Source organism: Rana temporaria, chromosome 8 (genome assembly GCF_905171775.1).
Source record: "Rana temporaria chromosome 8, aRanTem1.1, whole genome shotgun sequence".
NCBI classification, from domain to species: domain Eukaryota; kingdom Metazoa; phylum Chordata; class Amphibia; order Anura; family Ranidae; genus Rana; species Rana temporaria.
Window position 1 is genome coordinate 97,698,100 of NC_053496.1, and position 288,358 is coordinate 97,986,457.

At 42.5% G+C, this 288,358-nt stretch overlaps 1 protein-coding gene and 1 long non-coding RNA gene across 4 annotated transcripts; one reads left to right on the top strand and one right to left on the bottom strand.

Moving 5' to 3' along the window:
- Positions 1–11,413: 11,413 nt before the first annotated feature.
- HIF1AN (hypoxia inducible factor 1 subunit alpha inhibitor) lies at positions 11,414–142,546 on the top strand. 3 transcript variants are annotated; one of them, XM_040362339.1, is made up of 8 exons: positions 11,414–11,705; positions 30,746–30,996; positions 36,080–36,228; positions 38,344–38,489; positions 40,291–40,397; positions 44,752–44,815; positions 47,651–47,761; positions 142,244–142,546. In XM_040362339.1, exons 1-8 carry the CDS (start codon positions 11,520–11,522, stop codon positions 142,376–142,378), a joined length of 1,149 nt encoding a protein of 382 aa, XP_040218273.1. In that variant the 5' UTR covers positions 11,414–11,519; the 3' UTR covers positions 142,379–142,546. The 3 variants fall into 3 exon arrangements, with proteins under 3 accessions (XP_040218273.1, XP_040218275.1, XP_040218276.1); XM_040362341.1 differs by lacking the exon at positions 142,244–142,546 and adding an exon at positions 94,274–95,060 and having other exon boundaries at positions 11,415–11,705; XM_040362342.1 differs by lacking the exon at positions 142,244–142,546 and adding an exon at positions 49,805–50,882 and having other exon boundaries at positions 11,416–11,705.
- On the bottom strand, positions 32,624–34,038 carry LOC120947212. Its single transcript, XR_005750855.1, has 4 exons — positions 33,980–34,038; positions 33,648–33,805; positions 33,001–33,131; positions 32,624–32,679 (listed from the first exon to the last, which is right to left on the bottom strand). It is a non-coding gene; the product is annotated as an uncharacterized LOC120947212 (long non-coding RNA).
- Positions 142,547–288,358: the final 145,812 nt, after the last annotated feature.

Here is a 288,358-nt window from a genome sequence, read left to right on the forward strand (position 1 = left end):
CTCTCTCGGCCTCAGACATCCTGGCTGGTTGACACTATCACGTACCTGGTACTGGAGGCCAATGGAGAGAGAGACGGCTTCCCTTGCGGCTAATTTCCAGACTCCCCTGAGGGTGAGAACAGAAGAGGTCAGGCCCAAAGAAGCACGGGTCGCCTGCTGGACTGTATGCAGGAGTTTCTAGAGTACAGCTGGTGTGCTGGCGTAGAATAAGCAGACAGGTGACACTTAAATATATAGGCCCAGATTCACATACAGCGGCGTATATTTGAGCGGGCATATACGCCGCTGTACGTGAATCTGGGCCTATATATTTTCTGAAAGCAGACACTCTAGAGCAGGGATAAGCAATTAGCGGACCTCCAGCTGTTGCAAAACTACAAGTCCCATCATACCTCTGCCTCTGGGTTCATGCTTGTGGCTGTCAGAGTCTTGCTATGCCTCATGGGAATTGTTGTTCTGCAACAGCTGGAGGTCCGCTAATTGCATATCCCTGCTCTAGAGAATAAAATATTGTTAGTTCCAATTTTTTATGTCACACATTTTTACCACAGAGAAATAGGATTTAGTGGACAAGTATCAATTGTCAGAAGGCACCTCACCCCAATAAATAATGAGAAGTACAAAAAAAGGTCAAAAAAGGGTACCAAAGGGACCCAGGGGCTGTTGTAATGGTGCAGATAGAGATTCACACAATCAAGGTTTTATGTAAAAATAGAAAAAAACATTTTATTAAGACAATTATATGACATAAATATATGATAAATAAATCTAATCTTGATTGAATACATAATACCAAATCAAGACAAGCCATTGATTAGTCGATTAGCTCTACATGTTTCACTCTTTTAGAGCTTCCTCAGGAGCGTTTAACAGACAATGCTGGGTATCAAAAAAGAAGAAAAGAAAAACATATAATTAATTGACTGTAAAGTAGATTTACATACCAATGTTTAAATGGAGGTAGATAAATATGTTATTATTGAGTATATGAAAAAGGAACAAGTTAATAGGTTACATCAGTTTAAGCAGAAAGTGCATGTTCAGCAATTTTAACCATAGATAACACAGGCGTAAGATGAAGATAACTTACCCAAAGGTAAAAAATCAAAAAAAGACCAGCATGTACAGACAGCAAATCGCCCAGGAAGAACTATAGCTCCAACCAAAACCACAAAGACCTCAGGAAAACCATAGCTGATACAAGCCACCTAGTGGATAAATATACAAAAGACAAAGGATATATATATACAAACATGTATCCAAAATCTCTCTTAGTTGATATTAGTACTTAGAAAAAAATATATATATTTATAAAAATATATAGAAAATATGGTAAATACCTGTCTGTTAAGGCAACAAGGCCTATTTACATTGAAACAATCAGCGTTTTCCCACACATAGGGATTTAGATGAAAAGGGAGGCCATATGAAAGCCAATTGTTGAAAGGTTGGTCAAAATGATGATGACTATATAGAAAAAATATATACATATATAAATAAATAAAGAATAAGTATAGAAATGATTTTGTATAGTCAGCAAAGGAAATGTCTGAATAAAGCCAAAAAATGGCTGGTTGAATGGTTACCTGGTTAGGGAGTTCAGGAGAATTTTTTTTTTTTATATGGCCTCCCTTTTCATCTAAATCCCTTTTCCTCTAAATCCCTATGTGTGGGAAAACGCTGATTGGTTCAATGTAAATAGGCCTTGTTGCCTTAACAGACAGGTATTTAACATATTTTCTACATATTTTTGTAAATATATGTATTTTTTCTAAATACTAATATCAACTAAGAGAGATTTTGGATACATGTTTGTATATATATATATATATCCTTTGTCTTTTGTATATTTATCCACCAGGTGGCTTGTATCAGCTATGGTTTTCCTGAGGTCTTTGTGGTTTTGGTTGGAGCTATAGTTCTTCCTGGGCGATTTGCTGTCTGTACATGCTGGTCTTTTTTTTATTTTTTACCTTTGGGTAAGTTATCTTCATCTTGCGCCTGTGTTATCTATGGTTAAAATTGCTGAACATGCACTTTCTGCTTAAACTGATGTAACCTATTAACTTGTTCCTTTTTCATATACTCAATAATAACATATTTATCTACCTCCATTTAAACATTGGTATGTAAATCTACTTTACAGTCAATTAATTATATGTTTTTCTTTTCTGATACCCAGCATTGTCTGTTAAACGCTCCTGAGGAAGCTCTAAAAGAGTGAAACATGTAGAGCTAATCGACTAATCAATGCCTTGTCTTGATTTGGTATTATGTATTCAATCAAGATTAGATTTATTTATCATATATTTATGTCATATAATTGTCTTAATAAAATGTTTTTTTCTATTTTTACATAAAACCTTGATTGTGTGAATCTCTATCTGCACCATTACAACAGCCCCTGGGTCCCTTTGGTACCCTTTTTTGCCCTTTTTTTGTACTTCTTTTTACCACAGAGGTTTAGGAAAACCCAAATCTCTGTAAAAAAACACACTAAAGTGAATTTTAGGGCAAACAAACACAATAAACTACCCACATTTTTGGTAAATATATAAAAGATGTGGTTACACTGAGTAAATAGATGCAACATGTCAAACCTTAATTTTGTGTGAAATGGCAACAAACTTCAGTGCCCTATATTTTCTATAGGTGATTTTTCGAAAGCCCCCATAGGTATCAGTTTAGTGTTACGGAGGAGGTCATGTGTTGCTCTCATTCTGGCATGCACGGTAATATGTAACATGTGTATCGCAATCAGCGCTTTCACATGGTCACTGATGCATTAGTGACCAGTGGCAGTTAATTAACTCCTTAATGCTGCATTAGTGGCAGTGGCACCAGTGTCCGTGTTAATTAACCCCTTTATCCTGCAGCATGAAGGGGTTAATAAACACTGACACCACTGCCACTAATGCACCACAAAGGGGTTAATGGTAATACATTAACCCCCCTACATGTTGCATATTACAAATAGCATTGTAGAATAATTAACCTCCAACCCAAAAAAATATATATTTAATCACTTTAGTAAGATCAAACAAAGCAGTGCTGCAATGTTATCAGCCTCTGCTCACTTACCCACAGTAGTGGACGCTCCCCGCGGGTCGCAGCAGCAGCACTCCTCCTCTTCCATCCCACCTCCCGGCCTCTGAATGACGTCCCGATGGGTGGGACCTAGGAAGCTCCTGTAGGGCAGAGATCCCTGACAGGGAAGTGACTGATGGAGGGCACTCTGAATATTCCTACCGCTCCGCAAGCACAGCACTTTGTAACCGGTGCCTCGCCCCTCGCTAATCCAGGCATCAGAGCAGCCTGATTAGCGATTGCCACCCTGCCCCCTGGCCCAGTCTGTCCCTGTGTATGTTTGACCAGTTGTGTGTGTTTAGGCATGCATACTGTATGTAACCAATTAAGTGTGCTTTACATATCAGTTAGGCTTAGTACAAACTATTAAAATGGATTTAAAGCAACTATACACTTTTATGAGCCTCTGGGTGGGAAGAAAAAAGTCATGCGTTTTAAGTGGAAATAAACCCATCAATTGACCTTTTTCCTGCAAGGCATGCCATGAATGATAACTGTCACAACAGTTTATTTTCTTAACCAAATTTTCAAGCCACCAAATGGCTGGAGTCATAATTGATCATGTGTGCAGCAGCATGGCAACTACAGATCAAACAGAGGCTATTATGGTAGTTTCCTTCACTGTAATGCAGTGGTCTCCAAATTGTGGCCCGTGGGCCAGATGTGGCCCATTGCTTAACTTTATCTGGCCCTTGGAGCACTTTCTCTCCTAATGATTTGATGCATTATTCCTTCTACTGACACCAACAGTAAGGCGTCATTCCTCTAACTGACACCAATGATGGTGCACTAATCCTCCTACTGACACCAACGATGGGTCACTACTCCTTCAACTGACACTAACAATGGGGCACTATTCCTTCCACTATTATTAATGATGGGCCACTATTCCTCCCACTGACACCAACAACGGGCACTATTCCTTCCACTGACACCAACAATGGGACACTATTCCTTCCACTGACACCAACAATGGGACACTATTCCTTCCACTATTACTAATGATGGGGCACTATTCCTTCCACTGACACCAACAACGGGGCACTATTCCTTCCACTGACACCAACAATGGGGCACTATTCCCTCCACTATTACCAATGATGGGGCACTATTCCTCCTACTGACACCAATGATGGGGAACTATTCCTCCTCATACTCACCACAGGCAATATGTGATCTTTCTACTAACAATGACAACAAAGCTTGGGGCATTGTTTGCTCCCAATGACGCTGAGTCATTGTTTACTTCCACTGGCCACAGTCTGGCCACCCTAAAATCTGAAGGACAGTAAACTGGCCCTCTGTTTAGAAAGTTTGGAGACCTCTGATCCATAAAGATACCACCATATCATAATTTCCATCCATAAAGATATCTAGATATCATAATTTCCATCCATTAAGATATTACTAAATATAGTACCATCTATATGGGCTGTAATTTTGAAAGATCCAAACTGTGCTCTGTTGGGTTAATAGACAATACATTATAGTGATTGTAAAGTCTCGTTTTTTTTTTCTTTAAAAATTACAAACATGTAATACTTATGCCCCGTACACACGACCAGCTTTCCTGTTGGAAAAACTGCGATGAGAGCTTTTTGTCGGGAATTCCGCCCATGTGTATGCTCCGTCTGACATTTTCCCACAGGAAAACTGCCGGAAAAAAATAAGAGCAGGAAAAAATCCTAGCAGGAAAACCGTTCGTCTGTATGCTTTTCCGACGGAAAAAAAACACGTTTGCTCGGAAACAATTCGACGCATGCTCAGAAGCATAGAACTTAATTGTGTCGGCTCCTCGTGGTCTTTTACGTCACCGCGTTCTTGGAAGTCAAAAGTTCACTGGACTTTTGTGTGACCGTGTGTATGCAAGGCAGGCTTGAGAGGAATTCCGTTGGGAAAACCATCCGTTTTTTTTTCCGTGTGTACGGGGCATTACTTGCTCCATGCAGTGGTCTGCAGCCCAGATTCTCCTCTTCTCGGGTCCCTCTTTGGCCCTCCTGGCGAGTGCCCCCACAGCAAGCAGCTTGCTATAGGGGCACCCGAGCCGGGTCACAGCTCTTTGTGTCCATTCATACACGGAGCCCCGTTCAGCCCCGCCCCCTCTCTCTCCTTATGAGCTAACTACAGTGCCTTGCAAAAGTATTCACTCTCCTTGGCATTTTTCATGTTTTGTTGCCTCACAACCTGGAATTAACATGGATTGTTTGAGGATTTAATTCAGAGAACATGCCCACAACTTTGAAGATGTTTATTTGTTTTTTATTGTGAAGCAAACAACAAATAGGACAAAATAACAGAAAAATGTATTGTGCATAACTATTCGACCCCCTAAAGTCAATACTTTGTAGAGCCATCTTTTGCAGCTATTACAGCTCCAAGTTGCTTTGGATAAGTCTCTGTGAGCTTGTCACATCTTACCACTGGGATTTTTACCCATTCCTCCTTGTAAAACTGCTCCAGCTCCTTTAAGTTGGATGGTTTGCACTTGTGAACAGCAATCTTTAAAGCGGAGGTCCACACAAAAAGTGAACCTCTGCTTTTTGGAACCCTCCCCCCCTCCGGTGTCACATTTGGCACCTTTCAGGGGGGAGGGGGTGCAGTTACCTGTATAATACAGGTATTTGCGCCCACTTCTGGACATAGACTCCCACAGGAGTGACGCCCAATCCCGTCCTCCCCCGCTGTCTTCTGGGAAACACACAGGTCCCAGAACACAGCGGGGACCAGTGAGGACGTGCAACGCGACTCGCGAATATGCAGTAGGAAACCAGGCAGTAAAGCCGCAACGCTTCACTTGCTGATTTCCTCACTGAGGATGGAGACGGGGGCAGCCGAGAGACGATCGATTGCTCAGCTTCGGCTGCCGACCTCGCAGGCAGCCTGGACAGGTAAGTGTCAGTATTTGTAGCTGCTGGCTTTTAATATATTTTTTTTTAGGTGGACCTCCGCTTTAAGTCTGACCACAGATTTTCTATTGAATTGAGGTCTGGGCTTTGACTAGGCCATTCCAACACATTTACATGTTTCCCCTTAAACCACTCAAGTGTTGCTTTAGCAGTGTGTTTGGGGTCATTGTCCTGCTGGAAGGTGAACCTCTGTGCTAGCCTCAAATCACACACAGAGTGGTACAGATATCCCTGTATTTAGCACCATCCATCTTTCCCTCAACCAATTTCCCAGTTCCGATTGCTGAAAAACATCCCCACAGCATGATGCTTCCACCACCATGTTTCACTGTGGGGATGGTATTCTTTGGGTGATGTGATTTGTTGGGTTTTCGCCAGTCATAGCACTTCCTTTGATGGGAAAAAAGTTCAATTTTAGTCTCATCAGACCAGAGCACCTTCCTCCATACATTTTGAGAGTCTCCCACATGCCTTTTCGCAAACTCAAATGTGCCATTTTGTATTTTGCTAAAAGTAATGGCTTTCTTCTGGCCACTCTGCCATAAAGCCCAACTCTATGGAGCATACGGCTTATTGTAGTTCTATGTACAGATACTCCAGTCTCTGCTGTGGAACTCTGCAGCTCCTCCAGGGTTACCTTAGGTCTCTGTGCTGCCTCTTTGATTAATGCCCTCCTTGCCCGGTCTGTGAGTTTTGGTGTGCGGCCGTCTCTTGGCAGGTTTGCTGTTGTGCCATGTTCTTTCCATTTGGTTATGATAGATTTGATGGTGCTCCTAGGGATCAGATAAGTATTGTGCAACACCCCAATAAATATATAAAATCTTCAAATTCATAAAATCCATATTGAAATGAATAACAAATCATCTTTGACTGGTGAATATATGATAATAGCAAATTGCTGAATATGAATAAAGTACAGAAGTAAATATAGCAGTCGTATGTGATCAGTATTCCAATATAGTATAATTAGATGTATCAGTCCATTATGGTAATCTCTGAAGTTTAGTGTCTTTTCTCCCTATATCAGAAGGTGAAAAGGCTTGTGTGTATTCTCTTTACACTGCTGTGGCACCTCTGTACTCTCTAGCTTCTCACCTTAAAGCGGAGGTTCCGCCAAATTTTTCTTTTTTTAAAAGCCAACAGCTACAAATACTGCAGCTGCTGACTTTTAAAAAATGGACACTTACCTGTCCAGCGCACCCGCGATGTCCTCAGCCGAGGACGAGCAATCGCTCGTCCATCGGCTGCACCCGCCGCCTTACTCGGTTAGGGAATCGGGAAATGAAGCGTTGCGGCTTCACTGCCCGGTTTCCTACTGCGCATGCGAGAATAGTGCGCCGCGCTGTCACTGGTCCCCGCTCTCTCCTGGGAACAGTGTGTTTCCCAGAAGACAGCGGGGGCTGCAGGTAGAGGCGTGGCTGCCGCAGTACCGTATTCCCGGAAGTGGGTGCAAATACCTATCTTAGACAGGTATCTTACAACCCCCTCCCACCTGAAAGGTGCCAAATGTGACACCGGAGGTGGGGAGGGTTCCGAAAAGCGAAAGCTCAATTTTTGGGTGGAGCTCCGCTTTAACCACTTCCCGCCTGGCCTATGGCCGATTTACGTCCGGGAAGTGGTTGTGAAATCCTGACAGGACGTCCATGGACGTCCTGCAGGATTTCATGCCACGCGCGCCCGTGGGGGCGTGCAGCGCGGCGATCGGTGATGCGGGTGTCCGTTGATGGCTCTTCCTCCACTCGCGTCTGACAGATGCGAGTATAGGAGAGCCGATCGGCGGCTCTCCTGACAGGGGGGGTTCGCGCTGATTGTTTATCAGCGCAGCCCCCCCTCGGATCGCCACATGGACCACCAGGGAAGCCCACCCTGGACCACCAGGGTGGGCCAAAAAAAAAAAAAAGCATGGAAAAAAAATAAATAAAAAAAGTCTTAAAAAAAAAAAAGAAGCTTTTTAAAAAAAAATAAAGATGCCAATCAGTGCCCACAAATGGGCACTGACTGGCAACATGGGTAGATCAGTGTTGCCCCACAATGTCCATCAGTGCCACCCCAAGTGTCCATCAGTGCCACCCCACAGTGTCCATTAGTGCCACCCCACAGTGCCCATCCATGCCCAGTGCCCACCTATCAGTGCCCATCTGTGCCACCCATAAGTATCCATCTGTGCCGCCTATGAGTGCCCAGTGCCGCCCATGAGTGCCCATCAGTGCCGCCTATGTGTGCCCATCAGTGCCGCCTATGTGTGCCCATCAGTGCCGCCTATGTGTGCCCATCAGTGCCGCATACCAGCGCCGCCAATCAGTGCCACCTCATCTGTGCCCGTCAGTACTACCTCATCGATGTCCATCAGTGCCATTTTATCGGTGCCCATCAGTGCCGCCATATCAGTGCCTGTAATTGAAAGAGAAAACTTACTTATTTACCAAAAAAATTACAGAAAAAAATAAAAATGTAATTTTTTTTCAAAATTTTCAGTCTTTTTTTAGTTGTTGCGGAAAAAAAAAAAACGCAGAGGTGATCAAATGCCACCAAAAGAAAGTTCTATTTGTGGGGGAAAAAGGACGCCAATTTTGTTTGGGAGCCACGTCGCAGGACCGCACAATTGCCATTCAAAGTGCGACAGTGCTGAAAGCTGAAAATTGGCTTGGGCGGGAAGGTGCGTAAGTGCCTGGTATGGAAGTGGTTAAGGATGTTTTAGTTAAAGCATGTATATGTCATCTCTGTTTGGTGGTCCAGCTAAATGCGTCCACCTCTAGGGGTCCTCTGATGATCCTCCCCTGAGTCTCAATTATGTTCCTATCAGTTTCAGAGCCGACCGATCCTGCGGCTGCAGCACTCTGACCCCAGAGCGGAAGAGCTGTTCGATAACGAGGTGAGCCCTCTCCGGAGAAAGTGTCCGCTTCCCTCTTATTGTATGTGGGCCACTCTGCTCACCTGGTCCTCCAAGACGTCATAACATCACTTCTGGTCCAGGCTAGAAGCAATCAAATTTTTGTTTTAAAGCAAAAGATCCCCAATTTTTTTTTTTTATCTGTTGCTTTTAAAGGTAAAGGGGAGAGTTGGGTTATTTTTGACCCGAGATCTCTCCATGAAGAGGACCTGTCATTCGTATTTCTATTACAAGGAATGTTTACATTCCTTGTAATAGGAATAAAAGTGATAAAAAAATAAAATAAAAATTAAAGCGACAATGTAAAAAGTAAAAAATAAAATAAATAAGAAAAACAAATGTAAAGGGCCCTCATCCCTCCGTGTTTGAGTAAAGAAGCACAGAGGGTTGTGTGCCCTCCAAATGTTTGTTTGTTTCACACAGAAGCAAACGCATTAATAAGTTGTACACGCATATATGTGAACGGTATTCGCACCACACATGTGAGGCATCGCTGTGAACGTTAGAGTGAGACCAAAGGGCCAGATTCACGTAGAATTCCGGCGGCATAACGTATTGCATTTACGTTACACCGCCGCAAGTTTTACGGGCAAGTGCTTGATTCACAAAGCACTTGCCTGTAAACTTGCGGCGGCGTAGCGTAAATCTGTCCGGCGCAAGCCCGCCTAATTCAAATGGGGCGTGTATCATTTAAATTAGGCGCGTTCCCGTGCCGAACGTACTGCGCATGCTCCGTTTTGAAATTTCCCGCCGCGCTTTGCGCGAAATGACGTCGCACCGACGGAATTTTTTGAACGGCGACGTGCGTTACGTCCTTTCCTATTCCCGGACGACTTACGCAAAAAAAAAAAATATATTAAAATTTGACGCGGGAACGACGGCCATACTTTAACATGGCAAGTCTAAATATAAGCCATGAAATAGCAGCTGTAACTTTACGCCGGGAAAAGCCGACTAAGAGACGTAAGAGAATGCGACGACCACGCGTACCTTCGTAGATCGCCGTAAACAGCTAATTAGCATACCCGACGCGGAAAACGACGCAAACTCCACCCAGCGGGCGCCGAAGTATTACACCTACGATCCGAAGGCGTACGAAGCCGTACGCCTGTCGGATCGAAGCCAAAAGCCGTCGTATCTTGGTTTGAGGATTCAAACTAAAGATACGACGCGGCAAATTTGAAAGTACACCGGAGTATCAGCAGATACTCCGGCGTACTTCTTCTGTGAATCTGGCCCATAATTTATAGTTCTAGCCCTACTCTGTAACTCTAAACAAGTAACCTGTAAAGGCGTTTAAAGCTGTGCCAATGTAGATTTCTAAGGCCCCGTACAGATGAGGGGACATGTCCAAAGAAAACGGTCTGCGGACCGTTTTCATCGGACATGTCCGCTCGGAGATTTCGGTCTGATGGCTGTACACACCATCAAACCGAAATCCCCACGGACAGAGAACGCGGTGACGTATACGACACCGACGTTCTCTGACGGTCAAAGCTTCCACGCATGCGTCGAATCAATTCGACGTCATGCGCGGGTTCTCGGGCCAGCGGACATGTCCGATGAGTCATACTGACCATCGGACATGTCCGGCGGACATGGTTCCAGCGGACGTGTTTCTTAGCATGCTAAGAAACAGTTGTCCGCTGGAAACCTGTCCGATCCGCCGGAAAATTGTCCGGTCCGGTAGACAAGTTTCAGCAGACATGTTCGGTCGTGTGTACGAGGCCTAAGTAGTTAGTCGCTATTCCACAAGCGTGTGCAATTTTAAAACGCGACAGGTTAGGTATCTATATCTACTAAATTAATTGGGGCAAATGTTTTTTTTTTCCTTTTAAATTAATTAAAGTGTATTTTTTCCAAAGAAACTGCTGCGCAAATATCATGTGACATACAAATTGCATCAATCGCCATTTTATTCGTCACTGCTACAAACATTGTATAAGGTTCGGGGGTTATAAGTAATTTTCTAGCAAAAAATTCTGATTGAATCTAGCAAACCAAAAGTTCCCTAGTCAGAATTACAATATGACTTGTGTAGCACTTGTATAAGTTTTGTTATCATTTTTTATTTGCTATTTTTTTTTCCAACAAAGGCTGAATTACCCTTTATTAATCCAACGCCAAGGGGAACGACACACGAGTTACGTGAAATTGGCGGTGGACTCCATAATGCTAAAATTACGCAAGAAATGTTTTGGAAAAGTATAACATTTTCATAGATCTGTCCCAGTGCTGGTCAGGGCCACAGATATTACTGTAGTAAGTGTAATTGCCCCTTTGTTCTCTATTCTGTAATCTACATTGTTTTTCCAGTAATAATAACACCATCCCATAACCCAGTCTGGATTCTCTTTTTCATTGTTCTTCCTCTTCCATTGATCCCCAATATGCTAATAACAAATACAAATCAGTACTAGAGAATAGCAACAGGCAAGCTGAACAGACAATGGAAAGTGACAGCTATACACCATGAGGAAGCAGTGTCAGTCCCCGCTAGGTGCCGCCAGAGGGCGCTGTATAGCAGGTTGCCGCTCTGGCCAGTGAGTGCTCGTATCGTTGTTTCTCCTCGGGCCGGGCAGTAGATCGGTATTTGTTGTTCTGGGGCCAGGGAGGTCTGTGCGCCGCCGGGGGGGATGGCGGAGGCCGGGGTGTCGGCTGCTGAGGTGGTGGCTGAGACGAGGAGAGTCGGTGGTGGGGAGGCCGAGCCCCAAAGTCCCGGGTGGAATGAGTCTCAGTTACGTTCCTATCAGTTTCAGAGCCGACCGATCCCGCGGCTGCAGCACTCTGACCCCAGGGCGGAAGAGCTGATCGATAACGAGGTGAGCCCTCTGCGGAGAAAGTGTCCGCTCCCCTCTTATTCTATGTGGGACCCTCACCCTGTCATCACCTGCTGTGCCATGGAGATGTCACGTAGTCCATGGGGGAGGGGAGGGCGTGCTATACTTGGGGGCAAAGGTCATGGAAGGGTTACCAGCTGGGCAAAGGGGTCCATCCGGGTGGCAGAGTGTGACAGGTGGGCTATTAGCAATGGGTAGAGTAGAATAGGTGGGCTGGCAGACACTTGTAGTGCAGCAGGTGAGAGACCTGGTTGGTCGGAGCATGGCAGGTGAGCGCTAGGTTGGGTGAAGCAGTGCAGATGGGTCACCAGGTAGTTGTAACGTGGCAGGTGGGCCACTGACCCAGTGGTTTGAATGAGACAGGTGGGGTACAAGGTGGGTAGAGTAGAATAGGTGGGCTGGCAGACACTTGTAGTGCAGCAGGTGAGAGACATGGTCGGAGCATGGCAGGTGAGCACTAGGATGGTCGGAGCATGGCAGGTGAGCACTAGGATGGTCGGAGCATGGCAGGTGAGCACTAGGATGGTCGGAGCATGGCAGATGAGCACTAGGATGGTTGGAGCATGGCAGGTGAGCACTAGGATGGTCGGAGCATGGCAGGTGAGCACTAGGTTGGTTGGAGCATGGCAGGTGAGCACTAGGATGGTCGGAGCATGGCAGGTGAGCACTAGTTTGGTTCGGAGCATGGCAGGTGAGCACTAGGTTGGTTGGAGCATGGCAGGTGAGCACTTGGTTGGTTAAAGCATGGCAGGTGAGCACTAGGTTGGTTGGAGCATGGCAGGTGAGCACTAGGATGGTTGGAGCATGGCAGGTGAGCACTAGGATGGTTGGAGCATGGCAGGTGAGCACTAGGATGGTTGGAGCATGGCAGGTGAGCACTAGGATGGTTGGAGCATGGCAGGTGAGCACTAGGATGGATGGAGCATGGCAGGTGAGCACTAGGATGGTCGGAGCATGGCAGGTGAGCACTAGGATGGTCGGAGCATGGCAGGTGAGCACTAGGATGGTCGGAGCATGGCAGGTGAGCACTAGGATGGTCGGAGCATGGCAGGTGAGCACTAGGATGGTCGGAGCATGGCAGGTGAGCACTAGGATGGTCGGAGCATGGCAGGTGAGCACTAGGATGGTCGGAGCATGGCAGGTGAGCACTAGGATGGTCGGAGCATGGCAGGTGAGCACTAGGATGGTCGGAGCATGGCAGGTGAGCACTAGGATGGTCGGAGCATGGCAGGTGAGCACTAGGATGGTCGGAGCATGGCAGGTGAGCACTAGGATGGTCGGAGCATGGCAGGTGAGCACTAGGATGGTCGGAGCATGGCAGGTGAGCACTAGGATGGTCGGAGCATGGCAGGTGAGCACTAGGATGGTCGGAGCATGGCAGGTGAGCACTAGGATGGTCGGAGCATGGCAGGTGAGCACTAGGATGGTCGGATCATGGCAGGTGAGCACTAGGATGGTCGGAGCATGGCAGGTGAGCACTAGGATGGTCGGAGCATGGCAGGTGAGCACTAGGATGGTCAGAGCATGGCAGGTGAGCACTAGGTTGGTTGGAGCGCTGCATATGGGGGTGTCAGGGCAAGTCTGATCTTTGGAGGAGAGCACTCTGTGCTACCATACCTAGTGTGGTCAGTTTTTAATAGGAGAGTGTGATGTTTGTGCAGAGGAACAGGCAGGAGCACCAGGGATTTCACACAAAGGAAGCAATGCAAAGAGAACAGGATACCTTTCATAGCAGTACACGGTACAGCAGGGACGTATCAGAAATATGAAGTGTTGGGTCTACATACTTTTTAAAGAGGAGGTCCACCCACCCCTGCAAAAATGAAAAGCCAGCAGCTACACATAATGTAGCTGCTGACTTTTAGTAATAGGACACTTACCTGTCTTGGAATCCAGTGACGTCGGCACCACAGCTGATGTGTCCATCAGCTGTCGGGTACTGCCGCTGCCATTGCCAGTAAGGGAACCCGGCAGTGTAGCATTGCGCTCTCCTACTGGCTTGGTGGCGTAGGAGGGGAGAGCCGAGTCTCTGACGTAATTTGCTGTGGCTTGGACTCCCGAGATTGAGGACAGGATATTTTTCATTAAAGTGTATTTTTTACCCAAAATATGTGTAAAAGATTCTTAGTACATTCAACGACTGGACGAATGTTGTTTGAAAGTACCGTTGTCTGCTGAAAGCTAATCGCAGGAGTGCAGAACGAAATGAAATTCAACTAGGATATAGCCAGCAGTTCCACCAGCCACATTGTCATTTAGAATTCCTGTCAAATAATAAACTGCGGGTAAGTAGGTATATGAAGGATTTTCTTAAAGTGGAGGTTCACCCGAAAAGTACATTTTTAATATTGGAATAGACAAGTGGGTGACTAAAGCGCTAGCCAACAGTGAAAATTAAAAGTGACCAGTGAAAAACAAAATGCTGCTCAAATCTAAAATGTGCTAACAACAAATAAAGGTCTGAATAAAGAATGATGAGCGCAAACTGAAAATCTAAAAGTGAATATAAAGACAGTCCATAGGGGACTGATAACAATCAATAAAGATATGCAGTGAATTCAAAATTAGTGAAATAACCCAAAACTGATAATAAATCTAAAAATAAAAGTCCAAATATATAAATCAAAGTTTGGATAAATCAATCTAGTGTGCCAGTGATAAACAAAACTTCTGCACTTCGGGCATCAATGTGGACAATCTTGATAACTCTTTGCTTAGCCTGGGCTCGCAGTGCGCTTACCTCCAGACACTGGGTCATGCGTGTCAACGAAATCCTCCCAAAACTGGAACAGAATCCAAACAGTGGGTAACACGTGTTGCACGGAATCTTCCCAGTGCTGAGATAGAATCGAGGGGCGTTCTCTGTATCCAATACCAGTATAGGTCCAGGCGCAGCGAAGTCGACTCCACAGGATAGCCACAAGGTGTATCAGGAGCAAATGTAGAAATAAAAAGCTCTCATGGTGAAGTATGCAAGCACTTTAAAATTTAATGAAGGTAAAAATGTGCTTACATTGAAAAAACGAATAAAACGCCAAACAGCGGCACTTCCGGTGGACGGTCAGGGTGTCACGTCACTTCCGGTCACATCTAACCTTATGCATTACGTCACGACACGTGACTTCATCGGAGGTTTCAACCTCCGATGAAGTCACGTGTCGTGACGTAATGCATAAGGTTAGATGTGACCGGAAGTGACGTGACACCCTGACCGTCCACCGGAAGTGCCGCTGTTTGGCGTTTTATTTGTTTTTTCAATGTAAGCACATTTTTACCTTCATTAAATTTTAAAGTGCTTGCATACTTCACCATGAGAGCTTTTTATTTCTACATTTGCTCCTGATACACCTTGTGGCTATCCTGTGGAGTCGACTTCGCTGCGCCTGGACCTATACTGGTATTGGATACAGAGAACGCCCCTCGATTCTATCTCAGCACTGGGAAGATTCCGTGCAACACGTGTTACCCACTGTTTGGATTCTGTTCCAGTTTTGGGAGGATTTCGTTGACACGCATGACCCAGTGTCTGGAGGTAAGCGCACTGCGAGCCCAGGCTAAGCAAAGAGTTATCAAGATTGTCCACATTGATGCCCGAAGTGCAGAAGTTTTGTTTATCACTGGCACACTAGATTGATTTATCCAAACTTTGATTTATATATTTGGACTTTTATTTTTGGATTTATTATCAGTTTTGGGTTATTTCACTAATTTTGAATTCACTGCATATCTTTATTGATTGTTATCAGTCCCCTATGGACTGTCTTTATATTCACTTTTAGATTTTCAGTTTGCGCTCATCATTCTTTATTCATACATTTTTAATATTACATTGATGCTCATTTTGTCAAGGGGAATCGGGTGTTTTTTTTAAAATCGAAGCGGTACCGTTTTAGAGAGCGATCTTTTCCGCCGCTTCCGGGTATGGGCTGCGGGACTGGGCATTTCTATTTGATTGACAGGCTTCCGACGGTCGCATACATCGACTCACGATTTTCCGAAAGTAGCCGAACGTCGGTGCGCAGGCGCGGTATAGAGCCGCACCGACGTTTGGCTTCTTTCGGCTACTCGTGACGCGATGTATGCGACCGTCGGAAGCCTGTCAATCAAATAGGAACGCCCAGTCCCGAAGACCATACCCGGAAGCGGCGGAGAAGATCGCTCTCTAAAACGGTAAGTACTGCTTCGATTTAAAAAAAACTACCCGATTCCCCTTGACAAAATGAGCATCAATCTAATGTAAAAAAAAAAAATTCGGGTGAACTCCCGCTTTAACTCCCAAGAAGATGGCTTTTAGAGTGGGTAGTACGGAGGAGTTAAAAATGATTCGGATGGAGATTAGAGAGGCTAGGGAGAAATATAGGAGAAAGCTGAAGTGGAATCTCGAGCTAAACAAAGTGAGGGAGGTCTGGAGTGGCATGAAAACCATTACAGGACTTAAGCAGGTTGGTGGAGGGACTAGGGGGTGATGTGGAGAGGGCAAATTAACTGAACCATTTTTTAAATAGGTTTGATTCGGAGGCCTTGGCTTTAACACAAACACAAAGCTGTAGAGTTGTGGAAAGTACCTTCCTCTCCTCATACTAATGTCCTTCCTTCTTTAATCTGTGTTCTGATTCACCCCTATTGGATACATTTACTGATTTGTACTTTTTATAAGAACAACTCTACTCCTTCTTTATGGGAAAGTGCATCAATGTTTTTTACAGCTGATCAGATGAGTAGACCAGGGCTCAACAAAATCCGGGCGCCCAGGCGCAATTGCGACAAGAAATTGTGACCTGGTGCCAGGGGAAGCTTAGGCCTGCAAAAGGCCGCAAAGATGCGGCCTCAATTACCGGCGGGTGCGTGCCTGCCGCAATCGTGCTGTGGGTGACGTAGGGGCACACGGAGACACAGGATCCTGTGTCTCCGTGCACCCCCACCTCCCCCGCCACGCGATTGCGGCGGACCCGTGCCCGCCGGTAATTGAGTTTGCGGCCTTCTGTAGGCCTAAGCCTCCTTCTGTGATCTGGTGCCGTCTTGTGGTGGCCGTTGGCATTACAAGCAAAACAGCAGTTCTAATGTGTTTTTCACTGCCATCTCCTTCCCTCTAATTAGAACCACCACACATTATTTATTTATTTATTTATTTATTTATATATATATATAATTTTATTCCAACACCCTAGAGAATAAAATGGCGGTCGTTGCAATACTTTCTGTCACACCGTATTTGCCTAGCGGTCTTACAAGCGCACTTTTTTGGGGAAAAAATACACTTATTTTTTTAATTTTAAAATAAGACAACAGTAAAGTTAGCCCATTTTTTTTTTTTTTTTTATATTGTGAATGATAATGTTACGCAGAGTAAATTGATACCCAACATGTCACGCTTCAAAATTGCGTCCGCTCGTGGAATGGCGACAAACTTTTTTACCCTTTAAAATCTCCATAGGCAACGTTTAAAAAATTCTATAGGTTGTATTTTTTGAGTTACAGAGAAGGTCTAGGGCTAGAATTATTGCTCTCGCTCTACCAATCGCGGCGATACCTCACATGTGTGGTTTGAATACCGTTTACATATGCAGGCGCTGCTCACGTATGAGTTTGTTTCTGCGCGCAAGCTTGGCGGGACGGGGTGCGTTTTCTGGCTCCTAGATTCCAAGCAAATTTGTCAAACCCTGGAGTAGACAGTTGAGGAGACTTAAAGTGGTTGTAAACCCTTATTTGTCACTTTTACCTACAGGTGAGCTATTAATACGGCTCACCTGTAGGTATCAAGAATATCTCCTAAACCTGTATGGTTTGGGAGATATTCCCCCCACAATGCGCCGCTGATTGCAGCGGCGCATTTGCAGGGGGGATCCTCGGCTAAAGGACCGGCATCCGCCGGACCTTTCCGAATTTAAATCTCCCGCGCGCGGGAGTGACGTCATCGCCGCTCCAGCCAATCACAGCGCTGGAGCGGCGATACCCGGAAGACACGCCGGAGCAAGATGACATATCGCTCGGCGTGGACCAGGTAAGGGTTCCTCACCTCGTTCCGAGGTAAGTATTTCATAATCAGCCAGTATGCGGTGCATACTGGCTGATTATGCCTTTTGCCTTGCAGGTTAAAAAAAAAAAAAAAAAAATTATGCGGTTTACAACCGCTTTAAGGCGGGATTCCTCCCGCAATTTTTTTTTTTTTTAAAGTCAGCAGCTACAAACACTGTAGCTACTGACTTTTAATAAGGTCGCTTGGCTGTCGTAGGCACCCGCGATGTCGGCCCCCCCGATGCCGATCCCTCGATCGTGGAGTGTCCTGGCGCCGCCATCCTCAGTAAGGGAAACAGGCGGCTTCATTGCCGTTTCCTACTTTGTGAATGGGCGGCTGCTTTCTGGGATACACACAGTTCTCTGAAGGCAGCGCGCCACATTCCCCAGGAGATACCGTGAGGAGGACGAGGAAGATTACCTGCCGCGGTGGAGTAAAAGGCAGATTAGAAAGTTCCGCATAGCAACCCCGCTTTTTTTTTTCTATTTTTTTTATTTTTTTAAGGATTTTGGTGTATTTTTTTTATTTTTTTTGTGAAACACCACTGTAAGGTTTAAAAATCAGCAAGCCCTGATGCAGTTGGTCCCAGGGTGCTTAGGGCATGTAAAACAAGAAATTGGTCGCACACTGGAACGCCAACTTATATTAATGTCATCTTTATTGTGAAATGGGTCAGACAAATGCAGGCAATGGTAGATGAGATTCACAAGCGATGGCTTGCTTTACCGCCGGCATTGCGCATTGGGGGTGATATTAACCCTTTTTCGGCCACTAGCGGGGGTTAAAACCGCATCGCTAGCGGCCTAATACCGCCGCAATTTTGACTGTATAGCGCCGCTAAAATGGCGGCGCTATACAGCCACCGCACCTCCCACTCCAGTGTGAAAGGGGCCTAAGAGCTGAACTCTTAAAGCAATGTTTACACTGCTTGGAAATAACACACTGCCTTCTGCACTTAAAGTTCACAAACCCAAACATTGCTCAGGAATGTGTATCCCCCATTATTTAATCTCCACTTTGATAAATTTCCCAGATACAGTAGGCTTGTCACTTGTAAATGTGTAACAAGCGCCAATCCTGCGATGACACTTCTAGTACTAATGTGAACCTGAGCAAAGAGATTACACTTCTGGTACAGCAAGCTGGGATGCAGACTTATCTGATAACATGCATTCTTGAGTCCTAGTTAATGATCCACTACTTGTGTATCATTTGTTTACCAAGCCTTCCAGGTTACCACTCCTGCTGTTTTCTTTCCTGAGATCGATTAGCAGCCTTTGTTCACTAGCCTCATGTTTTTACCTTGCGTGCTGCGTAAGCATGTTTCCATCTTCTACTAATATGTAAAGCGCGCCTCTGCTTAAAAAAAGGAAACAAGGATATTAATCCCAGCTTGGTGAGATGGAGTACATGGGTGGGTTCCATAGTAGTGTGTCAGGGGAGTTATGCAGGATATGAAATATAAAGCATGACTGGACAAATTTGCTTTTGTTCCCAAAGTTGAACTTATCCTTTAACCCTTTCGCAGCCAGAGCTGTCTTGCACATGTTTAAAAAAATAATTTTAGGCCTGAAGATTACACGAAACCCCCAAACATATATATTTACTGAAAACGGACACCTTAGAGAATAAAATATTATCGCAAAGGTCTAGGAAACACAACATTTCAGAAAAAAAACACATTAACCACTTAAAGTGGTTGTAAACCCTTTACAACCACTTTATGCTACAGGTAAGCCTATAATAAGGCTTACGTCTAGCTACCCTGGATGTCTCCTAAACCTGCACGGTTTAGGAGATAGCCCCTCTATCAGCAAGTGCCGACATCATCGGCACATGTCCACTGAAGCAACGGCTCATTCATGCCATTGCTTCAGCTGACGTGCTGCTGTTGGCGGCTCCTGTGGGCATGCGTGGGAGCAACGTCATAGCGGCTCCGGCCAATCACAGTGCTGGAGCCCGTGATACCTGCAAATAACTCCGGAAGTGATGTCCCCGGCCGGACCAGTGTACAGGGACTGCAGCAGGGGCTTTTCTCTAAAGTGGTATTTCATAATGATCTAGTATGCCATGTATATGCTATGACGTCACAACGTCCCTTCCGGTTTACTCGGCTGCCAATGGCGCTGGATTTAAAAAAATATACAGTATTCAGAATCGCCGTTTTTGGCGATCTGAATACTTTGAAGTGCAAAGGGAGGGATCGGGGGTCTTTTAGACCCCCCGATTCCTCCATAAAGAGTACCTGTCACCACCTATTCCTGTCACAAGGGATGTTTAAATTCCTTGTGACGGCAATAAAAGTGATCAAATTTAATGTTCTAAAAATAAATAAGAAAAAAAATATATATATATTTTTTTAAAGCGCCCCCGTCTGAAAAACGCATACTGAAGTCGCGCCCGTGTATGTAAACGGTGTTCAAATCAAACGTGAGGTATCGCCGCGATCGTCAGAGCGAAAGCAATAATTCTAGCACTAGACCTCTGGTAACCGTAAAAAAATGTTTTAAAGCGTCGCCTATGGAGATTTTTGGGTACCGTAGTTTGTCGCTATTCCACGAGTGCATGCAATTATAAAGCGTGACATGTTTGGTATCTATTTACTCAGCATAACTTTATCTTTCACATTATACAAAAAAATTGGGCTAACTTTACTGTTTCGTTTTTTTTTATTCATGAAAGTATCTTTTTCCCAAAAAGTTGCATTTAAAACACTGCTGCACAAATACCGTGTGACATACAATATTTCAACAATTGCCATTTTATTCTCTAGATTCTCTGCTAAAAAAATATATATAATGTTTGGGCGTTCTAAGTAATTTTCTAGCAAAAAATATGGATTTTAACCTGTAAACACCAAATGTTAGAAATAGGCTTAGTCATGAAAGGGTTAAAGTTCATTTTTAGGGTGGGACTCCACTTTAACCGCTTAACGCCCGCCGCACGCCTATATACGTCCACAGAATGGCACGTACAGGCAGATGGGCGTATATATACGTCCCTGTCTTCTAGCGGGTCGGGGGTCTGATCGGGACCCCCTCCGCTGCGTGCGGCGGGCGGCTTACCTCCGGGAGCGATCCGACTCGAGGGGGACGGCTGTTCGTTTCTGTCCGCCCCCTCGTGATCGCTCCCAGCCAATCCTGTGAGCCTCCGCCGTGTCACTTCCTCTGCCTGTAAAGTGTAAACATAGGCAGAGGAAGTGATGCAGCTCTCATCTCGGCGGTATTTTCAAACCGCCGCGATGAGAGAAGAGTCACAGTAAGTCGCACCTAACACTACACTGACACCAGTACACATAGGCACATTTAACCCCTTCCGATCACCCCCCCCCCCCACCCCCCTGTCACACTGTCACTAATAGCAGTGATCATATATGTACTGATCACTGCATTTAGTGTCAGTATGACAGCCAGTTAGTGTTAGGGGGGTACGGGGCTACCCTGGACCTAATAAAGTTTTAACCCCTTGATCACCACCCTAGTTGACCCTTTCACTCCCTATTGCCAGTGTCACTAAGCGATCATTTTTCTTTTTTTTCATTCAAGTTTAAGTTTATTTTCAATAAAAGAAGAGCATACAATTGTATTAAAATAGCAGGACATATGTAAATAGCATACATAAATATAATAAATTAAGTGTATTTTATAACATTTATTCCCATCTTACTAACTTCCTCTCATATCTAGCAATTCCACATTTTCCTCACCATGTGGTAAGGGTAAGGTAGTTTATATAAGCATATAGAATAAAGTAATCTAAAGTATTAATTCATTTTTGAAAGGAAAACAATAAAAAAAAGGAATATCTCTATAATTTAGGGAATCCCTAGGTCCATTAATACCACACAGTATATAAAAAGGAAACACAATGTGTGTATCAGCCCAAATTATAGAGATTAATCAAAGGAAAATAATTCCGGATTACCCCAACCTCCCCGACACCCCTAAGGGGAACATTCTGTGTCCCAGAGGCCGAGCCAACCCTCCAATCCTCCCTCCCTCCGAAAATCAATACTTTAACACACCCGTAACTGATAACATATTTTCAAGATCCTCAACAAACCTAAATTCTCCAAAGGCTGGATGGAATTCTTCAATTACCTCAAAATAAACAGATCTTTTGAAAGTAAAACGTATTGAGGATGTACAACATTGTAACTTCCATCCTCATAGAAAATAAAAGCAACAAAATAAAACAAAAGAAGAATCAAAGGTAAGATGAAAGAAGAACAACATAAGGCAGAAGGGGGGGTGAAAAAGGAAAGAGAGTTAGAAGATGATCAGAAGAGTTAGGCAGTCTGCCTGCCATTAATTTACATCAACATGAAGACATATATGTTATCATAACCTTCACTGGGTATAAGGTATCCCCATGTATTTCAACCAGGGTTCCCAGATCTCATAGAAAAGAGTAGACCTATCCAACATGGAACAGACCCTTTTCTCTTGTTCCATAATCCATGTAAACTTCCTTTCTTTATCGTACATCACGGGACACAGAGCGGCATATTCATTACTATATGGGTTATATGGAGTACCTTCAGGTGATGGACACTGGCAATCTCAAAAACAGGAAGTGCCCCTCCCTATATAACCCCCTCCCATAGGAGGAGTACCTCAGTTTTTACGCCAGTGTCTTAGGTGTTGGTCATGGTTTAGCTTGCCTCCACATCCTTGGGATTAAGGTGGGCTAACCGGTTCTGTCCAAAGGCCTCAGTGCTAAAGTGGTCAGCAACCGGACCCCAAACCATTGGGGTATAGCCCATAATGCTTTCTGTCACAGAGAGCTGGACCCTGGGCCCAGAACTTAGAAACCTTTGGGGGCCTAATGTTTCTGTTGCCAGAGTGCTATATGGGCCCAGGACAGTGGATCCTTCATAGGAACCCAGGGCCTGAAGGTCTAGACGCCCCACGGAGATGGGGGAAGATTGGACCTCTTGCTGTGCAAAGTCCTGCGGCATGGAGCAGGTAAGTGAAGGGAAACTTGCGGAACTTGGTTCGCAGCAGGTTTTTCCTGGGGGAAGGTCACAGTGGGACATGCCTATGGTTATGCGCTGCATCTGGCAAGGTGAGTCACATATCTTAGGATAGGATGACTGTATGTATATATTCCCCATAATCGTGACCTCCCTGGTAGTATTGCAACTGTGCTAGAAAGCATTGAAAAAGGGCCTGTGTGTATAGTGACAATTCTCTCTAAGAGAAGCCCCTGGGAATCTACTGAGGTTTCTTATGAAAGGGAGTGAATGCTCCTACCTGCAAACCTGCTCAGAGAGGTCCAGGCGGTTGCTGCAGGAAAAGATGCCGCTCTGTGGATCCTGGCCTGGACGGCAGGATCAGCCTCTGACCTCCTCGTGGGCCCCCTGCACCCCCCCGCCGGCGGGCGCGCGCGTCCCCGTGATATGGGCGCAATTTTGCGCCGTTTTGCTGAAGGGGAAGGGTGGGCCTGTAGGTAAAAGGAAGGGGCGGCCCTTCCAAAGGTTCCCAGCTCAGTGAAGTGTGGAACTGAGAGAGGAATGACCAGAGCGGCAGCTTGGGGCGCCGAGGACACACAGTGGTCAAAGAAAAGTATTACAGTCTTCAAAGACTGTCTTTTACCCTAAAGATAGGGTTTCTTTTTCAGCAGTTTTTTGTTTTGGCAAATACTACTAAAGGGGGACAGAATGGTTTTTCTTTCTTTGGTTTAAAAAAAAAAAAAAAAGGAAACAAACCAAGTTAATAAGAAAGAAGGCATTTTTTCCCCAGAAGGTTTTGGGCAACAACTATTTATTTTCCCAAACACCGTTAAGTAGCGGGCGTACCTCAGTATTGTACCATGGCGTCTGGTTTAGAGGGTACAAGAGGTGGGGATTCCCCCAGAGGGTCTGAGGTCTCAGACAAAGGCATGCCGCTACTTTCCCCAGAGGGAACCTTGGTGGGACCATCGAGATCTGGAGCTGGAGCTGGCACGGGTCAGTCCAACCCTAGGGTGGTCACGGACGAGGTACTGTCCACCTCTCTAAAGGAGATGGAAAAAAGAATGGAAAAAATGATAGCCAAGGCTATGCGGGGCAGAAAACGGAATAGATCTCCGTCGCCCGAGCGTGAACCCTCAGATGAGGAGGTCCCTTCCGCAGGGGAATGGGAAGACCTCTTGGACAAGGACCAAGTAGGTTCAGGGATCGAGGATCCGGGTACGGAGGAGTCTGGCGCAGCCTCCCAAGGGGAGAGCTGGTGGGTTCAAGTTTTAACAGACTTGGTCCATAGGACGTTCAACTTGCCAGTACCAGATCTCCAAGTATCAACGGTCTCAGCTTTGGGCTCACTAAGAGCGCCTCAAACCAATGCGGTTTTTCCGATCCATCCTCTACTAGAGGAAGTTATGTTCCAAGATTGGGCCAAGCCAGATAGAATCTTTGTACCACCAAAAAGATTCTCTGCCTTATATCCTATGGAAGAGAAATTTTCCAAGAGATGGGCAGCCCCGGCTGTAGACGCAGCCATCTCATGTGTTAACAAATCTTTAACATGCCCTGTAGAAAACATACAGGTGTTCAAGGATCCGGTTGATAAACGCTTGGAAACGCTACTTAAAACCTCCTTCACTACTGCAAGGGCAGTAGTGCAGCCAGCTGTGGCTGCAATTGGGGTTGCACAAGCATTATCGGAACAAGCTAAGCAGATGCTTAAACTTATTCCTGCCCAGCAGGCAGAAGAATTTTCGGACGTCCCTAGGGCCATACGCTTTACGGTAGATGCGATTAAGGATTCGATCCAGCAAGCGTCACGTTTATCGTTATCCCTTATCCATATGAGAAGACTCTTATGGTTAAAGAGCTGGGAGGCAGAGCCCCCATGCAAGAAGCTCCTGGTAGGGTTCCCCTTCCATGGAGGACGACTCTTCGGAGAAGACCTGGACAAATACATCCAGACCATTTCAAGCGGAAAAAGTACTCTTTTGCCCACCAAGAAGAAGTTTCGGGGGCCTGCGTTTTACTCCCCTGGGCAGGGGCCCTCCAATACCAAACAGTATCGACAGGCAAGAAGCAGTGGTTTCGCAAGCCAGCAAAGCCAGCCCCCAAGCCGGCCTTATGAAGGGGCGCCCCCACCCTCGAAGGTGGGGGGAAGACTGCGTCTCTTTGCAGAGGTTTGGGAGGCCAGCATTCCCGACAGATGGGTACGGTCCTCCGTGGCTACAGGCTACAAACTAGACTTCCTAAAGTTTCCTCCTCCTCATTTTCAGGAGTCAAGAGTACCAAACGATCTGAAGAAGGGAGCCGCATTAATAGCGGCATTGAATCATCTACTCTCTCAGGAGGTAATAGTAGAGGTACCAGTCCAAGAACAGGGGCTAGGTTTCTACTCCAACCTATTCATCATCCCAAAGCCCAACGGCGATGTCAGGCCAATTTTGGACTTAAAAATGGTGAATGCATACCTAAAGGTCCGCTCATTTCGGATGGAATCCGTGCGGTCAGCAGTTGCCGCACTTCAGAAGGACGATTTTATGGCATCCATAGACATAAAGGATGCTTACCTTCATGTTCCAGTTTACCAGCCACATCAAAGATTTCTACGCTTCTCGGTGGCTCTACGTCATTTCCAATTCATGGCGCTTCCCTTCGGGTTGGCTACGGCCCCCCGGGTGTTCACGAAGGTCCTAGCTCCAATCCTAGCCAATCTAAGGATTCAAGGGGTCACGATCCTAGCATACCTGGACGACCTCCTAGTCATAGATCACTCGTCTCCTGGCTTGGAACGAGCAGTGGCCCTCACAGTTCAGTACCTCGAGAGGTTCGGCTGGGTCCTAAATCGAGAAAAATCAGCATTCCAGCCCACAATGCAGTTGGAATATCTCGGCATGAGATTAGACACAGAACAACAGAGGGTGTTTCTGCCTCTGATAAAGGTCAAAGCCATCAAGGAATCAATCCTACTGGTTCTAAGCAAGAAGGAACCAACTGTTCGCCTATGTATGCGGTTACTAGGCAAGATGGTGGCCACATTCGAGGCGGTACCGTACGCCCAGAGCCACACTCGCATCCTGCAGGCAGCCATCCTGTCAGCATGGAGCAGGAGGCCACAGGCCTTAGATATCCCTTTGCCGCTCTCATCAGAAGTCCGACAAAGTCTGTGTTGGTGGTTAGACCCTCAGAATCTACTGAAGGGGAAGTCTTTCAGCCCAGTGGCCTGGAAGATAGTAACCACAGACGCCAGCCTAACAGGCTGGGGAGCAATTTTGGATGGTTGCACTCGCCAAGGCACTTGGGCAAAGCCAGAGAAGCAGTTGCCCATCAACATCTTGGAGCTCAGAGCTGCTCGACTAGCCCTCAGGGCTTGGACGTCCAAGTTACAGGGGTTCCCGGTGAGAATTCAATCGGACAATGCCACGGCAGTGGCATACATAAATCACCAAGGGGGAACCAAGAGTCAAGCCGCTCAGAGAGAGGTGAGCTTGATTCTCCTATGGGCAGAAGTTCATGTGCCCTGCATATCGGCAATATTCATTCCAGGAGTGGACAACCTTCAGGCAGACTTTTTAAGTTGCCAGACTCTGTTGCCGGGGGAATGGTCTCTACATCCACAGGTCTTTCAGACACTCTGCCAGAGATGGGGAGTGCTGGACGTCATGGCATCAAGACTCAACAAGAAGCTAGACAGGTTCATATCCCGCTCAAGGGATCCGATGGCCTGCGGAACCGATGCGCTGGTTTGCCCTTGGCATCAGTTCAAACTACTTTATGCTTTTCCCCCGCTCCAGTTACTACCCCGCCTACTACGCAGGATCAGGGTGGAGCACATACCAGTCATCCTGGTAGCTCCATCATGGCCCAGAAGGGCATGGTATTCACTAATCCTAAAGATGGTAGTGGGAGACCCTTGGACTCTTCCTCTACGGCCAGACCTGCTATCGCAAGGTCCGATCCTCCACCCTGCCTTACGGCATCTAAATTTGACGGCCTGGAAGCTGAATCCCTGATTCTCAGGGGTAGAGGTCTGTCTCAGAAAGTAATCTCTACCCTAATCAGAGCCAGGAAACCGGTCTCTAGGGTGATTTATTACAGGGTCTGGAAGGCCTATGTAGGCTGGTGTGAGTCCAAGCGATGGCTTTCTCGCAAGTTTACCATCGATAGAGTATTACGTTTCTCCAGCTAGGAGTGGATAAAGGACTGGCATTAAGCACAATCAAAGGACAGATTTCAGCTTTGTCAGTGTGGTTTCAGTGGCCGCTGGCCACCCACTCGCTAGTTAAGACCTTCCTTCAAGGGGTCTTACGTATTAATCCTCCAGTTAAATCCCTGCTTTGTCCGTGGGATTTAAATCGTGTTCTGTCAAGTTTACAGAAACAACCTTTTGAGCCGTTGGCTGAAATTCCTTTGGTTTTACTGACAAGGAAGTTAGTATTTTTGGTCGCCATAGTTTCCGCCAGAAGAGTATCGGAACTGGCAGCCTTATCCTGTAAGGAACCATATCTTAATTTTCATAAGGACAAGGTCGTTCTCCGCCCTCATCCTTCCTTCCTACCGAAGGTTATATCCAGTTTTCATCTAAACCAGGATTTGGTATTACCATCCTTCTTTCCTAAACCTACTTCCAGAAAGGAAGGGTTGCTGCATACCTTGGGTATTGTCAGGGCCATGAAGGCCTATCTTAAAGCTACAGAGAAGATCCGGAAAACAGATGTGTTGTTCATTTTACCGGATGGGCCCAAGAAGGGGCAGGCAGCTGCAAAATCCACCATCTCGAGGTGGATTAAACAGTTAATCACTCAGGCCTACGGCTTGAAAGGGTTGCCTCCTCCGTTATCATTAAAGGCTCATTCTACTAGGGCCATGGGCGCCTCCTGGGCAGCACACTACCAGATCTCTATGGCTCAAGTTTGCAAAGCGGCAACCTGGTCTTCTGTCCACACGTTTACAAAATTCTACCAGTTGGACGTAAGAAGGAATACTGATACAGCCTTTGGGCAGGCAGTGCTGCAGGCTGCAGTTTGAGACCCTCGGATTCCGGGGGGCTCCCTTTTGAGTTAAATTTTAAATTATTTTTTCTCAAATAAGTTGGATTTATTATGATTTGAGTATATCTCTAAATTAAATCCTTTTGTCTTAGGAAGATGTTTTCCCTCCCCTCATTGTAAGCATTGCTTTGGGACATCCCATATAGTAATGAATATGCCGCTCTGTGTCCCGTGATGTACGATAAAGAAAAAGAGATTTTTAATACAGCTTACCTGTAAAATCTTTTTCTTGGAGTACATCACGGGACACAGAGCTCCCACCCCTCTTTTGGGGACCATTTTGGGAGGCATACTGCTTGCTACAAAACTGAGGTACTCCTCCTATGGGAGGGGGTTATATAGGGAGGGGCACTTCCTGTTTTTGAGATTGCCAGTGTCCATCACCTGAAGGTACTCCATATAACCCATATAGTAATGAATATGCCGCTCTGTGTCCCGTGATGTACTCCAAGAAAAAGATTTTACAGGTAAGCTGTATTAAAAATCTCTTTTTTCATATATAAAATGGATACAGTCGACTTTTTCCATGCAGCTGCGAGGGTGATCCTGGTGCCTGTCATAATATATAGGATGAGCTGTCTAGTAACCTTGGAAATCTGAGGTAACATTCCATTAAGTAAAGCAATTGTAGGGGATTGATGCAAGTTACATCCTGTGACTCGTCTGACAATATTAAACACCTTATTCCAGTATCCCCGTATTTTGGGACATTCCCACCAAATGTGTATCATGGACCCCAATCCCTGACAGTTTCTAAAGCATAGGGATGAAGTTGACGGATACATGGAGGCCAGTTTAAGAGGAACTAAATACCATCTTGTATAAATGTTTACGTTAGCTTCTATAAGAGATATATTGACAAAACCTTTGATGGATCTGGTATAATTTTTATACCAGTCCGATAAGTCCCAATCATTATTAAGTTCCCTTTCCCAAGCCAGCATATGAGGTAATTTGGTGTTATTAGCAGCAAGCGATTTATAGATAACTGAAATATTTCCCTTCCTGATCAAATCCTGATCACATTTACTTTCATAAGGTGTCAAAAATCCAGAGATCAAGTCACTATCCCATAGGCTTTGTGCGTGGTCATGCAGCTGAGAAAATCTCAGTTTTTCCGAAACAGGGAGACCTAGTTTATCAATGAAATGCTGTTCAGGGAGAGGACCTGAACGTGAAAAGAAGCATCCTATACGATACAACCCCTTATCATGCCACCATTTGAAGGAGTCTTTATCTATTTTAGAAACAAAAGATGGGTCTTGAAATATACTCGATAAAGGCCTACCCCTAGAAACTAGAGAGGAATTGTTCTTAAGTGAATCCCATAAGACTAAAGCCTGAGATAGAGTCGGTGATAATATAGAAGGCCTCTTTTTGGTAAGACACCACATTAAATCCTCTATCGTTAGATTTGGGGTCGCCTGCTCTTCAATGTCTATCCAATCAGGACGATCGTGTATGAGATAAATTTCTGACAATTGCACTAATCTTGCTGATTGATAGTACCATATTAAATTAGGTACTCCTAGACCGCCTTGTCCAGGTAAGTTATATAGAGTACGTGATGGAAGGCGTGGACCCTTTCTGTTCCAAATAAACTTGGTAATCTTGCCTTGGAAGGATTTTGCGATCATTTTTCTGATCGCTGTATTAGTGTCACTGTTGCCGCTAGGAAGCTACTTTTTTTTTTTTTTTTTACTGAAGACATGTGGCTGAATACATTTTGGCCTAAATGTTTGACTAAAATTTAGTTTATTCAATTTTTCTTATAACAAAAAGTAAAAAAATATAGTTTTTTTTTTTCAAAAATGTCGCTCTATTTTTGTTTATAGCTCAAAAAATAAAAATCGCAGAGGCAATCAAATACCATCAAAAGAAAGCTCTATTTGTGGGAAGAAAAGGACGCAAATTTTGTTTGGGAGCCACGTCGCACGACCGCGCAATTGTCTGTTTAAGCGACGCAGTGCCGAATTGTAAAAACGCCTCTGGGCATTTAGCAGCATATTGGTCCGGGGCTTAAGTGGTTAAGCAACAAATCCAGCACTAGACCTCCTCTGTATCTCTAAACTGGTAACCTGTAAACAAACAAAAAGCGTTGTCTATGGAGATTTTTAAGTACCAAATTTGGCGCAATTCCATTAGTGCGAAATTTAAAAGAGCGACATGTTGGCTATCTATTTACTCGGGGTAACATCATCTTTCACGTTATACAAAAAAATTGGGCTAACTTTGCTGTTTTTTTTTTTTTTTTAAATGAAATTGTTGCGCAAATTATAGTGTGACATAAAAAGTTGCAACGATCACCATTTTTTCCCCCTAGGGTCTCTGCTAAAAAAAAAACATGTTTTTATGTATGTTTTAAAAGGGGTTGTAAATGTTTGTCTTTTATTCTCTAAATAGGTTCCTTTAAGCTAGTGCATTGTTGGTTCACTTACCTTTTCCTTCGATTGTTTGTTTTTTTTCTCTGAATTTCTCACTTCCGGTTTCTCCTCAGTAAACTTCACACCATCATCCGAGCGGTGTTTTGTCAGCCAGAACAGCTTACTGAGGAGGAACAGGAAGTGAGAAATTCAGACAAAGGAAAACAAATCATTTAGAAGGGAAATGGAAGGAAAAGGTAAGTGAACCAACAATGCACTAGCTTAGAGGAACCTATTTAGAAAATAAAAAACAAACCTTTACAACCCCTTTAACCTTACACATCTGTAAGCTGTTTTCTGTGGGGGCAGGGAAGAGGAGGCACAGACAACGTGGCAGGGGACCCCAGAAGACATTGTTTGGGGCCGCACAGGGCAGGTAAGTATAACAAGTTTATTATCTGAATTGAAAAATAAATTGACCTAAACGCTTTCACATTCTTTTTTTTTTTTTCACTCCTGTTTGGCTCCCATGTTTTGTTTTCCTCGTGACTGTTAATATTACAGCATATTTTTGTAGAAATGCAGAATATCTTGGCATTTTAGGTTTACGAGTTGCTTAACACCTTGATTTTGTTTTTCTGAAATAGGAACCTGTGGTTCTGACTGATACGAATCTGGTTCATTCAGCTCTGAAGTGGGATTTGGACTATCTGAAGGACAACATTGGTAATGGGGACTTTTCTGTGTACAGTGCCAACGGCCACAAATTTCTCTATTATGATGAGAAGAAAATGGTCAATGCCAAGACCTTCAAGCCTAAGTCTGTTAGACAAGAAATGAAGTTTCCAGAGTTTGTAGAGAAGCTAAGAGACATAGAACAGAGAGAAGGCGAAGAGAGGTAAGATAACCTGATTTGATGCCATGTCACATAACACTGATGTCTAGCTTGCCACAGAAGCCAAGTGTAAATGTCATAAGGGGTAAAGGTGTAGCGCTAAAAAAATTGTGGCAGTACAAAAAGTTCATGTGAGAGCCATCTTGTCCGTAGGAAGGGCTGGTCGCTTTCCCCTTTCTACCTACTTTACATTTATTATATGTGAGTTTACTTACAGCGATGTCTGCGCAATGAGTGTTTTCTTTCATTCCCTTACATATGCAACTACCGGTATTCCTTTAGAGGATACTTTTAGCTGAGATTAAGTTTGCTTACACCTGGTGGGATAGAGGAAGAAGGACACCGTTTCCAATTAGTGGATCGTCTGGTGAATAGGAGGAACCGTGGATATCACCATAGTAATCTATTTATTGTGTATATCCCATACACTGGTATGGGTCAGTTAGGCCTCTTTCACACTGGGCACAGGAGGCGCGGTGGCGGTATAGCGGCACTATTTTTAGGGTTGAGCACATCTTTGATGACAAAAAGCTGATGTCCCAAGTAAAAGCAACCTGATGCATTTGGGAGTGGCAATAATCTTTTGGGAAAATAAAGAACGTAATTCTTGCAAGTGTATACATAGCCTGTAATGATATCTGTTCATCCTCTATCCAGAAACAATGCAGTGCACTACAGAGCACTGAATGGGCCCTAACTGTCTGTCTTTTCATCTTGGCCCTTCAGTGCATCCTTCAAATCAAACAATTAGACCCCTTTCACACTGGGGCGTCTGGTCCGTTGGCAGTAAAGTGCCGCTAGTGGGGCGCTTGTAACACCCACTAGCGGCCGAAGAAGGGGGTTAAAAGCGCCTGTGTTGCGGCGCTTCCAAAGCGCTTTTTTTAGATGAAAGATGTCTACTGTCTAGCCACACAAATCTGGGTGCAGAACCTCACCTCAACCTTTGCTGGACACAATTCATCAGCTGGTATCGTCTCACTAGTACCCAATGCATTAAAATGGGTCAGTATTTCCAGAGGTCAGAAATGTCACTTGTCATTCACTGCTAAAAGAATTACAGGTCAGGTAAGACGTATGGAAAGAGGAGGAGCAATAATCGGGCACCCATCCAGGGTGATAGTAATTGTAACAAATAGATTACTGTTGGTGTACGTGTGCAATAAATTGCATAAAAAGACTCCTAAAAATGTGGATTTTTTTTTTATATACACTTACCAGAAATGGCTGTTGCTAGGCAGATTGCTATACCCCCAAAGGGGTGTGTTTCCTCGGTGGGACTTTAAGTGTGTGAGGCGGGCTGGAGTATAAGACTAAATTAGTCAACACGTAGGTATCAAAAGTATTCAAAATTTATTAAATTTAAATAATGTTGCTCATTAGAACAACGTATCAGAAAAAGTTTAACAGCATAGGATACAAAAAAGGTTTTCCAAAATGACCATTTGAGAACAAGAGAGCACGGCCTGGGGAGGACAATTAACAACCGTACCCCACATTAAGCATGGTAAGACAAGACAATCAAAATTGTATATACGTGTACACGCGACAAAGGAGCAGCAGAAGAAGCCCTCAGGACTGTCACATGGGTATAGACAGGGATGCCAACATTTCGAGGCTTTTTTTTTTTAAATAAAGTATCGCCTCTTCATCAGGGCGAGGGCGGTGCGTAAGATGTCGCTGTACCGTCTAAAAATAAAAAATAAAGATAAAAATAAAAAAGAAAAACGCATGAATACAAAATTCAATATAAAGACATAAAAAATGCATGTGTAGTTGAAACATTCATTTGCAAAGTTTTCCTACATACAGAGAGAGGTACATATAAAATAACCACCATTTTGATCCTCATCATGACTCACGCCGTGTCTGGAATGGTACCGAGGCGGACCCTATATGTGAGGGACTGAGTTCAAAAGTAAAAAGTATATATATACATATGCTTGAATACTGATTGCCACAACATCCTTATAGATCAGGCCCCAGAAAAATATATTAGTAGCTACTAACCGATGGATTCGAAGGTAGGTAGATCAGTCTCAGATGGAGACCATGAAGATTACTTGGCCGATTGTGCAAGAAGTATGTCCTTGGTCATTGACAGTACAGGTTATTCACACAGTATTACCATACTATGTGACCTATAGTGTGAAGGATAAGAAGGGCAAAAAGAAAAGGAGCACAATGTATCAAAAATTATAATAACAAAAGAATGCCAGACAAGAAAACACATCTAATGCACTTTTGTCAAAGACAGCAAGAAAAAACAAAACAGACTTTTACTGGTTTGAAATAGACCAGATAATGTACTTAAAATATAGTAGTTTAAGCAAGAATGCCTGGCTGGTCCGCATGGGAAAAGGTAATGGCAGCAGGGGGCGGTCAGGGGATCCATAGGGTAAACGTCAAAAATGAATAAAGTAACTAAAAAAGTTGTTATAACATGCCCTCCGGTCATGTCCAAATAGTATTGAAGCCTGGATTTAGCAAAGCACCAATAAAGTGCAATGAGATGGCTGTCAGTTGTTTAAATAGGTGAGGGTACTGCTCTTTATAAACATAGGTGAATTAATCTAATAGGGTAGTTAGATCAAAGAAGCAGTATATATGAAGCCATCCATTACGTATAACACATGATGACTAAATAAAGGACTTACCAGAGTTACAAGAGACGTATATAAAACAAGAAAAAGAAGGAAAGTAAGAAGACAAAAATCTCCTTCTTTCTGTGAGGTTCTCCCTGTCAGGGAGCAGTGTGGACAGCTGAGGATTTTGAAGATGCCAGGAGCAGCAGATTGCTCATTAGGAACAGGTTCTAAAAAAGAGAAATAAAAAAATAGAAAAGTAACATGGCAGAGAAGGCACAAGGTCGTAAGGGAGATCGTGATTATCACAGGATAAAAAGTAAAAACAGCCAACCAAAAGTAGATGGTAATAGGCATGAAAGACTGCCAGGTCTGCTAGTAAAAAATAGGATGCACATCCATACCTGTCCAGAGCGTTCTGTGCTGGTTACTGGCCACAGGGAGACTGAGCCTGAACGTTACATCAGGCAATTTATATGTTTCCCTATTGCTAACAGCTGTGTGTCAGCAGAATGCAAGGGGCGATACCTCACATATGGTCACGCCCAAAGACCGCCCTCCGCCCTCCCACACAGCACGTCGGCCAGCCAGGGGAAGACCCAGATGGTTCCTAAAATGGGCGTGGACAGGAGCGTCACTCAAAGGAACCCCCAGAGGTCGGGGGAGGAAGGGGAGGGGGCGCCACGCGCCAGAGTCCCGCGGCGCGGGGTGAGATGGATCATGTCGGATCCCCCATGGGGATGGCGGAACCCGACAGGATCCGTCTTGGAGGAGGACACTGGGTCCTAGCTCTTACCCGCGCCGAGTGCCAAATGCAATCCCAGCAGAAACAAACGCCTGGCATCTGGTTTATCTGTATAAAGCAGGGGTTGACAAATTTGCTTGGAATCTAGGAGCCAGCTAAAAAAGTTAGGAGCCAGAAAACGCGTCCTAGGTGAGCTGCTGGGATCACCAGAGGTGCATATACGAGATCTTGGTTACGGCTCATCTTCTGTCTTTCACTCAAATTTCGGATTCAAGGTCTCCTTCTGAACTATTTCCATTTTTATTCCTATTTTTATTTTTATCGTTATTGTTGTGTTTTCATTATTTGTCTAAACTTACATCGCTATTGATCGGATCAATCATTGATGAACTGTACCTTTACACGGTTGGATTGTGTTGTATCTGGATCTCCCTAGTGCTGTGTCCTTGATTAAGGACTGCTCAACAAACTTTCCTACTGGCATATTAGTGTTACCCCTATGGTGGTTTTCCACCCATTTATGTACATATATATATATGTGGCTGTATTTTACACACATTATTTTGTATAACACCGTACAGCGCAAATATTTCACTTGTTACATTTATCACTCTTGTCTATCGAGGTAGACCTTCTTTTTATTTGCAGCAGTATCCCTATTTTGCCCTTGCCCCCTCACTTTAGACAGCGCAGGAGTTCACTTCACTTATATTTCAATGTGGGGTACTGTTGTTAATTGTCCTCCCCAGGCCGTGCTCTCTTGTTCTCAAATGGTCATTTTGGAAAACCTTTTTTGTATCCTATGCTGTTAACAAACTTTTTCTGATACGTTGTTCTAATGAGCAACATTATTTAAATGTAATACATTTTGAATACTTTTGATACCTACGTGTTGACTAATTTAGTCTTATACTCCAGCCCGCCTCACACACTTAAAGTCCCACCGAGGAAACGCACCCCTTTGGGGGTATAGCAATTGGCTTATTTAGGGATGTGTTGAGACGTCGGGATCTTTTGCAATTTTTTGCATTTACAGGTAGAGAACAACCGATACTTCTTTTTTTTTTTTTTTTTTGCTAGGCAGATCGTCCTAATCTGCCACTTCCTATTCCGCGGTAGTCTTCATTCTTCTCCTCCGTGCTGTCTTCTGGGACCTGTATGTGTTCCAGAAGACAGTCGACCATTCACAAAGCGCAACGTGACTCGCGCATGCGCAGTAGGAAACGAGCAGTGAAACCGCAAGGCTCCACTGCCTGTTTTTCTTAGGGCCAGTTCACACCAGATGCAGTTCTGTTCAGTTCCGTGTGCTTTTTTTCTGCACAAAATGCATGCACAGTGTTTTCAGTATATTCCAATGGCTCTAGTTCACACCATGCAGTCAGTTTCTGCACCGAAAACTGACTGCATGGTGTGAACTAGAGCCATTGGAATACATGGAAAACACTGTGCATGCATTTTTAGTGCAGAAAAAATGCACACGGAACTGCGTCTGGTGTGAACTGGCCCTTGGTACAAATGGCGGCGCCGGCACCCGATCTGATGGTCGGATCGGCCTCGGGGGGGGGGGGGGGTTAATAAAAGTCAGCAGCTACAGTGTAGCTGGGACAGTACAATAAAGTTTCAGCCAGCAGCAAACAGGCTATACTAAAATGATTTACTTTTAAGAGTTTCTGTAACGTTTTCAGTAGTTACTATGAACCAGAGCTTCTAGCTTTTTCTAGTGAACAGAAATACATTGTAATACGTTTTCTCTGTACAGGTTATATCTGCAGCAAACTCTGAATGATACTGTAGGGCGAAAAATTGTGGTGGATTTCTTAGGTTTTAACTGGAATTGGATTAATAGGCAACAAGCAAAGCACGGCTGGGGACAGCTGACCTCAAACCTGCTGCTGATCGGCATGGAAGGTAAGTCACCCAGCCGTGTACTGATAATGTATGCACATCCTTTTTCTGTAGCCATGTGTGGAATGTCATCTAAGAGCTTTAGGTGAAACCAGTCTTTGTAAACAAATATATATGTTTTTCCACACTTTTGTCATAACCAGGGAACAGAAGGTTAACCTTTTTATAATATGCTAGGTGGAACTCCTGCGCTGTATAGAATATAAGCAAGGGGGAATGGGCCAGAAAGGGAGTGATGGGGTGAGTGAACGTGAAATACTGCAGCAAACAAAGAGAGATGTCCTCTCAAGACAAAGGTTTATACTATGAAGGTGATGGGAGTGTCTGCGCTGTAGAAGCCAAAAATGGGAAGGAAAGGGAGGGGAAGGTGGACAAAAAAATGGACTAATGTGATAGTGGGGTGTACTTAGCAGAATAGAAGTGACCTACAATTGGAAATAAATAGGTATAAACTAACCCAGATTATATAGAAGAAAAAAACGCACACATAAAGGTCTACAAATATAACTAATGAGTAGATCACCGTTTGGAAAAGGAATCCTGTGGTGGATGTGGGAATAGACAAAAAAATTATTTAAATGTACTGTGAATATAAATTAACAGGACTTGGAGCAAATGTGATATAGAATCTTGTGAACAAAATTGAAATACAATCCAACAACCGGACAAATATAAAGTGACAAACAGAGTAAGCCAGTGTTATAAGTGTAGGAGATAGCAAGCTTAGGTGAGTAAAAGTGTGTGATAAAGTAAAATCCACACACCGTGCACCCTTCACCGATGGTGAATCAAACAGCTTACCTCCCTGCTCTTATACAGACCCAGGTATATCACTGTGCCAGCTAGCTGTTTAGGCGGATATCTGCTTGTCTGATCTCAATCGCGGTATATACATAAAAGAACAAATGATGTAGATGTTGTAGCAAAATCTTCTAATAGGCAAATGGAAACCATAACATTCAAAATAGGAGGTGGTTGGCTGTCCACTTACACAACTTACAAGAGTGTGTAGGGAGCATGTGCCTATCTCCACGAGCACCGCGCTCGTATCCTTATCCAGCCTGCTCGTTAATGTCTTACCGGTACGCCGTTCCCTGACATCACTGGGGACGGATCTCGCTGTACCGGTAATTCCTGTAATGGATGTTTTATTGCGCACAATGTTACAGCCTAAGGAAATGTGTTTAGGAGGCAACAAGGGAGTGACCAGAGTCCATGCTCCCTACACACTCTTGTAAGTTGTGTAAGTGGACAGCCAACCACCTCCTATTTTGAATGTTATGGTTTCCATTTGCCTATTAGAAGATTTTGCTACAACATCTACATCATTTGTTCTTTTATGTATATACCGCGATTGAGATCAGACAAGCAGATATCCGCCTAAACAGCTAGCTGGCACAGTGATATACCTGGGTCTGTATAAGAGCAGGGAGGTAAGCTGTTTGATTCACCATCGGTGAAGGGTGCACGGTGTGTGGATTTTACTTTATCACACACTTTTACTCACCTAAGCTTGCTATCTCCTACACTTATAACACTGGCTTACTCTGTTTGTCACTTTATATTTGTCCGGTTGTTGGATTGTATTTCAATTTTGTTCACAAGATTCTATATCACATTTGCTCCAAGTCCTGTTAATTTATATTCACAGTACATTTAAATAATTTTTTTGTCTATTCCCACATCCACCACAGGATTCCTTTTCCAAACGGTGATCTACTCATTAGTTATATTTGTAGACCTTTATGTGTGCGTTTTTTTCTTCTATATAATCTGGGTTAGTTTATACCTATTTATTTCCAATTGTAGGTCACTTCTATTCTGCTAAGTACACCCCACTATCACATTAGTCCATTTTTTTGTCCACCTTCCCCTCCCTTTCCTTCCCATTTTTGGCTTCTACAACCTTTTTATAATGCTAAGGATTGAAAGGCCGTTCTTCTGTAAGGGAAACTGCTCTGCTGTCTATATACACTTTACCATTTTGTTGTCAGAGTGCGTATTTACAAGTGTATTTCTGTTTGTGTAGTAAGATCATTCTTCGAATTTCAGTAAGACATTGACACGTGTTTTTCTCCTGTGTACGTGCCTAAGGTCATGTTGCTGTTTGTGTTTTAGGAAATGTGACTCCGGCACACTATGACGAGCAGCAGAACTTCTTTGCCCAGATTAAGGGATATAAACGGTGTATCCTCTTTCCACCCGAACAATTTGAATGCCTCTATCCTTATCCAGTTCACCACCCCTGTGACAGACAGAGCCAGGTGAGGGCCACACTTTGGCAGGCTTGCTAAAATACAAACTTAATTTGTTGTTAATGTCAGTGAGGAAGGATAATCTAAAACATTTAACTTTTCCTAGTGGTTAGTGATATGTATTTACTTGGCTTGATGTGTAAATTTTTGTGTGTGTGTGTATTTTTTTTCTACCTTTTTAATAAAGACGACTTCAGACAAAAGTTATTTCCTCTTTTTGGTTAAAGTGGAATAGATCTCCATTTTCCTCCATTTTTATCTCTTTATAACACTGCAAGTAAAGAGGGAAAAGAAAAACTTTTGATCTGCTATAAATCCATTGTGCTTGTAGAGCTGATAATACATTGCCTTTGCTGCAAGCAATCCCAACCATTCTTGTTATCTCTGCCTGCTGGACTACAGAACTTCATTCATACCCTCACCCCCTTCTCTGTCCCAATTTATGTGCATTCGTTTTTTCTCCAGCAAATAATTCTGCCTACAGTCCCAAAAAATACTGGGATATACTCTAGGAAGGGAGGAGAAGGAAATTTGTCTATTGTTTAGACATAACCTTTAAACTAGTGACATGGATAGTTCTAAAAGCCAGGGAGTTCTTCCCAGCCCTGAACGTCAGTTAAGCCCTAAAGGATAAACAAGCCTTGACTGTATTGAGCAAGATTGCCTTTTTAAAGTGGTTGTAAAGGCAGAAGGTAAGGTAAACAACGATTTGCATGCAGGCCCACTAAATTAAATACTTGAACCTGATCTCGATCCAGTGATGTGCTTGAGAGCCAAGTCTGTCTCGGCTCTCTAGCTCAGATACAGCATTGGGAGTTATTTGCAATCACAACCAGTGACGAGAGCATGGGTGGGCCAAGCCCTGCTGTGTGTGTCCTATGGACACACACAGCGGGGCTTGGAAACAAGCGCACACAAGTGCCCCCATGGCAAGCAAGGGGGAGGAGCCAGGAGCTCTGGCGGGAGAGACAAGAAGAGGATCGATGCTTCTGTGTACAAAACCATTGCACAGAGCAGGTAAGTATAACATCTTTATTATTTCAAAAATAAAATACGCTTTTCCAATCATTTTTATTTAGTTTATCATTGTCTATGTCCACATAGAGGTGCATAGGAAAGGGTGACAGTTGAGTAGTGTTTTTTTGGCCTTTCACTGGAACATCCTGCAGATTAGGCTGTAGCTCTACTGATCATCCGCAATAAAGTGGAGCTTCACTCTCTCAATCGGCATTGATTATTTTAATCCTCATGCTGTTAGTATTAGTAAATCGGAAAGTATATCTATTTTTATATTAAGTATGAATATATTTTTTTACATTTCTTCAGTTACTTCCTGTTTTTTTGCCTAGGCAAATGATTTCATACATCCCAGGAGTCTTCAGGAGGGCAGGAGGGGTTTTCTCAGCTATGCACACTTTCCTGCCTGCATGCCTGAGCTAAGGGGCTAATGGCTTCCAGGAAGTAAATGCTACATGAATAATTTGCCCTTATTCAAGATGGCGGTGGCTAGAAATGCTTGGGGGTAGTTTTACAAAGTGATTTCTCAACAAAAGGAAGCGTAGAGACATGGATGGATGGGGAGAGTTGAATACTAGAAATTGGTGGTTTTGATTTGTGGTGCTCAGATGCAGTGAAGATCCACTTTAAGGAGTTCAATGGCATATTTGTGATATAGGTGGATAAGTAGATGTTTGTATTTTCTTTTTTTTTACACCAACTTCCTTTACAGAGACCTGACTCCTTTTGATAGTAAAGTATTTATTAAATTCATTCACTTCAAGCTTAGAGTTTTATTTTCCTCATGATCTAGGTGGATTTTGAGAATCCTGATCTAGAGCGGTTTCCTAACTTCAGGAATGTGGTTGGTTATGAGACTGTGGTGGGACCCGGTGATGTTCTTTATATACCTATGTACTGGTAAGAAACTTACAGTATAATTGCATGCTTTTGTGTTGGTAGTGAGGTTTTTGCCATCAATGTCATATTGAAGACGGACATTATCTAGTTCTATAGGCTATCTCTTTTTACATTATTTAACTGAATGCATTTACAAAGCTAAGGTAAAAAAATTCCCAGTATTTTTATTGCTACTTGTCCCCAAACATATACCTGATGTCCTTCTCACAGCCGCCCGGCCCAGCATCCGTCAGTGGCACTTCTTGAATTTCCTGGATACTCAGCAAGCTCTAAGCCGCAGGGGTGTCAAACTGGCTGCCCTCCAGCTGTTGCAGAACTACAAATCCCATCATGCCTGTGGAAATCATGCTTGTAACTGTCAGCCTTGCCATGCCACATGAGACTTGTAGTTCCGCTGCAGCTGGAGGGACACTAGGTTGACATATGTGCTCCAAGGGAGGCAGAGCAATAGGCATACTGCTTGGGGGAGGTCACGGGGGCGTGGCTTGGCAGTGCTGTGTGAGTGGTGACTTCTTAGCACACAGCTATTGAAGCAGATCTGCAAACAGGGAGATGGGGACTGCAGCTTTGGAACCCCCAACTACAGAAAGAAAGGAACATAGAAGAAAAGGACTACACATAGTATGGACTTTCTCCTCTGAAAAAAATAGGGTTTAGTTAACATTAAGGTCACATTAGGTAATTTTTTATGTGCATTTTACTTTTTGTTTAACTTATTTAACATTTTGGCATTACATTTCATTTGTGCTCCTTATTTGTCATGTGTCTAACTGGAATCAATTCAATGGAAACTGTACAACATTTGGCCAATATGTACGGCAGCCAGTCCAACAGAAGCCGATGGCTGAGAGCGCTAACCATAGTGTTGTGGCGGAGGGGCTGTCCCCCTGTCAGAACACAATAGCACAGCAGGGGAGGAAAGAATTGACAGCTTAGAGCTGCTGTACTAACAATCTGATGCTTTACCTGACTCCTCTGTAAATCCAGCGCGTGCCTGTTTGCAGCATCTCTTGTCTTTTGTCTTCCTTTCTCTCAAGCACGGAGACCGCTCAAGTGCCATTGGCGGCTACTGCTGCTGTCATTCTAGTCCTGGGGAGGGGATTGGGTTCAGCCACAATTTTTGTCTATAGACTCACACAGCCTGACTTAAGAGCATGTCCTCCATGAGCTGAGGGTGTCGGCATGGGGAGGTACGGAGCTGCTCTATGCAATACCATTGCTCAGAGCAGGTAAGTATAACATGTTTATTATTTTAAGAGAAAAATCATTATACCTTGGCTTTTACAACCCCTTTAATTTAGCCTTTTAGGAACTTGGGAATTTTGCTTTTTACAGTCACATCAGGCCTTGCATAAAGATTTATACTGAGAGAGAGGCAAGTTTAAGTGCCAGCTTCTGCTGCATCAGGGGGAGCACTGTGTGTGCGCATGGGTCTTTAAAGTGGAAGTAAACCCTCCTATATTTTTCAGGCAAGGAAGGTGCCATCTTGGCCTCTGTTTGATCTTCAGCTGCCATGATGCTGCACATATGGTCAGCTATGACATCAGCCATTGCATGGATTGACAGTTTGGTTGAGAGCACAACCAATGGGAGTGTTACATTCCTGGCATGTGCTAGAAATGTAACCGGTTTTTGAAACGGTTAAATGGATGGGTTTACTTGTGCTTTAAAAAGGGAAAGCACTCGAACGCCCAACGTACAGGGCATCACAAATAACTCTCAAAAGTAGTTTTTCAGTTTAACAGTGTAAGCTGTGATGAGCCCACAGGTATGGCATGTTAAAATCCAAATTTTAAAGATACACAGTGTTTTTGTAAAAAGTACATGGAGCCCCTTGACTGCATAGTGCATTTTATTACAAAGACGAACTTGGCCTTTAAAATTGACTTGAATGGTAAGTTGTAAAACATTGCATCCTATATGCAACTTGCATATGTAGCCCAGTGGTAGGGAATGGAATCCAGTGGAAAAAAATGGATATTCTGATCATGTATCTTATCTGCACTGGCAAAATCATAAAAAAATATATAAAACAAAGAATATTTTGGAAATTGGTTATTAGGTTTGTTTGGACCCTCTGCAGTGCCCTAATACCTTTTTGTTGAGCCTGTAGTGAAAAGAACTTGCTTCAGAGTCAGCTGTGGGAAAAACTTTGTGAACCATTATCCCTTTTATTGCCATCAAGGTAAAAACAATGTCAATGGTAGTAGGTGTGCGAAAACAGCAGCATGAGTTTACTCTTAAAGAGCAGGTTGTTGTCTATTGTAGAAGAGTTTTGGCGGCTGTATTTATATAATTTATACAGAGCTTTATGTGCCCCGATCCCCTCGCCTCCTTCTAACGAAAAAAGGGAAAGATTTTAAGCAGAGAGAGATGGAAGCACACAGCAGAGTTGCAAGTGAGGCATTAGGTTTCTAAAAGACCTCCGATGATTATATTAGGAGTACAGGCGGTCCCGGGGTTACAAACAAGATGGGGACTGTAGGTTTGTTCTTAAGTTGAATCTGTGTGTAAGTTGGAACAGGTAATTTTTTTTAAGTGTAGCTCCAGCCCAAAAAATCTATTTTAAGCATTTTGGATAGCATAGGGAAGGGTTATCACCCCTGTAACATTTGCTTTGCTGTCTGTGCCCCTATTTCGATTTCACCTCACTTTTAAAAATTTGGGGTTGTTGGGGAAACATTGACTGGTGAAAAGGCATCAGTGGAGGTACCTTTTTCCCATATTAACTCGTACAGGAGTGAATTTCCCTTCCTAGGGGTAGATTTCCTCTCACTTCCTGTTGTCTCCCTCCGTTTGTAAGTAGGAGTTGTTTGTAAGTAAGGGACTGCCTGTACCTGTCACTCAAAAAGTGTATTATCCGCTCACCTGTGATAGCAAAATAGGTAAATGAGAAAATAAAGTGCAAAATAAAATGTCTAATAAAATAGAAACATTTTTAAATCCCCCTTTGCACATACACACAGAAAAATGTGCGTATGGTGCACACGTGTACAAATTTTTTTAATTGTGCAACACGTGTATTGCTGGAATGAAGGGAGTAATTTTAGGGTCATTTTAGGATTATCTCTAAGGGTGGCAATACATGAGCTGTGTGTGTGTGTTTACCCTACTGGTTGAAAAACACACACACACACACACACACACACACACGGTGGATGAGGGATCTCTCCCACCATGCTATTGTATTCTGAGAATTGATCGGCACCCCCAGCTAAGCTGATCGAGAGAAAAGTTTCAAACAGGCTGGTTGTATACAAGTCACTTGATAGATTGACTTGTGTCCAAACAGCCTGCCCACACATGGATCAAAATGTGTCCAATCCATGCATGGCTGGCTGGCTTATGTTGATGACTTTTTGGAAGGCTTTTAAAATGTTGTCGGTAGACAATTATGGGTGGTATCTAAGTTTGTCAACATGTTGCTAGCGAACGCAATGTGGAGTCTTTGCTTATTTGTTATCTGTTTACTTGACTCTATCTTTTATATGCTACAGAAAATGTTTATATTTTGTGTTTTTGAGCAGTAGAATGAATTGCATTTTTTTGCTAAAGATTTGATAAACAGTTGTGCTTATTCCGTGCACCATAAAAAATTTTTACTACTGTGTTTTTCATTTTTTTGTATGGGTCCTCCGCTTTTATAAAATAAATGTTTGGAATTTGAAAGTGGTTGTAAAGTCAGAAGTGTTTTTTTTTTTTTTTTATCTTAGTACATTCTTTGTATTAAGATAAAAAGCCTTCTGTGTGCAGCAGCCCCCCCCCCCCCCCCATCCTTACCTGACGCCCCATCTCGATCCAGCAATGTCCACGAATGCCTCTGTCACCTGGGACTCTCCCATCTGATTGGCTGAGGCACAGCAATTTCGCCATTGGCTCCCCCTGCTGTCAATCAAACTCAGCCAGTGAGAGGGAGCCGGGCCTAGGCGTGGCTCCTTGTCTAAATGAATACACAGTTGCAGTTCGGGTGCTCCCATAGCAAGCTGCTTGCTGTGGGGGAACTCAGCAGGAGGGAGGAGCCCTAGCCAGGGACTCAAAAAGAGAAGAATTTGGGCTGCTCTGTGCAAAACCTCTGCGCAGAGCAGGTGAGTATAATGTGTTTTTTAGTTTAATGGAAAAAAAAGTATCACTTTAAGCTCACTTTTATGTGAAAAAATTTAGCATGTGTGCGGGAAATAAAAAAATGTCTCCAGCAAGGAAAGGAATAATGCCATTAGCTGGGCTTCCTTGGGGTCACACCATGTATTTTCATTGCCTATTTCTTACAGTGATTAGTTTTATGGTTTATTGCCCTAGTTCTAATTTATAGAAAATAGTGTGTATCAGTTTTATTAACACTCGACATATATTACAGGTGGCACCATATTGAATCATTACTTGATGGAGGGAAAACGATTACAGTTAACTTTTGGTATAAGGTAAGTTATTTTTAGTTTTACATGTAACTTTTATAAAATGGATTCATCTGAATAGTATGATAAGAATGCTGATAAATTTTCCTATAGACCCTATAATGGTTGTGTGTATTTACTACAAACATTCAACAAGTGAAATGTATTTTAGTTCTTGAAGGTTCACTTTTTTTTATTTTTTTTAAATCCAGCTCCCCCCATTTACCAATATACCATTAATGTACTTATTTTGCACAATTAAAAAGGCTTACACGCATACCTCACTGTCTTCATGGCTATTTAACCACTGCCATTATAGGTCACATGGCATGTAACTCATTTCCAGTATAACCACTTAGAACATCCAATCGATCAGCATACCAAAGGTGTCGATCAAGGTCCTGAGCTTTGTCTCCAACATGCATATGAAACATAAATGAAGACAATCTAGTGCTCTCTGTATAAGGAGAGTTTAATTGTAAGATAAAACAAAAGCGAAACTACTCACAAAGACGGCACTCAGACGCGAGTGCTTACAGACAGCATAGGAAACAATTGCAACAGCGATGGCTGTGGGTGACGTCTGTCGTGACTTCTCCCCCTCGTACGCGTTACGTCCATAGGCAGGACTTCATCAGAGCGAGGTAGGGTGACACAAAGATGTCCTGCTCATAACTAATAGAGCGGCATGGCAACCCCAGAACTTAAAGTGGAGGTTCACCCGGAAATGTAAATTTTTTAATCTAAGGTTAAAAATTTACATTTCCGGGTGAACCTCCACTTTAAGTTCTGGGGTTGCCATGCCGCTCTATTAGTTATGAGCAGGACATCTTTGTGTCACCCTACCTCGCTCTGATGAAGTCCTGCCTACGGACGTAACGCGTACGAGGGGGAGAAGTCACGACAGACGTCACCCAGACATTGGAGGGCAGGACACTACATACGCCAACTCAGGCGTAGGGAATCTTTCTGGATTTTTGAAACCAAGGCTATGTCGCCCGCAGGTCTTAATGTAGATTTTGATTTAAATTGTTTTATTTCTAACAGATAATTTTTTTGTTTTTTATTGTATTGTGTATTTTTAATTTTTATTGTATTATAAATGCATAGGTGTTTATTGTTTATTTATGGTGGTTGTGGATGATGTGTTTTATAATATATATATATATATATATATATATATATATATATATATATATATATATATATATATATATATTACATATTTTAAATCGTTTTAATTAATATTTCTAAGGTTTTTATATAATTTTTAATTATTGGTATGTTACCCTTTAAAGTTACGTTAACGATTTAAATAGATTGTGGCCAGTCTATGTTCTTTAGTGGTGAACCATATATCATAAGCACCTTAGTTTGTTTAATTATATGCATGGCAACCCTCTCTTCATTTGCATCTGCTCCCCTGGTATAAATTCAATGTTATTGGGATGAGCAACGGTCCGTGATTGGCCGACATTCTCAGCGAGTTGCAATATGGTTGCCATGCCGCTCTATTAGTTATGAGCAGGAAGTCTTTGTGTCATCCTACCTCACTCTGATGAAGTTTTGCCTACGGACTTAACGCGTACAAGGGGGAGGAGTCACGACAGACGTCGCCCACAGCCATCGCTGTTGCAATTGTTTCCTATGCTGTCTGTAAGCACTCGCGTCTGAGTGCCGTCTTTGTGAGTAGTTTCGCTTTTGTTTTATCTTACAATTAAACTCTCCTTATACAGAGAGCACTAGATTGTCTTCATTTATGTTTCATATGCATGTTGGAGACAAAGCTCAGGACCTTGATCGACACCTTTGGTATGCTGATCGATTGGATGTTCTAAGTAGTAATACTGGGAATGAGTTACATGCCATGTGACCTATAATGGGTCGAATCAGTGAGATGAGAGGCCACTCTGTGTGCGGTGGAGGGATTTCTGGCCACATTTGATCCACATTGCATGCCGTCATTTTCATTGTGCTTTTTCACAATCACTTGTGGACTGTTTCTTCTCATGGACATTATATATTAGTGTTTATATTTACATTTAGGTTGCGCTGCACTGCTTTTATTGTTATATTTCTTGAGGGATTTTATATGATTTTACCTTGAGTGCTGGCTTGCAACCATAATTTACTGTTACATATTTTTCAGCGCTGAATTATTTTCCTATTTAATATTTTAAGGCCCACTGTATTTGCACAGCGGTCTTTTAGAAGCAAACATACACTTCAATTTATTAAAAATAAATAAAACTAAACAGTACAGTTAACCCAATTTGTTTGTATAATGTGAAATATGTTACCCTGAGATTCGTGATCTTTATTCTAAGCAACAAAATCGTGATTCTCATTTTATCCAGAATCGTGCAGCTCTTCTTTGCATCCATTCAGAAAAATGCAAGGCGTACTTTGTTACCTGAGCGAGCGACCCGCTCCATGTGGTTACCATGCGCAGGACAGTTGTTTTGCTTGGGGCCCAGAAGACAGTGACAATCACTGTTGTAGCTACGACTACTCCAATGATTGTCGCCTCCTACAGTGCTTCCACAGGTGAGGCATATGCATACTTGCATTGATCCAAGCTGGACCAATGTAACTGTGCAAAAAAATACATACCTGTAATTCAAGCTTAAAGGACAAGTACACCTTTTGTAAAAAATAAAAGGCAATCCTTACTTCTGCATCTGTAACAAGTTACATTATACCCTAAAATATGTAACATGTTGTGAAAGGTGAACTTATCCTTTTAATTTTAATTACATTATTTTTGCTCTACTATCTTCACTATTTAATGTATTATTGGAATGTAATGTATAGTAAGTATTGTATTTTTTTTCTTATTTTTGTGCCATTCTATCCTGTAAGGGTGCCCCGACCCCAAAAAGAATAGAATACCCACTCAAAGCTCATCAAAAAGTGGCAATAATGCGAAATATTGAAAAGATGCTTGGAGAAGCTCTTGGAAGCCCACAAGAGGTATGTGTGGTCTTTTTCTGACATTTCTTTTTGTCTCCTTAATGTTAATGCTGTCCTACTGCTCATTTAAACTGAGGGCTATAATGCTTAATAGACACTGGACATCCTACACGCATCCATAAAACTGAATTTAAGTACAAAGGACATGGTGTAAATGCTAACCTTCTGCCACTCACTCCCCCCAGCCCTCCCTGTCCCTGCATTTACACCGCAACTCCCGACTGTAACAATGACAGTCAGGAGTTGCTGTGTAAATACAGAAGCTGTAATAGGTCATCTGACCAAAGGGTTGAACTTCAATCTGCATATGATGTCAGTTAAAGCCGACTTGCTCCGTTCTTAATAAACCCTTCTTAATACCTTCCTTCTTAAATCTTTCCCTTCTCCTCATAACTGTTATTTTCCTGCTATTTTTTTTCCCCAACCTATTGACATGTAAACTTTCCATTTTTGTTTGTAATTTTTTAAATTTAACTTTAAAATTGCACACGCTCTTGGAATGGTGCCAAAATACGATATTTAAAAAATCTCCATTTTTTTTAATTTATTTTACAGATTACTAGTTTAGAGTTAGGAGGTCTAGTGCTAGAATTATTGCTCTCGCTATGGTGATACTTTACATGTGTGGTGTGAACACCATTTTCATAAGCGTGCATGACCTACGTATGTGCTTGCTTCTGTTCGCAAACTCCGGGGGGCGGGGGGCACTTAAAATTTGTATTTTTTTTATGTTATAGATTTTTTTTTTTTTAACACTGTCCCATTCCATTCAGTTTTTTTTATTTCGTTTTTATCACTTTGTATTCCTATTACAAGAAATGTAAACATCCCTCGTGATAGAAATGAGGCATGACAGGTGGTCTTTATGGAGACATCTGGGGTCTAGAAGACCCCAGATTTCTCCTCTACAAGGGAAAACATGAGATTAAAAAAAAACATTGACCTCTGCTTTCCAGAAGAAATAAAATGGCAGGGTTTACATCTGCCAGAACTGGAAGTGATGTCATGTTGAAGCTTCTGGCCTCCCAGGGCCATAGAGATTCCTGGGGACCATCAGGTCTACGGCCAGCTCTATAGTAACCCAACGGCACCACCGGATTGGGTTCCCGGGCTCCCTGATCACACCGAGCTCAGGAGGGGGGACGCCTTCTCTCTCTACCTGTAAAAGCAATCCTGTGGCTAATCAATTGCTAGGATGTCTTTTACAACTTAGGGAATTGCTGGCTGATATGATATACCAGGAAGACGCCTGTATCGGCAGTAAAACAGATGATAGTTAAGGATGTCAATGCATGTCCACCCATCGGGAAGTGGCTAAGGTCATGCAACCCCCCCACCCATTTTCGATCTCAGATTCATATTGAAAATACTGCCCTGTAGGAGAATCCTTATTCACAACCTTAAAGCTATCTTTAAGCAAAGAAATATACATGTTTGTTCTATCAGAGGTCCAGTCTTGTAACTTCCTGTGTAGCCAAAATCTCAAATTATTTCATCTACTTTCTTAGTTCTTTTCTGTGAACTACAGAACATCCCCCAGCTACCTCTGTGGACTACAGAACCCTCTTATGTTATGGAGATGAAGAGGGGGGTTCCTGTAGTTCTATCCTAGGGGGTCAACAGTACTAATCCATAGTCGCCCTAAGACCAGAAATGTGTTACTGGCAAAATCACAAGGTGCAAACAAAGAACTACGTTTTTGGGTTTAGAATATGCTTTTCATGTATTTTAAATGTTTAATTTGTGTCTCCCACTTTTTTCTTTTTTTTTCCCTTTGAGACTGTATGTATAAAGTTTCCAGAGTCTCTTCCAATATGTATTCTTCCCCAGCTCTTTCACATTTTTTGTTGGCTGTCTCTGGACTGATCTTATCAATGTATTTTTCATCACCAAGGACCTACACAGTGGTAAAAAGCTTATTGGGGACCAACCCACACCCCACTCAACCTAATATGAACAAATCTATACATATTGTGATTGTTTTTTATTGATTTTGTTTAGAATTCGATTTTTATTTTTCCTTTTCTGTCGTGTTGTTTGCAGGTTGGACCTTTGTTAAACACAATGATAACTGGGCGCTATGATTAATTTGAGCTGCAAAGAGCAGTGAGCTAGTGTGTGTGTGCTGCTTTCTTGATTCACTTACGAGATGAACTAAAAGCATAATGCCCATTGGAAGCACTTAACTGGCCAACTGTTCTCCGGTACTTTGGATTACACCACTCACTTCTGTACTTAAAGATCTTCTGTATTTATTTTCTTGTTGCTGAAGACGATCAACAAAACAATGCAACACCTAATGCTCCTTGCACTCTATTCAGACAATGGACTTGGATGGCTTTCTGTTTGCCAATTTTCCATTTTGTCTGCATGTTTACCACAGCCTATCACTGCTTCAGGTACCATATCCAAAGGCCTCAGTCAGCCATGATAAACTTTTGCTTAAACGAAGGCATCCTTCGTGGACAATTTTCTGATGATATCCTAACCTTTTTGTTTCTGCCATTGAACTTTGTATTAGAAACAAATTGTTTGCTTTATGGACATCATCAAAGGAAACGGTTGCAAAAAAACAAACAAATTGACTACTCAGGCAATTACATTTCGATAACACAGACGTCATATTTGGAAAGAAGACATTTCTAAATGGTTAACCGTTTTTGAAGACATTTTGTTTTATAACGGAAACAGTGTTTCAGAAAGCTGGATTCTCTTTGCAGGAGTTGTCGATATCCAGGCTGCACATGGAAGACAAGTGAAAGAATTCTCTCTGCTGCTTACATAGTGATTTTATGTGATACTGAGGATTAAAGAAGAGGATACCAAATTGTTCATCTTGCTTGTGCCTACAATATTTATTCTCCATGCAGAGGAAATTTAGTCACCTAGCAATGTTTTCATCACATCTGTCAGCGCCAAGGCCAGTTCCCCTGAATATTTGCAGTCTCTCAGTAGTGAATGACTTGCAGCTTTATGTATTAAGCTATACTATGGCTAGTCCCTATGGAAAAAGGTTGATGTCTAAGTGTATCTGTGAAATACAGGCAGTGAAGAAGCTATTTTAATTGAGTGACCATAGGAATTTTATTTTTTTAAATAAATTGGGGGAGCATATGTAATATTTGCAGACTCATGTGTACCATTAATACAATCTACTCTAACCCACCCTCCTGGACTCATTCACACCAACCCCTCTCCTACCCTAGCTTCTTAATTACTGTAGAAGCTGTGGCCTACTTGGTTACAGCATCTCTGGCCAAAAATGCTCTTCAGAATTGTAAACACAGTGGTTGGATTTGTATGCACCAAAATTTTAGGTGGTATTTTATTGACAATTACAGACTTTGTAAGCACATTGTTTGATTTATAGAAATCAGAAGTGCAGAATTCATTAATATTAATAATATTGGCTGTATCTGTGCAGTGGGACCACATATAGTTGTATATCGGCATCTAACATGCATCTCCGTTCTTGGGAGAGGGTTTCATACAAGTCTGCAAGGGCTCACGGCACAAAGTAAGGACAGCATTGGGTAGAATGAGTCTGTGCTACTGTGTTTATCAAGCAGCTTGGGTGGGGTGTATAGATTAGTTCAGAAGGGTCAAGGTACATTTTTATTTTATTTATACTTTTCCTTTTTAAAGTGGCTTTCTAGAAGCAGAAATTGCTGACCAAGTGAATTTGATCGAAGGTGCTGCCTAGTGAAATCAGTCATTGCAGATTTGTTAGGAGGACCCAGGACCTGTAGGAAGGGCAGGTATTTATTGGTTATTACACAGAAACTTCTGCCAGATTGGCAGATTTCCTGGAAATCCCTTTAAAAACAACCAGTCAGAATCTGCACTTAGTGGACTATGCTAGACACATTTGTCAAAACTGTGCTGCCTATTAATATGGGAAGGTGGTTTCCCCATATGGTGATTTTGGCCATTTAAAAAAGAAAAAACATTTCTGTAGACAACAGCAGCACCTGATCCTGTTGTGAGGATGGGTGCAAGCATGTCTAACATCCTCAGGTCTTCAGGCACCTTTAGTGTGCACTTGGTCATTTTTCTTTATCCAACTAGGCCATTGTAGACCTTTTTTCAGTTAGGAGTTCCTAGCTTTAAAGCGGAGTTCCACCCAAAAGTGGAACTTCCGCTTTAAGCACTCTTCGCCCCCCTTACATGCCACATTTGGCATGTCATTTTTTTGGGGGGGGGGGGGGGGGAGTGGGGGCTTCAGTAGGAGTGGGACTTCCTACTTTCACCTAGGGACCGCCTAGTTGACTCCTCCTCTGCCCCTAGGCAATCTCCTGGCACACGTGACAGGTCCCAGGAGATCGCCTGTCCATTCCGGGAGCGCAGCGTGACTCTGGCATGCACAGTGTGTGCCCGGCCATGAATCTGAAAGCTGTCGCAGCCAGGTTCCCAGAGTGTGAATGGAGGCGCCGAGGAGCTCCGGGCGGCCGCATCGCTGGACCGTGGAACAGGTAAGTGTCTGTTTATTAAAAGTCAGCAGCTACACTTTTTGTAACTGCTGACTTTTAATAAACATTTAAAGGCTGGAACTCCGCTTTAAGCATTGATACTGAAGTACAGAACCCCATTGCTGCCAATAAGAATTTACTTTCCTCAAGTCAATTCAGTATAGGGTGGATTCTGACTGGTTGCTGTTGATTGCTGCACTTAGAAAGTAACACTTAAGAATTTGAATTCTTTTTGAACAGGGCCACGTGTCTGATAAAGCGTAGTTACACCTTCTGAATCTAAATTACAATTGGCTTCATTGAACTGATAGTCTGTTCAGCACATACAATGGTTAATTTTGTTGTGTATATTTTACATTTTGCAATTGCTCAAATGTGGTTTGTCTACTGTGGGCATAACTAGGTGTAGATGGGATTCTTGGCCAAACTTTTTTTTTTTCTTTTTATATTGACTGACGTAATTTAACAGTGTGCCCAAGACACACAATGTGATAGATTTTCTATGCATTGTGACTTGCTGTTTTTGTATGCATTTTTTATTTTTTTATTTTACTTCACCATTTGAGTTAAATTGGTACAGAACAGTGATTTCTGTTGTAATTTAATGTGAAATACTAGGGGTGTTGGTTTTGGCGTGTTTGATTTTTTGGAGCTTGTGAAAGTTGGCCAAACTCAAAAGCCTCAGACTTTTTAATGTATGTGTGATTCTTCATTTTCTGACAGGCAGACAGATTCTAATGCATAAATAAAATTTTATCAAATAGTTGACCTATTATTTTGTGAATGAATTGCTGTTCTGTCACTTCATGTACTCCTGAGTCGTACCTCCTTTAAAACTAGAGAAATTAAAAAAAAAAAAAAAATCTCTATTTCAAATAATCAATTAAAAATAAGAACTAGCATTAAAATTTTTATTTTCTTCGCCCCTCTAAGCTATAGTACATTTCCATGTATGCAGCAGCTGGACTTTGTCTTCTACTGTTTAGATTTTAGAGGTCCTGCATTTGAGATCTCCGGCCCCATTTAGCGAAAGTCTTCCAAATCCTGCTTTAAAGCCCAGCTCTAGCAAAAAACCTTTTGACTTTGGATAGAGCCAGATTTTTATTTCTATTATGTGTCCCTTTTCTCAGGACAGGAAAGTGATGGGAAATCTCTCCAATGGGCACACAAAAATAAACACATTTTAGTAGAGTGGCGTTGGACCTGCCCCCATTTCTTGTACCGGTATCGCGTACAGAAATAAAGTCCACGATTTCAACTTTTATATATTTCCCACTCTCAGAACAAAATCTGGAGTTAGGCTGGATTCACACCTGTGCATTTTTAGTGCATTTTGCAGATTTGCACTACAGAACGTGTTCCATAGGAAACCATGTTAAATGCACTGTAGTGCAAATCTGCAAAAAGCACTAAAACTGCATAAGTGTGAATCCAGCCTTAAGCTTTAAATGCTGCAAGCACAAATACATAAAGGGCTTAAGCTATGATGGTTTATTTATGTCAGCAATACCATAATGGCTACTGGCTCACTTTCGTAGCAGTGTTAACTTAGTCAACTAAAATTTAAATTACTAAAACATTTTAGTCGACTAAATGAATACTATTTTAGCAAACTAAAATACGACGAAAACAATTGAGATGACTAAAACTAAAATGTTATTTTAGTCACAAGACTAAGACGAAATATGACTTTCAAATTAACGCTGTTCTATAGTGCATGTTAATACCGCAATACCATACATAACCCAGGGTTTGACAAATTAGCTTGGAGTCTAGGAGCCAGCTAAAAAAGTTAGACGCCAGAAAACGCGCCCCGTCCCACCAAGCCTGCGCGCAGAAGCGAACACATATGTGAGTAGCGCCCACATATGTAAACTGTATTCAAACCACACATGTGAGGTATCGCCGCGAATGTTGGTGTGAGAGCAATAATTCTAGCCCTAGACCACCTCTGTAACTCAAAACATGCAACCTGTACAATTTTTTTAAACGTCGCCTATGGAGATTTTAAAGGGTAAAAGTTTGTCGCCATTCCACGAGCGGACGCAATTTTGAAGCGTGACATGTTGGGTATCAATTTACTCGGCGTAACAACATCTTTCACAATGTAAAAAAAAAAAATTGGGCTAACTTTACTGTTGTCTTATTTTTTAATTAAAAAAAATATTTTTTTCTCCAAAAAAGTGCGCTTGTAAGACTGCTGCGCAAATACGGTGTGACAAAGTATTGCAATGACCGCCATTTTATTCTCTAGGGTGTTAGAGTAAAACATATATATAATGTTTGGGGGTTCTAATTAGAGGGAAGGAGATGGCAGTGAAAAAACACATTCGAACTAGTAGAACTGTTTTACTTCTAATGCCAAACGACATTGTGAAATGTCAAAAATTTCAAAAGTGAATTGTCAAAATGGTGAAAAAAGAGTAAGAAAAGGAAACTGAGCAATTTAGCCAATCAGAAAAAAAAGAACACAGAAAGGAGGGACAGATGAGCTCACTGTTCTGCTTTCTAAATTCATTTGCTCACAGTTTGGGTCATTTCCAGTACAACCTGGGCTCAGGTGAACCAGGTTGTATTATGCTGGCTGTTTCATTCTCTGAATTACCATAACACGCTGTTCGCGCTCTGTGTGTGATCACGTGACCGCACTCTGCAGCCTCCAGGCAGCTCCTTTACTCAGTGTCTCCCCCGTGGCAGTAACGTAGGTGGCCCCGCCCCCTCAGAGGAATTCCCCAATCCCCAGGGCGGGAGGCGGCCGGAGGCGGAGCACCTGCTGCCTATCGGTGCTCTCAGCTGAAATCATCCCCGACCCCGCACAGACATGCACAGGATACCCCAGCTCTGCTGTCCCGGGCGCCAGGTCGATAATTCTAGGCGCAACGGCGACCTGGCGCCCGGAATTTGTCGAACCCTGGAATAACCTATTTGATTTTTTTCATTCCAGCTGTATACAATGAGTTTGGAAATTTTGTAGAGGAATGTTAACTAGTGCATTACAATTTAATTAGACTCATTTGATTTTAGACTACTAAAATGAGTTTATCCAGTTTATCTACTGGAGATTTAGTCGACTAAAACGATTGCAGAAGACTAAAATGGGACTAAAACTAAAATTCCATTTTAGTCCTAAAACTGAATTGAAATTTGCTGCCAAAATTAACACTGTTTTATAGAGCTGCCCCAGCACTTATGTATCTCCTTTTGATTGTTGCATTATGACTGCTGTATGCTGCTCCTCCACTTCACACCAACACAAAAGGGAGTACAGTTCACATTGTCATTCCATCCTATAGGAAGGAGGAATCAAAGTTTATCAACAGGCCAGTATTGTGAGTGCTTTTGCAGCTCACAGTTCAGATCATGATGCCACGTTTTACCTGCAGTTGGGGCTGTGGACAACATTTGGAACAGTGGTTGAATCTGCTGTTTAAGACCCCTTTCACACTGAGGCGCTATAGCGCTAAAAATAGTACCTGCAAAGCACAATGAAAGAGCGGCTCAATTCTGTCCCGTGTGAAAGCCCAAGGGCTTTCACACTGAAGCGGTACGCTGGCAGGGCGTCAGAAAAAGTCCTAACAGCAGCTTCTTTACAGCGCATTAGGAGCAGTGAACTCACCGCTCTTAAAGCGCCCCTGCCCATTGAAATCATTGGGCAGCCCCGATGGCAAAGTGTCACTGTAGCAGCGATTTGCGGGCACATTTAAACGAAAAATAGCAGCGTTTTACCACCGACGCCTGGGCGCTTTCAGTGTGAAAGCAGCCTAAATGAAGGATATGCAAGAACCTTTTTTTAGTTCAAGTTTATGGCCAAGTTCATCTAAAGCTAATATTTCAGTTTTAAGCGCAGTTGCTCATGCAGTTTAAAGAAGCTGCGTATTTCTAGTGCTCAGCATATCCTGGAGCTGCATATAACCATCCATAGACATAATGGGTGACGGTAGCTGTACCTATGCACAGCTGTTCATGTAAAGTAGCGCATAAGCATAATGTCCCAAACACACACTATCTGCGTTTAGGACATTACATCTTGTGTGCATGTCTTACTTTTGCTATTGGCTGCCTTCATCCATTCATGTCTGGAGGAGGGGGGGGGGGGGGGCACACGCCTGTATGCAGCTCCAGGAGATCTTGGGCACCATAAATGCGCAGAGCGTTTACACGGCACAGACAAATGTGTCCATGTTCATGTAGCCCTAAAATAGTGTCATTAACACAAGTCAGTGGCTGGCTTTGTTTATATCTCGGCTCTATTGTTGTAATCTCCTGTATCTGAACTCAAGGGTAGTCGGCATTATGGAGAACCCAGAAAGGAGAGAATGACACCATCTCTTGGCTTTGTAAAGGCTACAGACATGTGGCAGTGTTGATCTCTAGTAGTTGATTTTGTTACCAAAGTTCCCTGAGAGGTTAATTAGAACAATACGTGATTCAGTTGGTCTGAATCAACCCATAAAGGAAACGTTTAGTGGTAGATGTTTCTGCTGGCATTTTATATTTGCCATGGTGATAATGCAACTATTAACCAATAGATTGGGAATATGGGGACCTTCTACTCTGTGCTGTCAGAATCTTCCTGGTCATATATTCAGATTTGATTAGTCACCTACCTTAAAAATTGTTTCATCCTTGAAGCATATTTAGGGTGTGCCAAGTTCCAACCCCTCTCTGTGACACCCCGCTTCCGTTGTCTCATTTCAAAATCGTTGTGACTGTGTGGGGCTTTGCCCGCACAGCTGTATCATTAAGTCAAAGGGGATCTATACATGAATTAACTACAAGTCGCGCTTGTCACCTTGACAGATGACTTGTAGTTCTTAGTGGACTGCAAGGGCACTGAAAAGCCCCCTTGTATTTCATTCTCAAGCCCTGCAGCTTTCAAACTGACAGCCCATACAGAAGTATGGGCAGAAAGCTGTAGGACTTGTCTCTGCAGGAGCCTAACATTACACTCACGATCACTGCAATGCTTTTCAGGCTCCTTGGGAAATAAATTATAAATGCACACTTTCTTTTTTTTTTTTTTGCAAGAATATGTGCTTTTATTATTTCCTCCAAAGGTGAACTTGGCTTTTAAAGCGGAAATAAACCCCTCCTTATGCTGTAAGGTATTCATAGAAGTTTATCACATTATGGCAGACTTGCCTGTCAAACAAAATCCTGCAGCGCTCAGTGCTCCAGCTGGTCCTCCAGCTTCTCTTGGTCTTCCTCCTGGATTTGCTCTGCTTGAATGCCCTGGCCACTATGATGTCATTCTGGTGCATACACAGTGGAGTCACTTCATCATGATGCTGTCAATGTACTCTGAGCTTCCATGATGGCTGACAGGCAGGGAGAAGTGTTGATAGAATGTATGACAGAAGAGACCAATATGGCAGATTTAAATGCTCATTTAAAAAAAAAACTGACAGGTAGGGTTTCTACCTGTCAGTTTTTTTTTTTTTTGTGTTAAGCTGGCTTTGTGCTGGTAGCTTTTCATATGAATATTCATGTGATATTTTTGATCAGTCTCTTGGCAAATGTCATTTAAAAATTCATATTTTTCTTTTTAACATTTGATTTTAGAATGAATGGAATTTCCCAAATTAAAACTACGCTGTTAGAATTTCATTCACTTGAGAAAAAAAATTCCATCCTTCGAGTGTGTTTTTTTGTTTTTTTCTTCATCACTACGGTCAAAAATTGTTGATTTTACCCCATTAACTATTAGAAAATTGAACAAACCTTCTGAAATTTAAATTTAATTAAACACAATTTTACCCGTGTATGGATTGCTTCATTAACAACTATGTAGACTAGAGGATCTACAAGTCCTCACAATGCATCGTTCTTGGTAAATAACGATATGACTCATTAAATGTGATACAAATTTTGTGTGACCAGCGTGTATTTCTGTACTTCATTGTCAATTTTTTTTGCAGCAGACACTACAATAGGGCTACTTCACCTTTTTATTAGCTAGAAAATATTTGTCTGTCTTTGTTTTAATTTCACTTTGATTCTGGGGCCTCCAATTCCCTGGCTTCATGGCCAAGCCCTGCCAACAGCTATTCACTGTCAATGAGACTGCTTCAATGGCTGTTTTCTTTAAACTGTGAAATGATAGGGCTTAAGATGGCCTACACTCATAGTTTGATTCTAGAAGATTAATCCATTCATACTAAACAGCTCTGGATGCACCAATCTTCCCTGCCAGCCCCAGTCAACTGTCAGAATACCCAACAGGGCCTGCATCTGATTTGGATGCAAGCTTTGGCTGACACTTTTGCAAATGTAGCACAGTGTGTGCTTTTCAAGCAGTCGAACCTGCTCTTCATTTTAAATAGGGCCTGCGATAAAAGAAGGGCACAAAGGGAGACTTTCTTGTTAATAACTAACTGCAGGTATCCTGTGGCTTTGGCAAGACTTTTCAAAAATAAAAAAGTTATACCAGTTCACTTTTTAAAGTGGAGGTTCACCCGGAAATACAATTTTTTTACCCTTAGATTCCTGCTCATTTTGTCTAGGGGAATCGGCTAGTTGTTTTAAAATCGAAGCTATACTTACCTTTGTAGAGAGCTATCTTCTCCGCCGCTTCCGGGTATGGGCTGCGGGACTGGGCGTTCCTATTTTGATTGACAGTCTTCCGACAGGCTTCCGACGGTCGCATCCATCGCGTCACGATTTTCCGAAAGTAGCCGAACGTCGGTGCGCAGGCACCGTATAGAGCCGCACCGACGTTCGGCTTCTTTCGGCTACTCGTGACGCGATGTATGCGACCGTCGGAAGCCTGTCAATCGAGAAGGAACGCCCACTCCAGAAGACCCATACCCGGAAGCGGCGGAGAAGATCACTCTCTACAACAGTAAGTACTGCTCGGATTTTAAAACAACTAGCCGATTCCCCTAGACAAAATGAGCATCAATCTACGGGTAAAAATTATGGGTGAACTCCCGCTTTAAGTAAGACCCAAACTGTAAAGGAGAGGGAATATTTAAAAGTCTAAAATATTACTTTATGAACCCTGTGTTTTACTGTTAAGAATCAATGCCTTTGCTGCTGAAATGAGTATCGGGCAAGAAGCTCTTGCAGGTTTCTACCAATACTACATTTTTAAATATTGAGTAATCTGGTATGCATTATTTATCAAATGTTAACGCTTTTGGTACAAGAAAGCCTTCTTTTTATTCCTAAAAAAAAAATAAAAAAGTTATAATTTAGAAAATGATTGTACCTCTGCTATATAAGTCTGCCCTAATTACTGCAGATTTGATGTGATTGCCTCTTCTCATTGACTTTGGGCTCCCAATAACATTGGTTTAATGTGCACATTTATTTAATGTACATTTTGTAGTTAGATTTTCTGGCCTCAGTGTTAGCAGCTTTTTAATGTATTTTTGATTATTAAATAAATAAAACAATTACTCTGGCTGTTTTTTAACTGGAGGGAAACATTTTATGTTACTTTTTATATCTTTGTGTTTGGAACGAAATTCTACCTCCTAATAAAATGTTTGCAATCAACCCTTTTCACTGCAGTTGCTATGGGTCCCATCATTGTCTATTTTCTTTTGGAGCAAAAAACTATTGCAAGTAATGCAACCTAATTGTTTTCAGCCACTGCCATTCTAGAAGAACTGGTCTTTTGGGCCAAGTGAACTCCTAAGTTCTCTTTCTTGGAGACTCCAGGGGTGAGTTCTGCTTCTTGTAGTTCCTATCTCTGTTCCTGCCCACCAGAATTCTTTGGGAGATACAGTGCCTTGATAAGTATTCATACCCCTTGAAATGTTCCACATTTGTCATGTTACTCCCAAAAACCTAAATATATTTTAATGTGATTTTTCTGATGGACCAACACAAACTGGCACATAATTGTGAAGTGGAAGGAAAATGTTAAATGGTTTTCAAGAAATTTTACAAAAGAATATCTGATAGGGGTATCAGAGTAAAGGGGGTGGAATACAAATGCACGCCACACCTAAAATTATCCCAAGCTTTGAACATCTTGCGGAGCACTGTTCAATCCATCATTTGAAAATGGAATGAGTATGGCACAACTACAAACCTACCAAGACATGGCTAAACACCTAAACTGACAAGCCGGGCAGGGAGAGCATTATTCAGAGAAGCAGCCAATGGGCCCATGGTAACTGGTGGAGCTGCAGGTATCCACAGCTCAGGTGGGAGACTCTGTCCACAGGACAACTACGGTTTTAGTCGTGCACTCCACAAATCTGGCCTTTGTGAAAGAGTTGCAAGAAGAAAGCCATGGTTGAAAGTAAGCCATAAGTCCTCTTTGCTAGAAGTCAGGTGGGGAACACCGTAAACATGTGGAAGAAGGTGCTCTGGTCAGATGAGACCAAAATTGAGCTTTTTTGCCTAAAAAAAAAAAAACGTTATATGTGGCAGAAAACTAACTGTACACTGCACCGTCCCCACCGTGAAACATGGTGGTGGCAACATCATGTTGTGGGAATGCATTTCTTCAGCAGGGACAGGTAAGCTGGTCCGAGTTGATGGGAAGATGGATGGAGCCAAATACAGGACAATCTTAGAAGAAAACCTGTTAGTCTGCAAAAGACTTGAGACTGGGGCAGAGGTTCTCCTTCCAGCAGGATAATGACCCTAAACATACAGCCAGAGCTACAATGGAACGGTTTATATCAAGGCATATTTATGTGTTAGAATGGCCCAGTCAAAGTTCAGACCTAAATCCAATTGAGAATCTGTGGCAAGACTTGAAAATTGCTGTTCACAGACGTTCTCCATCCAGTTTGACAGAGCTTGAGCAATTTTGCAAGGAAGAATGTGCAAAAATGTCACTCTTAGATTTGCAAAGCTGGTAGAGACATCCCCAAAAAGACTTGCAGCTGTAGTTGCAGTGAATGTTGGTTCTACAAAGTATGACTCGGGGGCTGAATACAAATGCACACCACACTTTTCAGATCTTTATTTGTAAAGAATCTTGAAAATGATTTTCCTTCCACTTCACAATTATGTGCCACCTTCTGTTGGTCTATCACATAAAATCCCAAAAAATACATTTACGTTTTTGGTTGTAACGCGACAAAATGTGGAAAATTTCAAGGTGTATGAATACTTTTTCAAGGCACTGTATAATAAATTGTTCTGCCATTACTGGAGTTCTTTTCAAAATGCTAGTTGCCTGGGCATTATGCTTGCCAAATGGCTTTATTTACTTCCTGGGTCAAGGACTTAAAACAAGTATACAGATCTGTAAACTCATTCTGCATACCGTACTTATTTTAGCTCAAAATAGTTTTTCTTGTCCTAGTTACAGCATGACATTGCACCACGTTGCATGATTTCTATGTGATAGGGATAGGTTGATCTCTGTTCAGTTGAGCTGTATTTAAATGCAGCTTTAAGCATTAGGGCTCGTGAAAATGGGTGTACAAAAACAATGCCTTCAAATCCATACAACATTGCTTACGGATCTGAGTTAAGCAGTATTGTTTATGCTTGCATGCAAATTGTAAAGTGGTTCTAAAGTTGAAGCATTTTTATTTTACCTCAATGCATTCTCTGCAGTAGTAAGGGGAAAAAAATGTTCTAGTAGTTGTTTATCCCCCCCGCCCCCCCCCCCCAAAAAAAATACTTTCCTATCTCAATCCAGCGCTGTGCCTGTCTTCAGTGGTCCTGCCAGGATATACAATAACGCACAATAAAAAGAAAAAAAACTGATGTAAAAATTAATGCATATTAATGGTAAGATATTTTTTATCACAGTTAGTAGTAGAAGCAGACTATAAATGGCTCACATAGTAAAGCCTCCTACACACGACTGGTTTTCCCGGTAGGAAAACTACCAGGAGAGCTTTTGCTGTGTGTATGCTCCCTTGCAGTTTTCCCGACAGGAAAACTGCCTGGGAAAAATAGAGAACCTGCTCTCTATTTTCCTGCCGGTATTCCCTGCAGAGTGTTTCCTGCCGAGAAAACCGATCGTCTGTATGCTTACCTGCAGGGCAGAAAAACCATGCATGCTCGACAACACTTTGAAGCATGCGCGATAGCATACCACATTAGTGTGGGGTGTAGAAAGATGGCGGTGACGTAATCTTATGTGACGAGACACCGGGTCGTCATAGTTGAGGATTGCCCCACAGAAGGGTATACGGGGACCAAGTATCTTGTTCCTCCATCTTAGATCGAACAGTGTCCCACACTTTCAATGTGGTTCTCATAGGGATGGTAATCTGGGCATTGGATCAGGGTCCCCGATGGACCAATTTTTCGAAGCTCGGCAAACGACACCAACAGAGCCGCTTCGAGGGTGGCAGCCGGGTTGGCCACCTCCTCTGAGAGCCACCAACGCACCGAAACCAGGACTGCAGCCCAATAGTACTTAATAAGGCATGGCAGGGCCAGGCCCCCTAGGGAGATCGGAAGTTGTAGTGTCGCCTTTGCTATCCGAGGCATCCCCCCCGAGCCAAAGAAATGAGGTGAATATGCTATCTAGTTTTTTAAAGAAGGAGGAGGGTATGGGAATCGGGGTCTGTCTAAAAAGATAAAAAAATTTAGGCAGGACAGTCATCTTAATTAAATTAACCCTGCCAACTAAGATGAGGGGCAGTTGTCTCCAGGCAGCACACCTTCCAGTCAGGGAGGAGACCACCGGGGTCAAGTTCAGGGTGATAAACTGTGAAAGGTCCCTGGTTACAATGACGCCTAGATACTTAAACTGAGAGACCAGCTTCAGCGGGGTGTTAGTAGGCAGTACGGCATCCACAGAGGAGAGCGGGAACAACACAGACTTACCCCAGTTGATACACACTCCGGAAAATCAACCAAACAGGTCTATGACAGGTCCGCCCCCAGGGAATCCCTATCATTCAGAAAATACAGGAGGGTATAGTTGGCGTACAGGGAGACCCTTTCCTGCACCGGGCCCACGGAGACCCCATCCAGCGCCTCCAAAGAGCGCAGGAGGATCGCCATCGGCTCAATGGCCAACGCAAAGAGGGCCGGGGACAGGGGATACCCCTGCCGCGTACCCCTGTATAGCCGGAAGGGAGAAGAGGGTTGACCCGTCCAGACTCTAGCCCTCAGAGAACTGTACAGGGCCTGGACCCACAAAATAAAATTGGGTGAAAGCCAAACCGGCGCAGGACCTCCCATAGATAGACCCACTCCACCGAATCAAATGCCTTTTTAGCATCAAGGGAGGCCACCACATCTGATGGAGTGAGACAATCCGCAGGCGCCAGGACCGTATGCAGTCTCCTAAGGTTGATGTCCGTTCCCTTGCCAGACATAAATCCCATCTGACCCTCATGGATTAGGGTAAGGATAATGTCATTAATCCTACCTGACAGTACCTTAGTAAGTATCTTGACGTCAACATTGAGTAGGGATATAGGTCTGTAGGACGTACATAATTCAGGATCCTTATCTGGTTTGGGAATCACAACGATGATGGCCTCAGCCATAGAGGGAGGAAGGACACCTCCCCTCAGAGCCTTAGCCATCATGTCGTGCAGTTTAGGCGTCAATGGTTCACTATATTGTTTGTAGAACTCTGTTGGCAAGCCATCCGTTCCAGGAGTCTTCCCAACCTGGAGGGCACATATCGCCTGTTGCACTTCCTTGAGAGTTATCGGACTATCTAAGCTATCTCTAGCTGCGTCAGTCAGTCTAGGAAAGGTAATTTGATCTACATAGTCCCCCAATTCCTCCACCGAGTAACCCCACCCTGGACACGTACAGGAATTCATAGTAAGAGGCAAAGCGGTCATTAATGGCCTGCTGATCAGTCACCACCACCCCAAGGTCATCCACTAGTAACTGGTTGCTGTTCCTTCGCCAGCCAGGCCAGGAGACGAGCCCTTATAACACTAATGAGTCACATGACACCGGGGAGGGAAAATGGCTAATTGGGCCCAATTTGGTCATTTTCACTTATCGGTGTACTCACTTTTGTTGCCAGCGTTTTAGACATTAATGGCTGTGTGTTGAGTAATTTTGAGGGGACAGCATTATACATATACATTGTTTAGTGTTAGGACCACAGATTACAGGGTGCCTTGGCGCGGCTCTGTGGCTCACGCATGCGTTTGCAAATGCGTGCGGACAAAACCCCTGTTTTTAACGCATACTGTTAGACAGGTTAATTGGTTGTCTGGTCGGTAAGGAGGCTTGGTTTTTCCCTGGGCATTCCCCAGGTTTTGTTGTTATCTGTTTTAGCCTTCCAATGCCACTTACTGCAATTGCCAGCTATAGATGGGGGCGGTGGACACGTTTGTTGCACCTGTGGTGTTTATATTGGTCCAGCAGTGCACCAACACCTTTGCAGCCATTGTGCTATATGCTGGGTGTTTGGTGTGCTCCTGTACCTTTAAGGAGGGGTGGCTCCCCTTCAGTCCACCTGCCCCTATCTATCCATTAGAATCGATGTGCCTCCATTGTAGGGACACTCATTGTTCAGTGTTAGAACCACAGATTACAGGGTGCCTTGGCGCGGCTCTGTGGCTCACGCATGCGTTTGCAAATGCATGCGGACAAAACCCCTGTTTTTAACGCATACTGTTAGACAGGTTAATTGGTTGTTCTGCAGGCTGATCGGTAAGGAGGCTTGGCTTTTCCCTGGGCATTCCCCAGGTTTTGTTATTGTACATATACAAGCTGTAAACTTATTACGTTACATTTTAGTAAAGTTTAATTTCTTCAGTGTTGTGACATGAAAAGATAGAAAATGTTTACAAAAATGTGAGGGGTGTACTCACTTTTGTGAGATACTGTATGTCATATATAGTGGGAATACTTTAATTTATGTTTTGTAGTGCTTACCATGAAGGGGGTTAGCTCTTGCGGGGAGGAGCCGAGACAGCCACCAGGGACCCACTAAGACCAGGATCGGGGCCACTCTGTGCAAAACGAACTGCACAGTGGAGGTAAGTATGACATGTTTGTTATTTAAAAAAAAAAAAAGAAGCTTTACAACCCCTTTAATATGTAATATTTCCTTGGTGCAAAGCATAGCACTTTTAAATGTGAGTAGGGATTACCTAGGTTTTTAAATACATTTTTAATAAAGCCAATTAGTTTTACACTATGGTGGATGGGAGATCCATTCTTTTCCATTTGCTTTATCACCTGTGATTGTATTGCAACTTTAATGAGAGGAGAGGTGGATGTTTCAGGCTTGCTGTGGATGGAAAGTCCAAAGGATTTTTCCAACGGAATTCCGTTCAAGCTGTCTTGCATACACACTGTCACACCAGATTCTGACTGTCCAAAACGCAGTGACGTACAACACTACGAAGAGCCGAGAAAAATTAAGTTCAATGCTTCCGAGCATGTGTCGACTTCTGAGCATGCATGTTTTTTTCTCCATCTGAGTTTCCATACAGACGAACTGAATTTCCGATCGAAATTTTTTTCATCAGAAAAAAAGGGAACATGTTTTCTTTCTAAGTCCGTCGGAATTTCCGATAGAAAAACTCCAATGGGGCACACACACGGTCGGAATATCCAATGAAAAAGTTCCGTCTGACTTTTTCCATCGGAAATTCTGATCCTGTATACAAGGCATTACTTGTAGTGGGTGGTCATGTTGCGGTTTATTTACTAAAGCTAGAGAGGGCAAATTAGTCACAATTCTGCAGAAAAAAAAAACATTGAGTCGGTGAGTTCTCTGGTGGTGGTGGTGGTGGATCATAACAGCACTTTTGAAGATTTTTGCATAGCACTTTATGGCACAGTGGATAACACTTTGAAAGATTAAGGCCCGGATTCACGTAGAATCGCGTATCTTTGTGCGGGCATAACATATCCTATTTACGTTACGCCTCCGCAACTTTGACAGGCAAGTGCCGTATTCTCAAACCAAAGTTGCGGCGGCGTATCGTAAATAGGCCGGCGTAAGCCCACCTAATTCAAATGTGGTAGATGTGGGCGTGTGTTATGTAAATTTTATGTGACCCCACGGAAATTACGCTTTTTACGAACGGCGCATGCGCCGTTCGTGAAAGTATCCCAGTGCGCATGCTCCAAATTAACCCGCAAGAAGCCAATGCTTTCGAAGTGAACGTAAATGACACCCAGCCCTATTCGCGAACGACTTACAAAAACAACGTAACATTTTCAAAATTCAACGTGGGAACGACGTCCATACTTAACATTGGTACGCCTCATCTACGCTTCATATAGCAGGGGTAACTTTACGCCGGGAAAAGCCTAACGTAAACGGCATATCTGTACTGCGTCGACCGGGCTTACGTTCGTGAATTGGCGGATCTAGCTGATTTACATATTTCTAGGCGTAAATCAGCGTACACGCCCCTAGCGTCCAGCGTAAATATGCAGTTAAGATACGACGGCGTAAGAGACTTACGCCGGTCGGATCTAATACAAATCTATGCGTAACTGATTCTAAGAATCAGGCGCATAGATACGACGGCTCGGACTCAGAGTATCTGGAGATACGCCGGCGTAACTCGTATGAGAATCCGGGCCCAAGAGACTTTTTTGATGCATGGACACTTTATATATGTGCTAATTATAGATGCATATATGCAAAAAAAAAAAAATTGGGGGGGATTTATTTATTTGTGTTGTATGAGGAGAGGTAAACAGATCAGCGCTGTATACTGTAAAGTGTATGGTTAAAATACCCAGTAGGGTTTTGATATATAGCTGCTCTATCTGTATAGAAAATTCCAACACTGATAATAATATACAATATCTGTGCTTTAGTTTTACTTTAAGCTTAGAAGAGCCAGGTAGAATGAACTAGTTAACCTGTTACAGAAGTGGGCTTGTCCTTTAAGGTACAGGCTCGGTGGCTATTATCTTTGTTCTGTTTTTTTCTAACTAGTGAGTCACTGTCCTGGTACATCTAATATACATGGGTGTTTGTAATATCCACATATTATGGCTTCTCATGAAGACTGGGTTTTACCAGCGGACAGCAATTAAACTTCATTCTTTATAGGCTGTTCTGTGTGATCAACCTTTGTCAAGAATGTCAAACATTTAAGATATCTGTGTTAGAGTATAATACGTTTTAGCTATGAGGTAGTACATAATAAAATGCACAAATTAACTTTTGTGCAAAAAGGTTGTAGCGCTAACTAATATATAAACCTTCATCTTACAACATAAGTGATATAATTATATATTCATATATACCATCTCACGGTAACATTTTTTAATTAACCACTTAAGGACCCCTTCACGCCGATATACGTCGGCAGAATGGCACGGCTGGGCACATCCATGTACATGTACGTGGCCCTTTAAGCCCAGCTGTGGGGTGGCGCGCTCCCGCGACCCGGTCCGAAGCTCCGTGACCACGGCCGACGGAACTCGCGGACCCGATCGCCGCTAGAGTCCCGCGATCGGTCCCCGGAGATGAAGAACGGGGAGAGCTGTATGTAAACACAGCTTCCCCGTTCTTCACTGTGGCGCTGTCATCGATCGTGTGTTCCCTAATATAGGGACACACAATCGATGACGTCACACCTACAGCCACACCCCCTACAGTTAGAAACACAGATGAGGTCATACATAACCCCTTCAGCGCCCCCTGTGGTTAACTCCCAAACGGCAACTGTCATTTTCACAGTAAACAATGCATTTTAAATGCATTTTTTGCTGTGAAAATTACAATGGTCCCAAAAATTTGTCAAAATTGTCCAAAGTGTCCGCCATAATGTCGCAGTCACGAAAAAAATCACTGATCGCCGCCATTAGTAGTAAAAAAATAATAATTAATAAAAATGCAATAAAACTATCCCCTTTTTTGTAAACGCTATAAATTTTGCGCAAACATACCGATAAACGCTTATTGCGATTTTTTTTTTACCAAAAATAGGTAGAAGAATACGTATCGGCCTAAACTGAGGAAAAAAAATTATGTTTTATATATTTTTGGGGGATATTTATTATAGCAAAAAGTAAAAAATATTGAATTTTTTTCAAAATTGTCGCTCTATTTTTGTTTATAGCGCAAAAAATAAAAACCACAGAGGTGATCAAATACCACCAAAAGAAAGCTCTATTTGTGGGAAAATAAAGACGCCAATTTTGTTTGGGAGCCACGTCGCACGACCGCACAATTGTCAGTTAAAGCGACGCAGTGCCAAATCGCAAAAACTGGCCGGGTCCTTTAGCTAAATTTTGGTCCCGGTTCTTAAGTAGTTAAGTAAAAAAATTATGAAGAAAGTTCCAGCAAAAAGTCTTCAATATATATTCACAAAAAAAGTCGAATCGCTGTGAAAAAGAAATAAGAAAGTAGAGAATTCTTCAGATGGTTTCTCCACCACACAACCACACAATTAGGTAGATTCAGAAAGAGTTAGGCCGGCTTATCTACAGATAAGCCGACCTAACTCTGATTCTGCACCGACCTATGTTTAAGTGTATTCTCTAACAGAGATCCACTTTAACATATCTAAGATACGACGGCTTGCGCCATCCTATCTTAGATTGCAATGTTTCGGATGGCCGCTAGGTGGCGCGTCCATTGCGGCCGGCGTAGATTATGTAAATGAGCTTGTACGCCGTTTCACGAACGTACGCGCACCTATGAAGTGGAATAACAATGTTAAAGTATGGCCGCCGTTCCCGGCGAGAGGTTCGAATTTTTATGTCGTTTGCGCAAGTCGTCCGCGAATCGGGAGTTACGTCGTTTACGTCCACGTCGAAATCAATAGGCCCGTACAGCGTCCTTAGCCGCAATGCGCACTGGGAAATGTAGGCGCTCGGCGCATGCGCAGTAGCAAAAAACGTCAAAAAACGTGAGGTCAAGCCTCATTTCCATACAACACGCCCCCCTCCAACCAATTTGAATTAGGCGCCCTTACGCCCGCTCGTTTGAGGCTACGCCGCCGTAGATTAGCAGGTAAGTAGATTGAAAATCACTACTAGCCTAGCTAATTTACGGCGGTGTAGCCTAAACAGGCTAGGCTACGCCGCCCTAAATTTAATCCAGTCTACCTGAATCTACCTAAATGTGCCTAAAGAATGCAAACTCACCAGAACTTTATCGTTCTCATTCATGCTGTTGGTTGGAAGAAAGCTATAATTTCTACAAGGCTTTTTTGTTTTAAAGTTCTGGTGAGTTTGCATTCTTTATGCACATTGTGTGGTGGAGCACCCATCTGAAGAATTCTCTACTTTTTTTTTGCACAGTTATATCATTTATTTGGAGTGGTTTATCCACTTATAAAGGAGCAGCTTCCCTCTGCATTTTTTATATAATTTTTCCGGCGCCATTACTTGTCACTTTACACTCACATAATAAAATGCATGTTCAGTGTGGTGCACACAATGATATCAAACATTTAACTGGAGAAGAGGGCAGAGGAGATGTCTAGGGTCTAATTGACCCCTGATATCTCCATTAAGTGAACCTGTTATGCATGTGTATGTCAACAATTTTTTTAAAAAAAAATTCAAAAGCGATGCGGGAAAGACGGGTATACTTTTACATGGTGTAGTAAGTTTACACTTTGTAAAAGGTGCCCTATCTTTGCGACGGCAAACTAACACTTGCGGCGACGTAACGACGGGAAAAAGTTTTGTGGATCGCCGTAACTGCTAATTTGCATACCCGACGCTGGTTTACGACGCAAACTCCCCCCAGCGGCGGCCGCGGTACTGCATCCTAAGATCCGACAGTGTAAAACTATTACACCTGTCGGATCTTAGGGATATCTATGCGTAACTGATTCTATGAATCAGTCGCATAGATAGAAACAGGAATACCACGGCGTATCAGCAGATACGCCGTCGTATCCGCAGATACGCCGTCGTATCCCTTTTGTGAATCTGGTCCTTAATGTTTATTTTCATAGTTCAAACAAACTCACTGGCTGGGGTAGGACAGCTGTTAGACATACAGACCTCCCTTAAAGGGGTTGTAAAGGTTGTTTTATTTTCTAAATAGGTTGATGGAGCGTGTGATGAGGCTGAAGCATTATGGGTGGAACTGCATACAGATGTGCGTAGTTCAAAATTAATCATTGGAGTTTGTTATAAACCACCCAATGTTAATGAGGAGGTGGAGACTCAGCTCCTTGCACAGATGGAAAGGGCTGCAAGGTCTGGGACGGTGATAATAATGGGGGATTTTAACTACCCAGAAATTGACTGGATTAATGGCACTTCTGGGACAGTTAAAGGACAAAAATTTAAAAACCTATTGCAGGACAATTTTATGGTGCAGTTTATTGAGGCCCCAACTAGGAATGATGCTCTGTTGGACCTGATAATCTCAAACCATGCAGAGCTTATTACTAATGTTCAGATAAAGGAACACCTGGGTAGCAGTGATCATAACATGATTTCATTTAATGTTAACTATAAGCAAGAAATACATACAGGAAATATTAAAACACTAATTTTAAGAGAGCAAATTTTCCAAGGATGAGGGCTGCTCTCCAGGACTTGGACTGGGAGGGACTATTGGCACATATGAACACAGAACAGAAATGGGAATTCTTCAAAAAGACTGTGTGGAACCTCACTGCAAAGTATGTTCCCATGGGCAATAAGTTTAAAAGGCTAAAAATAAAACCTATGTGGCTCACGGTCAAAGTTAAAAAAGCTATAAACAATAAGAAAGTAGCTTTTAAAAATATAAAAATGAAGGAACACTAGTGTTGTTTAAATGTTACAAAGAATATAACAGGATATGCAAAAAGGAAATCAAGGATGCAAAAATTCAAAACGAACGACAGATTGCAAAAGATAGTAGGACAAACCCCAAAAAATTCTTTAAATATATTAATAGTAAAAAGGTGAAGTCTGAGCATGTAGGCCCCTTACAAAATAATCTAGAGTGGGTGACTGGGGACAAAGAGAAGGCAAATTTATTAAATGTTTTCTTCAGCTCTGTGTATACATGGAGCATGGGGGAGCTCATGTCCAAAATGGGGGTGGGAGTGACACAGCCCCAAATCCACAATGGCTCAAAAGTGATATGGTCCAGAAATATTTAGACAGAATAAAGGTGGATAAAGCACCTGGACCTGATGGCATCCATCCACGGATCCTAGGTGAGTTGAGCTCTGTCATTTCAAAGCCACTGTATCTAATATTTAGGGACTCATTAAAGACAGGAATAGTACCACTGGATTGGCGCAGGGCCAATGTGGTGCCCATATTTAAAAAGGGAACAAAGTCTTTACCAAGTAACTATAGACCTGTTAGTTTAACTTCTATAGTTGGGAAGATACTGGAACGTTTAATAAAAGACCACATGGATGAGTTCTTGCTGGAAAAAAAACTATTTAAGCAGCAGTCAACATGGATTCATGAAAGACAGAAGTTGTCAGACAAACCTGATTTCCTTTTATGAAGAGGTAAGTAAAACCCTGGACAGAGGCGTGGCTGTGGACGTGATATATTTGGATTTTGCAAAAGCGTTCGATACAGTTCCGCACACACAGCTCATGTGTAAGGTAAGGTCTACAGGATTGGATATATCAGTTTGTAAATGGATAGAAAACTGGCTGAAAGCCAGAATTCAGAGAGTCGTGGTTAATGATTCTTACTCTGAATGGTCCAATGTTATCAGTGGTGTACCCCAAGGTTCAGTGCTGGGACCCTTACTTTTCAATATATTTATAAATGATATTGGGTCTGAGATCAAAAGTAACATTTCTGTCTTTGCAGATGACACCAAGCTATGCAGTGGAATAACGTCCTTACAGGATGTCTCCAATTTACAAGCCGACCTCAATGCTCTGTCTGATTGGGCGACTAAGTGGCAGATGAGGTTTAATGTAGATAAATGTAAAGTTATGCACTTGGGGGCTAAGAATATGCATGCATCATACATACTAGGGGGAGTACAACTGGGGGGATCTGTAGTGGAGAAGGATCTGGGGGTTTTAGTTGATCATAAGCTCAATAATGGCATGCAATGCCAAGCTGCGGTTTCCAAAGCGAGCAAAGTCCTTTCTTGTATTAAGAGAGGTATGGACTCCAGAGACAGAGATATAATTTTGCCCCTGTACAAATCATTAGTAAGACCTCATCTGGAATATGCAGTTCAGTTTTGGGCACCAGTTCTCAAAAAGGATATAGGAGAACTGGAGAAAGTGCAGAGAAGAGCAACCAAATTGATAAGAGGCATGGAGGAGCTCAGCTATGAGGAAAGATTAGAGGAACTAGATTTATTCACTCTTGAGAAGAGGAGAATAAGGGGGGATATGATCAACATGTACAAATATATAAGAGGTCCATACAGTGAACTTGGTGTTGAGTTATTCACTTTACGGTCATCACTGAGGACAAGGGGGCACTCTTTACGTCTAGAGGAAAAGAGATTTCACCTCCAAATACGGAAAGGTTTTTTCACAGTAAGAGCTGTGAAAATGTGGAACAGACTCCCTCCAGAGGTGGTTCTGGCCAGATCAGTAGATTGCTTTAAGAAAGGTCTGGATTCTTTCCTAAATGTACAGAATATAACTGAGTACTAAGATTTGTAGGTAAAGTTGATCCAGGGTAAATCCGATTGCCTCTCGGGGGATCAGGAAGGAATTTTTTCCCCTGCTGTAGCAAATTGGATCATGCTCCGCTGGGGTTTTTTGCCTTCCTCTGGATCAACTGTGGGTATGAAGTTGGGTGTATAGGATTTTACTGTGTTTTTTTATTTTGTTTTTTGTGGTTGAACTGGATGGACTTGTGTCTTTTTTCAACCTGACTAACTATGTAACTATGTAACTATGTAAGCTAGTGCATTGTTGGTTCACTTACATTTTCCTTCAATTTCCCTTCTAAATGTTATTTTTCTTTGTCTGAATTTCTCACTTCCTGTTTCTCCTCAGTAAGCTTTCCACCATCATCCGAACGGTGGTTAGTCAGCCAGAGCAGCTTACTGAGGAGGAACAAGAAGTTAGAAATTCAGACAAAGAAAACAAAGAAAAAAAAACATTTAGAAGGGAAATCGAAGGAAAGGGTAAGTGAACCAACAATGCACTAGCTTAAAGGAACCTATTTAGAAAATAAAAAACAAACCTTTACAACCCCTTTAATGAGTACAGCAATGGAAGCAACTCAAAGTATAGATACACTATATTACCAAAAGTATTGGGGCGCCTGCCTTTACATGCACATGAACTTTAATGGCATCCCAGTCTTAGTCCATAGGGTTCAATACTGAGTTGGCCCACCCTTTGAAGCTATAACAGCTTCAACTTTTGTGAGAAGGCTGTCCACAAGGTTTAGGAGTGCGTCTATGGGAATGTTTGTCCATTCTTACAGAAGCGCATTTGTGAGATCAGGCATTGATGTGGACAAGAAGGCCTGGCTCGCAGTCTCCGTTCTAGGTGATCCCAAAGGTTAAGGTCAGGACTCTGCACAGACCAGTCAAATTCTTCCACCCCAAACTCGCTCATCAATGTCTTTTTGGACCTTGCTTTGCACACTGGTCCAAATCATTTGGTGGAGGGGGTTATGGTGTGGGGTTGTTTTTTAGGGGTTGGGCTTGATCCCTTAGTTCTAGTGAAAGACACTCTTAAGGCACCAGCATATCAAGACATTTTGGAAAACTTCATGCTCCCATCTTCGTGGGAACAGCTTGGGGATGGCCCCTTCCTGTTCCAACATGACTGCGCACCAGTGCACAAAGCAAGGCCCATATAGACATGGATAAGTGAATTTGGGGTGGAGGAACTTGACTGGTCTTCACAGATTCCTCAACTCAACCTGACAGAACACCTTTGAGGTGAATTAGAGAGGAGACTGTGAGCCAGGCCTTCTCATCCACCTCAGTGCCTGACTTTACAAATGTGCTTCTGGAAGAATGATCAAACATTCCCATAGACACACTCCTAAACCTTGTGGACAGCCTTCCCAGAAGAGTTGAAGCTGTTTTAGCTGCAAAGGGTGGGCCAACTCAGTATTGAACCCTATGGACTAAGACTGGGATGCCACTAAAGTTTATGTGCGTGTAAAGTCCCAATACTTTTGGTAATATAGTGTATACAAATGGGCACCAAACCGCAGTGATAAAAACAGCCAAAGTATGTTGGGGGGCAACAAAACTTCCCTTTAATCAGAGTTTGGAATAATAAAATGAGGACTTGAATAGACTCAAAGGACAATATAACGGATCAATATTTGATGCCAGGAATCGGAGGTGTAAACTGCACTGAACCTGTATACACACAAAAAAGCTACAAGGAGCAAGAGAAAAAAGTTTATATGGCAGAAGAGATGTTGAAAAAAATAAAGAAAAACTCTACCTCTCCGCAATCTTTTTTTTGTTGCATGGGTTTAAAGTTTAAAGCTCCCTCACCTCGAGCACCCAGATGCTGTACTGATTACCTATGGTGATTCTGGGTGGGTCTTCTGCAATGCCAGTCTACACAATGGCTTTATCTTAAATGTCCACAAAGCATCCTTGCATCACATGCACTTTTACAGTATATGAATTATAACAAGCTGCAAATTAAACAATTCACCTTTTGCCAAACAAAATGCAGACATAAGTAGATAATTGTTCTTATGACAAGTTTATGACTGAAAATTGTGTTATGTCTGTAGTTTGCCAATTAATGTGATCAATTTTCTTCGGTCTGAAGAGGTCTTATTTTTCTGATATATACAGTACCTAGTTGCAACCACTAGAGGGCAGAGATAGTAAGACTTTAACTCTAGGTATCTTAGTGGTGAGCAGTTTAAACCTACAGTGAAGATGTTATAAGAAAAATGTTACAACTATGGGAGATCTGAAATTGAACCAGACATATGTTTTTAACGTCTTTTTTAATATCAGTCAAATCAGTTGTGAAGATGGTGTCTTTATATGTGCACACATTGCGAAGCAATACAAAAAATATTTGTAAGCAATCATTTTTTTGTTTCAGCTACTGGAATTTTCAAAGATTATTTAATTTGCAAAATTGGGTGTAGAAATTGAATGCTTAGGACACATAGTTCAGCCAGATAAAGGCGAGGACTTGCAGACCGAAGAATAGTAAGAATGGCATTAATGGCGTCCAGCCCTGCTGCAGGAGGCCAGTCAAAGTCTATGGCAGGCTGCAGCTGGACAGGGCTGAACTTTGTATCGAGGGGTACTGGTGTTTAGGGCACTGTGTATTTAGGGACAAAAGTCCTGACCTTCTGCGTTCCAGACCTTCATTCCAAACTGGTAGAAGGTCCTAAATGCCAGTGGTACAGTGTTCAGCCCTGTCCAGCAGCAGCCTGCCATAGACTTTAACAGGGTGCTTGCAGCAGAGCTGGGTGCTGCACTCGTTTCTCCTGGGCACACTATAACGCAAGGAGGAATGCACTGTAGCTTGATGGCACCATGTTCAAGGGACCTAAAGATCCTCCAAGTTTTACAGGGTCACATGAAGCACAACTACCATATGACTTTATAGCAGACTGTCTGAAGCTTAGAAGTATCTTGAGTATGCTTGAACACCATCCAGTTCTGCCATTGCAGCCTACAAAGATGCTATGCAAATACAGATTTATCTGAAAGTCAGTATTTACATATTGCTAGGCATAGACCTAATCTATTGTGGCAGTTGTCAGGCCTGGCTACAGGTCATGCTGGAGTCAAAATACAATAATTACTGCCGGCTATAGCCACCAGCAATCATCAAAAAACCTGACAAGCTGGTTGTACTGAAGTAGATCCAGCAATCAATTTCAGTACAACCAGCCTGCCCATACATGGATTGAAATTCGGACGGTTCCTGATTTCGATCCCACTGTGGCCAGCTTTATATTCACAACACAAGTGTGTTGCAGAACAATTAATAATTTCCGATGGGGCACACACACAGAATTCCGTCAGACTTTTTTAATCGGAAATTCCCATCGTGTGTAGGCATTAGATTGTAAGCTCTAACAAGCAGGGCCATTTGATTACTACTGTATTCAATTACATTGTAATTGTACTGTCTGGCCTTGTTTTACAAAAGTGCTGTGTAAACCGTTGCCGCTTTATAAATTCTGTATAGAATTGATGATATAGCTGTATAATGTACTGTATATAAGTCTGAAATAACATTGCTTAAATTGTGTTGGTGCCTAAATTATGGTCATTAAAGCAGTATTAAACCCAAAAGCAAACACTTATTATATTGCAATTTACCAATTCTTAGATGTTATTTTTTACATGTGATCTTGGATGTGTACTAGTTTCATTTTTTAGGCTTGCTTCTTTTTTTCTATCTGGTGATCCAGTCAGCACAAGCTCTTCAACAGAATGTATCAGTTTACACGGATGAGACAAACTGCCTAAAAATGTCAGGGATGATTAAAATGATCAGCTTTTATTTACTCATGCAAAACCTTTATCCCAAAAGTAAAGAAAACTGTTTGCTGTAACTGATTATAAACTGTGAGCTGGAGTTTGGCTTCAATTTGTTAGTGATTGATAAGCTGTGATATGTTACTTTTTTGGGTTTAATACCACTTTAAACTGTTTGCATGTTCCTAGCAAGCAGTAAAATAGTTTAAGGGAAAGCCATCACTTAACTCTCTAGCTGCTTGTATTATGAAGTTCTAATATGAAGTCCTCTATTAGTTGTGATTGTCCACAATCACAACTACTGTAATACCTCATTCACACATGTGTGTACTGGTCGGTACTCCTGTGTAAAGGGTCATGTTTACCCACCCAGGAGGCACAGGTGGTCCATTTATTTCAATGACAGGTGGATGGCTGCCCTGATATTCACAGATCTCTTCGGGCATCCCTGAGGCCTAGTACACACGAGAGGATTTATCCGCGGAAACGGATCCGAAACGGTCCGATGTACTAACCATCAGATCAAAATCCGCGCGGAATTCCCTCCGCAGTGACGTGACGCGCCGCGATGATGACGCGGCAACGTGCGCGACACTGTAATATAAGGACTTCCACACATGCGTTGAATCATTACGACGCATGCGAGGGAGGGAATCGGACGGATTGATCCGGTGAGTCTGTACAGACCATCGGATCAATCCGCTCGACTGGATTCCAGCGGATCGATTTCTTAGCATGCTAAGAAATTTTGATTCGCTGGAAAACCATCGGCCCGAAAAATATCCGCGGATAAATATCAGCTGGGTTGTACACACCAGCGGATCTATCCGCTGAAAGTGATCCGCGGATAAATTCCAGCGGATAGATCCTCTCGTGTGTACGGGGCCTGAGTGTACATCCATGCAGGACGCCTTCTTGTGGTGCTCTACAGCATGTTAGGCTCTGCTGTAATATTTTGGGTGCATTTCAAAGTGCATTTCCATGTGTTGTGATAACGTATGTAACCATTGCATGCATTGCTACATTGCACAGGTGTAAACAGGCCTATCACATTGCTTGTGTTGTGAATGTCAAAAATACATTTCTCCACTATGGTTATAGACACCGAATCTGTAAATACTTGAATGTGCATAATCTGGGCACAGGTTCACTTTAAAAAGACTCTTCTGCCTATTTAGGAAAAGTGGCACCTACTCACCAACTGATACTCATCTTCCCTGTGCTCCTCAACTGTTCTGTTGCTTTGTATGGGCTGGTAATCCCAACCCTTTGTTAGTTGTGTGTCCATTAGTGTTGCAGAATGGGGGGGGGGGGGGTGCACAGTCATGTTGGAGCAGGAAGAGGCCATCCCTAAACTGTTCCCACATTGTTGAGCGTATGAAGTTATCCAAAATGTCTTGGTATGCTTACGCCTTAAGAGTTCCCTTCACTGGAACCAAGGGCCCAAGCCCAACACCTGAAAAACAACCCCACACCATAATCCCCCCTCCACCAAATGATTTGGACCAGTGCACAAAGCAAGGTCCATAACCCAATTGAACACCTTTGGGATGAATAAGCGCGGAGACTGCAAACCAGGCCTTCTCGTTTAAATGTTCCCATAGACACACTCCTAAACCTTTTGCCCAGCTTACTCCAGAAGAGTTGAATCTGTTATAGCTGCAAAGGGTGGACCAACTCATTATTGAACCCTACAGACTAAAACTGGGATGCAATTAAAGTTCATGTGTGTGTAGAGGCAAACGTTCCAATACTTTTAGTAATATAGTGTATGTATTCACATGCCTTGAACAATCCTCCACCAGCATCAGAGCCCAGGTAATCTAATACAGTGCCTTGAAAAAGTATTTATACCGCTTAAAATTTTCCACAATTTGTCATGTTGCAACCAAAAATGTAAATGTATTTTATTGGGATTTTATATCAAAGACCAACACAAAGTGGCACATAATTGTGAAGTGGAAGAAAAATAATAAATGGTTTTCATTTTTTTTTACAAATAAATATGTGAAAAGTGTGGCGTGCATTTGTATTTAGCCCCCTTTACTCTGATACCCCTAACTAAAATCTAGTGGAACCAATTGCCTTCAGAAGTCACCTTATTAGTAAACAGAGTCCAACTGGGTGTAATTTAATCTCAGTATAAATACAGCTGTTCTGTGAAGCCCTCAGAGGTTTGTTAAAGAACCTTATGCCGCGTACACACGATCATTTTTCGGCATGTAAAAAAATATGTTTTTTCCAACTTCATCATTAAAACGACAAATGCTCTAGCAAAGCGCGGTGACGTACAACACGTACAACTGCACTATAAAGGGGCAGTTCCATACAGATGACACCACCCTTGGGGCTGCTTTTGCTGATTTCGTGTTATTGCGTGTTAGTAAAAGTTTGGAGAGAGACGATTCGCGATTTTCAGTCTTCGTGCTTTAAAGATCATTTTCTAGTGTTCAGTTTGTGCTTGTGGGTTTGTTTCTGTTTTTCAGTGCTTGTAGTCAGTTCGTATCTGTTTTTGCAGTGCGTTCTTGTCCGCTCGTTACTGTTTTTCAGGTCGTTCTTCAGAGGCCTTGCTGTTCTTCAGTGTGTTCTTTTAGTTCATTCTGATTAGACGACCGTTATCTAGCCATGTTGCGTTCTCGTCGCCGAGATCAAGCTGTGCTTGGTGCAGGGTTTTCTGCTTTATCCCGGCTCCGGTCCATGAACAGGGTGAGGAGGAGTTTGTGGGCCAAGAATTGATTTCTCCGCAGCAACCAGTTCTCTCATATGCCTCTGCTGCGGGAGATCCAGGAAAATAACCCTGATGATTTCAGGAATTTTCTGAGGATGTCTGACCCCGTATTCCAGCAGCTTTTGGCTTTGGTGTCTCACCAGGCAGGACACCGTTATGTGGGAAGCCATCACTGCTGAGCAGAGGCTAGTTGCCATGTTGCGATACCTGGCAACAGGGAGAAGCTTGCAGGACTTGAAGATCTCGACAGGCATCTCCCCCCAGGCTCTGGGGGTCATAATCCCGGACACCTGTTCTGCTATCATACAGGACCTGCAGGAGGACTATATTAAGGTAAGTTTTGTCCTTTAACCTCACAATCTATGTATTTAATGCTTGCTAATGTAATTTTTTTGTTTTAATCAGTCTCTAATTAACATGTTTGTAATATGCTGTGAATGTCCCCTTTGTCCCCATGCATGCTGTAATCTTTTTATGCTCCTTTTTTGGCCTACATGCATATTTCCAATAACCAACCTCTGCAACATTCTATCCTGGGCCAAAACACACCTAGCCTAGTCACTTCCCAAAGTATTTTGTCTGCTCCATTGTAGTCCTTGACCAACCGCCCCCCCCCCCCCCAAATGTGTGCATTTAAAAGTTTTTGTGGAATTCGGACAGAGTGGGGAATTATTGATCCATTATTTTTTTGGCTCTTAAAATACTCCTTCAAATTAATGATATCCTGTTGTTTTGGCAAGAATGTTTATGGATAATCAGATTGCAATGTTTGTTTGAATTTTTTTTCTCCACAGTTCCCCACTACGCAACAGGAATGGCAGACTGTGGCACCGGACTTCGCACAGTGTTGGAACTTTCCAAACTGTGGAGGAGCCATTGATGGCAAGCACATCCGCATTGTGCCACCACCCCGTTCTTGATCCTATTATTTTAACTATAAAGGGTTCCACAGTGTTGTGCTGATGGCTTGGGTGTCGGCCACTTACAAATTTTGATTTCTGGATGTGGGGAAAAATGGGCGGATGTCTGATGGCAGGGTCTTTTCCCAGACCGAGTTCGCCCAACGGCTTCAGTCGGATGACCTGGGATTGCAACCTGCAGAGGACAATGAAGATGGACTACCGTTCGTGTTTGTTGCTGACGAGGCGTTTGCCCTGGGTCCCCACCTCATGAGGCCTTTTCCCCAACGTACCCTCACCCCTGAGAGGAGGGTTTTTAACTATCGGCTGGCCAGAGCCAGAAGGGTGGTTGAAAACGCCTTTGGAATCATGGCCAGCCGGTTCCGATTATTTCTTACCGCCATCAACCTGGCGGAATATAAATGGAACTACATGATTATTTGTTGTTGCATCTTACATACTATTTGAAGAGACATTCCTCAAATTATCTGAGCCTTGTGCCTGATGAGGCCATTGAACATCTTCCAGTGGTGGCGCATGAGGCTGGCCCTACAGGCTTGGCCCCCCAAAGCGCCTGTGCTGTGCGCCAAAGTTATGTTGATTATTTTATGGGTAGGGGGCCATTACAATGCCTGATCTTGCCTGAAATAAAAATGTATTTTTGAATGAAAAAGTCTGTTATTTTTTTTGACTTTTATTATTTTATAATTTGGGTTTATTTTATCTTTCTCCTAGGTTATCCTAGTGCCATTGTAGTGCCATGTGTATTTTCCTTTACTAAATACCCATCAGTGTCAATGTAAACACCACAAATATATATTTGTTCTTTTAGGCAGCATTGATATAAAAGAAGCCACACATTGTTGAGTATAAAACATTTTTTATTGTTTCACATTTAAAATGGGTCATTTTTTTTTTAAATATCTTTTTTTTTTTGGGTGAGAAAGTTTTTGTTTTGTTTTTTATTCTAAAAATATATATTTTTTTGGTTTTTGCAAATTTGCAATCCAATTTTTTTTAAACCCTCCCCAGAACATCAATCACATATTTTAGTCGTTGCTCCACCTTTTTTTGCTTTTCCCTTATCTGCCCCAAACTTGTGTTGATGTCCTCCATGTCAGCACAGCAGGCCATCACCTCGCCAATTAGCAGCTGGGCGCTGTGTGTATCCAAGCCGTCCCCAGCCATCAAAGCTCCTGAAATTTGAAAACACACCATGTATTATAAATATGCAGGCCTACATCTATTACCTGAAGCTGTGGTGTATGACACTGACCTGTTGTGGTGCCACTTTCTCCTTCCTCCGCTTGTTCTTCTTCCACATCCCGCGGGGGTGGGGCTTGGGTATGAGATTGTAACAAAAGGGATACTTGAGTCAAAAAGATTTGAGGCCTGAAAGAGGAATATGAATCATTCATTTTGGAAGTGTGGTACAATTGTCTGTTTTTTCAATACTTCTAAGCTGAACACAGGATTGTATCCATTACCAAAGCTGCTACATTTCTCTACTTTTGGTCAAGTTTCCTACATGGAAACCAACCAAGGCCCGGATTCACATACGTTGGCGCATATTTATGCGGGCGTAGCCTATCTCCTTTGCGCTACGCCGACGCAGCACAGAGAGGCAAGCATGGAATTCAGGAAGCCAGTGCTCCCCAAGCTGCGTCGGCGTGGCTTAGATTTCGAAGGCGTAAGTGGGTGTGACCCCATGCAAATGATGGTCCGAGCATGGAGCAGTGTTTTACGCCTGGCGTATCATGATCGGAGCATGCGCAGTGACGTGGACGTATGACCGCACCCCTGTGCGCATGCTCACAACTTCGCCGGCGCAACTTCCTGGGATACACCGGCCCACCAGCTTACGCCGAGCGCATTAATATGCCCAGCCATACGCCTGTCCCTCACCCTCCTCCCCCATCAGGGAAAGCCCCTCAAGGGCCTCCCCCATCAGGGAAAGCCCCTCAAGGGCCTCCCCATCAGGGAAAGCCCCTCAAGGGCCTCCCCGTACAGATGGCCCCAAGCCTCTCCTGCCCCCAGGAAGGCTACGCGCAAGACAAGGGGTGTTCCTGAATCCCTCCAGGAAGGGCTTGTGAGGGAACAGGCCCGCCAGACGTGGCATATGAGTGTGATTGCCGGTGACCTGCGCCGTGTGGCAGACAGCCTGGCCTCTTCAGCCAAGACCCAGGCTGAATGCACACTGGCTGTGCAGGGCACCGCAGCCACTGTGCAGCAGTGCTGTGACACAGCAGGCTGAGCAGACCAGCTCGATCTCTGAAAGCCTGCAGGATGTCAGTGCCAACTGCGCTGCTATGGTCACCTGCATTGGGCAGCTGCAGGCCACAACATCAGGCCTTGTGGCAGAGGTGAGGAGCCTGGGAGTGGCGGTACAGGCCAACATGGCTGCCATCGAGGCGGAGGGTCGGGAAGAACCAGGCACCACCAGCGGCACACCGCCAGCTGCGGATGCAGGCTCAGACAAATGCAGTCCTCACCCGCATTGCCCTTGCGTTGGAGGCAGGCAGCCAGCATCTGCCAGGAAGGACAAACCAGGGGATGATCCTCCTCCTGATGCCCCACCCGAGGCTCCCCCCAGACAACTGAGGAGCCGGAGCCGTGGCACAGTGCCTGGCCCACGACAGGGCAAATTAGTGCCTTTTTTTTCTTTTCTTTGCTCAGGTTATGAGCTTTTTGTTTTTGTTTGCTCAGGTTATGAGCTTTTTTATTTTTGTAGTGACTGCACACGATCAGTAGTGCAGGCTACAGTGTGACTGGTGTGTGAATGTGGGTGACATCCCTGCCAGCAAGGTGTGGGAGAGGGAGAGGTTATCCCCACGACCGTGTGAATGTGGTATGAATGGACAGCAACACCATTGGGGCCTTGCTGCTCCCAAGTCCTGCATGGTGGACTTGGGCTAAACCAATGTGAAGTGAATGTGGTGTGTGTGAGCACAGGACCCCAGATGGCAGGTTCCCTTTTTTTTTATAAAAAAAATAGTTTTTCATATTTTTGAATTTTTTTTAATATTCTTTTTAGTTCCTTTTTTATATATATTTTTCTTTATTTCGTCTTTCTCAATTCGCAGCAGCACCCCCCCAGGCCCATGCCTGAAGCTGTGTAAGGGGCCCCATAATTCCTGATGGCGGCCCTGCCTGGCATGTTGGCATACAGGTGTTGTCCTGCAAGTGTGGTTGCTCAGCTCGTCCGTAACAGTGCTGCTGCAGCTGCTGTCCAGCTGACCTGTGCACGTCTGGTGCTGAGTTACACCTGCTTTATGTGGAATAACTTTAGGCCGGACTTTGAACTTACTCGCACCGCATTTAGCCTGCGCCGGGTGCACGTACGTTCGTGAATCGCCGTATCTCCCTCATTTGCATATTTGAATACAAAATCAATAGGAGCGGCAAATGCGCCCAGCGTAAATATGCGCCTACAATACGCTGGCGTAGGAAAGTAACATTGGTCGTAGGAAGCCTATTTTCAGGCGTATCTAGTTTTGTGGGCAGGGCGCACAGATACGACGACACATATTTACACTTACGCTGCGTATCCCGAGATACGTCGGCGTAAGTGTTTTGTTAATCCGGGCCCAAGTATCCACTGGATCACCTGCGTGTGACACCCTAAATAGGTTGTCCTTGTGGCCAACACTTGTGCTACTGAGTCCACATGTGTAATCAACTGCTGAGCATACTCTCCTTACTGTATATTAAATTCATTTTGATTAGTTAAATCTAGTTAAGAACACATCTACACTAAACAAAAAACAAAAAAAAGTATTCTCACATAAATAGTTTAAGATGTCAAGTTTCATGTTTGTGGGCACAATAATTGGTCGTAAGAGTCGTCATTCATTCGCTCACTAATAATAAAATACAATATTTTTGTCTGATACAGTGTTAACTACATTTGTCCATGCCTAAATAGGCATGATGAATTTTCAAAAACACTGTATCAGACAAAAAGATCGTATTTTATTATTAGTGAGCGAATGAACGACGACTCATACGACCCATTATTGTGGCCACAAACATGAAACTTGACATCTTGAACTGTGCTACATGAAAGACAAAGCACATGCAGCACAATGATATTAATAATACTAATCTGAGTACACAGGAAAATTACTTACTTTTTCTAATGAGTCTTTTAATCTTCTGGTATTGCTCCGGCTCCCTCAATTTTATGTTAGACCATCTTTTGCGGAGCTGTTCCTTGGATCTGCACACCCCAAATTTTTGGTAGAGACTTTTCACCACTTTGTCCATTATTTGGGCCTTCACTTTATTAGGGTATTTGTATGGGCCATGTTTACCATCATAATTCTCCCTCCTCAATATTGCCACCATTTCCACCATCTCCTCAAACGCCATATTTATGGCCTCTTATCTCCAGGATCTGGTGTGTTTTTCCACCTGGGTTTGCTCCTGGCTTGAGGTTGCCACTTGCAGAGTGTCCTCCATGTTGTCTTGCACTATACCGAGAAGGGGCTTGGAAAGTACTAGAACGAACGTCAGGGGTGGGGAAACGTACGGAGCTTCACGCATGCGCAGTGTATAAAGGGATACCGCCTGAGTCAAAACGACGTTCAGTCTGTGGACGAAAGCGGAAGTAACGACTGTGTACAACGACGGTACATAACATGATTTTGGACTTAATTTATCAGTGGATGAGTTTGTGCCTATATATGGTGAGAAAGCTTATTAGTAGAGGCTTGACTGACATTAGCTTTTTTTGTATTGATTTTGACTTGCAGAAAACATGGAAACCTTCAAGGACAAAGATTTTTTTTACCAAATTTGTTCAAAGGTGGAGGGATCTCCCTATATTATGGCAAACCAAAAGCAAACTTAATAAAAACAAAGAGGCCAGGAATCAAGCACTGGAGACCCTGCTTGTATTTGTAAAGACAAGGATCCCCACAGCAACAGTCAAGACTGTGAAAAAAAAATTTGCGACCATTAGGGGCACCTATATTACTCAACGAACGCAAGTCCTGAGCTCTATGAGGTCTGGAGCTTCTATTGATAGCATCTATAGGCTAAACCTCTGGTACTATAGTCAGCTACAGTTCCTGGATGACCACCTGGAGTCCAGGACATCCCTTTCGACCCTTCCCCCCAGAGGGAGCTCCAGCCTTCCCTGCAGTCAACCTTCCAGCCTTCCCTGCAGTCAATAGCAGGAGGTCGAGGAAGAGCCAACTTCAGGTCGCCCCAGGTCGCCCCTAGTCACCTCAAGTCGCGCTGCATGAAGAAATGAATGTAAGTGAATGGAGCTGTCTTAATGTACACTACTGCAGTCGCTCCGACTTGAAAAAAGGTTCCTGTACTACTTCAATCCGACTTGTAGGCAACTTGTACCCATTGATTTCAATGGAAGTCGCCTCCAAGTCGCATCCCCGTTCACAGTGAGGTAACTTTACAGGAAGTCGCCCCAGTGTGAACCTGTTCTAAGGTAAACTCCTCCCTCCCACAGGGGAACTCCACACCAAATTTTAAATAAAAAACAGTCATGGGTTCCCCCTCCGGGAGCATACCAGGCCCTTAGGTCTGGTATGGATTTCAAGGGGGTCCCCCCAAATCCATACCAGACCCTTATCCGAGCACGCAGACCAGCCGGTCAGGAAAGAGGTGGGGACGAGCAAGCGGCCCCCACCCTACTGAACTGTACCAGGCGGCGTGCCCTCAACATAGGGGGGTGGGTGCTTTGGAGCAGCCCCCCACCCCAAAGCACCTTGCCCTCATGTTGATGGGGACAAGGGCCTCTTCCCGACAACCCTGGCCGTTGGTTGTCGGGGTCTGCGGGCAGGGGGCTTATTGGAATCTGGGAGCCCCCTTTAATAAGGGGGCCCCCAGGTCCCGACCCCCCACCCTATGTGAATGAGTATGGGGGTACATCGTACCCCTACCCATTCACCTGGTGGAAGAAAAATGTCAATAAAAAACACTACACAGGTTTTTAAAGTAGTTTATTAGGCAGCTCCGGGGGTCTTCTTCCGACTTCGGGGGTCTTCCGAATTCTCCCTTCTGCCAGGCACCACCGCTGTCTTCTTTCAGCTCTTTTACCAGCAGGGGCACGATCTTCTTGCTTCTACGGACTTCGGGGGGTCTTCTTCCGACTTCACCACCGCTGTCTTCTTTCAGCTCTTTCACCAGCGGTGGCCTGGTCTTCTGCGTCGCCTTCTTCTCTTCTTTGATGTTGACTCGACGCTCCCTCCTGCTGTAATGCCGGGTGCACTGCGATTTATATAGGCCTCTTATGATGTCACTGTCTCAGCATGCTCGGGGTGGTGATGACATAAGGGGGCGGGGTAATTATCACCACCCGGAGCATGCTGGGACTGTGACATCATAAGAGGCCTATATAAATCGCCGCGCACCGCACACCCGGCATTACAGCGGGAGGGAGCATCGAGTCAACATCGAAGAAGAGAAGAAGGCGACGCAGAAAACCGGGCCCCCGCTGGTTAAAGAACTGAAAGAAGACATCGGTGGTGCCTGGCAGAAGGGAGAAGACAGTGGAGAAGTCGGCAGACCCCCCGAAGTCGGAAGAAGACCCCCCCGAAGTCAGAAAAAGAGAGAAGTCGGAAGACCCCCGAAGTCGGAAGAAGACCCCCGGAGCTGCCTAATATACTACTTTAAAAACCTGTGTAGTGTTTTTTTATTAACAAAAAGTGTAGCGCTAAATATATGTGAAAAGAAAATTAGATAATGAAAATATATCCAATTCGCATATGACCGTATATGCGAATGATGATACATCCACAGATACAGATACAAAATCTGATGGTAAGTCTCTAGTGAATAATGAAATTGGAAACAGTTCAGAAATTGGTGAGTAAATCAATAATAAAGTGACTGGTCTTCTCAGGCATGAAGTGAAGTGAATCCACCACCGAAATAAATGGAGGCTTACCGGAATCAGTGGACCCAAAATAGGCTTATGCCTAATGGGTCATACAGGCTCGTAAATGATGATATCCAGCTCCTAGAGATGGCTAGCAGGAAGGTGAAATCCAATGCAGCAATGATTGTACCAAGAGAAGGAACGATTTTAGGTCAGCTTGTGATGTCAGGGACTCAGATCCATGTGAGTGGCTCAGAATCTCAGCTCAAGGGAAGGAATGAAGAAGAAGGCAAAGATGCACATAGTGTAAATCCGTTTAAAAGTTTACTTGGCAGTAAATAACAATTATTTTACACTCACATTTTCAGCAGTTACATCAGGCATAAAAACAATTGGCAGTAGTTTCAGCAGGTTCCCGATGCGTTTCGATCTAATAGATCATCATCTGGGGTGCTGTTTTTTTATTGACATTTTTCTTCCACCAGGTGAATGGGTAGGGGTACGATGTACCCCCATACTCATTCACATAGGGTGGGGGGCCGGGATCTGGGTGCCCCCTTATTAAAGAGGGCTCCCAGATTCCGATAAGCCCCCCGCCCGTAGACCCCAACAACCAACCGCCAGGGTTGTCGGGAAGAGGACCTTGTCCCCATGAACATGGGGCAAGGTGCTTTGGGGTGGGGGGGCACAGGGTGCCCCGCTGCAGCAAAGCACCCACCCCCCCATGTTGAGGGCATGCCGCTTGGCACAGTTCAGGAGGGGAGGGCGCTCACTCGTCCCCACCCCTTTCCTGGCCGGCCGGTCTGCCTGCTCAGATAAGGGTCTGGTATGGATTTGAGGGGGACCCCCACGCCGTTTTTTCGGCGTAGGGGGTTCCCCTTGAAATCCATACCAGACCAAAGGGCCTGGTATGCTCCTGGAAAGGGAACCCAATGCCGGTTTTTTATTTAAAATTTGGCATCGAGTTCCCCTTCCTGGAGGCGACTTCAAGTCGTGTTGTAAGTTGCGTTGTGATTCATACTCAAGTCGCGTTCAAGTTGCCTCTGAAAGTCGTGTTGCCCCTGTGTGAACCGGCTCTAAGTGTTGCACTCCACAAATCTGGCCTTAATGAAAGAGTGGCAAGAAGAAAGCCCTTGTTGAAAGAAAGCCATAAGAAATCCCATTTGCAGTCAGATGAGACCAAAATTTAACTTTTTTACTTTGTTTTATAATAAATTGCGGAACTTCACTAGGGCCAGTTTCTCTTCATTTTATTCATGGTAATTCTTCTGTTGGAGTCCATTTCTGGCCAGTCCCATCTAGGTATCAGTACAGACCTCAGGCAATAAACTGTAAAAAAGCCCCAACTGACCTTTTCTTAAAACAAAGGGTCATGGTGGTCTGGTAAGTAGGCACATACCTCTACTTCCCACCGGGTGTCGCCAGTTTTGATATTGTCTCAGTGGTGATGGTGTCAACTTTCAAGAAACCTATCTAATGCATGGACTTTTAATAGCTTACCACTAAGCTACTATTGCTGCAATGTGTGCATTTTCTTTGCACTTTTTTGTCAATTGGTGTGTTAGCACACATGCACTTGCACTTTAGATTATTACTGTATTGTTTCTTTATACAGTTCATATATTGCTTTCCATATAATGTTTATCTTTGATTATTACACTATAGCACTTTATTATCAGCGCCCCCTTATCACCATACACCCCTACATTACTAAAATTGTTATTTTACAGCACTTTAGGGGAACAGCTTTATTTAAATTGATATTTTTAACCATAGTGCAGAGTTCTCCCCCTTTCTTTTACATCACCCGAAACACACTATCCCCACCGTGAAACATGGTGGTGGCAGCATCATGTTGTGGGGTTGATTTTCTTCAGCAGGGACAGGGAAGCTGGTCAGAGTTGAGTGCAAAAGACTTGAGACTGGGGTGGAGGTTCGCCTTCCAGCAGGACAACGACCCTAAACACACAGCCAGAGCTACAATGGAATGGTTTAGATCAAAGCATATTCATGTGTTAGAATGGCCCAGTCAAGTCCAGAGCTAAATCCAATTGAGAATATGTGAAAAGACTTGAAAATTGCTGTTCAAAGAAGCTCTCTATCCAGTCTGACAGAGCTTGAGCTATTTTGCAAAGAAGAATGGGAAATCATTTCACTCTCTAGATTTGCAAAACTGGTAGAGACATATCCAAAAAGATTTGCAGTTGTAATTGCATTGAAAGGTGGTTCTACAAAGTATTGACTGAGGGGGGCAGAATACAAATGTCACACTTTTTAAATATTTATTTGTAAAAAAAAAAACATTTATCATTTTCCTTCCACTTCACAATAATGTGCCACTTTGTGTTGGTCTGTCACCTAAAATCCCAATAAAATACATTTACGTTTTTGGTTGTGACATGACAAAATGTTGAAAATGTCAAGGGGTATGAATACTTTTTCAAGGCACTGTATACAAATAGAGGTTAACTTGGCCCTATCCCTACTGCCTTACATCTAGCTAATCAAATTGAAAAGAATAGTGGGGGGTCTGGAAAATGGCTAATTGTGACTTAAGTCCTTAAAGTCGTCATTTGTATATCAGATCACTTAGGTTTTGAAACTGCTAGATCACTGTATGGAATGCACTGTATAGAATCACATATGCATGTACCTGTAAATCCTTTGATATAATTCATAAATAGGATAAACTCTGGGGCAAAACATCAGGGTGCACCATAGTACCTGGAAACTAAAACACTGATATAGTGGCCGTTCAAAGTTATCCTAGATGTTACATGGTAAAGTTTTTTTTTTACACTTGTATAATACAGGTTTAAAAAAATGTCACCCTTGGAGTTTATAAATATATTAAGAATCACAGAGAGTGTACAGTAGGACCCTTATAGCTGAACTCCGAGATGAGCAAGTATTGTCTAAATGCCTTTGTCCTGTGTAATGTTACTTGATTCTTTGTGTGCTTTGTGTATTTTTTCCAGATCTGTGCAGCAATTAAAGCGGAGCTCCACCCTAAAGTGGAACTTCTGCTCATCGGAACCCTCCCCCCCTCGGTGTCACATTTGACACCTTTCAGGGGGGAGGGGGGTGCAGATACCTGTCTACCTGAGAGGTATTTGCACCCTCTTCCGGCCACACAGTCTGCGGGTAGACTGCGGGCAGGACGTCAGATCCCGTCCCCCCCGTTGTGTTCTCGGAAACACACGGCTCCCAGAACACAGGGGACCAGTGAGGACAGCGCACACGACTCGCGCATGTGCCGTAGGGAACCAGGCAGTGAAGCCGCAATGCTTCACTTCCTGATTTTCTCACCGATGATGGCGGTGGGGGGCAGCAGAGTGACGAGCGATCGCTCGTCCTCTGCTGCCGACGGCAATGGACTCCAGGACAGGTAAGTGTCCTAATATTATAAGTCAGCAGCTGCAGTATTTGTAGCTGCTGCAGAAGCTAAGCTCAAGAAATTAGCCCATCAGATGTGGGCCAAGCTTTAAAATGTTTAATTAAGACTACTTCTGCCATCAGAAAGTCGGAGCATTTGTTTGTCATTACAGGTGGAACACATAATGATTTTATGGCTTCCAGCAAGATTATTGTCTCTTGGTCATTGGTTGGTAAAGCTCATTGGTAAAGCTCATCTCCTTGGCCTACAAGTTTAAAGGGTTGGCGGGGCCAGGAGAATCACGGTACTCTTCACTAGAAGGGTCTCAACCTTGAGAGTGGAGCAGGCCGAGTGTCTGAAACTTTCTGGCAGCTACGTGGGCACCAAAATATTCATATACATGGCTTAATGGCAGTTGAGTTTGGCAGAGGCATCCTGCCAGAACTGAGGAGTGTGTAGCATTATCCCTCCCCTGTTTTGGCTAGTTAGTTCCCAGCTGTGCTGACATGGAGCTGTCAGGAAAATTTAATTCAAATACTTAGTCCCCTTTCACATGTGTGGACCGTATGTCCGCATATGTCCGCATTTTCATCCATCCGTTGCAGAAGTAAAAGGGACATACATTGGTCCCTATGTGATTGCGGGTGTCAGCGGATGACCATCCGCTGACACCCGTAATCACCCGCCTCCGCAAAGATTCGATTTTCCGGACGGAAGAAAATTCTATCTTTCTTCCGTCTGGCAGATCGGATCGGGTGAACACGGACATACGGTCCGTGTTCATCTGATTCCCCCATAGGGGAGAGTGGAGGAAAGACAGGGCGGTCCCTGCGCAGTGTGCGGGGACCGCCCTGTCAGCCGACGGCTCAGCTGGGATTTTACTGAGCAAAGCGGACACACGGAGGTGGATCATTATTGATCCACCCGTGTGAAAGAGCCCTTACTGTAATTTTCTTTTCCTGACGAGCTCCATGTCAGCACAGATCTCACCCAGCTTGGTAGGACTAGTTACAGAAAGCCGAGGCTGTAGGTGGGCTCAAATTTTGCTTTGATTACTGCTTTGCACACTCTTGGCATTCTCTTGATGAGCTTCAAGATGTAGTCACCTGGCGCAGCACCCCATCACTCTCCTTCTTGGTCAAATAGCCCTTACACAGCCTGGAGGTGTGTTTGGGGTCATTGTCCTGTTGAAAAATAAATGATGGTCCAACTAAACGCAAACCGCATGGAATAGCATGCCGCTGCAAGATGCTGTGGTAGCCATGCTGGTTCAGTATGCCTTCAATTTTTAATTAATCCCCAACAGTGTCACCAGCAAAGCACCCCCACACCATCACACCTCCTCCTCCATGCTTCACAGTGGGAACCAGGCATGTAGAGTCCATCCGCTCACCTTTTCTGCGTCGCACAAAGACAAGGGGGTTGGAACCAAAGATCTCAAGTTTGGGCTCATCAGACCAAAGCACAGATTTCCACTGGTCTAATGTCCATTCCTTGTGTTCTTTAGCCCAAACAAGTCTCTTCTGCTTGTTGCTTTTCTTTAGCAGTGGTTTCCTAGCAGATATTCTACCATGAAGGCCTGATTCACACAGTCTCTTCCTAACAGTTCTAGATATGTGTCTGCTGCAAAAGGTGGCTACTTTGAAGAACCTAGAAAATGAAATATATTTTCAGTTGTTTCACACTTTTTTGTTATGTATAATTCCACATGTGTTAATTCATAGTTTTGATGCATTCAGTGTGAATCTACAATTTTCATAGTCATGAAAATAAAGAAAACTCTTTGAATGAGAAGGTGTGTCCAAACTTTTGGTCTGTACTGTATATAGAACCTCAATCAACTTCCAGACAAATTCAAGCTGACCTTCAGGCACAGGGTACAACTGTGTCAGCTCGCACTATACGTCGCCATCTGAATGAAAAGGGACGCTATGGTAGGAGACCCAGGAGGACCCCACAGCGGACACCGAAACATAAAAAAGCCAGATTGGTGTTTGCCAAACCTTACCTGAGGAAGCCAAAATCCTTTTGGGAGAAAGTGCTGTGGACAGAGAAAAAAAAATCAGCTTTTTGGTAAAGCCCATCATTCTGTTTTCAGAAAAAGAAATGCCTTTAACGAAAATAATACAGTCCCTACAGTCAAACATGGTGGAGGTTCACTGATCTTTTGGGGTTGCTTTGCTGCTTTAGGCACTGGATGTCTTGACCGTGTGCATTGCATTATGAAATATAAAAAAGTCTGCTAAAGAATTCTGGGGTGCAACACAGTGATGGTTTTTTTTTTGGGGGGGGGGGGGCAGAAGACAGTTGGTCAGTTGGTCAGTCGGTGCCACTCCCCTACCCAAATGTCAAAAGTTGAGTCTCCATCAGAGATCATGGGTCTTACAGCAGGGCAGTGACCCAAATCGCACGTCAAAAAGTACCCAGAAATGGTTTAAGACAAAGGGCCAGATTCTCGTCCAGCAACGTATATCTGCGGCGGCGTAACGTATCCAATTTACGTTACGCCGCCTCAACTTAGGCGGGCAAGTGCTGTATTCTCAAAGCGCTTGCTCCGTAAGTTGTGGCGGCGTAGCGTAAATCGGCCGGCGTAAGCCCGCCTAATCCAAATTTGGATCAGGGGGGCGTGTTTTATGTAAATGTACTGTGACCCAACGTGATTGATGTTTTTCCCGAACGGCGCATGTGCCGTCCGTGGAATTTCCCAGTGTGCATTGCTCCAAAGTACGCCGCAAGGACATCATTGGTTTCGACGTGAACGTAAATGACGTCCAGCCCCATTCACGGATGACTTACGCAAACAACGTAACTTTTTCAAATTTCGACACGGGAATGACAGCCATACTTAACATTGTTACGCCGCACTTATGCCACCATATAGCAGGGGTAACTATACGCCGGGAAAAGACTAACGTAAACGGCGTAACTTTACTGCGTCGGCCGGGCATACGTTCGGGAATTCACATATCTACCTAATTTGCATTCTCAACACGGAATTCGACGGAAGCGCCACCTAGCGGCCAGCGTAAAAATGCAGTTACGATCCGACGGCATAAGAGACTTACGCCTGTCGGATCTAACAGATATCTATGCGTAACTGATTCTAAGGCGCATAGATACGACCGGCCGGACGCAGAGATACGACGGCGTATCTGGAGATACGCCGTCGTATCTCCTCTAAGAATCTGGGCCAAAGTGTTGGAGAGTACTGAACTGGCCAGCAATGAGTCCAGATCTAAATCCCATAGAGCAACCGTGGAGATATCTGAAAACAGCAGTTGGGAATCCAATCTGAGAGACCTGGAGCAGGTATCGAAAGAAGAGTGGTCCAAAATTCCAGTAGAGAAGTGTAAAAAACTCATTGATGGTTACAGGAAGCGATTGATTTCAGTTATTTTATTTACCAAATATTAAATTGAGGCTGCCAATAATTTTGTCCATTTCATTTTTAGAGTGGGATTGTTTCAGATTTGGCTTTTTGTTTCTCCACTTTTTATGTGTCATACCAATACAAACAAAATAAATAAACATGAGAATGCCTAAACATTTGTAACTAACAATTTTCTGGGCAAAGTGGTGCATTATCTGCCAGGGGTGCCAATATTTTTGGGCATGACTGTGTGTGTGTGTGTATATATATATATATATATGTGTGTGTATATATATATATATATATATATATATATATATATATATATATATATATATATATATATATATATATATATATATATATATATATATACTGTATGTGTATATATAGTAAACCAATGTACATTAAAGGCAGTCTATATTAATGCCTAGCATTTGTAACATGTTGGCTTTTATTCTAAGTAACCTTATGACTGGTAACTGCACCCTATATATGTATCACAGGAATCCATGAGCATATTATTATTGTACTTCCCTTCTGACATCCTACCTCCTTTGTATAATAAGTAAGAAATACTTGAGTTGCCATCAATGTCTGCTTGTTTTCCAGATTGAAACACAGAACTCAGCACTTTCTCTGCCTCAGTGCTTCTGTTGTCCTATTGCTGCTGTGTAAGAACACAGATGTGCATTGCTATGCAAATCCAATCCACACTAAAGGAATCATGTGTTTTCAGAGCCACAGGTCTCTGCAAATGGGTTCTATTTGTTTCTCCAAAACCTCATCCAGCTTTAAAGAGAATCTGTTATGAAGCAAAATGTAAGTGTGAGTAGCCTCAGACTGAAGCTGTTCTTTTCTTCCTCCTAAAGGTGAAAAATACTTTCAGTTAAATATATTCCTCAATAACCACAAAGGATATAAAACCACTTTGTATGCACCGAATTTGTTTGCAAACCCAGTGACTTCATTACTGTGGTATATATAGCTTGTGCAGAAGGCCCACTCAGTACAGACTGTCTGCAGAAAACTTCAGGAGGGGGCGGATACAAGACCAGTCACCCTGCAAGGAGAGAGAGCAGCAGTGACGGGTCTTTATTACAGGAAGCTCCTTCACAGAGGTAATGGGGTCAATTCACTAACGTTTACCGCATGCAATAAGGGTATCATGTTACTCATATGCATAAATTATCGCATGAGGTAAGTAAGTCTAATTCACAAAAAAAGTTAAAATAACGATTGTGCGATATTTACCGAAAAAATAAAAAATAAACGTGCCAGTAAATTCCCCATAAAAATTCAAATTCACAAACGGACCAGAGCATTAAAAAGCATGCAATGATTACCACCAGGGTTTTGCTGTCGGTATCACATGCAGTATTTGTCAAAAAACATCCTGTTTTTTTAAAAATAGCTGGTTGCTAAGCAGTGGATCGGGAAGCCGGTCACTGCGTCCTTAACGACCACTGACTCATCAGCTGTCAGCTGGCTTCCCTGCTTTGAAGCTGATTGTAAAACAAAAATCAGACAATCAAAACAATTATTCAAATTGACATCTGTCCCCACAATGGTTGGTTATCCCCCCTGGTTGCTTCCTTCAGTCCCTAACTTGTTTGGGGTGGGTCTTCCACCTCAACCCCAGGCGAGACAGCCTATCCAGGACAACCGCTCACTCCCCCAAAGGAGATGGTCTCAGCCCAAGGGCTGCTGTGTGAGTAATTGAGAACTTGTTACGTGATGTTTTTTTTTTTTTAACCTCTTAGAGGGTACCATATATTAACAGATTTAATATCCTTTTAGCGTAACTATGCATCTAACTTCTGATGAGTGGCTGTTTGCCATGAAATGAGTCACGTTTCCAACATAGAGTGCCAAGACAAGCTTGCCTTAACTACCGTATTTATCGGCATATACCTCGCGCCGGCGTATAGCGCGCACCCCAAGCCGAGGAGGGAAGATTAGGGAAAAACTTACATTTTGGATGTCTTGCCAGGCGTCCATCGGCGGCCTTGTCCGGCGTCCGTCTGCAGCCTTGAGCGGGGTCCGTCTGCTGTCTTGCCCGGCGTCCGTTGGCGGCCATGTCCGGCGTCCGTCTGCGGCCTTGCGCGGGGTCCGTCGAGCCTTGTGGGTGTCTGTCTGCAGCGGGGACCGTCGAGCCTTGTGGGTGTCCGTCTGCGGCGGGGTCCGTCGAGGGGTTGCAGCGTCGTGTGTTTGAATTTGGCGCGCTGTGCAGAGCCGGATTTCCTGCGCACTCGGCTTCTCTCGGCTCCTCTCGCGTGGCTGCGGGCGGAGCCGAGCATGGCCGAGCCTAGCCGAGTGCGCAGTACACTCAGCTCGGACAAGCGGGGGTATCGGCGTATATCGCGCACCCACAATTTTCCCCTGATTTTAAGGGGAAAAAAAGTGCGCGGTATATGCCGATTAATACGGTATGTATTTTCTAACCTGTATATGTATTGATGTAAGAGTTCATGTGGGTATATTTTGCTAATCATGTCTTCATTATGTCTGGCATTATTTATGCTGTATGTATTGTACTAATCATGTTTGTTGAACATTTATTAAAAATGTTATCATTACTACTATGTATACAACATTGATTCTTTATGGCCATATATATTATATGTTGCTAATTGTTGATATGGTAAATTGTGTCTTATTATATTATGAATTATTACATGTCATTATGACAATTTAATTATGGTTATATTTTCTTCATTCATTATTATGCACAATGGAATGCCTCGTGCAATGTCCTGCTTCTTCTTCTTCTCTTTTCACCAAAATTTAGGAATGGAGGCATGCCATTGTTAAAGTAAATATTGTGACAGGTCCTGTTCACTTTTTCAGACAATTAAAAAGTATGAAAAAAACAGTGTGTTTGTGTGTGTGTCTGGTGGGCATACCAGGCCCTTCACGTCATTTTATTTTTCAATTTTGGCATGGGGTTTCCCTAAAATCCATAATAGACTGTTATCCGGTCAGGAAAGGGCAAGCACCCTTCCCTCCTGAACCATGCCAAGCTACATGCCCTCAACATTGGGGGGTGGGTGCTTTGCTCTGCCCCCCACCCCAGAGCACCTTGTCCCTATGTCATCCCTACAACCTTATCCCCATCAACATGGGGACAAAGCGCCCCTCTCCAAAGCATTCACCCCCCTCTTTCCTTATGTGCTCGCTCATCCCCCCTCTTTCCTTATGTGCCGGGCTGCATGCTTGGATAAGGGTCTGGTATGGATTTTGGGGTGGGGCAACAGTTGTTATATGATAGCTTCCCAGCTTCTCGGCCCGCTCCTTAGCAACCAGCTTAATGTGTTTATTAATACATGCAGTAATTAACACTAACTAACTCCAAATCCCTCATGTTGTCCCTTGCAGTCATTATTGGTTTACTATTTTTTTGATACTTTAAAATTGCTGTGAACCCTTACAAATACCCAGTGAAGTGATACACAAGTGATATACAGAGATGAAACAAATTGTTCTACATAAGTTGTACCGGTCCATCTGCAGTCCTCTCTACTTTTCACTTCCTGTCCTATATCCAAAACATAAAATAAGAAGAAATCCCTCCAAAGTAGACTGGTTGTCGCTAGAACTAGTGTACCTATTGGATGATTTCCACTCTATAACTGTTCTGGGAATTGGGGATTGTCTTTTAAGGTCACACTTGGTGATGAAGATAAACCGGACCGGACTTCACAGGGGCACATCAGCAATAAAAACCTGTACAAAAAAGTGACAACCACCCCAACCTATAACTAGCCTTTGCAGCAAGTTGCACATGAAAGGGCAATACACATCACAAACAAACAAAAGATTTCCCAGCACACTTACCAGCCAGCATGCAAAACAACCACATTGAACCTGTCTAACAGTTTGTTTCAGAGGGTTTTATTTGCACACATTTGCAAATAGGTGTAAGGCGCAGTGCCCACACCAAGGGAACTCTGTATAAACTGCGCTCCTAACTAAATTTCCAGAGCCTCCATAGTAGGAGCACATATAAAAAAAGGTAGATTAACCACTTCTGCCCCGGAAGGATTTACACACTTCCCAACCAGGCCATTTTTGCAATACGGCACTGCGTCGCTTTAACTGACAATTGCACAATCGTGTGATTCTGTACCCAAACAAAATAGTTTAGGCAATATGTATTCTTCTACTTATTTTTAGTAAAAAAAATAGCAATAAGCGTATTTTTTTCAAATAGTAATGGAAGTGATCAGCGATTTTTAGCAGGACTGCAACATTGCGGCAGACAGATCGGACACTTTTGATACTTTTTGGGGACCAGTGACATTTATACAGTGATCAGAGCTAGAAATAGCCACTGATTACTGTATAAATGTCACTGGCAGGGAAAGGGTTAACACTAGGGGCAATCAAGGCTTTAAGTGTATCCTAGAGAGGTGTTTCTAACTGTGGGTGAGTGTACTGACAGAGAGTAGAGAGAGATCACTGTTCCTGATCACTAAGAACAGCAGATCTCTCTCTACTTCCCTGACAGAACGGGGATCTGTCTGTGTACATTGACAGATCGCCATCCTGTCTCTCTCTGGAGCGCTCGTGGGTCGCCGGCAGACATCACGGCACCCAGCCACGTGCATTGGTTCCAGCATTGTGTCGCCTATAGGTCTTAAAGCGGCCGCCGTACAGCTACAGCGATTTGCGCAGGGGAGCCAACCTGCCGCTCTATATTGAAAAATGTTGCTTGTCTTGCAAAACGCTCTCAAACCAAGTTACTCTCAAACCAAGGTTTTACTGTATTTACATATGTCTAGTCCAGTGTTATCTCTTATATTTAATAGACATGTGCACACTGAAATATTTTGTTTCGGAATTTCGTTTTCATCCAAAAAATTAATCACCCCCGAAATTCGTTTTTATTTATTTTGTTTCGTAAAAAGAAAATGCATTCGTCTGAAAATCCGAAATAATTAAGGTTTAATCTGTCATTGAAGCCTTTTGGTGTCTTACGGTAAACTGTACGACGCCGCAATCGTACATTTCCGGTCGAATGTTCCGCCTACAAGCTATAGTAGAATTCTAATGTCTAATGTTGTATGACACTAGTAATAATTATATTTATTAATTATTATTACTAGTCAACCAACATTAGAATTCTTCTATAGCCTATGGGCGGAGCATTTGACCATAAGTGTATGCTCGTGGAGACTGCTTTGTCGAATCTTCATGTCAAATCTTTTCTCTCTATGTTGAATAATCTTGGACTAATAGAGGTTAGGTTAGGCACATTCAACCACAGGTTCGATAGACACAGCTATTGTCAGCGTCATGTCGAATCTTCTATCTATATCGAACTGTTGTCGCAACAAAAACAAAAATAAAGCATTTGTTTATGTCGGATCTTTCGGTTTTCGGATTCTGCGCGTTCGTTATCGTTTGTTAAAACGATAACGAAAATACCCAAAATTCTGACGAAAACGAATGCACATGTCTAATTTTTAACAACATTCATTTATGTAATGTTGTCAAAAAATAAATGTAACATACTATGGTGCTTTCCCTTTACCCATAAGGCCTAGTGACTAGCACCAGATACAGATAAATTATGTATTTATGACTTTTATGTACTATATGTGTGAAATATTATATATATATATTTTTTATGTCACAATGTACAGTATAAGATTTCCTATCATCTGTGCCCAGTCTTGCCACACAGAGTTAATCCAGCTCTGAGCAATCCTCTTTTATTGTTCAGTGAAATACAACAGACTTCCAGATAAAAACCAAAGTCCTTGCTTCTGAAAAAAAGTGCACAATTCACATCCCCTCCCCTGTGTTTTGATTAAATGTTTTCAAAATATGGGGTGAGTCACAGTTCAGTGCCATGAGAAAATGCAACAGCCATCAGAATATACATAGAGCTGGAGGGAAGAGGGGAGGGGGATGTGAATTGAGCACTTTTTACAGAAGCTGTGTATGTCTGCAAGCAGTGCACGAGATATGTAAATAACCTGTCACTCAAGAAAGGACTTTGGTTTTTATCTGGAAGTCTGTTTTATTTCCCTGAACAATAAAACGAGGATTGCTCAGAGCTGGATTAACTATGTGTGGCAAGACTGGGCACAGATGATAGGAAATCTTATTCTCTACATCAGGGGTCTCCAAACTGCGGCCCGAGGGCCGGATGTGGCCCTTTGCTAGTCTTCATCTGGCCCTTGGGGCAGTATTGCATCCAATGATATGAGGCACTATTCCTCCCAATGGCACCAACAATGGGGCACTATTAATTAGACTAATAGCAATGATGGATCGCTATTCCTCCTCCCTACTGCCCACCAACACTGGGGCCATGTTTATTCTCACTGATGCTCGGCCCTTGGGCATTTTTATACCCCCGATTCGGCCCCCCTGAAGTCTGAAAGACCGTAAACTGGCCCTTTGCTTGAAAAGTATGGAGACCCCTGCTCTACATTGTGGGGGTTTACATCCACTTTAAGGTTTTTCTATTGATTTCAATTTTACTCTTTCATCCAGCTGTGTTTTCTGTGTTCACTGGCAACTATTTCCATGTGGCAGATATTGGAAATCTTCACCTATTGTCTTATGATTGCTTTTACTAAAAGTCTAGAAGGGATATTCCTACAAGGAGGGGGCAGTGTCTGTAAATGAATTAATCAGTGTGTGCATACATTCATACATAACACCACCCAGTCAATCATTATTACAGGGAGACATAGCGACACATTCCCATGTTATAATGATAATCACAGTTTGCAAGCCTCAACACTTTAGTCAAGCTTTGTTCTTAGAAGTCACTGTTGGGTGGTTTGCCTTGTAGTGAAAATCACTTTGTTTGCTGAAGACACCAAATTTTGTGATTAATGAACCCTTCACCTTAATATGGGTAAAGGGAAATGATGGGTTGGAAAACATCTGATCTTACCATGATGAACACGTGCCAAGTAAGTTCTAATTACTGCTTTGCAAAGTCAAATATTTGTTGCAAGCAGAGGAGTAATTGGCAGTGGCAGTGGCGGGGGTGAAAGGAAGAGGAAAGGAAGTGCATGGTGTCGCAGTATATGTGGAACAGATGCCTGCACGCCTTGGGGAAACACAGCTTTCTTTTTACAAATCAGAGCTTTAAATTACAAGGTTTTTACCAAAGAGAACAGTTGTGGCAAGTCGTCTGCTCTCATTTGCGTAATGGTTTCTGTCACTGGTGATTAGACACAGGATGAAGTAAAAGAAATTTGACAATTAGGAATGAGGGATCATTAATCTGAATCTTCGTTAAGAGGATGGAAGAAAGAAGAAGAAGACCAAAGATATCCTAAATAAACCAAATGGGCCAAAAAAGTAGAAAAGGTGTAATCAACTGAACAGCAAATACATTATTCCATAACATGATATGATAGCAACTGATGTACGTGTTCAGATGCTGATGACGTTAACATCATGTTATGTTGCAGGGAATACAAGGTTTGATGGTGCTTAAGCTGAACCCCACACATTGATAAGCATCTGTTTTGTCAGTGGCCCTTCACTGCGTCCTACACATGTTCAGGTATGTTAACAGATCAGGGTCAGGTAACCATGCACCTAAGAAGAATACCATTGCCTAATTTCAGTTCCGGATGTAATTATAGGATTCACCTGTAGTAGGGATCTCCTGCTTGACTGATCCTGACTTGACTTAAAAACTTCTTCAGGGATGTCTGCACAACCTAAAACTAAATATAGTTATGATTGTTTGAAGTTCATATCATCTACTCATCAACTCACACCATTTCATGTCAATGACAGTATCTGCTCTGGGGCCCAAAAGGAAATGAGGAATACCAGAAGAGTGCAAGGCCCTCAAAGCACTTCACTTGTATGCTAACTGAGGATGCCTCTTAAAGTGATACTATGGGTTCATTTTTTTAAAAATAACAAACATGTCATACTTGCCTCCACTGTGCAGTTCGTTTTGCACAGAGTGGCCCTGATCATCCTCTTCTGGGGTCCCATGGAGGCTCTCGCGGCTCCTCCCCACAATAGATAACCCCCTCTGGGAAGCTCTTTCCCGAGGGGGTTACCTTGTGGGTGTGCTCCCATGTCCATAGCCGCCGAGTGTATGACTCGGCCCCGCCCCAGGCGGCTGTGTCATTGGATTTTATTGACAGCAGCGGAGCCAATGGCTGCGCTGCTATCAATCTATCCAATGAAGAGCCGAGATTCGGTGGAGAGAGCGACGCAGGATTGCGCCCACGGAGATTCAGGGTTTAGGTAAGTAAAACTCGTAACACTCGTGTTTTTTTTCACCTTAATGCATAGGATGCATTAAGGTAAAAAAAACACGAGTGTTTACAGCCTCTTTAACTGTAAAGACCAGCCTTTTATAAAGTAGACCTTACACTTCAGACAAGGTCCACTAATTCTTTATGACACCCCACTCCCTTTCTTATATACTGCATGAACGTTCAAAAAAAGAACCTATGCAAGGAAAAATAGTTGAATAATACAGTAATACTTTGGATTGCGAGTAACACGGTAAACGAGCGTTTCGCAATACAAGCTATTTTTTTTAAATCCTGACTCGGTTTGCTAGCGTTGTCTCGCAAAACGAGCAGGATTCAAGCCTCTGTGGTGTGCAGTACCGTGTTTGGCCAGAGGTGTGGGGGCGCCGGTGACATTCTGAGCTGCTCGGATGCACTCAGAGCCACTCGGAAATACACAGTTTCCGAGTGTTCTTGAGCCTCTTCGAGTGCAGCTCCGAGCGGTTTCCGAGTGTCTCCAGCGCCCCCTCCCCACCTCTGGCCACATGCGGTACTGCATACCATAGAAGTCACTGTGGAGGGAATTATCTGAGTTTCCATTGACTTCTATGGGGAAACTCACTTTGATATACGAGGGCTTTGGATTACAAGCATTCGTCTGGAACAAACTATGCTCATAATCCAAGTTTCCACTCTACATATTACCCTTCCCTGTTGGTGACAACAAGATCCTGAGGAATGCTGTGTAGCCCAAATCCCATTTGAATATACTGCAGCATTAATGCAGGATCCTAATTTTGCAAGCTTTTAGCCACTCTTCTCTAAGTGCCGTGGGCAGAAGCCAGGAGAAAAGTAGGTATTAGATGTCATTCTTTCCTTTTTATTTATTTTTTACCTTTTATTCAAGGTTGGGGGGGGGGGGGGGGTTGTGACCTTGAATAAGCGGGCCTACAAAGGCTAATTTAACCATGATTCTCTGAGTAGTGTGCACTGGCAGATTGATCCCCCCCCCCCTACACTGTCCACCAGTACAAGGGGGCAATTTTCCACTGAAAACCAACACATAAAGGGTCTATTTCACAATGACCACTAACTGTTAAAGGACACCACAGATTTCACTTTCATCACTTCTTTTAGGTTAATTTTATTGATGTGAAAATAACTTTGTTGTATACAGAAGATAAATGTTAAAAAATGTGTGCCCTGGTTGTTGAACACTCTAGGTATATAACGCATTTTCTCCTTTAATTTAATACTTTCTACAACTTACTGGTCACTCTAATGTGCTGTAAACTGTGGTATGGTAATTTTTAGTAGGAGTTCTCAAAACCTGAAAATATTTCATCTGGGGTAATAAGGTTGTGAAAGGCTGGTATAGACATTCAAAGGCATTAAAGGTACATGTTTGCATGGCTGTGCACGATGTCAGTGCATTATACACAAGAAAAATTGGTGCAATATTTGGAGACCGCATCATCTCTGCCAACAGGAACTGGAAATAAACCTTATGCCACGTACACATGAATTTCCAATTAAAAAAGTCTGATGGAATTTTCGATATTCTGACCGTGTGTGTGCCCCATCTGAGTTTTTCCTTCAGAAATTCCAACGGACTTAGAAAGAGAACACGTCTCTTTTTTTCCAATGGAAACAATTTCGGAAATTTCATTCGTCTGTATGGAACTCCGACGAAGAAAAAAACACACATGCTCAGAATCAAGTAGACGCATGCTCGGAAGCATTGAACTTGAACTACGGCTCGTCGTAGTGTTTAGTGTTGTACGTCACCGCGTTCTTGATGGTCGGAATTTGGTGTGACAGTGTGTATGCAAGACAGCTTGAATGGAATTCTGTCGGAAAATTCCTTTGGAGTTTATCCCAATGGAAATTCCGATTGTGTGTACAAGGCGTAACATCTTTGATAATGCTAAGCTGCCATACTATGTGATATTAATATGCTGCTTCAGAGGAGTGCCTAATCTAATAAGGTAACAAGGTAGTAAGTATGCTCTTAGATTGACCTTGTATGAAGAATGTTCAGCCCAACAGGGAGAACCCACAGTAAGAATGTCTTGATTTCATTGTGGTGTTTTCTATTTGCTCTGCAAACTACCAAGCCATGGTAAGAAGGAGGTTAATGTTGCAAAAACAGGGGCTCATTAACTCCTCCATTGTTTCCTCTGCTTCTTCTACAATATTTATAGATCTTCATTTTCTCCCATGTCTTTTTTTTTTTAAGTTGTTGTTTTCAAATAATGAGAGAGGGGTATCCCTCCTCCCAACCCATTCCTTGTCCAAGGGCTACAATTAGCTTCTCATTAATAGAACCTTCAATTTTTAATGCCGGCCTGGACAACGTGAAATTGTAGAGAGGTCATAGCAAAGCTATGGGTAGGAGATGCAGGACCAAATTCTTTCCATTGTGTGGGACAGGTGGATTTCTTAGGTGATGTGTGATACTTGGTTGCAGGTATACCAGCTGTGCTCAGACTCTCATATTTATGAGCCTTCAAGATGTCCGAACAGGAAACTTTTGTTCACTTGTCTATATGGACCCCTTATAGTGTACTGTGATTAAAAAAGGCAAGTTAATATGAAAAGCATAGTAAAACATACTCTAAAAGAGTGACTGTTTAAATAATATTTTTCATATGTAAAAAAATTACACTTTTGCAAACAGTGATCAACAGATGGTATTTATCACATGCTGCAATAAATACTGATGTTATATTTTACAGTACTGAATGAATGAATGAATGAGTGACTTGTATAGCGCTACACATGCGAACTGAATCGCCTCTGAGCGCTTTTCCAGCCAGTATGTGCTTGGCTGGTGCGGTCATTTTACCCCGTAGGATTTCGACACGCTAGAGACACACAGTCATACACACAGATATACATATATATACTGGGCCAATTTTGGACAAGATCCAATTTACCTACCAGCATGTCTTTGGAGTGTGGAAGGAAACCGGAGTTCCTGGAGGAAACCCACGCAGACACAGGGAGAACATGCAAACTCCAGGCAGATGGTGTCGTGGTCGGGATTCGAACCACTGTACTGTCATGTTGAAAAATAATTCAGCAAATGTATACTGCTAGAATGAGAATAATGTAGTCTATATTGTACAATTTGAGACTGTCAGAGGTCACAGGGGTTAGTTGAAAAAAAAAAGTCCTGAATGATTAATTTTTGGTGTGTGGACTTGGTCCGATTAGCTAAACAGAGTCCTTTTAAAATACAGTGTATACGAAAAACACATGGCAGTGCGCTTAAGTATACATTGCAGATGCTATAGGCAGTGAGTCTTACCTTCTTGAGCAACTGTAAAGTTCAGTACAAAGTGCTGTAGGCATAAGTCATTTTATTGCCTGCCATTTGTAACAGATATGACATTACCACTATACTTGGATATGTTATCAATTATATTTTACATATATTCATATCGCTTGTTATCTATCTATCCATCTTTTCCTTTAGATTTACCAAAGCCATATAATATGAGGTTAAACCTAAGCACTTTCAATTTGTATGCAATCAAAAAGGCCCCTACACTACATAGTTGAAGGTAAAGGAAATTAAATAAGAAAATTGTATAATTATGGCCAGCTTTGGTCCGTAGAGTTCAGTATTGAGTTGGCCCACCCTTTGCAGCTATAACAGCTTCAGCTTTTCTGGGAAGGCTGTCCACAAGGTTTAGAAGTGTGTCTATGGGAATGTTTGACCATTCTTCCAGAAGCGCATTCGTAAGGTCAGGCACTGATGTTGAATGAGGCCTGGCTCGCAGTTTCTGCTCGAATTCAGCCCAAAGGTGTTCTGTCACGTTGAGGTCAGAACTCTATGCAGGCCAGTCAAGTTCCTCCACCCCAAACTCACTCATCCCTGTCTTTATGAACCTTGCTTTGTGCGCTGGTGCGCAGTCATGTTGGAACAGGAAGGGGCCATTCCAAAACTGTTCCTACAAAGTCTGGAGCATGAAATTGTCCAAAATGTCTTGGAATACTGATGACTTAGGAGTTCCCTTCACTGGAATTAAGGTGCCTAGCTCAACCCTTAAAAAACAACCCCACACTATAATCCGCCCCCCCCCCCTCCACCAAGTGATTTGGACCAGTGCACAAAGCAAGGTCCAAAAAGACATGGAGGAGCAAGTTTGGGGTGGGAGGAACTTAACTGGAGACTGGAGACTGCGAGCCATACCTTCTCGTCCCAACATCAGTGCCTAACCTCACAAATGCACTTCTGGAAGAATGGTCAAACATTCCCATAGACACACTCCTAAACTTCATGGACAGCTTTCCCAGAGGAGTTGAAGTTGTTATCGCTGCAAAGGGTGGGCCAATTCAATATTGAACCCTACGGACTAAGACTGGGATGCCATGAAGGTTCATGTGTGTGTAAAGGCAGGCGTCCCAATACTTTTGGTAATATAATATACATGGAAACCAATGTCCCTCTAGCAGAATGCTGTTTATTTTTTATTTCTACATTTCTAACGACTATAGATCCTTTGGTACCTTGCTGCCTGCATGCTAGAATGCCTGGGCTGACTACTTCTCTTGAAACTCCTCTTTTCAGCTCCTCTGTAGTGATGACAATATAGTCTATCTATCTATTTATCTATCTATCTATCTATCTATCTATCTATCTATCTATCTATCTATCTATCTATCTATCTATCTATCTATCTATCTATCTATCTATCCTTTTCAACTTGTGTTCACCCTGTTCCCTTTCACCCATCATTTTTCAATTACAGCAAAGTTTTATACATTGTACATCAAATTGCCTTGAAATAAAATGGAAAATTAATCTTATTTGTCCCCAGAGCTTTTTATTATTGAATGGAAGTTTCCCTGGATAGTTATATTTTTATTGCCCTCAAAACCTCATAATCTATTATCTTGCTAAACCTATAGGAGTGTTAAGTCAAAAGCTTGTAATGATGGAGTTTTAATAAGATATGTGCATGTAACTAAAAAAAAATTAAATGTAGTCGTATGAAACCGTTTGTACCTTTGTACATTCTTGCTATAGCTGCATTGTTTTTCCGCACCCAATAAACAGGTTTGTGAGTATCTGCAGAGAATGTTGAAATGACTCCAATGGCTCGTCCTCTCTCCAGAACATGTTTGTATCTTGTGCTTTGGGGACTGGAATTATTGTTCTTTCTATTTACATATTCAGCTCCCTTTTTTTCCTTCCTGTGCTCTATCACAGTCTCCCTCCCCCATATTCTACTCTCAAAGCTATTAATCATTTTGACAGGTTCAGATATGGCCTTTATTTTCTTGAGGCAACCAAGAAATGTCTACCAGCACCTTTCTGACATTCTTGTGTTCTTTCACCAATCACCCTTCCTCCTACCAAAGTGACACAGCGATGAAGAGGGAGCTGGTATCACCGACAGCCAGTGTGCGATCAGCGCAATGCCATCCCGTCCTTCTGCTTACCGCTCTCTCCAAGCTTCTTGTTTAAAATTTATGTTTAACTTCATTTTTAACCTTTCCTTTTTAAAGAGTTTTTCAGCAAAATGGCAAATTATCTTAGGAGCAGAGTCTTCTTGGATTCAGAAATCTTTGATCTATTTCACAAATAAGAATATAAATTGTTTTACCTCGCTATTCACTTTGAAATGCATAGCTAAAAAAAAAAAAAATGATACTTCATGTACCACTGTCTATGGAAATGCATGGTGTACAATAAAGCATGTTGAAGTATTGTCAGTATATGACCATAATCAGCTTTAATTAGATTGTGGCAAGTACAGAAAATAAATAAAATAATATTAATATATATATATATATATATATATATATATATATATATATATATATATATATTTTTTTTTTTTATTTTTTTTTTCTTCTTCTTTTCTCTTGGGGATGGTTGATTTTTTGGGGTATTAAGAAACCATATGTTATATTATTACTGATTGTCCTTCGTTGTATGCAAAGTTGGGCATAGATGCAAAGATCAAGTTATCCATAGGTGGAAAGATTGTCTAACCTGACCCAGACTTGAGCTCAGTAGGCCCGATCTTGAACAGATTTGACCACATATGCTCAAGACCTGCTTATCTAAAACCACTGACAAATCTAAGTATTTGTGGCTTAGCATAAAAGATGAGTTACATGTGAAGTTGTGTTCATCATAGAGAATGTAGTGCAAATTTCTGTCCCAATGCATACAATATCCAAATGGATAACAATCAGGTGGTGAAGTAAAGCCCTGTACACACGATCGGTTTGTCTAATGAAAATGGACCAATGGACCTTTTCATCGGACAAACCGATCGATCGTGTGTGGGGCCCATCAGTTTGTTTTCCATCGATAAAAAAACGATCGTCTGTGTGGAAATCCATCGGTCAAAAATCCACGCTCAGAATCAAGTCGACGCAAGCTCGGAAGCATTTAACTTCATTTTTCTCAGCACGTCGTAGTGTTTTACGTCACCGCATTTGGACATGGTCGGATTTTTGACCGATGGTGTGTAGGCAAGACTGATGAAAGTCAGCTTCATCGGATATCCGACAAAAAAATCCATCGGATTCGATTCCATCAGATATCCGATCGTGTGTACAGGGCTTAAGTAGGACTTCATATTATTGTCGATTATCTGCAGATTAGGCCTTTCTTTTCCAATATTTTGCACTTCTGAATTTGTATTCTGAGGCTTCATGTTCACATGAAAATGATATACCTTAGCTGGTGATCAGAGGTTTGGATACGACTTCCGTTGGAGTAAAAAATAATCTTTAAAGAGAGCAGAGCTAAGCTTGGTTTTGTGAGTGGAAAAGACTCAGAGCCGCGTACACACGACCGTTTTTCCCGATGTGAAAAATTACATTTTTTTGAATGTCATTAAAAACGATCGTGTGTAGGCTCCAGAGCATTTTTTGCGACGTTAAAAATGGCCGTTCAAAATTTAGAACATGCTCTAAATTTGCACATCGGTTTTCACGTTGTCGTTTTTCACTTCGTAAAAATGGCCGTGTGTAGGTTTTAAAGACGTGAAAAAAATGTGCATGCTCAGAAGCAAGTTATGAGATGGGAGCGCTCGTTCTGGTAAAACTAGCATTAGTAATGGAGATGGCACATTCATCACGCTGTAACAGACTGAAAAGCATGAATCGTCTCTCACCAAACTTTTACTAACACGAAATCAGCAAAAGCAGCCCCAAGGGTGGCGCCATCCGAATGGTAATTCCCCTTTATAGTGCCGTCATACGTGTTGTACGTCGCTGCGCTTTGCTCAAGCATTTTTTCCCACGATCGTGTGTAGGCAAGGCAGGCTTAACAAGAACCAGGTTGAAAAAAACGTCCTTTTTTCTAGACCATTAAAAATGGTCGTGTGTACGCGGCATCATAGTAATTATGACAGATTTTCCAACTTGTCTGATTGGCCATTCACCCTAGGAAGAGGCTAATGGTGGTAAAATTCACGCAAAGAGATTGGATTGTGCCCTGACCAAAAAAAAAAAAAACTGATCTGGGAATTGTAATCTCATGTCTTTGGAGAAAAAAACATGTTTTATAGTACTCAGAAAACCACCGTATTACATAATTTTACAATGGGTAGGGAGAGCCCTATTTTATGAATAAACCTTAAGCCCCTACTTGAAAGCCTTGTAGATCACTACTAATCACAGTAATAAAAAATTTTATATTGATTTTGTAGTTAAAGTGTAACTAAAGGCAAAACTTTTTTGGGATAGAGTAAGTGAGGGTAATAACCCATGCCAGTTTTCTTGCCATCTGTGTCCCATAAGGGAGATTTTCTTTCACTTCCTGCCCCATATCCAAAACAGGAAGTGACAGGATATCCCTTCAAAGTGAGTCCTGGTGTGTCACAAGGTCGCTAGAACCATACCTCCCAACTTTCCCTGATTTTGAGAGACTGTCCCTGATTTGGAACAATGTCCCTCTGTCCCTCGTTCCTCTCCATTTGTCCCTCATTTTGGCCTACAAAATGGCCTACATCTACAGTATGTAGTTGTACATCAAATGCACTGAAAATGGGCACTGATAGGTGGCACTGATATGCAGTACTGGTGAGCACTGATGGTCAGCAATGATGGGTGGCGCTGATGGGCTGCATTGATGGACAGTAGGGAAGAGCCGAACACCCTCCGGTTCGGTTCGCAGCAGAACATGCGAACAGGCAAAAAATTTGTTCGAGCACGAGAACACCGTTAAAGTCTATGGGACACGAACGTGAAAAATCAAAAGTGCTAATTTTAAGGGGTAATATGCAAGTTATTGTCATAAAAATTGTTTGGGGACCTGTGTCCTGCCCCAGGGGACATGTATCAATGCAAAACAAAGTTTAAGAAACAGGCGTTTTTTCGGGAGCAGTGATTTTAATGATGCCTAAAGTGAAACAATAAAAGTGAAATATTCCTTTAAATTTCATACCGTAGTGACCATAGTATGCCTGTAAAGTGGCAAATGTTTCCCATGTTTAGAACAGTCCCTGCACAAAATGACATTTCTAAAGGAAAAAAAAAGTAATTTGGCGGGCGTCTCCCATGGAGGCGGATCGTGTTGGTGGTTATTTTTCTCTGCATCCTCCGCTCGAGAATGGATTACATTGCTGGAATTTTTTTAATAAAGGACTTGTCCCAAGCTGTCTACTGTGTTTTTTTAAATTTTGTTAAAGGGGGCTTCCAGATTCTGATAAGCCCCCCGCCCGCAGACCCCCACAACTAACGGGCAAGGGTTGTAGGGATGAGGCTTTTGTCCCCATCAACATGTTGAGGGCATGTGGCCTGGTACGGTTCAGGAGGGGGGGCACTCTCTCACTTCCTGCCGCCTGCCAGGTTGCGTGCTCAGATAAGGGTCTGGTATGGATTTTTGGGGGGAACCCCACGCAATTTTTTTTTTATTTTGGAGTGGGGTTCCCATTAATATTCATACCAGACCTGAAGGGTCTGGTATGGATTTTGAGGGGGACCCCTACGCCATTTTTTTTATTTGGCGCAGGGTTCCCCTTAATATCCATACCAGCCCTGAAGGAAATTTGGGGGGACCCCCACGCAATTTTATTTTAAAAATTTTGGTTCGGGGGTTCCCCTTAATATTCATACCAGACCCAAAGGGCCTGGTAATGGATTGGGAGGGGAACCCATTCTGTTTTTTTCATCTACTTTTATCTGTATTGCTGGGACCCGACAATTTATTATAGCCACGAGTAGTTTTAAATGACTTCCTTTAGAAATGTCATTTTGTGCAGGGACTGTTCTAAACACGGGAAAATGCGCTACATTACAGGCATACTATAGACACCCCCAGGTACGAAATGTAAAGGAATATTTCACTTTTATTGTTTCACTTTAAGCATTATTAAAATCACTGCTCCCGAAAAAACTTCAGTTTTTAAAACTTTTTTTTGCATTGATACATGCCCACCCCAAATTGTTCGCCAATAAACGACACTTCCTTGTTTAGATGTAATCGGCTGTGATTGGACACAGCCAATTACATGGGCAAAGAGGCGTGTCTCAGAAGCAGATTGCGGCTAATCTGGACGCCATCATATGATGTCACCCCAGAATAAGAGGAGCACCGCTCCGCCGCCATTTGATGTAGGGCAGGCAGCAAGTAGTTAAAGGACATGTGACTCAAAAACTGCATCAAAAATGCTTAGTGGGGGCATTTTTGAGGCGCTTTTGATGCAGTTCCCATTAATTTCAAATGGGAGGAGCGTTTTTGGTGTGTTTTTTTTAGCTCTCCAAACATGCTCCAAAAATGCTGCAAGCAGGATTTTTTTCACCGCAACACAAGCACATGCCCCAGTGTGAAAATATCAATTGATCTTAAAGTGAAGCATTTTTCTTCAGTTTTTTAGGGACTTTTTATAATGCAAAAGTGCTTGAAAAACTCCTCAGTATGAAAGGGCCCTAAACAGGACAAATAGAGAGGGTGATTCTCCCTAACGGATGCACAGACAGCAAAATAAACTGACAGGTGTTCTAAGCTATCTCCACTCTTTCCAAAACCAAAAAGTTTGCCTTTAGTTACACTTTAAACTAGTTTCCAGAAGCATTGCTACTATCAGATGGTTGTATTATACCCTAGATGGTAGATTGTATTGGCTGGAAACTCAATTTAAGCCTTGTGATGAAAAGAATGGCATGGGTTAGGCAGTACAGAGCAGTAATATCCCTTTGCAATGGTTTAATAACTATAAATCTGATAACACTGCAGTAATATCATTGGTTGAAGCAACTGTAAATGATCATATCTAGTCACTGAGACTGATCTGTGAAAACTTTGATAAAAGTGTAGTGAAATATACTGACTATCAGAGTTTCATCACGAACCCTGATTTGTTTGTCATTGATTACAGAAGTTGGTAAAAAAAAATCATAAACCAATTTATGCATTTCCCGTAAAGGGCCAGATTAAGGGCAGCTGGTGCTCTAAGCAAAGTCCAAAAATGGTGACCCTTGGCCCCTCTGTTGCACCCCTTTAAGTCTATGGAGCTTGTCCACCTTCATCGTCGGGTTGGGGGACAAAAGTAGATGACCCACATAGATGTCTTTGGGGCTGTAATGCGCCTGTACAGCCAGGAGAGAGAGTATTTTCGGTGCAGGATTAACATATACAGTGGCTGTTTCAGTTGGATCTCTGTAAATATACATTTGTTTATGTGAAGGATGAGATCAGTTAGCTCAGAGCCATGGGGCAAAAAGAATAAGTGCACTTATCCATTACATAGTTACATATTAGTCAGGTTGAAAAAAGACACAAGTCCATCCAGTTCAACCATAAAAAAATAAAATAAAATAAAAAATATCGTACAATCCCATATACCATATTCTATACCCACAGTTGATCCAGAGGAAGGCAAAAAAAAACAGCAGAGCATGATGCAATTTGCTATAGGAGGGGAAAAAATTCCTTCCTGATCCCCCAAGAGGCAATTTGATTTTCCCTGGATCAACTTTACCTATTAATGTTAGTACTCAGTTATAATATGTACATTTAGGAAAGTATCCAGGTCTTTCTTAAAGCAATCTACTGAGCTGGCCAGAACCACCTCTGGAGGGAGTCTGTTCCACATTTTCACAGCTCTTATTCTGCGTACACATGATCGGTTCATCTGATGAAAACGGTCTGATGGACCGTTTTCATCAGACGAACCGATCATGGTTGGGCCCCATCAGTTTTTTTCCCATCGGTGAAAAAACTTAGAACCTGTTTTAAAATTATCTGATGGTTAAAAAAACGATAGAAAAAAACGATCGCCTGTGGGGAAATCCATTGGTTAAAAATCAACGAATCAAGTCGACGCATGCTCGGAAGCATTGAACTTCATTTTTCTCAGCACGTCGTTGTGTTTTACGTCACCGCGTTCTAACACGATCGTTTTTTTAACTGATGGTGTGTAGACAAGACTAATGAAAGTCAGCTTTATCGGATATCTGATGAAAAAATCCATCAGACCGTTTTCATCGGATGAACCGATCGTGTGTACAGAGCATTACTGTGAAGAAACCTTTCCGTATTTGGAGAGGAAATCTTTTTTCCTCTAGACGTAAAGAGTGGCCCCTTGTCTTTTGTGTTGACCGTAAAGTGAATATCTCAACACCAAGTTCACTAAATGGACCCCTTATATATTTGTACATGTTGATCATATCCCCCCTTATTCTCCTCTTCTCAAGCTGAGCTCCTCCATGCCTCTTATCAGTTTGGTTGCCCTTCTATGCACTTTCTCCAGTTCTCCGATATCCTTTTTGAGAACTGGTGCCCAAAACTGAACTGCATATTCCAGATGAGGTCTTACTAATGATTTGAACTGGGGCAAAATGATATCTTTCATTAAGGGCATGGTAGATAGAGGAAAAACTCTGGTACCCTCTTCCCTTTGTATCCTAACTGTTTATTTTACTTAAAGTGGAGGTTCACCCGGAAATGACAATTTTTAAGATTAGATTCATGCTCATTTTGTCAAGGGGAATCGGATAGTTTTTTTTAAATCAAAGCCGTACTTACCGCTTTAGAGATACATCTTCTCCGCCGCTTCCGGGTATGGGCTGCGGGACTGGGCGTTCCTTCTTGATTGACAGTCTTCCGACAGGCTTCCGACGGTCGCATCTATCGCGTCACGATTTTCCGAAAGTAGCCGAACGTCGGTGCGCAGGCACCGTATAGCGCCGCACCGACGTTCGGCTTCTTCTTTCGGCTTAAAAAAACTAGCCGATTCCCCTAGACAAAATGAGCATGAATCTAATCTTACATTTTTTTTTAGGGTGAACTCCCGCTTTAATGGTTAATCCACCCTGCTCCCACATCTTGGAATGGACAATTGCTGCCTGATTGCCACAAAAGCAATTACCACCACCTGCTAATCAAAATGAAGATTCCATTGGGTGCTGGATATATAACGAGGTATAGTTTGAATTACATCAGAAATAACTGTTTCAACAAATTGTCCCTTTGTTTGTTGCATGTTAAAAAAAGATAAAAAAATAAATAAAAAAATATGTTTATATGACATTTGCTAGTACCACTTTAAAACACTGGCAAGAACATTTCGGACCTATGTGTTTGTGGTTACTTTAACCAAGATGCGCACATACAGTATCATGTGAATTTTTCAGATGTGACTGTGATATCAAAACAATCAGTTTGAAATGTGTATCCACTTTACAGCCAAATAAATACCAGTGTATTACACAGTAGTCACCAGATAGGATTTCCAACTGGAAGATTTCCCTTTACCTCCTGTTGAGGTGATAACTCAAAAATTTGGGATTTTCCATCACTTTCTATACCACATACTGTACAACAATGGTCACCCTGACGAATAGTAAGGCTTTTTTTGGACACACTGTGTATCACCATGGATCATGATCCTCCTCTCTCTTCCCAGTCATAGGTATTATTGGAATCATATGGGACACTTTCCTTCATCTGTTTTTCTTATCCTACCCATGTCTCCTTGGTGTTTGCGATCATCCACCCTGCCCCTCATCCACCCTCTATTTTTTCTAGCCCCTTTTGCAATTGGCTTTCACTCTTGCACTCACGACTTTCACTATGAGCACGGGTTTTTGCAAACCATGATATATATGTAGAAAAGTCCCAGGGCCCCTGAAGCCCAATGGTGACCTCCAGAGTTAAGGACAGCTGACATCCTTCAGTGTAGAGTGGGTTACAAGGCATGGTGGTTGTAATGCAAGATGAACAGGTGGGCGCCAGACACTTTTTGAATGCAAAGAGATTTATTTTCACTTAAACAGAACTGTGGGGGAGAGGATTAGGGCCAGGACACCCTTAGGTAGATGCAATGTTAATTGGCAGACTCCGAGACTTCTATAGATAGCCAGCTATACAGGTAAAGGCCTCCAGCCGTACACCACTTCTGTTTAGGTAGGACTGCTGTCTCGATACTCCTCAAGCTTCACCCCTGCTGTCCCGCTGGGTCCCTGACTTGGCACTTGCTAATGCTTTCCCACTTCTTAACCGTCCCTGGCTGGCGAGAAGTCTGCACTGATTCTGGCCTTAGCTTTATCACAGTGGTCTCCGGTAGCAAGGTGGATAGTACCTTTGTGGCGACAGTTTCCCCTCTACCTCCAACCATGACTGGTTCCCTCGTCTGGCAGAACCATTACGTCTGGTTGGACTTCAAGCCCGCAGTCCCAACCCTGCATTACTTTTGGGTAGGCACTCAGATAGACTAGCAGCCAGATGTCCCCGGGATAGGCCTTAAGTTTGAAGAAGTGAAGCAATTCCAGAATTAGGGCAAAATCAATTGACCTCCTAACAATTGGCCAAGGCAACTATCACTTGGCATATCAATTTAATAGCAACCCTGACTAAACATCAGGGTGATATATATATATATATATATTTTCACACATTTTTTGCATAGGTTCTACTTGGTTAGCTCATTTATTATTCCCATCTCACACCAGTATTGAGCCCATGTATGCCCACACCCACCTTGGATGTTGTTGGTGTGGACTGCTCTCGCCGAGTTTGCCACCACAGCTCCCGGCCATGGTGTCTTTGGATGGCTAATGGTCGTCAGCACTACACCATTTGTGCATGGATTCTTGTAAGTTACCATCTGGGGGGGGTGGGTGTTGTTATTCCACCCCCTTTTTTATTCATACATGTTAGATCATTCAGACAACTTCACATACATCACATGCTTGCTCCTGAAAAGTGGCTCAAAAGCCACGAAACGTGTAGAGATAACAGATGTTGCGTTATAATTATTATGTGCTTATCAGATTTTCATGTTATTTAGCACAAACCCCTACCAATTATGATATGGACTAGTGAGGCCATAGGTCATGCAGGTATTAACATGTAATATGTATATGTGTGTACCTATATTTGGTGAATTGTGGAATTTTAACCTTGTGATACTAATTGATACCAATGTTATTATCTTGTTTAACTGTTTCAGAATCTGACATTGGGATTATGTTTGTACATCCTGTATATGAACTAATAAACATCTTGTTATATTCAACATTTTGCTTGTTTGCAACCACGTGCTTCAGATAAAGTCCCAACCTTCCTGTTCCTTTATTAAATTGATGGGGATGGAGGCACACAGCCTTACCAGGCCATGGCTTCATATAAAGTCCCAAACCCCCATCCCTCTTTCTTCTAGTACCTAATATTAAGGCCTAATGCACACAAAGGCTCTTCTAAATGCTTTTCTCCTGGCAGGAGAAAAGCAGCTGCAAAAACGCTCCTAAGCTGCGTTTTTTCAAGCGCATTTAGGCATGTTTAGGCGCATTCAAGCGTCAATTGCTTGAGTGTTTATTAATGCCATTGGACAAAAGAATAATTTAATCTGGCCAGTAAAATGAAAAAAACTCTTAAATGCTAAATGCCTGTAAAAGCAGTGTTTTTGAGCTAAACTATGCATGAGGCCTAAAGCCTATAACACACAGGCTGAAAGTCGGGCAACATCGGCCGGTTCCATACAAACCACCCGACATTCGTCCTGTGTGTATGACAGCCGGTTCAGCCAGCTTCTGTCGAAGGCTCATAACTTGAAAATGGTCTGCCGACCAGCTCCCAATCAGCTGACCGGAGTGTTCTGGCGGGGAACACAATAGAAAATCAGGGAAGCTTGCTGTACTAACATTGGATTGTTAGTAAACTGGCTTTAACCTGAGCTGTGAGTTTTATTTTTTTCGTTTAACCCACTGGGTTAAATGAAAAACAAAAACAAATATTTGTAGTGTGTACCAGGCTTAAGGGTGGAATTTTGGAGACAAGGCAGAAATCCACTTGCACTTGTTACATAATAGAAATCGCCACGTTACAATGGGAACTGTAGCTGTTTGATTCTGTATTGCTGATGCTATACCGGTATTAGTGCTAGGTGTTCATAAACCTCTGTACACAAGACCTTTCTGTGTGCCAGTATTACTTAGCAGCCAGATCAGTTATCTGCTGTACTGGATATGTTCTTAAACTAAATGATAAGATAACATCTGTAAATTATCTAATCATCTTGAAAATGCAATTGTTCCTATTATTGGGCACATAACATTTATTTAAAACGATAACATACAACCATTATACGACATTCTGTGATGATCCCATGTTTTGGAGTGTTAAGGAGTACATAGCAGTGAAAATGACTTGCTTAAAAATAAACCTCTGTTGGCATATACAGAACCTTCTGTCTGGCAGTAGTATGCCACGTGTAAATCAAACACTGGCATCAACCCATTATATATACAACTAATTTATAAACAGCAGACCATTCCATTTACGCTGAAGCTAAAGCATTACACCACTACACTTTGCTCATCAGTTTGGATCTGGCACATGAATTTCATTGCTGATGCCGAAGTCCAAATAATTCCTCATAGCCCTAACAGATGGTTCACTCCAGCACTAAGCAAAAAAGAAGATCAACTTGGTGATCCATTTCAAATCACTCATCATGTAACAAATTAGGAACTGATTCCTATATTTCCACCTGGAAAATAACCTGGACAATATGCATCTTTCCTACACCAAACAAATGGGTTTGTATATTTATCATGTAAGGATTAGGACAGACCAAGTGTATGATAATTATCTTGGAAAGAGAAGTGGCCCTAATAGGTAGAGAGAAAAAGCAATGCATTAAAGGGAATGTATATTTAAAATGTATTTTTCTTATGTTTTATGTTGGGCTGTACAAAACTATTTTATATTTACATTTTTAACCTGCAAGGTGAGTTTTAGGCTCATTTTCACATGTTTACTAGCATAATTTTAGCTGTGTTGCTGAAAAAAACGTGTAACAACGATCAGTATCTGAGGATGAAATATACATGATTTAAGGCCCTACACACGATACGGAAATCGGAAGTAAAATTTAGTCCAATGGACGATCTGCCGATTTTTGGATCGTTAGTATGGTGTTTTCGACAGCCAATTACTTGGTCTCATCCAGATAGTAATATTACACAGCACACTGATAGATGATGGAGACTCCCTGCTCCTCCTAATCTTGATCTCCCTGAATGCCGGTAATCGGTATCGGTACTCGTACTCGTTGCTAAAAAAGTGGTATCGGTGCTTCCCTACTCACCAGGGCAGACCAACAACCAACACTGACCTCTGGACTGCAAACAAACCACACCTGGACTTCATATGATGCATGAAACTGCTGCATATGAAGGGATTCGCCCTAGCACTTTTCAAAAACTGTGTGTGGACCAAACCCCTATACATTTTTTGTTGTCTCTACTATTTTCTAAGTTTTTTAAGGAATACCTCCCGGATCTCAAGTAGCCAATTCGGATTTTTCGTATGACAAAAGCTGGATGTGCGGTCTATAACATTTTTGTCGGATGTGAACACAATGTCCGATTTTCATTTTAATTAGTACTTTGTCTGAAAAAAATAGTAAGAGCAAGACGCTTGCTTAAAAACAAAAGAACACATACAAAACTATTCAACTCATTATGTTACTTCGGAAGTTGAATTCTGTCGTATGAGAATTTTCGTATGGTGAGTAACCTCTTCACTTTCGACATGAGACTAGCATGCAACAAAAAACAGACGAACGGTCATCTGAAAATCTGATCGTGTGTACAAGGCTTTATAGTGACTAACAACAATAAATCAAGTTTTTAATCAATCTGTAGCCTTATTTAAGCCCGTTGGGCTTGGGAGAATGTAGTGAGCAGGTCCTTTTTTTGTTTCAATAACTACTTGGGATCCTGGACGTGTTCCTTAATAAACTAGAATATAGTAAAGACAACAAATTTTTTTTTTAGGTGTTTGGTCCAGGCACAGTTTTTGAAAAGGGGTACTAGGGCAAATCCCTTGATATGCAGCAGTTGCATGCATCATATGAAGTCCAGATGGGGCTTGTTTGCAGTTCAGAAGTCAGTGTTGGTTGTTGGTCTGCTGTGGTGGGTAGAGAGGCACCGATACAACTTTTTTAGCGATGAGTACGAGTATCAATACTTTTTTTTAAGTACCCGTCAATACCAATTACCAATACCAATTTCCGGCATTTAGAGAGATCAAGATTAGGAGGAGCAGGGGGTCTCCATCATCTATCAGTGTGCTGTGTAATATTACCATCTGGATGAGACCAAGTGTGACGGACCCCCGTACTCAATGAGTCTGTCGGCCGTATCGCTCCTCTGTCTGGTACCACACAATTCAAGATCCCTTAGCTTTCCCATTCACTAGTCATAGCTCAGTGTAGGGTAAAACATCAGACAGTTTATTAGAACCAGAATACAAGTCTTATATACAGTTAAAGAGGAGGAGGTTCCTACCTCCTGCTCATATTACTCTAACAATACACAGAAACATAAATTAACATGAGCTAATTAACTAATCCCTTAAAGCAGCCAAAGTGACTCCCTAACTACAATACACATTATCATACATATCAACAGAGAACACCTTCATACAATTGCAGGGTTAATTAGCACAAGCAACAATGGGTGAAAGACTCTTAGAAGATATCCTAGACTCATTTACAGTTCATTATAACAGACAACAGACAGACAGACAGGTGGCTGAAGTTAAATTCAGAATATTCTAACAGTATGTGTCCCAACATTATGAATCAGTCACTATTTCTAATATGACATATAAATGGTTCACAGAGTCTGTGTATCTTGAGGGGACATGGACCTGAATCTAAAGTAACACCACCTCAAGGGTCCCCAGGCATACAGCTCACAAAGAGCACAGTTCCCCCAAATGCCAGAGCCCATAATCGCAAGGCAAGAGACTAGCATTCAGTCCCCTCCAAAAGCCTCTGTCCCGGGTGAGTCTGTCACATTTCTCCCCCATCAAAAGTTGACTAACAAGGTCCCAGACCTCCACCTGGTCTGGACATGCGTTAGTCGGGCAAAGTGAACTCACATAGTCAGTCCGCATGATCTCCAATCTTGGCTGCAAGGAGTAGTTGACACCAGTAGGTGTGGGGCAGAGGTCATTAACTCTCTGTCCGGCTGCCAGCATTTTAGCTTGGTGGATTTTAACATTCCAGGGCTCGGTCTGCTTCTGGGCAGAGGGGCAATCACCCCACCTTCCTGAAGCTGTAGAGACACTGTAGGTGCTAGGCAGAGGCCAGCGGAACTCTGCCCTGTTGCCAGTTATTCAGCTGGGAGCAGCAGCTTCACTACATCAGCTTGTCCCTGGAACTCCATAGTTGTTGCTGATGTTGGGCAGAGGTCAGTAGCACCCTGCCCTGTTGCCAGCACTTCTGCTGGGGACTCCACATTCTCCGCTCTGGCTAACCTTTGGAGCAGGAGGCTGGCTTCCTCCACTCTCAAACTGTGTAGCTGCCATTGGGGAGGTGACTTGGCTGCTTCCTTTTCCATTCCCTCATCTGGCTGCTGGGATGTCTTTGGTACTGTCTCCCAGGTGTACGGATCTGTGCTGGGGAGGAAAGACCGCTTCCTCCACCCTGGCCAACTTTTAGGGAGGAAAAGGTACTTGCTTTTCTCCTGGTGTAGTTACCATCTGCTGGGGTGGTATCTTGCAGGGACTAAACAATAAATTACTATCTTATAACATATAGCATAATAATATATGATTTAGCTTGTACCTTTTTAGCAGCAGCAGATTCTCATTCACCCTCTTAACTGTGTGAAAAAAAACATGGAATTATGGGTAAATCTTATACCTATAAACATGTTTTTTCTTCTAGTTAAGAGGGCTGGACTAGAAGGGAGCATTTGTCTTTTAGATACATGTCCCCTTCTATGACACTGCAGTTAGAGGCGTGCCTCCACAGCAGCATTTTTATTAGACAGCTGGGACCAATGGTACTTTACCATTGGTCCAAGACTCCAAGTTATTCATTGAGCTCAGTGCCTCTGACAATAAGTGAGGAGAGGCACTATGAGCTCATCCTCTCAGTCTGCTGCAAGCAGAGTGTGCCAGCTTGTATTTAAATTGGCTGCTCTGTATGTAGCTTCTGACAGGCTGCACAAGGAGCCCCATATCACCGGAACCATAGATGATAGGAGCCTCAAATTTTGACCATTGTGGGGGTAGGACATCAACTAGTGAGCTCTCTGGATGAGAGGTCGTTGGATGGCCATGCCCCACGGCTATATAAGAGATGCCACACAGCGGGTGACAACACAAAGGAGGAAGACAGCCACAGAGAAAAGCAGCTTTTTTTTTTCTTTTTCTTTTTAGTGAGTAACGTCGATGAGGAAGAAGACATCTCAGGGAGAAGACAGCACTGGGAGAGACGGCGGCGGGAGAGACAGCAGCGGGAGATACAGTGGCAGGAAAAGAATGCACCGGCAGAGATGGCGGCGGGAGAAGACGGCTCGGAAGAAGATGGCTCGGGAGAAGACAGCAGCAGGAGAAGATGGCGGCAGGAGAAGACGGCAGTGGGAGTAGACGGCGGCAGGAGAGACATTGGCGGGAGAAGAGAGCTCAGAGCTATTTTATCAAGAAAGGTCTTGTCAAAAACATAATTTTTTTTACATTTCACTGCTTTTTGAGGTGAATGGGTTGGGGTATGATGTACCCGATACCCATCCGCATAGGGGGGAGGGGGCTGGTATCTGGGGGCCCCCTTCTTAAAGGAGGGCTTCCATATTCGATAAGCCCCCATCCACAGAACAGACCCTGACAACCACCGGCCAGGGTTGTCAGGAAGCGGCCCTTGTCCCCAACAACATGGAGGCAAGGTGCTTTACCACAGCCCCCCCAAAGTACCCAACCCCCCATTTTGAGGACATCCAGTCTGGCATGGTTCAGGAGGGGGTGGGGCACTCGCTTGTCCCCTCACTTTCCTGACCTGCCGGGTTGCATGCTCAGATATGGGTCTGGTATGAATTTTGGGGGGACCCCATGCCATTTAAAAATGGCTTGGTATAGACCTGGGTGGGGAACCCACGCCATTTTCTTTTGCATTATTATTTTTTGCCTGCAATTTTTTTGGCTTCTTGGCCCCCTCCTTAACAACCAGCTATATACAGTTTGTTTACAGTGCATTTAAAGAGAAAAAATATGCAAAATGCATAAAAAGTGCATGCAAAAGCGCATAAAAAATTTAAAATGCAAAAGGCAAAAAACATACCTGAAAAACGCATCAAGCACAGCGGCATAGATGTGAACCTAGACTTATGCCCCGTACACACAATCAGAATTTCCGATGGCCTAAAATCCGATGGAATTCCATTCAAGCTGTCTTGCATACAAACTGTCAGACCAAATTGCGACCGTCCAAAACGCGGTGACGTAAATCTCTACGACGAGCCGAGAAAAATGAAGTTCAATGCTTCTGAGCATATGTGTCAGCTTGATTCTGAGCATGCATGGGTTTTTTCTCCATCGGAGTTGCACACAGACGATAGGAATTTCCTATCGTTTTTTTTCCATCGGGAAAAAAATAAAACATGTTCTATTTCTAAACACTGACGGAAAAAAGTCCGATGGGGCCCACACACAATCAAAATTTCAGATGAAAAAAGTCCATCTGACTTTTTTCATCGGAAATTCCGATTGTATGTACGCGGCATTAGTATTCAGTCACTTTAGATTATTAACTCACACTCACCTCAGTTCAGGACATTGTTCAGTGAGATCAGATAAACAGTCAATGTGACCTTACAATGGGTGCGATGTGAAACAAATCATGCCACCACTGATGTCCAGTTTTCAGAGACCAGTTTTCAGAGATTTCCTCTAAACACTATTTAAATTATGAAACACAATGACTTTTTACAGGGTTGCTTTGAGGCAAACTGGGGACATGTGCAAATATAAAGTGGTGGCCCTATACATACATCATTCCAGCTCCATGCACCTGGGCCATTCTGCCAGCTGGGACCTTGGAGAGATTGAGAGCTAGTTTACCCCCTGTAGCGCCAACCCTACTTATTTTATTCATCATAGCTAAAAGAATAAAAATCCCTCAAAGATTCAAAACCAAAAAAAGGGTATTTTTGCCAAAGTGCAAAAAACAAAAACCTGCCTTACTGAAGTGTTAGATGTAATGCATACATACTGAACATTTAAAGGGGTTGTAAAGGTTATTTTTTTATTTTCTAAATAGGTTCCTTTAACCACTTGACCACCAGGCACGTAAACCCACTTAATAACCAGACCAATTTTCAGCTTTCGGTGCTCTCACAATTTGAATGACAATTACTCAGTCATACAACATTGTACTCAAATGAAATTTTCGTCCTTTTTTTCACACAAATAGAGCTTTCTTTTGGTGGTATTTAATCACCGTTGGGTTTTTTATTTTTTTTTGCACTATAAGAGAAAAAGAAATAAAAATTCTTTAAAAAAAAATGAATTTTTCTATGTTTCTGTTATAAAATTTAGCAAATTTAGTATTTTTTCTTCATTCTTTTGCATAATGTGAAAGATGAAGTTACGCCGAGTAAATAGATACCCAACATGTCACCCTTCAAAACTGCACACGCTCGTGGAATGGCGCCAAACGTTGCTACTTAAAAATCCCCATAGGTGACGTTGCAGGGTATTGTGGGGTATTACAGAGTATTGTGGGGTATTGCAGAGTATTGTGGGGTATTGCAGAGTAGTGTGGGGTATTGCAAAGTATTGCACAGTTTGGTTATGTTGCAGAGTATTGTTATGGGGCAGGGATGGCTGAGCAGGGATGAATGGCTGGATCTGTGACTGCATTTGTCACAGATCCAGCCCACAGCACTTGTGCTGCATCCGCTCTCTCCCCTCTCCTCTCACACTGTACAGTTCGGTACAGAGAGGGGAGGGAGGAACCGGCGTCATCACATGACGCCGGTTTGTTTACAAGTGATCGCTCCATCATTGGACGGAGAGATCACGTGGTAAACCGCCGATATCAGCAACGATTTACAGTGATCCGTGATGTGCCAGGTCCGGAGGACCCGGCGGTCACGGACATTCCCGTGTGCGCGCCCCAGGGGGCACGCGGGAGCGTGATTCTGGGAGGAAGTCCTTGGACGTCCTCCCAGAGTTAAGGAACCGCCTTGTATACGTCTTTCGTCTATAGGGCGGTGATTAAGTGGTTAAGCTAGTGCATTGTTGGTTCACTTACCTTTTCCTTCAATTTCCCTTCTAAATGTTTTTTTCTTTGTCTAAATTTCTCACTTCCTGTTTCTTCTCAATCAGTAAGCTTGCCCCCATAATCCGAGCCGTTCAGGCTGGGGGTTAGTCAGCCAGAACAGCTTACTGAGGAGGAACAGGAAAAGAGAAATTCAGACAAAGAAAACAAAGAAAAAAAACATTTAGAAGGGAAATCGAAGGAAGGGGTAAGCGAACCAACAATGCACTAGCTTAAAGGAACCTATTTAGAAAATAAAAAACAAACCTTTACAACCCATTTTACAACGTGCTGGAGAACATAGAACTTACATATTGCTTTTTTGCTTGATTGAATATTTGAAGTGAACACAAGTTTAGTTTTTATCTCTTTACCTCACATCACCCTTTAGTAAGTCAAATCCAAAGGGACTTTTTACTTGCTCCTTGTCAAAAGAAACATTGGTGGATTGGAAAAAGTAATCATTTTTTTTTATTTTTTTTATTACCACTAATGATATCTTCACACCTAGACCACAATCTCACAAGCTTTATATACTCAGTGATAAGTCAGGATAGCACTCATTCTATTTGATATGGTTATTTTAATAGCTTTTGTTTTCATTACTTATAACCACATCATTCCCCAACCAAAGTGATTAATGACAGATGTTTTTAAACCATATGGACATTTGAATAAAGTGAAAGGAGGATGGTAATAGAAAAAAAAACGACATCACAGTTTTTCCATCTGTATTTAAAACCTCAATGTATTTTGACTTCTAATTTGATCCCAGACCCTCTATTATTTTTAAGGAGAACAAATTATTTGATAATTCTGAGCTTTTAGTAATGATCCCTTTTACGTGCTACAAAAATGATGGAACATTTTCACTCTTTCAATATATTTTTTTTTTATTTTTTTTTGTAAAGGCACCTAATTAATCAGAAATGACAGCTTTTCCTCTCCCAGATGTGTCTGCCAGGAAGGTTTCAGCTTTTATTAATTGATTTGAGTGTTCTTGTGGTAGTACACAACATGTAATTGTAATGTATGTTTATGATCAGACATGTTCCGCATTGCTGAGAGATTCATTACCTGTCTGCTTCGGATCAGCTCTGTGTAAGTGGCAATGGGGCAAGAGCATTAGAAGCGAGGGCAAGAGGGGTTAAACGAAATGCGTTCTTTGATAATATGGATATAGAAATGAGTCATTCAAACTGTGGGGCTGACTATCTACAGTTGCAAAATAAAGTATTTTACTGACAATACATATTTTTTTTCATTGTCTGACTTAATTCTTGAAATGATTAATGGCTGTAGGTACTTCCCTAATGGCTGTGATTGTTTGCAGCATTATATTATTGTTGATTTGTATCCTGGGAAATGTCACATTGCATTAAAACAATGTCACAAACCACAACATTTCACATGTGATTTTTATCATTTCTGTACAATGTTTTGTAATGTCCAAGCTAACTCATATGGGTTAAAATGTCCACTTTTGTCTAAAGTTGGTGTGACAAGGTGAACCTATAAGAGGAAGTGCCTGATCAAGGACCTTCATGACATTATTACTAGGTATTATTTACTGAAAGCTGCAGATTTTAAAATATATCAAATTATCTTTTAAATTATATGCACTTGTTAAAGCTTAAATGGGATTTTAGTAATGGGGGCAGATCCACAAAGATCTGCCCCGGCGCATCATATCTGAGATACGCTACGCCGCCGTACCTTACCTGGCTTTGGTTCGAATCCATAAAGATTTTGCGCCGTAAGTTACGGCGGCGTAGTGTATCTCAAGCGGCGTAACGGCGCGGAATTCAAATTGGGCGGGTAGGGGGCGTGTTTCATTTAAATGAAGCGTGTCCCGGCGCCGAACGAACTGCACATGCACCGTCCCTAAATTTCCCGCCGTGCATTGCACAAAATGACGTCGCAAGGACGTCATTGGTTTTGACCTGGACGTAAATTACGTCCATCCCGATTCACGAACGACTTACGCAAAAAAAAAAAACAATTTGAAATTATATGCGGGAACGACGGCCATACTTAACATTGAGTACGCCACGAAATAGCAGCTTTAACTATACGCCGAAAAAAGCCGACTAGAGACGACGTAAAGGAATGTGCCGGCCGCTCGTACGTTCGTGGATCGTCGGAAATAGCTAATTTGCATACTCGACGCGGAAAACGAAAGGAACGCCACCCAGCGGACGCCGAAGAATTGCATCTTAGATCCGAAGGCGTACGAAGACGTACGCCTGTCAGATCTAACCCAGATGCCGTTGTATCTTGGTTTGAGGATTCAAACTAAAGATACGACGCGGGAAATTTGAAAGTACGCCGGCGTATCAGTAGATACGCCGGCGTACTCTCTCTGTGGATCTGCCCCAGTGTGTTTACATCTATTTTAAAAGTTGGGTCTACCCAAACTGAATACTTTGATTTTTTGTTGATATATCCTTGGCTTTCTTTTAGTTTTTGTGAATATTTGTGGTGACATTTTTGTACCTGTGTTCTCTGGTCTGGTTCTTTGGCTGCCATAACAGTTGACTTTTACCCTTGCTTGATGTTTTGTGTCACATGTCACAGTCATAGGTGTGCACCTCAAAGTTCCAACACATACAGTATGCCAGTATGACATATATACTGGCCTCTTTCCCGCTCTTCATCCTGAAACAATGGGGGAAGGGGGAGACCCGGGCAGCAGAAAGAGGAACAGAAGGGTTGGCGGGGGTGGCATATATTGGTACCAATTCCCTGTATTTGCCTCCTGTGGCAGCTGAATGTCAGCGAGAGGGAGAGGAGGAGAAGCCTACTTTTGCCTACTGCAGGAGGAAAATACAGATCTCCACCTCCTTTGCTTTCCAGATTCTGGGGTTTGGCAAGGAAGAGTCAAGGTTTACCTGTCACCTGCCCACTAGCAATAGGTAGATTATGATTGACAGGTTGCCAATTCCAGGATTAGGGTGTGCCCAGGCACACCTGGCACACCCCTTGCGCATGCCTATGGTCACAGCATATACTTTAATCTTTGTAACATCAGCATTGTAATAACAATACAAGCAATAGTTAGTACTGGCAATCCAATATAAAGTTACTCAAAAAATCTCCTTTCATGCTATGATTGTTGCTTGTCTGCTGGTCATATTTTCCCACAACTTTCTGGATTCCCTGCATGCTGGGCAGCTTCTCATCTGCAGTACCCCCTCTTGATGGCTTAGTTACTTAGCAGCATTAAATGGTTGGTGGACTACTGATCCCAGCCAATCCGACTGGCAAACCCTGTGCCCTCAGGCCACAGCGATTTGTCACAAAACCCCACGGTCTCTCCTCTGGCCTTGCACTCAGCTCCCCTAGCATGCCTCTTCCAGATATCCACTGTGCCTCACTCACTGAACTTCTCCTGCCCTACGTCCTTCATGAACAATTTGCCCGGACCGTGCATACAGACTGCTTCTCCTGGTCCTCTGTTTCAGGACACCTCTCCAAGACCGTGGCTCCCTCCCAGCTCCCAAGCTCCTCCACCGAGGCATGCACCCCCCCAGATGGGGGTGGGCCTCCTGCTGCAGTCTAACACTCCATTATTCACTTCACCCAGCTGACAACTCCCTTCCAGTGGGCTGGACCTGAGTTTATGTAGGAGGCCTGCCCCCGCCAATTCCTGCCAATTCCAGCTCCTCACATGAACTCCCTGTCACTCAAGTCACCAGTCCTGCCCCTCTTCTAGAACATTTTCCCTGGAAGCAGGGGAGGTGCCCAAGAACTAAAGGGCAGTTGGTCATACCCACTGCTACACTAACCACTCCCTGCCCCCAGATCAAAACAAGCAGGCCTAGCATGCAGCAAAGGCCTGCCTAAATTTACCTGCCTGGCAGCTATCACCAAAAACCTTACCTCAAGCACCTACCTATGGTAGAGGGCGCTACATCTATATTGCAATCTTTTTATTAGTGATAACAAAAATACAGTATAAAGTACCAAGTACAAAGCAAGGAGAGACGCAATGCTCTCAGGTTATCATACGGGTATAACATAAATTGCATTGAGAGTGCTTAGAAAAAAATTGCAAATAACATTATATCACACACACACTATATTGCCAAAAGTATTGGGACGTCTGCCTTTATACGCACATGAACTTTAATGGCATCCCAGCCTTAGTCCATAGGATTCAATATTGAGTTGGCCCATCCTTTGCAGCCATAACAGCTTCAACTCTTCTGGGAAGGCTGTCCACCTTATATCTTTTATATCTTTTGCAGACAAATGCAGTGAAAAATCTGGTGCAGCTCTACATAGAAATCATACTTTATATAATGACAGGGTGAGTATTGCTGCAAGACCTGCTTTTCTGTTTTAACCAGCAATTTTTTTAATGGTTTGCTTATGATGGAGTTGGGCTTCAAACATTTTATCTGAAAGGAAACATCTTTTGTGCATTTTGTGAATCCTGTTTCATTGGGTTCACCCTGCAAAAATGAAGTGTAAAACAAACATGGTTCAGTCAGATAACAAATAGTAAAAAAAAAAAGATACTGTATATAATTTTATAAAATGAAACAGTTAAGAAATCAACACAATTGACCCCAACTCATAATAGTTTCTCTTTAAGAAAGGTGTCACAAGGTTATTTCTATAAAACAATGATATTCAAAACGTCTCCGACTCATGAGAAGGTTGTGAGAGGCACTGATCCAAGCTGTACACTGATTCAATGTTAGTGGTGACACTGGCACTGAAGTTTTCTCTGTAGACTAGATGTGTTCCTGCTTCCTTCTTACACTCTGTCAGCCAGCTGATGCATGTACACCCAGAATAGCGATTTCAGAGACCTTAGTGATTAGACAAAATCCCTGAAGATAGGTTGATGACATCACCCTAAAAACAGAGGATTGGAGAGAAGAAGCATATATAAAACACAATTTGCCTTTTTTCTTATCAAAAATATTAGATTTTTAAGTTGCCATGTGCAAAGCATCATCATAATTACCTTTGTGAAAAAATGTTGTTCTCTAATGGTAGGTGATGAGAAACATGGTGGTCTACTCCATTGCCCAACTGACATTTTTTTAGGGTTGTAGTTATGTATCTGAATCTTTAACTTATCTGTGGCCTGTGATCATGGGCCCTTGTTGGAGTCTTGCATTAATGGATTGCAATAGAAGGCCTGTTACTAACTAGTGATAAGCATGACTTAAAGTCTAGCATGCAATCATTGGATCAGTCAAGAACTTCTTGGAGGTAACAGTAGGCTCCTCCTGCCTGGATCAGAGATGTATTTTAATTTACAGGGAGATTTTTGAACTCATTGAAAAAATCTTCACATGAGCTAAATAAATCCCTTCCACTGTAATGGAGAACATAGCAAAAGGTTAAAGTACTGTATCTGGCCCGCTGGCACCGGTCCCTGGACACATCCCATTTGAGTACAGGCATATATCCTCCTGCTGATTGTTCTGCCTTATGACCTATTTTAGATATATTTGGAATCGTTTGAATTTATTATAAGGTTTTTGTTATGGTATATTATGTTGGGGGGGGGGGGGGGGGTCAACTGAATCCATGGAGGTCACAGTTACAGATAATGTAACACAGCAGATTTATTTTTTAGGTCCACTACAGACAAAATAAAGGATGGTAGGCTTTACAACAGAACAAACAAATGAAACACTTATTGTAACAACTATTTTCCTGATGCCAGAGCAGATAATACACCATAGCTCCCAACTGTCCCTCTTTTGGAATCAAATGCATCTTTGCTTGTGTAGACAAAAAATCTGCCATCGGCAATGCAAGTCAGAATACACTTAGGGGTGTCCATTTGTTACAGAGATCACATATCAATGTTTGCTGGACGTTGCATTGTTATTTCAATTCAATCGATGTAGGCCACCATGTGGAGCCTGCAATATTCCCCCAAAGTTCACAGTGTAAACCAGTGTTTAATTTGTGCAATCAAAGCGGAACTAAACCCACTGATTCCACTTCCACAAAACACTTAGGCTGGGTTCACATATGTGCGAAATGGATGCGTGTTTCTTCGCATCCAATTCGCATGACTTGTGAGTGTGCCTGGTTTACAATGGAGCCGGATTACACATTTCTGAGGTGGCTGCAGCCCTCATTCCAAAAGGGTCCTCTGCGTGTTTGGGTCTGGTTCAGGTGCAAATTCAGGCAATATTTGGACCTGATTGGCACCTGCACTGGTGAACAGGGACAAACTGGACCCCATGCTGGGGGCCCATATGTGAACCCAGGCCTTTCATTCTAGGCACGCTGTGACATTTCCAGTCATGGCAGAAATTGTTGGCACCCCAGATATTTTTCAAGAAAATCAAGTATTTCTCACAGAAAAGTATTGCAGTAACATATGTTTTGCTATACACGTGTGTATTCCCTTTGTGTGTATTGAAACAAAACAAAAAAAGGGAGGAAAAACAGCAAATTGGACATTATGTCATACAGAACTCTAAAAATGGGCTGGCCAAAATTCTTGGCATCCTTTCAAAATTGTGGTTAAATAAGATTGTTTCATGCATGTGATGGTCCTTTAAACTCACCGGGGGCAAGTAACAGGTGTGGGCAATATGAAAATCACAACTGAAAGCAGATAAAAAGGAGAGAAGTTCACTTAGTCTTTGCATTGGGTGTCTGTGTGTGCCACACTAAGCAAGGACAACAGAAAGAGGAGAAGAGAACTGTCTGAGGACTTGAGAACCAAAATTGTGGAAAAATAACAACAATCTCAAGGTTACAAGTCCATTTCCAGAGATCTAGATTTGCCTTTGTCCACAGTGCGCAGTATTATCAAGAAGTTTGCAACCCATGGCACTGTAGCTAATCGCTCTGAACGTGGACGGAAGAAAAAAATTGATGAAAGGTTGCAACGCAGCATAGTCCGGATGGTGGATACGCAGCCCCAAACAAGTTCTAAAGAAACTCAAGCTGTCCTGCAGGCTCAGGGAGCATCAGTGTCAGCGCCAACTATCCGTCAAAATTTAAATGAAATGAAATGCTATGGCAGGAGACCCAGGAGGACCCCACTGCTGACACAGAGACATAAAAAAGCAAGACTACAGTTTGCCAAAATGTACTTGAGTAAGCCAAAATCCTTTCTGGGAAAATGTCTTGTGGACAGATGAGACCAAGATAGAGCTTTTTGGTAAAGCACATCATTCTACTGTTTATCGAAAACAGAATGAGTCCTACAAAGAAAAGAACACAGTACCTACAGTCAAATATGTTGGAGGTTCAATGATGTTTTGGGGTTGTTTTGCTGCCTCTGGCACTGGGTGCCTTGAATGTGTGCAAGGCATCATGAAATCTGAGGATTACCTAAGGATTTTGGGTCACACTGTAGAGCCCAGTGTCAGAAAGCTGGGTTTGCGTCTGAGATCTTGGGTCTTCTAGCAGGACAATGACCCCAAACATGCGTCAAAAATAACCCAGGAATGGATGGCAACAAAGCGCTGGAGAGTTCTAAAGTGGCCAGCAATGAGTCCAGATCTAAATCCCATTGAACACCTGTGGAGAGATCTTAAAATTTATGTTGGGAAAAGGCGCCCTTCCAATAAGAAAGACCTGGAGCAGTTTGCAAAGGAAGAGTGGTCCAAAATTCCAGGTGAGAGGTGTAAGAAGCTTATTGATGGTTATAGGAAGCGACTGATTTCAGTTATTTTTTCCAAAGGGTATGCAACCAAATATTAAGTTAAGGGTGCCAAGAATTTTGACCAGCCCATTTTTGGAGTTTTGTGTGACATTATGTCCAATTTGCTTTTTCCCCCCTCCCTTTTTTTGTTTTGTTCCAATACAGACAAAGGGAATAAACATGTGTATAGCAAAACATGTGTTACTGCAATACTTTTCTGTGAGAAAAGCTTGATTTTCTGGAAAAATTTCTGGGGTGCCAACAATTTCGGCCATGACTAGAAATGTCACAGTTGATTGTGCTCTTGACTGAACTGTCAAGCCATCAAATAGCTGGTGTCATAACTAATCACATGTGCAGTATCATGGCAACTGCAGATTAAACAGAGGCTATCTTTCTTTCTGTTAAAAAAAAACAGAGGCTAGGATTACAGCTTCCTTGGTTGTAAAGGATATATATATATTTTTTTTTTCTTAAAATATTTTTTACTGAAACATTTTTCATTTACATACAAAAAAAAATTCCCTTTCAACGATTCCCCATCCACAACCCCAAAACACTGAGGCCGCGTACACACGGTCGAATATGTCGGCTGAAACTGGTCCGCGGACCAGTTTCCGCGGACATGTCCGACCGTGTGTACGGCTTAGCGGACAGGTTTCCAGCGGACAAAAGTTTCTTAGCAAGCTATGTCCGATGGTTAGTACACCTAATCGGACATGTCCGCTGGTTATGACGTGTAACCAGCGTCCCGAAATCCCGCGCATGCGTCAAATTGATTTGACGCATGCGTGGAAGCATTGCACTTCCGTGTTTGAGAATGTCGGTGTCTTCTACGTCACTGCGTTCTCTGTCCGCAGGGATTTTGGTCTGATGGTGTGTACACACATCAGACCAAAAGCTCCCAGGAGACATGTCCGATGAAAACGATCCGCGGACCGTTTTCATCGGACATGTCTCCTCGTGTGTATGGGGCCTTACATTCAAAATATAAATTTTGTGTTTACAGTACATACGGTACTTATCCCATAAACACATACTTCCCTACATTCCACATACAGCCATACCTCCATCTTCAAACCATATATGTTTACTCAGCATTCCTATATACAACGGGATTTTCCTGTTTACTCATACCTCACTCAATCTACATTAACCCCTACCACCCCCATTTACTCATACGATCCCATTATTTCTGTAAAGGATAGTTTAGTTCAACATTAATGCAGCAATAGTGACTAGAAGATAAGCCAGTCACATGACTTTAATAGGTGATGTGACAATACTTTAATCTTTTATTTTTTTCCCCCTTTTCCTATTGATTTAAGACCACTCCACTGTCTTTGGGGTTCTAAAACAACTAAGCACACGTGTAAAGCAAATTGCTGTGCATTATACATTTTTTATAAATTTGTGCATCTTTTTCCTTTTTTTACGCATCGGCATGGCTGCAGTAAGATCATGCTGCTGCTTTATACATACGTCTTTGCTTTGCTGCTTTATACAGTGTCTATGCTGTTGGCATAGACTTGCATGGGGCTGCTGTTCTAAACAGTATTGTGAGTTCCAAAATAGATGGCATCTTTTAAAAATAGTATTTCCTAAATTGTATTATGCAGTATGTATACAGGACTAAAGGACTAAACCTGTAGAGAATTAGGGGTGACTGTATTATTGTATTATGCTGTTTCCATTAGTTTCCACAATAAAAGTAACTACTTTCTATAGGCTTCTCATTTGTTTGTAAGTAATTGGTGTTCGAAGGCCAGATAGGGTGTTGGCTAAAAGTTTAAAGTAAAAGTAAAGTATTTTTGTGGGGGCTAGTATGAGTGATATGATTTATGGACAACCCGAAGCACAGTTGCTAATCTGTTGTAATATTGGAAATCTGCTTGCGTAGAACCATAGGCTATAAATAAAAAGCTTAACCAAAATGCCTGGCAAATCCGGCGTTATCTGCTGTAATCTTCCATTCCACCTCTGCGTACCAGGTCCCTCTTTACTATCTTCTCTTCTTACATCATCAGGGGCTGGTCCCTAATGCTACACATTATTCTGGAGATGTCCCTGAAGCCTCCTGGGATGCATGACATTAGTATTTCAGGAGGGTGACATCATTCTTACCAAGGCAGGAAAGCCAGGAATGCAAGCTTTGTAAGGTATTTTAGGAAATTAAAAACTTTTAATGTACAAATGAAGGTGTGGGAAGGAGGAAAACGAAAAAAAAGTGATTACAGATGGTGATGGTCTACTTTAAATGTCTGTCCAGTGGATAAATAGTGTATGTTTCTAAATTCACAAATCTTACCAACACAAAATTCCACCCCAAACTAAAAACCAGTTGTGAGCTTCCTTGGTCTGTGCCCTCATCTATCTTAGCTATCTTAGCTGACCTGCAGAGTCATAAAAGTACACTTCCAAGTGGATGCTGCAATAGCAAAGGCGCTGAGGGCCCAGTCACACCACATAGTACATATTATAGATAAAGTCGGCAATTGGGGGAGAATTAATAAAATGTATCTTAAAGAGGGGGTTCACCCTATAAACATTTTTTTTCTAGCATTAAATTAAGCATAGTAGCGCGAGCTACAGTATGCCTGTATTTATTTTTTTTGCCCCGTACTCACTGTTTAATCCTATAGTGAAGATTCCGACTCCCCGCGGGGAATGGGCGTTCCTATCCAGAGGGAAGATGATTGACGGCCGGCTCTGGCGCGTCACGCTTCTCCGGAAATAGCCGAAATAGGTGAAGAGCCGAAACCTACTCTGGCTATCTTCGGGGAGCGTGACGTGCCATAGCCGGCCGTCGATCATCTTCCCTCTGGATAGGAACCCCCATTCCCCGCGGGGAGTCGGAATCTTCACTATAGGATTGCACAGTGAGTACGGGGCAAAATAAATAAATACAGGCATACTGTAGCTCGCGCTACTATGCTTAATTTGATGCTAAAATGTTGTTATGGAGGGTGAACCACCGCTTTAATGTTGTCCAAGAAGTGCACATGTCCCAAGCAGAGCCAACACAGTGTTGGCTCTGTTTGGGACATGTGTACTTCTTGGACGAAATAAAGAGAAATGTTATTAATTCTCGTCCGATTGACAACTTTATCTACATGGAATAACTTATATGTTGCGGGGTGGAGACCACCAGTCAGGCATGGTGAGCGGAAACAGATTGCTGGCCCTAATTGCATGATTGGGTTGCAGTGCTATTATCTTGCATGTGTGTTTACATACTAATGTGTGCTGGTGTGTGTTGTGAATATGCCCTGCCATGTGATGCAATGCTCCTTGCTTTCTTTTTTTTTAAACTCATGTGTGATCTTTATAGGCTACAGGGCATTGTGGTGCATTACAGCAACATGGAATGTGCTGCACAAAAATTAAAAATGTCCTAATTAATTTGACCACACACCAACACATGCATTGGTATGAACTGAAGTCACGGATATCAGGCAAATTACCTTGTTCTTGTAAACAAGCCCCAAAACATGCAACTCCTCCAATCCAATAGGCAACATTATATTGGGAAGACCATGCCTGGACTACTTGTTATGATGGAAGTGACATTATGTATGGCTGGCTATATTGTTTAGATTTATAATGAAATAATTCTTCCTAGACTCACCTGGAAACGTCTGCTGTATGCACTGCTGAACTGTTAGCACTAAATAAATGAACATGTCATCTAATGTAATGTATAGGATCCAGGGAGCACATATTGGTTTGTTAAAGTGATTCAAGCCATTAATTAACATCTGCATGTGCCCATTAAAGGGTCGCTGCACTCAAGCACTGTCTGATGCTTAAAGACTGGAACTTGTTTGTCACATACAGAGAAAACTCCTGAGTGTTTTACTATGTGTAAACAAGCAAGTGCCTCCCAGTTGAGTGTTGTCTTTAGATGACCTGCTTTTATTGCATTGCTGTGGTGTATTACCCTGGAGAGGCTGGGGTCATTGGCACATTGTTCCAGTTGGGTGTTCTTTAAAAAGGATATTGATTTTGTGTCCCCTGATCATCGTTGCAAAGTTTAAGAAGTGAGATCCAGCTCTGTCGGGTGGCACTTGGCTCCAAGTCAAAGAGCTATACGATAAAGAATGATACTGCTTAGAAATACATTAACATTAGGATAAATGATGTCACACAAATCATTTTTTAGCAGATGAGGTGTTTTGTGGCAGAGCCTCAGAATTTTTCAGTTGCGTTCCAGGCTAAGGTTTACAATATACCGTTATAACTTAATGGCCTTCTATAACTAGTATTCTTCTATCAATACTTTACAGAAAATGTATAGGCTTCTTAATGTTTTTTTATGTAAACATGTTAAAGAGATTGGCTCAATGTAGATAATACTGTGTGTGTACATTTACAGTGCATCCTGAATGTATTCAAAGTAATCCACTTTTTCCACATTTTTGTTATGTTACAGCCTTATTCCAAAATGGAATAAATTCATTATTTTCCTCAAAATTCTACAACCAATACTCCATAATGACAACATGAAAGAAGTTTGTCTAAAATCGTTGCAAATTTATTATAACTATGACTGTTACTGATTAAAATTTTTGTGTTCGATTAATCGTTTTTTTTTAATCGATTAATCGACTATATTCGATTAATTTTAACGCACATACAGATCCAACTACTTTTAGCTGATCCCCTTGCAGGCTGATTCCCAGTGCAGCTACCAACCACTGGAAAAATGAATAGAAGGATACAAGAAACACACAAAGGCAGCGCTCGATGGGAATAGAATTAAAACTTTTATTGTCTTCAAGTAGGTAACAAAATAAATAATACACTGTAGATAAAATCGATGTAGCTACATAAACTGTAAAAATGGTGCGAGTAATACCAAACGGTAGCAAAAGCAGACATAAAAAAAATGTATAGCCAAGTATGATTCTGGTATAAATATGTGTACAACGATACCACTGCTGAATCCAGATGAGGAGGGGTTAACATCAGTCTGTCGGCATGTAGATGTCCCGTGAAGGGAACTATCACATCTCCCAGTGAATGGCTGTAGAATCCCAGGTTGATAGAGGGAAGTGTAACAGCCCTTGCATGTGGCAGAGGTCCCGCCGCCAAAGGAGCCCATCAGATGGACACGGCAAGCCCCGTCAGTGTCCGTGATGTCACCGGATCTCCGACTGAAGACCCAGAAGCCGGCGGAGAGGTGAGTACCAATCAAAAGAATTTTGATCGATCAAAAAAATTTACGATTAATCGAGGAATTAATAGTTAATTTCCACAGTCCTAATTATAACTAAAAAAAATCCCATGTATATAAGTATTCATAGCCTTTGCAGGACCTCTCCAGCTCTATCAGGTTGGATGGGGAGCGTTGGTGCACAGCCATTTTCAGATTTTTCTAGAGATGTTTAATTGAGTTCAAGTCTGGGCTCTGTCTGGGCCCCTCAAGGACATTAGCCAGGTGATGAGCGGTGCCTGGTTTCCTCCAGACATGACGCTTGCCATTCAGGTCAAAGTGTTCAATCTTTGTTTCATCAGACCAGAGAATTTTGTTTCTCATGGTCAGAGAGTCCTTCAGGTGACTTTTGGCAAACTCCAGACAGGATGTAATGTGCCTTTTACTAAGGAGTGTCTCCTGTCTGGCCACTCTACCATACAGGCCTGATCGAAAGAGTGCTGCAGAGATTCTTCTTGAAGGTTCTCCTCTCTCTACAGAAAAACGCTGGAACTCTGTCAGAGTGACCATCAGGTTTTGGCCACCTCCCTGATTAAGTCCCTTCTCCCCTGATCACTCAGTTTGGCCAGGCAGCCCACTCTAGGAAGAGTCCTGTTGGTTCCAAACTTCTTTGGAAGAATGCAGACATGTGCGATTTACAGTGTGCAGAATGCAGACATGTGCGATTTAGAAAACATGAAAAAAAATTGTGGGTGTTTTTACATTTTCAAAGTTGGGGGTGCCATATGTAGGATCCGCCCCGGGTGCCAAGTGGTCTAGGTACGTCCCTGCTCTAATGCAGCCTTATTCAACCTTTTTAACATGGAAGCACCCTTGAAAAGCCTTTCACGTCTCAGGGAAACCTTGCCAAGAAATACAGTATTTACAACTCACATACATTAGTGTGGACAGCAATTTGAAACATAAATAAAAGAATAAGGAATATGGTATTCCTACAGTATTTTAAACTTTGGGTTGCGCTGCACAATAAAATAATTTTATGTAATAATAAAAATAAACTAAAACAGATACTAATAATGTCAGGAAAAGAAAGGCAGGCAGTGAAAAATGTGGTATTCCCTTACATTGGGTATATTTTATGTGGTCGCCCCCTTTACACTGGTGGTTAGTGGGAGAAGGACCCACTTATACTGGTGGCCATTTTAAGATGGCTCCCTTTACTTGTGGTCAATGGGAAAAAATGCTCCTTAAAGTGGGAGATGTACTTCTTACATTGGTGGGCAATGGGAAAAATACTCCTTAGATTGTTGGTCAGTGGGAAATACACTCCTTACATTGGTAGTCACATGGAAGAATGCCCCAAATCGCTGAACACCTAAGGAAAGTTATCAATTTCAGGAGGAACCCTAGTTGCGAAAGGTTGCTCTAGTGGTTCTACCAATATCCACATTTCTACAATTCAAAAAAGGGCAAAATCAACCATTAAAAAAGTGAAGGTTACATAACAATTAGTGTTATTCAGTATATGAGTGGTAAATAGTGTTATACGTATTAATAAAGTGTAACGGAATGACAGCGGGAAGTGGTTTTCAGCCAGTGTAGCTCTTCAACAGAGTGGCACAGATGGTGGGGCAGGTAGGTATATTTCTTTGCAGGGTGACCTTTTTTTACATTATTAATATAGTGACAAGGTCACTTTAAAAATGATGTAGTAATTTTCTAATTAGTCAAATTGAAATTGTCAAGTTAACCGATACGTACTGAAGCTATTAAAGTGATATTAACCACTTCCCACCCTGCGGCAGACTATATATGGCCGCAAGGTGGCTCTCATCTGCCGGGAGGACGTCTATATATGGCAACCGGCCTCGCGCCACTGGGGGTGCGGATTTTTTTTAAATGGGATATTTATTATAGCAAAAACTAAAAAATATTGTTTTTTTTTTCAGAATTGTCGCTCTATTTTTGTTTATAGCGCAAAAACTAAAAACCGCACAGGTGATCAAATACCATCAAAAGAAAGCTCTATTTATGGGAAAAAAAGGACGTAAATTTTGTTTGGGAGCCACGTCGCACGACCGCGCAATTTACATTCAAAGCGTGACAGTGCCGGAAGCTGAAATTTCGCCTGGGCAGGAAGGGGGTATATGTACCTAGTAAGCAAGTGGTTAAAGGTTTTTCTTTGTTTTTTAATAAAAAACATGTCATACTTACCTGCTCTGTGCAGTGGTTTTGCACACAGCAGCCCCAATCCTCTTCTTCCCAGATAACAAGGATAACTTGCCACACATTTGTGGCAGTGTTGATTTGTAAGTCTTGTTAACTTGCTGCACATTTTTACCGGCAAGTTGTACACTTGCAGAGCAAATGAAGCTCAAGTTCTAGTTGACACCTTTCCAATTTGTAGTAAATTTGCGTGGCGAAACTCTAGCAAGAGCAAAGTTGCAATGGTCTACAGCAAGAGCTCTGCAAGGCTACATCATGAAAATTCAGCCACAGTGACCCCTGTGGTGGGATGATCATAACACAACATAACTGAACCAGAACTTGCAGCAGACCTGCAAAATGTTTGCAAAGAAAGTTGATCTGGAGTCATGCAATGCAAACTTGCTGCAATTGTGCAACACACTTGTGAAGCTTGGCAAGTCTAGCAATAGCTTATCTTATCTTTTCCAACTTTCAGCACAATTGATCGCTATCTGGGTTCTTGGGTCCCCTTGCAATGGACGGGGACTAAACGGATGGGGGGACTAAACTTTGCATATTCATTTTTTATTCCAATACTCAGTTTGAATTGCTTGGATTTGTGACAGGTTTACTTTTACACTTTTGCTATATATGTATTAAATAATGTATGATGCATCCTTCCTAGACCACTGGGCAGATTTGATGGTCATTGCAGAAATAAGATTAGCCTTGACTAATTTACCTTTCCTTATTGTCTGCCAGTGCCTCCAGTTTTTTTTATAGAGCTGACAACAATGAGAGTTTAAAGACTGCAGGGGAGCAAAGTAAAAAATAAAAAAAATTGTTTGTATGCTAAAACGAAAGGCTCTAATGCCGCGTACACACGATAATTTTTCTTCATGAAAAAAAACTATGGGCCAGATTCACATAGAATTGCGGCGGCGTAACGTATCGCATTTACGTTACACCGCCGCAAGTTTTACGGGGAAGTGCTTGATTCACAAAGCACTTGCCTGTAAACTTGCGGCGGCGTAGCGTAAATCCGTCCGGCGCAAGCCCGCCTAATTCAAATGGGGCGTGTATCATTTAAATTAGGCGCGTTCCCGCGCCGAACGTACTGCGCATGCTCCGTTTTGAAATTTCCCGCCGTGCTTTGCGCGAAATGACGTCGCACCGACGTAATTTTTTGAACGGCGACGTGCGTTACGTCCTTTCCTATTCACGGACGACTTACACAAAAAAAAAAATTTTAAAATTTGACGCGGGAACGACGGCCATACTTTAACATGGCAAGTCTAAATTTAAGCCAAGAAATAGCAGCTGTAACTTTACGCCGGGAAAAGCCGACTAGCGACGACGTAAGAGAATGCGACGACCGCGCGTAACTTCGTGGATCGCCGTAAACAGCTAATTAGCATACCCGACGCGGAAAACGACGCGAACTCCACCCAGCGGGCGCCGAAGCATTACACCTACGATCCGAAGGCGTACGAAGCCGTACGCCTGTCGGATCGAAGCCAGATGCCGTCGTATCTTGGTTTGAGAATTCAAACTAAAGATACGACGCGGCAAATTTGAAAGTACGCAGGAGTATCAGCAGATACTCCGGCGTACTTCTTCTGAGAATCTGGCTCTATGTTTTTCAGCATGTAGAAAAAACAAAGTTTTTCCAACTTCATCATTAAAACGACGTTGCCCACACACCGTTTTTTAAAAATGCTCTAGCAAATCGCGGTGACGTACAACACGTACAACGGCACTATAAAGGGGAAGTTCCATGCGGATGACACCACCCTTTGGGCTGCTTTAACTGATTCCGTGTTAGTAAAAGACGATTTGCACTTTTCTGTCTGTTACAGCGTGATGAATGTGCTTATTCTATTATGAACGGTAGTTTTACCAGAATGAGCGCTCCCGTCTCATAACTTGCTTCTGAGCATGCGCTGGTTTTTAACGTCATGTTAGCCCACACACGATCATTTTTTACAACCCGAAAAACGACATAGTTTAAAACGTTGTTAAAAAATGCAGCATGCTCGAAAAAAAATGTTCTCCTTTTTCAGAACCCGAAAAATGATGTGAAGCCCACACACGATCATTTTAAATGACATTTTTTTAAAACAACGTTTTTTTCATGCTGAAAAATGATCGTGTGTATGCGGCATTAGAAAAGACCTCTTGATGTTTAAGTACACTTCTTGCTTGCATGCACTAAAAGAAGGCATTTTATAGGTTATGCTAATATTTATCAGGTAGCATCTCATTCGTTCATTAGAACGTCTGTCATTTCTGAGGCATGGGGCACTTTAGCCCCTCTGTGAATCAGCTGTAGAAAGACCAGCGCTGAACAAAATAGGCGTAATAGATACTGTGCAGTTGTCTTCTCTGTGTGGATGAGAGTGTGTGTGGCAAGATGTAATCAACTGGAAAATTGCAGCGCATATAAACACATATGGTACTCAATAGATGGGCATTAGGCACAGTGACTGCAGGCGAAAAAAATTATCTGCAAATGTTTCCCAGCAAGTTTCAAAATCTTAAAGAACAATCAGATATTAGCAATTTAATGGAGTGATTCAGAGAAGCAGTGATCCTTGCTTTGGAAGAATGAATGCTTGGAGCTGGGATGACATGCGGCTGTGCGTGTGGTGACTGTGCATAGGAAATAAGCCATGTGTCTGCCCATATGAGACATGCACTAAAGCCACTGAAAACTTATAGAGCAGCCCAATGCAGGTCCCCTTGTAATCCACATTCTGCAGGTGATGGAGCACACTCCTATTGCTGCACTATTGTTATACACAAATGTAACTAAGAATTCACTTTACATCTCTCTTGTTTCAGCCTCGTTCACTTCTTCCTGATGGAAACAAAGATGGCCAAACTCAAGTGCTGATGCCCCTGAAAAATATTTTTATTGCAAGAAGCCAGAAAAATCAATGGATGGCACAAAGCAGCCAAATGCATACAAAGCTCTGAACACGACACTTTAGTTTAAAGAAGTGCCCCATTCTTGCACATTTAACCCTGGCCTAAACTATTCTACCAAAATAGATTTTAAGTTTATCATACATGGGTTTTCAATCAAGCTGGCAGATGTAAGTAGTTAATAATATGTTTGTACCCACGCTATGGTAATATGATAACTCAATATATAGGGGCAGATCCACAAAGAAATTACGCCGGCGTATCTATTGATACGCCGGCGTAATTTCAAAGTTCCCGCGTCGTATCTTTGTTTTGTATCCACAAAACAAAATACGACGACATCTCGGATGGATCCGACAGGCGTACGTCTTAGTACGCCGTCGGATCCTAGGTGCAATTTTTTGGCAGCCGCTAGGTGGCGTTTCCGTTGAATTCCGCGTCAAGTCTGTAAATTAGCTAGTTACAGCGATCCACGTACGCACATTTTTTTACGTCGTTTGCGTTCGGCTTTTTCCGGCGTATAGTTAAAGCTGCTATTCTGAGGCGTACTCAATGTTAAGTATGGCTGTCGTTCCTGTGTACAATTTTGATTTTTTTACGTTGTTTGCGTAAGTCGTTCGCGAATAGGAATTTGCGTCGAATGACGTCACTGTCGTAAGCATTGGCTGGTTCCGGTTTAATTTTGAGTATGCGCACTAGGATACCCCCACGGACGGCACATACGCAGTTAAAAAAAAACGTTGTTTACGTCGGGTCACAACGTATTTACATAAAACACGCCCCCATTACATCCATTTGAATTCCGCGCCCTTACGCTGCCAGAGATACACTACGCCGCTGTAACTTACGGCGCAAATTCTTTGAGGATTAAAAAAAAAAAAGTTACGGCGGCGTAGTGTATCTTAGATACGCTGCGCTGTTTTTCATGTAATGGAAAAAAAAGAACTTTTTCTCGACTTGATTCCTCTCAAGCCTGCCTTGCATACACACAATAGTAAAAAAAAAAGAAATGCTCAAGCAAAGCGCGGTGACGTACAACACGTACGACGGCACTATAAAGGGGAATTTCCATTGGAATTACGCCACCCTTTGGGCTGATTATGCTCATTTCCCGTCTCATAACCTGCTTCTGAGCATGCATGTTTTTTTCCCAGTCATTAAAGCTTACACACGACGAGAAAAACGACGACGTGAAAAACGATGAGAAAAAATAAAGCATGCTCTAAATTTTTAATGCCCATTTTTCGCGACGAGAAAAATGCTCTGGAGACTACACACGGCCGTTTTTAACGACTAGTTTAAAAAATTTAATTTTTCTCGTCATGAAAAACAGTCGTGTGTATGCGGCATAACAGTGTAAATTTGCTGGCCCCTCAAAATAACTCAACACAGCCATTAATGTCTAAGGTTTTTACAAGGTCTCTGGTGTGAATGGGGAGCAGATGTGTTAAATTTGATGTTATCGCTCTTAATCTCTCGTACTGGTCACTGAAAGTCCATGGCAAAGAACTCTCTGAGGATGTAAAAAAAAAAAGAATTGTTGCTCTACATCAGTGGTTCTCAACCTGGGGGTCGAATGATGATTTGCTAGGGGTCACCAAATCCTGGGCTGTTCCTGAAGCTCGCACCGCTCTCCCAGCCTTTTTGTAGCCGACCAGCAGGGCTGTCCCTGGAGCCTCTTCGCAGGCGCCCATTTAGTTCACAGCATGGCGGGGGGGCAGAGACTAGAGGTCAGCTGACTGGTGATGAATGTGAAGTGGGAGGGTCTGGAAGAGACCCTATCTCCTGATTTCAGCATAGGTGTCACTTCTACGAGACATCACAAAGTTGGGGACACAGTGAAGCCGGAGACACAGTGAGTAACACTACCTGTGATTATAGTTGCCACAAAAAGTCCCCACTACAGTTCTCAGATCAGCAGATAACCTTGATCAAGAGCACCTATGTTGGCTGATCAGAACTCCCCCCAACATTGCCACTCATCCCAACTCCCCACTAGCACTGTACTGTACAAGTGGTTAGGGGCACATATTACTTGTCTTGCCTTGGGTGCTGACAACCCGCTATACGAAAATAATTTTACTGTTAGGGGTCCCCACGTCTTGGGAAATTTTATCAAGGGGTCACGGCACTAGTAAGGTTGAGAACCACTGCTCTACGTAAAGATGGCCTGGGCTATAAGAAGATTGCCAAGACCCTGAAACTGAGCTGCAGCACGGTGGCCAAGACCATACAGTGGTTTAACATAATAGGTTCCACCCAGAACAGGCTTTGCCATAGTTGACCAAAGAAGTTGAAAGCACATGCTCAGTGTCATGTCCAGAGGTTGTCTTTGGGAAATAGACGTAAGTACTGCCAGCATTGCTGCAGAGGTTGAATGGGTGGGGGGCCAGCCTGTCAGTGCTCAGATTTCCCCCTAGGTGGCGTAGCCAATGTTAAAGTATGGCCGCCGTTCCCGCTTCGAAATTCGAAAATTTTACGTTGTTTGCGTAAGTCGTCCGTGAATAGGGATTTACGTCATTTACGTCCACGTCGAAATCAATAGGACCGTGCGGCGTACTTAGCCGCAATGCACACTGAAAAATGTAGGCGGACGTCAATCACGTCAGGTCAAAGCATATTAACATAAAACACGCCCCCTCAGCCTATTTTGAATTAGGCGCTTGCGCCCGCCGCATTTACGCTATGTGCCTTCACTTACTGGCAGTTTTTGACTCTATTAGCTAGATTCAGGTAGAGTTAGGTCGGCGTATCAGTAGATACGCCGACCTAACTCGGAATCTGCGCCGACCTAAGTTTAAGTGTATTCTCAAAAAGAGATACACTTAAACCTATCTAAGATACGACGACTTGCGCCGTCCAATCTTAGGGTGCAATATTTAGGCTGGCAGCTAGGTGGCGCTTCCATTGCGGTCGGCGTAGAATATATAAATCACTAGATACGCCTATTTACGAACGTACGCCCGGCCGACGCAGTACAGATACACCGTTTCCGTAAGAGATAGGCCGCCTAAAGTTAAATATGCCCCCTAGGTGGCGTAGCCAATGTTAAAGTATGGCCGCCGTTTCCGCTTCGAAATTTGAAAATTTTACGTCGTTTGCGTAAGTCGTCCGTGAATAGGGATTTACGTCATTTACGTCCACGACGAAATCAATAGGACCGTGCGGCGTACTTAGCCGCAATGCACACTGGGAAATGTAGGCAGACGGCGCATGCGCCGTTCCAAAAAAAGTCAATCACGTCAGGTCAAAGCATATTAACATAAAACACGCCCCCTCAGCCTATTTTGAATTAGGCGCGCTTGCGCCCACCGCATTTACGCTACACCGCCGTAAGTTAGGAGGCAAGTACTTTGAGAATACAGTACTTGCCTCTCTGACTTAAGGCGGCGTAGCGTAAATACGATACGCTACGCCGCCTTAAAGTTGCGGCGCTCTATGTGAATCTACCTATATATGCGCTTTTGGTTAAGGTAATCTCAAGCTGTTAAAAAAATCAAATATACTCGTGCTGAAAGTAAACCAGTTAAAACAATCGAACAATAATATTGATAATTGCAGCTGCTGTACACAAAGTGCTGTTCACTTGACTGAATAAAAATAAAATAACTACAGCGCTCTCAAAAATGTATACATCATGAATAATTATTAATCAAAAGGGTGTGAGAATTTATTAAAAAAAATAATCAAACAGTGATGTGGAAATATATAAAACGTCCCGTATATAAAGTGCTTTTATGCTCCAATAGTTTCAAGTGCAGTAGTGTCCCTCACACCCCTCCTGTGTCCCCACTCACCGAATGAAATGGAACCCTAGCTTTTCAGTCCAGGGGTCATTCAAGCTGAATCGCTGGCCAGAAATGGCAATTCACAGAAGGGTCCAATGGAGATCTCCCCCAATGTGATGGTCATATGTAAGTAATAACACCAAAAATAGAAAAAGGGGACTAATAGTGAAGTAAAGTTGGCAAAAGTAAGGTTGGTAATTACAAGACAGAAAAGTAAAACAAACATATCACAATGCAAGGATCAAATCTAGGAAATGCCACATCCAGTGTGCGATACACCGAAACAGGAAGTGACGTCGTTTGGACTTGGCAACGGAAATTACGTCAACGCGTTTCACCCTCCGACAAGGCGTCATCAAGGACCTAATTTCCGGTCAATGGAACCAAGTTTAAATACAAAAAAAAAATCCAAAGGACGTCAATCTGTAAACAATTTCAACAACTAAACACTTCCTCAATTAATTGTAAACCTCAATTAATTAAAATACAGTGCCTTGAAAAAGTATTCATACCCCTTAAATTTTTCCACATTTTGGCATGTTCTTACCAAAAATGTAAATGTATTTATTGGGATTTTATTTGACAGACCAACACAAAGTGGGAAATAATTGTGAAAATGATAATGGTTTTCAAAATGTTTTACAAATAAATATGTTAAAAGTGTGGCGTGCATTTGTATTCAGCCTCCCTGGGTAAATACTTTATAGAACCACCTTTCACTGAAATTACAGCTGCAAGTCTTTTTGGGGATGTCTCTACCAGCTTTGCACGTCTAGAGAGAGAAATTGTTGCTCATTCTTCTTTGCAAAATAGCTTAAGCTCTGTCAGATTGGATGGAGAGCGTCTGTGAACATGTTTTCTTCTAAGATTGTCCTTTATTTGGCTCCATCCATCCTTCCATTAACTATACATGCTCATCAGTGCCACCTATCAGTGCCCATAAGTGCCACCTCGTCAGTGCCCATCAGTGCAGCCTATCAGTGCCCATCAGTGCTGCCTGATCAGCACACATCAGTGAAGAAAAAAAAATACTTATTTAGAAAATTTGCTAACATAAACTAAGAATTTATTTATTTATTTTTTTAATTTGGGGTATTTTTTTTTGTAAAAAATAAAAAAAACAGCAGTGATTAAATACCACCAAAACAAAGCTCTATTTGTGTGAAGAAATTTATAAAAAATTCACATGGTTACAGTGTAGTATGACCACGCAATTGTCATTCAAAGTGCAACAGCGCTGAAAGCTCAAAAATGGCCTGAGCAGGGAGGGGGTAAAAGTGCCTTGCAGTCAAGTTGTTAAATTACACACAGGTGGACTATATTTACTAATTAGATGACTTCTAAAGACAATTGGTTTCACTAGATTTTAAATAAGGGGTATCAGAGGGGGCTGAATACAAATGCATGCCACACTTTTCAGATATTTATTTGTAAAAAATGTTGAAAATCATTTATCATTTTCCTTCCACTTCACAATTATGTGCCACTTTGCATTGCATAAAATCTCTACAAAATACATTCAGGTTTTTGGTTATAACATGGCATTGTAGGTACCTTCCTATCATACATGTAAAAGAAAAGAAAAGAAAGTCATAATCTACGGAAAAAATAATAATAATAAAAATAAAATAAAAATTAAATATAAATAAAATTAAATTAAAATAAAAACAAAATAAAACAAAAAAATAAATACAAATAAAAATAAACTAAGCATATATCACTCCAGGTATGAAAACACATCTATTATTCTACTTTCTTTTCCCATTAGCATGCTCCTTGCACTACAACACACCTGACTGGCTCCTTGGGTTGCTTTTCTCCCATGTCTGAGCCCTGTTGTACGGAAAAAATGGTACCAAGTCAAATTCAGGTATTTTAATTGCATGCTTTTAAAAATACATTTGTGATGTATATTTTTATTTAAAAATAACAAACATGTTAAGGCCGTACACACTCGATTTTACAATCGGATTTTATGACAATAATTGTCTGATGGACGTGTTGTGTCAGATAGTCCGACCGTGTGTATGCTCCATCAGACAATTGTTGGCTGTTTATGCTCATCAACTGTCTGACAATAAATCTGTTACGTTGGATTATCCGATCTTGTACGAAAGTCCGTCCAACTGAAATCCAAATTACAAACATGCATGCTCGGAACCAATGCTAAACATCAGACAACAATAGCAGAAGTTGCCCAAAGGGTGGCGTTAAAGAGCTGAAAAACCATGTGGTTTTGGGTATGTTGGCTGAAAATTTTCGGCTATATACTTACCTGCTCTATGCAGTGATTTTGCACAAAGTAACCCAGATTCTTCTCTTCTTGGGTCCCTCGCCAGCGCTCCTGGCCCCTCCCTCTTGCTGACTACCCCCACGGCAAGCAGCTTGCTATGGGGGTACCCTACCCGAGACACTGTTCTGTGTGTCCATTCAGACATGGAGACTCGACCCGGCCTCTCTCTCTCCTCATTGGCTCACTGAGTTTGATTGATAGCAGCGGGACCCACTGTGTGTCTCAGCAAAGCAGGAGGGAGAGACAGACAGCTGAGTCGCTCGTGCAACATCACTGGTTCGAGATAGGGTAAGTATTAGGGGGGCTGAGGGGGGCTGCTGCTATCTTATTGGAGCAGATTTAAGGTTATAGAATTATAAATTATTTTTGCATTCCCTAATTATCACCAACACTGGTTGCTGGAATTCCACACTGCATAGACACCAGAGTTCACTTTGCTTGCACCGTGCTTACTGTGGCGATAGACCCAAGAGGCAGATGTTCATAAAACATTGTTCCTTTGGGAAGGTCATGGGATAAGTTGTTCCCTTTTTTTGTATCTTAATAGCTTTCTTTACCTTAATGCAGTGCTGTTTTCATGTCCTCATTGTTCGTTTTTGCTCTCAAGTTGCTGTAATTCTTCTCTGATCTCCACAATTCCTGGTTGTCTGTTTCCTGATGACCACAGTACTGGGAGCTTTCTCTCTGTGGTCACTAATCAAGGAGGTGTGATTACTGTGGGATAGATCCAGGTAGGGAGCGCTTAACTCTATGCGGGCGTAGCGTATCCTATTTACGCTACGCCTCCGCAACTTTGACAGGCAAGTGCATTATTCACAAAGCACTTGCTCCGTAAGTTGCGGCGGCGTAGCGTAAATTGACCGGCGTAAGCCCGCCTAATTCAAATCTGTAAGATGTGGGCGTGTTTTATGCAAAATCATCGTGACCCCACGTAAATTACGGTTTTTACGAACGACGCATGCGCCGTCCGTGAAAGTATCCCAGTGCGCATGCTCCAAGTTAACCTGCAAAAAGCCAATGCTTTCGACGTGAACGTAAATTACGCCCAGCCCTATTCGCGAACGACTTACGCAAACGACGTAATCGACGGAAAATTTGACGCTGGCCCGACGTACATGCTTAACATTGGCTGCGCCTCATATAGCAGGGGTAACTTTACGCCGGAAAAGCCTTACGTAAATGGCGTATCTGTACTGCGACAGCCGGGCGTACGTTCGTGAATAGGCGTATCTAGCTAATTTACATATTCTAGGCGTAAATCAGTGTACACGCCCCTAGCGGCCAGCGTAAATATGCAGTTAAGATACGACAGCGTAGGAGACTTACGCTGGTCGTATCTTAGACCAGCGTAAGTGGTCTAAGATACGTTTCTTTGAATCAGGCGCCAAGATACAACGCCTCACACTCAGAGATACGATGGCGTATCTGGAGATACGCCGTCGTATCTCCTACCTGAATCTGGCCCTGTGTGTCTAAAACCCCTCAGCACCAATCAGTTTAGTTTTCGTTTCGTATTGGCTCTCTGACTCTGTACAGCACAGAGGCAGGAAACAACATGCAAAAACGAAACTAGAAACTACAGGTACATTATATGATTGATTTTTATCTATTTTTAATCGTTTTTAAAAGGAATCAGTTAACTATTATGTCTCTATACCCTGTAAACAGTCATGGCAGCAAAAAAAAAAGTTTTATTTACAACTCCTTTAAGTCATGATGGTCAGACCGCGCTGGGCTTGCTTTAAAAAGAGGACCTAAAACCTCAGTTATGCTAGTCTCCGTGTCAATCTAGCCCTGGCCTACATTAATAAAAGGAATTCTATTTTTTTTAACTTGGACAGGTCATCAAAGTGAATAAGTGTCCTTCAGTTATTCCTTTTGCAGAAACTTTTTCATGATGAATTGCTCAATCTTTAGCTAGATGGATTCTATAACTAGTACCTGTTATGAAGGATGAATATCTATATTTAAAAAATGCCCTTTATAACCACTAGCCTTATTCCGCTAGAGTTCGCAAAAAGGGCAAGAAGAAGAAATCAAACTGGCTGCAAAGGTGATAATATGCATCTCGAAGAGCTCAAAATGTTATGTCCAACAAGACAGAACTATAGTTAGCTGATATAGGCCAAAGACACAACTTATTGTGTTGCTTACATTTAAAGTGTCAGAATATGGGAGCAAGTAATTTATCATGTGCAACCTTCAGTTCCTCGCCTTGCTCTACTGGCCTGTACAATACTTGTGTAACAATACAGCTTTACATTTTTGTCTCCTTTATAAGGAAGAGTCTATATCTTCAAAATTAATCATAGACTTGAAGCAAATGGTCACGACTCAAATGATCGCTTGTTCTAAAACTGCTTTTTAATTGTTTTATCTATACTGGTCAAAATTCTAGTTTAAAAAGTCTCATATTAATAATCAACAATTAAGGTTTGTGTTGGGTTACCCAAAGCAAAACTGGCAGATAGAACCCTTTAACCTCCTAACATACTCACCCTGTGCCTTCTATCTAATTTAACCACTTTTCAACCCTAGCATTTTATTTAAAATTTTTCGCTTGCATGTTAAAATCTGCATTTTAACCACTTCAGCCCCGGAAGATTTGGCTGCTCAATGACCAGGCTATTTTTTGCGATACGGCACTGCATCGCTTTAACTAACAATTGCACGATCGTGTGAAGCTGTACCCAAACAAAATTGACGTCCTTTTTATCCCACAAATAGATTTATTTTGGTGATATTTGATCATCTCTGCATTTTGTTTTTGCGCTATAAACAAAAAAAGAACGACAATTTTGAAAAAAACACAATATTTTGTACTTTTTGCTATAATAAATATCCCCAATTTTTTTTTAAAAAAGCAAATTTTTTCCTCAGTTTAGGCCAAAATGTATACTACATATTTTTGGTAATAAAAATCGCAATAAGCATATATTGATTGGTTTGCGCAAAAGTTATAGTGTCTACAAAATAGGGGATAGATTTATGGCATTTTTATTATTATTTTTTTACTAGTAATGGCGGTGATTCTGCGATTTTTATCGGGACTGCGACATTGCGGACAGATCGGACACTTTTGACACATTTTTGGGACCGTTGACAATTATACAGCAATCAGTGCTATAAAAATGCACTGATTACTATGTAAATGTCACTGACAGGGAAGGGGTTAACACTTGGGGGCAGTAAAGGTGGTTAACTGTGTTCCCTGATGTGTGTTCTAACTATAGGGGGATGGGACTGACTAGTGGAGATGATAGATCACTGTTCCTAGCTAGTAGGAACTTACGATCTGCCTCTCCTCACAGAACAGGGATTTGTGTGTTTACACACACACGTCCCTGTTCTGGCTCATGTGCCGCAATCGTGCGTGGCTGGCGGTCATCGCAACCCACCGTAGTGCTCCTGATATCCCGCTTAACCACTTCAATACAGGGCTTTTATACACGCTTCCTTCCCAGACCAATTTTTAGCTTTCAGCGCTCTCACACTTCGAATGACAATTATTCAGTCATGCTACACTGTACCCAAACCAAATTTTTATCATTTTTTTCTCACAAATAGAGCTTTCTTTTGGTGGTATTTAATCACTGCTGAGTTGTTGTTTTTTTTTTTGCAATATAAGCAAAAAAAATTGAGAATTTTTTGAAAAAAAAACACCTTTTTTTAGTTTCTAGTGTAAAATTTTGCAAATATGTAATTTTTCTTCATAAATGTGGGCCAACATGTATACTGCTGCATATCTATAGTAAAAATAACTAAAAAATATGTATATTATTTGGTCTCTGTGAAAGTTATAGAGTCTACAAGCTATGGTGCAAATCATTGAAAAATTATCACATCTGATCACACCTGATGTACTGAAGGCCTATCTCATTTCTTGGGACCCTCACAAGCCAGGAAAGTACAAATACTCCCCAAATGACCCCCTTTTTGGAAAGGAGACATTCCAAGGTATTTAGTAAGAGGCATGGTGAGTTTTTTGAAGTTGTAATTTTTTTCCTCAATTCTTGGGAAATAATTATTTTTATTTTTAATTATTTTCACAAAATTGTCATAATAACAAGTTATTTCTCTTACACAGCACATGCATACTTGCAATGACACCCCAAAATACATTCTGCTACTCCTCCCGAGTATAGTGATACCACATGTTTGAGACGTTTACACAACCTGGCCACATACAGAGGTCTAACATCCAAGTAGCACCGTCAGGAGTTCTAGGAGCATAAATTGCACATCTCATTTGATGACAACCTATCACACTTTTAAAGGCCCTGGAGCACCAGGTAAATGGAAATTCCCACGAAATGACCTCATTTTGTAAAGCTAACACCCCAATGTATAATCTATGAGGCATAATGAGTCTTTTGAACGGGTCATTTTTTTCCAGAAGTTTTTGGAATATGTGGGGAAAAATCGAAAACTCATTTTTTTATACAAAGTTGTCCATTTATAAGATATTTCCAACAAATAGCATGTACATAGCAAAACTGACACCCCAAAATACATTCTGCTACTTCTCCTGAGTATGGCGATACCACATGTGTGAGACTTTTACACAGCCTGGCCACGTACAGAGGCCCAACATTGAAGTAGCACTGTCAGCCGTTCTACAAGCATAAATTACACATCTAATTTCTCAACCAGGTACTGGTTTCTGGCAAGTACTCTGGTGGCAGGTACTCTGGTGGTGGGTACTCTGGTGGCGGGTATTCTGATGGCAGGTACTCTGGTGGCAGGTGGCGGGTACTCTGGTGAGCTGGCACTCTGGTGGCAGGTGGTGAGGTGGCAGGTACTCTGGTGGCGGGTACTCTAGTGGCGGGTACTCTGGTGGCAGGTATTCTGGTGTCAGGTGGTGAGGTGGAGGGTACTCTGGTGGCAGGTATTCTGGTGGCTGGTACTCTGGTAGCAGGTACTCTGGTGAGATGGTGGGTACTCTGGTGGCGGGTACTAGATGACAGGTACTCTTTATTTCGGGGGGGGGGGGGACAGTAGTACATGTGTAGTGTTGTGTAACTCACTGTTAGCTGATCTCCTCCTCACACTGGATCGGTGTGTGATTGGGAGAACACAGTAACAGTAAATTACACACAATGGTGTGTTTTGTTTACATTTAGTGACCGGCTGTGATTGGACACAGCTGGTCACGTGATCGGGGCTGGGCTGTATCCACAGGAAAAGCCTCTGCCCCAATCACCGCGATGAGCGCCCCCGGGGGCCGCTGCGCAGCTCTGCATCATCAAATCCAGTAAGTTATACCAGAATCTCCGCCGCCCGCCGCTACAATCAGCCCATCGGGGATCGGCTGTGTCACGAGGGACACACCAGATCCCCGATCACACGCCCCCGGGGGCGTGCGCGGGCGCCACGCACACCACTGCCGCAGCTCTGCATATGGGAGCCGGCAAAGCTCCGCTGCCCACTGCCACCGCTCCACCGCCACTTCCATACCCCCATCGGGGGACGGCTGTGTCCCAAGGGACACACCGGATCCCAGATCGCTGCTCTGCGGGCCCCCGCAGTAGCAGCGGAAAGCCGAGGACGTCATATGACGTCCACCCAGGATGGGAGATCCCATCTGTGGACGTCATTTGACTATGGCTGGGTATTGAAATGGTTAAAGGAGCCGACGTACAGTTACGACCCTGTCCCGGTAGCTCGCGAGCAGAAGCAAATGCACACGTAAGTCCCGCCCACATATGTAAACGCCATTCAAACCACATATGTGAGGTATCACCACGTGCAATACAGTGCCAGCAACAATTCTCGCACTAGACCTCCTCTGTAAATCTAAACTGGTAACCTGTAAACATTTTCACATGCCTGCCTTACCTGCCCTCATTCGTGGACTTTATAGTAAAGTCACAGCTTCAGAACCACGCTTGATCGACAGGTTTAGTTTTTCTGTGTTACTGTCTGGCTACTGCATGTGTATCTACTTTCTGGATTCTGACTTCGGCCTGTACTTATTACGCTTCTGTCTGCTGCCTGCCATGATCCCTAGCCTGCCCCACCACATTTCTGTCTGCTGCCTGCCATGATCCCTAGCCTGCCTGACCACAATTCTGTCTGCTGCCTGCCATTATCCCTAGCCTGCCTGACCACAATTCTGTCTGCTGCCTGCCATGATCCCTAGCTTGCCTGACCACAATTCTGTCTGCTACCTGCTATGATCCCTAGCCTGCCTGACCAAATTTCTGTCTGCTGCCTGCCTCAATTAACTATCTAACTTACAGAAATCACCTTCCCTTTCAGTTTTTAAGTACATTTCATGACCATGGGTTCTGATAGCAACCAGTGCCAAATTTACCAATAAGTCTGTGCTATAGGCTGTGGAGGTAAAGACATTGATTTTACTTATACAGTCATTGGTCACACATTGTGTTCCCTTCTTTAGCAGAAATGCAGTCATCTCAGCAGAAGCTCTTCATCCTTTTCCAATATGACCTCAGATTTTGAGGTTCTGATCACCTCATTTCTTAATTCCTGTCCTATTACATCCTGCAGCAAGCCAAACATTAAGTGACAGAATAGAGTTTATAAACACTTTCAACCAGTATATCTGCTGATTCATTTTCACTCAACAGTCCAGAATTTATGCATACAATTAGCCCTATCCAGTTAAGCTTTCTTATTTTAAAATGCAGTAACCGATTTACCAAAAAAAAAAAAATTTGCTTTATAAAACTAGATGCAGTGAGTTATGATGCCAAACATACTGAAAAATGGATTTTGGGTTTATATAAAGTTTAATACAAAAAATTCTATCATAGCATTCCGTCAAAATACCCTTCTCTAAAATTTGTAAAGAGGAAGGGCCTATTTTAATGTGCATATAACGCAAGGTGATATTGCGAATGCACCTATTAGTGATGTGCCATCGCCCCGATATTGCAGGAATTTAAATGGAACACTAATAAGTTGGGCTTTGAAGGCACACAGTACACTTTGTATAGAAAACTAGAAATTTAATATGAAATAAATTCTCTAAAATTGATGAATAAGGTGTGGGAAACCATGAAACAATGGGCTATCATGGTGTTTTCTCTTATTCTCCTATATGGTTGGGGGGACGATTCATGGAATTAAGCAAGCTATTTCTTCTTGAAGCTTTTTCCAATACCTCCGGTTGCGACATGCTCTATCGATACAAGCCCAAAAAACAATATGGGATTGATCTCCACCCCATGTATTGATTTCTTGGCTAATGCAGAGTATGAGAGGGGGCTTATTTCATCCTGCTACAGGATGCTGCTGGATAAATCCTTGGCTAACATTCAAATGCCTGGTAGGAAAGGTCGGGAAAAAGATATTGGAGACATGGCAGGCGATACTGGAACATGTTCAAATGGTCTCCCTCTCACCCATGCAGAGGCTGTCCCAACTGTTTGCGATCCATATATCATTTTTAGAACATCCATAAAACTTCATAGATGGACATAAATGCATTGCATCTAAATTGCTGTCCCCTCTCCCTTCCACATTGGGGCAAGTCAATTCTACACTCCTAAAAGAACGCACTGTATATCAACAAAGAGGCACTCCTCTTAGGTTTGGGAAGTTGTGGGACCCATGGTTACAAATCCCTGGCTTAGCTCCCCTGACTTTGGTATTTTTATGGATTTTCCAATGTTAGAAGAGATAAAAATGTGGCAGACTCTAGCTTTGTACTCTCATCCCCAAATAAGTGTACCCATTTGACACATCCCTGATCTCATTCAGGATGGTAGGAATGGATATACATGTTGGCGAGCACAATGTTAGTTTGCGTAGGGACAGTGACATTAATATTGTAGTAGTAATAAACATGCCGTTTAATAATTACTATGATGTTTTTGGCACAGCACACTGCATAGTATACAGATAATCAGCGTGGTGCAATTGACATGTTTTTTTTTATGCAGAGCTTGCTTTTCGACCTTCTCATCATTCCCTTTAAAGAGAGTTGTATGTCAGAATTGCTCAGGATTGTGATGCTGCTGTCCATTGTACTGTATTTTCTTTCTTTTTTGTTTGAGTTTCTTGGTATTTGTTATGTGTGTTTTTGTAAAACCTGCTAACAAAAATTTGATCAAAAACTCTATCATAAATAAACAGTTTTTACTAGGCGTATTTTAATTGTTACAGAATTCACAAATAAAAGATAACCGTTGTCATTTTGTGTGTAGATGTAGTTCTCCCATGATGCATACACTAAGCATAGCAATAAATGTTGGCATAGTGCATTGATGCCCACCTGCATTTTTCAGTGTGTGCATGTTTGTTGTGGCAAGGTAGATTTAGTCAGTAATCAGAGCACCTGTGACCAACACAACTTTAAAACACTTTTGCACTTTGTTGACACCAGGAAAAGTAGAAGCTTTGCAGCACTAGAACAGGGGTGTGCCACCTTGGCACTCCAGCTGTAGCCAGACTACTAATCCAATCATACCTCTGGGAGTCTTGCCTAGGGCTGTCAGTCTTGCAATGCCTCATAGTACTTGTAGCTCTACAACAGCTGTAGTGCTGAGGTTGCCTACCGGTGCATCAGAAGATTCTTAAGCCTTGTACACACGACCGAGGAACTCGACGGGCGAAACACATCGTTTTGCTCGTCGAGTTCCTTGTTAGGCTATCGAGGAACTCGGTGAGCCAATTTTCCCCATTCCCGTCGCGGAAAAAGAGAACATGCTCTCTTTTTGGCTTGACGAGTTCCTCGACAGTTTCCTCATCGAAAAATGTACACACGACCGGTTTCCTTGGCAAAAAAAAAACGTGTGTATGAGGCCTTAAACTCTGAGGCCGCGTACACACGATCGATCCATCCGATGAGAATGGTCCGACGGACCGTTTTCATCAGTTCACCGCTGAAGCGGCCTGATGTGCGTACACACCATCAGTTCAAAATCCGATTGGGTCAGAACGCGGTGACGTAAAACACACAACGTGCTGAAAAAAACGAAGTTCAATGCTTCCAAGCATGCGTCGACTTGATTCTGAGCATGCATGGGTTTAGAACCAATGCTTTTGTGTACTAACCATCGGTTTGGACCTATCGGTCAGTGGGCCATCGGTTCGATTTTAAAGCAAGTTCTCTAATTTTTGTCCGAAGGACAACAGACCGATGGGCCGTACACACGGTCAGTTTGTACCGATGAAACTGGACTTCAGGCCGTTTTCATCGGTTTGGACCGACCGTGTGTACGCGGCCTGAGTTTGGCTACGTCTATGATATGCTGTTGAACTGCTGAGAAATACCCAGTGTTCTTTGCATAGAGAACATAATGCATGCCCCAGCCTTTCTACAGTTCACTAATTGCAATCTAAATGGCCATTTAAAAGTATCATTTGGGGGTGGTGAGGAGCATTCTGAGGCCAGTGTAGATTTAGATTTCAGAAAGTTAAAACATGCTTCAAAGTTTTTAGGAGCTTTGGCAGTAGTTGGAAGCAATGGTGGGGCAAAGGAAAGATAAACTTAGATACCTTATACTGCCTGTTATACAGCATACCTAGTTTTAGCAAAGTGCAGGTAATGATTAAGCTATCAGGTAATGATTGGTAAATTCATTTCCTTACATGTGGTTATTTTGAAAGGACTCAGTCAGTGATGACTTTCTTTATCATAACAAAATAGGTAATCAGCAAAATGATCAGACAGGGTAATTGTAACTTGCAGTTCACTAAACAGGTGCAAAGTTGGAACCAAAAAATTTAGATTTAGGATGGCAAAGTACACGCATATACTACAGAATAATGCAAAACAGATTTAACATGGAAAAGAACAAGCATACATTGCAGGATGATGAAAACCAGGTTCAGGATGGCAAAGAGCATGCATACATTTTAGAGTCAGATAAAAGCTGAACAAATGTGGACTCTTCACTTCATTGTCTCTGTGACTCAATCAGAGTAACGTGGCTGCATAGCACGGTCTCGATAAAACTCATAAGACTAATAACAACAGAGACTGGCTGAGGATAACTACTTCATTATCACAGTTTTAAGGACTATCCTCATAAATAGTATCCTTCACAGTGAAGTCCAGGGTAGCTCTGGTAACACAGGTGAACAGCTGAATGGATCCAAGGACAATGGGCCATCCTATTGCAACTGAAGTATCCTGGTAACAATTGAAGAGCTCCAACATACAGTAGTTGGGTCTTTTGGGGAAGCTGTATGATAATGGACTCTGGCCTGGCTTCTTGCAATTCAGTCTGAGCAGCTGATAGAGACAAACTGAGGAATTTATACTCCCTAGACATGTCCAGGCACCCAAGGAGTTGTGCAAAAAGGGGGTTGAAGCGCACCTGCATCTGAGCATAGGAAGTATGTGATCACCCCACTTAAATTTGCTGTTTCTGGCAACTTTGCAGAGCATTCAACTTCATCCTGCACAATGTTTACAAGGAGCCTTCCAAAGTTAGTTCTAGTGAGTGGCACCATCTTTGGAAGAACATTCAAAACAGGATCCCTGATTTAAATGTATCTTCTACTGCCATACGAATAGCAGAAGTTCTCCTACACCATCTGGATGGTGGTCTGGTATTCTTGTCCCAGGTCAGTATTGCCACTGCAAACATGGTACAGTGGTTCGCCATAACTAGAATATGATGGTATCCATCTTCTGACATGTCGAGTGTAAGAAAGTCAATGGTCAGTTCTTTCAGTGGGCAGATATGTTCCAAGTCAGAGGTGGAATCTGGGCCTCAGAACTCTTTGTCGGATTATTATTATTCATTTGCATAGATGTGGCTTGGGAAGAGGCAGGGGTATTTACAATTAATCTTTTTGATACATTTGTTAGGATCAATGATGTCAGATGTCAGGTGGTCGTTCTTTATACTGCAGGGTTGATTGGTGGATGGTACTTTAAATGCACTGCATTATTACATGCCTGATGCAGGGGTCATGTGTGGCTCAGACACGTTACACTTTATCACTGGGATGTGATCACTTTAATAAAATGTTTGGATGCTATCTTGAAGCACCTGCTTTCTTCTTGCTTACTCCAGGAATGTGTGCAATGGGAATAAAACATATTGTTTCTTGAAACAGGAAAATGTTTTGTGTAAACCCTACTTCTATATGTAATCTTTCTTGCATAGAGAAGGAGTTATTATTTAACAGTTTCCTCTGTGTACAGCTGGAGCAATCTCTCTAATAATGGCTGAACGCTTGACAGACCCAACATGGGGATAGTGAGCTTGTCTACCTTGGCCACCACTGAGATGGTGTTTGCTTTTCCACAAGGAGCATCCCCTGTTTCCCTTTCTTAAGGAATATTTTTGTCTGCACTTCAATGTGGATAATTCTAGAAGTAAGCCATTCCCTCTAAATTTCCATTGAGTGGTGTGTTTGGTTGCAGGTGGGTCTATTGATTCCCTGATGGAGATTGATGTGTCTAAACCTATATGTCTATGCTTCTAATGGTTCTTAAAACCCCAAATTGGAGTTGCTTGTTTCCTTCTCTTGCAAAGTTTCTCTGATCCTGTTGGACAGCAGTCCATCTACAAATAGTTCCTTCAGCTATCTGTCTGCATCACACCAATCGTGCTGTTTTACTTGATTAATTTTACTTGTGGTGTATCACTGCTGCCATGACTTGCAGTTCCAGTGCATATTGAGTAATGGATTCCTCTGCTCTCTACTTTCAGCTTACAAAGTGTGCCTTAAGGTCCCCTAATGTTACCACTTGACCATACATCACTTGTATTTGGTTATCTATCTTGTCATGGTAATCCTGTTCCACTGGGGGGTGCAGGATTAACCTTATTGCCCCCTTCCCCAGGGGGTTCATGTCCAGTCCTGTGTGCTGAGCAGGCAGGATCCAATGTGTTTACATCAGGTTATGCAATCTCTTGATCAAATCATCCAAATCCTGACCTGGTCCTGTGCTTGGGTAATTGCTGTGGCAGAAATCCTGCCAGGAATAGGGAGTCATTAGTACAGGAGTGTTAGATTGCATTCTTTCCTCTGGAGTAGTACTATCAGGTGCTTCTGTTGAACCATCACCATTATCTGACTTGACCTGTTTAAAGACACCAAATTTAACAGAATAGATAACCAATTGAATGATCAGAGAGAGAATAAAGGCTACAGGAAGCAGGTTCAGGAGGTAGCAGGAGGATGGTCAGGAACAGAGTCTGGAAAGGTTAGCAGAGACAAGGGTAATGGCTACAGGTATAAGGCACAAGAACAGCAGATAAAAAAAAACAGGTAAAACACAGAGGCACTGTGAGATTTCTGGAAGAGCTAACTACCCTCCTATCATCTAATACCAGGTGAAGACTAATTCCTGGGACCTACTTACTGCTGGGACACATTTACTGGAGGTCTCTGGAACTGTACCCTTTAGGTCTGTGGATCACAGTGGTACCAGTAGGTGTTAGAACAAACCTAAAAAACTGTAACAGTTGCAGTTTACTAAACAGGTGAAAAGTTAAAAGACATAATGCAAAATAGGTTCAGGATAGCAAAGAGCATGCATACTCGACATCATTTTATTATGAAAGCTGCACAAACATGGACTCTTCACAACAATGTCCCTGTAATTCACTCAGAATAACGTGTGGCTGTATAGTATAGTTATAATAATACGGGCATACGCACCGCAGACCCGTGCAAAACCTGAACTTGATTTTGCACAGAAGAGCCGCTGCCCTGCAGTATATGTACATGGGGCGGTTGGCAAGAAGTTACATTTTAACTAAAATCACATGAAAATGCATAGGGTTGATCCTAGCCTTGGAAAAGCAATGACATATTTTTACAGTTAGTGCTCTACTTTAGAGTGCTGGTCTGCCATTCTTCTATGACCTCACTATGACTAGAGATGACATTAATTCAAGGGGGATACAACTGAGGAAGCCCACAATGGAGAAAGATCTGTGGGCCAGATTCACAAACAGCGGCGCAAATTAAGTTACTCCAAACGTATGTCATTTAAGTTACGGCACCTTAATTTTGTGACGTAAGTGCCATATCTACAGCGCATTTGTGCCCAAGATTGTGACTTAAATCCCGAGGCGTAAGGCGGGGTTATTGCAAGTGGGAAGGAAGTGGGCGTGCTCCATTGTAATGAGCCGTGACCCCATGCAAATGAAGGGCCGGCCGTACTGCGCATGCGCGAATCTGCACCTCACTGGGCATGTGCAGAACTCGGCTCGGCGCAATCAGTGAGATAGGTAAAAGGCCAAGCGTACTTAGTTTGAGAATCGCCCTGTGTATAAATAGCCCCAGACAAACACACTTCCCTTGCAAAAGTACATCCCTGTGTTCCCCTTTCCTAGAGCAAGTTGCTTTTGCTCTGTCGTCTGTTGGTGTGTGTTGGTGAGTTTAGTGTTAGATAAAAGATTTGGAGGAGTAGTAGAGTGTAGTAGCTGTGTTTTTTTTCTAAGTGTATTTTCTGTTTGTTTTTTCTGATTGTTTTTTTTCTGAGTGTATTTTCTGTGTGTTTTTTCCGATTGTTTTTTTTCTGAGTGTATTTTCTGTGTGTTTGTTTTTGAATTTGTATTAGCTGTCTGTTTGTGTGGTTTGATTTTTGTGTGTGTTTCTTCTGTGAGTATTTGTGTTTGTTTGTTGTGTGAGTATTTGTGTTCGTTTGTTGTGTTTGTTTTTTGTTGGTGCTGAGTGTTGGGTGTTATGGCACCGAAGCGCAGGAAGTAAAATTTTTCTAGCACAGAGAAGCAGATACTTGCTCGGGCCATCACCCGATATGGGCGTTATTTGCATGGCCCTGAGAGCCGGAACACCGCCCCGGTCAGGAGGAAGGAGATCATTAAAAAAATTACTGATCAGATCAATGCGGTGGGGGGGGGGGAGACGAGGACCCCCAGTGGGATTCAAAGGAAGATCAACGATCTTAGGAGCCTGGTCCGGGACAAGATGGCCAAAATAAATGCCCATGCCACGGGCACTAGAGGAGGACCACCCTGCTCCGTCAGGCCGACTGAGGAGGAATGGGCAGTGGCCCGGTGTTTCCATAGCCAGCAGGTGGTGGGCCTGCCTGGCTTTCAATCTGATTCTCCTGTGAGGCCAGGTAATTTTTGGGATTTTCTATCTGGTGATTAGCATGTGTGGGTGGGGGAAGGGAAGATGTGCCAAGTGTGTGGATCCTCCAACCTGTGAATGTTTTGTGTCCTCCACAGATGGCCAGGAGATTGCTGGGCCATCAGGCCAGGAGGTTGCTGGGCCATCAGGCCAGGCTGCACCATCCCCAGGACAACAGGCTGCAGAAGAGCCCCAAGAATGGCAGGAGTCCCCACGGGAGGAGAGTGGCCACACCTCCCCTCATGAGGAGGTTGAGGGGGGGAGTATGAGGGGGGAGGATGAGGATGAAGATATGGAGATTGCCAGGGAAATCCTTTTTGCTTCGGACGTGGTTCCCCCTGAGGCTACCCCTGAGGCTGGCAGCAGTCAGGCCTCCATCAGGGGTAGCCCCTCCCACTCCTCCCCCAACAGGCCTCCCCCACAAGGGTCTCTCTCTCCCCTCCTCCCAGGCCACAAGACTCAGCTGCAGGCAGGATGGCGACCCAGAGGACCAGGGGGGTGGCCGAGTGTCTGCCTGCCAGTCTGCAGAGAGACAATGCCCGGCAGACCCGCCATCTGGGTCAGATCAACCAGACTCTGGCCCAGATGGACAGCCTGGGCTTAATTAAGGATTCACTCACTGATGTGGCCACAAACTCCTTGGCGGTCATCACATGCTTTTGTGACCTGCAGACCGCCACAACAGGCGTGGCCCAGGAGGTGAGTTCCCTGACCCAGGCTGTCCAGGACAACACCCGGGCTGTCCAGGCCAATACGGCTGCCCTCACAATCAGTCTGAACAGAATTGCAGCGGCCTTGGAGGGCAGGACAGCAGGAGGACAGTCACCAGGGGAGGCTCCTCCTTCCCCTGCTCACCCCCCCTGCTCTCCCCTGGTTGTCCGTGGCCGTGCCCGTGCACGGCCCAGGCGTAGCTCTCGCCGCCGCCGTTAACTTTTGGGGTACTTTTGTTTTTTTATTTTTATTATTTTTTTTATTATACTGTACTTATGATTTGTTTTATGTGTGTGAATGATGTATGAATGTGGGGGTGGCATTCCTGATTAAATAAGGGGTGTCACCCTCAGTTTTGGTGGAGTAGGAATCCCCAGGACCAGGGAGAAGTGATCCCAGGTCTGTGTGAAAGGTGTATGAATGCACAGTGACATAAATGGAGCCTTGGCGTGGCGTTACTGCTCCCAAGTACCATTGGGGGTACTTGGATCTAATCCAATTAGATGTGCATGTGATGTGTCTGTACTAGGGACCACAGTGGGTGTGCATGCATGCATTCTCATTGTGACATGATTAATGTGTGTGTTTACTGTGCAAAGATGCATTCTGCGAGGCGTCTCCCGGCTGCTGTGCCCTCAGAAGAGGGGGTACCCTCGGTTACTAAAGTCACTAGTATAGTTATGAGCATGGATGCCCCTGGCATGTTGGCATACAGATTGTTGTCCTGCAAGTGTGTGTGCTCGGCTCTTCCTAAATTTACACGGCTGGTGTAAAGTTAGGGCACCTTTTATAAAGTGTAATTTTACACCATGAAACTAGCAGAAGCGCACAGGGCGTAATCTACGCCGCACACACTTAATTTTGTGGATCGCCTTATCTCCCTCATTAGCATCTTTGCCTATCAAAACAGCGGTGTGTCTAGCGTATTTTGCGCGCGAGGAAGCGCCAGTGTAATTCTTTTAGGTAGGACGGAAAAAAATGGTTTTCAGGCGTATCTCATTTTGAGGATACGGCGCAAAGATATGCGCGGCACATTTTTCAATTACGCCGCGCATCTCGAGGTAAGTCGGCGCATCTGCTTTGTGAATCTGGCCCTGTGTCTTTTGGTATATTATAGACTTAATAATAGAAAGCAATGACTAGCTGCAGTTTCTGAATTGAGCAAAATAGTCTTGTATTAAAACAGGTATAGACTCCAGCGAGAGAGACATTATGTTTTCAGTTTATAAATCATTAGTCTGAAATATGCAGTTCAGTTTTGGGCACCAGTTCTCAAAAAAAGACTTTGGGGAAGTGGAGAAAATTAAGAGAAGAGCAACCAAAATGATAAGAGGCATGGGGACCTTGGCTATGAGTAAAGAGGTGATCAAATACATAGATGGTCCACTAGGTGAGCTAGGTGCAAAGTTGTTCAATTTAAAGGGGACCCCCTTCCCCTACTTTATAAACCTGTCTGTAATGAATAGAGGGAGGGGTCATACTTACCTGTATTCCTGCACCACCATTTCGAAATGTCTGTGATACTGTGCATGCATGAAATGAAGAACATGACGTTACATAGTTACATAGTCATAGTTACAGTCAGGTTGAAAAAAGACATCTAATTCAACCATAAAACTAAATAAATAAAAAATAATATCATACAATTGTATACCCTGAGAGAGAGAGAGAGAGAGAGAGAGACTTGTAAAGCGCAACACATGCGAACTGAATCGCCTCTGGGCGCTGTATCCATTTCATGGGTAAGGAACCCCTTGACCTCAGAAGAGATGGGTTTTAATCTTTCTCCTGAAGGCCAAGTTGTCCGACTCCAGTCGGATGGTGGTTGGTAGTGCATTCCACAGGCGAGGTCCCTGGACTGCAAATCTTTGATCTCCTTTGGACTTGTATCTGGCCTTGGGTATCTGGAGGAGGTTTTGATTGGTGGATCGCAGAATGCGATTGGGGTTATGGGCTTTTATTTTTTCGCATAGATATTGGGGGGCGTTGCCTTGAATACACTTATGTATTAGGCAGAGTGCCTTGAAAGTGATTCTGTCTTTTACTGGCAACCAATGAAGGGATCTCAGTGAAGGTGAGATTGATTCCCATGTTTTTTTCCCAGTCACTAGTCGAGCGGCCGTATTTTGAACGACTTGCAGACGAGTGATTTGGTATTTGGGGAGTCCTAGATAGAGGGCATTTGCGTAGTCAAGTCTGGAATTGATGATTGTTCCCACCACGACTGCAATGTCCTCTTTCGGGATAAAGGGGGTGAGTCTGCGTAGTAGGCGCAGCAGATGGTGGGATCCGCTGACTACTGACCCTATTTGTGCATCCATTGTCATGTAAGTATCGAAAATGACTCCGAGACTTTTAACTTTGGTGCTAGGGGTGAAAGTTTTACCCAGAATGGGTGGGGGAGTCCATGTTGACGCGGGGTGATTTTTCCAGTTAGCGTGAAACAGGAGAAGTTCTGTTTTCGAACCATTGAGTTTAAGATAACTGTTTGTCATCCAGTTATCTATTAGAGTGAGGCATTTCTCTAGTCCAAGAGAATGATCCTTTTTGTTGCAGATGCGGAAATACAGTTGTGTGTCGTCTGCATAGGAGTGGTAAAGTAACTTCTGGTTACCACACATGATCATTTTTAATGACATAAAAAAAAACGTAATTTTTTAGAACCAGAAAAACGGTCGTGGTACGCGGCATAAGAGTTTACAACCACTTTTAAGGTCAATGTAAATGACAAGAGGGCATTCTTTACCATTGGAGGAAGAGAGATTTAGCCAGTTCAGTAGATTGTTAAAAACGGAATCTGTGTCTGATTGCACAGTACCGTATATGATTTTATATATATATAAATAATAACACTGTAAATTGCTGATCCAAGGAGCTTCCAATTGTCATAGGAGGTCAAGAACAATTGTTTTCCCTGTAAGTGTAAAATAAACCAAGTTTTGCAATTTTATTTTATTTTTTTACCTTTTTCTGGTACTGTTGGTACTATAGGGTTTTGTATGAGTAGGTTTTTGATGTATTTTTTTTTTCTATTTGTTGACCTTGATGGACTTGTGTCTTTTTTTTAGTCTAACTATGTAACCTGCTGCTGCTCTCACCATGCGTGACATTGCATATGCATATGATTGCATTATGCATTCTCTGCTTGTAATAATGTGGGAATTACTGAATGTATAATTGGTTCCTTGTTTAGCGAGTGCTTTTAAGTTGTTGATTATAGATTAACGTGAATGCTTATGCCTCGCTTGGTAAACACTGTGTACATTATTATACCATGTACCCCTATTTAAAGGAAACCTGGGATATTAATACAAATATCAAGCTGAGAAAAGCACAATGGACAGCATAGTAATTCTTGGCAAGCAACTTTCAGCCCTAAAAATAAATACAAAATTTAAAGGGCCAGATTTACAGAGACTTACGCCGACGTATCAGTAGATACGCCGTCGTAAGTCTGAAAATGCGCCGTCGTATCTATGCGCTCATTCTTAAAATGAGCTACGCCTGAATGTTGCCAAGATACGACCGACGTAAGTCTCCTACGCCGTCATATCTTGGGTGCATATTTACACTGGCCGCTAGGGGCGCTTACGTTGATTTACGCGTTGAATATGTAAATGAGCAAGATACGCCGATTCACGAACGTATGTACGCCCGTCGCAGTAAGCTACGCAATTTACGCAAGACATACGCCGGCTTTAAGATAAAACAACTCTAGGTGGTGCAGTCCATGCAAGGTATGGACGTCGGAACTGCCCTCAAATTTTACGTCGTTTACGTAAGTCGTACGTGAATGGGGCTGTGCGTAAGTTAGGTTCACGTCGTACGCATTGAGCCGTCGTATCGTAGGGAGTATTTGCGATGTAATTCTGAGCATGCGCGCGCATGCGCCGTACCAACGGCTCTTCATTTACATGGGGTTACGGTTAATTTACATGTAGTACGCCCACTACCTGCCTAATTAGAATTAGGCGGGCTTACGCCGGCCCATTTTCGCTACGCCGACGTAACTTATGGAGCAAGTGCTTTGTGAATACTGGCTTTGCCTCACTATGTTATGTCGGCGTAGTGCAAATGGGATGTGCTACGCCGGCCAAAAGATGCACCCAGGTACGTGAATCTAGCCCAAAGTGTAGAGGTGAAGGGGGAAAGGAAAGAGGGCAGGGACGGCTGCTGAGGTTGTCCTCTAAACGCACTGTAACCAACCAAAGAAATGCTGTGGACCATCCCGGTACTGATAGACAAACAATAAACGTTAAATGAAAATCTCATTTATTACATATAAAAAATACAATTTAAACAGAGTCAATATACAGATAAAAGGGGAATATTTAGCCTTACAGTATACAAATACTATTAGGTTATCCAAAAAGGTATCCCCCTTTTATCTGTATATTGATCCTGTTTAAATTGTATTTTTTATATGTAATAAATTCGATTTTTATTTAAAGTTGATTGTTTGTCTATCAGTACCAGGATAGTCCACAGCATTTCTTTGGTTGGTTAGAGTGCATTTAGAGGACAACCTCAGCAGCTGTGCCTTCCCCCCATTCACCTCTATACAACTGTAGTGCCATGTTACTTTGAAGAACCGGTGCTATTTAAATTTAAAGGGAGATCAGAATGTAGTTCAACTCTGATCCAAATTGTTATGCTTAAAACAGGGTCTCTGTCTCAGCTTGGCTCAGTTGGCTGTGCTGTGGGTTCATTCTGTTGTACAGGGGTGTTCTTCCCACCCCTGTGCAGTAGATGGCAGTAGTGGAGTCAAGGTTTGGGTGCCTTTCCCCAGCAGCCAATCGGGATCGCTTAGCCTCGCTGTGCATGCTGGGGGAGGGTATTTATGGGGAAGACGCCATTGGTTCTGGGTCTTCTTCATCCAGTGTGGCACCCACTTTTAGGGTGGCCACATCAAGGCACCCTGGCGTTATGGCCTACCTGGCCGGGGTGTGCGTGCCACGCGGTGTTCCTGGTTCTGGGACCAAGTTGGCCCAGAACATCTGAGCAGCGATGGGGACCCAGTGAGCGACTGGGTTCCCACCTTTGAGGATCCCAAGCTGTATTGCTGTTCGGTGGGGAGTCCATCTGAGGAGTGCCAATGAGAGGCTGGTGATCCAAAGGGGTTTCGACAAACCTCCGGGGATCAAGGTAGCCGAACACTGAAGGATTCATCACCTGTCAGTCGGTACCTGGGCAACATTAAGAAGGAGATCCAGGCGTAATTCACCTAAGGGGGATTACCTCCGTAATTGCAACCAGAGAGGGCCTGTGCCAGAGGCGTCTCCCTGAGGTCCATTCAGGAGGGTCTGTGGCAGAGACTTTATCCTACAAATGTTCGAGTGATACTCTGGCTGCCAGGTCAGTGAGAGAGGCCTGTCCGGGTACACTAAACCCACTCAGGAAAGAGTGGTACGGAAAGTGTTACATATGGGAACAGGACTGTTCCAAATACTGCGCCTGAATCTGCTGTTCTCCGTCTTCCTGCAAACTATATGCCTTTCATCACCAGTTCATTTTTTTTACCCGGCTGGGTAATAAAGAGCGCAGCAAAGACACTTGTTGCGGACATTCTTTTACTATTGCTATATGCACCATTCACCCCTAGGAATTCGGAAGAACCACGAGGTAAATGTGCCACCCAAAACAACCAGCAGCTCCTCCGGGGGTAGTGCTACACAATATTTGATGGTACTTTTTATGCTTATATTATAGGATGTAATATCTGAGGCTATACTCAAAAATTTCTTATCAAATTTAAAGTTGTATATAACACCAAGGATAAAAAACATAATAATCATGGTAATGCTGCCAGTAGCCCACCTTCTGTTCTAGGGTAACAACCCTCACTCACTGTATTGTATCTATGGAGGATCAGTGTGGTCACCCTACCACAGGACCACAGAACACACCACACTGCAGTATGGGTACAGCCACACTTCAAGGGATTGTGGGCCAGATCCACAAAAACCTGACGTAACTTAAAAAATCCAATTTAAGTTACACTGCCTTAAAGTTTCTACCTAAGTGCCTGATCCACAAAGCACTTATCTAGAAATTTCAGGCTGTGTAACTAAAATTCCGCCGGCGCAAGGCGTTCCTATTCAAATGGGGCGAGTCCCATTTAAATGAGGCGCGCTCCCGCGCCGGCCGTACTGCGCATGCGCGAAGTTACGTTACGCCGAGTTTTGAGGATCGCGACGGCTTAAAGTTGCGTCGGGGAAAAAAAAAATGACAGCGGCATGCATTCCTGAGGGAGAACTCCATGCCAATTTTCAAAGAAAAAACCGGCATGGGTTCCCCCCCCAGGGGCATACCAGGCCCTTAGGTCTGGCATGGGTTGTAAGGAGACCCCCCCACGCCGAAAAATTGACGTAGGGGGTCCCCCTACAATCCATACCAGACCCGTATCCAAAGCACGCTACCCGGCCGGCCAGGAAGGGAGTGGGGACGAGCGAGCGCCCCCCCTCCTGAGCCGTGCCAGGCCGCGTGCCCTCAACATGGGGGGGTTGGGTGCTCTGGGGCAGGGGGGCGCACTGCGGGCCCCCCCACCCCAGAGCACCCTGTCCCCATGTTGATGAGGACAGGACCTCTTCCCGACAACCCTTGCCATTGGTTGTCGGGGTCTGCGGGCGGAGGCTTATCGGAATCTGGGAGTCCCCTTTAATAAGGGGGCCCCCAGATACCGGCCCCCCACCCTAAGTGAATGGATATGGGGTACATCGTACCCCTATCCATTCACCTGGAGGCAAAAAGTAAAAGTTAATAAACACACAACACAAGGCTTTTTAAAATATTTTATTATTCTGCTCCGGACGCCCCCCCTGTCTTCGTTATTAGCTCTTTTACCAGGGGGGGCTTCTTCTTCCACTCTCCGGGGGTCTTCTCCGCTCTCCGGGGGGGGGTTTCTTCTTCCGCTCTCCGGGGGGGGCTTCTCCGGACTCCGGGGGGCTTCTTCCATCTTCTCCCCTCTTCCGCTCTTGACTCGGCGAACCCCGGTTCTTCTGCAGCTCTCCGGTGCCTTCTTCTTCAGCGCTGGCTGCCTGCTATGTTTGTGTGTTAGCTCAATTAGTAACAGGCAGCCGGCGCGGTCTTCTGTGACGTCAGGGTCTTCTGTTCTTCTCCCCTCTTCCGATGTTGACTCGTCGCCTGTTGTCGCTGTAATGATGGAAGCGCGCCTTGCATCCCATTTATATAGGCATCACCGTCCCATCATGCTCCGGTAGGTACCCACGTGGTGGGTGCCTACCCACGTGCACCCACCACGTGGGTACCTGCCGGAGCATGATGGGACGGTGATGCCTATATAAATGTGATGCAAGGCGCGCTTCCATCATTACATCGACAACAGGCGACGAGGCAACATCGGAAGAACAGAAGACCAGAAGACCCTGACGCCACAGAAGACCGCGCTGGCTGCCTGTTTGAAATCGAGCTAACACACAAACATAGCAGGCAGCCAGCGCTGAAGAAGAAGGCACCGGAGAGCTGCAGAAGAACCGGGGTTCGCCGAGTCAAGAGCGGAAGAGGGGAGAAGATGGAAGAAGCCCCCCGGAGTCCGGAGAAGCCCCCCCCGGAGAGCGGAAGAAGAAACCCCCCCCCCGGAGAGCGGAGAAGACCCCCGGAGAGTGGAAGAAGAAGCCCCCCCTGGTAAAAGAGCTAATAACGAAGACAGGGGGGGCGTCCGGAGCAGAATAATAAAATATTTTAAAAAGCCTTGTGTTGTGTGTTTATTAACTTTTACTTTTTGCCTCCAGGTGAATGGATAGGGGTACGATGTACCCCATATCCATTCACTTAGGGTGGGGGGCCGGTATCTGGGGGCCCCCTTATTAAAGGGGACTCCCAGATTCCGATAAGCCTCCGCCCGCAGACCCCGACAACCAATGGCAAGGGTTGTCGGGAAGAGGTCCTGTCCTCATCAACATGGGGACAGGGTGCTCTGGGGTGGGGGGGCCCGCAGTGCGCCCCCCTGCCCCAGAGCACCCAACCCCCCCATGTTGAGGGCATGCGGCCTGGCACGGCTCAGGAGGGGGGGGCGCTCGCTCGTCCCCACTCCCATTCCTGGCCGGCCGGGTAGCGTGCTTTGGATACGGGTCTGGTATGGATTGTAGGGGGACCCCTACGTCGATTTTTCGGCGTAGGGGGGGTCCCCTTACAACCCATACCAGACCTAAGGGCCTGGTATGCTCCTGGGGGGGAACCCATGCCGGTTTTGTTTTTTACAAATTGCCGTGGAGTTCTCCCTCGGGAAAGCATACCAAATGCCGTCGCTGGAATGGGCTTTTACAAGGTGTGACTAGTTTACACTTTGTAGAACCAGCCCTAATTTTACACTTGCAAAATAACACTTACGGCGCAAAAACGAAGCTAGAAAGCTTTGTGGATCGCCTTAAGTGCTAATTTGCATACTAGCAACGGCATTTCGACTCGAAATGCCCCCAGCGGCGGATGCGGTACTGCATCCTAAGATTCGGCAGTGTAATTCAATTACACATGCCGGATCTTCTGTCTAACTTTGGAAAAAGCCTTTTGAGGATCGTTTCCAAAGTTACACACAGACTGAACAGCAGTTAAGTCGGAGTATCTCTTTTGAGGATCTGGCCCTACGTTCAGATTTCCTAGAGTTGGGCTTTAACAGCTAAAAAAGAACTCTAGGAAGTATAAATGTAAAGGCAGTGGGGAATTGGTGTTACCTAACTTTATTGTTACCTAAACGTTTAAGGGATAAGTTCCTCTTTAAAAAAAAAAAGTTTTTTTATTTTGCAGGTTAAAAAAAAAATGTGAATTTTTTATTATTTTTAGGAGCCTGGAAAGCATTGCAGCAGCAATCAGCGGATCACTGGTTTCATGTAGAACTCTTGCTGATTGTCAGTGTAAGCTGTCTGCCCGTACATCCTATGGGCAGGCAGTTTCACACTGACAGGAAGAATCAATGAACTACCAGAGCTCTCAACAGCGCCATGATTGTTCATTCTGAACTGCAGGCCAACAGCTTCAAAGGATGAGCTATGATTAAGCACTAAGTGAGCATGAAACGCGTTAGCTAGTGATGCTGTTCACCCACATTTATATTTTGGAATTTATTTTATGAACATGCTACAATAAAGATGATTTTAACTGGACCATATTTTCTTTGCCATTTGGAACCTGTGATGGACAGGGCCAGCACCTGGAGGTGTGTCAGTGGAGATGGAATGAGGAGACCGGCATTGAGCTATGTTTACTTCGATACATATCGGTGCTTGTAGTTGATTCATTCACAGAACTCTATTAGCTGGATCCAGATAGCTTTATACCGGCGTATCAGTAGATACGCCGTCGTAACTCTAAATCTACGCCGTCCTAAATGTAATCGTTTTCTGGAAACTAGATACGCTTAGGCCCCATACACACGAGAGGATTTATCCGCGAATACGGTCCAGCGGACCGTTTCCGCGGATAAATCCTCTCAAGGATTTAAGCAGATTTCTCTGCGATGGAGTGTACTCACCATCGTATTGAAATCCGCGCCGAAATCCTCTGGCGATGACGTGTCGCGCCGTCGCCGCGATTATGACGCGGCGACGTGCGCGCCGCTGTCATATAAGGAATTCCACGCATGCGTCGAATCATTACGACGCATGCGGGGGATCCCTTCGGACGGATGGATCCGGTGAGTCTATACAGACCAGCGGATCCATCCGTTGGGATGGATTCCAGCAGATAGATTTGTTTAGCATGTCAGCGAATATTCGATCTGCTGGAATCCATCCCAGGGGATAAATATCCGCGGAAACAGATCCGCTGGAGTGTACACACCATAGGATCTATCCGCTGAAACCCATTCGCTGGGATTTTTCAGCGGATGGATTCTATCGTGTGTATGGGGCCTAAATTAGGCTAAGATACAAGCGCCGTCGTATCTTAGGGTGCAATATTTACGCTGGCCGCTAGGTGGCGCTTCCGTTGAGTTCGGCGTAGAATATGTAAATGACTAGATACGCCGATTCAGAAACGTACGTGCGCCCGGCGCATTTTTTTTACATCGTTTACGTACGTTTTTTTCCGGCGTAAAGTTAGTCGAACAAATAGCTGGCCTAGTCAATGTTAAGTATGGCCGTCGTTCCCGCGTCGAAATTTGAAAATTTTACGTTGTTTGCGTAAGTCAACCCGTGAATGGGGCTGGACGTAATTTGCGTTCACGTTGGAACCAATACGTCCTTGCGGCGTACTTTGGAGCAATGCACACTGGCATATGTACACGGACGGACATTTACATAAAACACGCCCCCCTCATCCTCATTTGAATTAGGCGAGCTTACACCAGCCCCATTTACACTACGCCGCCGTAACTTAGGAGGCAAGTGCTTTGTGAATACAGCACTTGCCTCTCTGACTTACAGCGGCGTAGCGTAAATACGATACGCTACGCTGCCGTAAAAATGCACACATCTACCTGAATCCAGCTATATGAATGAATGAGGAGGCCGTGGGGGCATAGCCCCACATGGCTGTGTTTTTTTCCAAAAAGTGACAGCTGGTACTGGGAACTTCTCCCCATACTGCTGTCACACAGAGGCAGTGGATCGCTGAACCGCTACAGGAGCGGAAACATGTTACACGTTCCACCCTAAAAACAGGTAGAACACGTAACATGTACTCGAAGGTGAACTTATCCTTTAAAGTGCTGATTGTAAACCCAAATTTTTGGGGCAATAACAAACATATTATACTTACCTGCTCTGTGCAATGATTTTGCACAGAGAAGCCCCAATTCTCCTTAAATGGCACGCCTGCATGTTATGGAGCCAATTGTGCAGGCTCACTCCTTTTTTTTGTCCATAGACACACAGAGCGTGGCTTGGTCCTGCCATCCTCTCACCCCTTACTGACTGTGATTGACAGCAGCGAGAGCCAATGGCTCAGCCTTCATAACCACTTTAAATCAAAATGCTCCATGGACTTTTGTTATACTGACAGCCGTAATTCAGGTTATATATAGGGGTTATGTTTGGATAACAATACAGCTGGACCTACAACTTTCTAAAAATTATTCCATAATCCGAGGCAAATGCTGACTTTCAGAATGTCAGTAACAGCATTATAATTATAACCTCTGAGGGGAGTGTAGCTGGCAGAGGGACTATCCATATAACATGGGTAGGGTATGTTCTGCTACCTGCTCAATATATTTGTCTTTACTGGTACAATTACAATATAAGCTAATTTTGCTATAAATTTGTTATATAATTCATTCAGCAAGAAATAAATGAAAATAAATAAAAAATCAGTTATAATCAAGTAAACAGGAATTCGCTCCTTTAGAAAAACACTTTTCTCTAAACGGGGAGGGTGACAGTGAAATAAACTCCCCTCTATATTTATGCACAGCATGTTTGTACATATGGGAGACTTACCTGTCAAACAAAGCCCTCCGGCTCTGCACTGTCAGCGTTCCAGATGATCCTAGGCGTCTCTATCTTCACTTGGTCTTCATTCTGGCTTAACTTTGTTCAGTCACTGGAAGGGCTGGGCTCAGTGGCGCCTGGTGGTAATTTGTTTTGGGGGGGCGTCAAACAGTGCACCCCCCCAGGTTGGGTCGAGTCAGGTCAGTCTGGTCAGTCGCTTACCTCAACCACGGGCAACTTCCCCCACTCTCCTATGCAGGCATCATGAGCGGGCATCTCTTTCCCCTGCTCTGCGGCTTCTGTCTTCTCCCTCCTCCTCAGTAGCCAATCAGAACACTTCTCCTTTTGTCCGATTGGGAAACGCGTCTCACACCCGCGCTTCCTGATTGGCGGAGAGGCGATTCAGTGTTAGAATAGCAAATATTAATTCGCTATTCTAACCCACCTGGGTGGGCTCCGAGCACAATGCTCTGCGTCCAGAGCCCACCCTATTTTGAAGCCTATTAGAGCCCCTGGCTTTAATCGGGTGCTTCAAAAAAAAACCTCTGCCACTGTAGTTCATGACGCATAAATAAGGAGTGACGGTGGCGATGGAAAGGGGAGGCTGCGCCCGTGTGCCCTTAATGGACTGGCTGCCCCTGGCTGGGCTGGGCTGTGATGACATCACTGCTAGGCATGTACATGGGAGCCACTTCATCATGGCGGAGCAATGCTGTAAATGTACTCTGAGCTGTGCAGTCTCGTCTATCATAAAAACCCTATCTATCAGTGTTTTTGTTTTATTTTAAATACTTTAATTTGGCTTTAATACTCAAGCAAGCTATGTGTGTTAGGGTTGTCCCGATACCACTTTTTTAAGACCGAGTACAAATACGAATACTTTTTTTTAATGTCATGTGACAGTTTGATTGATGCATACTGATAGGTAGCGCTGACTGAATTCTGGCACTCATAGGCGGCACTTATGGGCACTGATAGGTGGCACTGATAGGTGGCTGGCACTGATGGCTGGCACTGGTGGCTGGCACTGATGGCTGGCACTGATAGATGGCACTCATAGGTAGCACTTATGGGCACTGATAGGTGGCACTGACAGGTGGCTGGCACTGATGGCTGGCACTGATAGATGGCACTGATAGGCGGCACCTTTGGGCACTGACAGGTGGCTGGCACTGATAGGTGGCACTTATGGTCAATGATAGGCAGGCACTGAAATGCAGCAATAAGTGACATGAGAGGAAAGGATTTTTTTTGCAACGCGATGCCCATCTTGGTACACCTTGCGCTCGGCCGCAGTAAGCAGCAGCGGACATCTTTTTACACCCAGCCCATATAGTTCGGGCTGCTGGCTTACTGCGACCGAGTGCAGGGTGTACCCAGATGGGTGTCGAAATGTTCAACCGCTGACGGTGACTGAAAGTTACTGCTCTGGTCACCGATCCTGATGGAAAATGCGGCTTACCTATTTCCACTGCTGAGGACTCGCTCTCTGTTCCACCCTCTCCGTGCACTGACTTTCGGGTACGTGCAGCCTCTGACTACGCCCGCTGACTTCCGGTTGCGAGCAGCCTCTGACTACGCCCTTCTCTCCCAGGTATCAGATTCAGCCTTTTCTGAGCATTTGTGCGAGTACAAGTACTCATGCAAACATTTGGTATCGGTCCCGGTATTTGTTTCAGGACAACCCTAATGTGTGAGTCATGGAGGAAGAGAGCAAGGAAATTAATGCTTTGTTTTTTTGTTTTTTTTGACTCAGAGCCAGCTGAATTCTCCCCGATAGACTACAGAACACATCCCCCTTATGATATAGAGATGAGGAGAGGGGTGGGGGTATTCTGAAATGCAGCAGTGGAGAACACACGCAGCACAGACAACACTACTTGAGATTTCAGTGCAGCAGAAGCTTTAACCATGTTTTTATTAAAGATTTTCAATTTTTGCTTTTTTATTTTGTTTGGAAACACACATCAACAAGAGAAAAAAAGACAAGGTACATTTCGTACATCTCATACATAACACATTATCTAGCTTTATCTGCTATTTGTAATATACTGTACCATCATATAGTTTCTTCCTGTATCTTCGTACCCTTAATCACCTCCTATCACCTTAGGCCCCTTTCAGATGTGCGGACCGTATGTCCGCTTTTTCATCCATCCGTTTGCGGATGAAAAAGGGACATACATTGGTCCCTATGTGATTGCGGGTGTCAGAGGATAAACATCCGATGACACCCGTAATCATCCGCCTCCGTAAAGATCCGATTTTGCGGACGGAAGAAAACCCTATTTTTTCTTCCGTCTGCGGATCGGATCGGGTGAACACGGACATACGGTCCGTGTTCATCCGATCCCCCCATAGGGGAGAGCGGAGAAAAGACAGGGCGGTCCCTGCACAGTGTGTGGAGACTGCCCTGTCAGCTGCCGGCTCAGCGGGGATCAACGGAGCGATCCCCCCTGAGCTTACGGACACTTTTTTAGGAAAACTGTACAATAATCTTCATGAATTATATTTTACATAGAAAATACCACAGGTAGATTCATGTGATCTGTGTGATAAATCCTTTAGTGAATTGGAAAATCATTTTGACCATTAAAATGAGCAAATAATACACTATAATGGAAACTCTGCATGCATATATCCCTTGAGAATTGATGCTTATTCTATGACGCCATAAATAACAGCAAATGCTGTAAGAAATAATACACAACAACATTAACTCTAAAGAGCTAATTTGCTTGCATTTCACATCAATACCTCTATGCTCAGCAATCTCTTGTGCTTGTTTCTTTTTCTCCTGACCCTTAATGAGAAAGCAATGATGCTGCTTGTAGTGTTTTCTCACACTGTTATTCATTCTGTCTGTAGGTGGCACCAATTCTCCATATTCTCACATCCATTTTCATGTGATTGACTCTGTTCCATTATGCATAAGTGCAAATTGAATTCAATTAGGTGAGTAAAGTACATATAAGATGAATGGTATGCAGATGACTGCATTACTCGTTCCGTTTTCCAATAGCGTCAATTCTACAGTAAACATGTAAAGTCCATAGGCTCAACATGCTTGTGCATCTTGTGCATAACAACTAATGCTATAGTGAATGTGTTACTTTACACCCAACAACCAATGATATTTTGGTTTTCAAAAGAAAATTTGATATATTCAAAGTATAAGTATATATATATATATATATATATATATATATATATATATATATGTATGTATATATATATATATGTATATATATATATATATATATATATATATATATATATATAATATGTGTGTGTGTGTGTGTGAAACTCGAAAAATTAGAATATGGTGCAAAAGTTTATTTATTTCACTAATGCAACTTAAAAGGTGAAACTAATATATGAGATAGACTCATTGGGCTAGATTCACAGAGAGATACGACGGTGTATCACCGTTACACCGTCGGATCTTAACTGCAATTTAAAAATGGCCGCGGGGGGCGTTCTCACTGGTATGTAAATCAGCGAGATACGCCAATTCACGAACGTACGTGGGCCCGACGCAGTTTGTTACGACGTTTACGTAGCCGTTTTCCCGGCGTATACTTACCCCTGCTTCTATGAGGCGCAGCCAATGTTAAGTATAGCCGGCGTTCCCGCGTCCAATTTTTTTTTTTTACGTTGTTTGCGTACGCCGATTCCCAAACCCGATGGTCACAAGTTACGCTCACGCCGAAACCACTGACGTCCTAGCGACGTCAGTGGGAGCAATGCATGCCGGGAAATTTCGCGGACGGCGCATGCGCATTTAAATCGGCGCGGGGACGCGCCTGATTTAAATAGTACACTCCCCCTAGCCGCGGAATTTGAATTCCGCCGGGGGATTTACGATCCGCGGCCGCAAGTTTGGAGGTAAGTGGTTTGTGAATTACCCACTTGCTTCTCAAACTTGCGGCAGCGGATCTTAAATCACATAGATCACGCGGATCTAAAGATCCGCTGATCTATGTGAATCTAGCCCATAACATGCAAAGCAAGATAGTTCAAGCTGTGATGTCATAATTGTGATGATTAAGGGTTACAGCTCATGAAAGCCCTAAATCCACAATCTCAGAAAACTAGAATATCACATGCAATCAATAAAACAAGGATTGTACATAGAACAATATTGAACCTCTGAAAAGTATATGCATGCATATGTACTCAGTACATGATTTTGGCCCCTTTTGCAGAAATTACTACCTCAATGCGGCGTGGCATGGAAGCGATCAGCCTGTGGCACTGCTGTGGTGTTATGGAAGACCAGGATGCTTCAATAGCGGCCTTCAGCTCTTCTGCATTGTTCAGTCTCATGTCTCTCATCTTTCTCTTGGCAATGCCCCATAGATTCTCTATGGGGTTCAGCTCAGGCGAGTTTGCTGGCCAATCAAGCACAGTAATCCCACGGTCATTGAACCAGGTTTTGGTGCTTTTGACAGTGTGGGCAGGTGCCAAGTCCGGCTAGAAAATTAAGTCAGTATCCCCATAGAGCTCATTTGCGGAAGGAAGCATGAAGTGCTCCAAAATCTCCTGGTAGACGGCTGCGTTGACCCTGAACTTAATGAAGCACAATGGACCAACACCAGCAGATGTCATGGCTCCCCAAATCAACACAGACTGTGGAAACTTCACACTGGACTTCAAGCATCTTGCAGTGTGTGGCTCTCCATTCTTCCTCCATACTCTGGGTCCTTGGTTTCCAAATGAGATGCAAAATTTGCTCTCATCAAAAAAGAGGGCTTTGGACCACTGAGCACCAGACCGGGTCTGTTTTTCTTTAGCCCAGGTGAGACGCTTCTGATGTTTGTTGTTCAGGAGAGGCTTGACAAGAGGAATACGACATTTGAAGCCCATGTCCAGGATCCATCTGTGTGTGGCGGCTCTTGATGCACTGACTCCAGCCTCAGTCCACTCCTTGTGAAAGTCCACAACACTTTTGAATGGCCTTTTCCTGACAATCCTCTCCAGGCTGCGGTCATCCCTGCTGCTTGTGCACCTTTTTCTTCCACACTTTTCCCTTCCACATAACTTTCTATTTATGTGCTTTGATACAGCACTTTGGGAACATCCAACTTCTTTTGCAATTACCTTTTGAGGGTGTGAATGATGGTTTTCTGCACAACTGTCAGGTCAGCAGTCTTTCCCATGGCTGTGATTCCTACTGAACCAGACTGAGAGACCATTTAAAGGCTCAGGAACCCTTTGCAGGTGTTATGGCTTAATTATCTGATTAGAGTGGGACACTTTGAGCCTAGAACAGGGATCCTCAAACTATGGCCCTCCAGCTGTTGTAGAACTACACATCCCATGAGGCATTGTAACACACTGACATTCACAGACATGACTGGGCATGATGGGAATTGTAGTTCCTGAACAACTGGAGGGCCGTAGTTTGAAGACCCATGGCCTAGAATATTGCACCTTTTCACAATATTCAAATTTTCTGAGATTGTGGATTTAGGGTTTTCATTAACTGTAAGCCATAGTCATTACAATTATGACAAATCACGGCTTGAACTATCTTGCTTTGCATGTAATGAGTCTATCTCATATATTAGTTTCACCTTTTAAGTTGCATTAGTGAAATAAATTAACTTTTTTAACTTTTTTATTCTAATTTTTTGAGTTTCACCTGTATATATTGTCTATTTCCTAAAGCCTTGTTCACATGGGTAGCCTGGGGTGGTAAAAGCATGCGATTGAGCTGCAGTTTTACCTCCTCTCCAACCACCCACCTTTCTTCCTTTCAGTTTTTTAAACTTTTTCATTTTTGAATAGTGTGAGGAACGGTTAGACCCTATGCCAAATCTTTAAATAGAAGGCCTCACTCGACTTTTTAAACTTTTCTTTAACCCTTTGTGGACAAGTTCATGCATCTGTTGGTCTCATTGAAATCTGTCCTGCTGTTGCAAAGCAGTGTGGTTGGACAGTTTTCACTATCCGAGAATGCTGCTGGGAAGGAGATAGCTTTGTGTTTGACAACGCTGGTTTCTGGCAGCAGGGACCACTGTGGAGACCAGGGCTGCCATTCACAAAATATCACACAGTCTGTGTCGCTTTGTGTCTATCTGTTGTTGCTTGTAAATGTACACAGCCCTAGTCGATGGGTTGTTGCTTTACACAGTCAGTCGGGCTGTGTGATCCATCAGCCAGGACTGTGTGTATGTACCTGCCCCTACAGTAACGCCCCTAATTTGGGCTTAAGAATGGGGTGGTGCTACAGCTAGCAAAAGTGGGGCTTTTACTCTCTAAAAGAGCCACTGACCTGAACGGGAGCAAGTGCTATATGCACTTGGTACCCTTTGGGTTTGAATAGAAGTTTAAAATGAGAATAAGAGTTCTTTAATGCTGTGTACACTCTGGGGACACTCACCCCCTCAAAAAAGAAGAAACGGCTGCGCTCCAAGATGATGAATATGAGTCCTTTATTAATCCACCCAAGTGACACACCACAGGAAAAAACAACAATCAAGGAATAAAGGCAGACATGCTTCACACAGTATCATGTGCTTAATCATTGCAATGGCAATGGTGGCAGCTGTGTGAAACAAGTCTGCCTTAATGCCTTGATTGTCTCTTTGCCTTAATGCAGCCGTTTCTTCCTTTTTGCAGTTTGTATGGTGGGCAAGCCATGGCGAGCACCCTTGAGATGAGTACTTCAATTCACTTCACTTATTCATTTATCTGGATTCATCCACCTGAGCGGTGTTCCTTGTTTTTTTCCCATTGACATTCACTCGTCTATTGATCTTGCTGACCAAAAGAGAGTAACTCATCATTCACATGAATGTACTTAAAAGAGAAGCAAAGGTTTTTGGTTTCTTCTAAGAATAATACTTATCTAGGTGAATGCAGCATCGGTCCATTACTGCATATGTCCACCGGCGCCTCTGCACTGAGAACTGAGCGCTCGAACACCAAGCAGCTCACAGCTCTCTGTTCTGCCCCCTCCTCGCTCACTGGAGCACTGGGCTGTGGAGGGGCGGGGGGCGAGAGAGCTGAGAGGTTGAGCCAGGTGTCAGTCCAGGCACCTGGCGGATCCAGACATTATTGTGGTGATGACGCGGTGCCCGGAGTTCTGTGACTTCAGTCCGCTCTCTGCTGAAATCGGGTTACAGGAGTGCAAATCTAACTGCAGTCCTGTGATTCATGGGAGAAGTCTAGTTTGGCTGGACTTCTCCTTTAATTGTACAATCCTTGTGAAGGGCCTTTTTTGCCCAAAACAGGATGCACAGGTGTTCAGTGCATCCATGCGAAGGCAGTCTGGACACGGCAATTGCATGGACACAAAGTGCTTTGTGTCTTCATTCAGAGAGGGCTGGATGTTGGATGGCGGCCGTAGCATAGGACGCAATGTGATGACGTTGGAAACTGAAGAGCAATACAGAGGGACGAGAAATTGCCAGAGTGCCGCACAGGGCATACACTGTGAAAGCTTTTCACCCCAAGAGGGGGTGTAGGATCTGGTGAGTGCGGGCCATATCAGAGCACAAAAGAAGGGGGCACTGTGTGGAACACGACAACAGTGTTGAAACTGGCACAAAGCACTTTTTATGCAACATCCAGCACTCTCTGAATGAAGACACAAAGCACTTTTTATGCAACATCCAGCACTTCTTTGATAATATAGTTGCACATGGACTGTTCACTGTAATTTTATTACAATTAGCACCTTCACGTGCACCTTTGTAATATCTTATCCTGTTTAATCATCTAATATATATTATTTATAATTTCTTAGCACGCCATTGGGAAGCATATTTATATATTTATTTATTTATCTTTTTACACTCACTGAATAGAATTTGCCAGGCAGGCACCAACTTCTACTAATTTCTCCATTCCATTCATTACCCCACCTAGGTGGGATAAACACATAAAGGCGACCACCTCAAAAAATTCCTCCAACTATATCACTTAATTTCTACATGAACCAGATTTACTAGGTCCTTTTTCTGGTAACATCAATAAATTTTCGCTGCACATATATTTATCACCTTGGTTCTGTTGCGCGGATTCACTTTACATTTCCATGTCTAGAATTATGCCTTTTTTAATGCAGTGCAGTCTAAGGGCCTGAAGATCATGGGCATCCAATATTTGGTTTTGGCCTTGCGCCTTGCGCACAGAGATTTCTTCAGATTCTCTGAAACGTTTGATAATATTATGTACTGTAGATGATGATATATTTTAGGTCTTTGCATTTTATGTTGACAAATATTATTTTAAAATTGTTTGACAATTTTTAGATGCAGATTCCCACAGATTGGTGAACCTCTGCTCATCGTTACATCTGACTCTCTAAGATTCTCTTTTTATACCCAGTCATGTTACTGACCTGTTTCCAATTAACCTAATTATTTGCAAAATATTCTTCCAGCTCCTATTATTTATGATTCCATTTATGTATTATTTATTATTTAAATGGTACATTTTCCAAGTTTAAACATTTCATATGTTTTAAATTTTCTATTGTGAATAAAATAAGGCCTTATGAGATTTGCAAATCATTGCAATTATGTAGATTTTACACACCGTCCCAACTTTTTTGGAATTAGGGTTGTACTTATGTGCAATGCCTGTGGGATTCCACTGGAAGCTGGAGATCACAGTCTCCACAAGCTTCCTGGACCCATGTCTTGCTGCAATGTGAACACAGGAGGATACTCGCTCTGGAACAGGTGCAATTCAGGGAACACGTTGCATTTTCTAAATAAATCTAAAGAAAGTATTCTGCGATTGGACTAGGTGGAGAGAAAATGCAAAGTGTGTATGCCTCGATGGCGGTTTTCACACCGCTTGTCAGGGAGGTACTCCTTTGGGTGCGATTGTCCAAGGTGACATGTAATTGATAGAGCATTGTATATTGTATAGTTTTTGTAACAACTAGCCTTGTCTTCCTGTAAAGTAAGCCCAAAGCAAAAAAATAAATAGAAAATAGGCGCAGGGCAGCATGAGAAGGCACACAGTCAGACTGGGCTAGTGGGGGTTAAAGTTATACATATGGGTTACCTTTTCATGCACTGAAAAGCCTCGTACACACGATCGGATATCTGATGGAATCAAATCCGATGGATTTTTTCGTCGGATATCCGATGAAGCTGACTTTCATCAGTCTTGCCTACACACCATCAGTCAAAAATCGGACCATGCCAAAACGCGGTGACGTAAAACACTACGACGTGCTGAAAAAATGAAGTTCAATGCTTCCGAGCTTGCGTCGACTTGATTCTGAGCATGCATGGATTTTTGACCGATGGACTCCCACACAGAAGATCGTTTTTTTTTATATTGTTTTTTTATCCATAGGAAAAATTTAAAACATGCTCTATTTTTTTCCACTGATGGAAAACAAACCGATGGGGCCCACACACAATCGGTTTGTCTGATGAAAACAGTCCATCGGTTTGTTTTCATTGGACAAACCAATCGTGTGTACAGGGCTTAAGAGTTTTTATGAAAACTGAAATGATGCTAACCATTGAATCCATGTTTTATATGCTTTGTTCAATTTTTTTTTTTTGAAACAGAGAAAATACAAAGCATTCTCTGAATGGCACCTGTACTGAGCAGGTGACCTCTTGTGTTCACTAAGCAGCAGGGCAGCCTCTTGGCAGGGTACCCAGAAGCAAGTGGCAATCATTGTAGTGGTGCCTACTACCGTGATTTCCACCTTTCACAGGATCCCACAGGTATGTCACATACATACTTCCATTAGTCCAAGATGGACCAGTGGAGACAGAGAATAGACAAAACCCTTTTTATGTGAAAGGAATGCAATATTTTCCTGATCTTAATAGTATGATGTTTGAACTTCACTGCATAATGGCAATCTTTATTACTATAGTAACTCAACCTGGCTGTTTACCTCATTACTTTAATATAATACTTTAATAAGATATAAAGTGTTCCAACATGAATCCAGTAGCCAAAGCTAAGTATTAGGCTAGAATTACTTATATGCGACTTTGATGCATTTTTAACTACATTCAATTTGCATAACATGTTCAACGGAACCGATTCACAGATGTCCGGGGTGGCTGCAGTGCGGTTTGAAAAAGGGTCCTGTGCGATTTTGGGTCCGGTTCAGGTGCAAATTCAGATAAAAATTCCCACCTGAACCAGTGAACAGAAACGCACCGGACTCCGGACTGCAAACCGCAGCCGGACATGAGTGAACCCAGACTTATTAAAGGGGGTCTATGAGAAGATTCTTGTACATTTCTATGCAAATGTCAGTAAATAAAGTAGCAGTCGTTTTATAATATTGCTATTTTTTTATTTATTTTTTACCATGAGAGCTAAGCGTTTGTTGGTTTACTGCACTTTAGTAACCACTGGATGGCACCATAGCACCATTCAATAGTGATCTGTCCTTTACAGGTTCCAGACCAATACTGTTTCCTGTGCCTTGCAGACTTGTCTAGTAATTTTCCTCCATATTTTCAGCCTGAACTTTTCTACATAATGTTGAAACAGCCTGCAGAAACAAAATATGAAAAAACTGGTTAAACTCTGTGATTGTAAGCATATTTCATTACTATTGATAGATAACACACCTTTTAGAAGCAATAAAATAATTTCTTACCAAATTTATCGTTTTTACAGTCACATTAATTTCTATGTTTGGCATGCGATTCACCTGCAAGTCCGTTTGAGGGTATGATCTGAGCATTTTCACATCGCTTGTTCTGTTTGCCTTTTAACTTTTTTTTGGTAATATTTATTGTGTTGGAATATAATGTAATATAATATTATATAACATAGTATGTGATAATTTAAAATGTAAAAATGTAATACAATATACTATATATAATATATATATATATATATATATATATATATATATATATATATATATATATATATATACATATATATATATATATATATATATATATATATATATACATATATATATATATATATATATATATATATATATATATATATATATATATATATATATATATATATATATACACATATATACACAGTATATATATGATACTATAAGCATTATATATTAATAACATATAATTATTACATACTAATGTCTGTTAACTGTTTTTGTTATTAATGTTTTGATCAATTAAAATATTACAAATATTTTTGGTAATATTTATTGTGCTGGAATATAATGTAATATAATATCATATAACATAGTATGTGATAATTTAAAATGTAATACAATATAATATATATATATATATATATATATATATATATATATATATATATATATATATATATATATATATATATATATATATATATATAATCTATCTATCTTTCTATCTATATATATATATTTATAGATATATATGATACTATAAGCATTATATATTAATAACATATAATTATTACATACTAATGTCTGTTTTTGTTATTAATGTTTTGATTAATTTAAATATTAAAAATAATAAATAAATATATAAATCTAAAACATATATATTCTTGTCCAGGGAGTATGTCCAGTTGTATATTTAATAATATATGAAAAATAAAAAAAATCTTTTTTTGAACTTCAACATATAAAAAAAAAATGTCAGACATTTAGAAACAATGGCGAGTTACTAACAGACAGATACAGGGGAATTTTTTACTGTGTGGGTGTTGAGTATTGACATTTGAAGGAAGATTTTTTTTGCCTTGACTTGGCACCTATGGCTGTTCCAATGCTTCAAATATTAACCCTGGTGTGTGTAAATTTAAAATTCTTGTGTTTAACATGGGGGAACTTTGTCGCTCAACGCTACTGGGTATTTGAAGTGAACAAAAGCTAAAGTTAAAAGTACCCATTTACAGAATAAGCCCCATTGTGTGTTTAGTGGTGATGCGAGGAGGTGTCATAATAAATAGGAGGTGTCATAATAAATAGAGTACAGCTGGTCAGGGATAGACTGACAGATGTAATTATGATTTGTATATGTCATACAGTAACCATTTCAGTTTAGTTAGTGAATGATAGTATTGTCGACCAATACATCTGTAGCATCAATCAAATACAATTTTCCAGCCAAGTGCCAATAATTTGTCACTTACGATATCAAGGCCACTGAAATTCAGTGATAAACAATTGGCAGAGTCAGTCATTATTGGATTATAACAGGGAAAACCTGAAAGGTATCTGAACACCCATAATTCTAAAGTAGTCTATATTGTTCTCATTTAAAATCCATAATCCAGTCATAGTCCAGAAGAAGGAAAATAAGACTGAATGGGTTGCTTCAGCACATATTCTGGTACATTACTTAGAAAACCATTTCATTGTGTTTTGCTTGGACATAATCTGAATATTGATAAAGGATTATGGTTGGTACACTGAACAAATGAAGGCGGTCATGCACATTGCAGTCTTCATGTAAATTTACCAACAGCTCTGAAATGTCAGATTCTACAAAAATAATTTATTTTGTTATCGTCCATTGAGGAAAGCCCTCTAACGTCATAGTTGTTGGTAAATCCAAATAAGATTGTAAGGTCAGGGTGGTGTGTGTGTCCAGTGTAAGATGTTTGGATTGTGGTGCTATGAACTAATTCACCAGTTCATTGAAAGTTTCCATCCTATGCATAGGAATTTATTATGCAATACTGTAAAAGTATCTGGGACCTAAAATTGTTAAAAGAGAAGTGCAGGAATAAAAATAAAAATAAACATGCATTCTCACCCATCTCATCTGGAGAAAACAGGAGTGGCACGCTGAGAGCCTGAGCCAGCTGCTTGTCAGGCATTTACAGTGCATAAAAAAATGGCCGTGCACCGATGCTCCCCGTCCAACCTGATGGAGCTTGAGAGGTCCTTCAAAGAAGAATAAGAGACACTGCCCAAAAATTGGTGTGCCAATTGTAGCATCATACTCAAAAAGACTTGAAGCTGTAATTGGTGCCAAAGATGCTTCAACAAAGTCTTGAGCAAAGACTGTGAATACTTATGTACATGTGATTTTTTTTGTTTTCTATTTTTAATAAATTTGCAAAAATTTCAAACAAACATATTTCCCGTTGTCATTATGGGGCATTGGTCTTAGAATTTTGAAGAAAATAATACATTTAACCCTCCTAGCGGTATTCCCGAGTCTGGCTCGGGGGGTGAGAGTTTTATACCAAAAGCGGTATCCCCAAGCCAGACTCGGGCTCGCCTCGCTGCAGCCACAGACAAAGTTACTTACCTTGTCCCTGGATCCAGCGATGCCACCGTGCTGTGTGAGCGAGCGGGACCTCGCTCGATTCACACAGTGTCCTCCTGTGCCGCCGATCTCCGTTCCCTGCGACGTTACGACGCACGGGGGCGGAGAACGGCGCCAAATTCAAAAAAGTAAACAAACACCTTACATACAGTATACTGTAGATTACAGTACTGTATGTAAAAAATACACCCCCCTTGTCCCTAGTGGTCTGCCCAGTGTCCTACATGTACTTTTATATAATAAAAACTGTTCTTTCTCCCTGCAAACTGTAGATTGTCCATAGCAACCAAAAGTGTCCCTTTATGTCATAAGTGGTTTTAGAACAGCTAGAAAACAGCGATAATAAATTATAATCACTTGCAAAATTGTGCGATAGCGATTTGTGGGGAAATTCGTCATAAAAAAATAAAAGTAATGACAGCAACAATTCTGCAACTGAGTAAATTTCAGTGATTTTGAGTTGAATACATTATTGAATGATTTTTATTATAATTATATTATTACTTGTTATAATTATTTATAATTATTTATTATATTATAATTTATCATTTTGTTTTTAAAAATTCATACCCGGGATGCCTACTAGACTCTTGTTTGGTCAGATTTAAGTGAGTTATTCCTACGAATTACAGGCCTACAGTATAAAACGTCAAATTTCCTTGCAAATAATGGTACCGCTTTCAGCACCTTTTTTCTGAAAGAATCATACCGCCAGGGAGGTTAATCCATTTTGGAATAAGGCTATAATATATCAAAATAATCCAATAGTGCAGCGCTCTAATAAATGATTTCATTTTCTCCAAGTAGAAAAATATACATAAAGTCCAAAAGAATATATTCAACAATGAAATTGAAGATATAGGACCTCCACCGAAGTTCCAGTGTGCAGACAACGAAAACCCACCACACCACCGTGCAAACAATCTGCTTACCAGAGCAACATCATTATGGGCATGTAATCAAATAACGTGTAGGTCAGTGGCAGTCGCACTTCCAACAGAATTGTACAGATGAGAGCGGTTATCCACAGGCAGCATCAATGATGAAATAACATCCCGAATGTCATAAAGGTCCAAAGGTGTACATTGCGTTCATCAGCAGATATGCGGTCATAAAATGCAGAGAGGAAACGACAATAGTGAAGCCCGTAGGTAAAACCAATAAGCAATTTATTGTATGGTACTTACAAAATAAGTAATTTTTCTTCTTCACTGATGTGCACTGATGATGCTGCACTGATGGGCACTGATAGGTTGCACTGATGGGCACTGATGGGCTTCGATGAGGAGACACTGATGAGGCTGCACTGATATGCGGATATGGGTATTTATAGGCTGCACTGATAAACAGGGCACTGATGATCAGTGCCCTGATTTTCAGTGTAGAGGTCCCCTTTAAGAATCGCAGGTTTGTGGGGAGAAAACTGGTACGGTACGATACCCGGCACTGTGATTGGACACAGCTGATCACATGGCAAAGGACCACTGTAATTGGCCCTTCACCTCTATCTGTGATCAGCTGTGTCCTAAGGTCACAGCAATCACAGAGCGTGCCTGATGCACGCTCAGGGGGCATGCCGATAGATGGGGTTCTTGGAGGACATCAATAGAGTGTCTATGAGACACGAACGTGAAAAATCAAAAGTGCTAATTTTAAAGGTTTATATGCAAGTTATTGTCGAAAAAAGGGGATGGGGACCCGGGTACTGCCCCATGGGACATGTATCAACGCAAAAAAAAAGCGCCCCCCCATCCTGGACCATACCAGACCACAAGCCCTCAACATGGGGAGGGTGCTTCATCCCCACAACGGTGGTTGTGGTGGTCTGCGGGCGGGAGGCTTATCGGAATCTGGAAGCCCCCTTTAGCAAGGGGGCCCCCAGATCACGGCCCCCCATGTGAATGGGTATCAGGTACATTGTACCCCTACCAATTCACCCAAAAAAGTGTCAAAAAGTAAAAAACACAAAAGACAGTTTTTGACAATGGCTCGACAGACCCGAAAAAAAAAAAAAAAAACCTCTGTCTCCATGGGAGGCTTCCCGGTAACTGCTGTCTCACCCACTGATGTCATCGGGTGGCTGCTCCCTTGCCTATATAACAGCTGCCACCAGCTCTGTTGGGCGGCATGATTGAAGATGAATGAACATTGTGGGACACTTTTTTCTTTTTTAATAAAGGAATTGTCAAAAACTGTCTTTTGTGGTTTTTACTTTTTGACACTTTTTTTGGTGAATGGGTAGGGGTACAATGTACCCCTATCCATTCACATAGGGGGTGGGATCTGAGAGCCCCCTTGTTAAAGGGGGCTTCCAGAATCTGATAAAGCCCCCCTGAAGACCCCCACAACCACCAGGCAGGTGTTGTGGGGATGAGGCCATTGTCCCCATCAACATGGGGGGACCTAACGACAATTTTTTCAAAAATGTTGCCGTGGAGTTCCCTGTAAAATCAATGCTAGACCCAAAGTGCCTGGTATGGACTGGGGGGGGGGGACCCATGCCGTTATTATTCTTAATTCTTAACCACTTCAATGCACTGTATTATATACTGTACACTGACTGCACTATATATATATATATATATATATATATATATATATATATATATATATATATATATATATATATATCTATAATAGACTGCAAACACTGTATACATATATACTACACTGCATGCAATGTATATATATTCTATTCTGACTGCACTGTATTTATAGTCAGGTTGGATCGGATCGGGGGGATCTGATGTCAGCAGACATGTCACTGCTGACATCCGTCGCTCCATAGAGATGTATGGAGCCACCGTTCAGGTCCGTAAATAGTAAATATATGAAAGTAAAATATATGAAAAAAATAATAATAATATGGTTGCATAAGTGTGCACACCCTTACACTAATACTTTTTGATTTTATTACAGCACTCAGTGTTTTTGGGTATGAATCTATCAGCATGGCATATCTTGACTTGGCAATATTTGCCCACTCTTCTTAACAAAGAAACTCCAAATCGGTCAAATTGTGAGGGGCATCTCCTGTGCACAGCCCTCTTCAGATCACCTCACAGATTTTAAATGGGATTCAGGTCTGGGCTCTGGCTGGGCCATTCCAAAACTTTAATCTTCTTCTGATGGTGAAGCCATTCCTTTGTTGATTTGAATGTATTATTTGGGTCATGTCATGCTGAAAGATGAAGTTCCTCTTCATGTTCAGCTTTCTAGCAGAAGCTTGAAGATTTTGTGCCAATATTGACTGGTATTTAAAAACTGTTTATAATTCCGTTTACCTTGACTAAGGCCCGCTGTTCCAGCTGAAGAAAAATAGCCCCAAAGCATGATGCTGCCACCACCATGCTTCACTGTGGGTATACGGTTATTTTAGTGATGTTCAGTGTTGTTTTTACACCATATATCTTTTGGAAACATGGCCAAGAAGTTCAATCGTGGTTTCTTTAGTTTAGACCATAACACATTTTCCTGCATGCTTTTGGGAGACTTCAGATGTGTTTTTACAAAATTTAGCCAGACTTGAATGTTTTTCTTGGTAAGAAAAGGCTTTCGTCTTGCCACTCCACCTCATAGCCCAGACATATGAAGAATACAGGAGATTGTTGTCACATGTACCACACAGCCAGTACTTGCCAGATATTCCTGCAGCTCCTTTAATGTTGCTGTAGATCTCTTGGCAGCCTCCCTGACCAGTTTTCTTCTCGTCTTTTCATCAGTTTTGGAGGGATGTCCAGTTCTAGGTAATGTCAATGTTGTGCCATATTATCTCCACGTGATGACTGTCTTCACTATGTTCCATGGTATATCTAATACATTGGAAATTATTTTATACCCTGATGTGTCTAGGGATTCCTGACTGATACATTTTATGAATGATAACCCTCTGATGCTTTGGAAGCTCTCTGCAGACCATGGCTTTTGCTGTAGGATGAGACTAAGAAAGCGTCAGGAAAGACCTACTAGAACAGCTGAACTTTATTTGGGGTTAATCAGAGGCACTTTAAATGATGGCAGGTAAGTACCGACTCCTATTGAATGTGATTGATTAATTCTGAACACATCTACATCCCCAGTTATAAGAGGGTGTGCACACTTATGCAACCACATTATATATATATATATTTTTTTTTTTTTTCTGAGTCGTACAGTTTATAGGTCACATTAACCACTTCTAAACCGCCGTACGTCTTTATACGGCCTAACTTTAAAGATTGATATCTCGGTAACGGCAGCAGCTGCTGCCACAACCGAGGTATCAATCTTTAGTGTCAGCGGTTCTGTTAACGATAACGGCAGTCTCCGCCGCGAGATCGCCGTTATCGGCGGCGGGAGAGGGCCCCCCCCCCTCCCGCCGCTCTCCCGTGCCTTCCGCCGCTTACCGTAGCCGTCGGTAGCGGCGGAGGCGATCGGGACCGTTCGGCAGCTGAGCGGGGATGAGACTGAAGGAAAAATCTCCTTCGCCCGTCCCCATAGCTCTGCTGGGCGGAAGTGACGTCAAAACGTCAGTCCCACCCAGCCTCTTAAAGAAACATTTTTTTTTTTGTCATTTGAAAAAATGACAGTTTCAAATTTTTTTTTTTGCATTTTAGTCTAAATATGAGATCTGAGGTCTTTTTGACCCCAGATCTAATATTTAAGAGGACCTGTCATGCTTTTTTCAATTACAAGGGATGTTTACATTCCTTGTAATAGGAATAAAAGTGATCATTTTTTTTCCAGTGTAAAAAATAATAAAATAAATAAAAATAAATAAGAAAAAAAATAAAAAATTTTTTTAAAGCGCCCCGTCCCGACGAGCTCATGAGCAGAAGCGAACGCATATGCGAGTAGCGCGCGCATATGAAAACGGTGTTCAAACGACACAAGTGAGGTATCGCCGCGATTGTTAGAGTGAGAGCAATAATTATAGCCCTAGGCCTACTCTGTAACTCAAAAAATGCAACCTATAGAATTTTTTAAACGTCGCCTATCGAGATTTTTAAGGGTAAAAGTTTGACGCCATGCCACGAGCGGGCGCAATTTGTAAGTGTGACATGTTGGGTACCATTTTACTCGGCGTAACATTATCTTTCACAATATATAAAACAATTGGGCCAAATTTATTGCTGTCTTATTTTTTCATTCAAAAAAGTGATTTTTTTCCAAAAAAAGTGCGCTTGTAGGACCGCTGCGCAAATATGGTGTGACAAAAAGTATTGAAATGATCGCCATTTTATTCTCTAGGGTGTTAGAAAAAAATAAATATATAATGTTTGTGGGTTTTAAGTAATTTTCTAGCAAAAAAAAATGTTTTAGTCTTGTAAACACCAAATCTGAAAAACACCCAAAGTAGAGAAGTGGTTAAAGGTGGAAAAACTTCTGAAATTATTTATCTTTGTCTCATTATTTTACATGACTTTTTAACAAGGGTATGTAGACTTTTTATATCCATTGTATAGAGTATATATATATGTAGCGCTACCCCCAAAGGAGCCGCTGGTTAGATTTGGGACGGCATGATTATGTTACCTCTGTGATGTGTCTAGGGATGACGATGATGGATAGGATGGTGATGAGAGCAAATGACGAAATGTCCAGACAACAGAGTGACGTTTTCTGTGCTTTTATTACTGGTCCAACATGACCAAACAGTCAACTCGAGGTAGATAGAATAGATTGGTGAAAGGAGAGAACTTGCAGATTCAGGCCTCTAGATAAGTGAAGCAGTCCTGCTTCAGGATAATAGCTCTTGCTTCGTCGGAGTGGGTAAAGTGGGTATAGTGCCCCTGGACAGGTCCCTCTCACAGGCCTGGCAGCCAGAGTGTCACAGAGTGTCACTCAGAACTTCTGGGAATGAACAAGTCTCTGCCACCGACTTGGCTCTAGTAAGTTTAAGATTAGTAATGAGATCTCTGCCACAGACCTAGTACTCAGGAACATGGATATTAGAGCCTCCCAGTGAACACAATTCTCCTGAATCTTCCTCAGGTAGACTTGTTAGCTTGGGGTCACCGACTGACAGTTTGCAGCATACAACCTGTCAGTGTCCGGTCACCCAGATCCCCGATAGAATGTCTAAGCCCTGCTGGATCACCTGCCTCCGGGTTCACCTCAGACCGACTCCCCACCAAACAGCACAACTCGCTTGGGATCTTCTCAATAGGAGATGGGGGACCCAGTAAGTCACTGGGGCCCCTCGGCAGCATCAGTCACTCCGGGCCATGAGGGCCCAGAGTCAGGAACTCTGCATAGCACGTGCGCCCCGGCCTGGTAGGCCATCTCGCCGGGCCCGTGATGTGCGCACACCCTAAAGGTGGGTGCCGCACCTGGAACCAGGAACGGGCGAAGAACCCCACACGCAATGGCGTCTGTCACAGAAGTACCCTCCCCCAGCATGCCCCACAAGGGAAAAACTACTCTCATTGGCTGCTGGAGAAAGGCGCTCCGCCTGGACCCCTCTGGCGCCACCTGCTATCCAAAGATGGGAAGGTAACATTGGAAGACACACTCTGACACCACAGGACAGCCCAGGCCTGACAGAAACCCAATTTAATAGATCAACACGGATGAGAGCAAGGTAACTCTCTCATCCCCCAACTAAATTTGAAAATTTGACATAGCACCTGTACTGAAAAGTACACAGGCGCTACATATATATATATATATATATATATATATACTACACAGTATATATATATATATATATATATATATATATATATATATATATATATATATATATATATATATATATATATATTGTTGCCCTGTTATGTTAAAGCTTTTCACTCTAGTCACAGAACCCTTATTTTAACCATATATCGTATATGCGAGATATTAAATCTTAAATATAATAATAATTATTAATATAATAACAAATATTAATATCAGAAAAGCAACAATATATATATATTAATACACTGCCTGCACTGTATATATAGTCTACACTACACTGACTACACTGTATATATATATATATATATATATATATATATATATATATATATATATATATATATATATATATATATATATATATATATACTAAACTGCCTGCACGCCACTTACTAACCTGCCTTTAGATAACGTTCTCTCAATCTTTACACTATATACGGCCGCCGTTTAAAGTGGAGTTTACATCCCAAATTTTTTTTTTCATTATTGTGCTCATTAGACCTAAAAAAGTAAAAAAAAAAAATATTTTTTTTTACTCATCTGGAAATGCCTGTTGCTATGCGGTCCCACGAAATCTGCCTTTGAAAGCACCTAGGATTCTGACATCATCTCCCTCTAATGCTCCTGGGAAATGTGTGCCATCATTTCCCAGGATGCAGTGCGCTGTCCAATTATCACTCCTTATCCAAGACTTCCAGGAAGTAAGTGCTTGTGGGCTTCACAATGCCCACAAGCAAAATTACAACGGTGTAGACATAGTTTTATAAACTATCTTTTTTGAATATCTAAGCGGATCGGTGGCGGATTGTAAAATAGTAAGTGACCGGATTTATATTATAAAAACGCAGGATGAAAGGACATACATTTAAAAAATGCTAATTGTGGTTGGAACTCCGCTTTAAGCAGCCTTATATAGTGTGGGCAATGGACTTAGCCCACTGAGCCATGATTGACTAAAGGCACCAGGGCTCAAGTCCTGCGGGAACGCGTAGGAACGGAGTTCCTGCACTTTTTGCACAACAGAAACTCAGCTCCCTTTGCAGGACTAGAGCAGCCGAGAGCAGCTGAGCCGCCCGAGCCAATCCTTCACTAAGCGGCGATGCCCAGCTCAAGTCACTGTCAGGGGCAGGCGAACCTTAGAACTTGCTTCTTTCTAAATCCCTGCGATAACTTGCGGCAGACCTCCGCAATGTCTCCTGGGAACAATGACAAAAGCTCCCAGGAGACATTGCGGCATCGAGGAAGTGCCGGAATACCCACACACTACTTGATGAATCCATATACAGGAAGCGGCCAGTAACATAAAGGATTACTAAGGTACTTTGGATCGAAAAAAAAACAAAACATGCGGTTTAGTAATTATGCATATGAGCGTATCAGTTTTTTTTTCCTTGGTGGGGGAGTGGATCTTGGGTGGGAGTTCCCGCACTTTTTTCCCCAGGACTTGACCCCTGAAAGGCACCCTGCCTTTGGGAAATCATGGCTCTCACAGCAGAGTGTGCTTTGTTTGGCCAAAGCATGTAGGTTAGTGCATTATGGGGTGTTCTGTGGCGCTCGAATAGGCCGCAAATTCCCCATAATGTTCGAAATTCGGGCTCATCCCTAATTGTAAACAGTGCAGGGCTTGTCTGCAGAAGGTTGACATTGTACCCCTGATACACTGATCAGGGGTACAATGTTTTCTAGGCTCCTACAGGAAAAAATAATACATGCCCTATTTTAGGGACATAACAAGTTGGATTGTAGTTTAGGTAATATGTGCCCTGGATGTATTGGGCCAGATCCACGAAGCAGTTACGCTGGCGTATCGATTGATACGCCGCGTAACTGCTAGGTTGCTCCGGCGTATCTTTGTTTTGTATCCACAAAACAGGATACGCCTGAAGCTGGGCTAGATCCGACTGGTGTACGTCTTAGTACGCCGTCGGATCTAAGGTGCATATTTACGCTGGCCGCTAGGTGGCGCTTCCGTCGATTTCCGCGTGGAGTATGCAAATTAGCTAGATACGCGAATCCACAAACGTACGTCCGGCCGGCGCATTTTTTTACGTCGTTTCCGTAAGGCTTTTTTCAGCGTAAAGTTACCCCTGCTATATGAGGCGTACTCAATGTTAAGTATGGACGTCGTTCCAGCGTCGAATATTGAAATATTGAAAATTTACGTTGTTTGCGAATAGGGCTTTGCGTAGAATTACGTTCACGTCAAAAGTATTGGCTTGTTGCGGGTTAATTTGGAGCATGCGCACTGGGATACCCCCATGGACGGCGCATGCGTCGTTAAAAAAAAAACGTAATTTACGTCGGGTCAAGACGTATTAACATAAAACACGCCCCCATCTCATCCATTTCAATTGCGCGCCCTTACGCCGGCAGATTTACGCTACGCCGCCGTAACTTTAGAGGCAAGTGCTTTGTGAATACAGCACTTGCCTCTCAAAGTTGCGGCGGCGTAGCGTTACTACGATACGCTACGCCTGCCGAAAATTACGATGCGCTACGTGGATCTGGCCCATTGTGTTTTTAATGTTTGTGTTTTATAATCAGTGCTAAAATCTAAAATTACAAATATGTTTTTTCCAAAAAAAAATTCTGGTTATTCAGAGATCCAGATGTATCCGAATTTCCGAATAACAAAAGTAATACATTTTGTTAAAATTTGTTGTGTTTCATTTATTAGTTTTCTAACGAATTGCACATTTTCAGAACCATTCAAATCCGTCAGTTTAATTTTGTGTGAAGAATAGCTGGTTGTTAACCACTTGCCGACCTGCCTCCGTCATTATACTGTGGCAGGCCGGCTCATTCCCTCTAATCCCTGTACGTGTACGTTGGCACCTTTAAGAGCGATAGCAGGTTGCTGCAAAGCGGAGGACCCTGATCGCAGGCACGAGAACCAGAACGGGGATCTTTGTATGTAAACAGACAGATCCCCATTTTGACAGGGGAGGAGAGAGAGATCTGCTGTTCCTACTGATTAGGAACAGTGATATGTCTCCTCCTCCAGTCAGTCCCATCCCATGCCTAAACTGATGAAGACATTTTATATTTATTATAGCAAAAAGTAAAATATATATATTTTTAATTGTTGCTCTTTTTGTTTATAGCACAAAAATAAAAACTGCAGAGGTAATCAAATACCACCAAAAGAAAGCTCCATTTGTGGGAAAAAAGGACGTAAATTTTGTTTGGGTACAACGTCGCACAACCACGCAGTTGTCAGTTAAAGCAACGCAGTGCTGTATCGCAAAAAATGGCCTGGTCATTAAGGGGGGAAATCTTCTGGTCTGTACGTGGTTAAGTAATGGGCCGGAAAGCTGGCTGCCACTTCCTTAACAACCGATGACTCATCAGCTGTCATTGGGTATCCCCACTGACAGCTGAATGTAAACAAAAGAATGCCTGCAATGAAAAATAAATAAAAAATAATGCATTGTAGGGCCCTCCAAAATCCATGCCAGACCCTTATCTGAGCATGCACCCCGGCAGGTCAGGAAAGGAGGGACTAGCAAGTGCCCCCCCTCCTGAACCATACAAGGCCACATGTCCTCAACATGGGGGGGGGGATGCTTTGAGGTAGGGGGCCTTCCCCCCAAAGCACCTTGTCCCCATGTTGTTGAGGACAACGGGCAGTTCGCCAGAACCCTGGCTGTTGGATGTGGGGGTCTGCAGGTGGGGGCTTATCAGAATCTGATAACAATAGCAACGAGGCTCACAGATTCTTGCCCCCATCCATGTAAATGAGTGTGGGGTTGATTGTACACAGGGCATGCTGGGTCAATAATGCCATAAGGAGGCGGTGTCACCCAGTGATGTAATCGTCATAGTTATTTAAGAACTGTCAGACTAAACTAAACTAAACACAGTTGTTTTATAATCTTAGCCAATAGACATCCACATTTAGGTCATTTACATTTAATTCTACAATTCTAAATTAATCTGTGACTCAACATACAGTTGATTTTTTGCAACAATGTATAATGAAAAAATAAGTGCAGGGAAATGTTTGATCCAGCTTTCCTGCTGCAAATGTACATTGACATATAGAATACAATAAATTATATTTTAAAAACCTATTAATATTAGGTAAAAATGCCAAGGTTTCCTCCTAAGATCAATGCGAACCTACTTCACCTACCACTATTTAATAAAACAAATCAGACAATAATAATAGCTATAAATAATGGAAGAGTATAAGAAAAAAAATTCTAAGAACATATTTAATAATTCTGTGATAATGTTTCCAGTGCTCTGAAATATGATTTCAGTACATATAAGGTTTGGGACACCAAAGAATTAATATAACTTTTAGGATGAATACCAACCCAGGATGCCCCACACAGTACCCTTTACTGCGGATAGCCAATTAGATTTGCTCTGTGCCTTTTTAAAATAATTGCATTTTTCCTTTTCTTTCAAACTACAACTAACCCAGAAAAAATATAAAAATCCTAGAGCTGGTTTGCTAGTATCCTCTGACAGTTCACAAACATGTCCTTCAAGAACTGAGGCCTCGTACACATGCTAGGTTAACCAGAGGACAACGCTCTGATGGACCGCTTTCATCGGTCAGAACCGATCGTGTGTGGGCCCCATAGGTTATTTAACCTTCGGTTAAAAAAAAGCCAACTTGCTTTAAAATTTAACCGATGGATTGGTAATCGATAGGTTAGTACGCACATCCATCGGTTAAAAATCAACGCATGCTCAGAATCAAGTCGACGCATGCTTGGAAGCATTGAACTTCGTTTTTTTCCGCACGTCGTTGTGTTTTACGTCACAATCGTTTTTTAAACTGATGGTGTGTAGGCACGACGGACCATCAGTGAGCTTCATAGGTTAACCTATGACAACGGTCCTTCAGACCGTTGTTCTCTGGTTAACCTATCGTGTGTACGAGGCCTAAGTCACTATCTATAGTAGATTGTAACCAATTGCAAAGCAACCTGTCGGAAAAATTCACTGTACCAGTCCAAAGCAAAAATAAAGTGCTGATTACCTAGTATGGCTCCTTAGCAAACATTTTAATCTTGTATCAGGTCTGTTTCTTTCAACATTCACATTATTTCATTATTGTCCATGTCATTACATATTCTCCTGTAAACATGAGTAACCTCCTAACTCAAGCATACAAATATTAAAGCAGCTATAATTATACGAAAACGACAAGAATCATGCAAAATCCCAAGACATGCCTGTTAATAATTTGACAATAAATTATATGAATGCAAACAAATTGCACTTTAACACATTCTGGACATTATTAGAAGAAGCAACATATAGCTCAGATAAATACACAGAATTTTAACTGATTACTAGCATGAAATTAATACGGGGTTTTCCAACTATGTCCTTTACTAATTTCATGCTTTTACTAATTAAAATTGGTTGGGCGTCTAGATTATTTGTACCCATCCCATGGCCCCTTGGTACTTGTTGTGAAGCCCTTGGGACACCAATAGTCAGTAGTGGTAGTGGAAGCATTGATTCATTATTATTATTATTATTATTATTATTATTATTATTATTATAATACAGGATTTATATAGCGCAATCGTTTACGCAGCACTTTGCAACTTGAGGGTAGACAGTACAAATACAAAACACTTTAATACAGTAGGAATCATAGGGCCCTAAGAGATTTGTAAATTGACTGCAATGACAATAATCCTTTGCAGTTTCATGTAACATGGTGTGTTTCAGGTCTCCAACCACACATGTACATGTACATTGTCTCTGACCATCTCCTGTAGCATATTCAAATTCTCTGATGATCCACAATAGAATGTTTGCAGTGGTCCCCAACCTTTTTGGCACCGGGGACCGGCATTGTGGATGAAAATTGTGCCAAGGCTCGAGGGGGGGTCTGGGTGATGATCCGGTTTTTCGCAGCCAATTTGTCAGGAAATGGCTGGTGTTAGCACTTCAATCATCACAACACCATGGTTAATATGGTGTCAGGATGATTAAAGCGCATTATTTTTATTATTATATTGTAATATAAAATTAAATTGTTCAACTCACCATAATGCAGAATTTGCCACCAGATGCAGCTTGTCACTTGCCATGGTGCCTGTCACCATATTGCTACATCGCCTGCCACCAGATGCAGCTTGCCACATGCCAGCAGATGCAGATTGCCACAGTCACATGCCAGCAGATGCAGATTGCCACATGCCACCAGATGCGATTGCCACAGTCACATGCCACATGCCACCATATGCAGATTGCCACCAGATGTAGATTGCCACAGTCACTTGCCACATGCCACCAGATGCAGATTGCCACAGTTACTGGCCACCTGCCACCAGATGCAAATTGCCACAGTCACTTGCCACATGCCACCATATCTAGATTGCCACAGTCACCTTCCACATGCCACCAGATGCAGATAGCCACATGCCACCAGATGCAGATTGTCACAGTCACTTGCCACATGCCACCAGATGCAGATTGCCACAGTCACTTGCCACATGACACCAGATGCAGATTGCCACATGCCACCAGATGCAGATTGCACATGCCACCAGATGCAGATTGCCACATGCCACCAGATGCAGATTGCACATGCCACTGCCTCCTGCCTCCTAGATGCAAATTGTCACTAAGCACAGTGAGTTCTGCGTGAGAGAGAACAGTGGTGATGTGGGGTGGGCGGTGGGAGATGATGTCATCTCTCTGCTCGCCTGCTTCACCCCCAACAGTATACCGGACGGGCTGTGTGGACGGAACAGCGGTGATGCGAACGGGCAGTGGGAGATGATGTCATCTCTCTGCTCGCCTGCTTCACCCCTAACAGTGTAGCCACGGGGCTGTGTCGGCGGAAGTGCGGTGATGGCAGCGATCTCTCTGCTCGCCCACCGCACCTCAGATAGCGCAGACTTCGCGGCCCGCCGTTAAACAGGCTGCGGCCCGGTAGTGGGCCACGGCCTGGGGGTTGGAGACCCCTGCTCTATAGCATTACATATTCTTAATAATATGTGTGGCTCAGGGGTATTGTCAAGGGCCACAGCGGGAAGCCCTACACTTTACATGTTGACCACCACTGCTTTAGATTGTGCTAAAAAATCTAAGGCATGTTAAAATTGCATCTCAGTTTTACCTGAAGTTATAATAAATGTTTGCCATTAAAATAACAAAAACCCATGTAATACCTAGATATACTCCTACAGTCTGCGATGAATAATACAGCAATTGCTACTAATTTGGTCATCATGAGTTACATATTTAGTACGGGTGTTACTGGCGCAAATGGAAAAGCTCTTTTGCTCTGTATTGAATGGTCTGCTGCAATCAAAAACAGAGGGCAAGTCACTCGATGGTGGTTTGCCCAAAGTGTAATTAGTGTAGAATAAGGATTGTGCTACCGTGGTGGGTAATCTATATCTAATCCTGTGCAGTAAACACAGTTAAATAACACCTATAAGTATTACCTTGTGCTATTCCACCACACATTTACTGATAAGTGACAATCCACCAAAAGTTGTATATGTGTTCTTCTAAAACAACTACATATGTGTATATAAAAACGCAGTGGTGGGTAATCTATATCTAATCCTGTGCAGTAAACACAGTTAATTAGCACCTATAAGTATTAAATGAAAAAAGAAAATATGGACAGTCGCACTCCAAAAAACCTTGATGGTTGGCTTTATTTAAAAAAGGAAAAATGCACTACAAGTCACAGCACACAACACGGGAGTAAAACACCTGACGCGTTTCGCACTATAAATTAGTGCTTAATCATGTGTATATGAAAACGCACATAATAATGTCATACGTGTGTTGATATATCAAAATAGTGCTCATATGATTTTCAAAAACATGCGCTACCCTCTTTCAGGTGCACAATCGTTATTCTACACTAATGAGTTACATATTGACTGTGAATTGACAGTAAAAATCTTTATTGCCCAACATCTTTCAACAGGAGTAAACCAAATGATGTAACTCTTATCATGTTCGCTGACATACGCTCCGTCTGATCCCCTCCGCTAAATCCAGATGGATGGAAACCCTATTTTCCATCCGTCTGGCAGATCGGATCAGATGAAAACGGACAGGCGGATCAGTTTTCATCCGATCCTCCATAGAGGAGAGCGGGGCTATGACAGGTCCATCCCTGCACAGTAAGCAGAGACAGACCAGTCATCCGCTGGCTCAGCAGGGATCAATGAATAAATCCCTGCTGAGCAAGCAGGGTCTATGAAAACGGACAGACATGTGTGAAAGAGCCCTTAATTCAACTCACAGGATGATCTCTCGATACACACAACTTACTAGTAAACACATTTAATAATGACAGAACATCCTGACCTTCTGCCTCTACATCTGGTGGCATGTGGCAAGTGACTATGGCAATCTGCCTTGTCCTCATCAACATGGGGACAAAGTGCTTTTGTCAGCTGGGTCCTCCCTGATTCAGGAGGAGGGCGACACTCACACTTGCTCCCCCTTTTTTTTGGCTACATGTTTGGATAAGGGTCTTATATGAATTTTGAGAGATACCCCACTTTTTATCCCCCCTCCTAAATTTCATACTATACCTGAAGGGCCTGGAATTAATTTTGAAGGGGACTTTTTTTATTATTTACACAACTCCCTGCCCCCCCCTTTGTTTACATTCATCTGCCGGCTGAGATTCCCTTGCAAAGAGGTGCATTTAGACTTTAATGTTTATTTCGATTAATTTCTGTAGAAATACAGAAAGAAGCACCAGACCAAAACTGAATGCCAGTTCCCTAACAACTATTAGCCCTGTAGTAATACTGCTGATAAATGTTCTACTTGTCACTGAAGTTTGAGGTTCGACTCGGCCGAACATCCATTTAGTTCTGTAAGCTGTGATGAGCCTTGGTTGCACTTGGTTATTGTCCCTGTATAGCAGGGATCCTGAAACTAAGGCCCTCCAGCTGTTGCAGAACTACAATTCCCATCATGCCTAGTCATGGCTGTGAATGTCAGAGTTTTACAATGCCTCTCGGGATGTGTAGTTCCGCAACAACTGGAGGGCCGTAGTTTGAGGATCCCTGCTGTATAGTAGATCAAGATGATGAGGCTCTGCCTACAGACTGAAGTTTTGAGTGAAAGATGAGAATGCTGGAGCTGGTCGGAGTGAGAATATAGTGAAAAGGCTGTTTTTTATTTTCCTATAAAAGGGACGCAATAGCGTGATACCGCAAGGTAAAGAATTTAATAAAAGCAGTAATGTACTTACAGCATCGCAGTTAAAAAACAGCATATAACAGACAGGATTAGTAAAGCCGGCCGGCTTGAAGGAGCCCTCCTCCTTGGCGTGGTGACGTCACTGATGCAGTGACGTCACCACGCCAAGGAGGAGGGCTTAAATTCTTTACCTTGCGGGATCACGCTATTGCGTCCCTTTTATATTTTTTGGTACATGCATTGGGGATCGTTTTGAGCGCTGATTGTTCCGCTGATGAGCTTATTTGGAGCTGAATTGCAATCCTTTTTCACAATACCTGAGCCTGGGATCCTGTTTGAGTGACGGAGTGTTCCAACCTAGTGTGCTGAGGATTTAAAGGCCGTGGCTGGGCTATAGCCAATTGTGTTAAAGGCTTGCCATCTGGTAAGCTGCTTCTATTTACGGTGGAGGGCTGGCACTATCTGCATGCATGTCACCTGGTGATTTGGATTTTTTCAAGTATTATCTTAAAAGTACCAATCAACTTGAAGTCTCCATCCGAATCTAAGAACAGTGCCATATATGATCTAACCAACCGTATTATCTGTTGAGTGCTATAGACAATTATTTGGACTCCCTCCATCTGTCTAATAATTATTTGGCGCGGTTTTTTTATATTTTGATTTACTAAAACTGGAGCATGGTATCCAATCAGCTTCTCGCTTCATCTTGTTCAGTTAAGCTTTGACAAAATATCTGGAAGCTGATTGGTTTCTATGCATAGCTACACCAGATTTTGCATGCTACAGTTTTAGTAAATATTTCCCATACATTGCATATGGCCAGTATAAGACTCCCTTTTCCAAACGTTTCACATTTAAGGAACCCTTGATGTAATTTCTAGGTTTCAGGGAAGTCCTGCATACAAATTACATTTGTAAAATATTTAAAACCCAAGACAGATACATTTTGAACACTTTTTTATATATGACACATTTATTTTTCAGTGACAATTATGAAATAAAGCATATCAAAATAATCTCCAGATAAAAAAGTGCAGGGAAATTTTGGAGCCCCCTTACAATGATGGTCAGTTAAGAAGTGCCTTGTTAAATTGAGAAAATTAATTGCCCATGGGACTTTATAACCGTAGTGCTGAATAAAATGATACACCAAATATATAAAATTGCAAAATGTATTTCATATTTCGTAAACCACAAGTACAGTACACATTTTCCACCATAAAAGGTAGATATATTCAGTATAAATTCAGGATGCTGACATAATTGTTGAAACATTGAATTCATAGTTCAACAGAGCAATAATCTCAATGCGTTTCGTGGGCAACGCCCACTTCATCCGGAGACAGCTACGTTTTTTTTGTATATATCTGTGGGAAAAAAACATGTCACAATAGGGGTGATATGCCAATATGCCTTGTTATATTGGTGGCCAGTGGAGAGGTGTCCAATTAAATTTGCAGACAGTTGGTGAAGATGGATTCCTTACATTGTAGTTCCCTCTTGCATTTTTGGTCAATAAACCAGGGCTCCATTAAATTTTGTTTGTTCGCGGGAGATTTTGTTAGTCGCGGGAGAAGAAATTTCTTACATTTTTGGTCATTGCAAGCAACAGTGTCCCTTACATTGGTGGCCAGTGGGATAATTGTTGGTTATTAGGGGAAGGAATCCCCTATATAGGTGGTCATTGTAAGAAACAATGCTCCTTACCTTGGTAGTTAGTGGGAGTAAGAATGCTCCTCCTCACACCCATGGTCAGCGGAAAAAAAAAACAAATGTCCCTTGAATTAGGGGTAAATTGGAGTAATATTCCCCCTATAATTGGCGGCCATTGAGAGAAAAAATGCACCCTTAGGCCTCGTACACATGACCGAGTTTCTCGGCAAAAACCAGCAAGAAACTTGCTGGGTGGGATTTTTTTTTGCCGAAGAAACCGGTCGTGTGTACATTTTTCGACGAGGAAACTGTCGAGGATTCCGTTGAGCCAAAAAGAGAGCATGTCTTCTTTTTCCTCGACAGGAATGGAGAAACTTGCCTTGTCGAGTTCCTCTACAGCCTAACAAGGAACTCGATGAGGAAAACGATGTGTTTCGCCCGTTGAGTTCCTCGGGCGTGTGTACGAGGCTTTACATTGGTGATCAGTATTAAAAATGCCCCCTTTACAGAAAACAAAACATATTATTGGTGACTGCTGGTCCTGTATTGCTAGTTCTGCTGAGTGACATTGCCACCATACTATACAGGCACCATTTGTCAGGAGATTGGTCTGCATGGACAGATCACTCAAGTCAAAATTTACTGGAATCCCCAACAACCTCTTGTGGATCTTCTGTTTAGCAGTGCTGTGCTTGAACAGCAGAAATGTATTTAGTAATGTGTTACAGGCAGCACTCTCTCAAATGTATTTTGTGGGCTAAGGTTGCAGCAAGTATGGAGAGAGTCCTCTAGCGAAAAAAAGCAGACTGGCATCTGATAATCCATTACTAATCTGATAAATCTGTATTTTTTTTTCACAATATGAATTGAAGCTTCAATAAATTCAGGGACCTGGTTAATGAAGAAGGGCTACATCGAATAGCTGTGCAAAGTGCATTTACTCACAGCAACCAACCAGATTTCAATAAAATAAAATATTCTGACAATTAATGAGTTGTGGGTTAATTCACCTTGAACCTTAAAGTGGATGTAAACCCACTCTCATCCTTTCTAAACTACTGCCATAGTGCTGATCTATAAGAATATATATGCCTCTTGCATGTATCCTTACCTGTTAAATGTCTCCCCTCTGTCTGTTATAAGAACTGAATAACTGCAGATTCTGTGGGTGGGTCTGTTGTCTTGAGCTCGGTGGGTGGAGTCGTGATGTCAGTAGACTCCCCGCCCACCTTTACACTCCCCTTGTCAACATGCATTTTCTCCTGTGTATTCCTTTCACTAAATTCTGCTTTGATCACTAACATCCAGTCAAAATCCAGAAAAGTAACCACATGACTTCAGAAAAGGAGTGGGGGTGGGGATTAAAAAATAAGGCCTGTCTCAGGCTAGTGCATGAGATATGTAAATAGCCTGTCATTCACAGCAAGGGCGGACAAGTTTGTCCGTATATCTCACTGAAAAAAGAGGATTGCTCAGAGCTGGATTAACTCTTTGTGGCAAGACTGGGCACAGATGGTAGGAAGTCTTATACTCTACATTGTGACAGCAAAAAAAAAAAAAAAATAGGGGTTTACATCCACTTTAATAAGTGTGGTTTTATTTATTTTGTGGTCTATACAGACTGTTTTAGTTAACAAGCAAAGCACTTAGTTGAGAACCTTATTGGGTGAAATGCATTAGAGGGGGTGGTTCTCAGGAAGGGAACTTGGATTACTGTGATGTCATTGGAGTGCCATGGCTTTTCTTTCCAGTTTACAGTATAGTGTTTAGTGTTGACACATTGCATACCAAAATTAGATATTGCTGGCTATTTCATTGGCTGTGTGTTCACATGGAAGTTATGTTGTTATTCAACCAGACAGTTGACAACTTGACGGGTGACAACTAGATCAAAGGAATATCCTGGTGTCTATTTTAAAGAGAAAATTATGTCTTAAAGTTGCCTAACTTTCTTCCACAATAAAATATTTACTTTGAGTATTTATTTGACATTCAAATCCCCAGATATTTCTTATATTTATATGCCCACTAAGTAAAATAAAAGCTTTGACTATGAAAAAAAATCTATTTAAATAAAGCTTGGCCACTTGGTCCTTGAGGCTCATACTCTAGAAATCATACAAACCCTTCATCAACTTTGTCATTGCAAATGTTTGACTCTGAACATTACATTTCAATGCTAGAAGCTGGCCATAAACCTGTGACAATTTGCTAAATGGTAAATTAACTTAGCAGCAGAAAACCTAAAGAGTTTCAGTGAACCAATAATACAGGAACAAAGCTGGAAATGTGATCGCTCAGACTGGAAACTTACAATTTTATCAACCAAGGAAGACTCAGAAATGGAGGCTTGAGGCTACACAGCCAATTGCATCTGGAAGTCTTTACTTTCTCCATGTGCATTGATACTTCACAACTTTGGTGTTTTTTACTGCTCATAATCATGTCATTTCATAGTCCAGACCACTCACGTCTTGTTCTTTTCAGAGTTCTCTTTGGTACATTTTTTTATTAGTACCACGTAGCCTTTCTAACTTCTAGGCAAATTGGTAGTCAGTGTCAACTTCCATCAATTTTCTGTCCATTTGACTCAATTTATTTTGCAATGCCATAATATATAATTATTATGTTAGACAAACTTTTTAAAGAATTGACAGTCAAAAGTAGAAATATATACATAGAAATGCTCTATTCCATTTAAAATAAAGTATAATAATAATATTAATAAAAAAAAAATAACAATGCAAATGTTCGGAAGGATGTGACATATTACATATCACATTGTTGCATTCCCTTACCTTTGTTTGTTTTTGCAGATTTATATTCTGTCATACTGCTTTAATGCATGTGATGTACTTTTGACATTATCAGCATGTGTAAAATGTTAAAATGAGGATTTTTTTTTTTATCACAATCAAAAGTTTTATTGAAGCTTATTACAAAAACAGATAATAAAACAAATGTAATAAGGAATCATACATCCATGGCAAAACTGTTGTCATAATGCTTAAAATATAGATAAAAATACATAGCCAGGTGAATAAACAGGTGTTACAAGAAGCATACATATGCTTTAGTAATATTATATAGAAAGGGTTTGGGTAAGGAAAAGATAATAGGGTAATAGGGGGTGGGGGTAGGTAGGGAGGAAGGGAGAGGGTAGGAGTGTAGTGAGAGGAGCCTAAGGCCATGTACACATGATCGGTTAAACCGATGAGAACGGTCTGATGGACCGTTTTAATCGGTCCAAACCGATCGTGTGTGGGCGCCATCGGTTATTTATCCATCGGTTAAAAAAAGCCAACTTGTTTTAAATTTAACCAATGGATTCCTAACCGATAGAAAAAAATTGATCGTTAGTAGGCACAACCATAGGTTAAAAATCCACGCATGCTCAGAATCAAGTCGACGCATGCTTGGAAGTATTGAGCTTAGTTTTTTTCAGCATGTCCTTGTGTTTTACGTCACCGCGTTCTGACACTATCGTTTTTTTTAACCGATGGTGTGTAGGCACGACTGACCATCAGTCAGCTTCATCGGTTAACCGATGAAAACGGTCCATCAGACCGTTCTCATCAGATGGACCGATCGTGTGTACAGGGCTTAACGGTTCAAATAAAAGTAATATAGTACCAATTTATCTCATGGAGTATATTATATAGGATAACTCAACATCAAATAGGTGAAGTTATAAAAGTAGAGAAGTATTTTGACTAGCTTAATACTCGTCCAGTTTGAGCAATCGGGTTTGGCAGGTGACATATTATGCATTAAGTAGTTGGAATTCAGGGGAGTATGAGAATTAAATCTAAGGTTGCCAGCCTTCATTGAAATTCATACTATTCTCTCTTTTCATGGCAGCAATTTCCTCCATTTGTAAATGAGGTTTACCCTGTCCAACCAATCCTTGATTTTGGGTACACGTGTGGTCTTCCAGTGGAGGGGGATAAGTGTTTTAACTGCTAGTAAAATATGTCTGGTGAGAGATTTCTTGTATTTGCTTATGGTAAATGTGTTGATATTAATTAAGCAGGCAGCAGCAGTGAGCTCTAGTTTGATGAATTTGATCCATTTTCTAACCTCATCCCAGTAGGCAAGAACTTGTGGGCAGTCCCACCATATATGGAGAAAGGTGCCAGATTCACTACCACAACGCCAGCACAAACCTGAGGTTGTAGGGAACCACCTTCTGGCCCTGTGGCATAATGTACCACTGAGTAAGAATTTTGTAAGAAATCTCCTGATATTTAGAGCTCAAGGAACATTTGTGAGTCATAATACATGCCTTCTCCCATTGTTGTACCGATATCTTAGTTTTTAAATCCCTTTCCCATTTAACCTTATGTTTTGAATCATCCATATGCTGAGCCTGGTTTAACCAGGAGTAGGCCAGGGAAGTGGTATTTGCTACTGGTGATTTCTTGAAGGCGAGATTCTCAAAGGGAGACATTGGCAGGCAGTACGATGATTTATATTTGCTATTTGTCAGGAAATCCTTCAACTGCATGTAAAACCAGAAGCCAGGAGGTGATCCGTCCCACTCTGTCTGCAAGGCCTCTAGAGTTTTGACCTTTGAGTTAGTTAGGCATTGAAAGGCCGTGCGGGTCTGTGCGTTCTTCAAGTGTAAGCCTGGGATAAAGTCGGGGTTATTGGTGATTGGAGTTAGTGGACCAGGTATCGAGGCGAGACCGTGTTTACCTGCTATTTTGTGCCATATGTTAAGAGTGTTCGCCACTAGAGGATGTGTCAGCTTTTTATCCAGTTCGGAGTGTAGTGACCAAGGGAAGAAAAGTAAATTGAATGGGGATAGATCTTGTTCTAATTGAATCCAATCTTTGTTCGGGCCATGGCAAATTAAGAGGAGTGGGGAGAGGGGGCATCCATTCTTAATTCTAATAGGGTCAGAAAAAATATTGTTGACTTTAATTTTAGCCAGGGGGTTTCGATAGAGAGCTGAGATCCATGATAGCATATTCCCCCGTAGTCCAATATGGGAGCAGGTAGCCATCATGTATTCCCAAGAAACCCTATCAAAAGCCTTCTCGGCATCCGTGGAGAGCAAAAGGCCTTTCGTCATTAATGCAGCGTACACACGATGAGAATGGTCTGATGGACCGTTTTCATCGGTCAAAACCGATCGTGTGTGGGCGCCATCGGCTAGTTAACCATCGGATAAAAAAAAGCTAACTTTTTTTAAAATTAACCGATGGATTCCTAACCGATAGGACAAAACCGATCGTTAGTAGCCACAACCATCGGTTAAAAATCCACGCATGCTCAGAATCAAGTCGACATATGCTTGGAAGCATTGAGCTTCATTTTTTTCAGCACATCGTTGTGTTTTACGTCACCGCATTCTGACACTATAGTTTTTTTAACGGTGTGTAGGCGCGACGGACCATCAGTCAGCTTCATCGGTTAACCGATAAAAACGGTCCATCGGTCCGTTCTCATCGGATGGACTGATCGTGTGTACGCCGTCATTAGAGTTTCGGGAGAAATGTATTAGGTTTATTGCTTTAGTAGTATTATCTCGGGCTTCCCTACCTGGCATAAATCCTACCTGTTCTGGTCCTATTATCTTTGATAGCAGGGGCTTCAGTCTGTTGGCTAATATTTTGGCTAAGAGTTTCAAGTCAGTATTTAATAGGGAAATGGGTCTATAGTTTGCACAATCTGTATGGTCAGGACTTTTATGCATTGGTGAAGTAGCTTCTTCTCATGCCCAGTGCTCTGTATGCTCCATGTATTTGTCGTTGCACAGACATTGTGGTGAGGTCAGCCCTCAGCACCCATTCACATGACTTATTTCCATTCAAGGAAGAGGACCCAGACCCAGGATCCAAGATAGTACTGTCTCTTTGGAGGGTGGAGCAAAATCCTGAGGGTACTGGGATGTAGAGGACCATACCTACATTTATTTTTTTTATTTATAGTTTTACTGTTAAAGTAGATGTAAACCCAAAGTTGGTATATATTTGTTGCTGTCACAATGTAGAGGATACAATTTCCTATCATCTGTGCTCAGTCTTGCCACAAAGAGTTAATCCAGCTCTGAGCAATCCTCTTTTCTTTTTTCAGTGAGATAAACGGACATACAGGAGAAAACTTTTGTCCGTTCTTCCCCCTTGCTGTGAGTGACAGGTTATTTACATATCTCATGCACTAGCCTGAGACAGGCATTATTTTTTAGGGGGTAATCCACAAAGATCCGGCGTAACGTAAATTTTCCCATTTAAGTTACACTGCCTTAAAATTTCTACCTAAGTGCCCGATCCACAAAGCACTTACCTAGAAATTTTTGGCTGTGTAACTTAAATTCCGCCGGCGCAAGGCGTTCCTCTTTTCATGGGGGCGATTCCCATTTAAATTAGGCGCGCTCCCACGCCGGCCTCACTGCGCATGCTCGTGACGTCATTTTCCCCGACGTGCATAGCGCGAAATTACGTTACGCCAAGCTTTGTGGATCGCGACGGGTCAATAAAGTTGCGTCGGGAAAAAAAAAAGATACGGCGGAAAAATAAAAATTCAAAACAAAAAAAAAATTGCTTCGCTGGACAGAAGGGTCTGCTTTTACATGGTGTAAACAGTTTACACTTTGTAAAAGCAGCCCTAATTTTGCGTTTGCAAACTAAAACTTACGGAGAAAAAACGAAGCTGAAAAGCTTTGTGGATCTCCGTAAGTGCTAATTTGCATACCCGAGGCGGCATTTCGACACGAAATGCCCCCAGCGGCGGATGCGGTACTGCATCCTAAGATCCGGCAGTGTAAGTCCCTTACACATGTCGGATCTTCTGCCTAACTATGGAAAACTGATTCTGTGGATCAGTTCCATAGTTAGAAACAGGGATACGACGGCGTAACAGCAGTTACGCCGGCGTATCCCTTTTGAGGATCTGGCCCTTAATTCCCACCCCCACTCCTTTTCTTAAGTCATGTGGTTACTTTTCTGGATTTTGACTGGATGTTAGTGATCATAGCAGAATTTAGTGTAAGGAATACACAGGATGCAGAATGCATGTTGAAAAGGGGAGTGTAGAGGTGGGCGGGGAGTCTACTGACATCACGACTCCACCAACGAGCTCCAGACAACAGACCCACCCACAGAATCTGCAGTTTTTCAGTTCTTATAATAGACAGATGGGAGACATTTGATAGGCAGGAGGCATGTATATCCTTATAGATCAGCACTATGGCAGTAGCTTAGAAAGGATGAGAGTGGGTTTCATCCACTTTAACTTTCAAAAAAATTATTTTTTCCATTTTTATTTGCATGACCTAGGTGTGCTTTAAAGTGCCGCTGTAACCTCACACAAAACAATATTTTGTAAAGGTTACTTTCAGTTAAAAATGGTATAAGAGTGATGATATACCCTACCTATTGCATCAGTTCAATGTAACCTTCAGTACTGTGAAGCCTTGTCTCTTCATATTTGTAGGTTGCCTGGTATCTGACCTTGATTCATGCTACTGTGAACAGAACTCTTTACTTGTGTAAGGGTTTCACAAGGGCCCATGGGTTTCTTGGATTGGATTGGATTGGAATAAATACTTATAGAGCGCCGAATGCGAGTTGTGAAACTTGCGTCTAAGCGCTTACCAACAAGCTGGGGGTATCCAGTTCCCAAGAGCAAAAAGAAGAAACTAGGACATCTAAGTAAAAGAGGGGAACAGACAAGAAATAAACAGAAATATAAAAAGAAGGGGGGGGGGTGTCAGGGCACAAAAAGCCTATCCCTACTCCCTGACCATGGACCGCGGCCTGGGATTAAGGCAGCGTCCTGCTAAGGGCTTGGAAGGCCAAGTCTCTATCTGTAGGCTTGTGAAAAAAGAAGTGTTTTCAAGCCCTTATGGAAGGCCATCAAGGAGGAGGATGCTCGGAGCTGATGAGGGAGCTGGTTCCAAAGAGAGTTCCCCAGTGTTTGGAGCCGGCGGCCACCTTTTGAAGCTGATCGACTAGATTTAATAATTGCTAACAGGGCGTCAGTCGAGCGAAGCTCTCTGGGTGGACAGTAGTGTTGTGTCATATTAGATAAGTACATCGGACCTAGTTGCCAATAGGCCCGAAACACCAGACAGAGTGCCTTGAACTCAACCCGTTTTGCTATCGGGAGCCAATGTAGATTCTTAAGCACCGGGGAGATGTGATTCCGCCTTGGGCAGTTTGTGACTAGTCTTGCAGCATGATTCTGTGTAATCTGCAATCGTTTTATCCACTTCTGTGGGAGCCCTAGAAAGAAAACGTTAGAACAATCTAACCTAGAGTGGATAAGTCCATAAACTAAGATCATACGGTTGTGCTGAGTGAAGAGATTCTTAATTTTCCGTAATAATTGCAGATGGTAGTTGGCTGATTTTATGCATTATTTTGCGTGAGGTACGAAGCTTAGTTAAGCATCAAAAATGATACCCAGATTTTTAACCTGCTTAGCTGGAGTTGGTGCAGGGCCAAACGAGGATGGCCAGGCAGGTAAAAAGGTAGAGTTGGCTTGTGGGCCGATCAGCAAAAGCTCAGTTTTGTCGGTGTTAAGACCTAGCCTGTTTGAGTCCATCCATTGTTGGATGTTAGATAATCCCTTATTCAGCTGCTCAGGCATATTAGGTCCACTTGCAAGGTCTGCCAAGATCTGTGTGTCATCCGCATAGATCTGGCAGCCTAGACCATAGCTGGTAATGAGGTCGGCAAGTGGGCGCATGTAGCAGTTAAAGGATAAGGGAGAAAGGGCAGAGCCCTGAGGTACCCCGCAGGTCAATGACTGGGTATTTGAGCGGTACGACTCCATTTTTATGGAGTGCGTTCTTTCGGACAGGAAGGATCTAATCCAATTTAACACTGCGTCCTCACAGCCAAATAAGGATTGCATTCTAGAGAGAAGGATAGAATGGTCAATGGTGTCAAACGCCGCAGAGAGGTCCAGCAGCACCAAGGCTGCGGACCCCCCTGCATCGCGGACACCCAGCAGACGTTCCCTCATATCTAGGGCAGACATCTCCGTACCGCGACCGGGTCGAAATCCCGACTGACAGTCATGGAACAGACCGTGTGACTCAAACTGCTCCTGCAGCTTGACATATAAGCCACAACAAGTGTGGGGCCTTTATGTAATCTTTCCTCCAGTTAGCCATCACCCTGGGTGGGCCCCATTTTCTGTTATGGCAATGAATGGTCTGGATGTATAGGTGCGCACGCTGAAATAATAGTTTGTGCATGATAAAACATTTTCATTTAAAATATAGATTGGCCACTTTATTAGGCAGGGATGGACTGGCCATTAGGACTACAGGGAGTTTCCCGGTGGGCCGATGGCTCAGTGGGCCGGCTTCAGTGACAGCGGACCGCCGCCCCCCCCTCCGCTCCTCTGTCTCTCCCTTCTCGCAGCGCTCACCTCCTCTCCCTCCCTGCAGCGCTCACCTGGGGGGGAACAGAGAAGCAGGTGGAGGACCAGAGGAGCAGGGGGGGGCAGAGGAGCATGGGGGAGGGGACAGACAGCTGACTCAACAGCTATGGCCTGGGAGTTTCTCACTTCTGCCTAATCTTGTCCCATAAGGGGGGCACCGAACTGATACTTTGCCCCGGGTGAAATAATGTCTAGCTTCCCCACTGGTACTGCCTATAAGAGTACTAGTTCTACTCTAATAAAGCAGAATGGCTAGTGGCTAGTGAAGGTGGAGATGGGGCTTGGGTGGCGGGGTGCGGGAGTTGTCCGGCCGCCATGAGAGAGACCTGTCAAAGTGGGCCAGTCTGGATGAAGTCCAGGGCCGAATTTTTGTCCCAGTCCAGCCCTGTTATTAGGTACACCTGTTCAATTGCTTGGTAACACAAACTGCTAATCAGTCAATCACATGGCAACAACTCACTGTATTTAAGCATCTAGCGGTGGTGAAGGCGACTTACTGAAGTTCAAACTGATCATCAGAATGGAGAAGAAAGGGGATGTAAGTGACTTTGAATGTGGCATGGTTGTTGATGCCAGACAGGCTGGTCTGAGTATTTAAAAAACTGCGTTCTCTACAATTTACAGAGAATGGTCCTAAAAAGAGAAAATATCCAGGGAGCGGCAGTTGTGTGAACAAAAATGCCTTGTTGATGTCAGAGGAGAATGGGCAGAATACCAAGGTATGCAGAATACCATCTCTGAATACACAACACATCAAACCTTGAAGCAGATGGGCTACAGCAGCAGAAGACCACACCGGGTGCCACTCCTGTCAGCTAATAACAGGAAACCGAGTCTACAACTCGCCCAGGCTCACCACAATTGGACGATAGAGGATTGGAAAAACGTTGCCTGGTCAGATGAGTCTCAACTTTAGCTGCGACATTCAGATGGAAGGGTCTGAATTTGGCATAAACAACATGAAAGCATGGATCCATCCTGCCTTGTATCAACGGATCAGGCTGGTGGTGGTGTAATGGTGTAAGGGATATTTTATTGGCACACTTTGGGCCACTTAGTACCAGTTGAGTATCATTTAAACCCCACGGCCTTCCTGAGTATTGCTGCTGACCATGTCCATCCCTTTATGACTACAGTGTCCCCATCTTCTAATGGCTACTTCCAGCAGGATAATACACCATGTCACAAAGATCAAATCGTCTCACCACTGATCTCTTGAACATGATAATGAGGTCACTGTACTCCAATGGCCTCCACAGTCACCAGATCTCAATCCAATAAAGCACCTTTGGGATGTGGTGGAATGGGAGATTTACATCATGGATGTTCAGCCGACAAATCTTCAGTAACTGCGTGATGTTATCATGTCAATATGGACCAAAATCTCTGAGGAATGTTTCCAATACCTTGTTGAATTTATGCCGCTATGAATTAAGGCAGTTCTAAAGGCAAAAGGAGGTCCAACCCGGTACTGGCAAGGTGTACCTAATAAAGTGGCTGGTGAGTGTATATGTTTTAACAGAGTTTATTTAAATGATATTACTTATTCTATGTATTTTTTTTTTTGCATGGATTCCTTATGGTAAATTTGTAGGGTTTTAGGTGTTTTGGTTAGGCCCCTTTCACACTGGAGCGGTTTACAGGCGCTATTGCGCTAAAAATAGCGCCTGCAATCTGACCCTAAACAGCTGCTGCTGTTTCTCCAGCGTGAAAGCCCGAGGGATTTTTTTTCTTTGTTTTCTTTGTCTGAATTTCTCACTTCCTGTTTCTCCTCAGTAAGCTGTTCTGGTTGACTTTCCACCGCTCTGATGATGGTGTGAAGTTTACTGAGGAGAAACAGGAAGTGAGAAATTCAGACAAAGAAAATAAACATTTAGAAGGGAAATCGAAGGAAAAGCTTAAAGGGTCACTAAAGGAAACATTTTTTTTAGCTAAATAGCTTCCTTTACCTTACTGCAGTCCTGGTTTCATGTCCTCATTGTTACTTTTTACTTTGATGTTGCTGTAATTCTTCTCTGTTCTGAACAGTCTGTTTCCTGATGAAAAAAGTCATGGGAGCTTTCTCTCTGTGGTCACTAATCAAGGAGGTGTGATTACTGTGTGTCTAAAACCCCTCAACACCAATCAGTTTCGTTTTCCAAACCATCACTGCCCTGTATTGGCTCTTTGTCTCTGTTCATCACAGAAGCATGAAACAGCATGCAAAAACGAAACTGAAACTGTAGGTACATTATATGATTGATTTTTATCTATTTTTAATCATTTTTAAAAGCAATCAGTTAACTATGTAGGGCCAGATTCACAAAGAGTTATGCCGGCGTATCAGTGATACGCCGGCATAACTCACACTTTGCGCCAGCTTATCTGTATGCAGAAAACAAGATAAGCCGGTTTGCAGCAAAGATCTGACAGGTGTAATTGTATTACACCGTCGGATCTTAACTGCAATTTTAAAATGGCCGCTGGGGGCGTTCTCGCTGATTTACGCAGAGAATATGTAAATCAGCGAGATACGCCAATTCACGAACGTACGCGGGCCCGACGCAGTCACTTTATGCCGTTTACCTAAGGGTTTTCCCGGCGTAAAGATAAACATGCCCCCTAGGTGGCGTATCCTATGTTAAGTATGGCCGTCGTTCCCGCGTCTACATTTTGAAATTTAACGTTGTTTGCGTTACTCGTCCGTGAATAGGGCTGGACGTCAATTACGTTCAGGTCGAAACCAATGACGTCCTTGCGACGTCATTTAGCACAATGCACATCGGGAAATTTTAGGGACGGCATGCGCATTAGGTTCGGCGCGGGAACGCGCCTAATTTAAATGCTCTACGCCCCCTACCCGGCGATACGTTACGCCGCCGCAGATCTACGTGAATCTGGCCCTATGTCTCTATACCTTGTAAACAATCATTTCAGCAAAAAAAAATGTTTTCCTTTACAACTCCTTTAAAGGCACCTATTTTGAAAATAAAAAACAAACCTTTACAACCCCTTTAACCACTTAACGACCGCCGCATGTACATATACGTCCACAGAATGGCACGTACAGGCAGATGGGCGTACCCGTACGTCACTGCCTAGACGTGGGTCGGGGGTCCGATGAGGACCCCCCTCCCCGGTACATGCAGCAGTCGGAAATCGTCTGGGAGCGATCTAGAATGAGGGGGCGGCTATTCGTCTGCCACCCCCTCGCGATCGCTCCCCGGAGCTGAAGAACGGGGTAGAGCCGTATGTAAACACGGCTTCCCCGTGCTTCACTGTGGCGGCTGCATCGATCGAGTGATCTTTTTATAGGGAGACACGATCGATGACGTCAGACCTACAGCCACACCCCCCTACAGTTGTAAACACACACTAGGTGAAACATAACTCCTTCAGCGCCCCCTGTGGTTAACTCCCAAACTGCAACTGTCATTTTCACAATAAACAATGCAATTTAAATGCATTTTTTGCTGTGAAAATGGTCCCAAAAATTTGTCAAAATTGTCCGAAGTGTCCGCCATAATAAGTAAAGTGAACTCCTGCGCTGTCTAGGGTGAGGGGAACAAGGGAAAGGGAAAACTGGCAGGGATACTGCTGCAAATATAAGAAAGGTCTACCTCAATAGACAAGGAGTGATATATAAAACTGAAAAAAAAAAGTGAAAATATTGTATCATTTTTACAAATATTTTCACTTGTTTTATGTACGCCGTAATGTCGCAGTCACCGAAAAAATCGCTGATCGCCGCCATTAGTAGTAAAAAAAAAAAATTATAAAAATGCAATATCCCCTATTTTGTAATCGCTATACATTTTGCGCAAACCAACCGATAAACGCTTATTGCGATTTTTTTTACCAAAAATATGTAGAAGAATACGTATCGGCCTAAACTGAGGAAAAAAAATGTTTTTTAATATATTTTTGGGGGATATTTATTATAGAAAAAAGTAAAAAATATTGATTTTTTTTTCAAAACTGTCGCTCTATTTTTGTTTATAGCGCAAAAAATAAAAACCGCAGAGGTGATCAAATACCACCAAAAGAAAGCTCTATTTGTGGGAAAAAAAGGACGTCAATTTTGTTTGGGAGCCACGTCGCACGACCGCGCTACTGTCTGTTAAAGCCACGCAGTGCCGAATCGCAAAACCTGGCCTGGGCATTTTGGTACGGGGCTTAAGTGGTTAACTAACACATGTCACATAGTTACATGCATAGTAGGTGATGTTGAAAAAAGACACAAGTCCATCAAGTCCAACCTGTGTAATAATAACAATAAAAGGGAATAATATTAATAACAGCAATAACAATATACAATAAATAGCCTCAATAATATGATTAGCAGGATTTTTTTGAGACAACGTTTTGTGTAGTTCTCTCTTCTGCATGTTAAACATGATATACATTACTAGCTAGGTATAAGTACTAAATTCTGTGTATGGTAATTGTTCTAAGTTAAAAAGAGAAAGTTAACTTTCTATATAACATTTCAACATCTTTTAAGTTCCAAAGTATAATCTTTCTTTTTAAGCCACTAGAATCCTGCTGAGTTTGTCTCCTGCACCTCATTTACATAATGTGTTTTCTGGCATTAGGTAGAAATATGTTGGATGCATATTTAGAAAAGATAAATTGAAAAGTGTATAGTTCTGGAAAATTACTAATCATATCACATTAATATATTTTGTGAACCTTTAAATAAAAATATTTACCAGGCTGATCATCACATTTTATTAGTAAATATTTTATGTAGGTAAACTTGGTTCAGTAAATTATTTTAGTGCACGTGGGGACCTTTTTACTAACTTCACGATAATCAATAATGGACTTGCAGCAGTTCTGTTTCTGTACCTTGTCCTAACTTTCAGACTACGGAACTTCCCTTGAACTGGTAAAAACACTGAAGCCTCGTACACACGACCGAGGAACTCGACGGGCGAAACACATCGTTTTCCTCGTCGAGTTCCTTGTTAGGCTGTCGAGGAACTCGACAAGGCAAGTTTATCCATTCCCGTCGAGGAAAAAGAAGACATGCTCTCTTTTTGGCTCGACGGGATCCTCGACAGTTTCCTCGTCGAAAAATGTACACACGACCGATTTCCTCGGCAAAAAAAAAAAATCCCAGCAAGTTTCTTGCTGGTTTTTGCCGAGAAACTCGGTCGTGTGTACGAGGCCTGACATTTGAGAAGCCCAGCTGCATCGGACTGGAGAAGCAGCATTGTGCGTCCCAGTGAAAGAGAGCAGCACAAAGCCACAGATTAGATGTTAGGAAAGACATGCCACACACAGGGCAGCAGGCAGCCTTTCAAGCAGCCACTTCAGAGGACAAGAAAAGCTGTTAAGCTTCTTAATTTCCCTTAACCCCCCGCCCCCCCCACCTTTTCCAATCTGATTTCAATATCTGACATCAGAATACAGGGAACACATTTGTAACTCCTAAAATAATTCCAAAATAATTGTATACATTTAACACTTACATTATTTAAGTCTACAGATTTTTTTTTGTACATTAAAAAATAAATAAAACAGACCTGCTGTCAAATTATTGCAAGTCCTATAAATACATTTTCACATTTATATAGTGGAATTCCTAAAAAAAATAAAAATAAATAAAGATAAACCTCAAAATATATGTAGCATTTTTCATGTATTTTTCAGTTTTTCCCCTTCCTCTACAATATTTTTCAGTTCAGCGAAATATACATTTTTTCCCACTATTACCCTTGCCCATTTAGTATTCTTAATTTATAGATGAAGAGCATTTGCTTCTCTGTAGTTGATTCATAAAATCAGTTGACTGATCTGCATTTGCGACTGAATAAGCATCCACACTTGTGTGAAGAATGACGGCAGCCTTCAGCTAAGGAAAAAGCTCAAGGGAGGAAAGTCAAGATCTCTAAGAGAAAACACACCGTCTTTCTTAAACCAAAAGTGCGCACTTGTAGTTATTAATTTTTTTTGTGTGTTTTATTTGGGAATGAGTATGAAAAAGAGGCCTCCTTGCTTACAATTTTACTTTATATATTATATATTTTAACTTTATTTGGTTGCAAACAAGTTAACATATTAAAGCTTTTAGTACTTTCATTTTCAGAAATGATTAAATCTACCCTTTACCAGTTTATCATCAACACAGAATTATGTTTCTTCTCTTATGCAACTTGTTTATTTGCCAGCTAGGGATTAATAAGAGGAAATGTCACTTGATTCCATCGAATTTCTGCGCAACGAATAGCAAAACATGTAATATGTAAAATTCAAATACATTAAAATTCAAATGCAAGTTTAATAATTATGTTAAATTGTATTTGATGTATTTCTCAAATGACAGCAAGTTGGGGTTTTATGAAAATAAGTTGCTATAGGTTTTACATGCTCTAATCTCTTAAAAAGGTAAGCATTTCAACACAGGTCTGGTATTTCCCATTTGTTTTAGAATTATAACATATAACTTTACCAAAATGTCTCGTTTTTCCTTTAAAAAGTACATATGGGAAATCATGTCTGTGGATCGCTTTTACATTGTAGTGTTAAAGTTCCAAATGTAAATAATGTCCCATTATAAACTAAAATCATAGCAACCACTTATTGTAAATTTAAAATTAGGCTAAGCTCCTCCAGTCATGTTTCTCAATCATAAAACCAATAACTAGAAAAAATATGATTAAAAAAATCTTATCAGGCAAAAAATAAATTAACCATTTAACAAGCGATCAAGTTTTTTACTGTTAATTCATGCATTATTTTAGACATTACTTTATATCCTCTCTTTAAATCATTAGATTTTTTGGCTTAATTTTATATGCCACATTTAAAGCTATGCTTCTAAAATTATAATTTGTTATATTTATTATTTTTATTGTTCACAAAAGAATATATATATATATATATATATATATATATTTTTTATGTGCCGCCTAAATGTATTTGGGGCCTGTGTTATTAATGGCCTTTTTTTTGGTGAGGCAAAACATCAAATCATATGCAAAAATGGTTATTATATATATATATATATATATATATATATATATATATATATATATATATATATATATATATATATATATATATGTGTATGTATATATATATATATATATATATATATATATATATAAAACCCTGCATATAAGTAGTTGCTTTTATCTAACGCAGGTTCTTTTCACTTTGTTTTTATTTTTTTTGGAACCCATTTGCAATTCTGGATTCAAGCATCACACATATAAAGATTGAACATATATGTTGACATTTTTCGTAGAACTGAATATGCCATGGTAGAGGGGAAGGGTGATGGGCCAATGCCGTCATTCAATCAGTATGTTAATCTTCACATGCAGTTTTATGACAAAGAGGCACATATAATAAATTGGGCAGTGAACTTCTGCAAAGTATAAATTGCATTTAATTAAGCTCGATGTTAATGAACCTAATTAAACACATTTTTTCCTACTTCTGTCCCTGTACGTCACCATGAAATCTACCAGCAATATTATTTTCATGTAAGTCTCAGGATGATTTTTATTGCCCATAAATACATGGTTTTGAAGTATACTATAATGCTGCCATTTCCATACGACATTATGAGTATTTAAAATAGAACTGCATTTAAAAAAAATAAAGACTAGGTATGCAGAACTTACCCTGGGGAGGCAATTTACTAACGGCTATCCAGACTGGCAATCAAATATGGAGCAATAAATCGTCTTCCCTCTTCTTTAACCTCACTGAGAGTCAGATGTTAACTATTTGTTTCTTTTGGTGGAAATTGTCCTTTTAATTGATGGTAATTATTATGAAATTAACACATAAAGTTTTTTTATTGACAAATACTGCTAATATGCTAATATTCTACTATTAAAGTGGAACTAAATTTGTTCTTTACAGCTGAAAATGGGGTCATCTTAGCCTCTCTTTACATCAGCAATTACCATGCGGCTGTACATGTGATCAGCTATGACGCCAGCCATTTGAAGGCTTGAACATTTGGCTGACAGAAGCACATTAGCAACTGTGACAGTTAACACTAAAGGCATGCTGTCAGCACTGTTTATCTTCTTCGATCCAGTGCCACATCTGCTTTTATGGCACAAGGCCACACTTACTTTTGGGTCTTACCTCACCATCCTCTCTTGAAACTGTCACCTCCACATCCAAAGAAGTGGTACAGCTCTTTCATCTCACCTAATCTCCGCAACAAGCCGATTTATTTAAACTGGGCACAGGCATTACAAGCTAGCTGCTGAGCCCTTAACACACACATATATATATATATATGTATATATATATATATATCGTTGAAGCCCTATGTCCGAAGACTTACCACATGAAATGGACCTGAAGTGTGCCCTGATCTGATGGACGGTATGACAAAATATAGGGGGCATACCCAAGATTAGAGATGAATATTTTGTGGAGAGAAATGAATTTGAGAAATGCCCTAAAAAGGGGATAGGAGGGTGGGTGTCGCTCACAGGAAACTGACAAAGACCACAGGTGAGTGGGCTGGTTAAATACCCACCGGGCTCCTCCCATAAATGCAGGCCAGCATACTGGCCTTGTTACATATATATATATCCTGCTATCCACCCTGTGTTCTCCATAGACTTATGTGTACCATCTCCTTGCTAGTTCCTGGTTATCTGTTGAATCTTCCTTTGAATCCTGTGTACCAACTTATTGCCCCTATCCTCTGGGTTGTTTCTGGTTATCTGTGCCTGGTGCCTGTCATGACCTCTGGCTCATTCCTGGTTATCTGTGTCTTCTGCCCATCCAGTCTGCTAGCTCATTAATGGGTATTTGTATCTGCTGCCCATCCTGACCTGATGCTCATTTCTGACCATCTATGTCTACAGCTTGCCCTGACCTCTGGACTTTTTTTGAGGGCTTCTAACTTGTGGTCCGTGGTACTTAGAGCAGGGTGAACCTGGAGGTCTTAACCCAACTCACTTTAAAGCCCAAGCCCCCATAAGGTGGGCCTTTGTGAATACCTTCTGGCTTTTTAGACTCAACATCCTTGTTTAAGACCATCCTCCAACTTTAGTGATTTCAGATCCTACTCCCAGGTCTAATACATTTCAGAGTGATCTTAGTCCAGTTTCCATGGCCTTCCTCTTCTAGTGTTGTTAAGTATGCTTCCTACTTTGCAGATCCAGCATCCAAGTCAAACCAGTTCCATAGTGCTTTGCTCAGCCATGAAATTTCTATTGGCCTACATTTCTTGGATAAGCCTACCTCCTCTTATGTGGTATCCCTTACAGTGCTGCAAGAGGTCCACATCTGCATAGCTGACATTCTAACATATGCCTTGAATTAAACTTTTGAGAAACCGTTAAATTTCTGGGTTTGGTTCAGCTTCAATAGTTTTATTTATATATTTGAAATTGGGGAACAAGACTGCTGGCCATACATGGCCCAAGACTTTAAAGAGGGTCAACAAATTTATCCATGACAGATGAGAATCAATCCATTTAGGAGTTAACCAATGTGTAATTGCAGGAGCCTTCTACCTTTGAAAGTGCTCCTTATTACGTACAAAATTATTATTGTTTGTTGGAAAATCTCTGAGTGAGTAAGTGCCAGTCCTGCTTTCTATGAAAAGGGTGAAACATGTTCTCAGTTTATGATTGCATCCTCCCATTAGCGTACACACGATCGGTCAAACCGATGAGAATGGTCTGATAGACCGTAATCGCTGATCGCCGCCATTACTAGTAAAAAAAAAAATATTAATAAAAATGCCATAAAAATACCCCCTTATTTTGTAAACGCTTTAACTTTTGGGCAAAACAATCAATAAACGCTTATTGTGATTTTTTTAATGAAAAATATGTAGAAGAATACGTATCAGCCTAAACTGAGGAAAAAAATATTTTTTTTATATATTTTTGGGGGATATTTATTACAGCAAAAAGTAAAAAATATTATTTTTTTTCAAAATTGTCGCTCTATTTTTGTTTATAGCGCAAAAACCATAAACCGCAGAGGTGATCAAATACCACCAAATAAAAGCTCTATTTGTGGGAAAAAAAGGACGTCAATTTTGTTTGGGAGCCACGTCGCACGACCGCGCAATTGTCAGTTAAAGCAACGCAGTGCCGAATCGCAAAAAGTACTCTGGTCTTTGACCAGCAATATGGTTCGGGGGTTAAGTGGTTAAAGGAATAGATAATACCTGCTTAGCAAACTAAATGTTTGCATAGCAAAGTGAATGTTATCTTAATATTATTATTATACAGGATTTATATAGCGCCAACAGTTTGCGCAGCGCTTTACAACATCAGCGAAGACAGTACAGTTACAATACAATTCAAAATAGGAAGGATCAGAGGGCCCTGCTCGTTAGAGCTTACAGTCTAGAAGTAATAAGGAAAGAATAGCTGCATTTACTTCAAATAGCCAATCGTAAGCAGGGAAATTAGAAATGAAGACTTTGCCTTGGGCACAATTTGGTGATTGAGGTCAATAAAGCATAATTTAATTAATTTTGCCATGTGAACATTATCTATTCCGTTAACAAATAAACCCCAATGACTTGCTTTGTGGGAAGGAACAATAAAGCATAACCACTCTTCAGTACTGCAAAGGAGGATGCATAGCCTATGTATGTAATGAACAAATATGATTAAATGTACATATGTAATTGCAAACCATACAAAGAAACACGAGGGTGAGTGCAAAATCTGGCAGAGCTCTGCATAGAAACCAATCAGCTATCAGGTTTTTTTTTTGTCAAAGCTTAATTGAACAAGCCGAAGTTAGAAGCGGATTGGCTACCATGCACAGCTGTACCAGATTTTGCACTCTCCAGTTTTAGTAAATCTACCCCACGGTTCTTTAAAATAACATTCACACATATTAAGATTTTTTTACGTACCTGTTTTACATGTATATCTAAAATTAAATCATTGCTTGACTCTCAAACATTTATAACGCAGGTTCCAAAAATATTTCCATCCATTTCATACTTCCTCGTTGCAGTTCAAGCTTGGCAACAAGCCATATGCAAAGAAACTTCTTAATTTATTTCCTAAAAGTCTAGATCAAAAATATAATTTTTTCTTTCCTTGAAAGTAAAAATTAGTCAGGCAAATCACATAGGTTTGCTAGACCTATAAGAAAGGCCCATGTGTACACCAGCCTGCTCGGCTTCTGTCAAACAGGCATGCTGGAAAACTAGCATCTGATTGGCATCCGATCAGCACTGACTGGTGTGTTCTGGCAGGGAAGGAGCGGAGTAGACGGACAGGTCATAGCACAGACACACAATCCCAGTGTGGCCGGTACACACCAGTGTCCAAAGTGTGTGTCCAGAGGTAAACAGAGAAGGGGTTACAGTTTGGAGGGCAAACATGACCAAAAGATGGGGTGTACAGGGGTGCTGGGGTGCAAAGATGAGCAAAGGCATGTGGAGTTAATCAGAGATGAGGGGATTGGCAGTGCAGGGGACGGTTTGGTGTGAAGATGTTGACGGGGATTTAGAATGTAAAGATATACTAAGAGCAGGTGGGTAAAGATACAGAGATTAGTAGAGGGGCAGAGAAGGATATGTTACATGGTTAGTAAGTGTAAGACTCTATTCACATCATGCAGATGTGCCAGAGCGTGCACGTTCCCATGCATCACGTGTAGGGCAGCCCCTCCCACTCTTACTTCTAAGTGCCTCCACCCACAATTCACTGTGGCGTGTCACATACCTACCCTGCTAAATCTATCCAAAGGCATCCTCTCTCACATACACCCCCATCTCGCTTTCTCTCTTGCCCCTCCCTGTCCGTAGATTTCTGACACACATTACAGGCCCCAGGAGGTTGCGGGACCAATCAAAAAGTATAGCGCGGCTTATGCAAACGCAGTGGGCAGCTGCTAAGCCACAAGGAGTCCCAGCTGGATGCCCACTGTTAAGATGACAGAGCTGGGGACTGAAGAACAATGAATAAACCGGTCTGGGTGAGGACAGCGCTGTATCCCTGGACAGGTAAGTGTCTGTTTATTAAAAGTCAGCATCTACAAGTTTTAATTATTATTTTTATTATTATTATTTCATGTAGGTGGCATAAAGTTCCATAATACAAACCATTACAGGTAAATGCTACTTAAAGTAATCTAACGGGGCAAATTATCAAAATCTCAACCAGCCAGGGTATTAACTTTAACCACTTGCCGACCGCGGCATGCCGATATACGTCGGCAGAATGGCAGTGGTGGGCAAATAGTCGTACCTGTATGTCCCACTTAATTTGCAGGCTAGTGGGCGCACGCACGCTGTGTAATGCGTGACCATGCCCACGGGTCCCGAGGACTCGATGTCCGCTGGTGTCCCACGATCGTTACACAGAGAGGCAGAACAGGGAGATGCCTATGTAAGCAAGGCATTTCCCTGTTCTGCCTAGCAACATGACAGGGATCTACTGCTCCCTGTCATCGGGAGCAGTGATCTCTGTTATGTTGTTGTGAGACCATCCCTACAGTTAGAATCACTCCCTAGGACACACTTAACCCCTTGATCGCCCCCTAGTGTTTAACCCCTTCCCCGCTAGTGTCATTTACACAGTAATCAGTGCATTTTTATAGCACTGATCGCTGTATAAATGACAATGGTCCCAAAATAGTGTCAAAAGTGTTCGATGTGTCCGCCCCAATGTTGCAGTCACAATAAAAATCACAGATCGCTGCCATTACTAATAAAATAAATAATAATACAAATCCCATAAATCTATCTCCTATTTTGTAGACGCTATAGCTTTTGCGTAAACCAATCAATATAGGCTTATTGCGATTTTTTTTACAAAAAATATGTAGAAGAATACATATCGGCCCAAACTGATGAGAAAATTGTTTTTTTTTATAAAACAAATTGGGAAATTTATTATAGCAAAAAGTCAAAAATATTGCTTTTTTTCCACAATTGTCGCTCATTTTTTTATTATAGCGCAAAAAAATAAGAGGTGGGCAAATACCACCAAAAGAAAGCTCTATTTGTTGGGAAAAAAAGGACGTAAATTTTGTTTGGGTGCAACGCCGACCGTGCAATTGTCAGTTAAAGCGACGCAGTGCTGTATCGCAAAAAGTGCAAAAAGTCAGGAAGGGGGGTAAATACTACATAACCCATTAAGGCCAAAACCAAATCCACACATTGTGCCTGCTGTAAAGATGGTCTTCTTTAATAAAATGATTATAAAGTAAACTAAACCTGATAAATAGGTAAAGATTTTTTAAAAGCATTAATTGAATTATAGGATAGTTAAGTTAAATTGGGTAGTTTGCCTCCCTCTAACTTCTATAAACATCTCACTAACAAAATGTAAAAGCAGAAATATTTCTTCATCAAGATTTCCAGCATAATTTACACAGCCAGTACAAATAATATAAAATAACATTCTTACACTGAGGAGTTTTGCACTAGAGAGAAGCCATGTTCTGCCTGGTGCTGTTTTTTTTTCTCCTCTCGACATGTACTTTTTGATTAATGTTGCATTCCTCCTGTGAAATTGATACATCAATTTTAATTATACTGTATTTCTTTTCACTTGTAAGAGACTCCCATCCTCAAAGACTAGGTTTCAAACATTAACTCTTATAATTCTCCCCTCCCACTCGTTTTAAACTTGTAAATTATACTTAAGTTATACTTAAGTCTAGGTAAGTCACATCCCTTCGTTGGTTTGCATACATGTGCATGTTGCCAAATGTAGCTGAATGCTATATTAAATAATAATATATATGCAATAATATTGAATATGCTGTTGCCTGGTATATTGTAAAGACAGTGCAATATACAGTATAAAATATATCTGGCCTACCAATATAAATATGTAGTAAGTTCCATGTCATCTTTTGCTATAAGACTTGCTATTTATATACTCAAAATATGGGACCAGTGAATGAAATGATGGTTAGCATATAATAGTTCTGTTATAGCTTCTTGAAAAGTAGCAATTAATGCTGTGCTATTTTCTACTAAGTCCAACCCTATTTCTGCTCATAGCCAATGCAGTGAAAGGCTAAAAGGCTGATTCCACCATCTGTGTTCCATTGCGGAGATTTCCCTTCACTTCATGTCCCATAGCCAAACAGGAAGTAAAGGAATTCCTTGGAGCTCCCAGGTCACCAGAACCAGTGTCCCCATTGGAATATTTCCCCCGTATTACTTTTCTGGGGACAACCCAAAATTTGTGATTTTCCTTTAACTTTCGATGATAATGGTAAACAGGACAAATAGAGAAGGTAAATCTCCGTAATGGGAACACAGACAGCAATAGAAACTGACAGGTGTTCTAATCCCTCTCCATTCTATTAAAAAAAAAGTGAAAAAAGGTTTTGCCTTTAGTTATACTTTAACAAAGAAAGCTGCTTTCAGGTAATATAAAACAATAGGGAAAATATAACCAAAAAATGAAAGCCTTTCTTAGCAAGGCAACTCCATAAGCTGTAAAGCCTCGTACTCATGACCGACTTTCCTGCCAGGAAAACTGCAGGGAGAGCTTTTGGCCAGGAAAACCGGCCGTGTGTATGCTTCCTCGCAGTTTTCCCGACAGGAAACTTCCGGGAATCGCGGCGAAAAAATTGAGAACCTACTTACCTCCACTGTGCAGTTCATTTTGCACAGAGTGGCCACGATCCACGTCTTCTGGGGTCCCTCGGCAGCTGTCTCTGGTCCTCCCCGCAAGTACTGACCACAGTCATGCGAGAGCTCGCATGGTGGTGAGTAATTGCGGGTGCGCTCCCGTGATACATCGAGCGCCCATAGCCGCTCACTGTATCACTCGGCCCCGCCCCTCAGGGCGCCGCATCACTGGATCTGATTGACAGCATGCCAGCCAATGGCTGCGCTGCTCTCAATCCATCCACTCTAGCCAATCAGCGGCCAGGCTGAGCGGCGAAGAGGATCTCTGGACCGCGCGGGAATTTCGAGGGGTCAGGTAAGTATAACGGGGGCTCGGAGGGGGCCAGCAGCATCAGATGTTTTTTCACCTTAATGCATAGATTGCATTAAGATGAAAACATGTTTTACTTTACAACTCCTTTAAGGCAGTGCTGGAAAATAATGGTGGCCACACAAAATATTGACACTTTGGGCCCGATTTCTGCGGACCAGTTTCAGCTTACATGTTCGGTCGTGTGTAGGCACGAGCGGGCCGAATTCCAGCAAACATTTGCCCGCCGGTCCTTTTCCCAGCAGACAAATATTCCTGGACGTGTTTTAAAACCGTCCGCTGGAATCCTGCCCGCTCGGACATGTACGGTCGTCAGTACAGACCTACCGTACATGTCCGAGCGCCCGCCGTCCCTCGCATGCGTCAAATGACTTTGACGCATGCGTGGAAGCCTTTAAATGGCAGGCCCGCCCATGTCGCCGCGTCTTCGTCACGGCGACGACGCGGACATGCCCCGCGTATTGTTTACGCGCGGACTTCTGTACGATGGTTAGTACAGCCATCGTACAGAAGCCCTCTGGCAGACATGTACGGTGAAAGCGGTCCGACGGACCGGTTTCATTGTACATGTTTGCTCGTTAGTACCCGGCCTTAGATTGATGCTCGTTTTGTCTAGGGGAATCGGCTAGTTGTTTTAAAATCCGAGCAGTACTTACCGTTGTAGAGAGCGATCTTCTCCGCCGCTTCCGGGTATGGGTCTTCGAGACTGGGCGTTCCTTCTTGATTGACAGTCTTCCGACAGGCTTTCGAAAGGCTTCCGACGGTCGCATCCATCGCGTCACGAGTAGCCGAACGTCGGTGCAGCTCTATACTGCGCCTGCGCACCGACGTTCGGCTACTTTCGGAAAATTGTGACGCGATGGATGCGACCGTCGGAAGCCTTTCGGAAGACTGTCAATTAAAATAGGAACGCCCAGTCCCGCAGCCCATACCCGGAAGCGGCGGAGAAGATCGCTCTCTAAAAAGGTAAGTACAGCTTTGTTTTTAAATAAACTAGCTGATTCCCCTAGACAAAATGAGCATCAATCGAAGGTTAAAAATAGCAATTTTCGGGTGAACCTCCACTTTAACATTGTAGCAAAGTGTAATTTCTTCACATGAAGATATAATAAAATATTTACAAAAATGTAAGGGGTTAATACGTTTTATACATATATCTCTCAGTGTTTTTTTTTCTATATATTATTCTATATAAATTGTAATATTATTATATTTTATATATATTACTACTAGGGTTGTCCCGATACCGATACTAGTATCGGTATCGGGACCGATTCCGAGTATTTGCGGGAGTACTCGTATTCCCGCAAATACCCCCGATACCAAAATAGAATACTTCCCCCCCCCCGCCGCCGCCGCCGCCGACGCATCCCGCCGCTACAACGCATCCCGCCGCATTCCCCGCTTGGTTAATACGGGCGGGGAACATTACAGCATTCATTTGAATAGCTGTAGTCTTTCCCGCCCGCCACGTATAGACACTCCCCCTTGCTCGGGTGAACTGTCCAATCCCGAGCAAGGGGGAGTGTCTATACGCAGCGCGGCGCCAATCATTACAGCTGTTCAAAGCTGTAATGTTCCCCGCCCATATTAAGCAGTCGGCGGCAGCGGGGATGCGGCGCGATGAAGGTAAGGGGGACAGGACATGGCTGCATATGAGGAAACCTTGCTGGATACGGGGGACATTGATATGGGGAGACATTACTGGATACGGGAGACATTACTGGATACGGGGGACATTACTGGATACGGGGGACATTACTGGATACGGGGGACATTACTGGATACGGGGGACATTACTGGATACGGCGGACATTACTGGATACGGCGGACATTACTGGATACGGGGGACATTACTGGATACGGGGGACATTACTGGATACGGGGGACATTACTGGATACGGCGGACATTACTGGATACGGGGGACATTGCTGGATACGGGGGACATTGCTGGATACGGGGGACATTGCTGGATACGGGGGACATTGCTGGATACGGGGGACATTGCTGCATATGGGGGACAATGCTGGATATTGGGACATTGCTGGATACGGCGGACATTGCTGGATATGGGGGACATTGCTGGATATGGGGGACATTGCTGCATATGGGGGACATTGCTGGATATTGGGACATTGCTGGATGTGGGGGACATTGCTGGATATTGGGACATTGCTGGATATTGGGACATTGCTGGATATTGGGACATTGCTGGATATTGGGGACATTGCTGGATATTGGGGACATTGCTGGATGTGGGGGACATTGCTGGATATGGGGGACATTGCTGGATATTGGGGACATTGCTGCATATGGGGGACATTGCTGGATATGGGGGACAATGCTGGATATGAGGGACATTGCTGGATATGGGGGACATTGCTGGATATGGGGGACAATGCTGGATACGGCGGACATTACTGGATACGGGGGACATTGCTGGATACGGGAGACATTGCTGGATATGGGGGACAATGCTGGATATGGGGGACATTGCTGGATATGGGGGACATTGCTGGATATGGGGGACAATGCCAGATACGGCGGACATTACTGGATACGGGGGACATTGCTGGATACGGGGGACATTGCTGGATGTGGGGGACATTGCTGCATACGGGGGACATTGCTGCATACGGGGGACATTGCTGCATATGGGGGACATTGCTGCATACGGGGGACATTGCTGCATACGGGGGACATTGCTGGATATGGGGGACATTGCTGGATATGGGGGACATTGCTGGATGTGGGGGACATTGCTGGATGTGGGGGACATTGCTGCATACGGGGGACATTGCTGCATACGGGGGACATTGCTGGATACGGGGGACATTGCTGGATACGGGGGACATTGCTGTATACGGGGGACATTGCTGGATACGGGGGACATTGCTGCATACGGGGGACATTGCTGCATACGGGGGACATTGCTGCATACGGGGGACATTGCTGGATGTGGGGGACATTGCTGGATATGGGGAGACATTGCTGGATATAGGGAGACATTGCTGGATATGGGGGGACATGGCTGGATATGGGGGGACATGGCTGCATTTGTGGGGGGACATGGCTGCATTTGGGGACACATTTAAAAAAAAGTATCGGTATTCGGTATCGGCGACTACTTGAAAAAAAGTATCGGTACTCGTACTCAGTCCTAAAAAAGTGGTATCGGGACAACCCTAATTACTACATATTTTCTGAAAAAATTAGGTGAACAATTTCAGCACAATGGTGTAGTGGTTAGGACTTTCACCTAGAATCAAAAGGGTCACTGGTTTGAATCCCGACCATGACACCATCTGCCTGGAGTTTGCATGTTCTTCCTGTGTCTGTGTGGGTTTCCTCCCACACTCCAAAGACATGCTGGTAGATAAATTGGATCTTGTCCAAATTGGCCCAGTATATATATATATATATATATATATATATATATATATGTGTGTCCCAAGTGTGTCAAGATCCTATGGGGTAAAATGGCCGCACCAGCCAAGCAGACACTGGCTGCAAAAAGCGCCTAGAGGCGATTCAGTTCGCATGTGTATGCTATACAAGTCACTCATTCATTGCAGTAGATAGTACACAAAATATTGTAAGATTTACCTCAATAGTGATGTTCATATCATTTTCATTCGAAAAAAAGGGATTTATCACATAAAAGTCTCAAATATAGATGGGTATCATAAAATAAAATGTATTAAATCTACTTTGTTGTAACATTGGAATGCAGAAATTCTTGTTTTCCTTAAGTATATTTATTTTATACATCCATATATATCTTTATATATATATATATATATGTTTATATACCTATATGCTCTCTCTCTATCTCTCTCTCTTTCTCTATATACAGTGGGGTAGATCCACAAAGAAAGTACGCCGGCGTATCTATTGATACGCCGACGTAATTTCAAAATTCCCGCATCGTATCTTTGTTTTGAATCCTCAAAACAAGATACGACGGCATCTGGGTTAGATCCGACAGGCGTACGTCTTCGTACGCCTTCGGATCTTAGATGCAATTTTTCGACGTCCGCTAGGTGGCGTTCCCGTCGTAATCCGTGTTGAGTATGCAAATTAGCTAGTTCCAACGATCCACGAACGTACGAGTGGCTGTCGCATTCTTTTATGTCGTTTCCGTTCGGCTTTTTCCGGCGTATAGTTAAAGCTGCTATCTGGTGGCGTACTCAATGTTAAGTATGGCCTTCGTTCCCGCGTATAATTTTGAATATTTTACGTTGTTTGCGTAAGTCGTCAGTGAATGGGGCTGGATGCCATTTACGTTCACGTCGAAAACAATGACGTCCTTGCAACGTCATTTGGAGCAATGCACCCTGGGAGTTCTGACAGACGGGGCATGCGCAGTTCGTTCGGCGCGGGGACGCGCTTCAATGAAAATGAAACACGCCCCCTACTCGCCGCATTTGAATTCCGCGCCCTTACGCCGCGAGAGATACCCTACGCCGCCGTAACTTATGGCGCAAATTCTTTGAGGATTTAAAGAATAGCAAAGTAAGTTACAGCGGCATAGCGTATCTCACATACGCTGCGCCCATGCAGATGTATGTGGATCTGCCCCAGTATCTTTTATTATTATTTATTTTTTACAAAATATTACTACAGAATGATTGTTTATCTAGTTTCAATTTTCCAGGCCTTAAAACCCCAAATATATTTTATAGATATACCACAAAATAAATAGAGTGAGAAAAACATTTAAATGTTTGTCATGCATATGAAGGGTGTATATAATATTGTTTTTTTTTATCATATCTAGTATATGTAATATTATTTATGCTACTTTTTTGCTTGAGAGTTTCAAGGTTACCTCCCAGGCCGTTGTGAAGTTAGAGAGTTTGAAATACCATAATAATAATTGCTAGAAAAGAAATATTTATCTAGAAAAGAAATATTTATCTGTTACTCTGTGGGAGTGAGAGGACTCAGAGATGTGTAGGCCGGATCTCTCTCTGTCATGGTTTTTAATAACAAAATGGGAGAACTTTTGGTATGGGAGGTTGAGCCAAAGAGACTTGTATGACCGAAAGGTTATTTAGAGAGATGAAAGTAAGGCTTCCTTCTGTCTTTATTGCTGTCAGCACTTTTTAATGTCAAACTTTGTGAATGATTGTCCAAGAGCTGAGCTGGTATTTTTTTTTTTTGCCTAAAGTTTCCCAGGATCGTGTGATGTATTCATTGCTTTATAATTAACGTGGAATCCAGCGCGGGTGGGCTATTGCATTACAGAGTCCTTGGGTTTAAAGTGGCTAGTCCCAGTCATTGTTTTCTGACGTCTGTCTCTGTTATGACAAGACTCATTCTGCCACAAAGGGGATATGCAGAAATCCTGCAAGATTGTTCTCTCCAATCCAAACACTATTGGAAATCGGTGAAAAAGGGAAGGGGATCACCCGCGAGTTACCTGAATAGCTGCCAGAACATTTTAAAGGTGATCTTATCCAAGATTCAGGCTTAGTGAAATGTGCTTGTCATGGAACACAAAGCACATCGCAAATGGCTCATTAAAAGTGACTAATTTGATAAGAAAAGCTTTACACAATATTTTAACAGAATGTAATGCCGTATGTTGAGCACTTTATGGATGTCAGCATTTTCTAATATGAACTAATTTCACTAATGTATATATATCTTTTATAGTTCCTCAATTTTTTATTTTTTTTTAAGAGTTGGACTTTTTGTAATGTAAATGTTTTATTAAAGTATATATAAAGACAAAACTTTTATTTGTTTAAATTATAATGTGGAGGAGTTAGACTCACTGCCAGGTGTCCCCAATGAGGACATTCACCCCATCTGTCGGTCCTGAAGACCATTGTTTGAGGCCTCGTACACACGACCGAGGAACTCGTTGTAAATGAAACATCGTTTTCCTCGACGAGTTCCTTGTTAGGCTTGTCGAGAAACTTGACAAGCTTTCTTTTTTGCGTACACACTGTCAAGACCAAATCTTGTCGTTCTCAAACGCGGTGACGTACAACACATACGACGGCAGGGGAAGTTCGATTCCACTGGCACGACCCTTGGGGCTAATTTTGCTAATCTCATGTTACTGCGTGTTAAGTAAAGGTTTGGTAGGAGACGATTTGCACTTTTCAGTCTGTTACAGTGTGACAAATGTGCTATCTCCATTACAAACGCTACTTTTACTGAAGGTGCGCTCCCGTCTCATACTTTATTCTGAGCATGCGCGGGTTTCTAAGCATACACACGAACGTGTTTCTCGTTGAAAACCAGCCCGACGAGGAACATGACGAGGAAATTGAGACTCCCGACGAGGAAAAAGAGAACTTGTTTTCTTTTTTTCTCGTCGAGTTCCTCGACAGTTTTCTCAATAAAAAACATACACACAACGGTTTTCCTCGGCATAAAAGCTCTGCCACCAAGTTTCTTGATGGATTCTGTCGAGGAAAACAGTCGTGTGTATGAGGCCTCAGATTCAGAAAGTGATGGAAAGTCCAATATTTTCAAGTTGTCACAGAACAGGCGATAAGGGGAAATCATTCTTTGAGTGAACAGGAGATAAGAGGAAATCATCCTATGGGAAAAACCTGTTCCTGTGATAGCTATCTAAGCTTGGGATATCCCCTCACCATAGAGAGATCTTCTCTCACTTTCTGCTCTATCTATGGAACAAGAAATTAATGGGCAGTCTCCCAATGAAAAAATAATTCTCAGTGGTCTTAAACATTTCTTACTTAAAGGGGTTGTAAAGGTTAAAAAAATAAATAAATAAATAACAAACATGTTATATTTACCTCCACTGTGCAGCTTTTTTTGCACAGAGTGGCCCCGATCCTGGTCTTCTGGGGTCCCTTGGCGGCTGTCTCAGGCTCCTCCCCGCATCAGCTAACCCCCTTAATGGGAAGCCCTCTCCCAAAGGGGTAAGTTTGCAGGCGCGCTAAGGTGAAAAAACATGAACCTTTACAACCCCTTTAATTAAAAACTATCAAAAGGATGGCTTTACATGCATTTTAAATTACCTTGGCTGTTTTACAATTTTGGATAGAGAGCACTCTTATCACTTTCTGAGAAAGTCACATGACCCATTATCAGGTACCTGGTGCTGGAGGCCAATGGAAGGAGGGCTTCCTTTGTGGCTAAGTTCCAGACTCCCTTGAAGGTGGAACAGAAGGAGTTAGGCCCAAAGTAGCACAGGTCGTCCTGCTGGAATGCTTGCAGAGATATTCGGACTAGAATGCTTCTCAGAGAAACACCTGAGTACAGCTGATACACTGGAGTAGTGTCTACAGACAGGTGGCACCCATTAGAAGCAGCAGGTCTTCAGAAAGCACAGAAAACAGGAGAGAAGTCGGTTCAAAGCCAAGGTCTGGTGCCAGTTGGGAATCAGAGCAAATTTAGTCAGGTGGATAGCCGGATACACAGGAGAGCAGCGAGTGAAGATCCGTTAAACAATCCAGGGTAAGGTCAGGAGGCAGGCAGAAGACAGGTCCAGGACAAGCCGAGTTGGTAGCAGGAAATCAAAGGAGCAAGGAAATCACATCAACAATGCACTGAAGGAGCCAAAGATCAACCAGCAACTGCAGAGATTGACTGGCTTCCTTATAAAAGCCGTTTGGCGACAAACTAGGCTGGGGGTATACATAACTGTGTGCCAGTGCACATGCGTGTTTCTGCCAATACGCATCCGTGCGTACCCTTGTGCACTCGGCCATGCAAAGTCTGAGCACCTCTGTTGAGGACAGTGCCCTGACAGCCAGTGACAAAACATATAGGGGAAGAGCTACATTGTTTCCCCCCTGTCCACTTTTACCATGAACTACAGATCAGGCTGTATACCTGTGTAATCTTTCTTATTACTGTTAGATTTTATTGCCACCCCAGTGGGGGTTCGTGTCTATGCATGTGTCCCCACATCCATTGTGCCATTTTGTTTGCACTTGGGGATGGTATTGGTTTTGGCATCAATCAGAATCCCCCGTACCAATGCTTGTGTTGCCATATTGGATGTGGAAACTGGCAGACTAGGAGATGACGTGGCAGAACTGTTAGTGCCTAGCGGTTGAGGCATATTTGCAGTGCATTTGCCTTTTGTCATACCTGAAAAAAAAAAGTGTGAGACAACTGTAGAATGTGGTCAATAGTGGGCTGTTGTGGGGTGCAGTGGGGTGCACAGACAGATAGTTGGCTGTTGTGGGGTGAACAGACAGATAGTTGGCGGTGGTGGGGTGCACGGACAGCTCATTGGCAGTTGTGGGGTGCACAGACAGATAGTTGGCTGTTGTGAGGTGCACAGACAGATAGTTCTGTGGTAGAATTTGGGACATGCTCACCACTCTGTGGACCCTTGAGAGTGCAGCTGGAGGAGTGCAGGGAAGAGGAAAATCTCCGCAACTTGGAGGCAGTGGGGTCAGGAAAGACAGTGGCAGAGAAAGAGCCCTGGACATGTATAAGGAACAGTGCTGCTCTTAAACTTGGCTGACAGAACCCCTTTAATGCACAGGGTTACTGTAGAGAGGCCTTAAAGTATAAAGGCAAAATATTTTTTGTTTTGGATAGAGTGGAGAGCGATTAGAACACCTTTAAGGTTTCACTGTTGTCTGTGTGCTTATCCATTATCGAAAGTGATGGTAAAATACAATCCTGAAGTTTAAATATGTCCCCATTACAGTAATAGAGGGGAAAGTTTCCATTGTGAACAGTAGTTCTGGTGACCCTATTGGCAAGCAAAGATTAAAGCATAAGTTCATATTTTCAGGAAAAAATAATAAATGCACATTTTTCTTGCAGGTAAAAAAAGTGCATTTGTTATTTTTTTGTTGCAGGAGCCTGTAAATCATTGCACCAGCAATCAGCAGATCGCTGATGCCATGCAGGCCTCCTGCAGATCTGTCAGTGTATAGGTTTGCTTGTACCTTGTACGAGGAAGCAGATACATGCTGACAGGAAGAATGAATAAACTACCACAGCACTCACATTACCGTGGTAGTTCATTGAAAACTACAAGCTGACAACCGCAAAGGCTGACGAACCTTGTCGTTTTCCTTTCACAGAGCACTGTGAATAAGTGACAGGGCCGGGTGGCCGGAGCCCTGTGCAGCCACTTTTTTATTTTAAATTGTCAGGTAGCGGGTGGGGAAGATCCCCAGCTAGCAGCACAGCAAGGCAGCGGGAAGTGCGGTGACCGATATATTCACATGTTACATGTTACACCCCAAATATATGTAACATATTATGAAAGGTGAACTTATTCTTTTACTCACTTTGGAGGCATTTCCTCTCTCTTCTGTTTTGGCTGTGGGAAAGGAAGTGACGGGAAATCTCCCCAATAGGACACAATTGTAAAAAAAAAAACTGTCAGAGGTTCTAACCCTTCACCACTCTATCCAAAATGAAAAAAAGTTTTGCCTTTAGTTCTACTTTAAAGCAGACAAGCTTTTAACATGCAGCCACAACCATTATCAGTGGGACAGTGGCATTGAGCATTTTAGAGGGAATTTGGCAGAGAAGCTCATTCTAACTTTTCCAGTTGTTTCTTTATTCCATCAACTTCCAAAACTGTACACAGTGGAGTATCCAATTACTGGCATTGGTGGACACAGGGAAGAAGATATTGGGGTTATGGTATCATAGGGTACTAGGTCCTGCAGATGTGTCACATACTTGACTGTGGATCCCAAGATGAGGAGGGTGGCAATCTTCTACAATTCCCATCCAAGCACCTCTGGTACCAGACAGGGACTGCTAGAACAGGGGAAGGGCACAGGTGCCAGGAAGCTGGAGAGTTTTAACTGAGCTTGGGAGTCAAAGACCCACTGAGTGGAAATGTGGATATATGTCACCGGCTGGGTTCAGCAACAGCCAGGCACATAGGTACAGGATCTGAATCAGGTTCCAGGTCAAGGACAGGCAAAGGTTGGCAATATGCTGGCAGTTAGGTACAAAGTCAGGAGTCACGGTCAAAAGTCTAGGCCGGGACAGCAGGCGTAACAGTCAAGGGAAATCTGAAAAGAAGGTGTAGCACTACCCCCGGAGGAGTGGATGGTTTGTTTTGGGTGGCACATTTACCTTGTGGCTTTCCAAACTCCTAGGGGTGTATGGTGCATATAGCAGTAGTAAAGGAATGTCCGCAACAGGTGTCTTTTGCTGTGCTCTTTATTACCCAGCCGGGTAAAAACAATAACTGGTGGTGAAACGATAGAGTTGAAGGAAGAAGTAGAAAAGCAGATTCAGGCGTAGTATTTGGAAACAGTCCTGCTCCCATATGTAACACTCAAACCTTTTTCTGAGAAAAGTCTCTGCCACAGATCCTCCTGGAATGAACTTGCACTTGAGGAAATGTCTCTGCCACAGACCCTCCTGGAATGGACTCAGGGAGAAACCTCTGCCACAGGCCCTCACTGATTACAATTACGGAGACGACCCTCCTTGAAGAATTGCGCCTGGATCTCCTTCTTATAGTCGCTCAGGTACCGGCTGACAGGTGATCAATCCTTCAGTGTCCGGCTACCTTGATCCACGGTGGTTTGTCGTAATCCTTTTGGATCGCCAGCCTCTCATTGGCTCTCCGCAGATGGACTCCCCATCGAACAGCTATACTGCTCGGGATCTTCAAGAATGGGAACCCAGTCGATCACTGGGTCCCCGCCGCTGCTCAAATGCTTTGGACCAACATGGTCCCGGAACCAGGAACACAGCGTGGCACGCACGCCCCGGCCAGGTAGGCCATAACGCCGGGGCGCCGTGATGTGGTCACCCTAAAGGTGGGTGCCACACTGGAAGAAGACCCAGAACTAATGGCGTCTGCCCCATAAATACCCTTCCTCAGCATGCTCTGCGAGACTCAAACCTCCTGATTGGCTGCTTGGGAAATGCACCCAAGCCTTGACTCCACTGCTGCCATCTACTGCACTGGGGTGGGAAGAACACCCCAGTACAACAGCATGAGCCCACAGTACAGCCAAGCTGAGACAGAGACCCTGTTTTGAACATAACAATTTGGATCAGAGTCTACTAATACTCTGATCACCCTCTAAATTTCAATAGCACCGGTACTTGGAAGTAACCAGGCGCTACAAAAGTATTTGGGTCAGTAGCAAGATCATCAGGTTTTGGCATACAGGACACAGAGATCAGAGCTAAAGACAATCCAACGATGATGCTAGGCAGACCTCAGGTTTAAATAAGCCTCCAGATGCCAGGATCAGTGGGCGTGTCCATGCATGCACATGTGCCACACTGCATTCCCGCCCTGGCACATCTTGTTTGACACCTATGCTCATGTCCCTGCGTGTGTGCACATAAATTAGTTCAACCGGCATGAGGTTCCTGATGGGCTGTTTGTGAGCAGAGGGTAGGGAGTGTTCCAACTGTCACTACTTGGTAAACAGGAGGATATGACAGTACAGGGGTGTCAGGTATTGGTGATGGTGAGTGGTGACATAGAGGAAAAGCAACAGTATTGTTCTTTGATGAAGACAGTACAATAAAGGGTGAACATTGTGATGTGAAGGCAATTTGGGGCCAAAATATTTATGATTTCCATATAACGAGAATAGCATCATGGTTTTGTTGATATTCCACAGCTGGCAGATGGTAATGGGACTTTCCAGAAGATTAGCAGTAAAATATATGAATAAATTAATAATAAAATAAAATAAGGGTTGCTGAAGTGGTCACGTACTGTATTACTACTGCTCTATTACTACTGCTCCATAGAGAGTTGTAAAAGGTGGTTCAATAAAAAAACTGAAGAATCTTACAGAATAAAAAAAGAGTGATGGATTGGGAACCATCACTTCCTTTCTACAGTGATAACTTTCTATTTTCTGCATACATACCCTTACGGTGTACTTGTGTCTACAATAGCACTGCTGTATACATGAGTACAGCAGCATGCAATTATTCCTGTCAATGGCAGACTGCATACTGCACCTGGACTGCCTGTACATAGGAAATATACCAGAAACTTTGTTTAATAGGCTCAACTGTCTGTGTGCCAGTTATATGAGAATTTCTACCTTACAAAGTTATTTTCATATTTATTTAAAAAAAATATAGTTAAGCTGGAAAACCTATTTTATTGTGATGGTGTTCAAACAATTGCAACTACTGAACCTTGTTTGGAAAAAGCACAGGTAGATGTTTTGTGTTTCATGTCCCATGACATGTCTGTATTTTACTGAATTTGTGTTTTCTTTTTCATGACCTGAGACATGCCCAGAGCATCAGATCAGCCTTACTTACGGTACCTATCTGCCAACAAGAGCAAGTCAATGAAAACTATATGATGCATAGGGGGGTAACAGATAAATGATTGATTGACCTAAAATAGGGTTTAATATGGATTGACTAGATTACTTTACTTTAGTACTTTTAGAAGTAGCCAGAGTCGCAGAAGGTGATTTACCCTGGTTCTCCTCCTTCTTGGAAAACCGATCACAAACAGTGAAACTGGGATCTTTCACTTCTGAAAAACGTACGGTATCATGCGGAGTCCCTCAGGGATCTCCCTTGTCACCCGTATTGTTCAATATCTATCTCCGCCCTCTCTTTGAAATTATCAGTAACCAGAAGTTACTTTACCACTCCTATGCAGACGACACTCAACTGTATTTCCGCATCTGCAAGAAAAAGGATCATTCTATTGGACTAGAGAAATCCCTCTCTCTAATAGATAACTGGATGACATCCAGTTATCTTAAACTCAACGGTTCAAAAACAGAACTTCTCCTGTTTCACGCTAACCGGAAAAGTCACCCCGCGTCAACTTGGACTCCCCCGCCCATTCTGGGTAAAACTATCACCCCTAGCACCAAAGTCAAAAGTCTTGGTGTCATTCTCGATGCCTACATGACAATGGATGTACAAATAAGGTCAGTAGTCAGCAGATCCCATCATCTGCTGCGCCTACTACGCAGACTCACCCCCTTTATCCCGAAAGAGGACATTGCAGTCGTGGTGGGAACACTCATCAATTCAAGACTTGACTACGCAAATGCCCTCTATCTAGGACTCCCCAAATACCAAATCACTCGCCTGCAAGTCGTTCAAAATACGGCTGCTTGATTAGTTACTGGCAAAAAAACATGGGAATCAATCTCACCTTCACTGAGATCCCTTCATTGGTTGCCAGTAAAAGACAGAATCACTTTCAAGGCACTCTGCCTAATGCATAAGTGTATTCAACGAAACGCCCTCCAATATCTATGCGAAAAAATAAAAGCCCATAACCCAAATCGCATTCTGCGATCCACAAATCAACCAAAGCCATATACAAGTCCAAAGGAGATCGAAGATTTGCCGTTCAGGGACCTCGGCTGTGGAATGCGCTACCAACCACCATCCAACTGGAGTCGGACCACTTGGTCTTCAGGAGGAAGATTAAAACCCATCTCTTCTGAGGTCAAGGGGTTTCCTTACCCATGGAATGGAACAGCGCCCAGAGGCGATTCAGTTCGCATGTGTTGCGCTTTACAAGTTTCTCACTCACTCACTCACTCACTCACTCACTTTGCAGCAAGACCATGTTTGTGGCCAATCGCTGATTCATGCATTAGGCTGGATTCAATGCAGTTTTAGTGCTTTTTGCATTTTGCAGATTTGCACTACAGTTAATTTAACATGATTTCCTATGGAACATTCTGTAGTGTAAATCTGCAAAATGCAAAAAGTACTAAAAATGCATAGGTGTGAATCAGGCCTGAGAGCTGATCTGCTCTCTGACTGGCATTTATGAGAGAACAGAGTGCAGACTCTTTGCTGTCCATTACCGCTTCAAGTGAAAAAGACCAAATGAGTATTTTTTGGTAGACCAGAGTGAACTAATAAATACCCTTTTATTACTTTACTACATTACAAACATCTATCTGGTTTAAAGGATTTCACTTTGTGTTTTGTGATGTTTGTTGTTCATCAGCAATGCAGACATCACAAACACTTTTTCCCATCTGTGAAGTCTCTGTGATGGAACTGCATGGTAGGAGGAAGTCAATGGCTTTTCACGCGATAGACCAGCATCTACAAAGAGATAAACAATCCGCCAAAGTCACCACACTGCTCCATGCAAAACTAGAAAATATTACAATATCTGCATTAAACGCAGTGTGACAGAGTAGCCTTATTGCATTCCCATCATTTTTGTATATTGCAAAATGTTTACTGTGTACCAATCATTAAAATGTCAAATCAGCTTTAGCATGTTCATGTTATTTCAAAAGTATTTTGCAATATTTAAAAACCTGGGTCTTTCATTACTTTAAAAGCCCCATACACACTATCAGTTTTCCTGACAGTTTTCTCTTCAGGTTTACCAAAACCATCTAATATGAGGTAAAACCTCAAGAGTTTCAATTTGTATGCAATCAGGCAGGCCCTTGCACTACATGGTTTTGGTAAACCTGAAGAGAAAACTGACAGGAAAACTGATAGTGTGTATGGGGCTTAATACCTTGTGAGTCTGATCATGATTTAATTTGGGTTCAGTCCAAACCCAGAAGATAGCTGCATTGTAGGACCAGTAAGCCATCGCAGTTTTTTCCATAGGAAAACTGCCAAAAAACGCCGGGCAAAAGTCCGCCGGTTCTCTTTTTATGACGGAAAAACTGCGAGGAGCATACACACGGCCGGGATTCCTGTACAAAAGCTCTCCTCACAGTTTTCCCGTCGGGAAAACTGATCGTGTATACGAGGCATTAGAAATGCCATGGAGCCATGACTTGAAGCAGACCCATATGGTAACTACAAGTTTCTAAAAATAAAGGACATTGACTGGAAAGACTCATCACATAAACACATGATTTGAAGTAAAAGTGACATGTACTATTCTTCTATATCATATTTGTACTGCAATTTTTTCTATATAACAATGAGATCAAAAACAATGTAAACTGGTACTATCAGACTGTAAAAAAGGTAAAACTTGGAACTTGTAGAACAGATAACAAATAATTTGCTGGAGTAGCATTATAATTACCCTGAAAAACTAGAAGAATGATGACACAAAAATGATGTACAAAAAAATAATTATTATCATGCATAACCACATCTTCCTGCACATACATGGGATGTCTAGCATCCTTTCTGGCAGGTTTTCAGATTCTTTCATATTTTAGCAGGCATTTGAATGTTGGCTTCCTGCTGAAAGGCACTACAGTAAGTTAGTAACAAATCTTCCCAAAATGATGGTAAATTCCACTTTTGATGGGTTCTCTTATGGTTTTGGACAATGACTTACACTCTTGGATAGCTATATTCCGTGGGGAAATAAAGGAGCAGTTAGTGAAAGTCACACGTTAATAAAAATGGCATTAGAGTTGGCCCATAAATGCCCTCGGAGGTGATCATTTGGCCAACAACTAATGATCAGGTCAACAGAAAATATATCTAATAAAAAATGATCACAATTAAAAGAGCATAAATGCACGATTAAAACAATCACAAACAGCGCTAAAAGTGATATTTCTGGTGTAAATGCTCAAGGCACCACTATTACACTATAAAACAATATTGTATGAAGGAAATCAGTCAGTAAAAGTAAAGTCCCATATAAAGGTGTGGTTCACTTTAAGAAAGGACAGACAGCGTAGCACCTTCCACCCGAACTCCTTAAAAGACACCGCGTGGGACAAAACGAGCCCCCTCTGAGAAAATATATCTGCCTTGACAGAGCTTTTCCATTTCTTACCCATAGTGTGATGGTTTGGTTGGATGATTCAACACAAACTTAAAGCAGAGGTTCCGCCATTTTTTTTTTAAGTCAGCAGCTACAAATACGGCAGCTGCTGACTTTAAAAAAATGGACACTTACCTGTCCAGAGCGCCCGCTATGTCAGCAGCCGAGGCTGAGCAATCGCTCGGTCCTCGGCTGCTTCCACCGCCATCCTTGGTGAGGGAATCAGGAAGTGAAGCCTGACGGCTTCACTGCCCGATTCCCTACTGTGCATGCGCGAGGATCGAGGCGCGCCGTCATTGGTCCCCGCTCTCTCCTGGGAACAGTGTTTCCCAGAAGACAGCGGGGGAAGTGACGTCACAGGCTGCATTCCCCGCAGGGATCAGACCCGGAAGTGGTGCAAATACCTGTCTCAGACAGGTATCTGCATCCCCCTCCCCCTGAAAGGTGCCAAATGTGTCACCGGAGGGGGGGAGGGATCCAAAAAGCGGAGGTTCACTTTTTGTATGAACCTCCGCTTTAAAGAATATTTTATAAAAGTGGAAGAAAGAGAAATCGGTAAACCCTCATATGGGGCCACTTGATATAGCCACAGAGCTGTAAACAAGACAGCACCTCCTACAGAAATGTAATTTAAAGGAGTTGTAAATAAATAAAAAAAAATTGCTGAAATGACTGTTTACAGGGTATAAAGACATAATAGTTAACTGATTCCTTTTAAAAACGATTAAAAATAGATAAAAATCAATCATATAATGTACCTGTAGTTTCTAGTTTCGTTTTTGCATGTTGTTTCCTGCCTCTCTGCTGTACAGAGCATACAGAGCCACAGAGCAGTGATGGTTTTGAAAACAAAACTGATCCAAAGGGGAGGTGCTGTGGGGTTTTAGACACACAGTAATCACACCTCCTTGAAGTTAGTGACCACAGAGAGAAAGCTCCCAGCACTGTGGTTATCAGGAAACAGACAACCAGGAAGTGTGGAGATCAGAGAAGAATTACAGCAACTTGAGAGCAAAAACGAACAATGAGGACATGAAAACAGCACTGCATTAAGGTAAAGGAAGCTATTAAGATAAAAAAATGTTTTCCTTTACAAACCCTTTAATGTATGACTCCTTTAATATGGATAGATTTAAAAAAAAAAAAAAAAATCATGCCAGTAGTATCTCTATTGTTGGAGAGAAAATGATGGGAGATCCTAAATTTTACACAAATTAACTGGAACAATATGTTTGTACTATTGTTTTTTGTACTACTTTTAAGCCCTACCTTAAAGGACATACTGTATGTATTTTTTTTTACTTATTTTGTTTCCTTTTTTATTTTATTTATGGTTCTAGTGTCACAACTGGAAGTGGAGATCTTTCTCTGGTACCCATAACCGGTGTCCTCATTGGAAGATTTCTCTTTACCGTCTTGTAAAGAAGCAATGATAACACCATGACAAATAGAGAGACTGAATCTCCCCACCAGGGACAGGTATAAAAAACATTTTTTTTTTCAAATGTTCCCTCTTTATCCAAAAAATCTTCAGTCAGATACAGCCAACATCAAGGGAGAATGCCAGAGCTGTATTGGTTCTATATATAGAGGGAGAAAACTAAGTTTTGAACACATTTTCTAGGTAAATATATTTCTACAGGTGATATTGACATTCAATTTTCACCACATCGGTAACAGCCCATGCAATCCATACATACAAAGACACCAAAACAATTAAAGGGCCACTAAAGGATTTTTTTTTAGCTGAAATGACTGTTTACAGGGTATAGAGACATAATAGTTAACTGATTCCTTTTAAAAATTATTAAAAATAGATAAAAACCAATCATATAATGTACCTACAGTTTAGTTTAGTTTTTGCTGTTGTTTGCTGGTTCTCTGATGTACAGCGAGCCAATAGAGGGCAGTGAGCCAATAGAGGGCAGTGATACGTTGTCTAAAACTCCTCAGCACCAATCCAGTTTCGTTTTACACACAGTAATCACACCTCCTTGATTAGTCACCACAGAGAGAAATCTCCCAGTACTGTGGTGATCAGGAAACAGACAACCAGGAAGTGTCCAGAACAGAGAGGATTTACAGCAACATCAAAGCAAAAACAAACAATGAGGACATGAAACCAGGACTGCAGTAAGTTAAAGGAAGCTATTTAGCTAAAAAAAATCCTTTAGTGACCCTTTAAGTTCATAAATTAAGTGATGTGTAAACAAATGGAGTGACACAGGGCAAAGTATTGAACATGCTAGCTGAAATTTATTTACTACTTTGTACAAAATGGTTGGTTGGTAATGGCAGCTTCTAGACGCCTCCTGTATGGAGAAAGTCGCATGCATTGTTCAGGCATGAATTCTTCCACACAAACAGTCTTTAAATCTTGAAGGTTCTGTGGGCCTCTTCTATGAACTCTGATCTTTAGTTTCTTCCATACATTTTCTATTCGATTCAAATCAAGTGATTGGCTGGGCCATTCTTGCAGCTTTATTTTGTTCCTTTGAAACCTATTGAGAGTTTCCTTGGCTTCGTGTTTGGGATCATTGGGGGTTATTTACTAAAGGCAAATCCACTTTGCACTAAAAGTGCAAACTACAAGTGCAAAGTGCACTTGAATTTGCACTGAAAGTGCACTTGGAAGTGCAGTTGCTGTAGATCCAAGGGGGACATGCAAGGAAAAAAAAACCTGCATTTTAGCTTGCACATGATTGGATGATAAAATCAGCAGAGCTTCCCCTTATTTCAGATCTACCCCTCAGGTTTACAGCGACTGCACTTCCAAGTGCACTTTAAGTGCAATTTAAGTGCACTTTGCACTTGTAGTGCAAAGTGGATTTGCCTTTCGTAAATAACACCCATTGTCTTGCTGAAATGTCCACTCTCATTTCATCATCCTGATAGATGGCAGCAGACTTTTTATGTCTTGGTACATTTTTTCATTCATCCTTCCTTTAATAATATGAAGTTTGCCAGGACCCTATGCTAATAAACAGCCCCACACCAAGATGTTCCCACCTCCAAACTTGGATACTGTTGGTATGGTATTTTTGGGGTGATGTGCAATGCCATTTGACCTCCAAACATGGTGTTTATTATCCAAAGAGTTCAGAATTTTGGTCTCATCTGACCAGACTATTAGCTGGATTCACGTAGAGGTGCCTAACGTTAGGCAGGCGTAGCGTATCTCATATACGCTACGCCGCCGTAAGTTAGAGAGGCAAGTGCTGTATTTACAAAGCACTTGTGTCCTAAGTTATGGCGGCGTAGCGTAAATGTGCCGGCGTAAGCGCGCCTAATTCAAATTGTGAAGAGGTGGGCGTGTTTTATGTAAATAAAGCATGACCCCACGTAAATGCGCCGTACGTGGACGTAACCCAGTGTGCATGCTCCAACTTACGCCGCAAAGACTCATTGCTTTCGACTTGTACCTAAATTACATCCAGCCCCATTCAAGGACGACTTACGCAAACGACGTAATTTTTTTTAAATTCGACGCGGTTCCGACGTCCATACTTAACATTGGCTGCGCCATCCTTTTGGTGGAATATCTTTAGGCCTGAAAACGCCTTACCTTTACTGCGACGGGCAAGCGTACGTTAGTGGATAGGCGTATCTCGCTGATTTACGCAATCTAGGCGTAAATCAGCGTACACGCCCCATAGCGGCCGGCCTAAATAGACAGCTAAGATACGATGGAGCCGGTGGTCGTATCTTAGCTAGATTTAAGTGTATCTCAATTTGAGAATACACTTAAATATACGACGGCGCAGATTCAGAGTTACGACAGCGTATCTACTGATACTGCCGGCGTAACTCTACCTGAATCTGGCTATATATTCTCCCAGTATTGCACAGGCCTTTCTAAATGTTGTGCAGCAAACATTTAACACGTTTCAACATATTTTTTATTCAGCAATGGAGTCGTGTGTGGTGAGCGTGCATACAGGCCATGGCGGTTGAGTGCATTACTTATTTTTTTCTTCGAAACTATTGTACCTGCTAATTCCAGGTCTTTCTGAAGCTCTCTACAAGTGGTCCTTGGCTCTTGGAAAACTCTTATTTCTGATAATTCTTTTCACTCTTCTGTCAGAAGAAAAGCATTTGGTCATGGCCAGTTTATGGTGAAATGATGATCCTTCCACCTCTGGATTATTGCCCCAACAGTGCTCACTGGAACATTCAGAAGTTTAGAAATCCTTCTGTAACCAATGCCTTCAGTATGTTTTTCAACAATAAGGTTGCAAAGGTCTTTGCTTTCACAAATCATTTTACCTTTTGTTCATCTTGCATAGTTACATAGTTGCATAGTTAATCTAGTTGAAAAAAGACACAAGTCCAGCCTCCGGGCCTAAGTGATCTACATAGACCTTTGGCTCACCTGATTAGGTCGCACAGCGGACATTTTGTACGCTTCAAAATCGCTTGGTTGTACGTGCCGTAGCCCATGTCTATAAGCTGTACTTTGCAATTTACCCCCTGCGTAGGTGTTCGATTGTTATGTTATTTTACTTTCTACAATACAATTATTGTACCAGAAAAAAGACACAAGTCCATCCAGTTCAACCAACAAAGGAAAAAAAAACCAACACATTTAAATAGAAAATCTCCATATACATTATCCAATACTCACAGTTGATACACTCTTTTTGTTGCACCTTAATGCTGCTGATCTTCTGCAGCCTCTATGAAGCCATTTCCCAATATCATGTATGCATAAATAGAGAGAGAAAGGCTCACCGACCTAGTGCATTACCACAATAAGATTTATTGAAAAATGAAAAGAACAATATATACTCACAAACGTTATTTATATAAATACATATCATAGCAAGTGTCCTCCACTGCAAGTGTCCTCCACTGCATGAAAATGGAATAAAGTCCATTGGTCTTGCCAGATGACAAGGAGGTATTCAAATGGCTGACGCTTTTCGAGAGCGAACCCTCTTCATCAGAGCTAAATCCTGGCATCAAAGTGGATGAAATATGCACCATGTTTTTACATGGATAACTATGGGCTGTGTATGTGTATACATTTCAACCAGTGTACATTTTAGAGTATTTGCTATCTGTTAATATAACATGAATAGTATTTTAACTCCACCTCTCCTAATTCCACCCCTCTAATAATTGATGGGTGGGGTCTTTGGTAGCTGGATGTATATGTGTGCATATATGTATCACCAACTGTGATCATCCACTATTTTCCGGCTCTGATGAAGAGGATTTGCTCTTGAAACACGTCAGCCCTTTGAATACCTCTTGGTCACCTTGCAAGATTGATGGACTTTATTTGATTTTCATGCAGTGGAGGACACTTGCTATGATATGTATTTATATTAATTAAGTTTGTGAGTATATATTGCTCTTTTTTAATACATTTTATTATGCTAATGCACTAGGTCGGTGCGCCTTTCTCTCTCTATTTCAGTAGTTTCAAGTTTGAGGAAGCCCAATATCCTGAGAAGGCAGTAAGACCGTTGGCATTAAGAAGTTTTATACTGATTGCACCTTTGGGTTATCACTGTGAGCGCAGGAGAATATTTGCATGCTGTGTACTAAAGTGTATGCCTGTGGGAGGCATACCCACGCAGGGATTCACAAGTATTCTGTGCATCCCTGTGCAAGTTGTCCCATCCATCACAATTAAGACGCAGAGGCTTCAAGGACCGTGATGCTGCTTTCAACCTGACATCTGTCCCCGAACACTAGGGATGAGCCGAACTCACCCCAGGTTTTGGTTTACAGCAGAACATGCGAACAGGCAAAAAATGTGTTCGAACACGCGAATACCGTTAAAGTCTAAGGGACACGAACATGAAAAATCAAAAGTGCAAATTTTAAAGGCTAATATGCAAGTTACTGTCATAAAAAGTGTTTGGGGACCTGTCCCCATGGGACATGTATCAATGCAAAAATGTTTTTAAAAAACGCCCTCTGATGCAACAGAGGTTTCCGGCGGTTTCCCTGTGACCGAGCCCCCCTCTGGCGCAACTGTTTTTTTTTTGGGGACTGGGTTCCCCTTAAAATCCATACCAGACCTAAAGGTCTGGTATGGATTTTTGGGGGGAACCCCACGCCATTTATTTGTTTTATTCGGCGCAGGGTTCCCTTTAATATCCATGCCAGACCTGAAGGGACTGGTAATGGAATTTGGGGGGACCCACATGCTTCTTTTTTTTTTTCAATTACTTTTATCTGTATTTCCGGGACCCAACAATTCATTATAGCCATGAGTAGTTTTAAATTACTTGTTTTTCCTTTAGAAATGTCATTTTGTGCAGAGACTGTTGCACTATAGCATGCGCTACTTTACAGGCATACTATAGACACCCCTCCAGGTACAAAATTTAAAGGAATATTTCACTTTTATTGTTTCACTTATTGTTAGCATTATTAAAATCACTGCTCCCGAAAAAAGGCAGTTTTTAAAACAGTTTTTTTTTGCATTGATACATGTCCCCTGGGGCAGGACCCGGGTCCCCAAACACTTTTTATGACAATACTTTTTATGACAATAACTTGCATATTAATCTTTAAAGTTAGCACTTTTGATTTTTCCCCAAATTGTTCGCTATTGTTCAAACTCATGTTCGACCCGAACATAAACCTCATCCCTACCGAACACACACCGTTGGCGTTGGGGCGGGCAATGGGCCTGCCTGCATGGGGATGCATGGAACACCTTTGCATCCCTGTGTGGTTAAACACAGTCCTCCACAGGAGTACGCTATAGTACACCTCATGTGAACAAGGCCTAAAAAGTATTAGAAGAGGCTTTTAAAATGACATTAGCATGTAAAAGCTAATGTTATATGGGATTTTAGTGACTGTGTTTGCATATACTCGGCATACAAGAAATAGAGTTTTGCAATATGCTGATGTTAAAGGTCATTATGTACTATTTTATATTCTGGACAATGTATTTCTAATTACAATTTCCAAGTTCCATGAAGGGATTATTTATGATCTCCAAAGAGAGGGAGAATAAGAGAAAGAAAAAGAAAAAAAAGGGGGGGGGTGAGTAATATGTAATACAAAAACTGCATATATTAAAGTAAAGAAAGAAAACCACTATATTTAAAATAAAATAGAGGCATGTAAGCACCACATTCTCCAGACGTTTTTTTTTTTAAATCATCTACAGACATTTAGATACATTTAATGTGTGTGTTTGTGTGTGAATAGCAACATATACAAGTGCAAATGTGGCTTGTGTGTGTTCCTTGTGTCTGCTTTGTGTGTTTGTGTCTGCATATGTATGTAGAGAGCAGCTTTGTCTGTTTTAAGCACCTTTTGAATATATTTGTCACAGCTCATTGAGTCTCTTAACAACCCAGCACCAAACCTCCAATCCTCTCTTTGCAACATGGTTACCTTATTACATAAAAGGGAAGCAAAAGAGGAAAGACAATGAACTGGCATCCTATAGCACTCCCAAAGGCTCTACGACATCCTAATATAACAGATCACTCCGAACATCTCATTAGTTTAAAAAAAAAAAAAAGAGAGAAAGTTTTTTAAAGATTTTTCTTTCCTCCCTGTACTTTTGGTTTTTAATGTTCTCACCAAATGCAGTCATTTTATTTGATCTTTCCACTCCTTGCATGTAGGAAGCTAGTTAATGGCCCATTAAACATATTAGGACAGCTCTGCAGCAAGCAGCAGCACTTAAGACAGAGACAACAAGAAACAACAGGAGAAGTTTGAATTTCTAGAGGAGAGAAAAAGCCCTCAAGAAACAGATTAACAAAATACAAAAAAAAAAAAGAACTCATTTAAATTAATTTGTTAAATGATAAAATGAACTTCGAAGCTAAAAGCTAAATTTTATTTTATTTTTTCATCGGAATATAAATAGAAGATATGGCGTGAAAATCACTGCATTCCAAACATGGTGTAGGCCATAAGCCAATTAAATTAATTTCACAGTTCTTTTTAAAGTCTTGCATAACTATAATTGTATTTTGTATATTCATTTGGCTTATTATTTTTATTTAGTTGCTTTAAAAAAAAGCAAGCACTGGGGTGTGAATCCTGACCAGGACGCCATCTGCATGAAGTTCTCCCTGCGCTTGCGTTAGTTTCCTCCCACACTCTAAAGACATGCTGATAGGATACTTGGCTCCTGTCCATATTGCCCATAGTATCTGTATGTATGAAACTTTAACCTCCCTGGCGGTATGATTATTTCCGAAAAAAAGGTGCTGAAAGCGGTACCATTATTTGCAAGGAAATTTGGCGTTTTATACTGTAGGCCTGTAATTCTTAGGAACAACTCACTTAAATCTGTCCAAACAAGAGTCTAGTAGGCATACCAGGTATGACATTTTTTTAAAAACAAAATTATAAATTATAATATAATAAATAATTATAACAAATAATAATATAATTATAATAAAAATTATTCAATAATGTAATCAACTCAAAATCACTGAAATTTGCTCAGTTGCAGAATTGTCGCTGTCATTACTTACTTATTTTTTTATGACGAATTTCCCCACAAATCGCTATCGCACAATTCTGCAAGTGATTATAATTTATTATCGCTGTTTTCTAGTTGTGGATTCAGTGAGGCGAGCCCGAGTCTGACTCGGGGTTACCGATCGCAGCACAGAAATTTAACCCAGAGTCAGACTCGGGAATACCGCCAGGGGGGTTAAGCCCTGTACACACGACCTTGTTTTTTCCGACGGGATTCCTGCCAAGCTTGATGGGATTCCTGCCAAGCTTGTCTTGCGTACAGACTGTCATACAAAATCCCGCCGGTCCAAAGCGTGGTGACGTACAACGCGTACAATGGCACTATAAAGGGGAAGATTGTAAACTCCTGGAGGGTTGGGATTCATGTGAATATACATTGATCAGCCATAACATTAAAGTGGAGGTTCACCCTAATAACATGTATATCTGACCAACTTCCTTATACTTGTAACAAGTACAGTCCGCAGTTTTTTTTTTTTATGCTGTACGTACCTTGTAATCCATCTTTTCAATCTACTTCTCCCCGCGGGAGTAGGCGTTTCTATGCCTAGGGGGATTGTCATCTGGGAGGTCGCCCAGATGATTGACGTCTGTTCCTCCCGGCGGATAAGGCCCCGCCCCCCGTATTGCGTAGGCGCGCACGAGTTACGGGGTTTCCAAAAGAAGCCGAACATGCAGAGATGTGAGTCGGCTCTATACGGCGCCTGCGCAGTCAGCTCTACACGGCTCCTAGTCGGTGCGTAGGATATATATATATAGCGCCGTATAGAGCTGACTCGCAGTTCGGCTAGTTTCGGAAACTCGTGACGCACCTTATCCGCCGGGGGGAAGTTTGTCAGGCACGTCAAAAATTGCGATAATACCGTATGTACACCCCAAAAAAAAACAAAATACAGCATACTGTACATGTTTGAGGTATACAGAATGTAATGTTATATACTTGTTTTTTGGGTGAACCTCCGCTTTAAGATCACTGACAGTTAAAGGGAACATTGATCATCTTATTACAGTAGCGTCTGAAAGTCGGTGGGATATAGGCACCAAGTAAACATGTTTTTCATGAAGTTGATGTGTTAAATCGGTAGTAAAGGTCTTAAAAAAACAAAACAAAAAGCAAACTCTGCAAGATAAAGGCATAATGTGCTAGTATGCACGTTATACACTTTCGAGGGGTCAGGTAAGTAAATGGGGGGACTGGGGGGGCGCTAATCCTCTGATTTTTTTCACCTTAATACATAGAATGCACTAAGGTGAAAAAACATGTACCTTTACAACCCCTTTTAGTATGAAGCTGGGATCAAGGTACAGGCACAAACGAACCTTATTTTGCAACAAAATTGTTGATGCTTGGAACAGACTTCCAGTACATGTAGTAAATCAGTCAAAGTAAGTGAATTTACATATGCCTATGTCAAACACAGATCTATAACTCAGGCAAAAAGTTTACAGAAATAAAAAGGCGCATACTCATTTTATGCATGCTGATGCAGTCCATACACGGCTCAAATTTTAATATTTGCCTAACTCTTGCTAAGATGGACAACTTGGGTGGTCCTGTTGGCACTATCCGCCTCAATAAACTTTGACTGAAAGATCAAAAGAGCTGCATAGAAAATTGATGGCCGCACAGGAACCTCTTCCAATCAAATGCAGTCACTGTTCAGGTATTCAGACAGCAGCAGGTGTGTGACTTTCTGAATACAACAGCTATCAGAGGTGTGTATGGAACAAGTGAAAATGAGGTCCTGGATTAAAAATCAGTAGGTCAATCAGATTGCAAAAAGGGAAAAGTGGCAATTATCAGGCTGCTCTCAACAAAACCAGAATGTCCTAAAACCAGGGAGCCCAGATTTGAAGATTGATGTTTACAAAATCCAATGTGAGTTCCAAACAAAAGGACTTTTAATCTAAACACGTTTAATATGGATATTTGCTATCAAGGAGACAATACAGAACAGCCAACATGTTTCGGGGGCTCAAAAATCTCCTCCTTCTTCAGGGCTTGAATTTGATGGATAGATTGGACGACTCTTGGTTGGCATATTTACCAGGGTTTAAGTGTTTGCTGCATAAGAAATTGGATGTGACAAAGATCAGTGTATCAATGGATCCACATGAAGGCATGCATACCTAACCCTAGTGATACAGAGGTGGTGGAACACTTACAGGCATTTATTACCTCTGACAGAGATCACAGTACTCTTCTACTTTCTGGACTTTGATGTCAGTTTAGAGGTATTACAGAGATCACCATCATAAATCACACCCCTACTGCATCCTGTCACCGTTGTCTTGCTGCAAAGTTACAGTATTGCAGTCATTTTTTTTATCTTGATATCTTCCTTTACCTTAATGCAGTGCTGTTTTTATGTCCTCATTGTTCGTTTTTGCTCTCAAGTTGCTGTAATTCTTCTCTGATCTCCACACTTCCTGGTTGTCTGTTTCCTGATAACCACAGTACAGGGAGCTTGCTCTCTGTGGCCACTAATCAAGGAGGTGTGATTACTGTGTGTCTAAATACCAACAGCACCAATCAGTTTCGTTTTCCAAACCATCACTGCCCTGTATTGGCTCTGTGGCTCTGTACATCACATAAGCAGGATACAACATGCAAAAACGAAACTAGAAACTGCAGGTACATTATATGATTGATTTTTATCTATTTTTAATCATTTTTAAAAGGAATCAGTTAACTATTATATCTCTATAGTATCTATACCCTGTAAACAGTCATTTCAGCAAAAAATAATTTTTCCTTTACAACTCCTTTAATAACGTCAGCAATTTATTTGTATGCACTGGTCAAATGACTTTAAAGAGAATCAGTTTTGAGAAGTTTAAGTGGCTTGGAGAAAGAGATATGTATATTTTTATTGAGATTTAAAAAAGTAAACAGTGACATATGTAAAATACAAAATTCCAGTTTTTTTTTTGCATAATGGCATTGACATAGAAGAGACATAGTAAGGCAGTATAGTAGCCATTAAATCCCAGAAGGAGGAGAGAAGGGATGACAATCCGAGTGTCCTATGTGCACTAGAGTTTTCACATTCGCCATATAAAATGAGAGAACATCAAAAAGTAGATAAAGAAGGACAGAAAAGGGAGAAGTGAGAGCAATTAGATGGGGGTGTAGTAGGGGGTGTAGGGTGGTGGAGAGTCAGCTGGAGGAAGATAACATTGTTTTTACACCTGAGTGCACCATGGCAATTATCATTAAAGGTCTAACAATCTGTGGTCAAAGTTGTACGGAAGGTAAGTGGAAAGCCATGGTTCCCAATTAAGTAGGGTCCAATGTACATGCAATTTGACCTCTGAGGCCGCGTACACACTGCCGAGAAACTTGACGGGCAAAACACATCGTTTTGCTCGTCAAGTTCCTTGTGAAGCCGCGGAGGATCTCGGCGAGCCAAATTTTCCCATTGCCGTCAAGGAAATAGAGAACATGTTCTCTTTTTGGCCCGACGAGATCCTCGGCGGTTTCCTCTTTGAAAAGTGTACACACGACCGGTTTCCTCGGCAAAAAAAAAAACCCAGCAAGCTTCTTGCTGGTTTTTGCCGAGAAACTCGGCCGAGTGTACGAGGCTCTAGACTGGTGCCTCCTGAGCCATTCTTTCGCAATCACCTGCTTTGTGGCTGTAAGGATATGCGTAAATTAAATTGTAGTATAGATAGGCCCTCATAAACGTGGCACCACAGATGTTGCACCACCAGACAGGTCCACCAGATATGGATAAAAGTGCTTGCTTCAAAGCAGTCGCGATAGCAGTGCACGGAAGTGCCAGGATTGATGCAGGCTAGCCTAATGGGGACCATGTATCAGTGGAGTAGTACTTTGTAATTAACCTCCATCGGCATTACAGGAGGAAGACTTGGTAGTGGCCCAGATTTGGTTCCAGTGTTCAGGGTCAACATGTAATTGTAGATCACTTTCTCATTTACCAACATAGCTTAGGGGTGCTGCCTGCTGTTTAGAGGTTAGGGTTCCATATAACAAAAAAGATTAGCACCACTGAATATGGATCATTTTTGCACTTAGATTCAAAGAGAGTCAATGTTAAGGGATCTCCCCCAAGGCACACAGTTGACAACACCTAGTATTTGACCTGCAGATACCAGAATAGTTTACAGGAGGGTGAGCAATGGGACCTCTGAAGGTCTGTAAATGATTTAAATCCTCTGGGAGTCAACAAGGAGTGGAAGAGAGTCACTTTGGATGCTATCCAATGTCTGGAGACTCCAGGGAATTTGAAGGCTGGAGGGAAGGATGGGTTGCAAATGATGGGCAATAACAGAAGGTGTGGGGAGAGCAGACTTCCTGAATACTTGATACCATCCCCAAGCTGCAGGGAGTGCTGTGTGATACAGGTTACAAGCAATTATTGATCCTGAGGGTGTAGTCATAATAGGTCTTGGATAGATAGTGGAGCATAGCATCTTCCAGCTCAACCCACAACAGGTTTTTTAATGTCCCTTTTTCATTCTCTTATAGTAGGAAAACATGTACTAATAGGAGGAGTGCCAGACCAAATCAAATTGTATTTATTGGTTTGCACAAAATTCTTAGCATTTTGGGGGCCATAAAACACTCCCCTTCTGGTCATCGAAATGCATTTGAACTATTTTATCATTTGGTATGGTGGCGAGCATCCTAACCTGAGCCAGTAAACTCTCAAATTGTTTTTTTTTTCCTTTCATTACCTTATATGAACTAACACTAAAGTTCCAGTGCCTCTTGGGTGCTTTTTCTCTTGTCAGAGTTTCTGTGGTAGCCTGCCATGTCCATAATTGGTGTCATGAAGAGGCACTAATGCCTCGTACACACAATCGGTTTTCCCGGCGGTCAGAAGTCCACTGGGAAAACCACAGGGAAAACCGAGAACCTGCTCGGATGCTTTTCCCCGGGTACACACGGCTGGTTTTCCCGACAGGAAAACTGCCATGACAGCTTTGGTTGGGAAAACTGTCCGTGTGTATGCTCCACTGCAGTGTTTCCCATAGGAAAACTGCCGAGCACAAAACAGCCGATAATTTGCTTCGGGAAAAAAAGAGAACAAGTTCTCATTTTTTGCTTGCAGTTTTCCTGTTGGGAAAACAGCTATGGAGCATACACACGGACGGTTTTCCCGACCAAAAGCAAACATGGCAGTTTTCCCGTCGGGAAAACCGATCGTGTGTACGAGGCATAAGAGACCTTGCCAATGAAATGCCCCCTGCATAAACTTAATGAAATATTTCCTAATATAAAATCCATATTTAGGTTTCCCCTTATAGATAAAATGCTACCCCCTAGTCAATATCAAGAGCCAGCTTCCCTCAACTGAGAGTGGTCTGTCAGTTTTCACTTATTAGCGTCATCAATATTATCCAGAGAGTCCAATGTCAACAATCAACAAATAATTGCTGAAGCTCCTTATGTTTATGAATGATGACATAATCTCAAATGTCTGTGCCAATTACAATAGCACTATAGTACTGGGGCAATGAGAATGGGCAGGGCCAATCCTAGGCAGGGTGCGCAGGGTGCTTTACACCCAGGCACCTGCAGAGGTGGGGGCGCCGATGTGTATACACATGTGTAAAGTGCCTCAAAGAAGCTACTTGCAGGACATTTTTTGATGTCCTGCCAGCGCACGGCTCCAGTGTGAAAGCACCCGGGCTCTCACACTGGGATTGCAGATGAGGCTTTTTTTCAGGCACTATTTTTAACGCTAAAGCACCTGAAAAACCCCTCCAGTGTGAAAGGGGTCTAATAGACCATCTTCTGTACTATTGTCTGCAGTCTCTGGCCATCTCCTGTACTATGTCTGCAGTCTCTGACCATCTCCTATATCATGTCTGCAATCTCTGGCCATCTCCTGTACTATGTCTGCAGTCTCTGACCATCTCCTATATCATGTCTGCAATCTCTGACCATCTCCTGTACTATGTCGGCAGTCTCTAATCCTCTCCTAAGTCATGTCTGCAGTCTCTGATCATCTCCTGTACTATGTCTGCAGTCTCTAATCCTCTCCTAAGTCATGTCTGCAGTATCTGACTGTCTCCTGTACTATGTCTGCAGTCTCTGATCATCTCCTGTACCATGTCTGCAGTATCTGACTGTCTCCTGTACTATGTCTGCAGTCTCTGACCGTCTCCTGTATCATGTTTGCAGTCTCTGATCATCTCCTGTATCATGTCTGTAGTATGTCTGGGGTTTTTTCTAACAGACTCTCTAACAGAAGCCCTCTCTGTGTCCATCAGAGAGGCCCCCCTCCAGGTCCCAATAAAGTACTCTGCTTCTCTTCCTGTATTTTGTTTATTGTTAAGAGATCATGTAAGGATCCCAGGGTAATGAAGACTTTGTGGGGGGGCATTTCTGTGGTTGAGTCGTTGCCATAGAAACATTTGTAAAGGGGAGGGGTTAGTAAAATGACCACGCCCATGTGGGGGTGCCAGAAATATTTCTGCACCCAGGCGCCTGTGACCCTAGGATCGTCCCTGAGAATGGGTGTATGGCCATGACTATGTATTACCTTTAACACACTGTAAATGTTTATTATGTTGTGCATTAAATCCAATGTATATGTCTATTCTATATATTTATGTTATTTAAGTACCTGTAATAATAATAAATTATAGTGATTATATACTGTATTTGTAAGTATATTTCCTGTGGCAAAGTCCACATTTCTTAGAGCAGAGGTACAATGACTATTTGGACACTTTTTATTTGTCTTAAGAAGGAAGAAGTAGTAAATGTGCTGTGTACTGGAATATCTCACAGCTTATCAGGTAGTGAAAGGTTGGTTAATAGTCGTTATTTATACTGAGTGTGCAGAGTGTTGAAGCAGTGCTTTATGGCCTGTGGTTTATCACTCACAATAAGAACCACGTGATCCCATTAAGATGCTTCTGCGGGAAAAAAAGTAAATTAATATTTCTTTTATTGTTATATGTTTGCACTCTGCTAAGCCATCCTATGCTATAGTTTCACTAAAATATAACAGTCACAAGAAAGTCGAGCTTGTAATTGTTTATTTGATTTTATTGAAGCAACCTGGGTAATCCAAGATCCTACTGTCTCTCGCAATATATTACTGCAGTGCACTCATGTGCAATTAGCTCAATTGAAGGTGTTTAATGTATTTACATCGGATATGCTTTTAACTCATTTGTTACCATGGTACATGCCAAATTTTCTATATTTTCAAAAAAACAAACCAAAAGAAAAACCATTATCTATCTATCTATCTATCTATCTATCTATCTATCTATCTATCTATCTATCTATCTATCTATCTATCTATCTATCTATCTATCTATCTATCCATCCATCCATCCATCCATCCATCCATCCATCCATCCATCCATCCATCCATCTATCTATCTATCTATCTATCTATCTATCTATCTATCTATCTATATATATATAGCTATCTCTATCTCTATATATATATATAGCTATCTATATATATATATATATATATATATATATATATATACATACACACACACACCTACCCACACAAACACAAACAGTACTGTGCAAAAGTTTTAGCCAGGTGTGAAGAAATACTGTAAAGTAAGAATGCTTTCAAAAATATATATTTTAATTGTTAATTTTTTTTATCAATTTACAAAATGAAAAGTGAGCAAACAGAAGAAAAATCTAAATCAAATCAATATTTGTTGTGACTACCTTTTGGCTTCAAACAAGCATCAACTCCTACACTTGCACAAAGTCAGGGATTTGTAGGATTACAGTCAAGTGTAGAATTAACCAATTATACCAAGCAGGTGCAAATGATTATCAATTCCATATGTAGGTTGAAACACAGGTTTAAAACTTGGTGAGGAACAGCCAAACTCTGCTATGTTGTGGTGGACAGTTTCATGTCACAGGTCATACACCATGGCAAGACTGAGCACAACAACAAGATACAAGGTCTCTCCCAGACAAAGATTTCAAAGAAGACTGTTGATTCAAGATGTAATGTTCAAGCTCCTTTGAAGAAGCATCATGCTTACAATGTTGTCCTCATTAGCAACACTGCATGGATATCTATAGACATCATATTTTGAACATAGGATCCACTATGCTGGGTCCCTAGTGAGAAAACAGTTAATACAGTAAAACCTTGGATTGCGAGCATAATTCGTTCCAGAAACATGCTTGTAATCCAAAGCACTTGTATATCAAAGCAAATTTCCCCATAAGAAATAATGGAAACTCAAATGATTTGTTCCACAACCATTTATTCATAGGTTTATAATCCATATAAAAAGATTATAGCATGGTGATAGATTGTATAACCATAAAATGTCCATCCACAAATGGAAGCATCCACAAGGGGATTAAAAGCAAAATATATAAAAGAAGAGAGTCGCCTCTAAGGCCCCCGTACACACGACCGAGTTTCTCGGCAGGATTCAGCCAGAAACTCGATCGGAGCCGTATTCTGCCGAGAAACCCGGTCGTGTGTACACTTTTGGCCGAGAAAACCGACGAGGAACTCGTTGAGCCAAATAGAGAACATGTTCTCTATTTCCTTGTTAGTCAATGGGGAAACTTGGCTCGCCGAGATCCTCGGCGGCTTCACAAGGAACTCGACGAGCAAAACGATGTGTTTTGCTCGTCGAGTTTCTCGGACGTGTGTACGGGGCCTAAGTGTAGCAAAATGTTGCTAAATGTTGTACCTTCAGGTCCTTCATTAAATGTAACCATATTGTTACACTTAAAGGCTCCTCTCTTTTTTTTATATACTCACTTGTGACATGACGCTGCTTGTATATCTAAGCATTGCTTGTATATCAAGTCAAAAATTATTTTAAAAAATGTGCTTGTCTTTAAAAACGCTCTCAAACCAAGTTACTCTCAAACCAAGGTTTTACCTTAAATGCAAGTTAAAGTGGTCCTAAAGTCACAAAATTCCCCACTATCTTTTCTTCACCCCTTCCCTCATGTCCCTAAACACTTACCTGGCTTGTCTTATCACTCTAGCAGTTCTTCTCTACTTCCTGGTCTTACTAGAGACTCAGCCATAGGCTCCTGCTTCTGTTAGTCAAATCCTGTGATGGGGGATTGGGGGTAGTGCTTACTCATGCTGTCTGTGTCTATGGATGCAGGCAGCGTGGCTCATGAACAAGTTTGTAGGTGTGCCCCCATAGGAAGCTACACTTGCTACACTTAGAGGTGCCTCTCTTCTCTTTTATACCCTGTAAGAAAAATGCTTTTATATACAAGTGCTTTGGATTACAAGCATGTTTCTGGCATGAATTATGCTTGAAAACCAAGGTTTTACTGTAATTTATGTTCCATTTATCATAGTTTCATTGTAACTTCAATGATTTCTTCTTCTGGATGCACAAACTAACTGGCATTGGCAGTATGGAAACTGGACCATGGGTAATTTCCTAGAATCTTCTGGTCTATAAGCTACTGATATAAATGTCAATTAGAACCAGTTAAGCATGCCATACACTATAACACATTGAATCTGCTCTGGAGGAAGAGACAGAATTTTGGTTCGTGGGTCGCTCAGCCAGTTCATCTGATTTAACAAAAGTTCATTGTTCTTCAATCGACATTTGTTGGAGGAGCCTGCTGGAAAATATCTGGCCAAAAAGCAGCTGCAACAAACTGGATGCAGCCTTCATTTGGATATTTTGACATCTGGAGGGAGATTATTGCATCTGCACTGTATTGAATGGATAGGGGAATCTGCTCAGGCTAAATACATTTTTATTATTATTATTATTATTATTATTATTATTATTATTATTATACAGGTATTATATAGCACCAAAAGTTTTTGCAGTGCTTTACAATGTCAAGGGGGACAGTACAATAACAATAAAGCTCAATACAAAATGAATAGGAGGGTCCTGCTCTTGGATCTTACACTCTAAAGGGAGGGGGAGGTGGTACAAAAGGTAATAACTGCAAGGGATTATCTGATGGAGGTGACTCAAGTACAGTACTTAGGTGGAGGTGGGGTAGACTTCCCTGAATAAGTGAGTTTTCAAGGATAGCCTAAAGGTGGACAGAGTAGGAGCTGACCAGACATACTGGGGCAGGGAGTTCCAGAGGATGGGAGAGGCTCTGGAGAAGTCCTGGAGGTGAGCATGGTAGGAGGTAACAAGGGAGCTAGAGAGCAGGAGGTCCTGGGAGGAGCGGAGAGGATGATTTAGGCGATACCTGCAGATGAGGTTGGTGATGTAGCTGGGGGTGATGTTATGGATGGCCTTGTATGTTGTGGTTAGTATTTTGTATTTTATAAAATGAGGTAGGAGAAGCCAGTGAAGAGTTTGGCAGAGAGGGGCTGCAGTCGTGGATGGGTTAGTAAGGTGTATCAGTCTGGCAGCAGCATTCATATTAGACTGAAGAGGGGATAGCCTGTGTAAAGGTAGGCCATGGGAAAGGAGTTGCAGTAGTCAAAGCGGGAAATAACCAAGGAGTGAATACGTTATTTTGTGGTGTCGTTAGTTAGGAGGGATCAAATTCTGGAAATGTTGTGGAGGTTAAGGCGGCAAGATGTAGCCAGTGATTGGATGTGGGGGCTGAAGGGAGGTTAGAGTCTAGGATTACACCCAGCCCCTTGGTGTGTGTGGAGGGACCAATGGTTGTGTCGTTGATCTCAATGGTAAAGACATGGGGATATACATTGATAATAAACTATCAAGCCTTGTACACATGGCCGGGTTACCCCGACAGGAAAACTGCGAGGAGAGATTTTGGCCGTGTGTATGCTCCTAGCAGTTTTTCCGATGGGAAAATTACCCAAAAACTGCCGGACAAAAAAAGAGAACCTGCTCTCTTTTTTTCCGCCGAGATCCCCGGCGGACTTTTTCCCAGTCGTTTTTGGCAGTTTTCCAATGGGAAAAACTGCAATGGAGCATACACATGGTCAGGATTCCCAACCAAAGCTTTCATCTGAGTTTTCCCGATGGGAAAACCTCTCATGTGTATGGGGGAAAAGTTACCGAGCAGGTTCTCAGTCCCCCCCCCCCCCCTGGGATTTCCAACAGATCTTTTCCTGTCGGGAATCCCGGTCGTGTGTATGGTGAGTTTTAGACAGAAATTGACAGCCCCTTCCCAATTTATTTGACAACTTACCTTGTGCTTATTAAACTCCCCTTCTAAAGTGCATGGGTTGTGAAAATGAGCCAGGTTCCTGTTTTACTAGACTATTGTTTTGAGGTGGGAAACCCTCCCAGTGTTAAAGGGAATATTAGCTGGTGTCAACATGGCAGAGGATTCACATGCTTGTAGCTCTTTGGCCAATGGGCCAGCAGCACATATTCCCACTGTGACAAGCCTGTATCATTTAAAGAGAAACCGTCCTTGCTGTTTTATTGTTTGAAAACTTATTTTAAAAAGTAAAAAAAATCAATTGGAGAATTGAGTTGTATTTGTAGAAATACACCAGTCACGAATCAAACCCTATTTGTGTTGCTTTTAAAGTTGGAAGATCAATTTGCTTACTTGTATAATTTTAGCTGAGATTGGATAAGATGATCCTGCAGCATTAAAAATGATTTCTTCCCCCAAGGCAGTTACCGAACCTGCGTCCTGGCAGCATTTCCGTGCACAGAGCATTAGTCATTCTTTAGGAAGACTCCTTGGAGCCAGGCATAATTGGAAAACATGCAGGTCACAGTAGATGGCCCTGCCTCTACTGACTGGCACAAAAAGCCTTGGCTCATGCCATGTAACAACCCCTGACCAAATGCCAAGAAAAATGTTATTTGTTTATCAAATGAAAAGCTTGGTTGATACAACCGATCCATCTGCTATAACACGCAATAATACTTTTGCACAGTATGTCTTATGATACACATGAATCGTAGAAGACCATAAGGTTCTTAGGCCAAAATCTGAGACAATGCAAACTGTGTAAATTGACAGAGATCCAAGAATCTTCAGATTTTTTTATTTTTTTTTTAATCTTAACTTCCTAAACAGAGACAGTGACATGCAAAAGGCTTAACAGACCAGATTTGTTTCCCTAAGCCAATTAACTGCAAATTGTAAAGCAAAAACTTTTCAATCCTGGAGAGCCAAGCTTGTCCTGTCGTATGATTAGTCGTGGTTCACCGCGCAAATGTCAGACAAGATATGTATCAGAGATTTCTTGTCTGCTTTGACCTATGAAAAAAAGAGCTATTTGTTGTTTGATGCATGCATCTGCTTATTTGTTGTCTGACTGTAGTTTTATTTAGATTTTCCTCAAATCTAATCATAGATATGCAAATATTTTACACGCGAAAGTATGAGGAACCAGTAATCAACATGGGAGATGCATAAAAGTGAAACAGTTTAGCTATGCAACCTCCGGAAAGCGTACAAAGGATGGGCAATTTAATGTGTGTTTAATTGGCTTGGAAGTTTAAGGTTGACTGCTTGTCTGCGAAAAGCACTAAACCATTTCTGGGTTAGCTGCATTTATTGTGGTGGAGGCACCTCTCCTGATAATGGGTGGTTTACTGCATTGTGTCATTTTTATTGGTCAAAGAGAGGAGGGTCTATGTTGCAATTTCCATTTCGGACAGGTGATGAATGAGTTTAATGTGCTACTGTGCTAAACTAGGCTTCGGCCACCATTTGTGACCAGGTATGCATGCCAACCAACCCCTCATTCACATACACTATGATATATACTGTACATGCCATGTACAAAATATGGACAAGCAGAGTTCATGAGTGAGAATAGAAGAGGGGTCACCAATTGTAAACTTCTGTTACTCTTTTTCTTTATCAGCCAGTAAGACAGAAAGGGGCAGAGCTTAAGTAATCACAAGACTCTTACCACGGATACACTTGTAATTGTTATCTATTTATTACAGGTACTTATATATTGCCACTAATTTATGAAGAATTTATCACATATATTGTACATTTACGTCAGTGCCTGTCCTCAAGAAGCTTACAATCTAAGGTCCCTAACTCACATTCATACATATACATACTAGAGCCAGTTTAGACAGGAGCCAATTAACCTATCAGCATGTATTTGGAGTGTGGGAGGAATGCCACGCTGGAACAGGGAGGAACATCGATCCAAAGACCCTAGTGCTGCTAGGCTGAAGTGCTAACCACTTAACCACTGTGTTACCCATCTACTTATTATGGTAGTAGCATTTTTCTAGGCGGATGACAATCCTCTCCATTCCTGTACATAGTAGAGCCCAGTTTTCAATAAAATCCTTCGATCTAATAAGGGAAAAAGACATTTCTACAGAGTAGTCTTTTTAAAAAAAAAAAAAAAAGCCCAATTTTTTATATTATATTATATATACATTTTTTTAAGTTCTCTTCTTAGTAGCTGTCAGTCAGCATCCCTGCTGAATGACTATTTAGATAAAGAGTAAGCTACATAGGGATTCTGATTTCTAATTTGATAGACTTACATTAGGGCCTGTATAAATAGCATGTGAGGTTATTCAGAAAACATTGACAGATACATTTGACCTGCACTTGATCTTCTTCTGACCTGCCTCCCTGTTATGGGAATTCAACACTTCTCCACAATTGTCACAAGATCATTTGTTCCCATTAAATGATATACCTTTATCTATTGCTCTGGTAAAAATTATAAAACAATCTTGGGTTTCCCCCCTAACTTTTGTACTGGAGGCAACGCTGTATCCTTACCTAGGCCAACAAGGCCCAGGCCTATGGCAGCACTTTGCAGGGGGCAGCACGGAAAACGTTCCCACCGGCTTGTTAGTGTAGCGCCAGTCTTATGGGGTGGACTGAGCTGAGAGGCAAATTAGTCTAGCGCCCCCATAAAGCAGCTGCACTGCTTTCGGTATGTGGGCGGCCGGCATTCCGCAACTGTTTGGGGGGTGGGGGGCGCTGCTTCTAATTTTGACTGTCCTATCATCCTGGACCACAACCCTTCCTCTCTGTGCTATATGTTTTTTTATGCACCATTGGCATGGTTATATATTCTTAGTCCTCTCCATAAAATTATCAGAAATGTGTGCTTAAAGTTGAACTATAGGCAACACCTTTTTTTTTTCATTTTGGATAGAGTAAAGGAGGGTTATAGCCCCTGTCTTTTTTTTTACCATCCCTGTCCCATTATAGAGATTTCCCTTCACTTCCTGCCCCATAGCCAAACAGGAAGTGAGAGGAAATCTATGCACATGAAGGGAATCCATTGACACCCGACCCCAGGCCCTCATAACGAGTGTCCCCACTCAAAAAAATTTAACGGGAAGGGGTGTGGCCTTGACAGGAAGGGGTGGGTCATATTTAAAGTAGGGGTGCATGAGTTTAGTCAGGCCTAGGGCAGCACAAAACCTAAATACACTACTGACTGGAGGCAATGATAATCAGGACAAACAGAAGGGCGAACCTCCCCAACAGAGACACAAACAGCAATACAGTCTATTCAGGATCTTACCCTTACCTAAACTACGTAAAACGAATAGAGTATTGCATTTACATACAATGGTCCAATTTATATAATAGTTGTCTTGTCCTACTGTATCACAATGTATAAGAAGAAAATAAATTGGGCTTCATGCAATTGTAGTGTGACTAGATTGTTTAAATCTTTCGCATAGTGTACACAGTATTAGATTATACATAAACCAAATATAATAAAATTGCATGACGCCTTACTTTTTATATATATATATATATATATATATATATATATATATATATATATATATATATATATACACACACAAGTAATGCACAGACTATAGTTATAGGATGGCCAGCATATGTTGGAACTGTATAAATTAACAACTTAAAAAAGCACACATCATAATAAAAAAAAGGAACTAATAATATTGAATTAATTTTACTTTAACACCTAGTACTTGGTACACATTCACCAAGTTATAATAAATACAGAGAGACTGTAGTGCCCCAAAAGAAAGCTGGCAGGAGTTGATTGGTTGAGAGGTCCTTGATAAACTCTCTTGACTTTTTTTTTTTCTGTTTTGCTTACCCCTTTAATGAACTCTGATGTCCACCTCTGATCATTGAAGGATGACAGAAGGGTGATTGAAGGGCAGTCTCCCAGGAAATGAAACCTGTTCACACAGCCTAAGTAAGCTAGCCCTACCGCTGCCCAGCTCTGATTTATACCGAGACATTCTTTTCTCCTGTAACAATAATGCTCTTAAACTTCAGACCTTTTCTCCCTCACATAATATTAGAAGAATGTCTTTTCTATATGTGGACAGGTATAATTATATATATTCTCAAAATTATTTTGTGGTGTCGGGTTCCAAGTCCACTACTTACTTGGCTGTCAATGCAGTGGTAAAGTTGTATTTACAGTGTAAATCCTAACAATGAACTTCTCTTATTTGGTCTCTTTTGAAGTCGTAAATATATAACATTGAAAGTGTTTTATAATAAGTGCACAGAAATTAATTGTTGATACTACCAAAAATCTTGTGAGCTGATACTTTTCCTTTTTTTTTTTTTTTCTTTTAAAGTGTATTTTGTGCGTGTACTCGAGAGAGGAGCCGGACTGCAGGAGTTGGGAGTAGGCAGGCCTCCCCCAGAGGCAATCTGCCACCTTTCTCCATGCCCCGGGTGGCAATGGTGGGTGTGTGAGGGGGTCCTCCCACACAGCCCGCCCTACCTGTTCCGCTTTGAAGCCCAACGGGGCAGAGGGACTCCCTATAAGGGAGTGAGAGGATCTAGCCCACTCAACCAGCCCCGTTAGTCCTTCGGCTCTCTTTTTAGAGACCACGTGGTCAAAGTGCGTGCATGTTAACCCAATTTCGAGTGCGTGTAAGTGTGGTGGTTTTTGTGGGAGGGGGGTGGGCATACTAAGCGCAGGCTTACCTTGCATAGCACACCCACCGGGAGCTGGGCTGACACCACCAAACTCAATTCACATGTAGCTGAGACCGGGATCCGAACCCCTAGCTGCAGAGGTGAATGGCTTGTCAGCGCAGTGCCAATCGCGTTGAGCCACCGCAGCTCCCCCTGATACTTTTCCTTGTTCTCTGCCTCTACTGAATGTTATTGTTTAGTTTTGCTCCGTGCTATCTTTGTGGACTAAAGAACACCTCCAACTAGGTTATGGAAAAGAAAAAAGGGAGAGCTGTTCTGTCCTTTAACATGTAGCGCCACCCTTGAAGGAGCCACTGGAAATTGTCCAGGTTCTTTTTCCCAGTAATTGTCCCACAGCCAGGCACATGTTCTTAGTCATGCTTTGGCTCAATAACAAGTCCAGGGGTGTTCAATTTGGTGTTTTTATTTTTGGGGTAACTTGGCTAGGGATGGGGGAATTAAGTAGGATGCTCAGAAAAGAACTATGTACAAGATGAAGACAGCAAACTTCCTTCTGTAGGACTGAAGCAGAAGTCCTTGCAAAGGAAAACTATGGACTTGGCTTTGTAGTAGATAAGATGTTAAAAGCACAAAAGCTTCTTTGAGTGATCAGATCAGAGTCCCTTCACAAAGAACTAGATAAACTGAGGTCTTCAGGACACCTCTTTAGACAAACACACAGCTGACTCTCTTGCACCAGAGAGGTGACAGCAGCACAATCGTCTCTAAGATCTCTCTCAGGCCGCGTACACACGACCGGTCCAAACCGATGAAAACGGACTGAAGTTCAGTTTCATCGGTCCAAACCGACCGTGTGTACGGCCCATCGGTCTGTTGTCCTTCGGACAAAAATTAGAGAACTTGCTTTAAAATCAAACCGATGGACGGCTGACCGATAGGTCAAAACCCATGGTTAGTACACAAAAGCATTGGTTCAAAACCCGCACATGCTTGGAAGCATTGAACTTCGTTTTTTTACAGCACCTCGTGTGTTTTACGTCACCGCGTTCTGACCCGATTGTTTTTTGAACATCAGACCATCAGTCTGCTTGAGCGGTAAACCGATGAAAACGGTCCGTCGGACCATTCTCATCGGATGGACCGGTCGTGTGTACGCGGCCTCACTGTTTGTACTCACAAATGTCCTTGGAAGGTTGGTTGCCTCCTTCCAACATCCGAGCAACACCTTTCTCCTGTGATACCAAACTAGATCTTCAGATGACAGCTTCTCAGCCAGCTGTCAGCTCTCTGTAACATCAGAATCCAGCCCCTAAATTAGCCCAGCACTTATCTAGGAGGTGCTACAAACATAATAGGTATTTGGCCAAATCATCACATACATAGGGTGTAACTGTAATTTGCAGTTTATTAAACAGGTGCAAAGTTAGAAGCAATAATTCAAAACAGGTTCAGGATAAAAATATGTATACATCGCAGAATAATGAAAGCTACACAATCATAAGAAAGCTGCACCAACTTGAACTCTTCCCATCATTGTCCTTGTGACTCAATTTAGGTAACATATGGCTGCATAGCATAGTCTGTATATAACTTTATAACATTAAAGTGGAGTTCCACCCAAAAATGGAACTTCCACTTTTTTGATACATCACATCACATTTGGCACCTTTCAGGGGGGAAGAGGGAGCAGATACCTGTGTAATACAGGTATTTGCTCCCACTTCCTGACATAGATCACTGCGGTGATCGCGGAGACCTATTTCATGTCCGGCGCCTACACTGTCCTCCCCCGCTGTCTTTTGGGAAACACACAGGTCCCAGGAGACAGCGGGGACCAGTGAGGAGGCGTAGCGCAACTCGCGCATGCGCAGTAGGGAACCAGGAAGTGAAGCCACAAGGCTTCATTTTCTGATTCCCTCACCGAGGATGGGGGCAGGGGCAGCCGAGAGCCAAACGATTGATCGGGCTCGACTGCGGACATCGCGGGCACCCTGGACAGGTAAGTGTCCATGTATTAAAAGTCAGCAGCTGCAGTATTTGTAGCTGCTGGTATTTAATAAAAAAAAATTAGGCGGACCTCCGCTTTAAAGAGTCAAGCTTAGAATTATTACTTCAGTAAGATAGTTCAGAACACAGTTACTTGTTGCAATTATATTCATAGACATGTCCCGTGCAGTGAAGTCCAGGGTAGCTCTAGTAACACAGGAAAACAGCTAAAGGAATCTAACACCAAAGGATGAAGGGTTACCCCATTGGAACTAGAGCACTTCGGTAGCAATCAGGAAAGAGCTCTCCTGAGTAGTTGGGTCTTCTTCAGGAGAAATGTGCTATTAGGTTCCTGCTCGGCTGCCCACCTACCAGTTCTGAAAATTGGGGACCTGTCACCTGGGTGCAGGTCACCTGCTCAGCTACCTCTGCCTCAACAGATTTGGCCTTTCCAAGCTGCTGAAGGAGGAAAGCAAAGAAATGCATCTTTCCTTTCCATTAACCTATGGCTGGGTTCACATACAGTATATGCAAATTTGATGCATTTTACACCGCATCCAATTTGCATAACATGTGAGTGTGATCCGCTTTCAATGGAGCCGGTTTACACATGTCTGGGGCAGAAAAGGGTCCTGTGCGTTTTTGGGTCCAGTTCAGGTACGAGGTAGGAAAATATTTGCACCTGAATCGCACCTGAACCAGTGATCACAAATGCACAGGACTGCAAACCTTAGCCGGAGTTAACGAGGCCTGCGCCTTTATCTGATCATAGTGAGTAAAGAGGCCCTCTGCTACAGTCCTATAACACTTTCTGTCTTAGGGTGGCTATGCTGCTTCTCTGAAAGTATTTTACTGGTAGGGTCACTGAAAGTGAAAATAAGGGTAAAAACCTAAAAAAAGTAACTAATGCATCTACCACAGTTAAAGACTGAAAAGCTGTAATATATCATTTTTTACTTGTGTTTAGAGACCTTTTAATATAGGGTACAGGAATGCAGTGGTTTTATAAACTTCATGATAATTCCTATAATCTATATCAATGCTGCATATACAAAAAATGGGGTATTGACATTTTATGGCTCATGTTGAAGCTACAAATATATTAAAGTGGAGCTTCATATAAAAGTTCTACTTTGTGTCCTCCCACCTCTTTATTTTTTTGGGGGGGGAGGAGCATACCAAGTTTGACAGGTACCTGCTCCCACTTCTGTTGGAATCCTAGGCATTCCCAGCAGAAGTTCATGCCCCTGCCTCTCTGCCTGCAAGCTCCTGGAACATGGAATTTGTAGGAGGCTGCAGGTCCATTCATAAAGTGCAGCAGACCTGGGCATGCACAGTGGGGTGGCAGCGGTGAACCTGCAAATAATCACAGCTGGCTTTCCACAGTAAACATGCCGGCGCCAGGGAGCTGAAGACCGACAAAGAACTGGCTCAGGTGAGGATAGTGGTGGATCCCTGGACAGACAGGTGTTATTTACTTAAAAGTCAGCAGCTACAGTACCGTATTTATCGCCCTATTACGCGCTCCGGCGTATAGCATGCACCCCTAATGTAGCCCTGAAATTCCTGGAAAAAAAATGTTTTCTACTTACAGTTTTGGTGTCTTACAAGGGCGTCCATCGGCGGCCTTGCCCGGTCCGGTGTCCTTCTGCGGCCATCGTGGTGTCCGTGGTGTCCTCCCGTGCAGTCTCCGAGTCGAATCCCCACTTCCCACGCTGTGGGAAGCGCAGTACACTCGGGTATAGTCAGGCAGGCTCGGCTTCTCTCGCGTAAAGGACGTACAGGACGCACAGGACGTGACCGCGAGAGGAGCCGAGCCTGCCCGAGTATACCGGAGTGTACTGCGCTCGGTATATGTCGGCGCAGTGGTTCAAACACGGCGCGGGACGCGGGTATCGGCGTATATTGCGCACCCACGATTGTGCCCTGATTTTAAGGGCAAAAAAGTGTGTGGTATACGCCGATAAATACGGTATATGTAAAGGGGGGCAGCAAATAAACCCCTCTAGGTCTGCACTCATCCCTCCACGTTTGCGGCACCGTGGCTTCCTCGGCTTCTCCTCCCAGTCAACCCAATCCACGTCCTGTCCTGATTGGCCGGAAGGAGAAGCTGGACTTGAAGAAAAAAAAACTCCTGTTGGAGTCCATAAAATGTCTGTTCTTTTTTTATTTTAATTATCTGTGGAAAAGGTAAACTATGTGTATTTTATTCATTTTCACTCATCAGTGAGAGAATAAATATTGGCTTTGGCATTGACTATTATCACATGGATAAATTAATTGTCTCCCACCAAAAACTGGCCATGGTGTGTGTTTTGAGTAAATTAGATGGTAAGCTTCTTAACAAACACTGATGTGAACGGTTCAGTGTTTTCTGTAAATCACTGATGGATTATTTGGAGCTATACAAATGAATAAAACAAACTATTCTTCTCCTTCTTTCTTTTATTTTTTTGTTTGTTCTTGTTCTTTATTTTGACGATTATAGTAATAATCTTGACAGAAAAATGGGAGAAAGTCAAGGTGCCACAATTCAGTACTAAAATATTATTAAGCAAACTGTTACAGCAAAAATATTTTTTATTGATTACCTGCAAGCTCAGTGTACCAGACAAAAAAATAACAACAGACAATAAAACTGTTAGGATAGTGATGTAGTGCCTGCAGCCAATCGTGTTGGTCTGCAGTCATATAATAATGTGTCTTGAGCCTCCAAATTGTGTCCAGGAACTACTAGTAAGTAGAATTAAAAGCAAATGTTTTAATTTTTAATAAAGTAATGCCCAATACACACGACCAGTTTTCCCGTCGGAAAAAGTGAGATGAGAGCCTTTGAGAGCCTTTGGCCGTAAATCCCGACCGTGTGTATGCTCCATCGGACTTATTCCCACAGGAAAACTTCCGGAGTCAGGAAAAAATCAGTTCGTCTGTATGCAATTTCAATGCGCAAAAAAAGCACATGCTCACAATCAAGTCGACGCATACTCAGAAGTATTGAACTTCATTTTTCTCGACTCGTTGTAATGTTTTACACCACTTTTTTTTGACTGTCAGAATTTGGTGTGGCCGTGTGTGTACGCAAGACAATCTTGAGCGGAATCCCGTCAGGAAAACCATTGTTTTTTTTTTTTTTTACCAATAGGAAAACCGGTTGTGTGTATAAGGGTGATTTATAACCCCAGTCCGTTTTTTGTCCTAGAGGAAAAACAGGAAGTGGGATGAAATCTCTATAAGTATGGGATCTCTATAAGTAGGGGACGCCCTAGTTGTCACCAGGGTCACTAGCGCTGCCATCAGAAGATTTCCCCTCTGTTCTGGTGACTACTCTCCTAAACTCTAGATGACAATGGTATGCATGACAAATAAATAGGTTAAATCTCCTGAACAGGGGCACAAAGCAATACAAACCTGATATGTGTTCTAATACCTCTTTACTTACAACCAAAATTATATAAATAAAAATGGTTTGCCATTTGGTTATACTTTGGTTTCATATGTTCTGTAGGTTCATCTCTGTATAAGGATATCGCAGTCCTCCCTTGTTGGGAGCAGAAGGCTTAGGCCAGACATACATGGGACGAATTTCTTTCCTGCAACCAGTGGTTGCAGGAAAGAATTTAGCTTGATTCCCCTATCAACACAGCCAGTGTTGATGTGGGAATCACTCCTGACCGGCCGTTGTCTTTTTTCTGGTAGGGGGTGGGGGAAGTCAGGGGAAGCCATCCCTGCTGGGAGAAGACAGTTAGCTATAGCCACTAGCAATGATTGTTAATGAATCCAGCAGGCTGGTTGATCGATCAATCAATTTGGTACATTTAGCCTGCCCATTAAAGGTTCGAATTCGAACCATGTATGATCAGCCTTATCTAGTCCTAGGCAAATGGTGACTGTTCTCTTTAAAGCCCCATACACATGGGCCAGGGCTGATCCTAGGGTTACAGACGCCTGGGTGCAGAAATATTTCTGGCACCCCCACATGGGCAGGGTCATCTTACTAACCCCTCCCCTTTACACATGTTTCTATGGCTATGACTCAAATACAGAGATGCTCCCCTAAGAAGTCTTCATTAGTGTCCCCCATCAGAGCCCCCCCAGCAGTTGCCCCCCATCAGAGCCCCCCCACAGCAGGTGTCCCCCATCAGAGCCCCCCACATCAGGTGTCCCCATAGATCAGTACTTGTCCAATAGATCCCTGTAGCTCGGGCGTGCTGGGAGCAGAAGCACATACAGGGGGCGGGGCATACATGGCATCTTTGGTTACTTGGAGGGTGGCATTCGGAGAGCATTTCTGGGAGTGATTGGCAGCAGCTCTGGCCAACCCAGAAGCCTCTCAACACACCGCCTATGAGAGAAGAGCCGACACACACAGGGGGGGCAGGGCAGACAGTAGACTGCTCCATGCACACCCACAGAATTAATTAGTGGAGTCTAGTGCCGGAACGTGTTCCGGTAATAGACTCCACTGTGGTACCCAGCCCAGATGCCAGGGACAGCGGGAGGTATGCGCTCTTGTCAGTTGCCAGTGGAGAGAGCAAGCGGGATGGGAAACTGCAGCACCCGCTACACACGCTCTGGCTCTGGACACAGACAAGGAGGAGGGAGGGAAGCACTTTGGAGCTTCGGCGCCCCCACCTCTGCGGTGCCTGGGTGCGGAGCACCCTGTGCACCCTGCCTAGGATCGGCCCTGACATGGGCCGAATGCCAGGCAACATCAGCCGGTTCAATAAAAAACGGCCGACATTTGGCCCATGTATGGGAGCCAGTCCGACTTAAGCCAGTCATTTGGCCAGCTTTTGTCGGACGAGCATACTGGAACCGGCCGGCTAAGATCAGCGCTCTCTGCCAATTGCTGGGGGGGGGGGGGGTGGACAGTAACCCTGTCAAAACACAACAGTTCAGAGGGGGAGAATTTGTACAGCGGTTGGAGCTGACAGATTTTTTTTCATTTAACCCGCTGGTTTAAACAGAAAAAAAATCATAGCATATACCAGGCTTAACTCTAGGTGATGAGCATGACAAAGAAAGAGGTTACATTTCTTCAAAAGGAGAAAAAAACAGCAATAAAAACCAGAGAGGTGTTTTAATGGTTCTCTACTATAACCAAAAAATAAAAAGGTTTGCCATTGGTTATACTTTGGTATCATATGTTCTGTAGGTCCATCTCTGTATCAGGATATAGCAGTCCTCTCCTGTTGGGAGCAGAGGGCTTATCTAGTCCTATGCAAAAGGCAAAGTTTTTCAAAAGTGGCTATTAGGATAGGCTTTTTAGAGGTCTCCATATCTGGATCAGATTAGTGGGAAAGAGCAAAGAAAGTAACAACAGCTGTACCAACAAGCCCTTGTACCTGATTTCCCTGGAAGCCCAAAGTCCTGGCACAGGAAAGTCCTGAACTTGAACCATGTTTTTCACCATACGCCCTTGCTATGCTTCCAGTATCCTGCTTTACAAACACAGTTTGTTGCTTAGTGATGGTTTCCATGGTTATTAACTCTCTTTCAATAAATAATTGTGTTTATCTGGGTTTGAGGTCTGCAGCCTTTCATTTTTTTCTAAAAAAACTTTTTTTTAAGTTTTTAATTTTTAACTTGCCACTCCTCACAAAAAAAAAAAAAACAATGACACCATCTGTTTAAAGGTATGAAGGTAGTGTTTGTGTGTGTGAAACCATGAAAATATCCTGACAATCATTTTAGTGTGCAGGAACATGGCCAAATTAGCTGCACATGCAGATGGCTACATTGGACCCAAATCTTTTCTCCTGTAAGTGATGCCAATGAACACGTTCAACCCATGAGATCCAGCATTGCCTGGATACAGGTGGGTGTTTTACAAAGTTACATTTATTATTTTGGTTCCTTTTCGTACATTGCCTCAGGTAGGCCACTCTATTCTTAAGTGCCATTTCATTGTGGGCTTTTAACATCTTGTTGTGACTCCATTGACCTCTGGTTTCCAGACAGTGTTGTGCGTATAGCCTTAGGATGAAATTACTTAGAGACAATATTTTTATTTTCCAGACATGTTAAAAGGAGGGAAGGTTACTGAGGGAAATCTGTAGGAAATAGTACGGTGTAATTTGAGGCTATGTGAAATAATCCTAGGCAAGGTTGATCAGTGCTATTGAGAGCAGTTACTGCACCTTTAGTAAACACAGGTAGACTAGAGCCATTTCCTGCTGGTCGTTTAGCTGGTTAATCAAACACTGTCACTCATTCACTTTATATATGGATACAGCCCCTTGTCTGATTCAATCAATTTAATGATGTTAAGGGAAATTCCAGCCATGAGAATAAAAAGACCAAGAATAAACAAATACTAAACATGTTACAGAGTAGTCTGTGACAGGGAGGTAAATACACATGCATTACATTGCTGTCCCCTCGCTATTTTAACACCTCTATCCTGAATTTAGTTCATAAGGCTACATTCATACGGCCACACAGCAGTGTCTAAGGAAGTCCAATGGCAAGAATCAGTAGATTCTTGCCGGCAGTGCTTGCCAGTGGTTCTCGAATCGTGTGCAACCAGCAGCAGCTGATACCCTTTACAAATCCGTGGCCGGTGCCGCTGCTGTTCACATGTACTGCTCATCTGAATGTTAGATGAACCCAACCCCTTTAACTGCTCAAGGACCAGCTTGTGCCCTCCTGGATTCCCTGCAATCTGCCAGCTGCCAAGGCCCTGGAGACTTTCTCCACTGCAGTCCACTATCAAAATAATAGGATGCACACCAAAGACTTTTAACTCCAGCCAAGGTTTATTGCAATGACAGAAGACCCGACACTCACACCTAAAGTTATGATCCTAACATGTTTCACTCACAATAGGGCTTAATCATGATCCCCATGATTAAGCTCTAGTGTGGTTGAAACATGTTGGGGGAATGGCTTTGGAGGGGAGTGAGTGGTGTGCTGCCATTGGCTGGAGTTAAATGTCTTTGTGTGCGGCCTGTTATTTAAATTGTGGATTGCTCACCTGAGTGATTACAAATGAATAGAACCTGGATGCAGACAGTGTGCATCCAAGGTCAGTGTTTCTTCAGAGTTCTGGCTGCACACAAACTGGCCACAGCTAATCAGCCATTTTATTTTGGGACATAGCACAGAGTGTTGCTGTATGCAGAGGCAGTTTTTAGCCAGCTCTGAACATGGCAAACTAACTTCATTAATGCAACCATGTGAGTGTAGCTGTCAGGGACCTGCCAATAGGCTCCAGCGCGCATGCATGCGCACGCATGTGCACACATACCAATGCCCAGAACCAGCAGCTATCTGTTCCAGCGGCTCACGTGACGTGACGCAACGCGTAAGGCATCGAAAGACGTGACCGGAAGTGACGCACCTACCCGATCACACAGCCGTTCTCGCTGTCTGTTTTGGTTCAGGCTCTGTTTAGCTGAACCTCCTGATATTTTATTTTGTGGATGACATTAAATCGCTTTTACATACTTCACTATTGGAGATTCTTTCCGTTTATTTTGGGACCATTCTAAGTGCACTTGCATACGGATCCTCCATTTTGGTGAAGTCCGGAGTTGCAGACATAACTAGAAGGACGCCGTCTCTACCATTCACAGACCTGTGTCACTATAGGAGAGGTGAGGAGGATTCGTTTCTCGTGTCGGATTTCATCTGTGGAGATACCATGCTGTCATTGCATGTGTGTGAGGTAAGCACATTGTGAGCTCAGCTGCGCATGTGGATTTGGATTTTCTCAGCTGCGCATGTGGATTTTCTCATCACTCTGCTTGGATACACAGTCACCGTTTGGAATTGTCATTCACTCCTGTGATTCATGAACTGTCACATATGAACTGTTGTCACAATTGTTTTTTTTCACATTTTTTATTATTTTTTCATTATTTGTATCATTTACACATTGGATTTTGTAGATCCATTGTGCCTACTTGGCACTATTCGTTACACTTTTGTATCACTTTGGAGATCATATTTTATTAGTGTTATTTTCTCTAATTGGACGTTTCACTGCCACCTTATTTTATTATACCACTATTTTGCGCTCATCAATCACTTTATTCATATTATTCAAGATGGGATTTGTGATCTCCCTACTTCAAGGTAAACCTCAGACCTGGGCACATCGGCTGCTAGAGAACAGTGACCAGATGCGGACCCTGTTAGCCTTCTTTGAGGCCATGGCTCAGCTTTATGATGACCCCCAACGAGCTGCTACCGCTGAGTCTGCCCTGCTCGCGCTCCAGCAAGGTCGCAGAGCGGCCGAGGACTATGTCACGGACTTTAGACGCTGGAGCGCAGACACTCATTGGAACGATGCAGCTCTGCGGCATCAGTTCTGCCTGGGCCTTTCCAAGAACTTAAAAGATGAGCTCGCCTGAGTTGGGGTACCTGAGACCCTCGAAGATTTGATCACCAAGGCCATTCAGTAATGCAAGGCTTTCTCCCTGGTGTGAAGAAAGACACTTGAGGGGGGAGGGGGTGAGCAGGAGTGTCAGGATGCCCACTAACACACATCTCCTTTCTATATCTGCAAAGTAGAGAGTGTCCTGACCCTCCTGCTTGCCACCTCCCCCCTCAAGAGGCTTTCTCCACACCAGGGAGAAAGCCTTGCATTACTGCGTGTAGTTACAGACAGAAGAACAGGAAGTGAGGATTTCTCAGAAGAAATAAGGACATTTAAAAGCAAAATTGAAGGATGAGGTAAGTGAAAGAGGACTGCACTAAGGTAAAGGAAGCTAATTAGGGATTTTTTTTTCCCCCTTTACAACCACTTTAATAGCAGTTCCTGCTCTAATGCCGCGTACACACGATTGGTCCATCCGATGAGAATGGTCTGATGGACCGTTTTCATCGGTCCAAACCGATCGTGTGTGGGCGCCATCGGTTATATAACCATCAGTAAAAAAAAAGCCAACTTGTTTTAAATTTAACCGATGGATTCCTAACCGATGTTAAAAAAACGATCGTTAATAGGCACAACCATCGGTTAAAAATCCACGCATGCTCAGAATCAAGTCGACATATGCTTGGAAGCATTGCACTTTGTTTTTTTCAGCACGTCGTTGTGTTTTACGTCACTGCATTCTGACACAATCGTTTTTTTAACCGATGGTGTGTAGGCGCGACGGACCATCAGTCAGCTTCATCGGTTAACCGATGAAAACGGTCCATCGGTCTGTTCTCATTGGATGGACCGATCGTGTGTACGTGGCATAAGATACATCAATCTGGTAACAAGGGTAAATTAGATCAGACACAGTGTGGGGGTAGGTACAATTGTGGACACACGTAGTGAACAGTTCAAGTGATCTCACCAGTCCATAACACTCTTTGACAGCACAGAGTTGCCCACAGGTGTGGGTGTTGGGGACTGGTGAGATCACTTGAACTGTTCACTACCTGTGTCCACAATTCTACCTACCCTCACACTGTGGCTGATCTAATTTACCCTTTTTGGGATACCAGATTGATCTATCTTAGAGCAGGAACTGCTATTAAGTATCTGGGAATATTCCCTAGTACTGGGTGAATGCCTGCTGCAAATTACCTACCTATATGTAGGTGTGTGTATGTGGATGGATGTGAGTCCGTGGTAGTAACCTGTGTTGTGTTGACAACATTGTAATTTTTTAGACTCTTGCAATAGTGGAGGTGTATTTTTTACTATTTTGCATTTTTCAATAAAGCTTTATATGTATATTTTTTCAATACTGGTTGATGCTTTTCTTGTGGAACATTAGTCTACCTCACTATATGCGTGGTGTTAATGTAAGTAAGAGCTGATCATTCCCAAAATGTGTCTGGAGTCTTGGGAGCAGGAAAGTTTCGTTTTCTTTCCAAGAAAGAACAAAGATGAGCCCAGAATGAGGAGATACAATGTCATGATCAAAAAAACGTGCTATAAGGTAGTCTGTGATTTTGACAGGTTCATTTCCTCTAATGTAGCACTCCTTCGGTGCTTTTGCAGACTATTGGATCAGGACCAATGTCTTTTATACTATAGCAAACATTGAGTGTACATATATTGGCCCGGATTCACGTAGAGCGGCGTATATTTGTGCGGGCGTAACATTGAGAGGCAAGAACAGTATTCACAAAGCACTCGCTCCCAACGTTGCCCCGGCGTAACGTAAATTGTCCTGCGTAAGCCCGCCTAATTCAAAGTAGGAAGGAAGTGGGCGTGATCCATTTAAATGAAGCTTGACCCCATGCAAATGATGGGCCGAACGAACGGTGCATGCTCAGAATCCCGTTGAATTTACTCCCTAAGATACGACGGCTCAATGCCTATGACGTGAACGTAACCTACGTCCAGCCCCATTCACGTACGACTTACGTAAACGATGTAAAATCCGACGGCTGTTCCGTCGTCCATACCTTTGCATGGGATGCGCCTCCTATAGGTGGAATAACTTTACGCCGGACATACGCCTTACGTAAACTGCGTATACTACTGCGACGGGCGCAAGTACGTTCGTGAATCGAGTATCTCGGTCATTTGCATATTCGCCGCGTAAATCAATGGAAGCGCCCCTTGCAGCCAGTGTAAATATGCGCCCAGGCTCCGACGGCGTACGAAACTTACGTCGGTCGGATGAAGCCAAAATTCAGGCGTATCTTGTATTAAGAATCCAGCGCATAGATACGACGGCGCATCTGTGCACTTACGCGGCGTATCTACACATACGTCGGTGTAAGTGCTACGAGAATCCGGGCCTTCATCTTTGCAAGTCTACATCCACATAAGGGCAGTATTAAAATCTCAATAAATTTCAATAAAACCGGAATATGCACTGGAACCAATGATTTTATTTGGTTAATGGCCTACATGTTAGAGAGGAAGAGTCATTGTCTCATATTAAATCTTTCTACATTTCCAGCTATCTTCCACAGTTAATTATTAAGCATTTTTAAACTAAAACATGAAGTTTGATTTCTAACCTGAATGTTGCAAAACAAAACTCCTAGCACTGTCTGTTCCTCGTTCCTTCTGAATGCATTCAGAAAACTTTTTATCTCACTCACTTAATTTATTAATAAGTGTCTCCCTATCATGGGTTCCCAGGGACAAACAAGTATTGAAGGAATGTACTTTGTTGTAATATTTACCACATTCATTTAATGTTATTGAGGTTATCATAAGAAGCATGTTTATTTCTACAATGGTGGCACTAGGATTCCAGTTTGAAATAAAACACCACCTAGATGTGACATAACATTAAATATGACACACAGTACCTAAACTTCACCTGGTTTCAGCCTCCCCGTATGAGTACATCCCTCACATTTTTGTAAATATTTTTTTATATCTTTTTATGTGACAACACTGAAGAAATTACACTTTGCTACAAAGTAGTGTAAAGTAGTGAGTGTACACAGGGCAGCCATCAGGAATTATGAGGCTCCTTACACAGCTTCAGGCATGGGCCCCCTGGAGCAGGAAACCGGGTCTGCTTATCTTCAGCAAACTGTTTGCGGGCTTTCTTGTGCATCATCTTTAGAAGAGGCTTCCTTCTGGGACGACAGCCAAGCAGACCAATTTGATGCAGTGTGCGGTATATGGTCTGAGCACTGACAGGCTAAGCCCCCACCCCTTCAACCTCTGCAGCAATGCTGGCAGTACTCTTACGTCTATTTCCCAAAGACAACCTCTGGATATGACACTGAGCATGTGCACTCAACTTCTTTGGTCGACCATGGTGATGGTGACCTTTGGTCGATCATTCTGAGTGGAACCTGTCCTCAGTGTCCTGTTAAACTGCTGTGTGGTCTTGGTCACCATGCGGCAGCTCAGTTTCAGGGTCTTGGCAATCTTCTTATAGCCTAGGTCATCTTTATGTAGAGCAAGAATTATTTTTTTCATATCCTGAGAGAGTTCTTTGCCATGAGGTGCCATGTTGAACTTCCAGTGACCAGTATGAGAGAGTGAGAGCGATAACACCAAATTTAACACTATGTATAAAATAAAAGTTTGCTTTCCCAAGATACAAACACCTTATATAAAAGGTGTTTGTAAAGTTAAATGATAAAAACAGTGATATTTAACAATGGTGATGTCATCTAAATAAATGTCCATATAGTGCTCCACAAGGTGCAAATATGTCAATCAATCTGTGCTGCTTACCAGATTTCTTGGATCTCAAATTATAGCGAACAAAAGCAGTCAGACAGGGATTAACCACTGAGGGATTTTCAACTCCTCAAGCTTATCCAGTGAAGGATACACTCTTCTGCAGTGGGCTATCCAATAATATGATATATTCCTCATCACAGAAGCAGCCTTCTCCAGGTGATCTCCAACGGTGAGGTATGTCATAAGATGAAAGGAAGAGGCTTCACGGTGCAGTATGCCAATAAAATGTATTATAAAAAATAAGTAGATGCTTACATCCAAAATAACGGTGACCAGTATAGTAACACAGCCGCTGTTTGGGCCAGCTGGTGACGTCAAGGACCAGTGCTTCATCCGATGCCCCCCCCCCCTATACAAGGCACAGATCGGGAAAGGAGACTCAGTGCATTTTTACAATAGTGCGTTCTTGCATCTTTTTCAGCCATTTTGCTGCGTGACAAAATGCCCATTTCTTTAGCGCATTTGGGGTGCCATTAACATTGGATGGCACCCAAATGTCCATTGCAGGATTTGGTGCATTTTTAGCATGATCCAGAAACACGGGCAGAATTGCGCAATTCTGCTCACAATTCTGAGTCCCTAAGATGTTAATAGGGCGTAAGAGTGAACAGAGCTTCACATTATTTACCAAGCTGAATTAAAGTGATTGTAAACCCTCACTTTGTAAAACAACCCATTCAGTTTGAAATGGAAATGAAAGACATACCATTTGTGTATAGATATTAAATATAATATATTAAAAAAACATTATAAATACGATTTCCCCCCTTTTTTAATCTATTCTCAGCTGAAAAAGAACTGGGGGTAAACAAGGCAGATCGTTGTTCTGTCAGTAAGGAAGGCATGGATCCTATGTTCCTGCAAAGCAGGGACACAAATATATGCCCTTCCCTAGTAAAAACACCTCCCACACTACACTAAAACTCCAGCTAGGCACACAGTTAACCCTTTGATTGGCCCTGATGTTAACCCCTACCCTGCCAGTGTCATTAGTACAGTGACAGTGCATATTTTTAGCACTGATCACTGTATTAATGTTACTGGTTCCCTCAAAAGTGTCAGTTAGGTGTCCGATTTGTCCGCCGCAATATCGCAGTCCCGCTATAAGTTGCTGATCGCCGCCATTACTAGTAAAAAAAATTAAATTCCATAACTATATCCCATAGTTTGTAGACGCTATAACTTTTTCGCAAACTAATCAATATACGCTTATTGGGATTTTTTTTTTTACCAAAAACATGTCGCAGAATACATATTGGCCTTAACTGACAAAGAAATTAGATTATCGTTTTTTAATTTGGGATGCTTGCAGCAGTCTGTACACCCATCCTATAGAGCTTCTGGCAAGTAACTGGACTCTCCTCCAGACCTCCAGACCTCCACCGGACCTTCACCAGACTCTGGGAGTCATGATGTGCCTGTGTACCCCCCCCCCCTTATATTGTGAGTGCAATCTTTTTACTTGGTTTTATACCCTCAATAAATAGATTTTCTTTAGTGCACAAAAGGAATCCAATACCCTCAATAGAAGAGCTGCAGCCATTCCTCAGTGGACAGATACTTATGGAACATTTTCCTAATAGAGTTTTTTGGATAATAGAGTCATTCAGCTATTCTCTGGTTGCGCTAAGGGTTTTTATTATTTATTTTAAAGTAACGCAGTGGCCTAGTCAGGATGTGGGGTAAATCTTCCGGAGCTGAAGTGGTTAACTTTCATTCTAAACAAATTTTTGAAGTAAACTAAATCTTCTCCTTTTGTAAGTCAACCCCAAGGAATGTAACACAGAGGACTAGAATTTTTGTCAGGATCAAAGGGAATTTTTCAATCAAATAGCTAGATCCAGTAAGAGTTAGGTCGGCGTATCAGTAGATATGCCGACCTAACTCAGAATCTGCGCCGACCTATGTTTAAGTGTATTCTCAAACAGAGATACGCTTAAACATATCTAAGATACGACGGCTTGCGCCGTCCTATCTTAGGTTGCAATATTTCTGCTGGCCGATAGGTGGCGCTTCCATTGCGGTCGACGTAGAATATGCAAATCAGTAGATATGCCTATTCACGAATGTACGCCCGGCCGCCGCAGTACATTTACACTGTTTACGTAAGAGATAGGCCGCTTAAAGTTATTCCATCAAATAGATGGAATAGTAATGTTAAGTATGGCCGCTGTTCCCGCGTCGAAATTCGAAAATTTTACGTCGTTTGCGTAAGTAGTCCGTGAATAGGGATTTACGTCGTTTACGTCCACGTCGAAATCAATAGGCCCGTGCGGCGGACGTAGCCGCAATGCACACTGGGAAATGTAGGCGCACGGCGCATGTGCAGTTAAAAAAAAAATGTCAAAAACGTCTGGTTAAGCCCCATTAATATAAAACATGCCCCCTTAGCTAAATTTGAATTAGGCGCTATTACGCCCGCCCGCTTTAGGCTACGCCGCCGTAACTTAGCAGACAAGTACTAACTTACGGCGGCGTAGCTTAAATGCCTTAAGCTACGCCGCCTTAAAGTTGCGGCCATCTACGTGAATCTGGCTAAAAGTGTTTATTGACTTAATGTTACTTTGGAATGGAAAGTTTGTGTAGAATGAAATTGTTATAATGATTTAGAATCAGATACTGAAATGTAAACCATTGAATCCTTACTGTACCTTCTAAGAACCGCCCAATAAAAGATGCTTTATCTCTGGCTCCCACTCGGTCTGACAATGCTCTCCAGTGAAAATCTCAGCGTAATTTTAGACTCAGCATTGTCGTTCTGCATCTTCAGAACATGAAAATCTTGCCATTTTAAAGGAAAAAAACAAAACAGGTGGTAGAATCATTGACGCAGTCATTTTCATTGTGCCACCTGTGCAAGAGCAAGGCTATTCTTAATAGCAGCACTGATGCAGCCCTCTAGGAAGGCTCCTGGTAAGACATAGTTCATTTTCCTAATTGACAATAATAGTTGACATATCTATTGACTAACAATATATTTTGCATACATAAACAAGAAAGGAATTTTCACTAAGTAATGCTAAATTTAGATGAAAATCTCTTTTTATATCTCTTGGGTTGCTTATTAAACATTGGAATGGTTCAAATTATTTTTACAGCATAGAATATGTTTATGCTTATTAATGCCAGATGCATTTTTAGGCATTTCTGTGCACAGCTGAACTACCTACACTCAAAACCCACTGGTTTAAATGGATTATGTTCACACCATTTGGAGAGACTAGCCCAGGTCTACGAGTTACTCCTAGACCTGGCACAATGGGCAATTTCCAATATGGCTATACCCGTTTGAGCAAAAATGCGCACACATGTATTGAAGGAGAACATGCGCACGCACGAGTGTGCATCAGCGCGTAATGCACAACAGATTCTGGCGCCTTTTGGCCTTTAAAAGAGTGACTGTTGCACATGGATTTTGCTGATTGGCCTTCAGTTTCCTGCTTCCTGTGACCCTGTTTTGCTTAGACTTCTGGATTACCCGTTACCAACCCAACTTGCTCTTGGATACCTCTTGCCTCTCTCCTGGCTCTGATCTCGGCACGTCCATGGATCTCCTCTTGTCTCCTGTCCTGTGTATGACCCCAGCTTGTCTGACCACATCTCTGATCTTCTGCCTGCTGACCACCGACTCTCTTTGCTACTGCCCCTGAACACACCTCCTGTTTTGCTCTATCTGCTGTGATCTATCTAGATGCCTACCTGCTGTACCTGCCTACAGTACTTACCTGTTGCTCCAGCCTGCAGTACATAACTGCTATATGCAGCCTGCTGCACTTACCACTACAACCTGAGTGAGTGAGTGAGAAACTTATATAGCGCAACACATGCGAACTGAATCGCCTCTGGCGAACCTGCTTCCTTCTGTGTGCAGTTAGCACCACCGTCTGCTCTCCTGTGTCCTACTGCTCTTTTTATCCGGTATCCACCTGAAGGGATATTTCCACACCTACATCTCTCATCTGTGGCACAGCCAGCAATCCCTGCTTGTTTGGACTTTGTGTTCACTGTTTCCACCTTCAGGGACACTGAGCAATCAGCCGCAAGGAGAACTCTCTCAGCATTTCGGCTTCAGGACCAGGTACGTGACACAATAGCACTGCCCTGAGATGTCCAGCCTGTTGTATTAGTAGCGCACTGACCTGGATTTTTTAGACCTTGTCCACATGGGTGTACTACAGCATATGCTTACGTGCAGGCCATGTTTATCCCTATTGTTTTCTTTGTTTTATTATCCTCATTGAGATGCACAGGTGTTCCATGCATCGCCATGCAAACAGTCCCATTCATAGCAATTGGGATGCAATGGCAGCATGGACATAGCCGCTGCTCCCAATTTGACAGCTGTATAAGTGTGTGTATGTGGCCTATGAACACAGACATGCACCCGCACCTACCTAGTTGTCAAATTAGGAGCAGCAGCTGTGTCTGTTCAATCATTGTGTCTCAATTCACATGAATGAGACTGTCTGCAGAGGGGATGCACAAGACACCTATGCATCCCCATGTAGGTATACACGGCCCTTGCACAAACGTATGCTGTAGTAGACCCATGTGAAGGATGGCTAACCATTCAAATCAATTAAACCCCCAGCATAGATTGTTTGCTTATGTTTTTAAGTATACTTGCCTTTTCTGGACGTCTATAGGTCGATAATCAATGATACAAAAAGCATCGCTAATACTGTGACACTCAGTACATCATTGCATTGTGCAGCATCCCAGGATATCAAGTATTTTTATATTCATAACATGCAGTATATGACTTTTAGAACAAGCCTTTGCTGACCTCTGTAGTTGCACGTACCATGGAACAGTTCAATCCTCAAACTGCACAGCAGAAGCACTGA

What these genes read in the sequence shown, in the direction of transcription:
- HIF1AN (XM_040362339.1), top strand. Translation starts at nt 11,520, where the DNA reads ATGGCGGAGGCCGGGGTGTCGGCTGCTGAGGTGGTGGCTGAGACGAGG. An exon ending in AAGAGCTGATCGATAACGAG is followed by an intron (nt 11,706 to 30,745) that starts GTGAGCCCTCTG and finishes TTTCTGAAATAG; the next exon opens with GAACCTGTGGTTCTGACTGA. An exon ending in CTCTTGGAAGCCCACAAGAG is followed by an intron (nt 47,762 to 142,243) that starts GTATGTGTGGTC and finishes CTCTTGTTTCAG; the next exon opens with CCTCGTTCACTTCTTCCTGA.